Here is a 288,358-nt window from a genome sequence, read left to right as displayed (position 1 = left end):
CCACACCTGGGCCGCCTCCAGGAGTGACGCAAGGCGTTTCCTGTCGCTTCAGGGTCAGCTCTGAAGCCGGGCTTTCAATTACAAACAGCTGTTGGCTCGCTGCGCCAAAACAGATTCTCTCCCACCGTCTGGCCCGTCGGGAGAGCTGCGGCTTCCAAGGCGCGCAAGAATCCGGTGTCCTTGCGGCGAAAGGCGTGTGAAACCCAGCAGGGCGAAGGGCCGCCTCCTTCCTGCTGCAGCCAGACCGAGTCAGCCCCAATAATCCCCCTCCTCCTCCTCCGCCCCTGCTGGTGCGGCCATCTCAGAGCGCTTTCCGTTTGGCAGCGTGGAGCTTCGCGCTTGCCAAGCAAGCGAAGTGGGGATTCCCAGCCTCCGCTTCCCTGGGAAGGGCGGGTGAAGCCAGGCGCATTTTAAAGGGCTCGCGCCTGTCTGAAACGCTGGGCTGATTGATTGGTTGTCTCTGTGTGTGTGGAGGGTGGGGGGAAGGTACGCTGAAGGGCGCTGACTCCGGGGCGTTGGAGGAGCATCGCCGGGAGAGTTACGTCAAGGATTCTCTAGTAGTCCGAGGGCCAAGATTCATTTAAAGAGAGTTCGAACCCCGTAACCACTTAGGGTACACACGATGAGGACCCTGTCGGTAAGGGAGTAGGAGTAAGGGAGTAGGACGTTCTCATTATCATGCGCGTTTTGGCGATGGTTTTAGCTTCTATCGACTTTCCTGATTGTTTTACTTGTCACAGGAGGGAGGGAGCGCCTGGAGGCATTGATTCACTACCTCGTCAATGGTTCCGCAGAATGTTTGCAAATTCAAACAGCCCACGGCCGCGTCGCTAGGAAGGCAATTTCCCCCTTCACTACTTCTTCGAGCCCCGGACGTCAACTAGCCCGTGCCTAGAAGTGTTGTGGGAATCCGGGATCGAGCCAAGTGTGGGTTTTTCTTTCTGCTTTCACTCGTGTAGTGGTGGCCTTAGTGTCTGACTACTTACCGTAATTCCTAAAGGTGTTCACTACAAGGGTTTATTTTCTTGACACACGTTCTCTTGCCCCGGGCATTCTTCTCTCACTGTATACCAAGTAAATGCGGTTAATCCACAGCAAGGAGAGCATTTTGCACAAGTTTAGAGGCACGGTTGCTTTACGAGTTTGTCCCCTCGAAACTGATCGTGTTGTGAGAAACCATCTCCCTCAGCCCTAACTCGCCTGCGTGGCCTGACGTACAAGGAGCTAAATCAAGTTAATAAACTCAGCGGAATGGAGGGGAAATCCGTGGATCTCAGCCAAATCTTTCCTCCCAAGATAGGAGCAGATCCACATTCTGAAGTTAACTTTGTACCGACCAAACATCTATCTTTAGGGAGAAACAGGCACCAAGAAGCAGTTTTTGAAAAACTCAAAGTCTGTAGTAAAAATGGGTCTCCTAGAGGTCCATATTTCCCATCCCCATCATAAAAACTTCCCAATAGTCAGCCCAGAGGGCAAGCTGGAAAGGCAGAGTTGTTTTGCACCACAGTTACTATTCCTGTTGACTTTTTCTGGCCTGGATCATCCCTCAATGTGCCTCTCGCGTTAGGCTTTGCTCGACGCCACCAGTCAGCTCGTTCCACTTCCCCACGTCTCTTTTTTTAAATTGAAGGATCGCGAGACACAAGCTTCCACAGCACTAGCGAGGAATCTTGCAGCACCCGAAAGGCTCCCGCCATATTTTTTCCTGGCAGATGTTTTCTGAAGAAGTGACTGCATCTTGAAAAGCTTCCGTCAGAAATAATATCTTCGCCTTTGATATGTCACAGGACTGACTTCACTTCCTTAGCGCTGCAAAAACGGTAAAGCTCCCTGCTTGGTTGCACTCTCCCCTGGTCCTATGCTGCTTACTTGGGAGTAGTAAGTCCCCGGAACTGCTCTGTTGAGCGGAGTAGGGAAAGTTGACGGAGAGAGAGGTCTGCCCTTTAGTGCTGCGGTATAGAGACTATTGAAGGCCCCTTCCTGGTCTGGCCTGCCTGCTTCCCTTGGTGCTTCCAAGGATGCACCCAAAGCTGCGCATTCCGACAAAGCCTGCCTGGCCGAAACAACCCTTCCCTGCGATTAGAGGACTCGCAGCAGCGTGGCAGATCAATTCTCAACTTTTTTGCCCCAGGGAGGAGCCCGCTGCCCATCTGCACTCGGCCTCAGGTTCTGGTAGCCAAGTGGGAGCGGTTGCCGGCGTTGACTCCCGAGGGGAACCGGGAGAAGCTTGCAGGCGTCCTCCGCCAACCCGTAACTCAACCCTCTCCAACTCGGACCCTTCAGGAAGGTAGATCCGGAGTCCCACCTTTTTCCAGAGCACGGGGTGGGGGCTCTCTCCGGACGTGTCACTTTAGAAATTTTGGAACATATTTGGAGAGGAAAAGTTCCCCGCCTCCCTCTTGACCCGTCCGAATATATGCTAGAGGTAACCACCTCGGTCTCTCTTGCAAGGTTGTTCTAAGGATCGGGAAAGGACGAAGGTGGGGGTGGGGGAGGAGACAGCTCCAGCCAAATCCTACAGCTCACCCGCTGTTAGGCAACTTGGTCGTTCCCCTTTCGCCCGAGGCTCGAATCCCGCTCGGGTGTTTCCTTCCTAGTTCTGAGGGTCCTGGTAAGGCATAACAGTGAATTGGGTCAGGAAACTGGGGCTCTGTTAACAACGGGGGTTAGCGCGTCATCATGTGAAACACGTGCCTTTCTATTAGTAAACATATGGAAGCTTTTATGCAAGAAGAGCTACGCAACTTGCTTTCTTCAACGTAGCGCCTTCCAGCCTGTTGAAAGTATACAAGACGTGGGATTCCCGGCCAAGCAGAGGATTCTGGAAGTTGTCTCCCCCCCCCCCCGACTATCTGGAGGTCCAGATTGCGCCAGGCTTAGCTAGAAGAACCCCTAAACCCGGGATTGCTTAAGGCCACTACCACCCCACACAACCAGTTTTCTGGTCGTTCTCTTGGGAGCCGGGACGCTTCTCCTGCACTGCATTACGGGACCACAGGAGTCTCACGAGCTTCCGGAACTTTTGGAGCCTTTTCCCCGCCGACCGCCGGGTGTAAGGAGCGTTAAACACACCCCACTGGACGACACAAAAAGCCTCAAGGGACCATCCTGATAGTGGAAGCCTTTTGCAGCCGAGTTTCCGGGGCGCCTTGACCTCCCCTGGCTACTGACCAGCTTCTCAATAAGTCTGCTGCCATTTGAAACGTCCAGCCCACCCTCAAAGGCGGCTTGCCCTGTCCTTCGAGGGCTGGCGCTGCGGGGCCTCAGGACTACTCTCCCCCCCGGGGGGGGGAATCCCCATGTACCAGCTCGGCACCTTCGGATCTCCTGATGACATGGAGATGACAGGTCTGATTCTGCCGATTCCCTACCCGACACCCCCTTTTGTTTTAGACCACAACTCCTATAAGTTCCAGACCATGGCAAAGAATGGCAGGGGACCCCACTCTAAACACCGGGAGGCAACCCCTTTGCCAGCCCCTGTCCAGCTTATCCTTCGGCTGCCCCAGCGGGGGAGAAGTCTTCCCCTGGAGGCAGGAGAGCGCCTGTCGCAAGGTATCCATGGACACTTAGAGTGGCAACAGGCACCTTAGGATTCCGGACCCGACGGCTAATATCTGTCCGGCTTTCCAAAGAATCGGCTAACACTGGATGGATGCCCAAGAGACGCCTTTTGTTAGGCGGCGCGGACAACCTCCGCCTTCTTCACTAGCTATACCGCAGAAACACCGCTCCTTTCTTTCCCTGTCTTAATGTCCGGGGGGGGGGGACCGAAAATCAGGCTGTTTGGAAGCTTTAGGCAAGAAGCCAGTTTGTCCACCTGTGGTGCTTTTCTTAGGACAGGCAGAAATGCGTCCGATGTAGCTTTTAAAAATTGTTTGTCTGTATTGGGGAAGATTCTGCAATGCTCTGCACAGAAATCAGACCCGAAAGACAAGAATTGGCTACCTTCCGTTTTAGAAGCCCAAATGGGGTTGTTCACGAAGCCTCTTTCTAACCTGTCAAACTAATGCCAGAAATATCACGGTCTGGAAGGGAGACCGGTCAGAGAATTCTCTACTATGATCCGAAGCCCCCTTAGGCTTGGGGATCGAGGGCTTCTTTCATTTCCATCCTCGATGGTAGTTTCCAACCCATAAAGCTGTTGAGGTGAGAAGAGGGTCTCCTACATTCTAATCATGGAACCCGAAGCCCCCCCGGAGAAGACCGACTCGGAGGAACAGGTTAGGTCTAAGGCTGCGGCGCAGCTCCTCCTTACTACAGAGCGCGATCCAGCGCCGAAGCCTGCCCGTATTTTGCGAAACCGGAATGGTAGGGGGACGTCAGCCTTTTGCAGAATAAAAGAACAACCCCAAAAGCTGTCCCCCCCCCGAAATCAGGGTTTGGCATCCTCGCCTTTAGCGTCGGCGCCGCCGCAGCCTCGAAGCCTCTCAGCCCTCGGAAAAGCTCGTTAGGACAAATAAAAATAGTGCAGGCAAACTAGCGGCCGGAGTGAATGCAGGGCAACTTCGAGGGCTTCCCGCTGCCTGGGGCTTCTCGTAACTTTTCCCGCGGATCCTCCCCGCGCTGCTCTTGTATTTCACCGGCAGCTTACTACGGCGAAGGAACTCGGATGGGCTGTGATCTAAATAGATTCTTGCCGGGGCAGCAACCTTTCTTTAAGGAAACCGCCCGGCCTACTGAGTTCTTAGCCTCCCTGGTTCTGCCCGAGTTCTTGGGATCCGGTAAGAATAACAACCGATTCCGCTGGGATCCAGACCGTGGAGGAGAAATATGACAATAGGAATTAAGACTCAGGCACTTCTTAAGTCTTTAGGATCTAGGGATCTGTACAGTCCTCTGAGCAGGCTCTCCCGCCCTTCCCCAACTGCCTCCAGAATGGCTTGGCTTCTGCATTTAGAGTGCGCCTTTGATTGCTTCACCCTCCCCTCCCTTATGAGGAAATGATCATTATCACCAGGATAAAATGATGGTCTGGGGGGGAGGGAGGGAAGGAAAGAAAGAACAGCTGAGAGGTCACCCTTGGGGCAGATTCCAAGGAAAGCAGATCCTTACCTCTTCCCCTCATCTCCCAGGCATATATGTTTGTTAGTCGTTGATGGAAGTGTAGGTTTTTGGGATCAGGTACCTTGAAGTAGTGTTGTAAGGTAGGAAACATTGCAGAACCCTAAGTGGTATTTGGACTCCCAACTTCCATCTGCCTCAGCTAGCATGGGCTAGCATCAGGAGTGACAAGGTCTGTGGCCCCAGAGGAAAGCCGTGGATTTTTAATTTTTTTCTAAGCCCAACTCTTTTCTTTTGACAAAAGGGGGAATCCATCAGTGACCCATCCAGCAAAATCAAAATATCAGGAGGAACTTGCATTCCCCCGCATCCCACTTCCATGTCTAGGCACCCTCCCCCAGCACCCAGTCTGGCTTCCCAGTATGTTATGGGATTGAGAGTGGTTGGTGATACTGACTGGGTCACAGAGAAGCAGCCAGCCAACTGTTCAAGTTCTTCCTGAGTTACAAAGTTCTTCCTGAGAGTCCTTCCCTCCCCACATCCCTGGCAGCACCTTCTCAGTGGAAAGGAGCAAGGGCAGCCACCAAGCTAGGCCTGGAATAAGGAAAAATAACACCGACAACAACAACAGGACTGCTGGTCTCTCGATAGTTTTATTAACTTTTCTGGAGATTATTGTACACCAAATATCCCATTGGCAGTAAAGCGCATTCGATGTGTTGGCTTATAAACAAACACAAGTACAAAGTCAAAAATAAAACCACAAAAATAATGAACCGCATGTTCATAACATACAAAATTGCCGCCTACTCAGTAGGTAACTACAACATTTCAACTGCTGAATATATTTATAAATTTTTACACTTCTGTAACAAAAATAGACTTTTAAGAAGTACGATTTTCTGTGTTTTGTTTTTGCTTACATTCCACCTTACACTCGCATTTTTGTTTCTGAGCCTCAGTCCCTCCTTTTCACACTTTCCCTTTTCCCTTAAGGCTAGATGCAAAGCATCCAATCACACAAATGCATGACGTCAGCAGGGTTTCACAACAAGGCACCAAGACTTGGGACTGGGGAAAGAAAAAAAAAAACCCTGGAGGAAAACTAAGTAACTTTTTTGCCACGTGAGAGTGCTTTCATCCCTAAGGTGATATTTACAAAGAACATCACACTCTTGACATGCTCACATACATAGTTTTAAGTGCTGCTTTTTTTTTTACTCCCAAGCCCCATGCCCCAGACATGTTGTAAAACTCAGTACAGCTTTGTCGTCACTAAAAGAGCAAAACTCACAACTTACAAAATAATAATGGTCCTTCGTACTCCAAAGAATAAGCAAGATGAATCTGCAAAGAGGTTGGCACGTCGAGGGTCCCCAGGGGAAGCAAAGCCGTGGCAGGGCAGGCACACAATCACAACTGAGACTGCCTGGAGCCCAATGTCCTTTGCTTTCTGATGGACCGAGGGGGGCCTGGAGAGAAGGAAAGGAGCCAGGGCCGGGGCTCTTGGGAAAGAAGGTCGCGCTTGCTTCTCCATGCAAGGTTCAGTTCTTGGACAGAAGTAGAGCAACTCCACAGGTCTCGGAGTTGTCGAACTGCTTTTCAGGCAGTTGAAAGGTCCAGAGGCCCTGCGGGGGGAGGGGGGCTTTGCCGTGGGTGGCCTGGATCGAGCCGGCTAGGCCTGGATGAGCAGACCCTTTGGGGACTTTTCTTCTCTCAACAGATCTCAATGGTCCGAGGCGAGAAAGTGGAGGCCAAGTCGGGAAGGGTTGAAGTCACTGAGGAGCTGAAGGGGCTGGAGAGGCTACTAGGAGAAGGATAGGGGCTGCCTCCTACCCCCGCCTGGCTATGAAAGGTAGAAGAGGTGATCGATGCGTAGCTGGTGGCCACTGAGGGCGAGGGGAACGATGGGAAGGCTGAAGTCACAGGGGATGAATAGGAGATCACAGGAGAGGAATAGGAAGTTACCGGGGGTGAGTAGGAGGTTACCGGGGATTGATAGGAGGTCACGGGGGAGGAGTAGGAGGAGGGTACCGGTGAGGGGAAGGAGGAGGCTGCGGGTGAGGGGTACGAGGTAGAGACGGTCGAGGTCGAGTAAGGGGCCAGAGAGGAGGAAGTCGAGGGTGCCTGGGGCCCGCTGGGGCCCTTGTCGGCCTTCTTGTCCTTCTGCCGGAGGTGGATCTTGGTGTGGCGCTTCCTCTCGTCGCTGCGGGCGAACTTACGGCCACAGATGTCGCAGGCGAAGGGCTTCTCGCCAGTGTGTGTGCGAATGTGTGTGGTGAGGTGGTCACTCCGGCTGAAGTTGCGCATGCAGATACGGCACTGGAAAGGCTTCTGGCCCGTGTGGATGCGGATGTGGCGGGTGAGCTCGTCAGAGCGGGAGAAGCGGCGGTCGCAGGACTCGACGGGGCAGGCATAGGGCCGCTCGTGTGGCGGGGTCTTGCTGGGCCGGTTGGGGTACTTCCTCATGCGGCTGGGCTTCACCAGTGTCGCCTGGTAGGAGCCGCCGCCGCCGTTTGGGAGGCTCTTGGTCTCCTGCGGAGTGCCGGTGCCGCCGGTGCCGCCGCTGCAACTGCCGCCGCCGCTCTGGGTAGCGAAGGCTTTGATGGTGGAGAGCGGAGTGAGCGAGGGCTGCGGGCCCGGGAAAGGCTTTTGCTCCACAGAGCCCAGACCCAGGTCGCCCGGCTGTGGGGGCGGCTGAGGCGGGAATAGGTAGTCCGGAATGATGGGCAGCTGGAAGCCGCTCTTGGCCGTCGGGTATGCCGGAGGCGGAAACTGTAGTGAGGCTCCCGACGGGCTGGGAAACGGCTGGCTGGACGACTCCGGGAAGATGTCCGCTCCGCCGGGGTTGGGGAAGGTGGGCGCCGCTGAGTAGATGGGGCTGGGGTCGCTGGCCTGCACCGAGCAGCTCAAAACCGGGCTGGGAGAAGCGGAGCTGGCGATCGGCGAAGAGGCGGAGGACGACTGGGAGGACGTGGTCGGCGGGTTAGCCATACCCACCAGGCCGCTCACCAGGCTGAAGAGAGGCTCCGGCCATAACGGGGTGCTGCCTCCACCGCTCGACGCCGGCTCCAAAGAAAAGCGGCCGGTGTAGGTGATGGGCGGGAGGCGGGTAGTCTGAGTCGGGTAACTGCTCTCCGCTAAAGGTTTCTCGCCGGTCAGAGAGATCTCGGGGAAAGTGTCTGCCGAGAGAAGAGGAGCCCGAGATCAGTCCCGGCAGGGCGCCTTCCCCAATCCCCACCAGCCCTGCGTGCCTCCAAAAGGCGAGACTTTCCCTTTCTCCCCACTGGCGGGGCGCTGCCGAACGCCCGCGCCTCTCAAGGGCCGTCCCCTTCATCCAGAGGGGCCGAATGTCTATGCACAACATCTGGCAGCGCTTGGCGCCCTTCCAGCCGCAGAAGGCCGGGGCCGGAGTGTGAGTGACGCACACCGGAGCATCCCCCCCTCCTTCCCCGCTCCCTCTGGATAGCGGAATTCCCTGCTGGAGAGCAGATGGACGGGAACTCCCGGCCGAATCTGCCCCGTCCCCCACCCGCGGGACGTGCTTCTGCCTACCTGCAGCGAGGTGCTCGAAGGACTGCTCCCCACCTTCGCCGGAGGGATTGAAGCCGCCGCCGCCGCTCTCGGGGCCACCGGCGGGGTTGAGGAACTGTGGCCCCCCACCGGCGAGCAACATGATCTCCTCTAGCTTGGGGTAGTTGGTGTCCATAGTAGGGGGAGAGTGCGGGAAGGATCCGAAAGGGTCGGCCATCTGCAGCGAAGGCAGGAGCTGCATCTCGGCTTTGGCTGCAGCCATGGGGGTGTTCTTGGGCTTTGCCCGGGGCTACACGGAGGCTGGGCTGCTGCCGCCGAGGGGTCCACTGGGGGCCTGCTAACTCCGCGGCCGGCCTGGGGTTCCCCCTGGCTCTGCCCGCGGGAAGCGCTCGGCTCCCCCACCCACCCTGCCCGGGGCTCCCCTTGAATCTATTCGCTGAAAAGCTCTCGGCTCGCCGCCCGCCCCACAACAGCCTGTATATATCTTGTCTCATCTCTCCGGACCGCCTCTTTCCTGACGTACATGTCCAAATATGGGAGGCAGGAAGCCCTTATATGGTGGCAAGCTAGAGGACCCGGCCTGGCGTCAGAGCTCGACATTGGGGGAAGCCGAGTGGTGCGGTTGGGGAGGGGGAACGCGCGAGCTCCCCGCTATCGGCCTGGGGCCTTTTGGGGGCTCCCGCCGTGCCTGTCCCTTGGCGCGACCCTCTGCGGTGCGGTCTCCGCTGCTTTCCTTGCGAGATTCCCCCTCCTCCTCGCCGCTCCAGCCACAGCAAGTTGCCGGAAGCCCCCCGGACACTGAGGCCATATATGGCAAAACCCTTATAAGTCCTTGTTCCGGCCGGAGCCTTCCTGCTCCTTATAAGGCAATTCCGGCAGAGGCGGGCGGGAGAGCGACGAGGAGAGTCCGGCTGGGAAAGGAAAGGGGGGAGGAGGAGCGCTCGGCCTCCCTGTAGGGCCAGGAGCTGCAGAAACGCCTCTCCCGATCTCCGCGGCCGAGAGCTGCTATTTAAACCTGCCAAGCCCCGGGCGAGGAGGATCTCCTCCGACCTGAGGCGACAGGGGGCGCGCGGCAGGGTAAACACCGAGCAGAGCGGCGCTAGTGCTGCGGGGCAAGTGTCCCAAACAAGCGGAGCCCAGTCAAAACAGCCGGGGGAGGCCCAAGCGCCAGGGGGCTCCAGGGAACCCTTCCCCAAATTCGGGACATCCGCCGCACAGATATACTTTAGATGCAGCACGCATGGCGAATTTCCGGTTTCTTTTTCAAGTGCAGCTTGTAGGGGACGTTTAAGTTTCTAATTTTCCCGAGGCCTCTTTGCATTCGCCATTAGGAAACGGCTTTGCTTACTTGGAGTTCCCTGTTCTGGCATTTGTGCGTGCAATTAAGGTGACCTGGCGGCCCCCACCCCGCGCCTTGTGAAGAAAATGGGGGAAATTCTTCCTCTCCACTGTTTTACGCGGTGACATACACGTGTCGTTGTCCAATCTTTTACACCGCAACCTTGTTCCCGAGGTGCCTCATACGGACACCGGGTGACCGAAGACCACTTAACTCCCTTCTTACATGATCGGGAGGCCAAAATCAATTGGCAGAAATCTTAACGCCTGCTTTCCTCTCACTGGTCTTCGGTTGGCCGACCCTAACCCTAACCCCCCCCCCCCCACACACACACTGAACGTCCCTTAATTTTATTTGCTCTTCTCCCGTCCCGTCATTTTTATGTTGCATATAAACACCTCGTGTCCCGATTCCGAACCAAAGCCGCAAGATCTTGTGATCTTTGGAAGGTAAACAGCGAATCCTGCAACCTGTTTGGGAGCGGGAGGTTGAGGGAGGAAAAGGAAACCAGGCGGCGCGCCAGCGCCAAGCACTCCGAGCGCGCACACTGCAGAAAGCTGCAGAGGCATCGCGTCAAAGGGAATTTCCTGATGATGCGAAATGCAGGGAATCTCGGGGAGTTGCAAAGCAGGCGGCTCAGCGCTGCCCCCTGGTGCCCAGAGCTTGCCGCGACCAAGCGTCGGGCCTGCAGCTGGCTGGCCTTGCAGCTAGATTGGCAGGTGGGCAGCGGCAGCAGCAGGAGGGATTCGCTCTATTTCCCGGGCCAGCCGGGGATTCTTCAGTTCCAAGGAGAAGCGCTTGCTGCTGAGGATTTTACTGGGGGGGGGGGGATTTCTTTCCTCCATGCACGGGGCACCCCGTCTGCCCTCTCTCTGCCTTGGCTTCGGCCCAAACCAGAACCCGAGACGCAGTGAAATCTCACTGAGCCTGCGCGCAGCCGCCTCTGCAAGTGCTTCCCCCGCAATCCTGGGAGACTCGGCTCGCGCTCGGAGCGAGAACGGTTCCTCTGCTGGAAGGGGGGGAGGGGGGAGGAGAGCGCTGCAGAGACCCGGCGAACCAGCGCAACACACACCGCCCCCTCCGCGTGGGGCTGAGGAAACCCTGTCACGGAAGGGAAATCCTCAGATTCAGCCGCCAGAGCGCGGGGGTGGGGGTGGAGGGTGAATTGGGAGAATGGTGTGGCGGCGGCGGCGGCTGTTGCGGCGGCGGCTAAGCAAGCACCTGGTTTTGCTTCCCTGCATCTTGAGGGCAAGGAAGGTGGGAAGAAGAAACACCCTTGGGAGCTGGATCCCCTCCCCTCTCTAAGACATTCCCTGCCTGGGGAATTCTGGGAGTTGAAGTCCACGCATGCCATAGGGATACTGCATCCCACCACTCCCTTAAATAAAAACAGCCTAGAACTGGGAAGCAATCTTCCAATCACCCCTCAAACTCTTCTAGCTGCTGCAGTGTTTCTCCGGGAAAAGATCGTCTCTGAGAGTGGGAGCACGAGCCACGACTGGTCCTCTGACTCTGCAAGCCGAGCTTTCCCCCCTCAGGAGCCCCCCAGCTTGTCGTAGGCCTTGCTCTGCTCTCGTGGTCACGTCTGTCTGCGGGCTGTAGAGGTTCCTTCGCCCTATTCCTCTGCTTGGCTTGCGGCTGCTTCTCGCCGGCGTTCAAAAGCTGCCGTGATCCATTATTTATGAGGCACAGGTAGCAGCTTCTCCGCCTGCAAACGGCTGGTTCAGCGTGCTTAGGCAAGCAAAAACAGGGCGGGGGGGGGGGAGAGATAAGAAGACCCCAGATGACCCCTTTCTCCTCTGGACCCTCTTTAATTTTACATGCAGCTACACATATCCAGAATGCTATATATTTAATCATGACCCATTTTCCACAATTCTATGGAGGGGCTTCTCTCCACGTTTTCTGACCTCATATGGCTTCTTTTATTTATTTTAGGCTGGGGAGGGGTGTTTGCCAGCTTTGATGGTGTTCAACCACCATATTTTTTGCTTTCCCCCTTAAATAAGCAGGGATGTAGAGAGAAACACTGATAATGCTATCCATTTGAAGTCTATATGAAAACTCTGCAGTCTCTGAGTTAAATGGAATAATTCTAAACAATCATATAAAGGATTAAATTCTACATCATTGAAAGAACAAAATTTCCCTTACAGCTTTTGTTATTGTACAATTTGAAGCACATTCTGTCTTTAATCATAATTAACAGTATCATAGTAACTCTATCTTAGATTCTAGTTCAGCTTTCACCAATCTGATGTCCTGTAGCTCCAATAATCCCCAGTCAGTATTCATAGAAAATGGAACACGCTGCACTAGTTATTTGCATGAAGAACTATCTTGCTTACATCAGATTTCCTTAACAGGGATCTTCATATGAAAGTACTAGATGTCTTTTGAATATTTCCTGTTTTTGCTGCTGTTTAGGAAATGTGGATTTAGCATGATGTATATTTTTGTTTAGGTGATTTTTTAAAAAATCACAAGGGCTGCGTTAATAGCCCTAGTATCCTATATGACTAAATATAGGATACTAGAGACTGAGCATGCATATAGTTTAGTTTCCTTGAGAGGAGGTGATTTCATGGTTGAACTTGAATGGGAGTCTATATGCTAAAACAAGAAAAGGCCAGTTAAAGAATAAGTGTGTAATGGATAGAATCTAAAAGCAAGGGAAAGAAGTTCCCTTGCCGCCCTGAGTCCTTGGGAGAAGGGCGGCATATAAATCTAATAAATCCAATCCAATCCAAGTTGACATACTGTAGTTTGGTCATATAAATAGCAATAGCACTTATATACAGTTTTACAGTGCTTTACAGCCCTTCCTAAGTGGTTAACAGAGTCAGCATATTTCCCCCAACAATTTGAATTCTCATTTTACCCACCTCGGAAAGATGGAAGGCTGAGTCAACCTTGAGCCTGGTGAGATTTGAACTGCCAAACTGTTGGTAATCAGCAGTCAGCAGAAGTAACCTGCAGTACTGCATTCTAACCACTGCGCCACCACAGCTCATAAAGAGAAACGAGGATTGGATTGCAAAAGAAATACATGAAGGAAGAGTAAAAATGCTGACAGGAAGACAAAGTTATGGCTAGATAGAGTTGAGATTCTGAAAAGTCAGGCTTTTAAAAAACAACAACAATGTGAATCAAAAAAAATGGTAGAAGCAGGGATGGTTTGACCGGATAGCAAGGAAGAGGTAATGTAAATGTTGTTATCCAGTTGTATTTTCTTTTTCATATCCCATGCTTTTACTTACTATTTATTTATTATTCCTTTTCTAGGCTTTACACATCCTTGTTTACCTAGGAAAGCAATAGTGGGATGGATATGCAGGTATTGTAATACTGTACACAAAGCAAGCAAAAGAATAGCCATGCAAATAGTGTAATGTCAAATGTTATGATACCATCCAGCCACCAGAGGGCAACCTTCTCTGTAATGTAAGGTGGGGGGAAACAGTGTGCTGCCTAATCATTAATTAGGATGGTCAGACATTGCATTTGTGTGAAACACAAGCAAGTTCAAATTTTCAATCAAAAATCAGTTCTCATACGACTCCAAGCACATAGCTTAATGCCCTTGTTAGGGCTCACTTTATTTACAGTCTACAACATGAAAGACGGTGTGTAGGTGAAGAAGAAAGCTTGAAATACATGATTTAGTTCTGTTGAAAGAGCCTTGTTGCAAGGCTCCTTGGGGACAGAGAATACCTGGCAGCCACGTGTACACGGATGCTGTTCCATATCTCTGAACAGCAAGGTAGCTTTCCTTACTCAATGCCATCTACGTAGGCTGGATTATGACTTCCATTATTCCTCAGGATGATGAGAAGAAGAATATAGCATTTTAGCATTACAGAAATGATTTGGAAAATAATTTGAACGCAGAGGAGCATGAATACAGTATCTAAAATTGTTTAAAACAACCACATCTTTTTCTGTGATGTTGGGGGGATGATGCGGCTGCTTGAAGGAGATGCAGCCATGTCCTATATTTGTGGCCCGAGGAGTTCTGAAACATTTTTTGGAATTGAATCTAAAGTTTGCCTAATCCTAAAATGTAGCCCAACACATTGGAGGGCGTGGCTGGAGAAAATGAATTTCCCAAGGACGTGCTAAAATGAATGGAAAATTTGCTACTGATATTAACGAGATATAGAAGTCATCACAAGAATAACACAGCAACAAAGGCAGACCATTCCCCTTCAAGTGGTCTACAATTATCCTGAAGGAAATCAAAGAAAGAAAATTAGAGTCCACAATGTGTTTGCAATAGGAGACAACATGCCTGGAAAGCTTTTTTCCAGATTTGTTCTTGGAAAAATTTAACCATTAGTAAAAAGAAGGAGTGTAGGGAAGGAAGAGGCTACTGGTTATCTTCAGGCCTTCTAGCTATGGAACTGTTCAGGTTGAAAGAAATCCTTGAATGTCAACACGGTAAAGTTAATCAGAAGAAAATTTAAAAGAATCTTTTACAGCCCGAGAAGTCCTATTTCCTAATCTCTGCTGAGAAGAAAAACACAAAAACTAAATTGCATATTCTTTGGATTAATATAGATTACATTAACTAAATTAATGGGGAAAACATTGATATTTCAAATTACCATATTTAAAAGCAGGCTGGAATTTTCTCTTTCAGATGCAATCTTAATCCATTTACAAATTATCTATTTTTTTAAATAATATTAAGAAACAGGTGATCCCCAATTTACAGCCACAATTGAGCCCAACATTTCGGTTGCTAAATGAGACAGTTAAGTGAGTTTTGCTCCATTTTACAACATTTCCTGCCACAGTTGCTAAATGAATCATGGCAGCTGTTAAGTTAGTAACATAGTTGATAAGTGAATCTGGCTTCCCCATTGACTTCGCTTGTCAAGGTTGCAGAAGGGAATTGCATGACCTTGGGACGCTGCAACCGTCATAAATAGGAGTCAGTTGCCAAGCATCTGAATTTTAATCATGTGTCCATGGGGATATCGCAACTTTTGTAAGGGTAAGTCCCTTTTTCAATGCTATTGAAACTGAACTGTTTCATTTTGAACAGTTCCGTTTGAACAGTCATGAAATGAACTCTTGTAAGCGGAAGACTACCTGTATTGTGCTCAGGATGGAGAGTTTCTAGATAATTGATCTGATTATGTGCCATCAAACTGGGGTCAATTGTTAGCAAATACACAAATAGATTTTGTTTTCATGACAATCTGTCCCTAACCTGGTCATTCAGATCTTCCAACACTGCACTATCTCTCTTGTAACTGAGACCACCCATTCTGCTACTGGTCATCCTCTTTTTTTCTTTCTTTCCATCTCTCCCAGCATTAGAGCCTTTTCCAGAGATCTGAGGCTTTGCGTCATGTCTCCATAATAGTCTCCATTACGGTCAGTCCTACCACACTAATTCTGTATTTTACTGGTTGTTTACAGATTATTTCTGGGATAAATGAACATGTTGGCTTTGACCTTCAAAGTTGCCCTCCCTTTAGGATCAGAATATTTAAATACTGTTTCTCCATGTATGAACTTAGCCCGGTGCAGAAGGCCTTTCCTCACTTTCACCTCAACAGCACATGGCCGTGATCTGTTTATTCTGCCAAATCCTTACGATATTAGCTTTACTCATTCTAGCCGCTGAATGAGTCAAGGTTAAGCTGCACTAATGCCAAAAAGTTTCCTGCCGTAAGCTGGCAGTATCCAGCGAGCACCATGGAGTGTGCAAATCTCATTCTGCTCTGCCACCCATGGACCTGGAGGTAAGGTCAGTCTGGGTGGGATTAGAGGAGAGCTCAGTGGCTCTTCCAGGCATGCTCCATCCAGACCCTCATTAGCCTCGTCTGCCCTCACTCTGCTGCCCTTTCCCTAGAAGGCAGGACACAGGGATTCGTGTGCGGGTAGCTTCTCAGGATTTCACAGGGATACTGTCCTGTTCAGCCTGCAGCCCTTTAGTGTTGTAGCTCTATAGAATCTTAAAATCTGAGCATAAGGTAGGAATGATGAGACACCCCCCCCCCCCCGCCGCCGCCTCTCAACCTGAGAGGAAGCATTTCTGGCCTGTGTAAAGAAAGAAAAGAAGTGTGTGTGTGTGTGGGGGGGAAATCAGAAGTAAAAGTGTGGTGACTCAGCTCCCTCTGGGATTCCAGTTTGTTTTTCTTTTACTCATTGAGCTCGGATTACAAGAGCTTTAGGAGAGGGGCATGGGAGAAAGACTAGGGCTGACCAAATCTGGCAGCCAGACCCACCTCATTCCTGCTGTAGTGCCAGAAATGGCAGATGGGTCTCATGCCTGCTAGTGATATACAGGAATGAGAGAATAACAGTGTTGCAGAAATCAGCCAATCCGTTTGCTTATCCCCATTGCACAGGCTTGCGCATTTGGGATTGAGTCAGAACAGAGGCCAGAGAGGGAGTGCAGGGATCCACGACGAGGACGAGAAAAGTAATGATCATTTGTTTTTCTTTGCCAACTCAAGGAATAGGCGGGTGGGATTTAACTCTGTAGAGAGGAAAGGCCCCAATAATATTTTAAAAAGTTATCTTGCCTTTATTATTTTTATAAGTTACCAGCCGATAGCCTGGCGTTGCCCGGGTATTTATTTATAGGGGGAAAATGTCCGGACCAAACATAATTTCTAATGTTGGATTTTCCCCCTTACCAAAGGGAGCCCCCTTGTGGAGTACTGTGAAGCGGTTACCATGGCAACTCCACTGCGCTGTACAGTGGAAGCCATTTAAAGGCACAACAGGCTGCATCGTAACAGAACACACACACCAAGGGGTGTTAGGGGTATCTTACTCCCACAGTATTTTTCTCCAGAGAATAAGTCATCTGTGTACCAAGTTTGGTTGAAATTGCTCAAGGCGTTCCAGAGCTACATTGGAAAACACACACACACACACACTTTTATATATATAGATTCAAGGCAGTGAACATACCTAATCTTCCTTCCTTCCTCCCTCCTCATATTTTTTCCCACAGCAGCAATCCTGTGAGGTGGGTTTGGGCCAGCGGTGGGTTGTAGGTGATACGCCCCAGTACGGACGTACCGGAGCCTGCCTGGAGCACCGAGTACTGTTCCGGTATGGTGCTCCACGGTGCTCCGGAGGGTCCACCCACCCGCCCGTGCTCCTTACTGTGTTTTAAAGCTGTCAGCATTTCCGTGCATGGCATGGCGCGTACAGCACCTGCGTGACGCTCCGCCGGGCAGCTGGAGCGTTGCGGAGGCTTGCGGAAGCGTCATTTGCAGCTACAACGCATGCACATGCATGCATGTGGGTGACGCTGGGGCCGTTCCAACCTTATTGGTTGGAACGGAATCCAGAACCCACCACTGGTTTGGGCTGAGAGAGAGAGATGGACTGATCCAAAGTCACTCAGCTGGCTTTCCTGCCTAAGGCAAGACTACCGGTTTCTAGGCCAGCACCTTCAGTACTAACCAAACTGGTTCTCAATGCAATGATTTGCTAAGATTTTGAGCAGTGGTGGGTTCCGGATCCTGTTGCAACTGGTACGCTGCAACAGGGCCCGGCATCCACCACGTGCACATGCGCATGCGTACTTACCACCCGTGACGCTCCAGCTGCTCACCGGAGCATTGCTCAGGCGCCGTACACTCCGTGTGCGTGCTCGAAAGCCCCAATCGGCTCAAATACAGGTAAGGAGAGTGAGTGGGCGGATGTGCCCTCTGGAGCACCATACTGGAACGGTACCTAGTGTTCCCAGCAGGCACCGATACGCCCGTACTAGGGCTTACCGGTCGTATTCCACCACTGAGTTACTTATCCTCCTAGCCTTCCAAACTGGCTTTTCCCACAAGTCCTGGGAGTGGGCGAGATGGACAAGAAGATTTAATGAAGCACTGAATGTGGAAGCTTAACTTTGGAGGCTTAAACATTAAATATGTATGGCTTTAATAGATGTACATATTGTTTTGTTTTATTACTACTGTTATTTAATTGTTGATTGTTTAATTGTTTAGTGGCTGCATAAATGAAAATAAATAAATAATGCTATCTTATCATGCTCTTCCCCCACCCCCGGTTACTTGCTTAAAAGAGCGTGGACTGACTGTGGACATAATTTATACAAGGTTCAGTAAAGTTCTCATTATATTTTAACCAATTAAACCTGAAATAGTTAAATCAGATTTTTTTTCCATGATTGGAAAAATGTTATCAAAAATAATTGATCAGAAACTTTCCCCCCAAAAGAGAGGCATTTCGTCTTTTCTAGATCAAATGGTCTTCCACATTTTTGTGAACAAGTTATAATGAGTCAGCAGTGTGCGGCAGAAGTCAAAAATAGCTAATACAATCCTTGGTTGTATAAACAGAGGCATAGAATCAAAATCACGTGAAATATTAGTACCACTTTATAAATCCTTCATAAAGGCCACACCTGGAATACTGCATCCAGTTTTGGTCACCACATTATAAAAAAAGATGTTGAGACTTTCGGGAAAGTGCAGAGAAAAGCAACTAAAATGATTATAGGCCTGGAGACTTAAACATATGAAGAACGGTTGCAGGAACTAGGTATGGCTAGTCTAGAGAACAGAAGGACTGGGGGAGACATGATAGTCCAGTACTTGAGGGGCTGCTACAAAGAAGAGGGAGTCAACTTATTTTCCAAAGCACCAGACGACAAGACAAGAAACAATGGTTGGAAACTAATTAAGGAGAGAAGCAACCTGGCATTAAGGAGAAACTTCCTGAAAGGTGAATACAGTTAACCAATGGAAGAATTTGCCTTCAGAAGTTGTGGGTGCTTCATCACTGGAGGTTTTTAAGAAGAGCCTTGTCTGAAATAGTATAGGGGCTCCTGCCTGAGCAGGGCGCTGGACTAGAAGACCTCCATGGTCCCTTCCATCTCTATTCTGAATTGAATTGAAAGAAGGAAGGGGAAGAAAAAGAAACAGCTAACCCTTCAGAAAGCCAGGCCCTCGTTTTCTTTTGAAATGATTCAGTCTTCTCTGCTCTTCACAAGCTAACTGCACTACACCCACTTCTTTCTTTCTTTAATGAAGCATTCCTAGACTTCTTAGACTATGCTGTCAACTTCCCCATTCAACACTTTCCTAGCCACTCCTGTCGTTTCTCTTCACTTTTGTCCTACTGGCAGGACTACTTCCGGTTCCTTTTATGGGCACATGTGCCTAAGGAGGCGGTGCATATATTTATAAATCTCTTGCAACAGCTGGTGCAACATTGCCCTTGTGTGTGTTTGTTTTGGCAGAGAAAGAAACCATCCTTTCTGAGCTCATGCTACAAGGCCCAAGATGGAGCTAATGGAAGTGATACGCTGGTCTCACTCAAAGGCTTTTTCTATTCATTTTTTAAAAAATTAACTAGAGAGAAAGGAAAAGTGCATCCATGTTCGCACATGCTCTCTGTGTGTGTGTGTGTGCGCGCGCTTGCCTCTAGGTCAGTCTTTAATTCCTTGTGACTGCAGAAACTCCTGATGTTTTCTTCACATTTTTGAAAGTGGTTGGTCATTGCCCCTTTCCCAAAGCTGAAAGAGAATGACTGAGCCAATGTCACCCAACTGGCTAACGCAGGACTACAACTCAGTCTCCTGGTTTCTGGCTCGGTTCCCAGTCCAAGCTCATTCTTTTGATGCTAGAGCCAAGGTGGCACAGTGGCTAGATTGCAGTACTGCAGGCTACTTCCAGCTGACTGCTAGCTGCAGTTCAGCAGTTCAAATCTCACCAGGCTCAACGTTGACTCAGCCTTCCATCCTTCCGAGGTGGGTAAAATGAGGACCCAGATTGTTGGGGGCCAATATGCTGACTCTGTAAACCACTTAGAGAGGGCTGTAAAAGCACTGTGCAGCGGTAGATAAGTCTTAAGTGCTATTGCTACTCTGAAAAAGCAATCGGGCTGGGTAAATAATCACACTGAGATTAGGCCAGCCTTCCCCTGACCTTGTTGGAGAAATTAGGTCCAACTGATCATCTGAGTTTCACAACATTGCAAGTCATAGTAGCCATCTCCTTGTGCTCCACTGCAGGAGCACCTCCTAACCTCCACCAGCCTCTGAAAACTGCCCCATTTGCTTCTCTCTCCTTATGAAAATGGCATCGAGGCACCTGTTCCTTTGTATCAAATATGACATCGGAACGTACTATTTATATGGCAAAGGAAAGAAACGAGGCTGACCCATTTTGAAAGACTTGTCTGCGCAGGGGAACAACATGCCCCATAAATGTTTCCACTCAATATTATCCTAAATAGTTTTGGTCTTTAAAAAGAAGAGGAAGAAGGATGCTTCTGTAGTACATTTGTTTCCAGACTGCAGCATCACCGCCCGAAATAAGCATTGTGGTTTTTCATTGCATCTCAGTCACCCTGACACAGGAAATGCCGCTCTCTGCTTCTGTCACATTTTCCACTGCTCTAAGAAAATCAAGATTTAATGCAATCAGCTTCAGGAGACAGAAAACAAAGAACGCCAACAGCACATGACTGACATACAAAAAAAAAAAGTATTTCTCCTGACATCCCCTTTAAGTCACTGTTGGATGAGCTCTTGTGTGGACATCACATCACGTGTTCTCATGTGACCCGGAGACTACACTCCTAAGCTCATAGCAGTTATATTATCATTAGAAACCATAATAAGGTTAATCGTTGCTTTTCAGTAGCCACATTGGAAACCGATCACATATTGAACTACCCAGGAGCAGATGGTATGAAGTACTTCCAGGCAGTTAGACAGAGCCTCCAAGTTTTCTGCAAATTATAATATATGCCAATTATAATCAAGAGAAGTGTCCTGGTGTAATAGGTAAGTTATCAGGCTAGAAAGCAGAAAACTAGTCTTGCCTTAGGAACAAAGGGTGACCTTGACCCATTCACTCCCTCTCAGCCCTACGAAAGAGGCAAGGGCAAGCCACTTCCCAAAAACCTTGCAGGGACTTGTCCAGGCAATCTCCAGGAATCAGAAACTGATTCAAAAGCACACAGGCACATTCTACTCAAACTAGAAGAAGCCTTAAGAGTACTGTATGCTGCCAACTCTAATCTGAGACCTCGGAGCAGCTCAACTTTCAACAGTTGTACCTTGAGGTGGTTGCTATCTCTGTTTTATCTTCCGTTTGTTTGGTTTGTAGACCATCCCATTGTGAGGGCTCAGAAGTGACACCCCCTCCCCCAAAGGCCAATTTCTGAACTGCAATCAAAGGTCAAGTCTGTACAAGTGCTAAACCAACTTTGAGCCACCCTTCAACCTCCTTATTTGAAAATGTAGTGCTTTATTCTCAAATACTGTACATCTCATGTTTAAATGTATCATTCTGGACCCTGGCCATTGGCCTGGACCCATACCTAGACAAGAGTGATGGAAAAATATGTGATCAAGGTGACGTTTCTGGAGATAGTTTGCAGTTGTTATAGAATATCTCTGTCCCTAAAAAGACTTTCCAGTGTTGTTCCATCCCACCACATTCCAGGGGCAGTGATTAACCCCCACCTCCATTTTTGCTTGGGGGCACTAATTTTACAGAGCATGTAGGAATATGCTTTGCTGGCTAAGTTCCCATATTTTCATGCGTTGCATTAAGCTGTGTGGTTCACTAAATCATGGTTGGCTGAAAGAGCCACAATTGTCTGAAATCATCCATCCTATTAAATCACAGACCACAAATCACAACCATCTTTACATGACACCTATTTGGCTTATCACAGCATGTGCAATCCACCTCTCCCCACCCTTTTTCTCCCCCATCACAAATACTGTCGACAACATGTTAAAAGACCTGGGCAAACATGCCTTGTCCCCTGTCGGGTGGAAAGCATGAAAGTAGCATGCTCTGCTATTATGCAACATCCATGTTTCGGTGTTGGTTCTTTTTCTTTTTTCTTTTTAAATTAAAGTGTGCCTAGGGTAAAACTCCCTTAAGAACAGAGAAAGTAGATTTCTGTTCGTTGCTATAGCAACACCTTTATAGTACTTCTGGCCTTCCTCTAGTGTAAAATGGCACCGTCTTTATTAGTGGCAGCAAACATTTCTCAAATATTCTGATTTTTAAAAAAATGCTTATGATTTTCATTTGGAAATACATACTGCTTCTAGCTGGGTAAGAAGAAGGCATATCCATTCCAGGCTAGGTCTTAGCATTTCACTTTTGCCCCTCCCTTCGTATGCACAATCAAATTGCACACAGGTTTGGTGTGTTGTTTAAAGAATCTTACAGGACTTTTTCTATTCTAATTGCTGAATTTGCTCAGCGTAGAGGTAAATGAACAAGGCAGTTAGTTCAAGGAAGTGACAGGAGTAAAATATTTGTGAAATGTTATGTTCAGTTTACGAAAGGCTCATTAGCTGAAAGAAACCACAAACGACCAAGCTGGACAATAAATAAACCACTGGGTGGCTGGTAGAGAGAAGCTCAAAATTTAAAAATTCTTCAATTATTCCATGATGGGGCATTGCTCAGGAAAATGGTCAGATCGCTTAAGGAAGATAATCTTCCACCCATGAGGTCTTTGATTAAAGATCCAAAATTCTTCATATCTTAAGATGTGGTCTAAACTTTTCATAAACCTACCGGCTGCTTTTTCCAGTGTTAACAATTGCTACTCTTACACCCTGGCTTGGTACACTCGGCCATTGCCTTTTTGTTTTGTTTTAAGTCCTTCTTTTTATTGTGAGTTTTTTCTTTTTGACAAGTATGCTGAGATTGTGATATACACAAATTTAATTAAGCCATACACAACACCCTGACATAGTGGTCAGCCTGACTGCAACGATATGTGTTTTGTAGGGCATGGTAAAAAGAAGTAGGATGGGGGTCAGGTTGATGTGATAGAAACATCGTCCATGTACGCACATCTTGACTTTTTTTGAGCGCAGCCTGCAAACATACCTGGTAATGACTTGGCACTCTTTTCATCAAAATGTGTTTTTGTTTGTCGAAGGAATACAACCCGTTTAATTCAGTATTTTAAAATTTCTGGCTTGCATCTTTAATAGATTTTTAAAATGGTTTCGTTACTCTGGGAACCTACAAAGTGTTTCAGAGATAAACAAGTAAACCTTTTCTAAATCTTTTTATTCTATGTAGATCCAAATAGAAACAACAAGCATTTAACCAACAAATAAAATAATCCCGATAAAAGAAATAACAACGCATATACGAACAGCAAATTTGAAAGAGAGTTTTGCTTGCTCAAAATATATCTCAAAGGTCATCAGCTTCTACAATGGTATCCACCCTATTCCTTCATGACTTTCAGAATCAATGGAGATGAAGTGGAGGTTGCATCCAGTGTTCATAAGGACGCATAACAACAACAAAAATAGCAATAACAATACATTGTTCTCCTTTCATTTCGTTCAGGTTTGCATCTGATCATTTTAAGAAAAGAGAACTGGATATGGTTCCGTTATCCAGGCCCTGCACACTGTCATGCCTTCAGAAATTCCCTCTAGCTTTCCCAGAAAGAATGAGGAGCACTGATGGGGAACAATGGTGGGATTCAATTTTTTTTACTACCGGTTCTGTGGGCGTGGCTTGGTGGGCATGGCTTGGTGGGCATGGCAGCAGAAGGTTACTGCAAAATCCCCATTTCCTCCAGATCAGTGTCAGGGGAAATTTCACCCTGAGCTAACGAGGTCTAGAATCGACGGCTTTCCAAACAGCGTATCTTCAGAAAAAGTGAAAAATAAAAACCCGAGAACATGTTCTAATGAAAACAAAACTTTTAATATGAAAATAAAATGAAAATAGAAATAAACAAATCTATCTAATTGTTACATTTTGGCAAGAGCAATTATCGTCCACCTTCTTGGCAGACGAACAGAAGATCAAAAGGGAAGAAGTCTCTGGAATGTGTGTGAGCAGGCGCAGTACATCATTTGCTGATAAGGCCAGTGACCTGCGCAATAATATCTCAGTTCAGCTAGCAAACAATTAACGCAGTGACAATCAGCTGGGACTCAGGAGGCAGAGAATAGATGGAGGTGGGGCCAATCAAAGGTGGTATTTACCGGTTCTCCAAACTACTCAAAATTTCCACTACTGGTTCTCCAGAACTGGTCAGAACCTGCTGAATACCACCTGTGATGGGGACATAACTGATACGGACAGAGTCTCCTTCCCTCAATGGCTGATATCTTACATGTCCAGCTGCTGTGTCTAATGCCAAACAAAAGCCTCACCTAGAACAGGAGGCTCTTCCCATGTGTGGAAACTGTGACATTCTGGGCTAGGACTTTGCTTGATATGTATACTGACCATGCTTATTGGTATGCATGGTGATCTGCTTTGTTCTCGCTCTATGGCTCTTCTGATTTGCGCACTGAATTTTAAGTATAGGAACACAATGATCTGAACTTTCCAAAGATCTACAAAAATGAAAGTGCAAGAAGTTTAACTTCCTTTTTTTTTTAAATGGCACATTGCAAAGTGACTATTTGCAAGCTACATCCTCTTAAAAATGAAAGTTCATGCCATAATTTTGCCTTTCTAGTTCTTTTTTTAGCCTCCGCAATGGAAAAAGAAATTGAGAAAGGCTGTGATGTGGCCCTGTTTTAGCAGCAAGGCACTTTTTTGCACTCAGTGACTCAGGATAATTTTATAAAAAGGAAGCTGACCAGTCAAAAATAGGTAAGAGTGCAGACAAAAGTCTCATTGTAATAACTGTACTGTATTTGCCATGAGAGATGAAATGTATTTACAATGGAGCGTTTCAACCCTCCCCTCTCCTCACAGTAGTCCAGTTTTGTACTAATGGGTGGCACAGTGGTTAGAATGTAGTACTGCAGGCAAATTCTTCCCACAGTTTGATCCTGAACTCAAGATTGGCTCAGCATTCCATCTTTCCAAGGCAAAATGAGAACCCAGATTGTTGGGGGCAATATACTGACGTTATAAACCTCTCAGAGAGTTCTGTAAAGCGCTATGGAGTGATATATAAGTCTAAGTGGCATTGCTACTGCTATTGTAAATCTAAGTGATAGGCTTCTGAAGGATGCTGGGAAATAGCCCTACCAATTTATTATTGATCTCATTGTTTTCAGTTTGGGGGGAACCGAACATTGCCCTATTACCTTGCCCCTTTTTTTTACTTGAAGAAAAAAGGATTTTCTGGATTCTGCATGTAGAAAGGCAATATTCCTTATCATTTGCTGTTGTACTGAATGAGACCTGTCCTCACTGCATCCTGTATATGTCACCCTTTTTATTTCCCTTGGAGCTTCCCTCAAAGGTTCTTTCATTCCATTATCAGTATTCAGGATGATGATGAAAATGCAGCCTCTAACAGAACTGAGCAAGTTGTCCTGATATCAGTGAAATACTGAATTTTGCAGATGGAGAGCAACAGATGGAAGGCAAGTTACAGTTAGTAGGAAAAGCAGAGCTCTTGAGAAAGCTCTGTAGTGCAGAGTGGAACAAGGCCAGAAGAGACCAAGCCAAATGAAAATGATTGCAACGTGGATTAAAAGGGATATGAGCGTATAGCAACACTTAAGTAAACGATTCCATGCAGGAGAGACTGAAAAAGACAAAAGGAATAGAAGGCGAGAGACATCTGTTTCTCAAGTATTGTCGTCATTATTTATCACTGTGTGTTTTGTATGTCTCCTTTCTACAATGGTTGACATGCAAGGACTTCAGAGACCAAAATCTCCTGCAAAGATCTTTTTTGTTGCTGTTTAGTCAGAATGGATTAATCTAGAGATAATGACATAACTATTCACATAAGAGCTGGAGGACTGCAATAGTCCAGGGTCAGACTAATCTTTGAGGCTTGGAGCTTCTGTCTGGATGAAACTGTTTGGCATGTCTGTAGAATGAGTGGCACTAAAGACAACCTTTGCCTGCCTGCAGAGAAAATTAATTTGCATCAACTATCTGCTCACAGATTCTGATCAAACAATATAACCAATGGGTGTTAATAAGCCGACACAGCTTTCTTTTCATCACTAAGGGGATTATATGAATAACCTGCAAGGTGACTAATAATTGTTATACTTATGACTAATAATTGTTAAAAGGAATAACAAGCAAGGTTTATCATTTTCTCTCAACGCTTCACACAGTCTTTATCAATCTAATGCTCTTCAGATGTGTTAAGACTACATAATTCCTCACCAGTATAAATACTGGGAGTCGTACCAAAACCACATCTGGACGTTGCCCAATAGGGAAGACTGATCTATGGGAGAATGCAGGATGCTCCTGCTTCAGTGGTGAAATCCACTTACCTTTGCTACCTGTTTGGTAGCAATGTGAGCGCATGCATAACTGTATTATACATTTTATGCCTCTTTCTAAGTGTCTCTTAGCCTGAATACTTGTCTAAACACTCTTTACCACAAGAATATAATCTCCTTTCTATCACAGGCAATATTCATTTTTCTCAGCAACACTTACTGAATCTTTGGAGCAACTGATTTCAGATGTCAAGAAATGAATATTTTTGCTCCATTGGTAGTCAGTTACAGGTGGAAAGGAGAAAGAGGAAGGTGGGAGAAAGGACTGCTGTGACTGATAGACAGATGAAGTTTAACTCTATGGAGATGCATGGATTGAAAAGTTTACTTTCTGAATGTTTGCTCTCACTTAATGGTTAAGAGCAAAAGTGCCACAGCCAGAATCAAAGATGGAGATTGGCTGCCTATCAGACTCTCTCCCATTTAACACATGCTATATAGATTCATATCTTTAAAATGTAAACGTAATCAGCCTGTATTACTATATGGGTTACTTAGGAGTTTCACAGGTGACCTGGAGTCTCCGGTCATCTCGTGATAAAAAGGCTAATTTCCTTACCGTTATTTTCATCCAAACATAGCTCAATGTTTCAAGAAAATATTCCAAGTCCCTAGGAGGAATCCCACATGGACTGCCATGAAGCAGTGTTCAAGACACACAATGGGACTTCACACCCACATCTCCCTGGCATTATTTTCCTGTGCAGTTTAAGTTATCTTTACTTATGTCAGTGTTCAAGTAACCTTTAACCAGGGCAGGTTTGAGTAAAATCTATTTATACCGTGCCTCTTTTTGTTTTTCAACCATTGTCAAGGGGTCAGTGATAGGTGGGATCGCGGCATTTCATGGGCCATTTCAGATGAATGTGGGCACACATCCTCCTCTCCAAGCCACAACCAGGCCTTGCCTGCTGTCATTCTACTCTGTCTCCATTCAGCATCATATCCAGCAGCAACATGCTTGGCTCCTTTTGGATTTGCACAAAAACAATACGATTATGCTGTCTTTAATACGGAGGTTCATTTTGTGTTCCTTGGCAGCACAAGACTTCCCTCCTCCAAAGAGACATCTACCTGTGTCTTTGGGGCAGGGAACTAAATAGTTGTCACTTTTCTGCACACTCCAGGCAATAATGGAAAGTATTGGTAGCCAATCTTTTGGAATGATGCAATGGTTAAACAGTTCAATTGACAAGACTTCTTAATTTGCCTCTTAACTCTCTGGTCTTTACTGTTTTTGTACAAGGCTGAAACAATGTAATTATTTTGTTCAAGAAACAAACACACACACACACCGGTTTTGTTATGTACAGATGTACGTCAGAAATCTACATAAGTCTTCATGCTCGCTGCGGATTGGCTAGAATCTACATAGGTTTTCATGCTCGCTGCGGATTGGCTAGAATCTACATAAGTTGTCATACTCGCCATGGATTGGCTGTCCCAACCGCGGGGAATTTAAACTGCTGTCATTGACTGGCTGGTCTTCCTGGAGCTCTTTAAAGGGCGAGCTCCGGCAACCCAGTCGGCAGAGTGCAGTCACACTTTGCTGGAAATAAAAAGTGCTGAAATCACTAGCGACTCTCGCCTGCTGCATTCGCACTGATCTAACACTGGCGACGAAGAACAAAGGGACCTGAGAACCTCCTCGTCAACTACGCAGCTATCTTGCAACAAGGACTCCTGACCACCTGCACGAATGGCATTGCAAGTATCACCTGCTCCAGCGATCTTCGACCCGCAGACGGAAGACTGGCACACATACATGGGCAGTTTCAGAATGTTCCTGGAAGCCAATGACTACCAGGACAGACCAGACAACAGGAAGCGACTGTTATTCCTGACCTACTGCAGCACCAAGATCTACAAAATGGCACAGACGCTGATCGCCACAGCAGATGTGGAAACTGTCACCTGGGCCACCCTGCAATGCGCCCTAGAAGACCACTACGGACCATCCGCGACCCCCATGGTAAGCCGGAACGAGTTTTACCACCGGCGCCAATGAGAGGGGGAGACCGTCAATGATTTTGTGGCCAGCCTCCAGGAGATTGCTATGAGGTGCGAGCTCATAAATCCCAAAGAAATGATGAAGGACCAGATCATCCTGGGGATGAGAGACCTCTCCTTACAAAAAAACATGTTGATTAGGAGAGGGGTCTCATTCAAGGACATTATCGAAGAGGCCAGAGCTATAGAATCTTCAGACAACTCGGCGGCCAACATAAGAAAGACCAGCGGGCTGCACCATACCGGGAGCCCGACTGGTCAACCGAAGTCCCTGAGTACGATGACGACTGGGACGACACAGACGACACTATCCACTGTGTGTACTCCAAAAGACGGCAGAACCGCAGGGATGTGGAAAGCAGGCAGCCTCGTTGCCCAAGCTGCATGGGATTCCACACAAGGACGGCTTGCCGTTTCTGGGATACGACATGCCGCCGATGCCAGAAGAAGGACCACATTGCCAAAGTCTACAAAGCGCCCCAACCTGTTCCCTTTCAGCCGAAGCCTGCAGCCCCATTAGGAAGAATGGGAAACCCAAGAACCAGCCAACAACGGAGCAGATAAAGAGAAGACCAATACCAAGCCCCTAGAGAAATCCATCGCACAACCGTGGGACACACAGATTCTTATGAGAAGGAAAAATACCACGCAATCGTCACCATTGAGGGGAAGCCATGTAAAATGGAGCTGGACACAAGAGTCATACTTTACAATTGTATCATGGCAAACAATTAAAAGGTTGAACCCAGCTGCAAGCAGCAAATTCCTGAAGCCGCCAAATGTCCGCCTGAATGACTATCAAGGAAACCAAACAGAAGTACTGGGCAGGTCAACATAGCATTCCACAAGTTCCAGGGCCGGCTGCCGCTCACGGTATTTGACAGCCACTGACCATTACTGCTGGGAGTGGAATGGTTTCAGTGCCTGGGCCTTGACATCACCGGACTGCACCACGTCACCACCCACGAACTGGACCAGCTGTTGGTGGAGTTTGCACACGTTTTCGACGGGGGCCTAGGTAAATATACAGGGAAACCCATTTCATTTAACCTAGACCCCCATGTGACCCCCATCAGGCTCAAACCCCAAAGGGTACCATTTGCTTTGCGGCCCAAGGTCGAGGAACAATTAGACAAACTAATCGCCCAGGGAATCCTCGTGCCAACCGACCATAGTCGGACCCCCATAGTCACCCCCGTGTAGCCAGATGGGTCCATCCGCCTCTGCGCGGACTACAAGTGTACACTGAACAAGGCCCTCCAGCAGAGTGCGTACCCAGTGCCAGTGGTGCAACATCCGTTGCATTCCCTAGGAAGTGGGAAGGTATTTACCAAGCTGGACTTTGTCCAGGCCTCTCAGCAGTTGCCGGTAGATGAAGCCACCGCTGAAGCACAAACCATAGTGACTCACAGGGGGGGGGGGCTTTTAAATTTACCAGGTTGCAGTTTGGAGTAAGCATAGCCCAGGACTTTTTCAGTGCCTAATGGAGCGGCTACTGCACGGAATCCCAGGGGTGGTGCCATACTTTGATGATGTTTTTATATCAGGGGAGTCAATAGTTGATGGAACACGTGCGCGAGACATTGAGGAGGTTCCAGGAAAAAGGACTCAAGGTGAACCCTAATCCAGCGTCCTAATCCAATATAACCACACGTTGCCGGTTTGGATCACCTGTGACGCCTCCCCTTTCGGAGTTGGGGAGGTCCTCACCCACCACCTACCAGATGGAACAGAAGCACTGATAGCATACTACTCCAAGACCCTGTCACCGGCTGAGCGCAACTACAGCCAAGTTGATAAGGAGGCCTTGGCTGTGTTGGCAGGGATCAACCGGTTCCATGAGTATGTATACGGTAGACATTTTGAGCTTGTAGTCAACCATAAGCCCCTATTAGGACTCCTCGCTGGTAACCAACAGACCCCGCCATACATGTCCCCGAAGATGACCAGATGGGCCATTTTCCTCATGGCGTACAACTATGAGCTGATCCACCACTCTGGCAAAGACATCAGCCACGCCAACGCTCTCAGCCACTGCCTGCTGCCAGAATTGTGGAAGACTCTGCACCCACCGCCCAAGTGCTGTTGATCGACATTGACCTGGCCAGCCCAGTGACCGCCAGAGACATCGCTGAACACACCCCAAAAGACAAAATGTTAAGGAAGGTTCTGAACTGGGTATTGAGGGGGTGGCCACAGGAGAACCTGGGGAAGGAGTTCAAGAGTTACCACAGCAAGCAAACTGTCAGCCATTAAGGGCTGTTTGCTGTGGAGAGAAAGGGATTGGCTGTCCCAACCATGGGGAATTTAAACTGCTGTCATTGGCTGGCTGGTCTGCCTGGAGCTCCTTAAAGGGCAAGCTCTGGCAGCCCAGCCAGCAGAGCACAGTCACACTTTGCTGGAAATAAAAAGTGCTGAAATCACTAGTGACTCTCGCCTGCTGCATTCGAGTCGATCTAACAGGTTTCTTGAACAAAACATGTCTGAATTTGTTGCCAGTATAAAGGCAAGAAGTGAAGGGCAGGAAAGTTCTAAACAAGGGAACAGCTTGCGACTCAGTTCCCTTTGTGACCCTTTCTGCTTTACTTGAGTCATCTTACATGATGACAAAACGGGTAGAAGGAGGGGCCCAGGGAAGTAATGAAAGACAAAGTCCTAAAGTCAGATCTGCTCTGTTCTTACTACAATGCTGTGATTGGCATTTTTTAAAAAAATTTACTGCCAGCTGGTGGCACACTGAAGTGGTGCAGGGAGCCATGGAGATGACCTGGTAGAAACTACTCAGAAACTGTTACAAAAGCAAAATGTGCAAATGCATGGCTTGAACCTGAGAGAAGGTAGAAAATATTTGGGAGAAACTCAGACTGGCTCTTCCCCGACTCATTTGGGAACAAGAGGAAGGGAAGTGAAAACACAACCAGAACCAATATTCTGTTACTTGCAAGCACATCTCTGTAATATAACATATCATATTTTTCAGAGTATAAGATGCATTTTCCCCTCTAAAAGAGAGTGAAAATTTGGGTGTGTCTTATACACTGAGTGTAGCCCCACCCACCCACCACCCCTCACCCTTTGGCCTCTGCCTCCCAGCAATTTACCTCCTTGCAGCAAATGGGGAAAATGGGGCTTGGGGAGGCTGAAATAGGCTATCGCAATTCCTGCAGCCTGAAACAACTGATGATTGGAAGAAACTGAAAGTAAAACTTGCTGTTTGCTCTAAGAGGCAAATTACTGGGAAGCAGAGGCAGATTTTTTTTCTTGTGCTAATCAGGTTGTTTGCTGTTTGCTGCAGGAAGGTAAGTCAATAAATATAAATGCCTATAGAATGTTCAAATTGTTAGACTTATTTTTAAAAGACTTTTTTATTATTGTTCTAGACAGCTTAACAAAATGAAGAAGCTTTTTAAAATAAATGCTTGATCTGAAGAGTCCCAGTGTTATTGTATCTTCTTTTAAATAGCAGAGAATAATGTACACTTCCATAAAGCACATCAATTTTAACAGCATCTATACAACTATAGTCTGAAATGTAACACTACAAACAGTGTATATTATCTATACTGTTTGCTGTTTGTTGCAAGGAGGCAAATTGCTGGGAGGCAGAAGCAGATTTTTTCCCCTTGTTTTCCTGCCCAAAAGCTGGGTGCGTCTTATACTTCGGAGCGTCTTATACTCCAAAAAATATGGTAATATAAGGTAATGTAATGTAATGTAATGTAATGGAGTGAAGTGGAGTGGAATGGAATATTTTATAATCTTACAAACGTGACTCTAAGCAGCATGTAAACAACAGTTAAAAACTCCATAATGATATAAAAAATTACAAAATAAAATAAAATATAAAAAAGTAAACATATTGTCAGCTACAAAAGACCAATTCCACATGTGAAAATCCAATTAAACTGATTTATTATTAATCTTGCCTATGCACTGGAATCTTCTCAACTAAGGATTAGCCCCTGCTTGGAGTTAGATAAAAGATCAAGAGAATTCAAGGGACTTTGTTTGCTTGTGTCTATGTAGGGATTCTAGGCTGATCCCTCTTTTAACTCAACCCCCTGGATTCAGCTGTTCATTCTCCTATAGATCTAAAATAAACAGATATCCCTTTAAACTTCTGTGTTATATAATGTTTCTAATTTTAATTTTTATCTTTTTTATTGTTTAGCTAAGCAATAGCAAATTTTAAAAAGGAGATGTGTGAAATCCAAATAATTGTCTTTGCCTCGTATTCTAGCACATATCTTCTCTATTTCTCAGCCAAAATCATATTAATGAATGAGTCACCTTTTACATTGTGCCCTTTTGTCTGAGCACTTTCCTTGAGTTGTAGTCATAATAAATCTGGAGTTAGGGCATTGATCTTACTAGACAAACTACTGCTGGGGTTGAAGCAGGCCCTCTTCTTATGATGGGTTAGAAGGAAGCACAAAGCTTTTCTTTTCACATAAGTAGTTTCAAGCATTTTGTGAATTGACTTGAGTCATTGTGGTTGGGTGGCATATATCTTAAAATGAATGAATAAAGTTCTTTAGAATTGAAATCTCGTAATTGAACTGAGTATCAGTGAAAACAGTGCGGAATACTTTGCTGTAGGAGGTTGTTCAGATATGTGCTGTACAAATTCACTATCACACCCTATTTCTTAGACATGGTCTAATTTAGGTGCTGCTGTCATATATGGTGAACATCTCTCTTTGCTTCCTGATTAAACCCCCAGGAGGAGGTCTATTCCCAGGAAAACTGAGTGGTTTTACAGTATCTGTGCAGCTATAAGGACTCCACCCTAAAAGGATATTCTCTTTTTGTTATAGTAAGCATTTAAGTTCATCTTAGAGTTCATCCATCCCTATTTGGTCTGGGAAGCTTCAAAAGCAGGAGTTTTGCTTAGCTCCATTGCTGGAATTGTTTTAAATAAATCAATTTGGCGGGATTGCATGTGCAAACAGTATACAGTATGTAGGATACTGTCTACAATTCATGATAGTTTCCCCCTATCTCATGAATATCACAATTTTGGAAGGTTCTCCTTCAGATTTTTTAAGGCTGCTACCATTGAAAGAACAAAGAAGAAAGTTGTGGGTATTCCCAAGGTTGCTTCTCGTGGTCTACTAGCTGCAGCACAACAGCCTCACTAACTGTTGTTAAAGAACATATCCCCACAACATTGTCCATCTCCTTCCCAGCCCACTGCACAAGCAGCTTAATGTTGTATTTAGATGATTAATAATAATAATAATAATAATAATAATAATAATAATAATAATAATAAATTTGGATTTATTAGCCGCTCCCTTTCCGGGCAGGACTCGGGGCGGCGTACACTAAGACATATATAAACATACATATATACGAAGACATACATGCACGGAGGAGGTAATAGATTAAAACATTAAGACAAATTAAAACCATTAACATGCCCCGTCTAATAAAAAACCCAATATACAATAAAAATTTAAAATTTAAAAAAGACAGTCAGGAGGAATATGAAAAGATTACGGTTGAGCCAGGCCAGATGATTGAAAGAGGTGGGTCTTCAACTGTACACGGAAGGAGCGGAGATCGGAAATAATCCTGATGTCACGGGGGAGGTCATTCCACAGGGCTGGGCCCATCACAGAGAAGGCTCTGCTCCTGGATGCCGCCCCCCGACACTGTTTGGCGGACGGCACCCGGAGAAGTCCCTCTCTGTGTGAGCGAATTGGTCGTAGGGATGTGTGGGGCAGGATGCGATCCTGCATGTAACTAGGTCCTATGCCATGAAGCGCTTTAAAGATCATAATCAAAACCTTGAAACGCACTCGGTAGACCACAGGAAGCCAGTGCAGCTCGCGCAGGAGAGGTGTTACAGGGGAGTATCTAGACCTCCCCATAATCACCCGCGCGGCCGCGTTCTGGACCAACTGTAGTCTCCGAGTGCATCTCAAGGGAAGCCCCATGTAGAGAGCATTGCAGTAGTCCAGGCGAGACGTCACTAGCGCATGGGTGACTGTGCGTAGGGCATCCCGGTCCAATAAGGGGCGCAATTGGCACATCAGGCGGACCTGATGGAACGCCCCCCTAGCCACGGCTGTTACATGGTCATCCATGGACAGCCGGGCATCTAGGAGGACGCCCAAATTGCGCACCTGTTCCATGGGGGCTAGTTGCACGCCCCCAATGGCCAGAGATGGAAGCACCTGGTTGAACCGGGGGGCCGGAAGCCACAGCCACTCCGTCTTGGAAGGGTTGAGTTTTAGTCGGTTGCCATCCATCCAGACCCGTACGGCCTCCAAACACCGGGACATCATTTCGACGGCCTCATTGGGGTGGTTCGGGGTGGAAATGTATAGCTGAGTATCATCAGCATACAGATGATATCCCACCCCAAAGCCACGGATGATCTCGCCCAGCGGTTTCATGTATGTGTTGAACAGGAGAGGCGAGAGCACCGATCCCTGTGGCACTCCACATGTGAGTGACCTCCGGGTCGAACTCTGCTCCCCTGCCAACACACGTTGCGTCCGGTCAGAGAGGTAGGAGCCAAACCACCGTAAAACGGTGCCCCTGACTCCCAGCCCCTCTAGCCGGTGCAACAGGATACCATGGTCGATGGTATCGAACGCCGCCGAGAGATCTAATAGGACCAGGATAGAGGAACAACCCCTATCTCTGGCCCTCCAGAGATCATCAGTGTTGAAGGAGTGTTTTTCTTCTGCTCCTAAACAAACCATAAAATTTTCTCAATGATGCTAGAGACAAAGTGTCCTGGGGATGTTGCACAGTCCCTCTGGACTGCTGGCTCTGCATTACCCTCCATCATGCCCATTTTAGCTTGAGACTTGAGGAGAGACTCGATCAGTAACTTTCAAATTGCTTCTTCTCCAATATATCAACAATATGCCTGCTTTCTTAGGGAGAGCAGTGGTTGGTAGTGAGGGGGATGCCATGGGAATCCACCAATCACATTCTTTAAGTTGTCCTGCATCAAATCTCTGAAGACGTCCAATGGTGGCAGCACAAACCATGCCAGCATGCGTGGGGTGTTGCCTCCTGGACTGAGGAAGAAAGCACAAGAAGATGGCTGTGAGGAAAAACCCTCAGGTGTAGCAGCTTTTTTTAAATAAAAAAAAACAGGAACTGTAGTTGTATTGCAGAGGCCTGTCGATGCTTAAACTCAGTGGTTACCATGGAAACCCAAACTCCAGGATTTGCTGCTAGAGAGTAATTGGCAATTATATCCTTCTGCCTCAAAAAGTAGCTCCTGAAATCAATTCAGCCTTCTCTCCTGGCTGTTCCTCCTGCTGTCCTCAAGCCTGGCTCCTGGTGCCTTTGACTGGCAAGAATGCAACCGGTATAGTGTTGCCAAATTTTGAGAATTCCTAAGGAGAAAAAGGTAATTTGTGGAGCAAGTCTTCTTCCGCGAAATAGTAGGGCAGGAAAATTGGGATCCTGATGAATCGTCAGGACTCGAGATTTCCCACCCTCTATTTTGAGAAGGGAGACATGGGACAAGACCTCTGCAAATTAGGTCTGCATGATTGTTCTAACCTTGGAAAAAAGTAACATATTAAAGCAGAAGATATATTTCATCATCATTCACTTACACATAAAGGAACTAATAACACAACAGATATATTGATATGCATGGTCTTTGAAGATAACCTAATTGGGTGTTATGTTACACAAAGAGTCCAGTACTGCAAAAATATTTAGATAATTAGAACTATATTGATTTTTTTCATATAAAGCCTGGATAAATAACAATTACCTACTTCTAAAATATTTTAAGCTGAAGTTATTTTCCCATGACTATACGATAAAAATGAGATAGTAGAATTTGAAAAACAAATTAGATTTCTACAAATATGCTAAGGGTCTCCACTATTAAACTGTGAAGAGAAATAATCTATTTTAATCTCAATTAAAGCTAGTGGACGTGTGATGTTACTGAAATCCAATTAAGATATGAACGTGATACAATTGATAAAATAGGAATGCTGTTCTTGAAACAGAATTAGTTATCAAAGAAGCATTATCCAGGATCTGTTCCAAGGGTGTTTTTCACTCCTTATTTACTTTATTGCCAAAGAAACAATCAAACAAGATTATTGGATAAGCTGTATGAAAGCCAAGCTGGAACCCATGCAAAAAACCTCTGTTAATTATAAGGTAGTGTAAATTATGTTTATGACCATTAAAAAAAAAGAAGTACAGTATAGCCCTGGATAATAATATATATCAGTATAGGAAATATGGTAAGTGTCTAAAACAAGTCTTTAGCTGAAACCAAATGACTATTTTATAGCATTAATTCGGAAGACATCTCTGGTATAGTTAATGCTCATTGTATCATGATGTAGAAATTTGCTATCATATTTTGCATGTTTTGTAAATTTGTAGCAGTACTAGGGAATATAAAGCAAATGTATTGATGATTTAGGGTGTATCCATTGTACCTGTGTGTGTCTGGTCCAGCCGCTTTGCAAAGTGAAGAATGAAATTACCATTGTTTTCTCTTGGAAATTTTGGCTGGTGATTGTTTATTTCCAAACTAGACAATGAATCCCACAGTATAAATAAAATAACAAGTTCATACATGCATCGACCCATTAAAAGGTTCGGGGAAGTATACTGTGTGTGTCCAGCTATTATGATTCACAATTTTACTCCATTTTGATTGAACAAAATCTGTGAACTCAATGGTACTGAACTAATAGTTTTCTTCTTTCTGTGCATGTACATCAGAAATAACTTTTCCTTATCCTTTTATTAGCAATCAATATGCAAATAAGAAGTGTACATTTATTTCAATCTTCCTATCAACTCTGTGGTTGTGTAATTGGGCAAACAGTCTTACAGGTTCTGCAGAGCAGGGGGATGCTGAATAGCTGCATCTTCTTTCACTCTATCAAAGTATAGAAAAGCACATGCGCTAATTCCTTTTTAGATAGTCCCCAATTTACAACCATTCATTTAGTGACAAACCAAAGTTACAATGGCACTGAAAAAGTGTACAACCAATCCTCGTACTAGCAAAAAAAGGTAAAAAAAAATCAAGCACAAATTCACTTAATAACCACCTAGATTAGCAACAGAAATCCTGATCCCAATTGTGATCAGGGTGGCTACTGTACTTGCAATTTGGGCCATTTAATAAATCCTTAGGAAATGGCCTTAAAAGCAGACATATGTTTTCAAGGCAGGGCCATTTCTCTCCTTTTCTCTTCCTTTCTCTCTCTTCCTCTGCCTCAGTACCAGGAGTTGTATTCTGAACAGTTGGTCCTTGGTAACCATGACTACGCCGTGATGACATCTACAGAAAGTCCTACCATCACTCTACGGAATCGGATCTTATTATTGTAATGCCTGTGATCCCGTTTAAACGGCTGTTCAATATTTTTGAGTTCTTCTTCTTGCTCTGACATAGCCTCTGCTTGATTTATAAACTTGCTCTCAGTAGCGTTGAGTAGTTTTATGCATATCATACATACAGTGTTTATTAATGGTTATGAGCACCTCCTGGGCTATTTTAGAAAATATGAATGTTATGGCTTCAAAATGTAGTTCACCTGTGCATTTTATATGTACATTAGAAAGCCCATAAGGGGGACACATCAGAGGTGGGTTTGGACCGGTTCAGCTGAGTAGGTAGTAACTCAACCTGCCATGCCCCCAAACTGGTTCTATCGTCATTGGCGCCATCTTGATTTTCAGTTCTGCGCATGCGCCAAACAATCTTCTTTGCAAAAATGTATTTTTCCCCTTTCTCTAATATTGTGCACATGCGCAGACCTATTAAGGTGCAAATGCTCATGCACATACATTTTTTTGCGCACTGAACCAGCAGTAATGCCGGCAGCAACCCACCCCTGGGACACATACCAGGTGTGGGAAGCAGTGACATGCGGTGAGGTTTATGGCTATAGAAGCACTGACACAGTGGTGGGTTTCAAATATTTTTAGACTTGGGGACTTCAACTCCCAGAATTCCACAGCCAGACATGCTCAGTTCCGATTTAAAGCGACAGCATTTGTTTTTCTCCTTTGCTAAAAAAGGTTCCTTTTTTCATTTTCTTTTTTTTCTCCCTTCCCCTTCTTCCTCCCTCTTTCCCTTCCTCTCCCTCTCAAACACACACGCACACACACAGAAGTTGGATTGGACTATCTCTCCTACCTCCTTCCCTTTCTCACTCACTCTCAAACAAACACACACACACAAAAGTTGGATTGGATATCTTTTCCAGTGGCTTGAAAGCAGCTCCTCTGCCATCCCCCCCCCCATTCCCCTGCTGCCTTTCCCAAACACCTCCACCATTGCAAATGCAGCCTGCTGTCTGGGTGGGAAATGCCTGGAATGCAATAAAGCCCACCCACTCACCTCCTGCTGGCATGCTGGGGTGAGAGGAGAGGCAGAGAAGCCAGAGGGTAGCCGATCCGAGCCTTCCAAAAGAAAGAGGCTGGGGGAAAGTGTGTGTGCTACAGCATGGCTCTTTGCCTGGCTTCCGTGGATGATTCTGTTTCACTGTTAAAAAAAGCCTCTAAAAAAGTGCCCTCTACTATGAGGCAGGAGAACTGCGTGCCTCACCTACGTCAGGAATTTTTAGGCGTTTAACTCTTGCTTAACTCTGCTCAAGTGATCATAAAACGCCTAAAGTCAGGCTAGAGGAGGCATGCAGTTCTCCTGCCTCATAGTAGAGGGCGCTTTTTTAGAGGCTTTTTTTAACAGTTAAGCATAGTCATCAACTGTGAGGCAGCAACTAGCTCAGCTTTTTCCTTTTACATTTTTTTTCTTTTCATGATGAGAGTGGTGAGGCTGTGCCACACTTGCCTCACCTGACTGCACGTCACTGGGAAGAGAAACAGAACAGCAGTTTCATGTAGATGTTAAACAGGAGCGGGGGGGAGCACCTGCAAAGCAGCGTTCATGAACTGGACCTCTTGCTCTCCATTAACACCAATTGGGACCAATCTAGGAAGAAGGAGGTGAACCGTCACAAGACTGTGCCACGTACCTCCCCACTCCCTAAATCAGCCCAAAAGGATGCCATGGTTGATGACATCAAAAAGTGCTTAGAATTCAAGAAGAGCAAAGATGGATACATCGCCTCCATCCTGCTCCTGCCAGAGATTGTCCATGAGTGTGAGACCAATGCAGTTTCAGTCCCATATTATATGTTATAGTTTTATTGTTTTGAATGCTATAATATTTTACAAAGGACAAAGATGATTCCTCAGATAATCTGTCCCCCAAGCCATGAAGAGCTTTTAAAATGAAAACCAGCACCTTGAATTCTACCTGGACGCACACCGACAACCAATGGAGCTCATAGATTAGGGGTGTACATGTGCTAAACAACCAACACCACGTATTATCCGTACAATTGCATTTTGCACCACGCGAAGCTTCTGAATACTCTTCAAAGGCAGTCCCATGCAGAGCATGCTACAGTAGTCCAGATGGGAAATCATGAGGACATGAATGATAGTGAGCAGGACCTCTTGGTCCAGGAATAGGTGCAAAGTGTGTGTGTGTGTGTGTGCGCGTATGTATGTATGTATGTATGTATGTATGTATGTATGTATGTATGGGGTAGGTGGCATATACACATACAGGCACATGTATGAGAGTGCAAGTTCTCCAGATGGCCAGCCATCAAACATTTCTATCTATCTATTTTGGCATAGTTTTATTGTTGACATATTTTCTTACCACTTTTAAAAAGAGTACCTTGTTGCCAAACCACTGTAAAAAAAAGAGGAATATTAATTGGTATTTACATGGACAAGAATAGAAGACAAGTTTAAACTTAAAATATTTTCCCCCTGGACTAATAGAAGGCTGCGCAGGGGCTCAGTGGATTTGAGACCCTAATGTCATGCGATGGGGTGAGCTCCTGTCCTCGCCCCAGCTCCTGCCAACCTAGCAGTTCAAAAGCATGCAAATGCAAGTAGATAAATAGGTACCACTTTGGTGGGAAGGTAACAGTGCTCCATGATGCCATGCTGGCCACATGACCGTGGCAATGTCTTCAGACAGCACTGGCTCAATGGCCTTGAAATGGAGACGAGCACCAGCCCCTTATAGTCAGCAAGGACTAACGGAGTAAAATCCGCAGGGACTCCTTTACCTTTATTGTTAATAGAACTAGTTGGTCTCAATTCAACGCTAATCTTTTTTTTAAATTCCGTCTTAAAATATTGAGTTCTGAAAGCGATTTTCAATGAATTCCTTAATGAAATTGCTTTTGCCCCTGTTAAATTATTTTCTAAATGATTAAGTTGTACACGCAAAGTTAGATGTACAAGGCTCACTGAATTGTAGAGCTATACATATGGAAAAAGCACTAAATCCCTGAAGCATGGCAAGTCTGCTCCCATTTGCCCTACAGCCGACTCTCGATATTATCACTTCAAAATGTGTTAAGCTTCCCCACTGGACTTCAGGGACCATCTGTGCATTTCGGCTTGGTAGAACCCTGAGCTTCTGCTAGAAAGGCCTGCTTTGATAGTTATTCAGGCAATGGTGTTTTCCTAAGTCACCTCTCCTGTTCTAGCCAATGCGGGACTAGAAATCGGCTCAGCTTGGGAAAAGAGATGAAAATGGGAAAGCAGAGACAGAGGCTCCGTTCTTACTCAAGTAGACCAACAACCCAGCTCTTAAGGTTAAAAAAGTAGGTTGAATATTAAGGGGGAGAGCTTCCCTTGAAATACGTATGATAGCATCGTATCTTGAGGATCTTACTACTTATTTGTTTATTTGTTTATATCCCACCTTCATTATTTTTACAAATAACTCAAGGTGACAAACATGCCCAACACACCTTCCTCCTCCTATTTTCTCCACAACAACCCTGTGAGGTGAGTTGGGTTGAGAGAGAGTGACTGGCCCAAGGTCACCCAACCGGTTTTCATGCCTGAAGCAGGACTTGATCTCCCAGTCTCTTGCTTTCTACCCTGGTACCTTAGCCACTAGACGAATGTTGGGGAACCTTTTTGGCCAAAAAGGGAGTGTGAGTGTGCGCGAGTGTGCAGAAAGGCGCTTCACACGCGCACACTCGTCTGGGCCACAACCCAAAAGAGGAGCTGCCCAGGGGCATGTGTGCACCGGAAAATGAACTTCTGGTTTACAGTGTGCGCATGCTCACCATCCAAATAGTCTTCCAGTTACTGGCGCACATGCGCATGTGACGATCAGCTGACTAGCACGCATGCTCATGCCAGAAAACGGAAGACCAGCTCCTCCAGTTTCCAGCACTGCCACATGCACGAAGGCCAGCTGATCGTCCCGGGCGCATGCACAGGAAAAACCCAGAAGAGGAATGGGCGCAGCCACGTGTGCCAGGTGACAAGGCTCGTGCATGCATGCCATAGGTTCGCCATCACAACACTAGACCAAACTGGCTCTAATGGCTGTGATATCTTGTAACATATTTCCTGTTATGGAGATTGTATTAAATTGACGTGCACAAAGTCAGTATCAACATTTATTAGTTAAACCTGTGAAAGAATGCATGCATCTGAGCCTTTTGCACATCCCAGGAAATGTCAAAAAAGGATCCATTATTAGCTTGATCTTCCTCCTTTTTTTTAAAAAAAAAGTGATCGATTAAATGTCCTCAAGTAGGCATCAATTCTTAGTAACCACATAATTAGTTTGTAAAGGGTAAGGCAAATAACTTTAATGGAAATATGCAAGAACCATTATAGGCAAAAGAGGCTGAAACAATGTGTAAGTCCCAAGAAGTAAGATAACATAGGGAAGCAGCTCAGCTGCCTTGATTCCCTGGAGTATAAGAAGGGAAAGAAGATGCAACATAATCTGATTTGCAAGATTGTGTTAATTATAGCCAATCTCAATAGTTCTAGCCTTCCCATGGAAGTGATTTCCTGGCCTTGTCTACCTAGTGGGACTATCACCAAACTTTTCCAGAAAGGTCAGATCCAAATCATGGCATTTCAGATCTTCCAATGGTACAACCATTACCAATGTAATCTAGTCCATTTGCCTTACTGTTGTTCATTCTCTTTTTAAGTCCATATTTGAAACAACCTCAGTCCTAGTCTTCACCTAGTCTATCACATCTTTTAAATCCATTTTCATGATAAGAGACATTCTTAAGAGTAATTTCAGCATGCATTGTTCCCAAATGACCTTGAATTCTCCCAGAGTTAGAATATTTCGCTCCATTCTTTATTAGGGGTCTCTTCTCCTTTAATCTTCTTTCTGTTCTTTTTTTGTTTCTGTCTATTATCCAACTATCCCATCTTATCGTTGTTTTTTTTTAAAAATCCACACATTTTCCCATTGGAGGATTACTTACATATAGTTTCAAAATCTTCATTAAAAAAAGAGTTTAAACAAACCACATGAAAGATTCTCATAATTAATTTCAAAATCTTGTTTGATGTAATGCAATATGTGGATTATCTTACCTTGAGGAACAAGGGGAAGTATTGCTGCCTAGAGAACATTCAGAAAGGAAAGTGTGAGTCCCCAGTGGCTTTAACACTCAATGGAAGAAATTTGGAAAGGATCCCATCTTAATGGATCAAGCAGTTAAAAGTGGTTGCAGGCAGTTTGTACTTTCAAACTTGCAAGATTCTGTTAATATTGCCTGACAATATAGTAGAATTAGTTCATTTAGTCAGGTCGCCTGTCTGGAAGGGCTGACATTTCCAATCAATCTGGCCCCTTAGGTCCATTTTTAACTTGCCCAAATCTATGTCCTCATCACCCTTTCGTCATTTATTCCAAAATAAGAATATTTTAAATTCTTAAATTTGCATAAAAATTCTTTTGTCAAAGATTGAGGGAAACCTATTTGGTATAATGAAACTTGCCTTTCTTGAAGTTCTTAATATGCAAAAGTCATTAACAAGCAATTTCAGAAGTGATTATGAAAAGAAGCATGCACACCCATTGTCCTTTTTAAAATGCCGAACTGTGGCTTGGGCAAAAATAACAATCCCTCTGCTCCAGAGCTCTACAAACCACCAGAAGTTGCTGTCCTATGGCACCCTTGCAGGAAGCCACTGTATGGAGCACCTGGGGCAATCCCTGATATTTTCCTTTATCCAGAGAAAAATTCTGAGGAACCAATCTGTTTGCCAGTTTCTTGATTCGCCACAATTATCGACTCTACTTTCAGTGGAGCCACCTTCAGTCCAGTATAACTTTTGTTGGAAGAAATGTCCTTCTGGGTTCAGTTCCAAGAGGGGAAAAGACACTGGAAACATGGAGGCTGCTTGGAAAGATGGTTTAATGGTGGACAGATCACATGGCTTGAGCTCCTGAACAGAAAAGAGGGATCACATGCTTTCAGATGTTGGGTGAAGAAGAAAAAAGAGAAATAAGGGGCTTGCTGAGAGTTCCTGAGTTTTTTATACTCTCTGTTTAGCCTCACCTCTCTGTTTTCTGTTCCTGTGTAAGAAATGTATTCTGATTGTCAGACTTCCAGGGGGGGGGGTGTCTTAGCCAGCTTGTAGGTTGTGTGCCTTTTGAGTTCCAAACTTGGGTTGAGTTCCCAGATGCCATGTGGTGAGTTTCTGTAGAGGGTTAATCCTACCTTTGTTATGTAGAGTAGACTAGCTCAGGCATTTTAATGGCTCATTGACAAAGGTGTGGGCCATAAAGAGTGAGTCTGTTTCCTGCATAAAAACATGTTTCTCCATTTCTTATCCAAGGAAATAAAATATTCTGCCTTTTCAATATTTCCTATGATATTTCATTCTTCTAGGAGTGGGGGGGGGAGGGTTTGCTAACTTCCTACACTTCCCTGGAATTGCATCTGAATATATTTTCTAAGCATTTCATTGCTACCTTACCAGGGACTACTTTGCAATGTATTTGTTGGCTGTTAATTCATTTAATGTTATAAATCCTAAAAAAGTCAGAGATTCTACGCTGCGGCTACCATGAACTTTTTCCTCCCTCTAACTCAGGACTGTGCAGTCTCTTAATTTGGGCTTCTCTCTGGTATGTACTGCCTCCCCTCTGGGAAACTATGGTGGTGGTGCTAGAGTCCCATCCACCCCCACCCCCACTCCTCCTCCAGGTTCACATTCAGTGCCTTTATTGTTAAATCTCAGGCTAATAACTGAAGATCAAATACTTTAATCTTCCTTGTTTTTCATCTTGGTGAATTTACTGTTATCCTTCACTTTAATGATTAACGTTGGCAAATCATTTGCATTTTCAGCTATCAGAATAGTATCATCAGCAAAAATCAGGTTATTGATGTGTCTTCCTCCAGTTTTAAAATTATGCTCACCTTTTCCCAATCAGCTTCTTTCTCTGTATTCAGTCTTGTCTCATTTTTTGTCCACCTGGAGCCAGTGTATTTTACCATACCGCATCCAGATAATGGCTCCTGTGCGACCCTGTTTTTTTTTTAAAAAAGACAATGAGATGTTCTACTTTTTTCCATTTTCTTACGAACATTCCACAGTTTGACATGGTCAACAATCAAAGGCCTTTCTAAAATCAGTGAAGCACATCTTAACATTTTTGTACTCTTGCTAGCATGTGAAATAAAAAAATATAGCGCAAATAAAGAATTTGCACTCTATGTTCAGCCTCCTTTTCTTAGCGTTGATATATTGACTGACACCCCTCCAAATCTGTGGGCTTCCAGCATCCTCCTATATCACTACTGCCCAATTGAGGTGTTTACTTGCTTTAGCTGAGCAGAGGGGTAAGCTTTCTGCCTTAGGTGACTTTGGGTATATCTCCTTGCACATCCCTTCTGGAGCATACCACCACCATGGTGAAGCAGCATTGCAGCCTATTAATACAGGGCAGCCTGTAATATTGGATTACGTATTGGATTCAAACATGATCAGAGCGAACCGATTAGAACAGACTTCTCAATCTTGAAAACTTGAAGATGCATGGTCTACAAGTCCCACATTTCCACAGCTGACATGGGGAACTCTAGAAGTTAAAGTTGGCACATCTTCAAGTTGCTGAGGTTGAGAAGTACTGGAAATACTGGCTCAGAACGATCCAATTGTGTTACTATCTGAAAACCCTGGGACATCTTCCCAAAAGTATAGGATCTGTTGATTCTCCCTCTTGGAGAGCCCCTTCCTATCATCTGTACAAAGTGTACTGCCCTTAATCCTCTGCAGTTTGGATCACTTTAGACAGCAAGTAGGACAGGGGTGTCCAAACTTGGGAACTTTAAGACTTGTGGACTTCAACTCCCAGAATTCCCCAGCCAGCCGGCTGGGGAATTCTGGGAGTTGAAGTCCACAAGTCTTAAAGTTCCCAAGTTTGGACACCCCTGAAGTAGGACTTCCCTGAAGAAGGAGGAGGAATCAGCGGAAGATAATTCTCCGTACCACTAATGTGCAAAATATACTAAGGAGATATTCAAGGACACTGTTCCTGTGTTTCTCCCTAAACTATTTTTTCTCAGGAATAAGTTCCATTAAACTCAGAAGAATGTATACCTTAGTAATTAGACTATGCATAAGTTTCAGGCAGCATAATAAAACAGCTTTTTCTTTTGATTTGTCAGTCTACTTGCCACAAAGTTTCTCTCCCCACAAAAGCAAACAGCTTCATGCTTCTCCCCCCCCCCCCATTTCAGCATTATATATATGCAGATATTAATGCTCATGGCTAAGGAGCTACATCCTTTAATAATGCAACTGCTCATCGGCAAGTTCATGATTTACAAAGGCTAGCTAGTTAACTACAGCAAGAAAAAGGATAACAGAATGACCTTATTTCAAGAGCACAATCTTCCTTCTCCTTCAGCACATACTCGCATGTACACACTGTGGTGTAATTTATTCCTGTCCTCTACGTATTTATATCTTCTTCCAGGCAGCTTCTTATTGCTGTGTTCAATAAAGCTGTTCAGAGGCGGTTATTAAAAGCAGCCAGAGCATTAGGGACTCTGGAGGCATAAATACGTTGACTTCCCTCTGACGTCAGAGTCTGGAAATCCCATTTTAATCAGGTTTGTTGATTTTTATGTGTCCCTTCTGATGAGGAGAGTGAGAGGGAAAACTTGTTTAATTGCTGTGGGAGGCAGCTTCATTTTAACTATATACTCATTTCCTTGCCGCTTATATTTGCAAAGTGGGACATGAGCTGGCATAAAGAAGGTTGCATTCCTTGGTGAAAAATCTAGAAACCTATTTCTAATGAAAGCTCTTGCCAGTTTTGGTTCTTAAAAAGCCACCCACACACACCCACACACCAAAATAACATAGGAACTGCTGAATATGGCTGTAGCAATATATATGCAGTGATAGAAGCTTGGAAGTGGTATCCTAACATTGAGAACATGTAATCAGATAAGGATAGCAATAGCACTGAGACTTATATATTGCTTCCCAGTGCTTTACAGCCCTTTCTAAGCAGTTTACAGAGCCAGCATATTGCCCCCAACAATCTGGGTCCTCATTTTACAGACCTCGGAAAGATGGAAGGTTGAGTCAACCTTGAGCCAGTCAGGATCGAACTCCTGGCAGTAAGCTGAATTAGCCTGCAATACGGCATTCTAACCACTGCACCACCTTTCATATTTCCCTTGGGAATGTATATTTTCCTACCTTGGGAAAAATAGGACACAAAGTTATGCACAAGTATTACGTGTGTTGCTGAGAGGTACTTAGCAAAAGAAGCAATGTGCCAATATTTTTGCAGGCACCCTTCAGAATAACAACAACAAACTGGGTGAATCACACTATAGATTGCCCCTCGCCATTTGATTTATGACTATCTTTGGAATAATTTACTGCGAGATCAGAGTGCATATTTGAGCAGTTTTACCACAAAGTAAATCTTATCAAATGTGCTGATAATACAATTTATATCATTTACAATTTCAGTGTAATGAGGTCTGAAATCTAAAGCGCACTAGGTTGTGGGATGAGTGGAGGTGGGGTTACCCAGGCATTGGAAATTACTGCTTTGGATCAAAATACCCAGGAAGAAAATCTACAATGATCAGCTTTCAAAGCATGAACAAGGTGCGCTATTTTCCAACTGCAGCATGAAATAAGGGATGTTAATAGTCAAGAGGTATCACCTTTCTTTTTAGCAATTCTTTTCATCCAGTCATCTCAAAGGATAACCCTTGCTTTTGATGCCTTTTAGGAAGTACATGTATGTGCTGCTTAAGGATTTGATGAACCAGATTATTGATAAAAATGCCATTAGTGAATCCTACAAAAGGCAGGAAAATTCCTGATTCTGCATCATCTTTCAAATGAAAGCTGTTGCTTAAAACAACCCCACCGGCCTCAGTTAAGCTTCTTCTACATTTCACATACACTTTGCTTACTCTGCTCATTCAAACTGGCTACAAATTTTTCTCTGCCTCTTCTAAAATTTCAAATCAGTATTATATAATAAATCCAGGAGATAATGACATCTGGATCACTATAGAAAACAAAACCCATCATTAAGGAACAATGATGGATGGACACTGCCAATCTTCTCCAACCCCATTGATTTTTCAGCTCAAATTAGAAGAAGAATCCATGCCTCCTACTCAAGACAGAAGACTGATAAACCTGTTATAGTACCTTGATGGATCAGCATCCTGTAAAACATTCCCTGTAATTATTATTCATCTAAATTTTACATATTATTACTTCAATGATAGTAATAGTTTTAGATACTTTTACTTTGCTGCAATTTTTAGATGTTGTTATATCTCTATTTATATAAATGGCTGTGTGTGTGTGTGTGTGTGTGTGTGTGTGCGTGTGTGTTCCAGCATAACTCTGGAACGCCTCGAGCAATTTCAGCCAAACTTGGTACACAGATGACTTACTCTCTGGAAAAAAATACTATGGGGGTAAGACTCACCTACCCCCCCTTGCGGTGTGTGTTCTATTAAGATACAGCCTGTTGTGCCTTAAAATGGCTTCTACTGTACTGCCGTAAAATGGCTTCTACTGTACAGCATAGTGGAGTTGCCATGGTAACGGCTTCACAGTACTCCACAAGGGGGCTCCCTCTGGTAAGGGGGAAAATCCAACATTAGAATTTATGTTTGGTCCAGACATTTCCCCCCTATACATAAATACCCCGTGCAACGGTATTATCAGTTAGTTTAATATATTTTGGGTGTTCATATTATGATGTAATATAGGCTGTATTCCAGATCTTACTTATTGGATGTTAGTTAGGTCATTCTATAAATGTATTTGAACCCTGTCCTAAATCTTATCTATTCATTACTTGTACTGGTTTTTGACTGTAATAAACCAAAACAAACAAAAAAACCAGCAGGAGGGATATTTGATTGGAGTTTTACGACATGGAATGCAGAAATGTAGAATGAAACTAGCTGGATTGATTGTCCTGATAATTTTTTTTTATTTCTGGTGAGCTTTGAATTGACAAGTCATTCATTCATTCAAAAGTTAGATATTGCTTTTTACTAAATCACACTGGCTCTTACAAGATTCCTGATGATGATAATATATCTGAAAAGCAAAGGCATCTTTTTTCTTAGACATATGTTTTGCATATCTTATTTGGAGGGTTTTTTTTTTTTTTGGCACAGGCATATTATTTGGGAGAATGCTTAGTGAACTGTTTTCCCAAGATTTTTTTGTATAGAAAACTGGGCTCCTAAACTTCAGACCTGCTGCCTGTCCTTGGCCCAATAGCTGCAGCGTCAAAGACTCTGCTTTTTTCTTGTCTCTTTAGCAGCGCTTTGCTATCAAAAAGTAATGAAGTAGATTATATGATGCAGAGCGTAGCATTTTTAGTTTAAAATTTTTATTTGTTCGCCCAGCTCTGTTAAATAGGTAGTTTCCATTAAAGACTGAACAATTCTATGGAAGAGGAGGAGAGCACTGTGTGGCATTCACTGAAAAAATGGCCAATTAAATCTTTTATTTAGCTCAGGTGCAGCATCTGTATGCTGAGACAACAGCATGTAGCGTTAACTCTACCAACATGTGGGAGTTCAGTGGAGATACTTGCTGAACATTTTGTCAGGCACAAATTTAGCTCCCCCCCCCAAAAAAAACCAGTTGTAGCTGATTATTAATTGATCTATGAACATCATGTTCTAAAGTATGTTATAGCACAATTTTTGTTATTTCAATTATCCTGAAATAAGATAAGGTAGTAAATTTCATCCCCTTAAGTCTTGGCTTCACATGTTGGGCTAACAGGGAATCAGAGTCTTGATAAAAGAATTTTAAATCCTGTCAATGATTAGGGAGTTACTGGAAAAGATGAAACAAAATGGGCTGTCAACCATGAAGCTGACCTGATCGGAGCCACCTTGGAGCTGAGGGAAAGGGAGGGCGGGATTAGAGATAGCAGAGAGTTGTGTAGCCAAAATAAAATACTTTCTTTTGAGAACCAAGGACATTCTCACACTTGGACCATGGAAGAGAGAAGTCACCAGACAACCAGACTGTGTCTTGATTGGGCCATGTGACTGATGGTTTGGGATTGTGGGAAAACTTTCTCTTTTAATTAGGTGAAAACTGCAGGAATCTTCAGAATCGGTTTTCACCAGATTTGTGCCAATATGATACTCCCAAGAAAGCTATTCTTTGAGGAATTTATCGGCCTCGGAGTTTTGCTTGCTGTGGGACTATTACTTGGAACCTTGACAAGGGCTTCCAAACAGTAGTGCTTAATAATAACAAATATTATTAAAAAGATGGAAGAGTGTGGGGGTTGTCTTGAAAACCAACATTTAAGAGAGATCCAGATTGGTGTAATGTTTAAGGTGCTAAATTAGAAATAGGAAAACCATGAGTTCTAGTCCTCTCTTAACCTGAAAATCAACTGGATTACTTGGACCAATAACTCTTTCTCTTTCAACTCAATCCACCTCATGAGGTTGGAAGGAAGGGAATTGGAATAACAATTCTTTGTCAAAGTGCATCATTAAATTCATCTGAATTTTTTCTTTCTAAAAGGGAAGATAAAGAAACAACAAAAGAATTAAAACAGTGATAATGAACAATCTCTGTCATGAGTATCTATGGAGATTCTCAGTCATCCAGGCCATGGTTGTCCCAAAGGTGCTTTTCCAGTCAGAGCGGAAGAAGCCTCTCAGATGAGAAGGGAAACGGCTTCAAAGAAAAACCAGAAAGTCCAGTTTCCTCTTGAAAAATCACCTTTGGGACTCAGTCATGAGCCTTATGCCAAAAAGACTGCCAGATCAAAACAGGATTAGTTATCAATGACGAGGGGATTATGTGGCCCTATGGACCAGTGGCGAGATTCAATTTTTTTTACTACCGGTTCTGTGGGTGTGGCTTGGTGAGTGTGGCATGGCTTGGTGGGTGTGGCTTGGTGGGCATGGCAGAGGAAAGATACTGTAAAATCTCAATTCCCTCCCCAGGGAAAGTTGCCCTGGAAAATTACTCCAGGGCAAAATCCCCATTCCCTCCTGATCAGATGGGACTCGGTGGGCAGAGAATAGATGTATAAAATAAATGTACATATATTGTTTGATTTTAATTACTTTTATTAGAATATGCATTTGTATATTTTTCTTGGTTTGGGCTTTGAATTTTCTTTTGTAAAACAAAGTTAAAACCCATTTTTTGTCCAATTATGAACCTCTTTCAGATTTGGCTCTTGGTCAGGTTTTTCTTTTATTTGTTACAAGAAAATACGATCAACATATATACGATTGGCATTTTTTTTTACTTCATCAGAAATAAGATTGTAAGGATAGAGGAAAATGCAGGAATTCCGAAAGATTGCAAAATGAAATAGTTTCTGTTACAATTATGAAGTGACAAAATAGTGTGTTCTTTCCCAAACAAATGGTAATTATAGAAGGACAAAGAAGAAAAAAAACCTTAGATGCATGAGGTTTTTTTTCCTGAGAAAGTCTCTTCTTGCTGTTAATACAATTGGAAAAAATAAGAAATATAACTTGATTACAGACTTGGTAACTAATAAAATGATCTTTAATGTGCATAATAACACCATTTCCTTTTTGTGTATGATAAATGTTTATATGTGTGAGGGAAAAAAGCCATTGAAATAATGAATGCACCTCAGTTTATAAAACCATAAACCATGATTTTTTTTAGCCAGCACACCAATTTTCTGTTGTGATGATGTATTTTAGTATTTAAAAGGTAAAATCCCCATTCCCTCCTGATCAGCTGGGACTCGGGTTGGGGGGGGCAGAGAATAGATGGGGGCGGGGCTAGTCAAAGGTGATATTTACCGGTTCTCCAAACTACTGGTCAGAACCTGCTGAATACCATCTCTGCAGGGATGTGCGGTCAGGGGAGGCAGGGGAGGCAGAGCCTCACCTCTCTTCATGAAATAATAGTATATAATATATACTATTATAATATTATATACATCCGTCCGGCTGCGCCCGGGAGCTGCAGAGGCAGAAATGTTGTCGGCGCTCCCGGGGAACCCAGTCGCTTTCGTGCCTTCGTCATCCGGGAGTGCCGACAACATTTCTGCCTCCGCCCTCCGCAGTTCCCGGGCGCGCCCGGGCGGAGGTAGCCAGAATGGCACCGAGGCAGTCCGGCGGGTGAGCGACCGAGGATCAGGCTGCCTCGCTCACTCTTTCATCCCCCCGGACCACCTCGGCATCGCTGTGGCTACATCCGTCCGGCTGCGCCCAGGAGCTGCGGAGGGCGGCGGCAGAAATGTTGTCGGCGCTCCCGGATGACGAAGGCACAAAAGCGACTGGTTCCCGGATGACGAAGGCACGAAAGCGACTGGGAAATGACGAGAACCTTCCTGCCTCTGCAATATGCAGTCGCGAGGAGCGCGCAAAATCCAGCAGAGGCAGGAAGGTTCTCATCATTCCCCAGTCGCTTTCGAGGACTGCGGAGCGCGAGCCAGCAGAGCACGCTCAGGAAGGCGGGGAATGGGATCACCTGTGCTGAGGCTGAGGCAGCCTGAGCCTCCAGCACACGTGGTCCCATTCCCCGCCTTCCTGATGATGTTACCAGCCTCACCAGCCATAAACCTCACCGCACGTCACTGCATCTCTGCTATGGACATTCTTGGAGGAGCCGCCCAGTCTGTAATGAATGGTGTTCTCTCTTCTTTTTCCAAGATGATAGGAGCTGAGGCACAAGGTTTCACAGTTCAGGAATGATTCAGGTAGCTGTTCCTGTCTCTTGAGCTGGAATCCAAGCCCCTTAACAGTCAAGCCTTCTGGTCAGTGGTGGGATTCAATTTTTTTTACTACCGGTTCTGTGGGCATGCTGTAGCTTGGTAGGCATGGATTTGTGGTTGTGGCTTGGTGGGCATGGCAGGGAAAGAATACTGCAAAATCCCCATTCCCTCCACACTCCAAGGGAAGGATACTGTAATATCTCCACTTCCACCCCACTCCAAGGGAAGGATGCTGTAAAATCCACATTCCCTCCCCATCCCACTAACCTGTTTTCCAGCTCCGTTCTCCTGTGCAGGGCAACAGAAGACAACCCAGCCAATCAGCTGGGACTCGGGAATCAGCGAATGGATGGGGGCGGAGCCAGCCAGAGGTGGTATTTGCCGGTTCTTCGAACTACTAAAAATTTCCGCTACCGGTTCTCCAGAACTGGTCAGACACTGGCTGAATACCACTTCTGCTTCTGGGTAAATGGGGTGGAACATTTCTAGATGATATTTTTTTCTCTTCTCTTAAGATGAGAGCTTGGGCTGAATCCCCTCCCTCTCATTGACAGAGGAAGAACTGAAGTCCCATGAAAGCAAAGGAGAACAATCTTCCCTCTCAATTCCATTTAGTGCAGAATGGGTTAAATTTCATTACATAACATATAAGTAAAAGTGAAGTTGGTGTGTGAAATACAGGTAGTTCTCCACTTAACAACAGTTTATTTAGTGACCATTCAAAGTTACAATGGCACTGAAAAAAAGGGACTTATGCTCATTTTTCACACATGAAAGTTGCACCAACCCTATGGTCACATGATCAAAATTCAGATGTTTGGCTGTTTATTCATATTTATGACGGTTGCAGTGTCCTGGGGTCGTGTGATCACCTTTTGTGACCTTCTGACAAGCAAAGTCAATTGGAAAGCCAGATTTACTTAACAACCATGTTACTAACTTAACAGCTGCAGTGATTCACTTAACGACTGTGGCAATGAAGATAAAATAGGGCAAAAGTCATTTAATAAATGTCTGAGCAACAGAAATTTTGGGCTTAATTGTGGTTGTAAGTCGAGGACTACCTGTTCATCATACACAATATAGTACATTGAAGTAGTCATATGACCTTTATTGTAAAGATAGTCCTTTATTTCAGAATAGAGGTTTATTCTGAATTTATTTGTTTTTGAAAAGCTTACTTTTTATTTTGGTCATATAGTTTTTACTATCCAGATGGTACCAATAATGACCAGTCTTTCACATTCATGTGAAAAATAGGGGAATTAAATAGGGGAAATGCTTTTTAAAATAAATGTACATATATTGTTAGATTTTAAATACTTTTATTAGAATATGCATTTGTATATTTTTCTTGGTTTGGGTTTTGAATTTTCTTTTGTAAAACCAAGTTAAAAACTTTTTTTTTCAATTAGGAACTTCTTTCAGATTTGGCTCTTGGTCAGGTTTTTCTTTTATTTGTTACAAGAAAATACGATCAACATATATATGATTGCCATTTATTTTACTTCAACAGAAATAAGATTGTAAGGATAGAGGAAAATACAGGAATTCTGAAAGATTGCAAAATGAAATAGTTTCTGTTGCAATTATGAAGTGAAAACATAGTGTGTTCTTTCCCAAACAAATGGTAATTATGGAAGGACAAAGAAGAAGAAAAACAGATGCATGAGGGGTTTTTTTTCTGAGAAAGTCTCTTCTTGCTGTTAATACAATTGGAAAAAATAAAAAATATAACTTGATTACAGACTTGGTAACTAATAAAATGATCTTTAATGTGCATAATAACACTATTTCCTTTTTGTATATGATAAATGTTTATATGTGTGAGGGAAAAAAGCCATTGAAATAATGAATACACCCCAGTTTACCAAACCATGATATAAACCATGATTTTTTTACCCAGCACACCAATTTTCTGTTGTGATTATGTATTTTAGTATTTAAAAGACATTAATAAATAATGGACATCCCGTCCCTTCCAAATTAATGAGTTAGAATGAGGTTTCTTTGCACATTGCTTTAAAAGAGTAATAGGTAGCATGATCAAAAATATTCATATTAATATCTTATAAGATAGTTCTTTAACAGTTTTAGAAAAAAACAAGCTCTTGGACACTTTTAATGTAAGCAAAGAATCATGCTTCTTGGGTGAAGGGCACCATTATAACTGAAGCTAAATAGCAGAATAAAAGAAAATGCAAAAAGTGAAATTTAGTTCCTAAACATAGCAGGAAGATATTAATATAAAATTCTTCAAAGATCACATTCCTGTCTCTGGGGGTTTTCTTTCCTGGATTCCTTAGGATATGGATGAGACACATATTTTGACTCAATGTTTATGGAGATTCTTAGTTATCCAGGTCATAGTTGTGTCAAAAGTATTTTTTGTTTTGAAAAGGCAACTGGGCTGATTTTTTTGAGGAAAAACAAGGTGTTTTGCTTCCTATCCTAGAAGCTTCATCAGTATTTTGGCTCAAGGATTAAGGTGGACTTCATGCTTAGTGTCAGGAATCCAGACCAGCTCCCCCAGAGGTGCCCGCTAAGGAGTGGGAGCGCCCTCAGGCACCCTGGTCTAGGGTGCACATAGATTTTGCAGGCCCCGTTCATGGCCAAACGTTCCTAATAGTTGTGGACGCATATTCGAAATGGCTAGAGGTAGCCCTGATGACCTCTACCATGGCAGAGGCGATCATCAAGGTGCTACAGAGACTTTTCTCCACGCACGGCCTGCCTGACGTCCTGGTCTCTGACAACGGGCCCCAATTTACGGCCATGCAATTCGAGACCTATTTAGCTAGCCAGGGAATTCGGCATGCCCTGGTCGCGCCATTCCACCCAGCTTCCAATGGTCAGTCGGAGAGAATGGTGCGATCTGCAAAAGAGGCCCTCGCCAGAATGGGCCCGGGTGATTGGCAAACACAGGTTGATCACTATTTACTAATCCAACATATTACGCCAAGCGCCACCACTGGGAGAAGCCCCTCCGAGCTTCTCATGGGTCGCCGTCTAAGGTCCCACCTATACCGGCTTCACCCAAACTACTCTGCCACATCACCCCCAGACTCCACTAGCAAGATTTGGAATTTTAGCATAGGGGATTCAGTATACGCCCACAACTATGCAGGGGGGACTCTGTGGATTCCTGCTACGGTGATAGGCATCACTGGGTCTCGCTCTTACTTACTAGAGCTGGAGGATGGTAGAAATTGGAGAAGGCACATTGACCAACTCCGTGGTTGCCTCTCCCACTACAATCTTAGAGCACCAGACGAAATTCTAACACCAAACGGCCAAGGCCCTACCCAAAAGGAGCAAACATTCACTCCTTCCACAGAATTCTCAACCCCGAGATATCCGGCAGACTTATCTGAGTTTGTTGCAAGCTCACAGCGAGCCCCGAGTGAGCAAACTCAAAGGACTCCAGCCGCGGCCTGGGGTAAGTTCCAGCAGCTTCCACAAAGCGGGGCTGGAGAGCACACAGGTCCATCCGACCTGCCCGAAGAGCCAGTTCCAAATGAACTGCGCAGGTCTGCCAGGGTAAAACAAAGACCCGCCTACCTAAAAGACTACGTCACTAATTGGAACACTCCAACTAAGAGGGGAGGGGTGTTAGATATCCACACAAGCTGCTGTGGTTTCCACTCCAGTCCTCTGTTTAGGCGGGAACAGAGGTTCAATCTGATTGGTTGAGAGGTCTGACAGCTCCCTATAAAAGAAGAGCTGTCAGACCTAACAGTTGCTGGATTGTACATACTTGACTGTTGAATAAAGAGCTGTTGTTGCGTTAAACCTGAGTCTGCCTTCTCATTGCCCTATCTAACAAGAAGGACCCCATTACTGTATATTTCTATTTATAGCACAATGGATTAAAACCTTTCCTCCACTTTCTATCCCTCCCCCCCCCCCCACATACGCACCCCCCAAAAAAATGTCTATTGAAACTGTTCCCATTTATACCAATAGAATACATTTCAAAGGCTGTTTTTTGGGAGGGGTGCGGGTAGGAGGAGCAGAACTGTTTCAGGCTAGGTAAAAGCATGATGGATGTAAGAGATTTTTTGTCGCTCCCCTTCAACTGGCCCTCACTGGGAGTCCACTGATAGCAATGGACTGTAATGAAAATGTTTGCAACACAGAAAGTCATTTTTCAGGAGTAGGTTCTAATATTGCCCTTCTGCCAGAACGTGAAATTATGCTTTAACTATCTTCCATTGATCCTGGGTGATGTGGGGAGAAAATATTTTTTCTCCATCTAGCTGCTAATTGAAGAGGATTTTGTCTTGTTCAAGCCCAGGGAGAGAAAATGGAAAGCTCAGGGGAAAGGGTGCTTTGAAAAATTGAATGAGTCAGGTAGAGAACCTACCTATGGGCCAGAGATTCTTCATATCTGAGTAACATTCAAAGAGCAATTATGAAATCATTATTAGGAAAAATAGGCTCAGCCCATCATTGGACCAAGTTCATGGGAAATCTTAAATTAAATTAACCAGCTTATGGAGTTTCACTGTATTTTTGAAATATACAGAATAATTAGAATACAGAAAAACAGAGTTGGAAGGGACCTTGGAGGACTTCTAGTCTAACCCACTGCTCAGTCCAAAGGAAGCAAGGGAGACCCTATACCATTTTTGACAAATGGCTTCTTAAAAGCCTTCAGTGTTGGAGTAGCTGCGCTGTGTATTGTTTATAACAGAACATTCTTGTAATTTTTATTTAAAAGAAGTATGCTAAGTCAAGTCACAAACGAATATGGAATGCCCTGTTAAGAAAGACCCTATATATGACCTGGTACTCCAGATGGGAAAGGACAGCTGCAACTGGCTTCATCCTGTCTGCTTCTTAAAGACCAGATGGAAGTCAAGGAAAAGAAGTTATAATACTAGATTTAGAGACATAAAACAGGAGATATTAATAGTCAGCATTTAAAGCTATGGCACATCCATATATTTTCTGCACTCATCGGCTGCGATAATTACACCTCTGCACAATTGGTGTGACAATTTAATTCCTTCCTATGTTAAAACTTTTATTTTTACATTGCAGACTTTTATTTAGGACAATCATTAAGTGGGAAATAATATTTGAAGCAATTTCAGCACACACAAAAAAGACACTGGGTCACCATGAAAATATATGACTAAGAACTCTGAAATAATCTATTTTTCAAAGAACACAATGAGAAGATGCCATTAGTCACTCGGTTGGGATTGGTGATTAGTGACTTTTTTCTCTCTCTATTATGTGCTTTTATTTTGTCCCTTTGTTAAATTATTTAAGCCTTTCCAAAATAAACTAATTGGTTTCCCCTACATACAAATGCATACCCAAACATGCTTTAGTGCAGTTAGATTAATGATGAGGATCCTGCAGCAACATTGCTAAAGGTTAATCTAAACCAGAGTCGTTCAACCTTGGGAACTTTAAACATGCTGGCTGGGGAATTTTGGAAGTTGAGGTCCACACATCTTTAAAGTTTTCAAGGCTGAGAAACACTGATCTAAATACTAAATGATCCCCATGTTCAACTGTGAGCAGCTGGGAGACATTCTGGAAAGACAAGATGTACTTTCCCTTTTTACGATGAATAGCAAAATAAGCTTTTGTTGAACTAAATTTGTATGATATGTAAAGAGGTCAACATGTAGAGTAGAGCTTCTTCTTATGTTACCAGACACTTCAGTAAACAAAGTAATATTCACACACATTTCAGGATGAGCATGTTTACAAACATTAAAGAGATCCTTGGAACGAGAGAGAACTTTGTGTCAACATGCAGCACTTATTTTCTGATATCTCACAGCAAAATCTGTGTCCTACCCAATTCTTCCAGAATCCATAATTAGGACAGATTGCGGGATGGCTGGGAAAGGAAGGAAGAAGGTAACTGTGGGAAAGTCGACTGACACTTTATCTCATGATCTGGCAACAGAGCTGTGGTGGAGGGAGATCTGGGGGAAAGCATTTGAAAGTATTCGGAGACTCCACCTTAATTAACTCACAAGAAAGGAAGATGGGAAATTTCAGTTATAGTTTCCAAGATTCTGGTTTTATATGAGATTAGCATTAAAGAAACCTTGCTGAAATCTAAAATTGCTTTCCTTGGTCTTGCCAGCCATGACCAGTGCTCAGAATTGTGAATTTGAGAATGGGGGTGGGATTGAGATTCATATTACAATTTTCTAAGAAGAACTCCATTATCTTTCTGAAATTTAAAACATACCTTCATACCCTCATGGAATCAAAAGTATTCTCAAGTATCGAGAGTAAGCAGTCTTTCCCATGGACCAGGGGTGGGTTCCTGCCAGTTCTAACCTCTTCTATAGAAGAGGTTCCACAAATCTACTGTGCTGTTTAGAACCGGTTCCAGCTCCCTCCCCCCCACCCGTCCCCACCACGCTTGCCCCGCCCACCGCTCACTGATTGGCTGGCTCACCAATCGCCCCGCCCGCCTCTAAGAGTCCTATCTAAACCTTAAAGTCTTAAAGCTGTCAAGTTTGAACACCCCTGGGTTTTTTTTTTCTAAAGGGCTATGGGTGCAAGGATCTTATAACTTGACAGCTTTAAGACTTGCACACTTCAATGCCAGAGTTCCTGAGCCAACATGACTGGAGGAGGAATTCTGGAGTTGAAGTCCACAAGTCTTAAAACTGTCAAGTTTGAACACCCCTGGGGTTTTTTTTTCTAAAGGGTTAGGGGTGCAAGGGTCTTGTAATTTGGCAGCTTTAAGACTTGCGTGCTTCAAATGCCAGAGTTTCTGAACCAACATTTTGGTTGCTAAGCAAGAGCGTTGTTAAGTGACCTTCACCACATTTTACAAGTTGGCCACGCCCACCCAGTCACATGACTGCCAAGCCACTCCCACTCAGCCACATGGCTGGCAAGCCACTCCCACCCAGTCACATGGCCGTCAAGCCACTCCCACAAAGCAGGCCACACCTACAGAAGAGGTTCTAAAAAAATTTGAAACCCACCACTGCCACAGACACACCAAAACTGTGTAAATCTTTGCTACAAGGCAGATTATTAAATTCCTCTTTCATAATAGGTTTGTTTTATGCACAATCTTTCTCTTTAGCAAGGTTTAAGTTTTACCAGAAAGTGTGGATTCATCAGGTCCCTGCTTGTATTTGCTCTAGGTCTTCTTCTATCTCAGAGTGACCCAACCTTTTCAGCTTTGTGGACTGGAGGGAGGGTGGTAGAGGGGATGGTGCCACATGCTTGCATGTGGCAAGCAAGCACATGTGTATGAATAACTCCATTTGTGCGAGGGGTGGGCAAATGCACATGCCACTGATGCAAATGGATATTATGTGCACGCACTCACCCACTGCTTGTGCAAGGGGGGATGTGCGTGTGCTCGCTTGCCACTTGCATGGCCTGGTTCCGAAAGGCTCAAAGCCCAGTAGTGGGTTGGGGGTTTGGGGACCTTTGTTCTCTCTTCATGCTCTGGTTGGTGTTAATTATTTAGAAAACTTTCAGAATTCACGGTGTACGCTGGTTTTTTCACTTGAAGAATTTAAATTTGTACGACATCAAGCCATTCTTTGAAAATATAATTCTGAGGTGCTTGACGTTATCATGTTTTGCCCTCCTGTAGCCATTTGTCTCAAGGCCAGAAGCAAGTCATTGGTGATCGCCTAGCAACCAATTACCTGACACACTTTGTGATGTGCTTCTTGAATTTATTTTGAATTAGGGCTCTCAGAATGATAGACACATATACATAGAGAGAAGGCCAAATGAGGCAAGAAATAAGACCTTGCAAGGACCTATTCCAGTTGCTGTGGAAAGTCTGAGAAAAATCTGTTATAATAAACATTATCAATGAAGAATTTCTATTCCACCCAACCTCACTTCATGTGGCAACCAAGGTTGCCCCTCCTGGTTTCTTAACCCAACACTCACTTGTGGGGTAAGGCAGGGCTTGGTCTTCTCTTATTTAACATCTACAAGAGGCCACTGGGTGAAGTGATACAGCAGTATGAGACGGACTATAATTCACATACTGAAAACATCCAGCTTTTTATATCCTTCCCCCCCCCCCCCGGGCTGCCTGAATAATGCCATGGATATCCCTCCCCAGTTTCTAGAGGTTGTAAGGGCCTGGGCAGAGGTGGGTTGCTGCTGCACGTGCACGAGAAAATTGGTAGAAAACCGGTTAGCAACCTACCCCTGGGACTGGGGATCAATAGGCCTTGGTATAACCCAAGCAAAACTGAATGGCTTTGTGTGCTTGGGCTTTCTGGTGCCAAAGTCCTAGATGGGGTGGCCCTGCCTCAGAGAGACACAGTGTGCAATTTGGGGTTCCTCTTGGAGTTATGGATTCTGCCGGAAGAGCAGATGGTAGTTGTGGCTAAGAGGGGTTTTGCACACCTTCAGGTTGTGCAAACCGTTGAACCCATTCCTGAACTGGGAGGTTCTGCTCACTATCACTCATCCTCCTGTCCCAAAGATGGTTTTTCAGGAGGCAACTGGACTTTCTCAGGGATGAAAGGCAAAATGTCTTTAAAGAAAAAACAAGTTGCCTCCTGAAAAAGAACCTTTGGGACAACCATGACATGGTTGACTGAGAATCTCTACAGACTTCTAGCTATACAATTTGGGATAACCACCCTTTGAACGGTGTGGCAGTATGAACAGATTTCCAGAAAAATTGCAGACTACAGGAACCATTTGCACTACTCAGGTGACCCCGAGGACACCGATAAACCTCCAAGTGCTTCAACAATCCTCAAAAAGGATGCAGATGACCAGCTGACTGCAAGGAGTATAAATCCTTCCATTCCCCACCATCCAGTCAGAACTGAAAAAGCTTCTTGGATGAGAAGCGAAATGTCTTCAAAGAAAAAACCAGTTGCCTCCTGAAAAAGCTCCTTTGGGACAACCATGACTTTGATCACTGAGAATCTCTACAGACCACTCGTCTTCTTGTGACTCCTATCTGGATTACTGCTCTACCTGGAATTGCCCTTGAAGAGTATTTGGAAGCTCGAGCTGGGGGCAAAATACAGCTGTGGTTACAGCTGGTGTTGGTTACAGCCATGCAGACATTGGGCTGCTCAGAATGGAATAAAGTACCTGAAACCAGTTGCTCGGAAGGGCTTAAGGCAATTCCAGTCAGAATACAGCAATTGTGAACTGAAGCTTTGCAAAGATTCTGCAATATCATCCGTTTCTGCACTCAGAAGTGGTGTGTGAAGGGACAAGTGTGAATTTGCCCAGAGCCTTTAGGAGGAAAGAAAAGAGAATGCTACTACTTTGATTTGGCAGATTATTATGGATCTATTGCACAAGCTCTTTGATTTCATGATGCAAGACATAGATACAGTGGTATCTGGGTACTCAACTGCTTTGAAACTCATTGAATTTGGTACTCAACACATTTTGACATGAAAGTTTTGTCCTGCTACACATCGTTTGCTTGGTATTCAATGCACAAGCCAGAACTTGTCAGTGCCAGCTGCCTTATGACTCACTACATTATTCCTTATGGGAAAAAATTGGTTAGATACTCATCATTTTTGATACTCATCACACCTCCCAGAACCAATTAATGATGAGTACTGAGGTACCACTGTAGCGGCTTCTGCATAGGATTAGGAATTGTTCAGTATATGGCCACCAACCAAAGCATTTATTTGGAATATGAAAAACTGGGAACAAATAATGTCAAGAATCAAAGAAACAAAACTCTTAACAGGGAATAAAAATGGATCACTGAGCTAGGTAGAGATTTGGCTAATAAACTGATGCTTTCTATTTCCTCCTGATTAATCCCCAGGAAGGTTTATGTGACGTTAGTATTAAATGTCTCTATGCTATGCTCCAAGGATTTGATGGTTGAGGGCAGATTGCTTGGAAATCTTGTTGATCCTCGATATTTCATTACCACCTCTAATGCTTTTAACCAGCTTGCCAAACTATGCTATTCTAGAAAACCCCCACACCTTTGGATCGTAGGTGAAATCTCCGTCACAAGTTTCCCAAAGAATAATTTTAAATGAAAACAAGCATATCGTTCCATCAATGCCCAGATGATACCAGAGGCAACAGAAGCAGGCAGGGACTTTCACATGGACAGGGAAAGACAAAGGCAGCCGACGTGGCTCCTGTTGAAATTCTGAAGCTGGGGTAGAGCCCATCACCTGTTATGGGTCAATTCCTTATTGAGGGTCATGGATTTATGATTAATGAATTCTTTTTTTTAATTTAAAGTTTGTAAGTCTCTGCTGAGTATTTTTCTATTCAGTTTGATCAGTTGCTTTTTTCTCATGGTAGTATTTCAGATTTAAATACTTAGCATTATATAAACTATGCATTTCTAATCATGCAGAGAAAGCAGAAAAGCAACTTGTTATGTTTTCAGATTGAATAATGGCCAGCAAAGAAAAGAGAGAGCACACTCGGTTCCTTTTTTTCCTTTGCATTTGCGGTGAGCCTTTTACAGGAAGAAAGAAAGAAGAAAATAATATACTGAAATAAAGAAAACGAGTATAATATAATTTTTTTTATCTTGAAACCCACATGTGTTGAAATGTTTTTCTTACACCTACTAGTTAATGCTGACATATCAATGCTGCTAAACTAAGAACATCATTTATACATACGACTCACACAATCACAGAATACAAATCAGACAAATCAAGTTGCGCGTACACACACACACGCACACACACACACACAAACACACACATAAAAACACACACAGAGTGTTGGAAAGAAGCCTCTTTGGAAAAGCTCCAGAAAAATAATCTGTTTTGTATTTATGACAGATGCTTTATATAATGATTATGCTAGCTTGAGCATTAAAAGATAGATCCTTCTTGGAATAAATCAAACTGAAGTACAATACTGTGTTCTTATCCACAAGGCCTAAGACCAGATGGCTAGTATCTGATTTTAGGGAACAAGATTGTTGGTGATCTAAGGTTTTGTTGCATTTCTATTTTAGTTACCGGCACAAGGCAATCTCCAGAACAAACCACTAAAGGCAGAATGAATCATAAATACTTCAGCACTAAAAATGAGATCAGAAGACATTTCTGAAAAGAACCCTAGATTGCCTCAAATAATTCTATGCATTGCATTTCCTCTAGATAAAATATATGTTTTAACACCTCTCTTAAATGTTATGGGGTAGAGAAGTCAGTCTAGTATACTTAAATTTTAATAAAGCTTTCTATCTTTCACTTACGTTGCATTGATTTAAACTATAATAAGAGAAGTAGTAGTTACCAGAAATTACATCAGGAAATATATCCTTCAGATATGGGTTATGTTTCAGCTAATGCAGTAAAACGTAAAGTGATTGGATCTGGCTGATGTCCAGTCCTGGGCCAAACATTACAATTCTGGCTACAGCATAAATACCACTCTTAATTTGGTTTATCACTTGTCTTCTTATGTGGTTACTTATTCAGATCGTGGCCACATATTATGTCTCAACCTGAAAAGGAGACAAGCCCATATAGGTAGTCCTCAACTTACTACAGTTCATTTAGTGACCGTTCAGAGTTACAATGGTACTGAAAAAAGTGACTTATGGCCATTTTTTTACACTTACGACCACTGTCCCATCCCTGTGGTTACATGATTTATATTTGGATGCCTGACAACTGGTTCCTATATTTATAACGGTTGCAGTGTCCTGGGGTCAAACGATCCCATTTTGCAACCTGCTGATGAGCAAAGTCAATGGGGAAGCCAGGTTCACTTCACAACAGTATTACTAATTTAACAGCTGCAGTGATGCACACACACGTGGCAAGGAAAGTCGTAAAATGGGGCAAAACTACTTAGCACATTTTCCACTTTGCAACATACATTTTGGGCTCAGTTGTAGTCGTTAAGTCCAGAACTACCTGTAGCTATCTTCCTTTTCCCACCCTGGCAGAGAAATGGGTTTTGGTGTGACAGTGGCTACGTCGATCCCATTTTCTTTTTAATTCCTATAACTGACATCGTGAGAACGGCCATTTTGTTCCTGGCCCTGATTGAACAATTGAGAGTTTTTGTTTTTTACAAAATGATAAAAAAAAAAAGAAGAGTTTCAGTCCTGTCAAAGTAGCTGGGGTACTGAGATACATATTTGATTTTGGCACATTGGAGATAGCCATTGTTTACTATCTGGAACTTAAGATAGGTAAACAGCTTATTCATGACTAGAGACAAATTTGGCTTGGCAAATTAGATCAATGACTGAATGTCAATATTTATTATTCTTAAGCATAGTGAGATACCCAGTCTTTGGAATCCCCTGGCTTAAGGACCTCCTCAGATTCAGACAATTCCATCGCCTGGTATAAGCTTGTAGATCATCGTCATCAACAATCAACATCAACATCATCATCTTAGCCCTTCTGCAATTAGCTACTCAGAGTCACAAAGCAAAGCTTCAGCCTTCCCGCCTGGGCTTTTCTCAGTGAACTAAGCATCACTCTCTTCAGATCATTTTTTAACATTCTGATCCTGCCAATTAAACTCTACAACTTTATGCTCATGTAAATTCACAGCTCATAATGCTTTTGGGGAGGGAAGAATCAGGTATCATTTCAAAAGGGAAAATCATGGACCAATTCAATCAATATGTGAGGGTTTTTCAAATACTGCTAATTGGAGGAGATAAAAATGCGGAGGCAAGGGGAAAGCGACTCTGCATCTTAACCCAGGTGGTTCTTGCTTAACGAGGGCTTTGTTTAGCAACCATCTGAAATTATGACGGTGCTGAAAGTGCTTCTTTACAACCAGTCCTAAAAAATTACAACCGGGGCAGCGTCCCTGAAGTCACATGAGAGAGATTCAAGCACTCCAGAGTCAGCAGGAATTTACGACTGGTGCAGCATCCCACCTTCTAATGAATACCATTTGCACATTTCACAGCTGGCTTGAAACAAACAGAGTCAATGGCAGATCCATCAGTGAAATTGCAAATCACGTCACTTTAATGATGAGTTGCGGGTCCCAATTGTACAGTAGTCATTAAGACTAACTGTAGTGGCTCAATGTTGCTGATATTTATTTTCAAAATCCGTGAGTGCTTGAGGGATTAAGAAGTTGTATTGCTCTCTGGTAACATAGGTAGTCTCATTATGAAAAACTCAAGGAGGGGAAAAACTAAGAACTACTAATGCCAAGAGACTAAAATAGAAATTGCTCACTCATTCAATGCACTATCAGAGCTATACATACAGCATGAGACAGAGAGTTCACATGATAGAATCAGTTATGAATCACTACAGCATATCTCTGGGTCAGGGTGTCATGCAGACAACAAAATTAAGACATTTTAAAAAAAAGGAAAGATAAGGCTAAATATTTTCTTCAAAATTAAAAATGATATTTATGACTTTTGCTCTCTTTTCACTTATATACTCAACGTGTAGTCCTCAAAGGAACTGCATCTACATGGAGGGAAGTATGCAGTGGAGTACCCCAAGGCTCTGTTTTAGGCCCAGTACTCTCCAACATCTTCAACAATGATTTGGATGAGGGAATAAATGGGGAACTCATCAAATTTGCAGATGACACCAAGCTGGCAGGAATAGCCAACACTCCAGAAGATAGGCAACATGAATGATTCACAAAATGAAGTGTATTACTTCGAATATCCCCAATTTACTGCCTGCTCACATATGTATTCACATTTAATATTTGTCAGATTTTTGTTCCACGTGGAGTGGATGGATAGTTCAGAATGATGGTGGAAATGCAATCATGTCTTCTTTGTAACTGCAAATAACTTCCTCTCCTTTCTCTGTCTGACCATTCAGCCTAGATACTATTGTGAAACTGAACAATATTTTTTTTTTAAAAAAACTGTTCATTACAAATGCTTACATGATTCTAGCTTCTCTTCAACACAAAACCAAACATTTACAAAAAGGATCCAGTAGACTGTTCGGAGAGAGTCACACCTGAAGAATTTAAATGAGAAACTTTCTCATGCTACAATAGCCACCCAGTGAACTGTTAGTAAAAGATTTATAAAAAGAGCCATGCTGGTCCCCAGGAATCATTTACAAGATGTAGAATAGCATTCATGTGAATCATCAGTTATCTATGAAGCAGCCTAGACAGTTAATTACACCACATGCATTGAATGCTCCAGTATGTTGCCTGATTTGCCTCTGGCCATTACGTGGTATCGGCTACGGACCATTGATGATCCCTTATAAACTCTGTAAAATCTCCTTATTGTCACCCTTGTAGAACGTTTTTTTTTTGCTCCCCATTGCCTTAGCAATACATATAAGTGGCATGAGAACAGGTGTATTCCGGGGCAGGGAAGATGCATTTTCTTATTGGTTAAAGTTCCTGGCAGGCATCCTACCTCCTTGCTCTGTTTTGATTGCCTAGTTTGTGGAAAAGCCAAGCCCTAGGTAGAGAAAAAGACACTTTTATTTATTTGCCAATGGTTTCACCATATATATTTCCGTTGAAGTACCCCACAATATTCCCCTCTCCCATTGCTGCAATTTATCAGGAGTAAGCCCCATGAAATGCATCAAATAACAGTGGATAAATGCATATTGGGGAAGGTAGAAAAATGAAGGAAACGTGTTTATTTTTTATGATTTATAAAGTCAAGTGAAAAGACACTTGTTATTTCACACTGGAAATTCTGTGGTGTTAACAGCAACTGGCTGGCTTGCGTCCTTTGCATTTAGTTCCTGATTTCCTTGGCTTGAACAAAGATTGAATAAAGGTGCAGTCTGCGTGCTGTAGAACCAGAAGCATACAAGTGACATTAAGCTGAAGACATCTGTGATCTGCAGTCGGTGATGCTGATAGGACAAAACACAGATTGGGTACATAGATGCAGGCTGAACAACTAGTAGTGTAACAATCCTTTGTGTTACGGTGATTAGGGGCCGTATTGGATATGTTTGAGGATATGGGTATTATTAGCCAGACTTTCTATCTAGTTTCTTTTTGCTTTTATTATTGCTTTGTTTTTAATGGTTTTATTATATTGTGTTTTCCCACTTCGTTTGATTTTACTGTACAATGCCCAGAGTCAGTTTGAAGTTGGCCAGTACTAAAATTTAATTAAATTGTATCAGTTTCTCTTGCAAAGTGACTTAAGGTATGAAGAGTATGAGAATATGAGAATATGAATACAGAACTTTAATTTCAGATCTTAACAGAGGTATTGAAGCATGCTGGACATCATATTTTCCAATGTAGCACTCTCCAGAATTATGTGCACCAGGTGTGTTCAGCCATTAACTGAAGAGCATCAGAATAGAGAAAAATATGCTAATAAAACGTTTTATCAAACGTTATTATGAGTCTCTTTTCTTCTCCGGTGTACTATATATCCCAGAAAACTACAAGAGAAATGTATGTGGTCCCGTACTAAAATTCTGATAAAATTTTGAGCAATTACACGGGGCTTTGCCCTGTTGTACTACATCAGTTTATCAACTTTATCTCAAAAATACTTACTGCATGACATGTGCTCACGCACGATTCATGCACAAATCTTTTGAACACTGAGGATATTTACTGACTGCCACCTCACCTAGTTGTCTATATAAGACTCTTTCCCAAGCTAATCAGAAAGTTTTTATGCTCACAAAAGAGCACAAAGTGCTAGAAAGTGAGTAACTTTATATTGCGTTATAAGGCTCCAATACTTCCAATAACTTTGAAAAGGAACAGGGAAAGTGTTATTACAAATGTATCACAAATGGACCCGAGCAATTTATTTATGGCTACCCACCATAATCACTTTTAAGATTTAAGCCAGAATTTGCCCAGTATCCACTCTTAATATACAGTAAGCTCTGAAGCAGAAAAAGAGGGTTGAAGGCTACACAATTACGCAGGCTACTGCTCAATGTGGTAAACTACAATAAACTCCCTTTTAGGGTCTCACAATCCCTTAATTTGGAGTAGAGTTCAGGGCAACTGGATGGAGCGGAGCGTTTACTGGCCAGATGCCCTTCCTGACGCCACACGGAGTTTGCAACAATTTTTCTTCTTTGTGCCCTAGAAGAGAAACATCTGCTGCGACCAAGGATTGAACGTTCTGAATGGGAGGCAAGTGTCTTCACCATTAGACCACCACGCTGCTCAATGTGGTAAATGGCAGTAAAGTAATATATTCTCACCTTTGTGTACAGAGTATCATGCCTTGAAAGGACATGCTTTTTTGTAGTTTATCATTTCCTAGAGAAGCTGGTTCTATGGGCAAGACGTCTTGCAGAAGATTTAATCCAGTTAATGAGCTATCTTTCCCTCCTTGCATCATCATTGTTTAATTAAATTATTTTCTGTTCAAACTCACTTAGGCCAGCACCTTACCTGACAGCTTCCTACTAAGCTGGGCTCACAGGCTGCCCTGCTATGATGACAAAATCTCCATAGCAACGGGATATTTGCTGGAGTGACGTGGCTGCTGCTCTTGCCTATCAGGGAAATTGATTTGAAAGTGAATCTATAAATATTGCAGTTACTTAGCTGGCCTGCTAAACATCTTTCTTTGCTTTACAGAATAAAGATTAATTAAAGAATTGAGCTTGCCTGTCTTGGCTTTACAATCATTTCCAAAGAAATCAGAAGGAAGAGCTTTTCTGTGGCATTTTTTCTTCAGCAGGAAGATTTACTGTCAAGTTATCTGAGGGTGAAAAATAGTTGCTGCTTATCTCCCTCTGGATTGTCCTTCCATTCTGTACATTGTGCCTTGCTTTGCATTGAAGCAGTGTCCCTGCCTAATGCTTCATAATGTTGTGTTCTAGGGTGACAAATATGAGAAAAGCACAACTTTAACTAACAGGCTATTTTGGGCATTTTCTCAAAATTTAAACCATCTAATTCAAACCAGCTCATGTCCACGGACTTTAGATCGTACAATGGGAGAAAGTTAACGATTATTTCTCCCTGTGATTTTTTCTCATGTAAATCACAGCCGTTAGGATAAAGGCTTGCTGAGTGTTTGTGTATTAGACCAAAACCAAGAGTCTGAACCAATGTTTCTCAATCCTCACAACTCTTCAGATGTGTGGACTTCAGGTTGCAGAATTAAGTATGGCTGGCTGGGGAATTCTGGGAGTTGAAGTCCATACATCTTAAAGTTACCATTGAGAAACACTGGTGTGGAGAAATTCTTGAAAATATTGATCCAGGCCTTAAGATATGCACAGTTCTGGGAAACATAAATTACAGTCCTTGTTACCTCAAGAAAATGGTTCAATTCATAGGCGATACTTGGGCATATTCTACTACTACACTGTAGCCTGAAACTGCTTGTCTCCCTATGAAAAGTGGCTAGAAGTAAAGCTGGTTCAGCAAATACCTTTCTGGAGTTCAGTCCCACCCTCTAGAGCAATGGCCAGATGTTCTGCCAAATTGCATGGACTTCATCTTTTGATTGGCGAATTCCCCAGCTTTTTTTTTTTTAATCTTTCCCACCTGCGCTGGGAAAGCATGCGTCAATGTCTTTCTCATCGAGCAAGTCTTTCAGGACATGTGATTTTCATTGGGAGAGGGAGAAGGAGAAGGGGGAAGAAAGAGGCAGAACAGTAGTAGAAGGTCCTTTCCGAAGAAAGAGGGCACCCTGGGACAAGATGGCCATGGGGGCAACAACTGTAACCAAAGGGGACGAGGCCAGTTTGAGTGGAGGTGTTTGTGTCCCATGAAGGAAGCAAATCAGACAGCACTTCTTATGCTGGCAGAAGCTGGGGGGGAAAGGGTGATTTCTGATGGTTTGGAATAGATAGAAAAATAGTTCCATGTGTTCCTGCCCTCATGAAACAGTAGCCTGTTCTCATAGTGAGGCAACCTGTTGCATAGATTAGCCCTCAACCATAGGTCAGCAGTCATATTTTAATTAGTATAGTGTGTATACAGTCCATGATACTAATGTATGGTTCAGTGCAGGGGTGGGTTCCGGCCGCCTTTACTACCGGTTCGGTGCCTGAAAATGTTTGCGCGTGTGCACGCGCTTGCACTTAAAATGATCTGCGCATGCGCACACTAAAAAAAGGAATAAAAATTACATTTTTTTCAATGAAGATTGTTCTGCACATGTGTAGAACAGAAAATCAAGATGGCGCTGCCAAGGATAGAACCGGTACAGTCACGTGTCCACCAGAGTTAGTACCTTTTTGGCTGAAACGGACTGAATAGGTAGGAACCCACCTCTGGTTCAATGTGTCATGCAAATGGAAAATTCAACTTAATAAAATTAATGGAACAAATCATAGTCGACTATGTCCAATTGAAGGTCTCTGTGCAACAATTAAAAAAAAACATTAAACAGCAACAAGTGTTAGGAGCATTTATGTAGCAGAGGGGGGTGGTGGTGGAAAGAACAGCCAGAATCTTTCCCCCCACCTAGCTCCAACTTTTCATTTTCCTTTTCCCCAGACAGACTTCACAGTAAAAGAAACCTTGCCATCTTATTCTTAGTAGAATTTCCAGAAGAAAGAGTAAAAGTCCAAATCCAAACAGTATTTGGACCAGAGGTATTCAGCCAATTTTATACAGGTTCTGGAGAACCAATAGCAGAAATTTTGAGTAGTTCGGAGAACTGGCAAACAGGCTGGCCCCGCCCCCGCTGCCTCCCAGCTGATCTTCTTTTGTTGCCCTGAACAGGAGAACGGAACTGGAAAGCAGGTTACTTGCTTCTTCATGCTTTTTATCTAGATGTAAGTTCTAAATAATAAAAAAAAATATACATTTTAGTTAAGCTCAGTCATGGAGTGATTCTCTCATGGCAGTGTTGGCCTCTGCAATGTTTGAATGCAGTACTGCAGGCTACCTTACTGCTCACTCCAGGAGTTCGATTCTGACCTGCTCAAGGTTGACTCAGCCTTCCATCCTTCCGAGGTGGGTAAAATGAGGACCCAGATGGTTGAGGGCCAATAAGCTGACTCTGTAAACCGCTTAGAGAGGGACGGAAAGCATAAGTCAAAGTGCTATTGCTATTTCTGACATGGTGCTTTTCAGTACCCAAGAGGGAAAAGCAAATGCCACAGGCCACTTAAAGCACCTCACATCAAAGCTAATGAACGACTGCATGGAGGTGAAATCATCATTAAAAATGCTCCTCACATAATTCAAGACCAAACTCATCTCTCCTGGAAACTGACTACCACCCGTCTCCTACGGTACAGGGACGTAGAAACCAAATTAACTGCATTTCCTGATTAAAAGAACAGTATCCTCAATGAATATCTAAGCTATCAATTAGGTAATTAAAAATGTAAAGTTCGGTGCCTATTTCATTCCCAACTTCAAATTAGATTAGAGCAGTGCCTCTGTTTGTGTGTGTGTGTGTGTGTGTGTGTGTGTGTGTGTGTGCATGTGTGCGTACACATCTGTGCTGGTCTGTCTGTTAAGATCCACAAAAAGGTTCAGAGGGAGCCGTGTCAAGAAGAGAAAGCTCTCCCCAGCCAACGTCAGAGCAAACGGCCTGTTTTCGCCCACCAAGACACCAATTTAAAGTAATCAGATCACAATTGTTCAGTTTGAATACACTGAAAATTATGTAACGCTAGCACCTGCAGGGTTAACGCATGGTATTTTATTCAGGAACATTTCTACACAGTTAATTGGCCGTATTTCACCCATGCCCCCCCCCCCCCAATTGTCTTCCATCAGATCTCAAAGCTAGCACTTAGTTACCATGGTCCCCTATTACCCTGGAAACTGTTAGATACTTCTGTATTTTTAGATTTCACAATTGATTCCTTTTTTCCCCTTTTTTTGAGAGAGGATGAATCCAGTTAAAAGCACCACCCTCCCACCTTATCTCAAGAGTCACATTGGGTAGCTGAATGGTATTTGAGGCTGGGTAAGGGAAATAAGTAAGAACAATGTTCTAGTAAGCTTACAAGAGAAATAAGTCTATGCGTGGAGCCCCTCCCTGGAGAGTTTGCATTCAAAAGGCTGACTGGATATTGCAGGGATAAAAAATGTAGGACAATGGGAATGAAAATCTCTTTAAGTAGGCTTAACTGGAGGGTTTTTCATTAACTCCAGCAATAAACTATAAAGGATCAAAGTGAAACTAACTTCATTCTAGGGTTCCTCGTTGACTTTCAAACCACTAATTTTACAAACAAAGGCACAGTTTTCACAAAAATTTCAAATACTTCTCCTGTAGGGTTATCCAAATTCTTCTCATCTACTTCCTACTTCTATCAGTTGCTGACTTCAGTACTGTTTGTAGACTTTCAGCAGTGTGTTATATACGCCCTCTAGTGGACAACCCCCCCCCCCCCAATTGTATTTTATTTTTAGATGAAGTATGAGCCAACAGCTGCAAAGTGCTGAACATGTTTAAGTTACCTGATATCAACATTTTAAAATTGTATTGTTGAGTTCTCCCATAGTCAAGAAGGGGAACGTTTTAAATCTAAAGTGGGGTGTTATTTTACCTTAGCTGTATTAGTTTTTAAGTCAGATACAATATTGCTTTGTAAGTGGAATTGTCAGCCTCTGCTTTGCTGCTTGCTTTCGGCTGCCATTGAAATGGGGAGGCGGGGAGATAACATGGTATTTGGGAGGGGAAGCTTAAGCACAGGAGTGAATGAAGAAGGGAGTGATTTTCTCACCATCTACTGTGCATGCTGCAGATAGTGGATTTGCCGCTGAGGCCAACTGTCCAGCATACCAACCTGATGATGCCTTTTGAAGATGCAACCCACATGACACCAGTGGGGTGTGCGGATTGGACTGGGGGATGGGGTTACTAGGGGGAGGGAGTTGGGTCACATATTGATATCTATGATTACGTGCGCTTTTGCCTCAGATCTTGCTTTGCTAGCTGCTATCTACTCATAACCAGTAAAAGTATTCTTAATTCTGAAAAATTGAGTTGAGTGGTTTCTTTCTTGGTTACTGATGGAGGCTGCCCTGACATTAAGGAAGATCTCAGTTTTGCATTCAACCCGGAGTTAACACCTTCTGAGGGGAATGCAATAAAATCTCAAACTTCAAAAGAATGTCCCACCCAGCCAGCGACCAGGAGGAAGACATGGGAGCAACTGCATCCTCTTGCCCTCTTGGAAGAACAATCCGTTTGCCCCAGATCGACATTGGGAGTGGGGCAGAAGTATGATCCCGAGGAAACTCCGTTTGGGGTCACCACAAGGAGACAGAAGCGTCCAGCCGCTGAGTGGCAGGAGGTCGAGGAAGAGAACCTTATGATGTCTCAGGCCATGAAACTCTTCGAAGAGGCTTGGGAGAGGCGACGTTTACGTGAGAGTGGTCCTGGAAGAGAAGATCTTCTCCCAGAAACAGAGGAGAGAACTGCAGAGGGTCTGTTCTGCCCAAGAGAGACTGGGGGCGCGGATGGTGGTGATGATCAGGATGAACGAGCCCCAACCCCAGTAGCAGCAGCCACCAGAGCCATCCCAAGAGGGGGAGGTCCGCAGACGCTGGATGGCTAAAGTTCCTCCACTTGGAATGAAATTCGGTGGGGAGGTAAAATATCTTGGATTTTTTTTAGTTCAAGTATGGAATTACATGCATCAGTTTGGCGAGGATTTACCTACAGAAGAAGCCAAGGTAAGAATTGTTACCCTGGCATTAGAAGAGAAAGCGGCTGCTTGGATGGTTGCTCTGCATAACGCTAATTCCCCCCTACTGAGAGATTACAATAGGTTTATGGCTGCCCTGAGGAAACGCTTTGATGATCCACTCACAGAGCGAAAAGCCAGAACTAAATTTAAAACCTTCACCCAGGGAAACAGGCCAGTTGCTGAATATACGCAAGAATTTCGTGAATTGTCTGTTTATATAAGGGGTTGGTCCGAACAAGCCCTGTTGGATGGCTTCATGGATGGTTGAAACAAAGATATATACCATAACTGTGTAAACAGGGGGGCTCCCCGCACATTGTAGCACTGGTATGAATTGGCAGCGGATGTGGAAATTGACTTGGCCTGAGACAAGTACTGTGATGACAGTAAAAAAGAGAAGGCTACTCCCCACCCAAGGCCCTCCAAAGAGTTCCAAAAGGAGGGAAAAGTTGGTCTACTAGCAAGCCCCGAGTCATCACCTGTTTCCGTTGTGGGAGGAGGGGCACATCGCAGCAAACTGCCGCACCAAGATGGGACAAAAACCTACTACTGGGAGAGAGAGAAAACCAGACAAACAGCCCGGGAAAAGAAGGGAAACCGCCATGAAAGGGGTGGAGCCGACTGTGCAGTTCCATCCCACCCCAAGGGAGGAGGAACCATCCTCCTCATCGGAAGAAAGTGAAACCGAATCTGACAACGAACGTCTGGTAAGTTCCCGATCAGGCCCCATGACTATCCTAGTAGAGCTAAAAGTGCCCTCTATTGGAGCGCAAGAAAAAATGCTGGCCCTCTTAGATTCAGGATGCACACGTTGCATCGTTAGTCCTGAGGTGGTGGAAAAACTGGGGCTGAAATTGAAAACTTTAAAAGTTCCCATTGCTTTTTGCCAGCTGGACGGCTCAATAGCTGGAGGGAGCCTTGCCCATTTTGTAACTTAGCCAATAGACATGTGGATGGGAACTCACCAAGAGACTATACGTTTTATTGTCACCCCAGGAATGGATCGGCCTCTCATACTAGGATTACCTTGGTTACGGAAGTGGAACCCACGCATCAATTGGCGGAAAGGGAGGTTGCGCATCCGATCCGCAACACCTCCTGAGGGTGAGGGGGGGCTCCAAAGCCCATTAACGCTAAACCTAACCTAACGGCCACAGGACAAGAAAAAATTGAGGGGGAGGAGAAAATCCCAAAAGAATATTGGGACCTAAAGGATGTTTTCAGTGAGAAATCCTCTGATAAGTTACCCTCTCACCGTGCAAGAGATTGCAGTATTGATATTCTCCCAGGGGGGAAACTTCCAAACCCCCAAATTTACTCAATGACCCGCCGTGAAATGGACGAATTATGAAAATTTATTGATAAAAATTTATGAAGGGGGTTTATTGAACCTGCCAGGCCCCGAGTGGCTGCTCCAGTGCTGTTTAGAGAAAAAAAAGATGGCTCTCTTCGCCTCTGTGTGAATTATAAGAACTTAAATGCTGTGTCTGTACACAATGTTTACCCCCTCCCTCTGATGAAGGACATGGCCCATTTGGGTAAAGGGAGGATTTCCACAAAATTGGACTTAAGGGAGGCTTATTACAGAGTCAGGATTAAAAAGGGAGATGAATGGAAAACTGCTTTCAACTGCGCACTTGGTTGTTTTCAATTTCGAGTACTCCCTTTTGGCCAACAGGGGGCACCAGCACTTTTCATGCAACTAATAAATGAAGTTTTGCATGACCACCTATACAAAGGCGTGATAGTCTATCTCGATGACATCCTTATTTATACGGAAACAAGTGAGGAACACGTGACATTGGTGCCTTCAGTTCTCAAAAAACTCCGCGCAGCGGAGCTTTATGCCAAATTGTCTAAATGTGAATTTCATCAGGAAAAAATGGACTACCTTGGTTATCGCATCTCCCACAATGGCATCGAGATGGACCCAGCTAAAGTTCAAGCCGTCACCGAATGGCCACCCCCCCGCACCCGCAAACAATTGCAGAGTTTCTTGGGATTTGTGAATTTTTATCGTCAATTTATTCCATCCTTTGCCAGCATTGCGCTACCATTAGAAACCTCCTAAAGTCAAAAGGAGAGGCAAAACCCAAACCGGGGAAGCCATTAAAATGGACTATGGAATGTCAGGCCGCATTCGAAAAACTTAAGCAACTCTTTGCAGCTGAACCTGTTACTGTAAACTTTTAAAGATTAAAAACATTTTGCTAAATTATGAAAGTAGTCTCTAATCCATTAGGAAATTAAATAATTATTGTTAAGAAAGATAACTGGAGGCAAAGTTTTGCATCATATTCCAAGAATTCTGATTGAGATAGATTAGAATAACTTGAATTATATTTAATAACTCTCCTTTTTAACAATTCCCCTACTCCTAGATGCTGCTAGAAGTATATTCATTTTAATTGCATAATGATTGATTTATTTTGCTATTTTAAAAAGGTTGTTGCACTTATAGCAGAACAGTATTGGCTAAATGTTGTAAATAAATAGTTACAGGTGGCATATACTATCTTATACAATGCATCTTTTACTAATGAAAATGGGGGGAAGGTTCCCCCCCATTCTTTTAGTAACAGCCTAACCTTTAACAGAGTTGTATGGCACCTTGGATTTGAAGACAAAAAAAATTCAATTTTGAGGATGTGGAATTGTAACCCTCACATTGTTTGCACTTCTTTTAAAGTTGCTTTTTTTACATATGTATGTATGTATGTATGTATGTATGTATGTATGTATGTATGTATGTATGTGTATATATAGTGTATGATGCAATGGGCAACAGGGATCTGAAAACTTATTAAACTTGAGATAGCATCTCAGACAAGAAAAACTGAGCAAGTCAATGCTGAAACACAAGAGCAAGGAGGGCATCTGTGGATTTCATAGTCTGCTTGAAAATGAAGAAATAGAGACATGCAGATACTGGTACAAGCTGCAAGATATCTGCTTGTTGAAAGATGTGAAATTAGCTGAGGGTGAGAACATGGTAAAACAGGAGATGGGATCAAAATGAATGGGCACTGAATTAATATCAACTGAATACAAAATAGTATGAAGGAAATTGAATGGCCTTTTTGAGAATGATGGGAATTGAACTGGAAAACAAATATATGAAGAAGTGTAAATGGATCAAGAAGAAAAAGACCAAGAAATTCATGGATGAATGGAGTCAATAAGGCCCAGAAAAAGAAAGAAATGTAAAGAACAAGAGACAATTTGAAGTACTGACATAATGAAAGTAAAGATGGTTTACTAGTAGAGAAGTATGAAGTGGAATGCTGAGTGATATTGATGTAAACTAGATTTACAATATTTCCTTTTCTTGTTCTTATCTCATACTTTTATTTCTTTGGCTTACCATTCTTATCCTTTTTTTTTGCACTCTGCATAACTTTGAATTCCTGAAAAGGAATAGCAGAACGAGGGTGCATTTGTGTACACAAAATGAATCTAAATTTAAAAAATTGAAGCGATTGAGATTATCTTATTTTACAAACTGCAAAATACAAGGTGGAGGGACAGATTGAACCACTGAAGAGGAAAACTAAATGCAGATTGTAGTTGAGGCTGAACACAACAAATGTTTATTATTTGTTCAAAACTTCTTATTTTGCTGATTTTGCTCTTAAATTATTTAAGTCTGGATTGTCAGCTTGATTTAATGTTTTTAGCTGTTTGTATGTTTTCTGTAGTTTTGTACACCACCCAGAATCCACTAGAGTTGGGTAGTCAGTAAATTTGACAGAGAGGGGAGGAGGGAGGAAAGGAGGAGGAGAGGGAAAGGGAAAACAGCAGATGGACTGAAATCTGGCCAAAAGTAGATTAACTGAATCTGTTAGATGACCCTTCTCATACTGATAGGAACAAATTTACAAAGTAGATTTGATCATTCTTACCAACAATACTGCAACAGAAACTTGAGAAAAGGCCTAGATCCATTGTTATTGTAGCAATGGCAAATATAAAAACAAATCCAGAAATATATTGAAAACTCTGCAGTGTGCTTACATCAAATTGTAGGATAAGACGTGTGCATGATTTTGCACCTCACTTTATAAATTTGTCCAATTGTACAATATCAACTATGTAAAATTTCCATCTCTGTAGAAGAACTTACAGGGATCTGATTAGAGAATAAAGTAGTATGTGGCAGGAATTAAATGAGATACAGACATGATTGCAATAGCAACACAGAAAACTGTTCAAGGAAGATTGAAAAGCATTGCCATATACCACATATAAGAGTGCATCAGCTATTACTAAAAGGCAAACTTATAAACAGATTATAGGAAGAGATAATAAAACTGGAAGAACGTCAAGAAAATTGTCAGAAACCCTGTATGATTGTGAATCTAGAAAGTGCCATTAAATATGAAAAGTAATAATAGTTTTTGCATTGCTGAAACTAATAACTGTTAAAGGGGGGGTTGATTGTTTATTTTTTATCATATTTTAACATTGTTGTTGATTCCGGTAGCCATCTTGTAAAGCTCAACTATTCCCTGTATTTCTACGATCCTGGGATTTCTTCAAAGACCCTTTTCTGATTCCTCCTGGTACATGAGACCAGGTTTAGAAGAAGGCATGGATGCATCCACATTTACCTTTTAAGCTATTCTTGTCCTGTTCTCATGTCTGCTTGACAATAAGCTGGTTTAAGAAACTCCTATCTGGGCTAAAACATTTTGATAACATCTTTAAAAGAATTTAGGCTACATGCTATCAGATCCTCCCATCGGATAATTCTTCAGCTGCTGTATCTTCCCATCTTTTTCCTCCAAGAAAGTGATAACCAATGGCTTTCCTCCCCTTCTGGACATTTATACTTGTGCCTGTCTCTCTGACTGTCTGTTCAGCCCTCCATCAACACACATTTACTACATACTGTACACACAAACTCCATACCCACACCTAGTTAAATTGAATTTATATTTAAAATGCCAAAGAATCAAAAATGCACATGGACAGAGAAGACAACAGCTTTTAAAAGAAAATATTTCATCCAAAATGCTCAAAGTGACACAACATGGAAAAGTGCACTTCAAAGCATAGCAGAGAAATGCATCCTGAGATCATTTGGAAGGTAAGTGGGATTCACAGAATGCAATGTCATTCATTTCTGTCCTCCAAAACAGTTGCCCTGCCCATTTGGACTATTGGGTAAACTAGGCAGTAAACCCAGTGCCTTTTTGCAACAGTACTTTGACAAATGCATTCACCAGAAAGTCACTTTTGATATAATTTTGCTCTTATATAAAGGCTGTTCTGTCCAGAATCAGATTGCTTTCGCTGAAATGTGTAGCTTTATACTGTTTCTGTCATTTTCTTCACACTACGGATGTATGAACATGAACAGTATCACCGACGAGAAGTACCCTAAATCCAGTTTTTTTTGACCAGGCAAAATATATTTGTAAAAAACAATATTGTGACGTATTTAATCTCTTTCAGAATATAGACAAAGAAAGCTGGACATATTTTGTTAAATTATCAACTACACGTCATGGACAAACAAAGGTAGCAGATATTGAAAATTTAAACGTCCATGCTACAGCTTTATTATCCTGCTTGAATTGGTGTGAAGAACTCTTGGAACTTGGAAAAAGAAATCCTTGCAGAAATAGGGATAGCATTGTAAGAAGATGTGATTAAAAATCATATGAATATGTTATTTTTCTGTGATTTTTAAAAATATAATCCACCTAAACAACAGGTGCTGTTGGCCAAATTAAAAATGCAAGAAACAGTTAGCTTATTGGTTCTGCCTCTTGCTTCTCCCTATATCCTAACATATCTTAGATTCAACCTTTACAACCAGAAACCTATTGGTGTAGTAGTATCTCTACCTGAGTAATCTGTATGGCAAGAGGAAGAAGTAATTTAGAGTACTTGGAGGCAGGAATGTGGTACTTGATGCCTTTCTTTAAACTAAACAGTATCACTTTGGATAATGAGAGTCAGCATACAAATAAATAATTTTCCTGGAATTGTGTGCGAGTCCAAGAAATGCTGCGACCTCTCTATATTTTTGCGATTTAAATCTAGATTTTTCAGAGTTCCAAATTGTTTGGAAAACCTTCATTATCCACTGCAGCAAAACATTGTGGGAATGAAAAAGGAAGAAGAGGAAGGAGCACTTTTAACTGCATCTTGGGAAGGTAAGTTCCCAAAAATAGCTTGGAAAACAGTATGGGGGGAAATAGTTTGAAACGGTGACGAACATTTTCTTTCAGTGTACTGAAGACAAAAACAGCATCTTTAATTCTGATATACAACTTGAAAAGGGACCTTTAAAAAACATTCTGAAATTATATATAGGAACTGGTAGAAGGAAATTGATGATGTTTTTAGTACTTACAAGCATTGAAGAGACAGAGACGGATATATTTTTTGTACATTCCGTGTTATTTCTAATTCCACTTCCTCACAGCAAATAGTACAGTAGCAGCTTTGATATTGGAATTGCAAACACTTGTTAAAATATTGTTCAAATATCTATCGGCTTCAGAGACCCAAGATCTAACATCAAAATTCATCGTTTTGGCTCAGAGAAGTTCAGAGGAAATTGATTTCATAGCATGGGTGACTCTTGTAAAATGCACCTTCTGTTCTGGAATTCCACAACACATTAGATTTCACTGGCCCCAATATTTTAATTTCAAATTACAATCGCTCAATAGCTGCCATATTCTGTTGAGAACAAAGGAAATTTAGCACAAACATTCTGATCAGTAACAAATATGCAAAGAAAAGTGGTTTGGAACAGAATAAAAACAGAATCTAATAAAGTTCTATCAAGTGAGTTATTACCAAGCCATACTAAGAATAAATGGATTAAAGAATTCAAACAAAATGCTTACCAAATGTAGTGTTTCCACCACCAAATGTTGTATAATGTAGTGTGTGTGTGTGTCTTATGTGTGTGCTATTTCAATGAAAATAATTCAAATAACCATGCAAATAAACATTTCCCAAATACTTTTCTTATTGGGTCACCACTAACTATGAACATTAATAAAAAGATATAAAGTGATAGAAATAAATCTCATAAACCACCGTGAGCCTGCAAAAATCAGTTAAATCATTACTGAAGATTGACAAATAATATACAGTAGATGGATGAGTTGCACAGAGGTTCTGACATACATATAGTATACAGGCATTAGGTAGGAATATCCATATTCTGGAATTCCAATTCATATTTTTAATGTGCGAACACAAATTCCAGAATATTTGCTTTTACTTTATTTTTTCCTTGCTATCCACATATTTTTTTAAAGTAGTCAGTTATGGCAAATATATATAGATTGGCATGTGTGAAAATAGGCATAAGGGTGTCTGCCAAAGAAAACAAGGATGTTCTTTTCAGGAATGCAGCAATTTCACATACAGCAGGAATGGTTGCCTCCCCAAAAAGAGGAGGCAACAAGCTCCTCCTATAAGGCAGCAGGTACATCTTTTTAGAGGTGAGATACAAATATTTTTACAGGTGTTCCATGAGTCAGACTAGCGATACCTGGAGGAGGGAAAGATCCCAAAACAATCTTTCCTGGATTAGTAAACTAATTTGCATCGGACAGAGCGATATCTAAAGGTGCTCATTGCAAGATGGAAGAGACAAGCAACATCTCCTCCCTAAATCAGCAGCTGTGAGGACAGTGAATAGAGAAGAGGTAGCCTTCTTCTTCTTTTTAAGAAGAGGTAAGTTGTCAAGACATGATGGGTATGGCAAATAGCTATGCAGATGACACCTTGAAAATAGCTTACTGTATGGTTGAGAAATGGCAAAGGAAATGTTTCTCATTGCTTATTTAACTATGAGACTTTATATAATGGTGTGCAGGAGCTGTGCTCTGCTGAACATTTGCTCAAGAAGAGGAAGACACGGCTTCACCAAAGTTGGCTGCTGATATGTTGAGCTATTTGTATCAGCTCATGTAAGCTGACTCATCTTCCAAGTCTAAACAGAACTTGGGAACAAGTAGTTATTATCTCATCTTCCTGGAAATTCCCTTTTATTCCTCAGCTTAGTCATATCTGTCATGCGGGACAATCTCCTCCAATCATTTATTCTGCAAGTTAGATTTTCTTGTTCTACTCTGTCCTGTTAGGAGTAAAGATATTCTTCCTTTCCCCCAAGTTGCAGACAGTTGTTGCAGTCAGTTATTCTGGGGAACAGCACACGCAAGACTGCTGAGGAGAAGCAAGACTTTTTCATTTTCTTCTTGGTAAAACTGTTAATACCAGATGCTTCGAATCGTCCCATACATGTCAAGGGATGGGGGCTATATTGATTACCCATATCACAAATCACCTCTGTCTCCTGGCTCATTTCATGCTTCAAGATCTTTTATTTTAAAACATTAAATATGTTAATAAATGACGGAACACTGCTGAGAGGTAGTACTTCATTCACATTCTCTCTGTCTAAAGGTTATACATACTGGTGTATGTGGATACTTCCTCCAATTCTTTGAAAAGCTGTTCTCTAAATTCAACAAATATCTACGCTGAGGACTTTTCAAAGTAGTCGGAGAAGTACTAAAAACAGTCAATAAAATTTTAAATGAACAATCGAGATTAGGGCTTCACAAATCCACGTGAGGATTAGTTAGCAGCAAATAGAGAGATCTTTGCTGCCATCAAGTGCTCTTATAGATGTCTGTAGAACTGATATAATATCCATAATCAAGGTAACATGTTAAAATGCTTGACACACTGTACCTCTTTTTAGCTATTTTCTCTGGCAGGAAACAGAGAAAGTATACACTACCATATTGTCATGATTGCCACGAAGAAAGCAAAGTGCTGACATTTCAGTATTATTAAGCCACTATTTTGGGCTCTCTTCCTGAGCTCCCATGAAGATTCAGACAAGTCTTTTTATGACTGCAAAAGAATGACTGTAGCACCATCCCTTTGACATAACATAAATGAAAATATAAACACATAACAGGCTAAACCTTGCAATAATTCTGGCTAAAGGAGCTAGATGAACTTTGGAGCACATATAATATTGCCAAACACTGGATTTATATATCAACACTGAAAATGAAGTGCTTTTTTTTATCAGCAGCTAATGAGCTGCTCCAAAATGAAAGATTATGCAAAACTCAATAACATCTTACCCTTTTTGTGCTCCACTGAACACTCACAAACATAAAACCAACTGTTACTAATGTTATGACCAGTTTGACTGAAAAAAACAAAACAAAACAAAAAGAAATAATGCAAAAACCTGAATACCACAGCCATGGTATTAAAAAAAAATGTTTCATTCTAAGCACTGTAAGAAAGTACATTTGTTCCTGAAATTGAGATAAAAGCTTTTGTCCATATTTATTCTACCCCATACAACAGCATTGCTTGAAAATATAAAAAGCATTGAATTCCTGAATAAATATTTCACACTGTCTGGTTTATATATAAAATAACACAATCCGGATTGAGGGAGGAGCCATGTCGCAATGATACAATGTGTGGTCTCGACATTCCGAGACCGCCGTTGACACTTTTGCCGCTGGACAGTCCAGCTGGACCTAAACCGTCCCATAGAGATGGTGACCAGGAAGACAAAGCCTTGCTGGTCTCAGGGACATCGCAAAGTCCCTGATTGACCCAAGGGAAGTTCTTCAAGCCGGCAGTAAACAGCCAGCCCCAGGCTGATGAAGTCAGGACGGCTCCAGAAGGAAGGAAGTGAAAAGAGAAAGTGAGTCCATCTGGTGAGATTTTTTTTTTTTTCTATTTTGGGAACTGCCCAAAGAAACCTTTTTTTTTTTTTTTAAAGCCAAATTAGATCCTCAAGCAAAAATTAAGCTGCGAAATTAATTAATACTGGATTGCATTGGAAAGCTTTTTTTCTTTGTAACCATATTTTGTGGATTGAAGCACTCGTAACGTTTTTCATTTCTTCTCTTAAAGTGAATGATCAACTTTTTTCTTCTTCTGCTCTTTGTTACTTTATTTTTTGATTCCTGGACTAAAACCTTCCTTTTTGTTTTTAACAATTCTTCCTATTACTTGTTATTAAATTTTATTAAAGAACTTTATTCCATTTAAGCTTGAGATAGTGAAAGTGAAAAAGTAGCAACATGGCCACTTGGAAGTCGGAAGCTGGAGCCTTTTGAAATAATGTATCTTATTTTCTTTCTCTTTGTTTTCACTGACTTTGTAGCAGAAGGGTTTGTAACTTGTTTATACAAACTGATAAAGAGTCAAGGGCATGAATTGTTTTTATAGGTGCCTGTGAGAACTATTTTGGCAAGGGAGAGAAAGGGGGGAAAAACAACAAAACAGAACCCTTCTCTTTTGAAGAGCACAAAAAAAACCCTTGTGCTTAAATCAACCTAAAATTAAAAAATAAAAGAGGCTTGGAAGGCTAGAGTGGCAGTGGCTATTAGTTTTTTCCCCTTTTTTCTTCCTTTTTGGAAACATGGATCAATATTCAGATGAGGAAACCTTAAAATTTCAAAATATTTTGGCTGGAATTTAAAATTTGTTGGAAGGATATGGGAGAATTGAGAAGAAGTTGGAAAAACTAGTGTTCCTCACAGCAAAAGATGAAGGGGTTGGAGCCCCAAAAACTAAAGGGGAGAATGAAGATATAGAAGATAAAGACAAGACAACAGATGAATTTATTAATGGAGCAAATGTGGGTGAAAGTGGAATGAAGGGAACATGGAAGAGGGATTTCGATGAATTGGAGCTCTACCCCAGATTTCAAGATACCGAAGAAGAAAAAAGGGTAATGACGATGGATTTAAAAAGAGAAACTCTTTCAGAATCACGAGTGATAACCAAAAACAAGCTAACTATAAAAATAATTGGAGGGCAACGAGATTACCTGAGAGATCCTTCAAGCAACAAAGTGTGGAGAAATCTATAAAAACCTTATAAAGGAGATAAAAAGAAGACTGACACCACAACTGGCAAGAGAGATAAGACTGTTTTGTTACTGGAAAGATACAGGTTGACAATGAAAGGTGATAATAAAAAATTAGTTAATTTTAGTTGAGCAATAAGTAGGAATTTAGTAATTTTTAGATTATTATTAAATGTTTATTTGTTAACAATTAAATAACTATAATTAATAATAATGGAATGATAATGGATACAACTTAATGATATATACTATGTATTCTTAAACTAGTAAAAGAAATCTGGATATAGATTGCAAATTGCGATCTGGAAAAAAGACTTATAAATTTTACTAACAAATATCTATTTAGGTTTTGTCATAAAAGTGTAATGTTTTTTCTTTTTGTATTTGACGAGAGGAGTTGGGATATAAATAGTAAATGAATTTTAGCTAATTATAATAACAACAAGGAAATGTTAATGGATATTGTTTAATAATACATACATGCTCTGGTATTGGTAAAAGCCATTTGGATATAAATTCTAAACAGCGAATGGGGGGGGGGAAACAAAAAAAGGGGGAGAAAGGCTTAGAAACTTTATTAATTGATTTTTACTCAGAATATGTTATAAAAGTGTAATGTGATTGGAGGATTTTTGAAATAACTAACAAATGCCATTATGTAGTTGTGTTTTTAGTATGAATAAATTCAGGCAGAAGCACGTTCAAATAATTGTAGTCAAATGAGAATTTTGATATATTGATAGTAAGATACATAAAGATTTTTGATTCAAAGTGTATAATCTAATATGAACTACAAGTAATGACTATGGAAGAAATGCACAAAAGTTATTTGTAACCAATCGACATGCTTTCTACAAGATGTATTGAAGGATGATTCTTTGTGTTTTTGTTCAATTAAAATAAAAAAATCCTTTAAAAAAAATAACGCAATCCAACCTTTTGGTTTACATATAAAATAACACAATCCAACCTTTTGATAGTCAGACATGTTATTCTTGCTCTAAACAACATTATAATTTGTAATTATAATGATAAAAATCACAACAGGAAGACTATGATATGAGCACAGGATAATAATTATATTATTACCACTCTCTTCAATAATGGCTGTACCACCCTTGATGGACTGAGGGTCACACTTGGTCTTTGAGTGATTTGTTGTACAGTGAACCTAACTAGGATAAAGGAAGGGGTAGGGGAAGGACAAAAACTGTAATTAAAATGAGTATAATTAATCAGATTAGTTTCCATAATTCTCACAATTAAAATTTTGGCAGAATTTTCAAATGAATTTTGGGAGAATATCTGTGGCATTGCAAGCAACATGGTATGCACTGTTATCCAGCAGAACCTGGGCTCTCTACATTGCTATTAAGCTACCAAAGATAATTTGTAAACTTTGAGTTCTTCCATTCTGAAGAGCAAATCAAGAATTGCTGGTTAAAAGGGCAAATCAAGAACTGTTTTATAAAACTAATGTGAACTGAAATTACAAATTTTAAATAATGATTAGTTTCTCTGTAACAGTCTCATTGTCAGAATCTTTCAGCATAAAGCACTAATGATATCATCTTTCAGTCCAGCTTTATTGGATCAATCACAGCCCATCAGTTATTCATCCACTGGTCAAGCAAATGCCTATGGGAAGTTCGCGGCAGAACATGAAGGCAACAGCATAATCTCCTTTGTGCTGGTTAGCCAGAATTAGTCAGAAACATGTGATAATTGTCATAATTAATAACCATTCTCCATTTCGGTGGCTGTTCTTAATGTAGCCAAAATGATTAAACTTGTGTCATCACAATGCAACTTTGCCTTTTTGTATTTTCTTTACTGTTGCATATTAGTATGTAAAGTGTAGAGTGTGCATCACAATCCTGCAACAGTCCAGCCTCCTGCACATGTTGATGATTCTCCATGCATTTATCCAATCCCTCAAAGTTATGCACTATGAGTTGTGTGCAGAAATGCTGAAAGTTATTTGTCCTGAACTTCCTACATTTAACTTCACTGCATGGCGCTGAGTTTTAATATTATGAAAGAGGGAAGAAACACATAATTCCATAAACCTCTATCATTTTCCTCTTACTTGCCATTTTTATAAACCGAAAAACCAGTATTGTAATCTTTCCACAGAGGGGAGCAGTTGTCATTTTCTACACTTTTTGTAGTTTTGCAAAATCTTTTTATATGCACATATGCTTCACACAGTGTTTTTATTTTCACACTGCTGATTTGTCCAAATAACTGTGCATCCAGTTGTGGCATTTAACAAAACTGTATTTAAAGGGCTATTAGGACTTGATTGAAAATATCTCTGATGGATCATTAGATGGCAATAAATTCTAATTATTTGCTGTTATCCAGTGGCTGTTCAGATTTTTATATTTTAGATCTGGTAGTCCTATAAATTAGGAAATTGTTCACTCCCAGAATGGATTACTAACAGGTAATCTGTATAACTTTTTCTCACTATAAATAACAACTGCTGGAAAGGGAGACTGATCTGCATTAGGAATCCAATAAAAAGTATTCCTTTCTTTCCATGCAATAGTACTGCCAAACATTAATCTGAAAGTTTTCACTGATGCTAACTGGAATTTTCCTCAAATATTTTCCTATCAAATAGCACCTGGAGAAAGAAAGTTTTTGCTGAGTTTCCAATGTACAAGGAAAAACTTAAATACCATCCCCTATATGCCCATACCTGATTGGTTCCTTTTTTGTTTCAATTGATACGTACAGTTTTTAAAAATCAGCAAAATGTTTAATTATATATTTAATACCATGTTTTGATTGCATTCATTCAGGAAAAAAGTGAAGTTCAAATAAAGAATTTGAATACCAATCTACTCCCCTGAATCATCCTAGGAATCTTGAAAACCCAGAAATGAATAAGAGCCATGTGAAATACACTAACATTCCTCTCATTTGCAATAGAAGTTCAAATAACATTGATGAAAATCATGGGCATTGTTTTTAATTAGTACAAAAATAAGTTAGAAGAAGCCACATCTTCAGCACTGAAGTGAACAAGAAAAACACTAAGCCAAATATCCAGGAACCACATAACAGAGCTGTCAGATCCTTTAAACTCAGACTGACAACCAAAATGAAAGATCTATTAAGGCTGTAATATATATCTACAAAGCTGAATGCAGGCCAGTGATGTAATGTTCTTGAAAGGTGTCAAAAAAAAGTGAACAGTCATGAGTATCACACACACACAAGCACACACGCACACAGAGGGGGGGGAAGGGGCAGAGAAAGAGAGAAGGGGAGGAGAGGGGCGGAAGGAAGGAAGGAAGGAACAAAAAGAAAGGAAGGAAGGAAGGAAGGAAGGAAGGAAGGAAGGAAGGAAGGAAGGAAGGAAGGAAGAAAGAAAGAAAGAAAGAAAGAAAGAAAGAAAGAAAGAAAGAAAGAAAGAAAGACGGACCAGAAGACAGCGATGGTGATAGATGTGTCAAGTAACAAACATCAGGAAGGAGGAGTATGAGATGCTGCAATAGAACCTGGGCCTGAAGGAGGAACTAGCAAGGATGAGAAAAATAAAGGCCAAAATGGTCCCAAGGGCTGTGTGACTCTTAGGCTAGGAGAAGGGCTCCAATATCAGAGCTCTCTGCCTAGAACAGTACAGTGCTAGGAAGAGCTAAGATACTGCACAGAACTCTTAGACGTCCGGGCCTCTGATAGAAGATATAAGATTGAGGAAGACGCAGACAATTCTCACACACACACGCACACACACACAAACTAGGCTGCAATTGAAACATAAACAAATAATGTAAATGACAAGCGTATCCAGGGCAGGCTAATTTGAACATTTACAGTAGAAGTTTTCTCAAGACTAGACTTGAAGGCGAATTTATAGAGCAACAAGCCTCTTGCAGGAGCTTTAATTATCCAGGAAAGTACTGCTAACAGTCACTGCGGAAACAGAGAATAATGTACAAGAATGATTGCTGTGAACCTAATCCATTAACTTCTGTGCAAATCACTGACAAACAAAGAATCATGACTCCCAGGAGCAATCTAATATACATGTTGTGAGAAATAAAAGACATGTATAAATAAAAAAATCAGAATGTGCACAAACACAAAGAGCAGTTGGATAAAGCCTTGCAACCTTCATTCTGGGAGGGAGCACAACTCCCCCACTAATACTGCAGAAATACAAAGTTTTTCAGTACAGTCAAGCCAGACTCCAACTGCACTTCCTTTCCCTATTCATATTTTCTATATATAAGTGGAGTTCTTTCATACCTAAACCCCTTGTAAACAGGACCACTCAAGAATAATTGCAGAGTGTTGGGAAAGAGCAATCAACTAACTAGAAAGTACAGCAGGCTTCTACATTTTTATTCTCAGCAAAGTCAATCTTCCAACTACTAAAAGGCTAATTTCATATTTAGGGCATGCATCCTTGACAATTTTTTTTAAAAAAATGCATTTAATTGTTTGCCAAGTCTTTGGCATTAAACACTGTCAGGGAGGAAAGAGAACAGCAAATAGACTGTGAATATTCTCTTTGTCCTTGCAGGAAAAGAACTGACAGATGTCCAAACCAGAAGTTCAACACAAGTGGAGGGATGTGTAATTGACTGAAAGTAGAATAAAAACAATTTCTTTAAAGGAAATTCTCTTTGTAATCTTAATGATCTCTACATCTTATAACAACAATGCAAAACAAGAGAGTTAGTTTAAAGAGGCAACTTTGGAAAGTATGCTTACTAGGACGTAAGTCGCACTGAACTCAGTATAGATTCATTTGAACAAACGTGTTTAAATATTAGTCAATGTGCTAGCCTAGGAAAAAAGTTTTCAAACAACACACTGAAGTGCTTTTAGAAGCTGGTACTGCCATCTAAGATCTTGTGAATAAACTTAATAGGCAAAGATTTGCTTCATCTTTAAAGACTGGCAGCCTTGATATAAACGGTATTCATAAAATGGAGCTAACCTAGTAAAAATCAGAGTAAACTAGTATTTATCTAAGCTTCCTAACTTTATAATTTTCGATTATTGTATTTATGTTAAAGTTTGTGAAATGGTACATTTAAAGGATTACTTTCATTGATTTTATTATAATTCTGTAGGGTCCTTGCTCCTCTCTGAGCTTGGTTGTTTTCTTGCAGATGTTTCATTACCAATTAGGTACTATCATCATTCTAGATAAAATCTGAATTCTTGTGGTCACCTAACACCAAACAGTACTGTCTCTACCAAGTAAATAGCACAAGTAGAGAACAATGGAAGATTTGGATGGTAGAAAGTAGTAATTCCTGAGAGCTGAGTAGCCACATCAATTGTTTACATTTAGAATAAGTGGAAATATCCCTACCACTTATTACAAAATGCCGCTCAGAAAAAACTCCAAAAAGAATTATTGTTTTTGGCCAGCTTGCCTGGATGTACTGATTCACTTCAATTTATAATCTGACTACAAACAAAAGCCAGCAGGAATTTATGTAGCATTCAGCTTACTATCCACCAACTGCTTTCACACAACCACTTCTTTGAAATAATTCTTACAAAAAGCAGACCAACCTATAAAACCTAAAATATAAAGGCAACTCTGAAGAAGGGGTCCAAAGGTTTGATACTTAGATTGTGATTATTCAGGATTCTAACTCTTTGGAGAGAGTGATCTAGGCTCAGGCATTCCCATATGTCCTGCTCCAACCACGAATCACTTAGTTTTGTCATCTTTCCTCTACTTTCAAAAAACATTTCCCCTTTCCAATACTTAACATAAGCAAAGTCACAATAATTCCACCCAAGCAAAAGAGGCTTCTGCATAGAAAGACCAGATACTGGTAGCAAAGCCAGCCACTTTCATTCTCATCACTATTAGTCTTTTCCTCAAGTCACTGCAGCCTGCCCACCCCCCACCCCTGCCGAGAAATTCTTTGCTAAAGCCCACTTCACGAACAGTGAAGATGTTGCGTTTACAGCAAACTATCACTTCTCCTCCTTTCTTTTTCCAAAACAATTTTGAAATGCTAGTTTTCAGTACCAGTTCTTGCTTCAGGCACTTCCCAACAATTCCCCATAGCAGCTAAAACATGACAGCAACCAGGAGCTCTCCATGCAAATTAGAATTTCAATTGCACCAATTTTGTTTTTACCAGCCTCTCTGCCAAAAGTGGTTCTAACCCTAATTAAAGAGGTATTTCAGCAAAGAGTTTCTCTACTAGGGTTACACATGGAGAGGGAATCCCAAAACAACAGGCTATATACAGACAGATTAGCATTTTCCATCCCAGATGAAGAGTATATAATTCCTGAGGATGGCCATCCTCTGATCTGTGTGCCAAATTTCAATCACCATCTCGCCTGGGAATGAGCTCTACAAAGCAGTAGCTGTTATGTACATGATCTCAGCTCCCATTCCTTGGAGAGTGTCCCTCATAGTGGCAGAAGAGCGCTCTGGGACAGATTTTCAGCTGGATTGTCCTTAGGCTGATTCACCAACAGCAGTGGAGCCTGTAGCTTTCTTCTTGGGACGGGCTTTCACTGTCTTCTGTGGAGGCTGTAGAGCAAACAATAGATGCACAACATTACATGAGTCGCACAAAAAGGTATTTTGAAAAACGGTTTTGTTTAATTCGCCACTGAGCTAACAGCTTCCAAAACTGAGCAGCATTGCAAAAAATGCTGCTTCTTAAATCCTCTGTTTTACTAGTAGTAGTACTCTAACAACTGAACTAGTGATTGGGACCTCTGGAAGTTATATAATGACAGTAACATTTTCCAATAAAAACAGAGGTAAAATTGTATACTTATTTTATTATTGTCAATATTACAGTAATAACAATTGTTATTAGAAAGATTTTTTTATTGGGAAGGTGAGATAGAAATTTAATAAGTATCCAAGCAATCAGCTAAGTAAGAAATTTTAGCATGAAAAGACAAGGATCTAAGAAAAAGGAAAAGGAACCTTTCCTTCCAATTACCCCTTCAGTTCAGGTAGGAGAACTGCTTTCAAGGGTTAAGAGTTCAAACAAATATGGAGGCAGAAGGCATGGATGAAGAACACAGATGCTTATCGGTTCTGATTTTGATTTTAAAATTAGAAGAGGACACAATAATCACTAACGGGAGCTATTGCCATCACTCCCGTATTTCTATGGGGGGGTAACATTTCAACACTAAATGCTGTAATTGTCTCATTAAAGCAAAGGTAGGAGAATTGTTTCCATTTTAATTCTTTAAACTGTCCCTTCAAGTGGTAAGGAGACTTGAGCAATTCTGTTCTATTTCTTTCTCTTCCTTCTCTGGTGAATTTTAATAATGAGACTGAATACCGGGTAAACAATTTTAGCTGAACAGCCTTAAACACATTAATTGTATTTAATTTCTGTTTCTTTCCTGAAAACAAATTAATTATGTCTAAGAAAAACAGAAGATGAATAAAGTTTCATCCCTGGTTGGTTAAGTTAGTCCATCCCCTATAGAAGAACTAGTATTGTTACTTAAATCTCCTAATGAGAATGGCGCTTCTGCAGCCAAGATATTGACCCCCAATTGAAAAATGTATATTCTCAGTTCTGACTGTATTCAGGTGAGAATTTTCAAGGAAGAGTTTGCTCTCCAGACAGTGATGAATTGCAATGTACGTAATAGTATCAAGTAAAATCATGCCACATGTTACTATTTATAAGGAAATGGTTAACACCCATGTCTGAACAGGAATGTTTTTTTTAATCAGACTGCTTTCATTTATTTAAATTCTGGCTGAGTGGAAAAATTATGTAAAACAAAAATGAAGGCTGATTTATTGGGAAAGGCAGACACTGAGTTAAAGCCTTAGTAGTGAAGTAAAAAAGGAAAGTGTACCATGGTGAAGGGTGTGCCATTATATGATTCAAGTATTCCCACCCTTTATTTTTTAAGAAGCTGCAATCTATACATAGAGGGGCCATAGAACTGCAGGCCATCTCACCTCAGTCTTTATTGTTTTCTTAGGAGCTTTAAGGCTCTGGGTTCGTTTGGGAACTTTGTCTCCTGTATCATCATCAGATGGTTCAGTTCTAGAATCAGACTGTGTTCCATTATGTCTCTGAGTCATAGCCATGTCCTCAGATGAAGAGTAAAAAGATGCACCTAAGGAGAAAAACAATAGTGGGACTGCTTCATAAAGGTAAAAAAGATACTTAACATATGTAGGCAAGGGGGAAAAAAGAGTATATTTATGTACCAGGAATTGAACGCAAGCTCATGGGAAATATGAAATTAAATGTATTTCTGAATCCCATAACTGAAATTCCACTCCTTTATAACAAAAGAGCTTCAGTAGCTTCACAACCCATCTATTCCCTAGACACTCTAGACAGCCTTTCTTTTTCTCTAGTATTTTATAGTACACTTAAATGAATAGTTACATTTAGGATATGAAAAGCCTATTCATACAGCTATGTAATCAAATTATCCTGTTTCTACCAATTACCCTTTCCAAGTCAGGTTCATTGGTTAGATAAAGATCTAGATGGATAGAATGCAAGAATACATGCTGTGGTTACTTTAAGCAAGGAGCTCCCGTTTTGTATCCCGCTCTCTTTTACATGCGGCTGAGGAGGACGCTCTTTAAAAATACAGGTGGACCAGGTGCCCTCTGATGCAGGAGATAATATTTTCTTTTTTCCAGGAAAATGCACGAGGTAAATTATCTTCTCTTTTAAGACATACTCTTAAAACTTTTATACAAAGGCTCTTATATTTGCATTCAGACCAATATAAAGTCATTTATAAAGCACTAATATGTAAAAATGAGTCTCTTGCCAATTCATTTCTATAACAGGTATGGATTTTTATTTATCTGTTTTCATTTATTATATGATGAATTAACTTTTATTTGTCGGTGTGTTGCTTTAAATTATAAACCACCTCCAAGGTTTAGTTTGATCAGACCTATAAATCAATAAATTTGATAGTGACTTCACTAACCTGAATCATCAATAGTTTCAAGATGGCCCTTAGAAGACGTATGCATGTGTGACTCAGGGCTTTGCAAATGCATTGTGTCATCATCTCGAATCAAAGTCAAGTCTTGCATGCTGAAACTCCGAAGTTTTTCAGACAAAACCCCTTGGCCCTTTAAAACACAACTTCTAGTTACAATTATCCACATGTACTACATCAGAATGCATTTTAAGGGGAACATTGAAAGAACATTTGATGAAAAACTAAATACAAAGGTGAGAAAATGGAACATCAATGACGATTCGGATAGAAAATGAAATGACTGTCTTTTCTCTAACATGAAGAAACAGCCCAAATGGCATGTAGCTAGTCGACAGTAAGAAAATGAATGCAGTGAAGGGAAACACCAAAATTACCAAGCAGAAGGGAACAAGGCAGGTATTAAATAAAGATATAAGGAGTTACCTTTGCAGCTGCAGTAACTGCTGCATTTGCCGCCAGATTTAATCCTCGCTTGCCAACACGCATCATAGTTTCATAACTCTTGTCACGGGCCTGGCTAATATATTCATCTATTTCCTAGGATTTAAGTAAGTAAATGAAGTAAGACTACATTTAGGAATTAACATTATTTACCTATAAAATTCTAGCATAAGTTGCATGTATACAAGATTCTAAGCCTTGTGGAGTGCACTATATCTTTATGCTTCAGCACTGAAATAGAAGGCAAATCTTCCGATTTGTCCTAATGAATCACCTTCTATCAATAATAAAATTAATTCTCAACCGTACTAGTAAATATTCCCTGATCACAATGGGCTACAAATTATCTCTAGATAATATATATCACAGGATAAGCAAAGGTATTTGGAGCATATAAAAAAAATGTTATATATCTCATACTAATCAACATCATTTCCTATTTAACAATGTATCATTTTATATAGTTTGTATAATAAAACTGTATAATAATATAGTTTGTCAATGCATACCAAAATACAGCAAGAAAGGGTCACAAAATACCTCATATTACTAACTCTGATATTCTGAATAGGGATCATCATATCTGATTACATGCAAGTCTATTAGCACGAGATAAAAAAAAAATATCAACTGATATACCACAGAAGCTTGGCTTATTTTTATTTTAGATTATCAGTTTGATAAAGTCCTTGATAAGTACCCAGTATGTATTCTAACAGTATATTAGCTACTGTTTTAGATGGTTGGTGTTTCATGGCTGTTTTTCGGATTTTTGATCATTCTTAGTAAAGGTTTACTATACTGTGTGGGCACTGGAATTCACTATTGACACTTCAATGGTTTTAATGATGAATTTACATGAACACTTCAAGTTAATTTAATCCTATAAAACTAAGGGCCAAGCTAGACATAATTTGGATGCCATTTTTTAATATAAAAGTCAATTCCCTTACAAAGCATATAAATTTAAAAGACCCATTTTTAATTTCAAAAATAGTATTCAGATGATGAGAATGACTACTTATGCTCTGTTACTCAGATTAATTTATTTAATATATATATATATCTCTCTCATTAGTAGTGAAGCACACTGGGAGAAAAGTTCTTTTGGTTCTTATTGGTTCTTATTGGATTTATATGCCGCCCTTCTCCCAAAGGACTCAGGGCGGTGTACAACATTAAAAAACACACATCCCAAAAGTTGAAAAGAAATTAAATACATATCCCAAAAAACCAAGCCGAATTTATAAGACAATACATTTAAAAATGAGTTAAAATTAACAGGCCAGGCCGGGTTGCTGGAAAAGCCAACTTTTTAGGGCGCGTCGGAAGGACCGGAGGTCAGGGATTATGCGAAGCTCCGGGGGCAGCTCATTCCAGAGGGAAGGCGCTCCCACAGAGAAAGCTCTCCCCCTGGGGGTCACCAGCCGACACTGTCTGGCCGACGGCACCCTGAGGAGGCCAACTCTGTGGGATCGTACTGGACGGTGGGAGGCTACTGGTGGCAGTAGGTGGTCTCGCAGGTACCCTGGGCCTACGCCATGGAGCGCTTTAAAGGTCATAATTAATACCTTGAATCGCACCCAGAAAACAACCGGCAACCAGTGCAGGCCGCCTAAAAGGGGTGTAACATGGGAGCACCTAGGTACCCCCATGACAACCCGCGCGGCCGCATTCTGGACCAGCTGAAGCCTCCGGGTGCTCTTCAAGGGTAGCCCCATGTAGAGAGCGTTGCAGTAGTCCAGACGAGAAAGGACGAGGGCATGAGTGACTGTGCACTGAGCATCCCTACAGTGCCTGAAGTCAGTGACCAAATATGGTCAGATAAGACTATATACTTCATAGTGTACCTACAGAGTTGTGCCACTGTGAATAACCTGCACTTCTAAACATGTACTATCATCTGACAACTGACTCAGAATATTTTCTGATTCCCCTCAAATTGCAAGATATATAAATACATGTAATAGAATAATAATAATAATAATAATAATAATAATAATAATAATAATAATAATAATAATAATAAAAAATTTGAATTTATTAGCCGCTCCCTCTCCACACAGGACTCGGGGCGGCGTACAATAAAACATATAAAAACATAAAGACATATGTGCAAACACATAAACTTCCAAATACACACATATATAGAGACATACATGCACGGAGGAGGTAACGAATTACATCACATTAAGAATGTTAAAAATCAACCATTAAAATACCCCATTAATAAAAACACAATTTAAAATTCAAAAGGACTGTCAGGAGGAATAAGAAAAAAATTACGGTTGAGCCAGGCCAGATAATTGAAAGAGGTGGGTCTTCAGCTGTACACGGAAGGAGCGGAGATAGGAAGTAATCCTGATGTCACGGGGGAGGTCATTCCACAGGGCTGGGCCCATCACAGAGAAGGCTCTGCTCCTGGGTGTCGCCCCCCGACACTGTTTAGTGGACGGCACCCGAAGAAGTCCCTCTCTGTGTGAGCGGATTGGTCGTAGGGATGTATGGGGCAGGATGCGATCCCGCATGTAACTAGGTCCTGTGCCATGAAGCGCTTTAAAGATCGTAATCAAAACCTTGAAACGCACTCGATAGACTACAGGAAGCCAGTGCAGCTCGCGCAGGAGAGGTGTTACAGGGGAGTATCTAGTCCTCCCCATAATCACCCGCGCGGCCGCATTCTGGACCAACTGCAGTCTCCGAGTGCATCTCAAGGGAAGCCCCATGTAGAGAGCATTGCAGTAGTCCATTGTATTATAAATACACAGGATATTGTGCTGCATTCATTATTTGCTCCCTGAACAGAAATTAAAAATAAACTATCTCATCAGGTCTTCAGAAACAGAATACTTTCCCGTAGAGTCTGTTTCCCCCGCTTTTCCCTAGTTCTGATATAGGATAGAAATGGGAAAGCTAGGAGGAAGGATATAGGAAGTGTGATTGAGAGCAAATTTCACTGTTTAATTATAAGATGTGTTTCTGCAGCCTTATATTAAAGATATTCTTATTTCTGTGTTATTTCTGGTTTATTCTTTTTCCTCTTCTAAACTGTCAAAACATGTCACTTTACTTGCATTGTTTTATGTGACCTGATTGGTCTGAAATAAAAAAGGGAGGTTTATTTCTTCTTATTCACAACCCCAAAAATCTGTTCTGCTCCAATCTGCTCTAGATGGCTAGTATATTTTCTAGAATATTGTGCATGATGCTACTAGGGACCAGGGGGTGAGAGCGTTGGAACCCATGAAAATCACAGCCATACTACTTTCTTGCAGTGAGAGACATATGCTGGATCCTAGTTCCTTCACTTTGGTTTGCACACACTCAGCTCTGGATTTCAATTCATTATTATTAACTAACATTAAATTTTAATTACTCTATGATTTTGATATGCATAAACCACATTAGACATAGTCTATAGAAAAGGATGGATGGATAAATAATAGATAGGTAGGCAGGCAAAGAGGTGGAGATACCAACAGTTCATACTGAGATAAAATTGAAATACCTTCAATACACAAATCTGATATTAACACCCAGACAATTTAGCTCATATAAATACTACAAATATTACATATATTGTAGCAGAGCTAATAATCAATATTTTTAATCTTAAAAAGAGCACACTTGCAAATATTTTACCAGAGAAAACAAAAATTGATCCTGGAAATTTTCTTTCAGATCTCCATTTTTAAATTAAAGCTCACATTATAGAAATATTTGGCAAAATATGTGGTTTTATTGTAAACTGCCTAGAGTCACTTAGCTTTCTACATCACTCACTTAGGAGATGGGTGGTGTAGAAATGTGAGATAGAAAGACAGACAGACAAACAATTTGCTATTTCAAATGGAGCCACTAAATGTTTTGTGTAGCACCATTGTGATGATCCAAAAGGTTAGCTGTCAAATACTTTCTTGATGCCAGTCTGTAGAAAGTTATTTATTTATTTATTTAACCACATTTGCATAGTTACCTATCTCACATTCTCTAGCCAGTGGGGACCTGCAACACACTCCTGGACCTGATGGAATTGAAATAGGTAGGTGTAACCTGGGAGAGACAGTCCCTCAAATATCCTGATTCCACGCCATGTAGGGTTTTTAAAAAAGTTATAATCAACACCTTGAATTTAACCTGGAAGCGAACTGCCAATCAAAGCAGGCCAGGTGTCAGAGCTGCCACGTGAGCAGATCTCACATGCATAACTGCCTATGCTGCTGCATTTTGCTCCAGCTGAAGCTTTTGGATGCTCTACAAGGACAGCCCCATATAGAGCATATTATAGTAGTCCATTTGAGAGGTGGCTAGGGCATGAGTAGAGTCTCCAAAATCCAGAAATGAGCATCACTGGATGCCACTTGTGCAAAGGCCCTTTCAGTCATGACTCCCACCTACTCTTTGAGTGGGAGCCAATGGTGGGATTCAAATAATTTAACAACCAGTTCTCTGCCTTAATGACCAGCTGGGTAGGCAGGGCTCGGTGATCATGTGACTGGGTAGGCGTGGCCAACTCAATGTCACTCACGTCTTTGGGCGCTTCACCTTAGCTGTTACAAAGTAATAATGGTTAACCGGAGAGGCAGTTTCTGTAAGCAGGGCAATAAATATTAGGCTAGAAACAACACCAGAATGTTTTCTTCCTACCTTCCTTATAGAATTAGCCCTGTAAAGTGGAAAAAAACAAAATGAGATTTCTTCCAACAACCGGTTCTCCGAACTGCTTAGAAAGTTAATAACCGGTTCTCCTGAATAGGTGCGAACTGGCCGAATCCCACCACTGGTAGGAGCTGTAAGTCCAGAAGAACCCTCAAGCTACACACTGGGTTAGGGTTAGGCTTGGAGCATGAATGTTGCTAAATCTCCAGATAAAAGAAGGCTCTAAAATCCAAAGTCACTCAGTCTTGCCAGAGTTCAGCTGAAACCTGTTGTTCCGATCCAGACCCCCAAAGCCTTTAGGCAGTAAGAGTGTAGATAAACAGTAGCTCACCAGGGGCAGAAATGTACTACTGGGTATTATCAGCATATTGATGATATCTCAACCCATGGTGATGGATGATCTCACCCAGAAGTTTTATGTAGATGTTTAATAGGAGTTGAGAAAGTACCAAGCATTTCTGCATCCTGGATAGACAAGGATTTTTTTTTTACTCCTGATCAACACCAAGTGAAATGGTATTATTGATGGTAATCACACCAGAACATGAACTTTTAATATTTGTTATCTACCTAGTGACTTCTAGTGATCATTAGGGCCAGTGAGTTCTGGTGCTGGATGGGCATTAAGGAGACCCAGGCTTCTTGAGTTTCCAAAGGAAAGCAAGTGTGTAAAAGTCCCAAATAAAATCAATCAATAAAAGTCCATACAGTTAAAAAATAAAAAACCCCACAGCATTCCCTACTGACTTCACACCCTGAACAGTAAAAACTATAAGGGCCAACAATGAATATTATGCAGGATAGAAAAGTAATAGTTTGAGATATTAATTTACGCTGGAGATGTTTCATTGAACTAGATATAAATACACATGATTAAAAAGTACAGATTTGTGTACTCTAACCAAAAGTAACTTGCTTCATAAACTATTTAAGCTCTGAGAGAAACATTAGCGCTGGTGTCTGTTAGAATACTTTTACCTTACATAGAACAGAATCTTAAAATAGAATCTTAAATGGAATAATTAGTCTCTTCCTTCTCAATGCTTTTGATATGATCTGCTCTGCATCAAATGCATTCAAATGGAAGGGCTTAATTATTTCCTAATTGGCACTTCTGGATATTTCACAATGAAGCATGAAAAATTAAATATAGATGGATATAAAGCTGATATAAAACTGCATAATGTTGATTTGTAATAAAGTTAAAAAAAATACAAATTGCAGCTTTCAAGCAGTATGACCAACCTTTAGATTGGAAAAAGGGGTCTTTTTTGCATATCTACCAACAACAACAAAAATCAAGAAATATAAAATGTATTTCATACAATTTAAAGTTGCTAGATGATACAATTTACAGTTTAGTGCATTACTCCTCTCTAACAAAGTAATTTATTTAACTGGTTTTTTAAAACATTATTCTTTTATGCAATCATTTTCTCCATAAAAACTAATTTCTTTTACTATGAGGCTGTAGAAAGTAAATCATTTGCCACCCAAAGCCCAAAATTCTAAGAAATTATGATAAACTACATGGCACAACATATTGGAGCTTTAAAAGTTAGGATCAACTTAAAGTTAGCAGAAACTTTAATCTGATGCCCATTAAAGAAAAGTAGTTTAATATTCCAATGAATGTTATTGCTCTGGAGGATGAAAAACTGCATAGCTCTTCTTACTTTTTAGCAAGAGAAAGCATGAGCTATTTTAAAAAGGAGACACAGGAACTTTCACAAGAAATTTCTGTCTTCTACTGACTACCTTCCCTCTTTTATTTTTCACAAGCATACACCGAATTGATAATTCTGTACCTCCATCTTGTGCTAGAATTACAAGAGACAACGGAAAGTAATTGCACACCCATTCTCCATTATTACCACATATTTTACAAGAAATAGATATTCAAGGGGGAAAAAATGTTAATGAAGTGAATGCAGAACATTTTGGCAAGATCCAGGTTATCCTATGAAAGAATGGGAACCATATTTGTACACATACTGATAAAGTTGTTGATTTGTGGATTTCCTTTTGGTTGGAGGTTTCTAAATCACATGAATGCTTCTCCTAACAAGTAGTCTTCAAATATGACTTCTCAGAGGGACACTAGAAGTTATACTATACTAGAAGATAGAAGGTCCTGGCATGTACACACAGTAAAGCAACATGCACTTGCATCATTAAAAGTGGCTGTGAAATCTCAATCATCATTACTCAAATAAGAGTCAGCATATTCTGATCAGATTGCAAATTTACTCTTGCTCAGTGGGACAATTCATTCATTCATTCATTCAATTTTTATAACCTCCCATCTCAAAGAAGTGACTCCGGGAGGTGAGCAATCCTACAACAAATACAAATTTTGTACAATATAGTACAAAATTAAATATATATGGTAGCAAAGGAAAAAAAGTCATCATAGATGTTCATATAGCCAAGGAAAAGGGCCATTTACACACTCAAGGCCTTAGACCCAAGCATAAAGGCCTTATGAAAGACCAATGGGCTTGGGGTCATCCTCAAGAGTGAAAGGAAATGTCTTCCAGAGAGTGGGGATTATGGCAGAGAAAGAAGGCATGTCTCCGAGTCCTTACCAGTTGGATATTACTTGGCTAATGGGGCCCATTCGATGACCAACCTGCCAGACTTAATTGGACAGGTAGAACCACTGGGAGAAGATGGTCCCTCAGTTAATCTGATCCCAGGCTAACTCTAGTTGCCATTTATATTGGCAGAGAAATTCTCTTACTATTTTTCTATCAGGTCTCATTCAATTGTGATAAAAATTTGTTTTAGAAATTCTTTTAACAGGAATGGCATTTGGCATTCTTGCACTTATTTAGTGATGTGGAGGAGAAGGAGTGCATATGAAGTACATTTCATTGTACAATCATCTTTCCAATAGTCCGCAATCTCCCTCATGTCCATTACTTTGACTAATAAATCAGGAGGGAATTCTTCCCACCAAATCTTTTCTGGGTTGATGCTACTTTCATCATTAAATAGGAATCCTGCCCTTGAAATATTTTTGAATAAACTCTGTCCAGATATTAGCTAGGCAATTTTGAAAAGTTATTTATGCTCAGCTCTAGCTGCCATGCATTCAGCATGAATAAACATGGATATGACTAATTTCTAGGGTTTTTTTTCCTGCAACCCAACCACATTTGAAGTAACTCAATTTTCATGGCTGATAATTGGGCAAGTTGCAATACCTTCTCCTTATTGGAGAGCGTTGGGTGAACAAACTTCCTGTACAGGACGCTGGATCCCTTGGTATAAGGAGAGAGCAGCCAGATCACAAATGCGATTTTCAACTCGAAATAAAAGGGAAACCTGAGAGAAATGGAAAAGCTAGAATCAAGGCTCAGGTTAGAGTCAGACAAAGGTTGACAGTCCAGAATAGTACAGATGGAATAAGCAAAGGGAGAAAAAAATGAACTATAGATAGAATAGAATCAATACCACAAAAGCCAGTTGCCCTCTATTTCCGCCATAACAACAACCCTGTGAGGTGGATAGGACTGAAAGAGAGTGACTGGCCCCAAGTTACTCTGTGAGCTTTCATACTTAAGGGATGCCTAGAACTCAGTCTTCTGGTTTATAGATCAGCACCTTAACCTTAACCATTATACTAAACTGGCTCTCGTTCTTTTCAAGAATGCTCTTTTTTGAAATCTCATTTTATATATTTTTTTAATTTTAATAAATACTCCAACAGAGCAAACATGGAATTAAACATCGATTGTACTATTTAATATTTTTTTCAGATAGCAATATTGTCATCACTGTGGGGATTTACATGACCCGGTCTTGTCTCAAAATCACTCAACATTCTCATCTCAGTACATACCCCAGTGATTCACATCTTTTGAACAAATTGCCAGTAAGGTATATTAAACAGAACTATTACTGTAGGACTGGAGTAACAACTCTTTCCTCAATGTGTTTTCAGAGAACAAATCCCTTGATATTATTTCACAAAACAGAAGACACTGATGACTTGCAATAATACCAGAAACAACCATTTTATTCAGAGCCAGAATCCAAACGTTTAAAAATTACTCTTGGAAGAAAGAATAATATATTATTGCCAACTTCAAACATTCAATTTATGAGATACTTTATATCATATGTGATACAGCAAACAAAATTTAAAATAAAATCGACTTTAGAAAACATTCAAAGCACTCAAGAATGAGAAAATAGAATACTTTACTGAAGTACCTCATAATTTAATTGCCAGTTTTAGATTATGATTTAAAAAAAATTACACACAGGGACTCACACTTCGACAATTTTGCGTATAGTTTGGCAGCTAGAAGTTTTTTCAAAGGCTTTTTGAATATTACAGCATCAAGTCGTTCCTACCACTGGTAAAGGACTTACCAAGACAGAATGATGTCTGTGAGTGTTTCTGCTGTGGTGAAGAAGGCAAACACAATCCAATACATCATCCATTTAACCTGCAAGGCAACCTTTGCATTAAAAGTATGCTGAACATTAGGCCTTACCTTAAAACACATATTTGATTTATAGGGGTACCAAACATTCTGAACAATGTTTTCTCATATATAAAAACAAATATTTACACAAACATCACTATAAAAGTGATGCTTGGGTAAGCAAAGTTTGCCATGCTTGTTTGTAAGCAGTTTGTCATGCCTATTCATGCTTTTTCTTTCCCCCTTTATCTCCCTCCAATTTTATTTGCTTCAAACACTGAAGCCTGGCAATGCAGTATATAACTAAGAACTGGTATATACAGTATATAAGTGGTATCTTTGCGGTCTAATAGTTTGTTTAATGAGAGGTAACATTGGAAGCAGAGGGAATTTCATCAAAAGAAATCCATGGAAATTTTTCTGCTAATGGAACATTTCCATTACCTCAAGGATGGGGAAAAGCTTTTTGCAATCCTGGGCCTTTTTTCAAAACTGGTTTAAAAGTTTAAGAGCCCTAAGGAGCATATTTGTGGTTACAGAAAACAAAGAGAGTTCTCCAAAATAGTGTACTAAATATTCAGGAGGAAAACATATTGCCTAAAAGCCCATATCAGCATCATGATTCCACACAGCAATTAACAGTTGATAGTGTTTTATTACAACATACTGCAACATATAACAAATATTGTATGTCAGCATCTTGATTGCGGGCAGGCAGGTGCTAGCTCCCCCTGCTGTTTACTAAATAAGAATGTAAGAGCATAAGCAGAGCCCAGCAGAATCAGGCTATGGACTGTCTGGTCCAGCATAATGTTACACAAAAGTCATCCATATCCTGGAAATTAGACTATAGTCTGTTTCATTGGGCTGGCCAAAAATTCCTTTCTCAATGTACAGTATAAAGCAGGTTATTATTTTTTTAAATTCTGGAGGAATATACTGTATCAAGGCTAGTAATTATTGATACCAGTACTAAACAAATATCAATAATCTGTCTAGATGTCTTCACAAACATCTAAATGTGTTTTTTACCTTGACTGTACACCGCCCTGAGTCCCTTGGGGAGAGGGAGCGGTTTATAAATTTAAATAAAGTTAAAGTTAAAGTGTGACTGTCGCAAAGGTGCTTTTTCAAAAGGCAACAGGATTTTCTTTGTTTTTGATTGAAGATGTTTCGCTTCTCATCCAAGGTTCTTCAGCTCTAAATAAATGGCGGAGAATGGAAGGATTTATATTCCTTGCAGTCATCTGGTTGTTAGTACTCTTTCTGAGACTCCTTGCGGCACTTGGAGGTTTATCTGTGCCCTCAGGGTCTTCTGAATAATGCAAATGGACGTGGGACCTTCTTAGAAGGTTGCCTTTTGAAAAAGCACCTCTGGGACAACCATGACCTGGATGACTGAGCATTTCCATAGGCATTTAAATATGTGACTGTCAAATCTTTGGACCATCACTGAATCTTTCCATCTTTAACTTCACCTGATAAAATTGCAGTTATTAAACTTCTAAGGAAAACAAAATCCAACAGTGATTCTGAAGGTTTCCAGAAGGATCTCTATAACCTGGGTATGTGATCAGCCAAATTATTAAGGCGACTCAGTTTAAATATATGTAAACAAATACACTCTTGAGCAAAAAAAAACCCTATCTTCACATCTACACTGACAGAATCTGACCTGTGTGTAACCAACTAGGAAAACAAATATAGGGATCATACTGAATAACTCAGTTAAAATTCTGTGCTGTCAGTGTATGTGAAGTATAAGATATGCACATTCTGAAGAATTGAAAATAAAAATGCCAATATTGTAATGCTCTTATATAAATCCATGCCTGATTTAGAATATTGTATACAGTTTGGGTTGTTACAGTTGAAAAAGGTTATAATAGAGCTGGAAAAAGTGCAAGAGAGGAATATTTGTCTGTCTCCTAGTTGCAAACATTCCAGTAGAATCTACTTGGCAGCTGTGAGAAACACAGTGCAGACCTAAGATGGGCCTGGTCTGATCCAGCAGAATTGTTTTCTTTCTTTCTCATGAACATGTGTTCTAATATTACAAAGAAAAAGAAGAATTCTCAACACTGCCATGTCCAAACATTAATCAATATCACTCTTTACCCATCTCCATTTTAAGCTACTACATAATTTTCTTTCCTAATTAATTAGATAACTTTTTTAGTCTCCAATCAAATAAACCACAAGGAATCTATTGAAAATATTTTTGAACAGCTGATTCAGACTTGCAAATGCCTGTTCTTACCTACTATAAAAAGATAAAGCCTCCCTCCAATTGAGTTTAACTCATTGTGACTACATCACAGCATTTTCCTGGCAACAGTGAACAGCTTACCATTGCTTTTATTCCAGGATGTTTTTCAACTTTCCAGTCTAGCCTATAGTCTTTTAATTCCCTGGTAGGCTCTCATCCAAGTAGTATTCAGGCTAGGCCTGCCTACTTCTGAATTCAAACAAAGTTACTGACATTTTGTAAAGCTGGGAAAACAATTTTATTCAGGCAGGCTTTCAAAGTTCAGCAGTGACTGAGTTTTAATCTTACATGTGGCTTCAAATGTAAACTGACTTTGAATTGCTTACATTCCTCTTTACAGTATTAGAGAGTAAATGTAAAACAATAACCAAATTATGATAAGATGAAAGCAAATAAGCACTATCATAATTTTTAATAATACCATAACTATCAATGCACTGCCTACTACCACACTTTCAGGAGCAATTTCCACACCATTCCCAAAGGCCCTCTGAAAGAGCAAGCACATTTTTTCATCTCTGGAGCTACACTATTACAAAGAAGGAAGGCCACCAAGGGGCAGGTTTGTCCTTGGGGTCCCTCTGGCCATCTTCCCTATGAAAACACATCAGACAGGCAGATTTCATTCACAGAAGGCAATTTGGGGGACCCTCGGTTATTAATACATAAAAGTAATATCCACCAGAATAAACTGTATCTGGCAACCAGTAGAATCCCATATTAGGGATATACGACAAACTGAAATGAGCCAGTCTCTATTTGAGTTGCTACACTCTGGATGGTGTAGCTTCTAAATGAACTTCAAGAGCAACATATTTATTAATATGTTTAATAAATAACAGTAATCCAAAAGTGAAGTGATAAAAGCATGAGTATTGCACCAAAGCCTCCCAAATAAGGAATGCCCACTGTCTCCTTCCACTTCTCAATCAACAGTTCTACACTTCCACCATCTCCACATAAATTTCTGTACTTCCAGTTTTGTTTCTGTCAACTACAAACTTTCCCAAATTGATCAGATGATCTCATGTAGGTTGCAAGGCTTTTTGCTCTTTTTACCTGCCAGATCTTACTTCATGGATCCTTAGTCCTAAGGAGTGGCTTTAAAGCAGCCATGGTTTGGGGAAGGTTATTTAATGCTGTGTTTGGCATGGGTTCATATTTTATTATATGGATTGTGGACAGTAGTAATTTGTTTCTACTACATGTGATCAGAAGCAAATTGCAATTAGATGAACTTTCTAGCTTCTGATACACAATTTCCCAAGATTTGGGGTATAGAATATCTAAATATTATATATTTTTATATTTATAAAATATACTATTTATAATAAATACATATTTTTCCGTAGAAAATATTTTTCATTAATAAATAAGAGGTTAGTTGGGTGATGCTGAAAAGTTGTTGGTATTCCTAATCTATAGCAATTTATAGTTTTATATCATCATTCTGGGTAATCAACAGATTTTCATGCCTAATTTAGATTCTAGTGGCAGGAACGCATTTCGAATTCTGATCCTTTTAAGTCAGGATCAGAGATATAAGTCTGAAACCTAGATTAGGGAGTGACACAGATGATTATCACTTATGGATAACAGTCACTGACACAGCTATCTGTATTTAGTTTTTATATTTTTAAGAGCAACCAAAAGCATTTACAATGGTCACATTCTTGGCAGGGAATAATGACTTTATTATAGAAAAACACAAATAATAACTCTTTTATTTTCAATCTTATTTCAATCATTTCTTAGGATGGAAGTTGCCTTTTTCCACTGCCGGTTCATACTTAGTAAGTTTTGTAAGTTTTCTATTGTATGCTTAAGACTTCTCCAAGATAGTAAAGATAATTTTTGATTGGGAGCTGTCCAGAGTTTGTTATAAGATGGATGGCTGTATACATGTTTTAAATAAATATAACCATTACTGATAGTTTTTCAGGACAGGCAACATACACTAGGTAGCAGAAGCTTAGGTGCCCTACTTTACATAAGTTCCATTATTATTTTACCTTTGTTTGGGTAAACTACTGGGCTGCCCTAAAGGAAAATGTGCTGTCAGATTCATTAAGGTTCTTTCTGTTACATCTTCTAATTACAATGCTTACCCTACCCCCACATCGTACTGAGACAGGTTTTAAAGAAATGCTTAACAAACTGTGATCAATATGCTGGTAATATGCCCAATGTCTCACTTGAGTTTCTTGACTTTATTGTATTTTAATTAATATATTTTACTATTGTATTTTAATAGACAATCGAGATTTTAAATTATTGTAATTTCCCTGACCTGCTCTTTGAATGATTGAATTGGGACAAAATCTCTACACACATGTGGTTAGAATCAAGTATGGTAGTAGTCTCCAAGACAAGAAGTTTTAAAATGGGCTATGAATGGGCTTTTAACAGCTCCTAGCTTTGATGGCTGTTTCTACTTCTAGAATTATAGGTAGCATGTCTTGAATATCAGCTGCATCATACTCCTGAAGAAGTTTCTCCTTCTCCTCTTTAATACTGCAAACAAAGCACAAGGATCTTATTCATCTCCAAAAATGCCCTTAGATGCTGCAAAGACCTAAACTACTGTACATGTGTTTTTTTTTAAATAAAAATGGTGGATGATTGGAGCTTAATAATTTTGTTTTGCAAGTCTAGAAAAAAGGCAATAACCTGGGGATGAAAGCAGATATTTGTAGCCGAGAAAGAATGACAGGAAACCTCTCAATCAGTTCGCTTCTGGTAAATTGGTGTTTTGTGCCAGCTTATATTAATAGTGGTTTTAGAAATGGGTAAATTTTCCATGACAGCGATTTTCACTCCTGACAGGTTTCACAATGTCAAATGGATCCCTAGCCTTAAAAGATTGGAATCCTTGATTTGTTCCAGAATATTTATAACTATTTTTTTTTCTCCTTATATTGCCCCCACAGGATGTTTCAATGTTTTTTACGGAACATAATAGCAACCCATAACTATTACGTGCAGCTTTGAAATTGTCATTTGTGTTGGCTTCAGAACAAGCTTGGTTTGGTACCTGTAATATGAAATAGGGAATTCATAGCTTTAAAAGATTTTGGGGGTGAGTTTGGCCACAATAAAGAGGATTCCGCAATTTATAGTTCCAGATAATGGGCAAATATTTTAGCCCTCCATGATGGTAAAATTACCACATCACCAATCCCATTTTGTCACTCTCGGGACAAAAAAAAAAATTAGCTATTAAAAAGTTTGCATAATAGGCCTATTCTAAGTAACTAAGGCTTTAGAATACCATGACAAAGGCTTTTTCAGCATTTCCTTGGGGAAAGAATCTTTGGAAGAAAGAAAATCTTGAGAGTCATACTATTAATTGTTTGAATAAAAAAGTCGTTGCATGACATATATTTGACAAACGTCTTTAATGTTCATTTATTTTAAAAGGGCAAAAGTTTTTTTGAGTTATCTTGACGTCTTTTTGATGAAAAACAAATTTAGGACAGCTAAATAATGTAAATATCACATAATCAAAACTGGCATAAACATTCTCTTTATAAGAATAATGTTCTACTTTCTAGTTTCCTCTCAGAACAAGCATGACCTTAAAAACTGAAAGCATGGGTATCACAAAGAACACACATGCAAAGACATACACTCTGATAAGTACCATAACCTTTTATTTTGTTACCTCCACCATTTAGTTCTCAGAAAAAGCATGAAATATTGAAAATAAGATTTGTGGATCACATAAATAGTATAATCCATGCTAGGCCAACAATAATTTTGTATGTGCTGTTTATGAAAGCTAATAATGTGAAAGTGGGAATATTTTGCAATTTGCAAATTGCCAAAAGTTGCCTCTGAAGATTTTTAGCCCAGATTTTCAAAGGCAACCAATTGGTTACTTTTTTCTACAATGAACTTTTGTGAATGTTCGAATTACATGTATTAAGTAGATTTATACGCTACCCAGAGTCATTGACAGTTTGACAAAATGCAAGTTCAATACATAAACAAATAATAATGATCCTATAAAGAAAGTATATACTTCATTTTGTATAGCAAAGCATGGAACAACAAAATTAGAAGCATCTATTTAAAAAGGCAGCACTACTCTTGAGAGTAATTTCAATCTTTCCTACTTCTTCCTTTCCAATTCTTTACCTATTTATCATTATTCCTGACACATATTCTTTTGCTTTAACTTCCCTATAGCACCCCCCCCCCCAGTATATCAACCTTTTCATGAATGGCTAAAAGTGGATAGGGATGTTCAATACTGTACTTTACAGTCCAATTAAGAAACTTTCATTTAAAATAAAATTTTGTTTCTTAATTTCATAATAATTGTCAAGTGACACACCCAATGGCAAGTACTTGTGACAACCCTCCAATACTCCAAGGCTACAATAAAAGGAACCACTAAAATTGATAACAAAACTGAGCATTGTATTTTCATCATGGGCATAAAAAAGCACTTTTAGCTTTCCATGCTTTGTACACAGATATGTTAGTGACATACCTGTTGTTTTAATGTGCAAAATACAATGTTTACATTGGCTGAAGCCTGCTATTCCAAAGACAGTGTACCACGATGCTTTGGAATAGCTAGTAGTTTATACCAGCTTTAACTTTTATAACATTAAAAGCAAGAAGTGATTAGCTGAAGAAGCATATGGTGACATCATCAGCTTATGGTTGGTGTGCGTGTGCGTGCGTGCGTGTTCATTATATTGGAGAAAATGCTTAAGAGCAGAACAAGCATGTCAACTCTCTCCCACAGTATGTTCACATCAAATAAATAAGATCCTTAAAAAAAAAAAACTAACATATTGACAAAAAGTGAAATCTCCGCTTCTTGCTCATTTACAAAACCTGGTTATTTTCCAGAACAGGAAACAAACCGCGAACCATAGGAGAGAAAGATTAGTCCTTTTAAAATAAATATGATGGCTGCCTTGCACTTACATATTCTTTCACATTTTTCGTCTTCACAGCTTTGTAAGAAGAATAGGCAGGGTACAGGGTGCCAAAAACCAAACTGCAACCAGAGTTTTGAAAATAAAAACGAATAAAAACGGGGGGGGGGGGAGGAAGGAAAGAGAGAGAGTGTGAGGTTCCAGTTATTTGGGGTGGGCGTCAGATTCTCGCAAACCTGAGCGACGTCCAGTCTCCCCACCCTTCACTACGTCCACCTTCACCGGCCCACCGAGCAGGCCGAGCAAGGTGCTTTGCTCTCTCTCCCACCTGCTGCATCCACAATTCCCTTCCTCGTCGCCCAGGCCCGTCAGGCTGGCTCACCCGACCTCGTCTAATTCGCGGCAGCTTTTCCTCCCCAAGGGGACGAGGAAAGAGCCCCGGACACCAGGCAACGCCCCGTCTGATTTCTCCGCCGCCAGGTTCAGGGCGAGGAGCGCTGATCTCCCCCGAACCCCCCCCCCCGGCAAACTGCCCCGGAGGAAGAACGAAAGGGAGGGGTTGTCGGCGCGCGCGCTTAAAGCCCCGGGGAGGGCAGCCCTGCCCGACCGCGTGCGAGCCCCCCGGTCCCCATCTTCATCCCGTTGCCTGGCAACAGCACAGAGAGAGGGCCTCCCGCCCAGCCGCCCTCGCGCTCTTACACCACCAGCCGGGAGATGATCCAGGACACCATGGCAAAGCGAGGCCCGGACTCCTCCGGCGGCGGCAGCAGCGGCGGCGGCGGCGATTGGGAGCTGGCTTTCAGCACCGGCTGCAGCAGCAGCAGCAGCAGCGAAAGGAAACGGGGCGCTCTTAAAGGGCAGGTTTCTGCAGCAAGCGTAGCCCCGCCCCGTTCCCTTAAAGGGGAGGGGCTACCGGTGCGTCGGAGGGAAAAGAGACGCGGACCGCATCCCGAAGAACTCGACTGGGTGCGCGCGCTCCCCCCTCCCCCCCTTTCTTCCCGGTAGCAGACCCTGAACTGGGTGGGCCGGCCGGCATTGCGTCAAACGAGATTCCTTTGCTGGCTTATAGAGCGGGGTCCGCCCTAGAAGAGCAAAGCGTTGCGAGGGGAGCACGTTAAATCTTCCTTCGGCCCCGGCATGGGAAAGCTTACAAGACGTGGGTGGCTACGGGACTTGGGAAAGGTTTACCCCAGGCAGGGCTACATTCGGCATAAGATAAAAGCCCTTTTAATCCCCAGAGGGATTAGCACACCTTTTCACGAGGGTTTTCATCGTGCGTGATAGGGAGGACAAAAGGCACTCCAAACGCAGGGGATGGAGGGGAAATGACTCTTTTCTCCGAAGTTTCCCTTTTCTAAAGAGAAAGAAACGCGGCAGCGTGGCTCACACACTTGCACAAAGAGTACCGTATGGTGAGCTGGTGCTGTCAATCTTGCAGTATTTGAAACTATTTTTGTTGACAGGCCAGTAATCAGAAAAAGAACATCTGGCCTAGCTATTGCCCTTCCTCCCACCACGTGTTACTGGAGCATGGGTTTCTATGACTCTTATAGTTGGAGTATAACATTCATAGAGCGGGTTATCTCGTAGCATATTTTGCTGTTCGCACTCTTGATGTATGATTATCTTGCCACAAATGGAAGAGTATAAAGATGACCAACTGTAGTACATCTTGTGAGATGGAGAGAATCTAGGAGAGAATCATAGGAAGAGAATAATAGGAGGGACTAGGGTTGTCAACTAATGCAACACTCTGAAATGTGTTTTATATATGTGTGCATGCCTGCGTGCGTATCCCTTGCTGCTATCTTAATATAACTTTTTCACTGTAGGTTTCATGCACTTTCTGCCGTAACTGGTAGAAACTGAACCATAATCTAACTTCTTGCAGGAGAGATGATGCCAGCAACCTTGAAAGAAACTTTGGGATTTTGGACCCAGAAGTTAATTTTAAGTATGTACACCTCTGTAGATGAACTGTATTTAAAGGATTTAAAGGAGGAGGACAAGTGTTACCTGACAAGATTGAGACTGATCTGAACACAGATTTAGAAATGACAGGCTACAATAATATGGAAAACTATACTACACTGTTCCTTCAAAAGGAAATGACTGATGTCTTAATTAAAAAGGAGATACAAATAACAAATCTGGATATTTTTGGGGTATTTCAGATAACAAAAGAGGCTTGTTAAAGCTTTGAAATTTGTAAGTAGGAACAAAAAAAATCAAGTTCTAGGACATTATTTGAAGGGACTAAAGATTAAGGTTGTTACAAAGAAATATAATTGGTTTATTTAAATCATTTATCTTGTGATGAAGGGGTATTTTTTTTACATATTTTTTAAAAAACCCTCACTTTTCTATACTCTTTGGTTTATATTAAATTTTATTTTTGGAAAAAGGAGATAGCCATTCTATTCTGTATTATTCAGATTACCATCTCAAAACTGGGTACTATTCTGGAAATCACAAATCACAGGAAAATTAAGACAAATTAGAATACTTTTGTATTGGGGATGAAGGAATGGGTATATTTAACTTTGAGGAAAGAATATTGGAGAAGGGTACGGTAGAAACACATCCGGCTTTTTAGATCCTCTAAAACAGTTTTAGCTGAAGGTCATATTGACATCTATTGTTCCAGAGGACCAGAGAATTCTCAAACGATAGAATATATACACTTTGCCTGTACATATAACTAAAGCACTAGCCACTATGGCAAACAGCAGCAATGTGTCATTTGGTATAAACCAGGATCACACTTCTTTCAGGTTCCCACATTGGCCTTTTGAGTTTCGTGCCAATTTCAGTTAAAAATCCCTCTCCAGTAGTACATGTAGTAATATATCTTTGTCACATTAAACATTTGGAAGAACTTCTGAGGATCTCTTAATTATACCAAAGGTTTTCAGCAGTGCATGTCATTAAAGACTCAGATTGTGAAACTCTGGTAATAAGTCAGTTCCATCCTGAAGACATTATTATTATAACAAACATATTTCAGAATTGGATTTGAAACAAGCTTATTCTGAGGGTAGCGATGAGTAGGTAATCCTTTCACAGAAACTCTACAATTATTTTGTCCACATTATTTTGAGGCTATTATTTGAAAAGGTGACATCCCTTAATAAAATTTCATTAAAAAGTATTCATGCCAAAGTTTACTTATGAAAATAATGCTAATTAGTATGGCAATATAATGATTTATAGCAGTGTTTAATTATGGACCTGAAATCAGATCATGCATGTTTACAGCCTTTCCTTTTCCATAAGATTAGAGATCTGAAAATTAGTTTTAACACAAAGGCTTGGTATCCTTGAGAGATTGAGGCTCCTGGAAAAATGTTTAATAAAAAAGGAAATATTTTAAGAATATTCATAAAAAGTAACTTTGCTCATTTCTAGCAGAGGAAGTGAATTTCTGATGAAATCATGCAATAAAATCACACGGAAAAAAAAGAAATTTGCCCTCACTTTGGTGAAATGTCTTGAGAAAGCTGGAATTCGTGAGGGGAAAAAAAGGATATAGAGAAAGAAAAGCACTGAAATCTGGATATGGCTGTATCAGCCTTCAAGCCTGAGGCATAGGAATAGATATGAAAGTTACCAATTTCACAAATTTAAAGAGTTAAAAAAAATTAAAAGAGTTACAATTAGATGCGGAATACTTTTGGGAGACTTTAAACCAAATTTGCACTTCAAATAAATTATGCAAAGAAAGTACAAATATGAATTGAGAAACAGTGCTATAAATAGATGCAAACATGTACCTTTTTTGCATCCTTGTTTTTTCCTGAGCTTTCTCAGCTTTTACCATTTATTGAGATTTGGATAGCATTTTGAGTCAAGTGTGATGTGGTACAGTGGAAGTTGTCCACAGAAATACAAATAAGGCTTGAGTACCCTGACTATTTCAATACAATACAATACAATAGTAGAGTTGGAAGGGACCTTGGAGGTCTTCTAGTCCAACCCCCTGCCTAGGCAGGAAACCCTATACCGTTTCAGACAAATAGCTATCCAACATCTTCTTAAAGACTTCCAGTGTTGGGGCATTCACAACTTCTGGAGGCAATCTGTTCCACTGATTAATTGTTCTCACTGTCAGGAAATTTCTCCTCAGTTCTAAGTTGCTTCTCTCCTTGATTAGTTTCCACCCATTGCTTCTTGTTCTACCCTCAGGTGCTTTGGAGAATAGTTTGACTCCCTCTTTTTTGTGGCAACCTCTGAGATATTGGAATAATGCTATCATGTCTCCCCTAGTCCTTCTTTCTCTTAAGCTAAACATACCCAGTTCCTGCAACCGTTCTTCATATGTTTTAGTCTCCAGTCCCCTAATCATCTTTGTTGCTCTTCTCTGCACTCTTTCTAGAGTCTCCACATCTTTTTTAGATCGTGGCGACCAGAACTGAATGCAGTATTCCAAGTGTGGCCTTACCAAGGCATTATAAAGTGATATCAACACTTCACGTGATCTTGATTCTATCCCTCTTCTTTATGTAGCCTAGAACTGTGTTGGCTCTTTTGGCAGCTGCTGCACACTGCTGGCTCATATTTAAATGGTTGTCCACTAGGACTCCAAGATCCCTTTCACAGTTACTACTACTGAGTAAGGTATCACCTATACTGTACCTGTGCATTCCGTTTTTGTTGCCTAAATGTAGAACCTTACTCTTTTCACCATTGAATTTCATTTTATTAGATAGTGCCCAATGTTCAAGTTTGTCAAGATCCTTCTGTATCTTAAGCCTATCTTCTGGAGTGTTGGCTATTCCTGCCAGCTTGGTATCATCTGCAAATTTGATGAGTTCCCCATTTATTCCCTCATCCAAATCATTGATGAAGATGTTGAAGAGTACTGGGCCTAAAACAGAGCCTTGGGGTACTCCACTGCATACTTCCCTCCATGTAGATGCAGTTCCATTGAGAACTACACGTTGAGTGCGGTTGGTCAGCCAGTTACCAATCCATCTGGTGGTGATGCTGTCTAACCCACATTCTTCTACTTTATCTAGTAGTAGGTTATGGTCTACCTTATCAAAAGCCTTACTGAAGTCCAAGTAAACTATATCAACGGCATTCCTCTGGTCCACTAATTTTGTCACATTATCAAAGAATGCAATAAGATTAGTCTGGCATGATCTGTTTTTGACAAATCCATGTTGGCTTTTGGCTATTACTTTGTTTGCTTCTAGGTGTTCGCAAATTCGTTGCTTGATTATTTTTTCCAGAATCTTTCCTGGTATTGAGGTTAGGCTGATAGGTCTGTAGTTTCCTGGATCTAATTTTTTCCCTTTTTTGAAGATGGGAACCACATCAGCTCTTTTCCAGTCCTCTGGTAGTTCCCCGGTGTTCCAGGATCTCTGAAAGATATAATTCAGTGGTTCTGAGATCTCGTCTGCTAGTTCCTTCAGAACTCTGGGGTGTAATCCATCCGGTCCTGGTGATTTGAACTCGTCTAGGGTAGACAGGTGCTCACTTACCATTTTCTTCCCTATTTCAATTTGTGTTCCTAATTTTGTGCTGCTTTTGATAGGTTGGACTGTTTTATCCCTTTGTGTAAAGACAGATGCAAAACATGAGTTAAATAGTTCTGCTTTCTCCCTGTTGCTTGTCACCTTTTTGCCACTTTCTCCTAGCAATGGACCAATTGTTTCCTTAACTTTTTTCTTGTTTTTAACATGTTGGAAGAAGCTTTTTTTGTTAATTTTTACTTTTGTGGCAAGCCTTTCTTCATTATGAGCCTTAGCTTTCCTCACTTCATCTTTACAGGCTCGGGCTATTTGCTGATATTCTGCCTTAGTTATGTCCCCCTCCTTCCACTTTTTATACTTACTTTTTTTGTCTTTCAGTTTGTCAGATAGTTGTTTATGCAGCCATGCTGGTTTCTTTTGGGAGCTGTTGTTTTTCTTCTTCATTGGTATTGTGTTAGACTGGGCTTTTCTAATCTCATTTTTCAAAATTTCCCAAGCTCCTTGAGTTGTTTTCCCCTGGAGGATTCTCATCCATGGAATTTTTCCCAAGCTCTCTCTAAGTTTATTGAAATTAGCTTTCTTAAAGTCCAAGACTCTAGTTTGACTTTGTTCTACTACTTGTGTTTGGATAATGTTGAATTCCAATATTGCATGGTCACTTGCCCCCAGGGTTCCTATGGCTTCAACACCTTCTATCATTTCCTCTCTGTTAGTGAGAATTAAGTCCAGTATGGCTGATCCCCTTGTTTCCTTCTCTACTTTTTGGAAAACAAAGTTGTCTGCTAGGTTTGTTAGGAACCTGTTGGATCTTCCACTTGGTGCAGAGTTTGTTTCCCAGTTGATGTCAGGGTAGTTAAAATCTCCCATTACTATTGTGGTGTGCTTCCTACATACCTTAGTTAGCTGACTAGCAAAAAGTTCATCTTCTTCCTCTGCTTGGTTGGGTGGCCTGTAGTATAGACCTATGGCAATGTCATTTCCCCCACAACCTTTAATATTGACCCAAATGCATTCAAGATAGTTCTCATTATTGTTGTGCTCTATTTCTGTAGAGACGTAGTTATTTCTTATATATAGTGCAACTCCACCTCCTCTTTTATTTGGTCTATTTCTTTTAAATAATTTAAATCCTTCTAGCTGTATGTTCCATTTGTCAGTTTCATCCCACCAAGTTTCTGTAATGGCAATAATATCATATCTGCCCTCTTTTACTTGAATTTCTAATTCTCCCTGTTTATTCCTCATACTCTGTGCATTGGTATATAGACATTTGAGTCCATTTTGATTGACCTTGTGTTTACTGTCTACATAACCTGTATTATGCCTGACTGCCCCTATTTTCTTGCCACTTGTGTGATTCATGCACATGGTATGACAATCACTATTACATGCTTGGTTTTGCTTGACAGCAGGAGTGATAATCTTACCCACACACACATCTATGTTACATGCATTTATAACCCTATGAATTTTAGTTTGCTGGGGACAGAGATGTTCTGTATCTATTAATTCTCTGTCCCCGCTCTTCAGTTTAAATGTTTATCAAGAAAATCTGTGAATTTAATGCCAAGTAACTCAGTTCCTTTCTTGGATGGGTGCAACCCATCTCTTTTGTACAGTTTTTCATTGGACCAGCTACAGGCTTCATGACTAATAAAACCAAAGCCTTCCCTTTTACACCACTCCTTTAGCCAAACATTAAACTCTGCTACACGCTGGCCCTTCCCTTTTTGTTCCTTATATACAGGTAAAACCTCTGAAAAGATAAGCCTACAACCTATACTACTAAGTTCATACCCCAAGTTCTGGAAATCATTCTGCACAGAAAGTACATCTTTCTGGGATAGATCATTAGTGCCAAGATGTATAATAGCATCAACGTCACAGTCCTTACTTGCATTCTTGACTATCTTAAGAATACGCCTCTTGTCTCTGCTGGCAGTAGCACCTGGCAGACACCTGACCTCTTTTAAAACCTCCGTATCCTCTCCTAAATTAACATCTCTTATGATTGAATCACCAACCAGAAGGTGACTTCTCTTTTTACATACCTTGATCTTCTTCTGCGACTGATGTGTGATACCTGGTTCTCCTTTTCGCCTTTCCGAAGAAAGTTCTTCGTTTTGGACCACGATCCCCTGCTTATTTGAGTCATCATTATCACAACTGCCTTGACCTATCTCTTTAGTGTCCCCATTAAGGTCAGCAAGGGCACTATATCTGTTTTGCTGGGTCACAGCAAAAGCTTTGGGTTTATGGTTCACAGCTCTCAACCTGCCAGATCCCACAGTTGTCCAGACAGCTCTTCTCCTGCAAGATCTTTGTGGTAAAAGGGGGCTGATAGTGTGGCTTCACCATAGAGTGGAATGGCTGACGTAGACACCTAGTTTCTGCTTGGAGAGCACAGATTACAGATTCTAGATAGGTAATCTGCCTATGTAGACTCGTAATTTGTTTGCAAAGGGGACAGTATCCAAATTTGAAAAGAGTACTGCGAAAGACAGGTGCAAAACAGCTATTACATTGAACTAAGCCAGTCATTTTGAAATAAATAAAATCACAATCTCAAACACACTAATCCAGAATGTATTATTGCTATTTTGGTTTATAGATATATGATTCGCGCGCTGTTAGGCGCGCGGGCCCCCACCTCAGTGTCTTTGTCTCTGTGACTCTCCCCCCCTTCTCTCCAGCAGCTCCAATCCTAGCTTCAGGAAGGTTCAAATGATATGGAGTTTAAGGGCCCCCACCTCAGTGTCTTTGTCTCTGTGACTCTCCCCCCCTTCTCTCCAGCAGCTCCAATCCTAGCTTCAGGAAGGTTCAAATGATATGGAGTTTAAGGGCCCCCACCTCAGTGTCTTTGTCTCTGTGACTCTCCCCCCCTTCTCTCCAGCAGCTCCAATCCTAGCTTCAGGAAGGTTCAAATGATATGGAGTTTAAGGGCCCCCACCTCAGTGTCTTTGTCTCTGTGACTCACCCCCTCCTTCTCTCCAGCAGCTCCAATCCTAGCTTCAGGAAGGTTCAAATGATATGGAGTTTAAGGGCCCCCACCTCAGTGTCTTTGTCTCTGTGACTCTCCCCCCCTTCTCTCCAGCAGCTCCAATCCTAGCTTCAGGAAGGTTCAAATGATATCAAGTTGCAGGTTTGCTTACTCCCTAAAATGGATTTCTGATTACGAGGAAGGAAAGGAAAACAATGCACCAGACTTCAAAGTTGCCTTCTGAAAAGCATGTATGTATGTAGCTCACAGGGATTTGAGGTTTGGAAAGGGAATAGAAAGAAGAAGAAAATATATATTCAAAAGTTTGGAGGTGAGGGGAGACAGACATGCTTGCTTTTCCTACTTTTATATCTCCCCATGAGCTTCCAGTATAGGTACAATATAGGTCAAAGACAAGTCTACAGTAAATGACTTTTATTTTTTAAAAAATGAAATAACCGTGAACATATTAACAGGCCTGCAGGTGGTACTACAGTACAGCTGGATAGAAGGTAGATACAGTCCCAATGAACAGTAAAACAATGGAATCCATTAGTTCAATGGTGACAATTCTGAATACAACTCTATCAAGCAGGAACATTTTACTGAAAATATTTCTGGACAAAGCTGATATTGAAAATTATTTCTGGGAAGCAGTAGTCCCAATCTAAAACTGACAACTGGTATTTACCAGTTTAGGGAGAGATGTACAACACCTCCAAAGCATAAAAGTTCTTTTTCCCCCTTTATATCTTTGTATTGGAAGTAAAATTATTTTTAGCTCTCCTCAGGCCAATTGTGCTATTGGGAATTATTTCTAAGAATAATTTCTGGAAAAGTTTTATTGAAAGGAAGACTAAACACAATGTGCCTTTCCTTGTAGTCCAGGAACTGTTGTGGTATTTCAAATTCTAAAAATATCTACTTTCATGAAATACTGTTTCACTACAAACCTAGTTTTTCACTAAATACACATTTTTTTAAAAAATCCTGGAGCCCTCTGGGAAAATCAGTGGTTTCTCTCTGTGTTTCTGCATTTCTACAGTGTATAAAGAACTCTTAAAGGGAGCATGAAGAACAATTTCTTTTTTCCTTAGCTATGTCAGAGACAGGCGCTCTCATGTTCATGTTCTTGCAGCCAGGATGCTGGCGTGTATAATCATTCAGAGCAAGCTGTTTAGGTCTTCAATAAAATGTCCAACCTTGCATCATTCTTCCTAACTTACTGGAAAGACTAATTAGGTATGAAAAAAGAGTCACACATTTTTTTCTATTCATCATATGCAGGAATACCACCTGGTTTCCATACAATTTCAATTTGCAAAAGGCCACCAGAAAGGGACTCGGCACCCTTCATTCTTCAGGAATTCTGTATATTATTGTGACCATCTATTAGATATTCAAGACTGAGGCAGCATATAGGCAGTGGCTGGAGAGTGTAATGAATGCTATGGCATCTCTTAGTGAGAGGTTTCAGAGTCCTTCAGAGGCAGCCACGTGCATCCCCTTTCTATACTGTGAGCAAAAAAAACAAAACAAAACAACTCCGGGGGAGGGAGGGGGTCAGAATCATCCATTCCTAAGATCTAGCCAGTTTGGATTCATGAGCTTTCAGTGTGCCAACAGCATCTTTTACTGCATGGTAGATAATATTCTTCACCTGCAAAGAGAATGTAATGAATGAATGTAATGAAGAATAAGACCATAAAGAAGTGTTTCCATCTGCCCCGTTACTAATTATCAGAGTTCTTTATCAATTGCCTATAAAGTCTGAACAAGTATAAGGAAAGAACAGACAGAACAGAGTCCTAGAAAATATTGCTAAAAACAATTTCCACATAAATATATATATACACACACACACACAAACATGGAAATTGGGTTGTTCAACAGCAATACATCAATACTAATGTAATTTTTAAAAAAGTAACTCTAAAAAATTCTTGTACTCATTCTTTACTAGGAAATTAAAGAACTGCAATCTAAACCTTTAACCTTTTGGCAAATCCATTCAGCTTGCAAACATCAAACCTCTAAACAGTTTACCATTGTGTCTATCTTAAGGGAACTAAGGATGAAAAGGAGTTTCTTCCCTATAACTAATGTAAATAAATAAATATAGGATATGTGAATATCCAAGAATATTGAATTTTTAAATCTCCAATACTCTGTGCAATATTCTCAATACTACTGTCTCCAATACTCTTATTAATAATCTCTGTGTAGAACTTTTAATCAGAGACACAATTATGAGAAGCCAACATATTGTATAAACTGGTCTGAAATAAATCTAAAACTGATACAACTATGTCTTAGAATTCATTTAGTTAATATGGCCATAAAATACCTCCTTTTTCTATAATATTTTTAAGTAGTACAATTTATTTTTTGCAAATGTTATTCCTCCCTTCTTACAAATATGACATACATCAGAGGTTTTACCAGAAGATTTGCAAACATTTACCTGCAACTTATCCTCATGGTTTGTGTGAGTATTAGATAGGTGCCTGAATTCTTGAGTCAGACGGAAGCAGTGTTTCACATGTTCTGGAGATACAAAATCTTCTGCCACTTTAATGCAGCTATACAAATTATGAACCTGAATAAACAAGAAAAACAATTAGGATAGTGTACAACCCCATAATGCTAAGAATCCAACATATTCACCATTGCATTTGGTATAAGAAATCTAAACAGACAAGTACTATTTTAAAGTTCTCATGGACAATTTACGATACTCATGAAAAAAAATCTATTAAAAGAACTTATTACAATCTTAGACTTATAACCACAATTGGAACTAGAATCTCTGTTGTTGAACAAAACAATCGTTAAGCGAGACGTCATGTAGCTATTTTGCTCAATTACTGCAATCCTGTAACTCCTGGTTGGGCTTGTTAAGCAATCTCGTGAGTTGATACTTGCCTCTCCACTCTGGGGCTAAAAATCCTCCATGGCTGAAAATCCTGCTTGGATTTCAGCACAGACCTTTTTCCACCTTCCCTGCCAGCTTCCACACTGACTTTCTGGGTAAGCCATCAGGGAGAATTGCAAATGGTGATCACACGACTGTTAAGGTTGCCAATCACTCAGATTTCAATTACATACATGGATGCTACGATGTCCATAACTTCAGTCACAGGTCATAAAGACCCTTTGTTCATCATCCTAACTTTGAATAGTTGCTGAATGAATGACCATAAGTCAAGAACTGTGTATTAATTACTGGATACAGAAAGTTCACTCTTAATATTAATTGGGATCAGAATTTCCATAGTTAAGCAACGTAGTCCTTAGGCAAAACATCAAGTGATTGCATGGTTTAGTGATGGCAGTTCCAGTAGTCCTGATTGTGCTTATTAGATGAGGACTATGCTGTCATTAGGTAAGCACTTCACGCTTCTCCTGCTGTCCTGCTGCCTCCTCCCCAGCAAGGCCTCATGCGCTCCCTTCAGCAGATGAGGTTCACTGCCCTCATCTCTGCTTCAATTTCCCCATCTGTCTATCTCACCCCTATCTATTTTCTGTCCTCTTCACTGTACTGCTACCACCTTCCCTGCCACCCTTTGTTGACATTCATTGTCCTCTTGCTGCTGGCCTGTGGCCCAGGTGCCAGACATGAGGGTGGTACCAGTGTGGTGAACATGGCAGGGTGGCGGGAATCTGTCTTCCAAAAAGAGCTCCCTGGGCCAAACTGGCAGAGAAAGTAAAGAGGCAGCTCCCTGAATGAAGGGGTGACTATCAGGGAAAGTGGCAAGGCTTATCAAGGACTTGCATAATGTGAATAGCTGCCACCTTTGCCCAGGGAGCTGCTAACTTGCATCTCTGCCATGCCTGCTCTGCTGGCCCATCCCGCTGCCTCTTCCCTGGGCTGGCTTTACAACTCCTTTCTGCAGATGAGTTTCCACTGCGCTTGGAGTGGGCTGCGCCCATGTCTAGTATATGGATCTCAGGCCAGCAGCAGCAGAAGACAAACAAAGGTCAGCTGGACCCATGGGGATGGCAGGGGAGGCACTGGAGGTGAATGCAGAGCAGTCAAAAGAATAGAGAACGAGGAGATAAATGTGGATAGGTTGCCAAGTGCCAAATTTTGTTCACATGTTCATGAAGGTGCTACAGGTATAACTTTTTTAAAAAACTCAGTCTTCTGCAGGGTGGCCCAAAATTCCACTCACCTGATGTGGAGCCCCTGCAGGAATAAATACAGCATCTCCCAGGAACTGCACGATTGCCCAACCTTGCACTCCATATTCCTCGTACAGACGCTTACGAAGGACCTGGTCCAGATACCAGCTTTGGTCATGGATTGGATCATGATCAGGAGGATTTTCTTGCCCCTGTTCTTCACCAACCTAGTGCAAATGTATTGGGATTCAATTATTCTATAATCTACTGGGTAGCTGAAGGATCACCTCCTACTTGTAAATTATTTCATTACTGGAATATTAGCCTTGCTTAAACAGTTCTACGGCAATTGGGGGGGGGATCCAATTTTCACAAGTAAAATTGAGGACTATATGACCAGATGCCAGTATTAGTTTTATAAAGATACATTTAAGAATTGGGTAAATCTCAGAAGTTTAAAATAAATTATTTGGAAAAGCAAAACCTGTGGTAAATTCTCTATGTGAGATTCCTTACCTTCCGAAGAAGCTCCCTGATTTTTTCAGCATCCTTAGCAGCATAAATGTGCCACAGTGCCCCTGGCTTCTCCTTTGCTTCATGGATTCGCTGTTTTGTAACATCATCGGCATCCCCTTCATCTATGGTTTTTAACACCTCTGAAATCCAATTCAATAACATATGTAGCTTTTTTACTATGATGTGCAACAAATAAGCAATTCTGGTATAAATCATCATACTATAAGTGAGTGCCAGGAAAAATCTGTAACTGTATTTCCTTCTGATAACAGAACACCTCATGTGCAACTTAATTGTCTTAAGAAAATGTATTTTTTATAAGCTCAAGAGCAGGCCTGGCTATCTACCCCAAGAAAAACTCACAAAGCCATTCCTGTTCAGGCGATATCTGTATGGTTATGGCATTCTGTTCATGCGTTGCCTTGCTCAGTTAGTACTGTGAAAACACATTTTACTTTTCATAATGTTCCTCATGATGCCTGGACAAGTTATCAATGGGGGCATTGCTTAAGGACAAGTTGAAATACCTATACAAAACTAAAAATACACTCATGACTAGATAGTTGTTTGTTCCTCCCATTTGTTCACAAGTATTATAAGCAGAAAGAGCAACAAAGAAACAAACGAAAGTAAAAACAAATAAAAATTCAAGTCATTCCCCGAAAAAAAAAAATCAGTTTGGAAGAAAGCTTACCATCATCATGGGCACCATCCCCAATAGGAATTCCAACATACACCATAACATTAACTGCATCTGATACATCTAAATGTAAATTAGTTGTACCAACTCTTCGGTCTTCTGCTGTTATTAGTCCTATGAACAATGCAACAGACAAATAATATTTATCCTACTGGTATTAGTATTTTTATCTGTATATAGCAGCCCTGACTTCCCTATTATGGAATAACAACTCCTTGTCGTTTCATAGATCATTACCCTATAGTGCTGAAGGGGCTTGTACATCCCAAATAATGCTATGAATTAAACTATGGGGAATATGCACTCATGCAAGAGTCATCCAATAGCCAGGAGGTAAAACTACATGAAATGACATGCAGCTGGCTAAGGTGCCTGGAAGGAAATAAAAAGTTTGAAGCTGAAAACGGGCATATCACTGCAATGTGGAATGTCAGAGCCATGAACCTTGATGCAATCAGAGCTGAAATACCATGATAGAACAGACATTCTGGAAATGTGCAAAATGAAATAGATCTGGAATGAATCACTTCCCATTAGAGTACATTTAATCTTCTACTGCTCACAAGAAAATCATAGAAGAAATAAAATAGCTAGCATTATTAACCAAAGACTGTCACTGCTTGAATATAATCCAAAAACAGCACACTTCAACTAATATTAAATTAGCAAGCCAACTAACACTACATGGATCCAAATCTACACTCCAATCGTTGATGCAGAGAAAAGTGAACAATTATTTGGCCAACTTGCATTGTCTTGTCAACACCACCAAAAAAAGATCTCATGTTAATTATAGAAGACTGGAATATTAACACTGGAAGTGAAAAAAGCTTTTGGAATAAAGGAAAAAAATGGTCCTAGAATAAGAAATGAAGCAGGAAGGAATGCTGTCAAATCTCTCTCACTCTCTTCCAACAATCTTCCAACCACTATAAATGGACATCACCAGATGGCAACACAAAAAAACAAATTGATTATATACACAGCAAGCAAAGATTGATGAAAACTCTATATTTAATCAGCAAAAACAAGATTCGCTGTTGACTGCAGGGCAAATCACAATTATTTGCAAAATTAAACTTTAAGAAAAAACAAATAAAGCCATCAGATTAACAAGAATTTAGCAATTCTTCACATGATAATATGACAAAGGTAAAGAATACAGTTAATGAATTAACTCTGATAAATAAGAGCACCTAGACAATTCTAGAGTGAAATTTGTGACGTCATTAAAGATGAAGCAAACAACAATATCCCCCAAAGCAAAAGAAAGCAAACTATCTGATATGCTAAAAAATAACTGAAAAAAGGCAGAGCTCAGAAGTTAATATAGACAGAGGAAAATTTGCCCTACTAAACGTTTCCAAATAACAGCAGATTGAGACAAGGAGTTGTATTTAAATAAGCAAGACAAAGAAATTGAGGCTAACAATCAAACTGAAAGGCCCAAGGAATTAAGAAAATTACAGAAATCAAGAGATCTTCTTGTGTAAAGATGATATAAAGATGACCAAAAAGATATTTTATGAATTTACATAGAAGTACACAAAACAGGTCTCAAAAATGACATGTATAAATATATGAGCATTGAACTAGAGTCAGATGTTCTGGGGAATAGATGAGTCCTGGAAAACATTGCTAACATTCGGGAACGGATTTCCGGTTTGCTCAGAAGTTCATTTTGACTGCTCCAGAGGCTTCAGGGAAGCGTCCTGAAGGTCCCTGAAGCCTTCGGAGCGCTCAAAATGACCCTCCGAGCAAACCGGAAGTGACTTCCAGTTTGCTCGGAGGGTCATTTTGACTGCTCCGGAGGCTTCAGGCAAGGCTCCTGAAGGTCCCTGAAGCCTCCGGAGGGCTTCCGGGGGGGCGGAGGGGGGGGGCTGTTTTCGCCCTCCCCAGCCTCCTATAAAGCCTCTGGAGTCTGGGGAGGGCGAAAAAAGCATGCAAAAAATGGGGTGTCGTGCCTGTAGTGTGCGCATGCGCACTGGGGGGTGTCGCACATTACATTATGGGTGCAGCACGCCAGCACACGACCCCCCTGCGCTCCTCCCACTTATGGCACGCGATCCAAAAAAGGTTCACCATCGCTGTTATAGACCTTAAAACATGGACGTACTGGACCATCTCACCTGTCTAATGAAAAATTTCTATGGTGAAAGGAAGCAACGTTGAAAAGGAAAATGAAGCAAATAAATAGTTCAAAATTTAGGCTTAAAAATTCCAAGGATATCCACAAAATGAAGAGATGTTTAGGACAAAAGCAAATGTAGCCAAAAATTCAACTGCAGAGACGCTATACTAACCACTAAGTGTACATATTGGTTTGTTTTTCCCCATTGCAGTATATGGCTGTGAAAGCCTAAATGAAGTAAAACTGGTATCACTGAAATGTGATGTTGGAAAAAATTGTTGAGTATCTTATATCTCAAAAAGAATGAAGAAATCTCTGTGGAACAATATTATTTATACCATATCAGTTATGCTAATTACCGTATTTATCGGCGTATAACACGCACAGGCGTATAACACGCACCTTCATTTTAAGAGGGAAATTTCAGGAAAAAAAATTAAATTTCAAATAAAGAACTTTGAAGCAAAATAAGGGTAGCTCAGAACTTTTTTTTATTAACTTTTAGTCGGGAGTCCGGGGAGAGGAGAGACGGCTCATCCATTCTCTCCTCCTCTCGCCCACACCCCGCTGAGTAAAGCGCTTCCTTTCGCCCGCATGAGCTCTTCCACGGGCGAAAGAAAGCATTTTAGTCGGGTGTCCGGGGAGAAGAGAGAATATTCAGCCAGTCTCTCCTCCTCACGTCACTGCGGTACTTGTTAATACTGTAAAAACATGGCTTCTTAACATTATATCGGCGTATAACACGCATACATCATTTGCCCCCTATTTTTCGGGGGGGAAAAGTGTGTGTTATACGCCGATAAATACGGTATATAAATGTATGTAAATGACATGAATTATTTAATGATGTCATTGTCAAAACACCTAAATCACAGTCAAAATTTGGCAGGTGAAACAGCTCTTGGGAAACTAGAAGAGATATCACAATCTAATATAGAAAATAATTGGTACACAAGCCCATCATACTTCAATTTGAAAATTATGGATTCTTAACAAATTTTTAACTAGTATGCATGTTTTCACTTTTGCATTAAATTCATTTTTAATCTTAAAAAATATATATTCTACACAAATGTGTCTATCAATTTTTGTTGCTTGTTTATTCATAGTCAGATCTCACTCTAAATATTTTCACTTTTAGGACTATTAATAGGCATCAAAACACAACTTTTAAATCACACACCATATGCATTGTACATTTTGGGGCCTAGGTCAGGCCGCACAAAGTAACTTGGCAACCTAGATGCCAGATTCAGTCTTCCATCTCTTTTAGTATATTCTGGAAGCGGAAGATTCTCCATTAAATCTTCAAACCTGAAATAGGAAAATACCATATTAGACACATACACATACACACACACATACATAAAATAACAATACAATACCCAAATAAACAACCTTTGTCTTCAATCATCCAACAGAAGTAACTTACCTTGTAGGCATCATATCCCTAAAATCCTCTCCGGGAGGCCAATCTTTTAACTTCAGTACCATAGGCTGCCCATCGTCTGCTCTTAGTCGTTCTGCAAAGTAGTAATTACATGCAGCTTATTCCTCAACATTTTTTTAAATTATAGAATAATATGCAAGGTCCCTCCTCCCCCCTCTTTTCTTTCCCCGTCTCCTCCCCATGGTGTCTTCCTATTTGCTTTTGTAGTTTTGCATTTTATTCCATAATTTAATAAAATGTTGAGGAATATAGCTTATGAGTTCTGTTCTAAATTTTTAAAATGAAGTACAAGAGTGACAACTTAGATTTTCAACTGTACAGCTGAAGTAACAAATCAGAAAAAAGTTAGATTCAAAACAACTTAGCATTTATTGATTAGTTTATATCAGGCAAGCCAAATCTTTTATAGCGCTCTTGGGCACTTGATATAATATTTTGCATGATGCACAGCATATGATGGCAGGATATATGTTCATTAAAATGCTGCCTGATGTTGATGAAAACATTGATTGTTCTGCTTGAATAATCATAAATTAGTGTGATTATCTTTATGCAGGTACTGTGAGAAATATAATGCAATTAAGATTTGGTACTGGACTCAATGACAAAATACTACAAAAATTACATATTTATCCAAAAAATTAATCATTACCACAAATTAAATCAATCTTTTCAACATCTAAAATGTAGATATTCACATAAAATAGGAGGCTTAGGTGGAAGAACTGATCTTCATAATATAATTAAAAATTGTGTACTATTAACAAAAATTGCTTAGGTAAATTCCATTGGTACAACAATTTGTTCTGGGAAAATATACTTTTAAAAAAAGGCTAAACTGAGAAAATCAGCACATTTTTACAATGTGTAGGAATCAACGAGAGAGAATGGAAGTCAGAACATGATCTTATCTATTAAACTCCACTTACTAGAAATGATTTCAAAGCCATCCCAGAAATCACGCACTTTAACATCTGAGATTATGGCACAATTTCTACAATTGACCAGATCTACATCCTGATCTCCAAATTCTTGGCTAAATGCATCTGGTTTCCAAAGTTCAGGCTTCAGTTTCTTATGAACACCACTAACTAGAACAGGCTGCAGAAGGATAAATAAAATATATAAGGAATTATTTTAATATATAAGATTTCTTAAAAAGATAGCTGGAAATGAATAAATATACATAATAAAAACAATCCAGTAAAAGTCATTGAAATAAAGCTGGTTAAAACACACCTCACTGCAACAGAGTGAAAAAGAAAAACAATTATCATGAAGGACAGCTTTAAGTAATGAAAAAACAAAAACAAAAAAACAAGTTCACATTTAGCTCAGTTTATGTTTATAACTCTTTTTTTTTGACTCAAATGAAGAGTTGTGCATATTTACAAAACTAAGCCAGTAAGGTTTTCTATGTTAAGAACCACTGCTGATTAGTGTACAATTAACAAAAGTACAAATTTACCTGCACAGTTTAATTAAAAAGTAATATTACTAATTTTACATGTTTTTCACTTGTTTTGAAAACTACAGTTTGAAAAGCTATGGCTTTTACATATTCTGACTGCAAGGCATCCTGAATAGTCTAATTTCTGAGTTTATTAGGCATTGTGCATATGGCAATTTCTAATTATGGTTTGACTCCAAGCAAAAACTTGACTTCTTAAGATATTATATTCTGTTCAGATTCAAATTTCTATGCCTTTACTGTGTATTTTCCTAGTTAACAGTATTTTCACAGCATTTAGTTTGCCTTAAGAATAATACACATATTTTTACAATATAAATGATGATCTGGCTTTTTAAAAATGTACCTGTCCTTGTTTCCAACATTCTCTGAAGATCTTCCAGTTGTTCTTGTTGCTGGGGTCATGAAGACATAAAAGTCTTCCATCACAAAGCCACGAATGAGAAGTATGTGGGTCGAGCACATTTAAACCCATTACCATTTCTTTTACTTCTTTAGGTGTATCAGCTACACTGCTTGCTCGCTTGGCAGCATCAGTCATTTTCTTATTTTCCACTACTGATGCAATTATATGATCAAGGAAGTTTGGCAAACTGGCTTTACTCTTGGCCCCCTAGAAAACAGAATTCACATAACAACCTAAGTACTCTGTACCCTGCCTAGGCCTTGGATCTTTCAACCAAATAAGCACTTACAGAAAAATGAACAGCTGGCAGAAAGGAAAAAAACCTAAATCCTTGGATATGTTAATTACATTCTCTAATAGTACAAATGAATATTGTACTAATATGTTTTACTATTCTATAAAGTTAAACATATTTATCATCTATGGACTTAAAATATAATATATCCGTATTGTAAGACTGAAAGTCATGAATCTCAGTATAATGTCTTTAAAGGAATACCCAATACATTATGTTTCTGTGAGTTGAAGGGGCCAAAACCTTACTGCATTCAAGCTATGTTCTTCAAATGGGCCTGTCTGATCCAATGGGACTGGAGTATGGACAGATGTAGGGTGAAGGAATGGCAACCCTTCTAGCAGTCATCTCATAGAGTTGCACCCTCTGTGGTCCAATGCCTATTTCAATTAATTTTATTCTCTGATACTGTTTCATTTCATGGTATTCTCACTTGCATCTACCTTTCCATTATCAAGTCTTCTAGTTCTAACACCTCATTCCTTTCAGTTAGACAACCACTTTTTAATCTAGTTAGAAAAAGAAAAGAAAAAGTGTTCCTTACTGTGGAAGCTCCAGAAAAAACAGGAGGGAAAGGAATCCCTGCATCAAGTGAGGTCTGAGGCAGCTTTCCAGGTCCAGAGTTAAGCAAATCACGAAGACTGGAACCTTCTGTCTTGTTGCTTGAGGCAACTGGACCCAGCAAGAGACTATTAAAAAGCTTTGGAGTTAAAGGTGAGGCTTTTGTGTTGGAGTTAAAGGAATCCAAACCAAAAGGCGATGGAGATTCTTTATTGAGTACTGATCTCAATGAACCTGCTTCTGAAAAACACATATAGAAGGAAGAACAATGTTAAAACAGAAGTACTTTAATAGTAGTATAATACAGGCTGACTACAATTACTCATTAAATATGCAAGAATAGCATTATTAACTGGCTAGACATATGTAGGATCTAAATTGGGATGATGGTGGAGAGAGAGGAAGGAGAGGAAAATAGGTTGGGTATGCAACAGGTTGCATGTAAGACAGACTATACTATATCATTCAGCAAGGAAATTACTTACCATCTAGTTTGCAGGCAATCTCAGGTCTCACCAAACATAATGCGGTTTTTACACATTGTAATTGTTGACTAATAAGCCATTCTACGTATCAGGCATATAACAGAATAACAGACTTGGAAGGGACCATGGGGGTCCTAGTCTAACCCCCTGCTCAAGCAGGAAAACTACACCATTTCAGACAAATGGTTGTCCAACCTCTTCTCAAAAACCTCTAGTGTTGGAGCATTCACAACTTCTGGAGGCAACTCATTCCAGTGTTTAATTATTGTAACTGTCAGGAAATTTCTCCTTAGTTCTAGATTGGTTCTCTTCTTGATTAGTTTTCATCCATTGCTTCTTGTCCTGCCTTCAGGTACTTTGGAGAATAGATTGACCCCCTCTTCTTTGTGGCAGTTCCTTAGATATTGGTACACTGCTACCATGTTACCCCATTTCCTTCTTTTCACTAGACAACAACATACCCAATTCCTGCAACCGTTCTTCATATGTTTTAGCTTCCAGTCCCCTAATCATTTTTGTTGCTCTTCTCTGCACTCTTTCTACAGTCTCAACATCTTTTTATATCTTGGTGACCAAAACTGAATGCAACATTCCAAGTGTGGCTTTACCAAGGAATTATAAAGGGGTATGAACACTTCATGTGATCTTGATTCTATCCCTCTGTTAATGCAGCCATCAAAGCTTTGGTTTGTTTCAGTCTACATTTTTGAACTCAGGACAGCACTTGGTTTTTGGGTGGCCTGCAAAAATTAAATTACTGCGTAATTCAATTGAATAGAGTCTGTATGATTACACAATTAATAAGCTTTATTAAATATGTAAACTAATGCAGCCAAGTTTGGCAGTTGCAGCATATTGCTGGCTCATATTTATGTGATTGGCCACTAGGACTCCAAGATCCCTCTCACAGTTACTACTGTTGAGCCAGGTTTTTCTTGCCTAAATGTAATACCTTTTCTCCACATTGGATTTCATATTGTTAGATAGGATCCAGTGTTAAAAGTCTGTCAAGATCCTTCCATATCTTTAGCCTATCTTTTGGAGTATTGTAGCAAAGTATACTCCTGTTAGTAGCAAAATATACTCTTATCTTCTGGAATATATTTTGCTACTAAGGCTGAGGAAACTGATAGTATAGTATAGCCTTTATTGTCATTGTACATCATTTATACAATGAAATTGGTTTATAGATCAGTGGGGATTTAATGGCTAAGACGCTGAGCTTGTCAATCAGAAAGGTCGGCAGTTCAGCGGTTCGAATCCCTCGTGCCGCGTAATGGAGTGAGCTGTCATACTTGAGACTCGAAAAGTAGTTTATTTGGAAATGTGCTTGATTCTCTTTGTTTTTGAGCTCTTTGCCATGCTAGACACTCACTAGGCCACTAACAAAACATTTTCAGTTAGTCAGCAGCTTACCTTTTGTTTCTTCTTTTGCCTTCTGAGTCGCTAAATCTGCAAGCCAATGCAATGCTGATGAAGGACTTGCTTCTGGACACAGTGATTTGTTAGGCTTCATTTCTCCACTGTTACTGGTAGCTGCAGCCTCTGCTTTAATGGGCTCTTCTACTTTGGCTTCTACAGTTTCAGATTTTGGAGCATTTGTGTCCAATGGCTCATTCTCGGTTGTCCCTGCAGCACGGGAAAATGTGCTTTCACTTGCAGGACCTGGTACACCAGGATTCATACTGGGCAGCTGCTGACATAGGATCACATGCAAAGAGTCAAAAATATCTTAATCAATTAATAAAAACTAATACCAATACTAGTTAGAGTAAGAATAAAACTATTTCAAAACACAATAGCTATTATCATACCGTGGAAATCATGATTACAAGTTCACTGACATCATTTGACAATTAACAATTAGATGATATTTAAGTAATCTGATCTATATTTTATTATGCTTACAGAATATTCAAAGAACGGTCACTTCTGGCTAAAGCTGTGACTGGTGAAAGTCTGTAGAGATTCTCAGTCATCCAGATCATGGCTGTCCCAAAGGTGCTTTTCCAGGAGGCAATTGGACTTTCTGGTTTTTCCTTTGAAGACATTTCGTTTCTCATCCAAGAAGCTTCTTCAGCTCTGACAGGATAGTGGGGAATGGAAGGATTGATATTCCTTGCAGACAGCTGGTAATCTGCATCCTTTTAGAGGGTTGTTGAAGCACTTGGAGGTTTATCTGTGTCCTCAGGGTCACCTGAGTAGTGATCCTCTAAAAGGATGCAGAAGCTTCTTGGATGAGAAGCAAAATGTCTTCAAAAGAAAAGAAAAAAACAAGAAAGTCCAGTTGCCGCCTGAAAAAGCACCTTTGGTGCTTAACAACTATTAAGGCCCTATCCATTAAAATATCCAGTAGCCAGAACCATTTTCTTTAGAATTCAAGATTCTTTATTTGATCATTTCCCTAGCGAATGTTATCCCCAATGAATTACATTCGTAATTTTCCTTCCTATGTCCCTATTGTCCAATAAACAGGTAAAGTACTTTAATGTTTTCCAGGATGACTTGATCTTTAATTTCTACATTTTCAAGTCATATGATAAGATCTAAAACCTAATTACACCTTGTAATTCAGCTGAAAATGATAACCGCAAAGAGAAACAAAAATCTGTCATCTAGTTGGGGCAGTAGAGATTGACAAACACAATCTAAAACAGCAGAAGCATTTCTGTCACCATGGCTTTGGTCTAGTCTAACTTGCCTCTCTACATCTATTAGCCAGTATCCATTCAATCCAGAAACAGCAGATACACACACACACATTTTATATATATACAAACACACACACACACACACACACACACACACACACACACACACACAGAGTTTTCACTAAACCTCCAGTTAAAAGGATCTAAAATCAGACAATGAGATATTACCATAAAATGTGGGAAATTAGTACTTATCAGAATAGATGCCTAATGTACAGGTGTTGTAACTTCTAAAACTCTTCCACTTTGAAAAACAGACATTAATTGAAAAAAGCCACAGACTTGGTTTGGAAGTAATATTTGACAGAGAGCAAAATTTCTCTTAATCACTGCTGTGGAAAGCAGCAGGAAATCTGCTAACTGACTGCTGCAAAACTGTATACATTCTAAGCAAGATCTTGTTAAATGCATGAGTCCAGTTGGATTTTTAGTGAAATATATACACTTTCATTATTGTATGATTTGTGATTGAGTACCTCTTTATAATAGATATAATGCAATAATGATGAAAAGAAAGTAGCTTCTAACTGCTTATTATTAGGTCCGCCATATTATATACATATTTTATTGTAGCTTTAGTGGGCTTGGCTATAAGGTTTTTTAAAGAGGTAAGGATAGAATTATTGTAACTAAACATTGGATAAGGTGACCAGACAGAATAATATCATTTCAAAATTTAAAGAGTTTTGTACTTCTTTTGCCATATGTCATTCAGAATAGATTAAATATGTAAAATATGTGTATCTTCCCAGCAACTACATTGTAAGAGATCTAAAGAGTTACAAAAGATAATAAGATCCAATTAGTAGAGGGTATTTATTTGCTGTATATCTTTCTATGGAGATGCTAACTTTATTCCACTTCATTCCACTATGCATAATGCACATTGGGATGCTTTTAAGGAAAGTCCTAATTATTGTCAAATTAAAAATTCCCATACCTGTGAAATCCCATTTGTGACAGCAGGTCGCAACACAGATTTGTTCTGCCGATTAATACATGGACAGTTAGCTTTAATTCCCCATTTGCCACGTGCTGCATGAACCATGTCTCCAATATTATATAATGCTAGAAAGTTAAAACATGAGATTATACTCTGTAGGAAAATATGGAAGCCTTTAAAAGCATAAATATTTATGTTCAAAATAGGGCCCAAGTAGTGAAGGGGTTTTTAAAAAACAACAACAGGAAGTCTACCTTCAGATAGTTCAAAAATTAACACATAACTCATTCTAAGGCTAAAGTTCTCTCTGGTGGAATAATATATTTCTTTATTGTAGTATATCTCTATAAAACTCCTCCTTTAAGCTGCTTTAGAGGTGAAATTTTTTAAAAAACTAGAATATATTCAGATCAGAATAAAAGAAACAAAATAGATATGGGAAAACATTAATGGTTAAAGTTTTACCCGTGCCAGGAATGATTTGTGTTGGCATGAGATTCTCTGGTTCATGCGACTGCCCTTTTGCACACTTCAGCCATGAGAAAACCTCTTCATCACCCATCTCCTCTGTTTCTGGAATAGGGAAAAAGAACAAGCCAGTTTTTCCAAATGTTATGCTTTGGTAGCTTCAAAGTACTGTATGTTAATAATTTTTCAAGAGAGCCACTCTTTCATTTTAAGGGGGCAATAGTTTCATAGTAAGAAAATTTGTACTAATCTGCAATGGTGCTAATTGCACTTAAAGCATACATTATTTATAATGTTTAATATCCTGCTGGTTAGTACCAAGATAACAGGTTTATAAGACTAAAACAAGCTTAGAATCAACCTTCCAATCTATTTCCTCATCACAAAATAAAAGCAAATATCCCCAAGGTAGCCTACTTAACCTCAGTAATGAAAATCTGTATATCTTCATTCTAATTTTTCACATTATGTAAACAGAAATAATATCACTTTGCATATAATATACAGATAGTCCTTGACTGTTCATTTAGTTTTCATTCAAAGTTACAATGCTTAGAAAAAAGCGACTTATGATTTTTGCAGCATCCTCCATAATCACATTACCAAAATTTGGCAACTGGCACACACTTATGACGGTTACAATATCCTGGGGTCAGGTGACGACTTTTGCAACCTTCTGACAAGCAAAGTCAATGGGGATACTAGTTTCACTTAACAACTATGTTACTAATGTAACAATTGCAGGGATTTACTTAACAACTGTTGTAAAGGAAGGTCATAAAATGGGGCAAAACTCACTAAACCACTGCCTTGTTTAGCAACAGAAATTTTGGGCTCAATTGTGGTCGTAAGTCAAGCTCTCCCTGCATTTTCTGAATTAACGAATGAGTGTTCATCACTGCAGCCTAAGGTATTGTTTTCTAGACGAGACTTGAATTCACATATGCTTCTAATCTGAATCTCCTTCCAAGTATCCTTCCATCTTCACAGTTTAACATCAAAATGACAACAGAAGTCTCTTGTTCCTTCTGCTGCTAAATGAGAGTTAGAAACTCTTCATGATCTGTACAAAATACTCAGAGATCCATCACTCCTCATATCATAAATTGATCTCCTCAAAGGACAACTTGCTAGGTTTTACAATACTTATCCTTGGACAGTTTCTAAATACTCACCACTACGTGGACGGCTTTTTCTCAGACGGTAACAGTCCAAACAAACCCCAAAGCCACATTTGCGACATACCCAGTGAATATTGAACAAGGTTGTTTCACATACATCACACATCTCTCGCACACCACGTACAGCTCTCTTCCAGGCCACTTTCTCTACAAGGAAGAAAACCAACAATTAAAGGATGGCCGATTATTCATAGCAGCAATTTCAAAAATGTAGAGTATTTTAGAAAATACCTCCAAAAAAGTTTATTATAATTTATTTAATTCAATTTTGAGGCTGCTCAACTCCTCCCCAAGTTTAGAAATGAAAAACAATCACATATAGGAAAAATATCAATTGACTAGAAAACCGCCAAACCACAGGGATTTAGGGGGCAACAACCTATCCCAAGACTGCATATCATTAAGGTGAGAACTATATGAATCCATGGGGAGAATATCATTCAGGAGAGTAGGCACGGCAACAAAAAAGATTTACTTCCTAGGTCCTGCAAGGTGACACCGTTTCTCCTACAGGACCTAGGACACGCCCCTTCTGCCCAACTTCATAGAAGGGAAGACAAAATTGGAAACAAGCAGTCACTCAACTATCCAGGCTCTATATTATGAAGGGCTTAGCACCTTGAATTTCATCTTGAAGCCAACTAGTGTAGCTCACAAAGCAGTGGGGGATGAGCGTAACATGACATATCTGCTTTTGCCACTGTGTTCTGGATCAGCTGTAGTTTCCAAATGGTCTTTAAGAACAGCTTCATGTAGAGGGGAGGAGCCGAAGTTGCGATGACATGATGTGCGATCTCAATGCTCTGAGATTGCAGTCGATACTTTTGCCACTGGGTGGTCCAAATGGACCTAAACCATCCCGCAGAGACGGTGAACAGGAAGAATACATCTTGCTGATTTCAGGGACATCGCAAAGTCCCTGATTGATCCAAGAGAAGTTCTTCAAGCCGGTGACAAAAAATCCAGCCATTTGGCTGATGAAGTCGGGGCAGCTCCAAAATGGAAGGATATGGAAAGAGAAAGTGTTTCCAGCTGGTGAGGAATTTTTACTGTTTTAAAAGTGACTGCCTATAAAAAAAACCTTAAATTGGAGAACAGAAGAAATAAGTGGCGGAATTAAATTTGGACTGGTTTTGGACAGTGGGTTATCTTACTTTTTAAACGTTATCTTCATGGATGGAATTTATGCAAGCCTTTTAAAACAAATGGATTAAGTTTCCTTCTTCTATTTTTTTCCCTTTTACTACTCTCTGTAATCTATGGATTAAAATCTCCCCTTTCATTACTGTAGGTGTTTTTCTAACTCATTTAAGAATCGGACTTTTTAAAAACTTGAAATACAAAAATGATACAAAAAGAAACAAAGAAATACATTGTAACACTGCTACTCTGAGGCTAGACGTTTGTGTATTGGAAAACGAAACACTTTTTTTACTGATTATCCTGGCTTGGCACTCCAAGGTCTCAGTTTGTTTATAGAGATTGATAAAAAATGTTCCTTTGAAGTAAAGGTGAAATGTTATTGTGATGCTTAATTCTGTTAAAACCTTCTAAGCTAGAATAGCAGTGTTTGTTAGCTGTAGATAATGGCACAATTTCAACAGCAGAAAGAAGTTTTAAGTCTGCAAAAGATACTCTCAGAAATACAGAAATTATCAGATATACGTGAGAGGATAGAGAAGAAGTTGAAGATGCTAATCAAATTGAAAAAGTGACAGTAAAAATCCTAAAAATCGAAGTGAAAAATGAATATATAATAAAATTAAAATTGCTGATATTTATGGTGATTGGTTTGTCTCTGAAAAGGGAAAGAGTGGAATACTGAAAGAGGAATTAAATGGAGGGGAAATCTACCCTAGATGGCAAGATACAGAAGAAGGGAAAACAAAAGAATTTATGGATTTAAAGAGAGAAATCTTATTAGCAATATCATTGATAACACTACTGACAATCAAAGAAGCTGATTAAGGAAACAGAAGAAGGGCACTGAAATTACATGAGAGATTCTATAAGCAAAGAGTTGCTAAGAGGAGTCCATACAAAGTTGATTAAGGAGATGATTAGAGGACTGACACCACAAATGGCAGAAGATATGAGAATGTTTTGCTACTGGAAAGATACAGGTTGATAGATGGAAGAGTATAATTTAAAACTAGCTAAACTTAGTGAAATTTAGTGATAATAGATATAGTTAAATAAATAATTGATAATGATAATAATATGTACAATGTGTAGTGTTATGATAAGTAATAACTGGATATGAATATTGAATGGTACCCATGAAAGGAAGATTAGAAACCCTTTTGGATTATATATAAAGGTTAATAAAAATTTTAAAAAAGAATTAAGTTAGATTCAGTTAAGTCTTGATTATTAGGGGGGAATGATATGATGCAGGATATAGTCAAATAAAGGAGGGATAATGATAATAACATATATATATGTATGGTTACAACACAAGGAAATGGGATGTAAATTGTAAATAGTGATTTGGAAAGGAGGACAGAAAACTTTGTTATTAAATATTATGGATGTTTAGCTAGAATAGGACATAAGGATTTAGTGTCATTGGAGGATTTTAGAAATAATAAATGAAATGCCAGTATGTGGTTATGTATTAAATCTTGGTATATTTTATGATGGACATTTAAACAATTATAGTCAAAAGAAAATGGAGGTATAATAATGGTAACATGTATAAATATCTGAATTAAAATACTTGAGTTAATATGAATTATGGTTGATGACTGTGGAAGAGATGCACGAAAGCCTTTTGTAACCAACTGATACACTTTCTACAGTATGTAAAGAAGGAAGATTTCATGTGTTGTGTGTGTTTTGAAAATTAAAAAAAAATTGTATTAAAAGAAAAGAACAGCTTCATGTACAGCATGGGTGTCAAACTCGTGATGTCACCTGACATATTGCCACTTTCCCCCCTTTGCTAAACTGGGGGTAGGAGTGGCCAGCGTGTAATGCATCCGGCCCATGGGCTGCGAGTTAGATACCCCTGATGGTACAGTGTAGCAAATTACAGTAATCCAATATTGAGGTGATTAAGCCATGAGTGACTATCTGAAGGACCTCCCAATCCAGGAATAGGTTCAACTGATACATCAGAGGAACCTATAAAAAGGGTCCTCTTGGCCAGATTTCTTCTGCTCACATAAATATCCTTGTGCATTTCTATATACTGGATTCAGGATAACCTGTTTCACATTTTGAAGCGGATTTACATTGGGAACAAACACTTGAAGTCCAACACATCTAGAAGGCACCATGCTGAGAAAAACTGTATCAGAACAAGGCAAATAAAGGAAATTATGTCTATCTAGTTCCATAGAACCATATAATGTTAACCCAGCTTCAATAGAAAAAGCATATGAAAAGCAATGCATAAAATCCTGTTTTCACATGTCAAACAAAATCATTTGGGAAAAAGAGGCAGCCCCTCTTCAAACTCCACGAGGACAAAATTTTCAGAAAAAAAAGGCAAATCATTAATAATGACTTGAATTTTTTTTTTCTTTTGATTATTCCCATTTCTATACATTTCACAGGCAGGTTAAAAAGGAAAAGAGGAACTTACGGTGTGGTTCTACCATCATCATCGCTTCTTTCTCAGACATTACTAGCTGACAAAACTGATCACCAACATTGGCCAGGATATATTTGGAGGTCTCCAAATCAATCCCTTCTGCAGGTGATGCTGACGGGATCCACAAGCTCATAGCATCACAATCACTTTGCTGGGGATTTAAGAATCCTTCCACTCGCAATATCCCCTTCCTAGTAAATATCAGCCTGAAACAAAATTGCAGGTATCAGCTGCTGTTCAACAGAAAAATGAAATCCAAGATTTCTTTATGGTATCATTCAAAATTAGCAAAATCGATCAATTATTTATAAATTCTTTTTTAAAAAAGAAAATCCTAGTTTTCAAAGTAACTTTTGGAGATGATGCAGCAGAAGAGAAGCCTAGAAAGCTATGGAATGGAAACAAAGAACAAATCCAACTGAATATGGATGAGCCTAATCCTATAAGCAAAACGGTGATATTTTCCCACTTATGTTGCATTTTGCAAAATTAGCGTGCCGTGCCACTGCTTAAGGTAACCCCTTGGGAGGGAATCAGCCAAAGAATATTTGAAGGGCTGCTGTGAGGAATTGTTTAGATACCTGTCAACTAAAATTGCTCAGACAAGCTGCACACATGTACTGCTGAAATGACTAAGACAATGAGTTATATTGTTATCTAGGAAGAGTTTGAGCCTGCTAGTTTCCGGGAACTGGACATAATTCTCCGAACAAATGCAAAACTCTCTACAAGTTACAACCACGACCAAAATTGAGACCAGAATTTCAGCTGCTAAGCAAGGCGATTATTGTGAATTACAACAAATTTTACCACTTTTTTTTTTGGCCATGGTTGTTATGCATTATCATTGCATTTAGTGAATCATGTGATTTTTAATCCAATTTTGGTTTCCCCCGTTGACTCTGCTTGTCAGAAGCCAGCTGGGAAGGTAGCAAATGACAATCGCATGACTTGGTGGATGCTACAACCGTTGCAAATATATGTTGAGGGCCAAGCACCCAAATTTTGCTCATTTAATTCTGAGGATGCTGTGATAAATCACTAAGGCGTGGAAATTTGAGTGCCCTTCAAACGGTCACTAAATGAATGGTTGTAAATTGAGGACTACCTATATTAGATCTACGTTCCTCCTGGTTAGTCACTGCCTCCTGGGTGGTGAAAGGTAGTTGGATCCAGACACTATAAATTCTTCCTTGAATGGTTCTCAGTATGGTTCTGCCTACATTTAAGGATGTAGTGATCCACCCCCCCCCCCCAGAAGCCATCCCCAGGAATTTTTGAAAATCATCTTCCCAAAATGATAGCACACATACTAATAGTTTACTCTGATATATAGATCTGCAGTTTAAAGTACCCGGATATATAATATATTCCAGGCTTATTATAGCATGGCCCACGTAGCATTTGGTCCACAAAATTGTAATATTTAAACAACTGAAATAAGGAAAATATTACTGTCGATTAATGCTCAAATCTGTCGCAAGGGGTCCCTGGAAATTTTGAAAATGCATTGGAAAACTGTTACACGAGGGGATCTCTACACGTGTGATGCTGCCCTTCATTTTAAGAATTTCCCGTCCTAGTTTGACTGCTTACATCCAAGAGAGTTAAGTAAGATTTCTCATGGAGGCAACAGTGTTAAGAAACTCCAGTCAGATGTTTTCCACACCAGTCAGATATTTCTACTCTTTTAATATTCATCATTATTCTGTTGCACTGGTCTGAGCCATGCATGTAGCATTTCTCTGGAACGATAGAGAACTAAGGAAGCTAAGTGAAATCAAGAGAGATCTTTCTTGCTGTACGTACTTGCAGAATGATCATGCTAACAAAGAAAGGAGAGAGTACAAATAACTCAAGAGAGCTTTATCACCTGCGGAAGTGAAAGAACCGACAGGCTACAGTAGAGTCATCCTGTTCCTGTTCCTTGAACTTTCGGTAGCGTTCCAACCGGCATTCTCGGCACTTGTGCAGATGAGGAGCCACATTGATGCACGAGCCATCCTGGAGGAAAGGCTCCCCTGATTGCTTCAGCTTTCTCACCTTACTCATGTCTTTCAGTACAGACTGACCAACTACAAAGCAAAGCATCTATTACGAGCAGGTTACAAGACAGCATGTTTGCCAATATCAAAAAGTATTCACTTAATCTGTAAAATGCATGTTTACTTAGGCAGAGCTGTTATTAGATAGAAGCAGGATTCTACTTGCTGCAAGCTGATAAGGCAATAGGCCTTATCCAATTTTTGAACAATACAATCAGTGCAGAGATTTAATATTTAGGCAAAAATGGTAGCATAACCCTACTCTCCCACTGTACTTACCCTTTGTTCGAACTAAATGAAATTTAAATGACAATCAATATATTTCACACTACAGCTATCACAGAGGTTATAAGGACTTAGGTATATCAGATATGAGCCACCATACACTTAAAATTCATTTTTTTAGCAGTCACTTCTAATTTCCTATTTAGCTTGTACCTATGTTTTCCCCGTAATTAGATTTCTTCCATTTTTGGAGGTTGGAAATGAGAATAATTTAAATGAATGCTTTCAACACCCAAATCTCAGGGACATGGTATATCCCAAAGGTGCTTTTTCAGGAGGCAACTGGACTTTCTGGTTTTTCTTTGAAGATGTTTCGCTTCTCATCCAAGAAGCTTCTTCAGCTCTGAAAAGAAGCTTCTTGGATGAGAGCTGAAGCAGCTTCTTGGGTGAGAAGCAAAACGTCTTCAAAGAAAAACCAGAAAGTCCAGTTGCCTTCTGAAAAAAGCACCTTTGGAACAACCATGACCTGGATGACTGAGAATCTCAATGGACATGGTATATGTTTGCTTGTTAAAATAAACTTGTTCAGTAAGGATAAATGCTGTAAGATATATTGCCTTACTTGGAGAAATGCTGGTGTCAGCCGTTTCCTAGTATAATTTCTAGACTACTACAAAGAGCTAGAGATTTTTGTGATTATACAAAATACCTCTCTGGTTTATTAATTTTTCTTTTTGTTAATTCTCCAACCATTCTTTCTAGTACCTACCTAATGCTGCCCTCTAATTCCCCAGTATTTTGTTTTGCTATTCAAATTCTTTTTAAATCAAACTCAATATAAAATCTATAATAACAAAAGTATTCTTGTTTTATTCTGAATTTCTAAAAAGGATTTACCATGATAAAAGTATCATGAATCTGAAATGAAGGTCAAGTCACATTTCTTCTCTAGAATACCATCTATTTTACATGGAATTCTAAACTCTAGGGCCGAGTTTCTACCACTGCACAACTTATTTTTCCTGACATTTAGCATCTTACAACAACGCTTTTAGAATTGTCAGCTTTACTGTCTTGTGAGTTTACACACACGCGCATACACACACAGAGACATACACACCACACATACAAATATATTCTGCACTTCACTGAAAAAGCTTGCAAAACAACCTAAAACAATTACGATTCACATAAATCCTGTTACGTATCATGTGATTGACAGTATAGCAGGTATATACTGAACTACCGTATTTTTTGGAGTATAAGACACACCAAGGTTTTGAAGAGGTAAATAAAAAAAAAGTTTTTGCACTCTGCAAACCTCCTCAAAACGGCCCGTTTCCCCCCCCCAAAAGGCATGAATAGCCTTTAGGGGGCTTGCAGAGTGCTCCTGGGGGGTGGGGCCCCCAAAACCAAGCAAAAAAATGGCCCGTTTTTCATTTTAAAAAAAGGGCATGGATAACCTTTAGGAAGCTTTTAGAAAGCTCCTGGGGGCTTGAGGAGGGGGTAAAATTGAGCAAAAACCAGGCCATTTTTCTCTCATTTTTGCCCTCCCCAGCTCCCAGGAGCTCTGCACGGCTATTTTGGTGAAGGGGGCAGGTTTCGGGAGACAAAAAATGCTGTAATCAGTGTATAAGACGCACTTAGATTTTCAGCCTCTTTTTTGAGGGGAAAAAATGTGTTTTATACTCCGAAATATACGGTAAGTAACCCATCATCTGTCCTTCCCAAATTACCAGATTGCCAAATTGCCTTTTTAAAAAAAAACATCATCACCTTTCAGGGGAGCTGTGCGAGGCCTGCCCTTAGGGGCTTGTTTCCCCTTCCCCTTGCCCATGAGTAGTTCAGCATTCCGCTCGTCATTGGGACCCAGTTTGCCAATCAAATGCTCTGGGATTCCCTTCAGACAAGCTTTGGTATGCAGTTGCTCCTCAGAATCACTCATATCCGAGAGGTCACTATTGGTGCTAGAATCAGAATCCTGTTTAGATGGCATGCTCCGCTCATCTAGAGAAAACCTTTTTACAGATTCAAAGGGGGGTTTGTTCTCCAGTCCTAGCTCGGCCTGTGGAGAGAAAAAGCCACAGGGATGTCTGCCAAACACATTAGAAAAAGTTTTCATTAAAGGATTGTCCTGTTGCCCAGGCCCAACAGATGGCTTTTCTTCTGTTGGACTAGAGGAGAGTGTGGGCATTTCAATAGGTTGAGTCAGACTGCCAACTGGCGAACTGGAACGGCCATTCCCCAGAGTAGATGAACTCTGAACACCAGCAAAGAGAGTTGCACTAGGCACACTGGGCAGCGTCTTGGAGGAATCTGTCATTATAAACAAGCTTTTCTTTTTCGCTGAAGAGTCAGTTGAGGTGTGCAAATCTGGCCAGCCAGAAGCAATCTTGGAGCCAAGGCCTGAAGAGGGAGAAGCAGAAGCTCCTGACTGCTGAGCTGAAGATGCAAAGCTACTGAAAGGGCTAAGTTCTGATTTTTCTGCAAATGCCAGAAAAGGGTTGGAGGGCTCTTCTCGTGACAATTTGGGAGGTTGTAAAAAGAGATTTTCATGATTATCAGGAGTTCGTGTGCTGATGAGGTTTCGTGGGAAAGCTGGAGTAAGAGTAGGCATGGATTCCAGTGGTAGCTTCCGTTCTGGAGGAGTGCCCAACGGAGTTCCAGGATTAATTTCTCCAGTGGGGGCTTTACTTTTGCAGATCCCCAAACTCAGGTTCTCTGGACTTTTTTTTAACGAGTCCTGATTTGGGGATTCTTCAGTTAGATTTTCTGACAAATTTGTGAAGTAGTTACTGGAGGGAAGATTCTGGGACATGCACTGAAAAAACAAGTTCTTTGATGGATCTGAATCTTGCTGGACTTCATGACCAGTGTTACTACCAAAGGAAAATCCAGCAGGTGCCTTCTCTGAAGCTAATACGCCATTGGATTGGCTTTGCCCATCATCAAACACTAAAGGCTGGGTTGCAGACGACTGCGACATTCCAAATCCTGCAGAAGCCGCTGCTGAATTTTGTGTATTCTGAAATGAAACAGTTAGGCAGCTAGTTATGTTCACCCCACAAAATCCAAATTTCACCATACTCAAGACAATTTCCCCAATATACTGGCCTAGCAGGTCTTAGCAATATATTCCATATCAAAATGTATATATTATGCAAATAGATAGATAGATAGATAGATAGATAGATAGATAGATAGATAGATAGATAGAGATAGGGCAAAATTAATTCAGAATGACAAATCACTAAATCTATATCCACAGCTGAGTTGTTTTCACAAAGCTGATTTTGTAATTCTTTTCTAAAAAGGAATGTATTATTCCAGATTTTTATTTCCATTTCTGAAACACTTAAATTGTTAATTGGTGTATTTTAGCAGTTATTCTGAAATAGTAACTTGTTTCCTTAAACAGGGGAAGTAAACATCTGGTCTACCAGTTTTGTCCACCTGGTCTCTTCTCTTCTTCCCCGCCAAGTCCCTCCCTCTTTTGCAACCCTGTTACGTTTTTTTTAATCTTTCAAAGGCCGCGGGTGGGGTGGAGAGGGAAGGAAGGCCAGATGGAACTGGCAGAGATGGATCTTGCTGACATTCTTTCAAAAATACCATCGAAATTTGTTCTGCTTTGCCTGAACTTTGTATTTTCTCCATGACGTGAATAGAAGATGTGAATGAAATCAGTGAGTTTATAGAGAGTTGCCTCTGTCTTCTTCAATAACGTATCTGATGGCGGAAGAAAAGTACTGGACAAGTTACTTCAGGATCTGCCGTATGTTCAGGAAAAGAATAAAGGACATTCCATCCTGGACTGCCCTTATCTAAGGCAGGGAAGGGCAAGACTAGGAGCAATAACTCAGTATGTTCTCCTGCACATAGAATTTTTCTCTGTGCAAAAGGAAAACAGAATACCGTGATTTTGAATCCCATTTCCAGCCCAGATCCAGTTCCCTGCTTGCTCTACATTGTAAAAAAAAAAACCTCGATAAATAAAACATCTTCTCAAAATAATTATGTAACTTGCTTTTTTTAAAAAACCAAACACTTTTTACTAAGATAATCAATGTATACTAAACTGGAGACTTTTGAGTTCCAGTTTCATTTATTGTGCAAATTAGTATCTTTTTTCTAATGAGGCGAGAAGGATTCACTTGTATAGTTGCTCTTACTTTCTATTCACATGCTGTTATTTAGCCTTCTTTACAGAATATTTACTGTTGCAATTCTACCAAAAAAAAAAAAAAACCCAACCCTGTCCCAAAATCCTATTATACATTCCCCTTCATCTGTGTGACCCCATCAAAACTGAACAAAGTTATACAAAACTATTGTGTGTGTATGTGTGTGCGTGTGCAAACCAAATTCAAGGTTGTAATGTATCAGTTTATAACGTATCCTTTAATGCCGTCTGACATACAATCCTAGCAATTCCCCCAAAGTCTTAGCATTCTACATACTGGCATCAGCTTTACAATGCTAGGCATTCGTCAAACTGGCAATCAACAACTTACCTCTGCCTGGATCTGTGAATGGCCTGTTTTCTGCTTTTCTTGACCAGAAATTGCCGACAGGTCAGTATCCGAGTCCTGTACAGTAGCTGGCGTTGTCCCAGGTGCAGTAATTACCGTAGGAGCTGCCACTAGACCTTGACTGCTCTGTTCTAAGGGTTTTGTCACCTCTTCACTTCCAGCCCCACTCAAAAGGGCTTGTGCAGAAGCTGAAGGAAAGGAAGTGAAGGTTGCATGAGTGTCACCACCTACTGGTTCATCTTGGACCACAAGAGTTCGTCCATTCTCCTTCGTGTATGTGGCAAAGCGAATACTTCGATTAACTGGAGAAACAAATGGGGGAGGCTGCTTGGTCTTTGGATCCAGAGTCATGTCACCACTTCCCTTCCATGCTCCTTTATTTGCCTCGCCATCATCATTTCCATTCGAATCTACTTCGGCCCTCTCCTTTAGCTTCTTTGTAGCATGGTCACAACCAATATCGGAAGCATTTTTTCTTCTTCGTCCATCTTTCCCATCCACACTCTCTCTCTTTTTTTTCCCTTTGGAGGATTTACCTGCCTTTAGGGATCCCCCCTGCAATAGATAAAAACATTACACACCTCACAACAAAGTCAGGAGAAACCAGTACTGTTATCTACCCAAAGATTTTAAGAAATGTTGCTTAATGTTAAGGAACTTTAAACAAGTAAGTTGCTTTAAATAATATTTAGAAGGTATGTTAAATAATAGATCAATAAGTAACTTAACATTCATTAACTTGCACATAATTCCATGCCTGCCAATTTAGGCTATGTTTGACTGAATTCCCTACGGCTTAAGTGTGAATAGGATCTGGTTATAATTAGCAAGTCAAATTTACATAAGCAAAACAAATAATTATGAAGGCTCTATCACAATAAGATAACTACTTTGATTAATTCATCTATCAGAACCAGTCAAGCTTTATTTAAAATAGTTTATTAAATGAACCAGAACTGATTAGAATCATGCACTGCCCCTCTGAATAAATCCTGGCTTACATATCACAATGATTGGGTTCGTATAACATGCAAAACCAAGCTCAAATAAATTATAACATGAGCCAGATCTTCTGACAGTTAGCTATATGAAGCTCACAAATCACATGCAGTCCTTAAAAGTCTCAAGTACTCTATTGTAGATGCTTATCAGTCCCCTTCAACATAGTCTTTGTTTTATCATCTTCACTGGAATTGACAACAATCTTAATATAATTACTGAATAACAGAGACTCACTAGTCACATCTCTCTACACTAATCTTCCCTAAATTAGGGAGAGGTGGAAGACTAGAACCTCTATACAGGTGCCGAACAGTATGCACACCTGTGTGTAGCACAACTAGACCCACCTAGAGGTTTGGAGGGACAGTGGAGCTCTAGCTACACACCTTTATTTAGTCCATAATTGTTTATATCATGATCTACTAAAACATGATACCTCATTCTGAAAAGATGCGTCCATCACTACATGAATCAGTCGAGGATCTACTGACTTGATTTCACCAGTCTGTTTTTTATGCAATGAATCCAGAAACAAAAAAGGAAAAGAAAATCCAGTATTAGAGAAAAAAATACATTGTTCACAAAGCAGCAATTAGTGTCTGGAAAGTATGTCCCCAAGCTATGTCAACTTCTGTTTTGACATCTCGTATCTTTATCATACTCATTATTTTAAATGTGGCCTATTATATGATACACTATAGCTGATTTCGCTTATTTGAAAATTATTCTAATTACATATTAATTATATAAATAAATTATATATTTATATATTAGATATTATAACTTGTATTAATGCTTTTCTGTTTAAACAAAAAGTGTTCAAGGTGGCTATAATTTTCAATTATACCAGATAATACAAAGGTAAGTCCGAAGGAATCACTTTTCCTAAACAAAAGAATGAGATTATTCCTTTTATTCCCTCCAGTACTATCTGCAGTTCTATAGAGAGTGAGATCTAAATTCAATTTGAACAAAGTACTAAATCACTTATTAGTATTAGATGTATGCATTTCATCAAACTTTGGGTTCACTAAAATAAAAAACTAGAAATATTTATTCCTTTTTAAAAAATAAGCCATGATTTCCTTAAAGTACAGAGCACTCTGATTAATTTTAAACCTCTGGTCAGGACCATAACCTACAATTTAACTGGTCTTATTACTTCTAGTTAGAGTTTAAATGAAATAAAAATTTATGCTCATATCACATTAAACTCATCATAGTTTAAAACTAGAAACAGATACCTTCTATCTCCCTCTTTTATACACAAAAGGCTATTATTTCTGAATAAGCTGCTGTTATTCCAATTGCAGGAATCAAACAATCTGAATAAAAACGTATCAGCAAATAAACCAAATATTTGACAGAATAAGGATACTAATGTTGTGAAGTTAGACTTTGGGTAGGCACATTCTTCTTCCATAACCACTTTTTATTACACATTCTTAGCAGCAGAGAAAGCTGCTAAAGATTTTAAAAATAGTTGATATAAAAATCCACGGGCAGAAGAGAATACATTTTAATAATATTCTAAATTTTTATACAAGTATTGAAAGAGTTGGCAACACGTGCAGAACAATGTCCCAAAACACTATCTATGGAATCCCAAAATAATATCTGCAACATGTTCTTGCATGGATGAAATAACTGTAATCTTAACAATCTCAATATTGTGGCACTTTTTTTGTACCCCATCTTCAAAAGATACCAACATTTATTGATTGTGTGATAGCACATTCTAATACAACCTGTATTAGATTATCCAGAAATTGGAAAATTGGACATGACTGATCTCAAGTGTCTACCTTATACATGCATGTAGAAGTTCACTTGCAGATAAACTTGACCTTCAAATTTTTATAAACATACCAGAAAAAAATGTGCCATCCATGGATGATCCATGTTTTGGTTTCAAATTTGAGGGTCGCTATATCCATGAGTATATACCAGAAATATGGGTACCTTTAAAAAGTATTACTATACTTGCAGATAAGCCAAGGCCAAGTTTTTGGATGCATTTGGCATTTTAAATTTTTTGTTTATCTGCAAGTACATACCTTAGTTTTCATATCTGTGGCTTACAATACAATACAATATAATAGCAGAGTTGGAAGGGACCTTGGAGGTCTTCTAGTCCAACCCCCTGCCTAAGCAGGAAACCCTATACCGTTTCAGACAAATGGCTATCCAACATCTTCTTAAAGACTTCCAGTGTTGGGGCATTCACAACTTCTGGAGGCAACTTCTGTTCCACTGATTAATTGTTCTAACTGTCAGGAAATTTTTCCTCAGTTCTAAGTTGCTTCTCTCCTTGATTAGTTTCCACCCATTGCTTCTTGTTCTACCCTCAGGTGCTTTGGAGAATAGTTTGACTCCCTCTTCTTTGTGGCAACCCCTGAGATATTGGAACACTGCTATCATGTCTCCCCTAGTCCTTCTTTCTCTTAAGCTAGACATACCCAGTTCCTGCAACCGTTCTTCATATGTTTTAGTCTCCAGTCCCCTAATCATCTTTGTTGCTCTTCTCTGCACTCTTTCTAGAGCCTCCACATCTTTTCTACATCGTGGTGACCAAAACTGAATGCAGTATTCCAAGTGTGGCCTTACCAAGGCATTATAAAGTGGTATTAACACTTCACGTTTTATCCCTCTGTTTATGCAGCCTAGAACTGTGTTGGCTTTTTTGGCAGTTGCTGCACACTGCTGGCTCATATTTAAATGGTTGTCCACTAGGACTCCAAGATCCCTCTCACAGTTACTACTGTTGAGCAAGGTACCACCTATACTGTACCTATGCATTTCATTTTTGTTGCCTAAATGTAGAACCTTACTCTTTTCACCATTGAATTTCATTTTATTAGATAGTGCCCAATGTTCAAGTTTGTCAAGATCCTTCTGTATCTTAAGCCTATCTTCTGGAGTGTTGGCTATTCCTGCCAGCTTGGTGTCATCTGCAAATTTGATGAGTTCCCCATTTATTCCCTCATCCAAATCATTGATGAAGATGTTAAAGAGTACTGGGCCCAAAACAGAGCCTTGGGGTACTCCACTGCATATTTCCCTCCATGAAGATGCAGTTCCATTGAGGACTACACGTTGAGTGTGGTTGGTCAACCAGTTATGAATCCATCTGGTGGTGATGCTGTCTAACCCACATTCTTCTACTTTATCTAGTAGTAGGTTATGGTCTACTTTATCAAATGCCTTGCTGAAGTCCAAGTAAATTATATCGAAGGCATTCCCCTGGTCCACTAATTTTGTCACATTATCAAAGAATGCAATGATCTGTTTTTGACAAACCCATGTTGGCTTGTGAGAACTTGGGCCATCATATAAACACTGAAAAAGCAGAAGCACCAGAGGTTGTGGAATGAACTGCTTTCAGTGTTTTTCCCAGGAAGCCACTTGCCCTTTCATGCTGGTTTCTTAATCCATGACAACACAAGATTCAAGGGTATGTTCTTTGCCTAGGCATAATAAGGACAATTTATGTGCATCCAAGAGGAGGACGTTTCTCCAGCAACGTTGGCGCTTAAGAGAACAGGATTTTCAATATCATAACACAAGAAAGTACCCCCTAAATCTTAAATAAAATAATCAAGAAATAATTACAATAAAATGAACACTTTAGAGAGGCCAAAGAAGAATAGAGACCCTGGGGAATCCATGACTAGGAGCATCTGTTGTATGCTAACATGCAGGGCATCCATTAAAAATTTAAGTTTTATTATGATCCCAATAAATAGTATTCACAACTGCAAAACCTGAAGATTCACAATGCAGAACAGTACAAAATTATCATTTCAAGTACCAAAAAACAAGTTACAGTTACGAATAAATGTGAATTAAATATATGTATACAAACACAATAGAATTACAGTAAGCATAATTTACAAATTTACCATGCTCTTAGCACAAATGTTTTTGTAAATAAGTGCAACTAGTCATCAAAAGACTAATGGAAAATATTAACTTTGCCGTACAAGCAAAGCAGTGAGATCATCTGTAACATCCTGTTCAGTAAACTGAAATGAAGAAATTGGACCTCAAAAACCCCATAAAAGCTTCGTACCTCAGTCAAAACCACTTCCATCAGACGTGTGAGAGGATCTTGACAACTCACAACCGCAGAGATCCAGCTGATTTCCTCTTCAGGCTGATACACCTTAACTCTTTGACCCTGTATACTGTAAAGTCCTGGAAAAGAGTTCCACATGATCATGTAAGACAGAAATATATTTCCCCCCCAAAAGATTTAACAGAGAAAAAAAAAACCACCCTAAACAAAAGTGCTTACAAAACATACACAATTTTAAAGAATTTGTAGAATATAAAGTAAAAATGTTTTAAGAGGTATTATTGTGAGAAATAGTTACCACAAATGTATAGGTCCTATACTATAGGATAATGAATCAATTTCTAAAATGTAGTTTAAATATTTTAACTTGCTGACAGTAGCTTCTACTTTTGTTTTACTTTTTTCAGACATCTTTTATATAATAAAATTAGCAATAACTAGTGAAACATGCAATGGAATTGGAGGACACCCTTGGACAAACTGCCTTTATTCAATACATGGTCATGCAGCTTGTTCTTCTCCAGAACTTTCAACTACAACATAATTACTCACTTTTAGCTCAAGTATTTATAATAATACCAGATTTATCTTTGATTTACTATATATCCCAATGTTCAGCCATGGGGACAGCAACAAAACCAACCATCTACCTCTATTCAAAGCATAAAATGAGCGAGAAAAAAAATAAAAATTTATCAGTAAACAACTAAAACCATGTGTTCTGGCATCAAAAAATAATTCAATACAACTGGTCTACCATGCCAATAAGTCTAGAAAGGAGATCAGACTTTGAGGAAGATAATAAGATTGCCTGAGAAAAGGCCTTCTTCTCTATACATTTCAAATATTCTTTAATACTGCATGGCCAAAAGAAGAACAGATTTGTAATGGAAATCCTGATTCTTCAAATAACTTAATCCCAAGATATTTAGGACTTTTAAAGATCATGACCAGTATTTTGAACTATGCCCTAATCAACAATCTCAATTCTAATATTTTGAACAAGCTGAAACTTTCCAATATTTTTCAAAGGAAGCTCTGAAAAAAAGATAATTATAGTACTCTGAAAAACACATGTTCCTGAAGCTTGAAAGAATGGATGCAAGTGCTCAATAATAATAGCTTCTGGACACATTGAATACTTCAACACAGAGATTTGAAACTAAAAACTAGGAATATACATATATAACATAAAAGGGAAGTAAAAGCCCAAGACTAAAAGAAGCTAAGCCCTACATATTGATATATTGGCTATATCAGGCCTTTACTTCTACGGCTGCTTATATTGAAACCCATTTTTTGAATAGCAGAAAGCTGCTTCAGGTGATGCAAACAATACTTGATTAATTGTGGGGTTTTGACTTGTAAGAAACATTTCAAACAAAATGAGGCTACAAGTAGCACTTATCAGTATAATCTAATTGCCATCAAAATCAAACACATTTAAAAAACCTTATTGTTGATCTTACCTCTGCTAAAGATCTCTTGAAGCTTCTGATCACCAATCAATGCATTGACAGCTTCTCTTAATAAAGGCTGCTGTTGGAGAAGTTGGCTCTGACTTTCTGTTGGCATCTATCAACATGTTTTTAATATGAAAAAATAGACGAGATATAAGACAAAAGCATGAGTAACACTGCCAAATTGTTCACAGATAATTGACAGGAGCCCAGGTTTTAGAAATGCTTCTAAGTTCTAAAAGTTATTTTGGTATTATACAGTTCTGCTCTTTCTCTCAAGTACATTGTAAAATTTGATATTTTTGCCAATCACAGCCTTAGAGAAACAGAACAGGTACCCTGCTGAATTTATGTACAACCATTATACTGCTTTAATTAGGGATAACAATGTGTGTTAAAGCCTTTCCACAGCACATACCCTAAACCAGTGCTTCTCAAATAGTGGGGCGGGCCCCCCAGGGGGGGCGCGAGGCTCCGTAAAGGGGGGCTCAGCTCAAATTATTTTATATATTTTTGTTTTGCAGGTTAAAGTTTTTTTTAATATTGTGTTCCTTTAAATCCTGTGCTCCTTTAAATCTTTTCTGCTACAGTTAATAAAGCTATTCTTTGTTGTAAATTGATCCACATTTCTTTCTTTTTTTATTCTCTTATACGTTAATAAGGATACAGTGTTATGCAGAGGTGTACTTATAACAATTTTATAGACAAATGATACTATTTACAGTCGCGCGGGGGGCGCGAAATGTTTTCTTCTTCCTAGGGGGGGCATGACAGAAAATAATTGAGAAGCACTGCCCTAAACTGAAAGTCTTGCATCCACATTTTACTTGCTTGTATGCCAACCATTCCCCCCCAAAATAGTGGGTAATAGTAGCAACAAAAAACAATAATTCAAAATTTTAAGTACCCCACATAAAAAAGCATCAAATGAAAACATAAAATTTAAAGATTAAAAACTGACAAATACAAATGCCACACACTTGCAATCCCAACTATAGCACACCATCTTCCTGCATCACAGGAACATTCTCCTGAAGCTCAAGAGGGCTTAAGCTTATCAGATCTCTACTGGGGGGACGACGACGACGAAGGATGGGGGCACGGACTACTAAAAATCCCTGTTTCTGAAGATTTTATCAGTTGATGGAATGGGATTTAGAGTGATTTTATTTGATCTTTTTGAATGGGAAAATGAATATAAGAGAAAGTGCTTCCATAGTTAGTCAGGTCCAGAGCCATGCATAGTTTTAAAGGTAGTCCAGCACCCTGAACTACATCCAGAAGCCAAATGGCAACCAGTGCAATTCCCAAAGCAGTGGAGGGGGCATGGACGGGGGCACAGACTACTAAAAATCCCTGTTTCTGAAGATTTTATCAGTTGATGGAATGGGATTTAGAGTGATTTTATTTGATCTTTTTGAATGGGAAAATGAATATAAGAGAAAGTGCTTCCATAGTTAGTCAGGTCCAGAGCCATGCATAGTTTTAAAGGTAGTCCAGCACCCTGAACTACATCCAGAAGCCAAATGGCAACCAGTGCAATTCCCAAAGCAGTGGAGGGGGCATGGACGGGGGCACAGACTACTAAAAATCCCTGTTTCTGAAGATTTTATCAGTTGATGGAATGGGATTTAGAGTGATTTTATTTGATCTTTTTGAATGGGAAAATGAATATAAGAGAAAGTGCTTCCATAGTTAGTCAGGTCCAGAGCCATGCATAGTTTTAAAGGTAGTCCAGCACCCTGAACTACATCCAGAAGCCAAATGGCAACCAGTGCAATTCCCAAAGCAGTGGAGACCACAAGAAATATCAGACCATAGCCATTACTGCCAGGCCACCAAATTCTGTAACACCTACACAACTTCCAAATACGTTTCAAGAATAGCCTTACACAGAATGAGTTACAGTAGTAAAAACAGGTAGATCGTAAATGATTGCAAGCAGGGATTCCTTGTCTGATATATAAGATGTAGCAGAACAAAAGTCCCACTGGCCATCAACTGCCACCTGTTTAAACGGGCGCTGTAAATCTACAAGAACCTTCAAATTGTGTACATCTGAGTAGAGGTATACAACTCTGTTCAGAGTCAATGATGGAGCTTTTTTGAAATTGGTAGGTCTAAAATCATTCCATCTTGCAGAGATTCAGTTGCAGTCTCTTCTTCCCCATCCAGACCAAGACAGCTCAGTCACTGTTTCCACTACATAAGCTGTTTGGTTCAGAAATGAGATATATAGTTGGGCATCATCACCATACTGATGATACCAAATCCAGTGTTGGTAGATGGGGTCTAGGACAACTCACTGTGACCAACTTGCCACAGCCAGTTTGTGATGGCCAACTCACTGCAGACAACTTGCCGAGGGACAACTTGCCATGGCCAACTCGCTACAGGACAAGATATTATACTAATATTGAAGAACTGGTGGAACAGAAACATTAAAGAAAGGATGCAAAAGGAGGGACAAAATGAAATATGAATGATAGAAAATTAACTTTTAAAATTATTTTAAATAATTTGAATTGTTGAATTGTCCTGTGGCGAACTGGCTGAGGGGCACTGTCCCATTCTGTGGTAGATGACATGTCCATTCATGTAGATCAGGGATATCAAACTTAATTTCACTGAGAGCCGCATCAGGGTTGTGTTTGACCTGGGGGTGGGGGGCATGGCCAGGGTAAGCATGGCCAGCTCAACGTCACTCCTGTCAGGGGCACCTGTGGTGGCCTGAGTGCTCTACCAGCGAAAACAGGCTCCCGAGTTCTGTTTTCGGCTGCCACAACCTCCTGCAACCCTCTGCCATTGAAAATGGAGCCCATTTCCACTGGGAGAAGCACCACTGGTCAGTCCTTTGCTGTTTCCAGGGCGGTCCCGCAGGCCAGATCCAGCCCCCGGGTCTTGAGTTTGGCACCCCTGATATAGCTTTTAAAAAGGAGTGGATAGAGGACAAAACCCTGAGAAACTCCATAAAGTAGAATTCTCCTCTTTCAACACCACTGAATGCAAATGCCCTTTGAAAAAAAAGATGTATGAGGCAAGGCAGCACCCTATATTCTAATCATTCTAGAAATGCTCAATGAAATCACAAGTCACTAAAAGATCAAGGATGCTTTGCCTGATACAGGTATCTTGAAAGGCCATCAAGCATGGCAAATGCATTTTCCGTGCTGTATAGCAGTAACCTGACTGCAAAGAATCCAAATAATCTGACTCTTCTAGGACTCTCTGCAATTGAAGGGACACCACTTTCTCCACAATATTTCCTACAGAAAGAAAGGTTGTAGGTAGGTATAAAGTTGACCAAGTGAGAAATATACCACAGCCACCTTCAAGGGTGATGGAAATATTCCCTCACTGAAATGTAGTATTGATATTTGCTCAAATCCAACCCCTGCCATCTCATGAGAGATCTTGGGCAAAGATACAACTAGAGGTAGTGGAGCTGATACTTCAGAGGGCCCTATCTCAGGCCTCACAGACTCAAAATGATCCCAAATCATTTCACAAGACAAGGCCCCAGCCATCTCTAATGGCACTGTCCAGCAGGACTCCAGCTCCTCTTGGATTTCAGTGGTTTTGTCTGCCAATATGTGAAAATTCTTCACAGTGGCCCTTCAGATACTCTTGGCAAACTTCCTTCCCTAAAAGGAGAATGCATTGTTTTAAAAAGGGCCACTGGACATCATTCAGCATAGGCAATAGGGGTAGCAAAAAAAACACCCTTCTATTTTGCCACTTCAATCACCATTGTGTAGGCTCTAATATAAGCTTATATTAGTATCTTGTCAAATTTAAGACCGATCTTCAAGTAACACTCTAGGTGTCCCTTCTATTGCTTGCTCTCCATGCACTCTTTTAACAGCTCCTTCCCTACTGTGGGGGAGTTGCACCTTAAATTCTACTGAAATCAGAGTGTGATCAGTTCTTGGCAAGGGGTGGAGTTCAATGTCTCTCTTTAGATGTTGCCTCTGCTTCAAAACAAAAATTAGATGCTGTCATGCATATTGGCAACTATGAACCTGTGGGCTGCTCTATACCATCCAGAAGGTAAGCCCAAAATTTCTAGCTAGGCCAACTCCATCTTCACCTTAGCAACCGGGTTGAATATTCCTGGAACAGATGCTACTGTGTAACAAGTGCAACAAACCCATCTGGCCCCTTCGGCCCAACCAAACAAGGTCTCACATCTAGTTATGTACACAATAGTGACTCTTGAAGGTAGCTTCTTCTACTACTACAGGTAGCCCTTGCCTTACGATCAGAATGACTTTACAACTGCAATGACTTGCAACCAAAATTCTGGATTCAATTTTGGTCATAATTCGAGACCTACCTATACCCAGAGTCCAAGTCAAATATTAAAACTGAAACCCAAGAGATTTCCAAGGTAGGATCATCCCTTACTTCTCCACCCAGGTTTCAGTGATAAGTCTGCCCACTCATCCATAAGATTGTGGATGAAAGTGTCTTTTTTAGACAGACCTATAATTTAATTGCAATAGTCAAAACCAATAGACTTCAAGAATCTAGTCCTGGTTCCTGGTTTTAAAAGTGAATGCTGGAAGGATTGATTGATCTAATGTATTGAATTTACTGAATCTACCTTCCCAGAGTGTGGCTCCTTCCAGCCAATACTTAAAAGAGTAGGTAGTCAGGAAAACATCCTAATAGATGGTTACAAAAAGTTTCTGCAGCAAAATCTGGCTGAAGAACTCATAGTTTAAATCCAACCCTAGGCCAGGAGCCATAAATGCAGATCTCCTACAACCTTCACCTTCCTTGAAATTCCCATCTGCTCCAGTTTCTGAAAGAATGATGGCGAAACAGCCAAAATAGTGGCCATAAGACTGAAGCTATCCAAGCTCTGATACTATGGGCTCAACAACATTCCAGGAAATGTCCTCTAGGCAAGAATTATTGCTCAAGTTATGATGCCATGCTTTTTCCCAGTAAGCAGGCTGGCAAAGGCCTTAGCAGGTCTTCCAATACATTCCACGTATCATGTTGTAAGAACACTGCCAACTTTTAGCTGGGAAGTTGTCTGGCATTCCAACTCACTAAATATCTTCAAAAACCAAACTGTGGTATTAGCCATCCTCTGCATCCTCTGACACATTCTTAGAGTCACTTTAACTCTTGCAATTCTTTAAAGCATTCTGATTTTAGGTGCCATAATTTATTTACATTTAAGCTTTTAAACTAAAGAAGTTTGACTTCAGGGAAGACGAACCTGCCCAAATGCAACATTACATAAGCTTTTCCAGCACAAACAAATGTTAAAGCAGCCTCAAATATCAATTATTTAACATGTACTAAGAAGCATCACAGAATAAAACTTAGAAGCCTTTCACAGTAGACCAGGTCAGGAAGTGGATAACCTAAGAATTGAACTTTACTGATATAGACTAAAAACAACAGAATTCTGACTGCTTTTCTCCTTCCCTCCCACCTATACCAAAGAATCAAGGCAGGGTTATCCAGAGCATTTTCTCATATTTTTCTGGGCTATGCTGGTATTTTACCAACAATAGCCACATCTTTTCATTAAGGCCACCTCCGAACACCTCTACAAGTTGCACTATTTCTTAGCCAACTGCAATAGCACTAATGTGCTTTGTATTTTGTTTAAAAAGACTCAATAGTAAAATTCTATAGTTACTTCTGGACACATCTAAAATAGGGGTGGGTGGGTTTATAATTTTTTTTTATTTTTGAATAAACACAAACAAACAAGACACAAAAACACCATAAAAACATATTCAATTACAAATTATAAAAAGTGTGTCAATTGGTTACAAAGAACTTTCGTGCATCCCTTCCACAGTCACCTAAAATCCATATCAAACTATATATTTTACATCAAACATATTTATATATATTACTATCATTATACCTCATCCTTCATATGACTATAGTTGTTTTAACATCCCTTTATAACAAATATTCCAAAATTCAAAGCAAAACCATATAATGGCATTCCATTGTCTATTTTCAATATCATCCAACCACATTCTATCTTTGTGAAACGTTCTAAATAAAAATTAATTATGTTTGATACCAAAGTTTCTAAACCTCCTTTCTTAATCACTGTTTACAATTTATATCCAATTTCAATATTATAGGCTTTCATACATAACTAAGTTTCAAAACTTCCTTTTATGGTCACCATTTAAAAATTTATACATTATATCATTATCAATTATTTATCTAACTATATCCATGATCAATCCAATTTCAATATTATAGGCTTTCATACATAACAAAATTTCTAAACTTCCTTTCATGGTCACCATTTAAAAAATTTATACCAAATTTCTCGTCAAGCCAATACATATGTATACATTATATCATTATCAATTATCTATCTAGCTATATCCATTATCACTTCATTTTTAACATAATGCTCTAATTTTAACTATTTAGCTAGTATTTTGTTAATAGTTTTCATATCTCAACCTGTGTCTTTCCAGTAGTAGTACAGTCTTATTTCTTTTGCCTTATGTGGGATTAATCTTCTGGTTATTTCCTTAATCAACTTTGTGTGGACTTCTCTTTGCACCTTGTTGCTTGTTGCCTGTCTCATAAATTCTCGAAACCCTCCATCAGCTTCTTTAATAAGCTTATCTTTGGTTATCAGTAGTGCTTTTGTCAAAGTTCCTCTCCTTAAATCCATCAATTCTTCTCTTTTTTCTCCTTCTGTACCTTGAAATCTGGGATAGAGCTCCTTTCCATCTCCCCTTTCCATGTGCCATTCTTTCCATTTCCAACTACGCTCAGATCACTGTTAATATCCACAGTTATCTTGCCTCTTTGTTCACTTTTCCCTTGGGTTTTTGAGACTCTAACCTCCACTTTTTCCATTACCTGGCTATCTTCAATTTTATCAAATTTTGCTATATTACCATCTATATTTTCCAATTTCTTCTCAATTCTCTCTGATGTTACTAATATTTTTTGAATTTCAAACATAATCTATTGTAATGTTATGGTTTCCTCTTGGTATTGTGCCATTGTCCAATTTATAAACACTGCCACTGCCAGATGGAAAACAAAGCTTTGTTTTTCACTTCTCTCTCGCTGCCAAAGAGACATCCAAAGGGCACCTGCATAAACAACCCATCTTATTTCGTTGCAAGCTAAAACCTTTGAAGTACAAGGTCAAAATGATAAAAAAAGAGAGAGAAATATTTCCAGAACCAGCCTCCAACCTCCAAGTGGCAGTGTAACTTATTTTCCCTCTGATGTACTGCTCTCTTTATATTCCCTTTATATCCTCTTTCTATTCCAAGCATAAAAGAAACAAGGCTCTTAAATGGAAAAAAAAAACCATCCAAGCCAAGTATTGTGAAAATAAAAAAGATTTAATCCATAGGTAAAAAAAGGAGAAGAAAAGCCAATACTTTCACTTTAAAAAGTAGGAAGTGTTTGCAAAACTTCTATCCATAGAAGACAATTAAAAAAAAGGATAACACACTGTCCAAAATAGCTTAAATTTGCCGCTTCTTTTCTTTTCTTTACAAGTTTAATTTGGTTTTAATATTTTTTGGGCAGTCTCTTTTGTAAAAATAAAATTTCCTCACCAGATGGACACACTTTCTCTTTCCACTTTCCTCCGGTTGCAGAGCTGTCCTGACTTCAGCACCTTGGGGCTGCGCTTCTATCGCTGGCTAGAAGAGATTCTCTTGGATCAATCAGGGACTTTGCGATGTCCCTGAGATCAGCAAGACGTACTCTTCCCTGTCACCGTCTCTTTGGGACGGTTTAGGTCCAGATGGACCACCCTGCGGTAAAAGTATCGGCTGCGATCTTGGAGCTCCAAGATCGCACATCCGTATCGTCGCAACATCAGCTCCTTCTCCTAAAATAGGGTTTTAAATAACTTTTCCTTCACAGATCTCCGTTTCACTTCAAAGGTTGCTTATCATGCAGCATGATAGAACCTAGCAGTACTTTGCCTAATTGCTGCATTCCCCTTTATTCCAAAACAAGATAGCGTGATGGAAGAACATTGAAGACAAAGCACAATTAAAAATGAAACTCGTATTGCCTTCATATTAAAATCATGACAAATAAAAAGTGTACAATTCTGGATTAACTTACCTGAAAAAGATGTAATCCATTAGCATCAGACAGGAATCTCAAGTCTCGGTCTACAAGAGATTCTACTGGAACCACAGACCCTAAACCCAGCTTGTCCACCAAAGGAGTGAATGTCTAAGAAAAAAAAACCAGAACAAAAAGTAGAAATACACATTAGGAAGCCCGCATAGACATACACAAATATACAATTCTCTCTACTTTCAAACACATTATTTTTAATATGATCAAAATAACCAAAATTTTGTTTGAGAAATATTTTCATCTGCTAAAAGGAATTATACAATTTTGTTTAAAAATGAAGGTGGCCATATTTTCATCCCCCCCAAAAATAATAAGCTTAGTTTTTTACTTAGGGTCAATATAGAATACCAATACTTTAAAAATATCTCCATAATACAGATTGTGAATACGAACTTATGACCAAAATTGGTATGGAATTTCCATCATTAAGTTGGTGCGCGTGTAAAGTGAGACATCACGGGACCAGACTGAGTCCTTTTGGGAATCTTGGTTCTCCACTTTGTAGTTGTTAATGCAGGTCATTCAGTGAGTATCAATGCCAATCCAACCCATTCTGAGTTTGGTCCTTCCCAGCCCAGAAGCTGGAATCTCTCTCGTTCTCTCAACTGGTGCGGCAGGAAGCAGGATAGTAAGCAGCCCCAGAACCACGGGGGTCTGCAGCTGCTTGCCACCTCCCAAGGCAGGGTGAAGGGTGGAGGAAAGGGAAAGATTGGAGGAAGAGAAAGGCAGATGGAGGAGTTGAAGGGTCCCTGCAGTTTTAAGCACAGAGGACTGCCAAGTGCTCAAAGTTTGATCACATGACCATAGGAGCACTGCAATGATTGTAATTTCAGGCTCAGATCGTAAGTCATTTTTTTCAGCATCATTGTAATTTTGAACAATCATTGAATGAATGCTTGTAAATCAAGGACTGCCTGTAGGGTACAAACATTTCCATTGTAGGGTTGGTTTTTTTTCATTTCAATAAGATTTTTTCCCCTCACTACAGCCTAAATCTGTTTTTTTAGCCAAAAATTAACCTAAAAGACAATAGGTTTTGAGGTCACATACAGTAAAATCTGATATGACTGTGATGGCGAACCTATGCCACGCATGGCAGAAGTGGCACGCAGAGCCATTTCTCCTGGCATGCGGAGCCATCACCAGTTCCTCTTCCGGGTTCGGGCGCAGCAGCCAGCTGGTCTTCACATGCATTGGTGTGCCAGAAAGCAGAAGAGGAGCCGCCCGGTGTGCATGCGCATGCTAGGAAAATGATCTTTTTTGTTTCCAGTGTGCTCATGCGCATTGGCCATTTGGTGATCTGGTTCCTGGCACGCATGCCCGCACAAAAACCAGCAACAGGAAGAGCAACGGCCGTGAGTGCCAAAAGAAACCGAAAGGGGATCCCGGTCATCACTTCTTAGCAGAGCAGAGCTGTGGTTGGGGTTTCCCTCCCTCCCCACCCAAGCAGGCCTTTTGCATGGCCCTAGCCCTCCAGCCCGTGGCTCATCTGCGGTCCGAAGTGCCTGGCCTGCTTGGGCGCCCCAGAAGAGCAGTGGCAGCCACAAAGGGAAGGGCAGGAATGACCCACCGCAGCCATTCTCATGCCAGCCAGAAGCGGCACTGTGACAGCCGCCGGAGGCAAGGGAGCAGCAGCGGCAAGGATGGGCAAGGGCTTCCCTCCCTCCCCACCCGAGCGGGCTACTAGCGCAGCCCCAGTCCTCCAGCCAGTGGCACTGACATAGATCCAGGGTCTGGAGTGCCTGACCGGCTCAGGTGCCCCAGAAGAGCCAGCAGGCCCTGCGCAGCCCCAGAAGAGCAGCAGCTGCAGCCACAGGGGGAAGGGCAGGAGTGATCGGGCAGCCACTGCAGCAGCTCCCACACCAGCGAGCCAGGCCCTCGGCGTCATTTCCATGATAGCTTGCCTCCCTGCCAGCAGCTCCTCCTCCAGCATCCCGGCTGGAAGCGGAACCACAACAGCCGCTGTGGGGAAGGGGCAATCACCTGTTCTTGCCATCGCCACCCCTTCAGCTCTGGTAGAAGCGGCTGTTGCGCTGCTGCTTCCATCTGGGATGCTGGAGGAGAAGCTGCTGGTGGGGAGGTGAGCTACCTGCATAGAGATGCCACTGAGAGCCTGGCTTGCTGGCGTGGGAGCATCTGTGGTGGCTGCCCGGTCGCTCCTGCCCTTCCCCCTGTGGCTGCTACAGCTGCTGCTTCTCTTCTGGGGCTGTGCAGGGCCTGGTCGGCTTTTCTGGGGTGCTTGAGCCAGCCAGGCACTCCAAACCTCGGATCCACGTCAGTGCCGCGGGCTGGAGCTGCACAAGTAGCCCGCTCGGGTGGGGAGGAAGGGAAGCCCTTGCCAGTGCCGCCCCCTCGCCCCCGATGGCTGTCACAATGCTGCTTCGGGGTGGGATGCTGGAGCAACCAGAAGTGGGGGAAGTGGGCTGGGCAGAGGTGGCCCCTCTAGCAACACCGATTGCAGATGCTTTTTGTGCATTTGATGGAACAGGTTGAGGGACTACTGGGACCTGACGTGGCGGTGGTGGCATGGATGTAGGCAGCACGCCCGGCAGAGGTGGCAACAGCATTGTAGGGGGTGGAGGATAATCCCCGGGGGGGGGGGTTGCCCCACAACCCATGTAGGGAACATGGAGCCTGGAAATGGGTCTCCTAGGGCATCGGCTGACCAACAAGCGGCCCTTCGCAGGCTGCAATGGTGACAAAGTCTGTGCGCTGGGAGGGGTGGTTGCGAGGCTTGGGGCCTGGCGCGGGCCAGCATGGCCACCCCACCAAGAGGAAGGTGCTGGGTCCGTTGCCTCCAAAATGGCCATTATATTTTTCCCTGGGCTCCGTCTCCCAGGCAGGGGAACAAGAGCCCAGTGCCAAGCCCATCGGCCACAGCTATTTCCAAGAGCAGGTTGCTCAGCTCACCCCCAGTGCAGTCCGGGAGAGCAAAGAGCCTCGGGAGAGCATTTAGGGGGGTGGGGGAGGCTGTTTTTGCCCTCCCCATGCTCCTAAAAAGCCCCTGGAGCCTGGGGAGGGCAAAAAAGTTTCTATCACGGGCCAAAAGGAGGAGGGCTTTGCATGCCCATGCATGGTGTGTGTGCACGCTCACATGCACATGGGGGTCATGCGCATAGCATTATGGGTGCGGGCACACCTGCACAGGACCCCCCTGCGCTTCCCCCGCGATCCAAAAAAGGTTAACCATCACTGTGATATGATATAAGTTGCTTCAAATTAAGTATAACAAATGGTGAAAATACTCACCAATGCAGGCCAATGTTCAACTGACACCCTGGTTCCTTGCAGCAAAACTGGTTCATTTCTAGGAACCCAAACAAGGGAACCTTCCAGCATCAAAACTATAACTTCTTCTGCATGAACCTTTACCCAAGCATGTTGCTTCCAACTGCACCGATCAAATTCCACAAATATCTGCAAAAGATTCCAGAATGAGCTCATTCAGATATAAATGCAAACAGTTATTCTATGCCGAACTGTCATACAGTATGTATTCCTAAGAATATCTACTAATATCAACTTGGCTTTTCAACTAAGACTCTGTTTATGTACTTGGCAGTACTACCCCCTTCCCTTGAGACATGCAAGCACATTGAGAGAGGGCACTACAGACTGGTATAAGAAACAAGCAATCTCTGGAGTTCCTTCCCCTCCCTCCCCAAAACTCCTATGAAAGTGACATGGTTCTGTCTCTTTTTCAAAGGTGCAGGGAGGCAGTCTATCCTGGTGTGCAATGAAGTTGTGGATAATAGGAAAAAAACAGCAGGCGTTTGCCAAACAAATCCCGCTGTGGGGGGGGGGGGGGAAATCATTTCTCTTCCAAGCCTATGATTGCTTCTCTACAACTCTAAAATACTTTGTTACCTAATAGGAACCTCTGGAGAAGGTATAAAAAAGTTGATGACATCGCTATTGTTATTTGCCAATTCTTCTTGCAATCAGCAGAGAGTGCTACTAGGAGGAATTTGGATTCCTGAAGTTTAAACTCAATGACTTAAATGGACTGTTCTAATTCTATGATACACAAACCCCTTTCCAACAAAAAGTTCCAGGAATAACGTAAAGGTTTCTCCATCTTCAAAACTTCCCACAAAGAGAAGATCCTACCTGTCCCTTTAACATTCATACTCATCAGAGGAGTAAAAAAGAAAAAGGAAAGCATTTTAATAATGTTGTCTTTCATGAAAAGACAAGGTAAACTGAATTCTTTGGCGTATCAAAAGTATTTACAGTATTGTTTCCAGACATTCCATAGTACCGATCAAGGTGATACAATATGGCCAATCCTGGGCCCTCTGTTTTAATATGAGACTTTAAAGGGAAAAGAGAATAAAGTATGTCTGTCATCTGTATTTTAAGATTATGAAAAGAAAAGAAGAACAAAGAGTTTGGTCTTGATCTAGGAATAGCAAGTAGCCAGGGTAGGAATTTAAATATGCAGGGATCAAAATTAGTCAGCAGTTAACCAGGAAGGCAATCACCATCATCTTGGGAAGAGAGCAGAACAAGGCACATTGTTTTTCTTGAGAAGTGTGTCACTATCTTTGCTATGCTGTTCAGAGAGAAGTGTTCTAACCTGACAGGAGACCATCTACAACAAGGGTGTCAAACTCAAGGTCCGGAGGACCGCCCTGGAAACAGCAAAGGACTGACCTGAGGTGATTCTGCCAGCAAAAACGGAGCTCGGGAGGGCCGCATCAGTCCTCCCAAGCTCCATTTTCATTGGCAGAGTGCTTAGGCCAACATAGGCGCCCCCGACACAAGTGATGTTGAGCTGGCCCCGCCCACCCTGGCCATGCCCCGCCCCTGATGTGAAACACAACCCTGATGTGGCCCTCAATGAAATCGAGTTTGACACTCCTGATCTACATCGTACAGTGTAAGAGCTGCAGTAGCCTATATGCAGGACAGAAGGCAGAAGATTAGCAGAGCATATTCATGAACACTAATTATCAGTCAGTCATGATTGAAAACTCCTTAATTTCATAACGCATGAACATACCTAAACCATGGTTAATGCACAGTATACATAGAATCACACATTTTATGTACCATGTGCATTAATTATGGTCAAGTCTTTCCAGGCATTGTGAAATTAAAGAAATTTTCATCAGGTCTTTTGACTGCTAGTTGGTGTTAATGGCAATAGAATGAATACATTGGGAAAAATGTAAAAAGCTACTGCTTTTCTTCCACCTATGAGGTAGTTGATTAACTCCATTAACAGATTAGAACTAAAAACAGAGGCTTTGAGACAGAGAAATCTAATCTTAGATATACTGAATTTAAGACGCTGATAAATAACAGAAAAATACCACAGAAATCGCTGGAGATCTGAGACTGACATGAATTATCTGTACCAATTGTGCCCTACATTTAATGTTAATGTTAAGACTGGTCTTAACCTAATTTTCAACTTTGATTTGTTTATATGTTTTCATTAAAAATGCCTTTCTATTCTCTTCCTCAATAATTTTTCTTATATTTCCCATTAGAAAAGTCTGAAAGTTTGGTTTTTAGTTTGATTATTGTATCTCTTTATTATTGTGACTGCACTTAGTTTTGCATTCTATCTTTTTTGAGAATGAAAATACAAGAGCAATGTTTCAGGAACATATTCAAATGCCATATTTAAGAAGAAAAATGCTATTATATTTTTAAATATCTGCCTGAATTTTTTCTCTCATGCCATTTCTTAAAGCAGATAAGAAAAAGAAATTTGGTTTTTAAAGATGAACATTAGATGTTGACTTAAGCAAATTAAGTATCAAGTTACTTCTAAAAGCAAAACATAATTACAGATGAACTGTATCTACTGACTCTAGGGTTTCTCTACTTCGGGATGCTGGCAGAACACCATTCTCTAGAAAAACACCCTTGGCTTCAATTATGAGCTGATCCCCTGCTGACTTTTTAAAATTAGGTGCCTCATAATTTCTTGTAGTCATTGGACAAATGCCTCATAAAATAACTTTTCTGCTTAAAGTACTGTGTAGAGATAAAATATTAGAAAACGTAACTGCAAGAATAGGACTGGTTTGTTCCAAGAATTAAAGCGTGAACTTGAAATCTGGCATGTCTGACCAGCAGTTTGAAAGCATGCAAATATGAGTAGACAAATAATGGGAAGGTAACAGCATTCCATGCATCCTTGGCTTACGCTGGCCACATGACCACGGAAATATCTTTAGACAATGCTAGCTCCATCAGCTAAGAAACAGAGATGAGCCCCTTAGAATTGGTCATGACTAGATGGGGAAACCTTTACCTTTAGGAATAAGGCAATTTGTTTTTTTTAGTCTTGCATTCAGCAGTTAATTTAGTTGGGAGACTTTGCTGGTCACTATCAATTAGCCATAAGAGAAGCACAGGCAAACCATTACTGAAAATGTTGCCAGAAAAACAAGTAAAACATACATGAAGTCACTAGAAATCATGACTGATTCAAAAACACACATCTATAATCCCTCCCCCTGCAAGAATACAATAGAACTTAACAATATGAAATAATTTATTCTGAATCAATCAAATATAAATATTTCAAAAGCCTTGTAGAACAGAAAAGTCTTAGTCTGAGGTAAAAAAACAACAACACTAGGCTGAAACAGTTCCAAAGGTACTTTTTTATAGAGACAACTGGAACTTCTTGGATGAGAAGTGAAACGAAACTTCTTGGATGAGAAGGTAAATGTCTTCAAAGAAAAACCAGAAAGTCCAGTTGCCTCTTGAAAAAAAGCACCTTTGGGACAACCATGAACTGGATGACTGAGAATCTCAATAGACATTTAGGCTGAAACAGCATTCCAGAGGTATAACTGAAAGTATCTTTTTTACCAGAAAAATGAAGTATTTGAAACAAGGCTCTGTGGATGGTCTTAAAGTTCTTGTTTTACTGATAAAAATTGGAGCTAACTGGATAAATCCCTTCACTTAAAAGTTAGATGGAAATTACAAATGGAATTAAGTATAAAAATATAATTAGCTGGAGAAATCCAAAAGAATCTACAGAATAGTTAGCACTGATGTTCATATCTTACTCAAGAACAGCTTTAGGAGACCTGCTGAAGAACCTGCAGCTTCTTTAGGCCAAAGTGTAAAAGCAGTGTGTGTGTGTGTGTGTGTGTGTGTGTGTGTGTGTTTGTGTACAATACATACATACATACATACATACTACTCAATAATGAAACATACAATATACAAATTTGCATTTAGCTAAACAGTTAGAGTTAAATATTATTTATTTATTTATTTAAACAGAGCTAGGATAGATTGTTAAAATATTCTATATGGTAATATTATAAATTTTAAATAATTGAGATACTCTAATCAATAGTAATGAATTTCAATAATAACTAAATTAGGAAATATAACATAGTCATTTATTACTAAATTTCTATCCATGTAGTCTAGGCAAGCCAACATAATATAAGCGACCATCTACTTGTTTAATAATAAAGCTCCAACACATTATTGTACAGAGTATCTATGAATTTCCAACAAACTGATACTATTCTCTACAAACTGATACTATTTCAGTACAAGTTTATGTTATATAATTCACGAAGTCACTCTAAAACACTGTATGTCAATACTTTAAATAAAGTAAATCAACCACCAAAATCAATGAATCATTTAAAACTATTTATATTTTACAATCAACTGGAAGTAAAGGTGATCAGGCATATTATTTAAAAACATGAATCTCTCTAAAGAAAATTCTTCAGTTCATAACACGACATAGAGTCAAAATGGGAAGGAATTGATCTATAAGCATAACTGTTATTGTCATATTAGCTTTGTATACTAGCTTTGTAAGTACAAAGTGATAATAAACACTGTACTGAGATATATAATATCTAGTTTCTAATTTAACCCTGTCTTCTGATAGACGATTCAACTTCAGAACAAATCCTCAACATCTCTGGATTTTTTTCATTTATTTCCCCCACACAAGGTGTAATAGAAACTTTTACATGATTTTGCTTCTTTCACCTCACATATGATTTTTAATAACCATGCAGTCCTGTCATTTTGAGTAATCATTTGTCTAAATTAAAAAGTCCCATCTACTGCATTTTCCTTCAATAATTACTCAACTGGATTTGTAATACCATTTAATCCATAGCTTAGACTTTTCTTATATCTTCCTAAGGTATAACAATCCTAACACATTTTAAACATTCTACACACATATTCTGGAAGTTTGCTACTTTCTGAATGTGCTTTTATTTTCTACAATCACTACATACTGAGAAAATGTTCAAGTTGCTGTCTCTCTCATGGGAATCTAACATTAGGAAGCTAAATCATAAAAAAGTAAAAAGATAAACCAACTTTCCAGTTTTTGGATCATGAATAATAATCACAGATATTTCATAATTCTTTTAGGATTTGTCCATTTCAGACTTGCTCAATTTTCGTACAAGCCAGTAAAACTATTTTAGCCTCCCAAAATACCCCTTGTGCACTTATTTGCAATTCAATTTCTACAGCATACTCAATCTAGAATATTTTATTATAATATTTATTCTAGTTATTTATACACCGTAATTCTAGTCCTCTATCATTTACATTGTAAACATTTTCTACAGATCTTCAATATCCATTCCAAAGTACAACTTGATCTGGATAATTAAGTCAATTTAATTTTTTAAAATTCCCAGATTACATGTCCATAGTAGAAAGCCAAATCAAATGGCATTGTTCCATCTGCCATTTCTTCATTATCCATCATGAAAAATGTCAACTACAGTATAATTCCAGAGTTATTAATTGAGAGACATCTGTGATCATATGCTATGATAAGTTAAAACATATATTTGCTTATGGCTTAAGAGTTATGAGCAAATCCAGTTAACTTATCCAATATATAGGTTAACACAGCTGTTATCTTATTTTTCTTTTACTTACCTACACATTTTTATAAACCTTTTGAAACAAGTTCTAACTTTCAACTACGCAATCATAATTCTTTCTTGAAAAGTAAAATAAGTGGGGTAGGTCTATTGAAGCTTGCATTTATTTTTAATGTACCTAAATGTCCTTTGAAAAATAGTCAACAAGGAAACTGCTAAGGTCAAGCAAGGACATATTGTGATGTACCCAATTCTGTTGAAATTTTTTGGAAGCAAGTTAAATCATGAAGGGTGTGTGTGTGTGTGTCTCAGAATATCAAGCAGATGATAAAACAAAACAAAGCTTTTGGGTTCATATAACTTTGCTCCAAAAACCCATAAATTTTGCTTTAGATAATGGACTGTTTTACATACTACACTAAGAAAACACCATGCTGACTCAGAAACAACTCCATGCATCTTTGCTTAAACTAGTGTGTTGTGCGACTATGCCAATGGGTAAAAAGCAGAGTAGAGAGCTCGACTGCTGTAATAAATGGCTGAGACTGCCTTATGGAAAAATGTTGATAATATCAAATATGTACATTGGAATTTAGGTTCATATCCATCTTCTACTTGTATTTACTTATGTGAGATAAAATATAAAAAAGAATATATGTAGCTCAGGGTTCAACTGTGGAGTTCTTAGTGCTCTATGAGTTTGGTCATTTATTGGCTTGCAGATGTTTCATTATCCAACTAGGTAAATCATCAGTGCTACAGACGAGTTGTTCCCTGATTATACACAGCAATTCCCCTGCCAGTGTTGATGGGGATATGGTTTTCTATTTAGTGATTCATTTATTATTATTTTATTTACAGCTTGATTGTCAGGTATCAATCCCACCTTCTCTGAGTACTGGTTGCTGGAGAGGAGATAGTCTGGTCTTTTTGTTTCCTTCTTCAACAGACACACAGAGATAAACCACATTTGCACACCATTCAAAAGAGACAATAAAAAAGTAAGGAAACAAAAAAACCAGAACACTTCCTCTCCAGCAGCCAATGCCCAGAAGATAAGGAGGGATTAACATAAGACAAAAAGAAAACAATACCCTAATCAAGATAATACCAAGGAGAAAACCACACCCCCACCAACACTGGCAGGGCACACACTAGCACTGATGTTACCTAGCTGGGTAAGGAAATGTCTGCAAGCAAATAACCAAATTCAGAGAGCACCAAGATCTCCAGACATTAAATATGTCATTTAAGGCTGAAATCGAAACTGTGTCTTGCATTTAACAATTAAGGCCAATTTATGTATGTGTCCCATAACCAGGAAAACAGATACACCAAATATTACATGCCCACCACCCACCCTCATAATCTCACATGTGAGGTTTACAGGTGAATAATTCCATCAAAATATTTTGATTACAAACCCATACACACACATTATCCTCGATTCAATATCCCATAATCCTGGAGACTTTTGCGCTTAAGGTAAAGTATCCTTAAGTGACCCAAAAACCCCTTAAAAATGACCCAACTCTATAAGATCCAACTAAATTAGAAAAGTGTGATTTAAAAAAAACATCATCATCGTACTCCAAACACACTGCAACTAAACGGGGCCACCGGGAAAGGAATTTGCAAACCTACCAGCCAAACAAACTATTGCGAATATTGTTTAAGACACACACACGCACCGCGCGATGTTCGCTTAATAAATGGATCCCTAGCATTTTCAGCTCAGGATTTGGGGATCCGAAGGCGATTTTTCGCCAAGAGAAAAACCAAAAACCCAAGAACTGCCGTAAACGCAGCACCTGAAATTCGAGATCAGTGGCCCAAGAGCGGCCTTACACGCCAGAACCCACCGCTTCCACCTACAAGGAAGGGATTCTGGGTTATTTCGCGCAAAGGCGAAGAAAACGGAGAGAGAGAGAGAGAGACGTTTCCTCTAGATCAACACTCCCACTCCACCCACCCACCCAAAAACACAGGCAGCTCCCCCGCCATCCCTTCCTCCTCGGGGACACGGAGCCCCAGAGAAACCACGCCAAGCGCGCCACAAGGAGGGCGAGCCCCTGCGCTCTCCCCGCCCGAGGGCTCTTACCGCTAGATCCTGAGGGACGGCCCCACTCATAGCCCGCACGGTCCCGCTCCTCCAGGCCCGGGAGGGCAGAGCAGGCCCAGGCTCCGAACCCGCCGCTTCTCCCTCGCCCGGACCTGCTACCAGCAACAGCAGGAGCCGCTTCCCCACCGGGGAGGCCGTGGCGTCTGCCATCCCGACTGGGCAGAAGCCGCCTCCGCCGCGGTTCTCGACCTCAACAGCCTCCAGAGACACCGAGCGAGTCAGCGACAGATCTCCCTCTGGGCCCCCCGAAACACTGCCCGCCCTGTTCCCGGCGTGCCCCGCGGCAGGCTCCGATCCACCCCGGCGTGCCCCGCGCTCGCCGAACCCTCCCCTGGCTCTGGGCTCCCAGAATGCAACGCGCGGGACTCTATTTATTTACTTTTTTCCTCCCGGCATGCAACGCTGACCTTTTCGTTCTTGGTGGCTTCGTTTGTTCCGCCGCTCCCCACAGGAGGGCAGAGGGGATCCTGCCTTGTACGCGGTTAAAACAGAGACACACACTAGACGCGACCTCCTGGTCCGGCCCAGACGCTTAACTTGTCCAGCAGTGTGTTTTACAATAACAGGCCACATGTTAATAGTGGAAGAGCAGGAGTACAACCACTCTATATGGATTTTGTTTCCATGGAACTGGCGTTAGAAGGGGTATTATTTTGGCACTATGGTAATAGAGCATCATAACAAATATCCATTGATAAGCTTTTCTTGAAAGCTGATGTAGTGAATATTCAGGTGACTCAACTACATGTTATGGCCAAATGGTGTGCAAAACGTTAAAAAGGGTGTGTGTGTGTTTTGCACTCCTTTGAGTCCGTTGATTCCTGGCAACTGTGAACTAAGTCCCTGCAATTTTCTTGGCAGGATTTCAGAAATTATTTGCCCTTCGCCTCCTTCCTAGGGCTGAAACAACTGATTCAAGGTCATCTACCTGCTTCATCCACAAGGCAGGTCTCTTTGTTTCTAGCTTCATGTCTTAACCACTACACCAAAGTAGCTCAGATAATTACAGTGGGAAGTGAGGGCTAGGAAGACTACAGTAGCCTCCACATTTTTAAAGTAGGAAGACTACCATAGTGTTTTACGTGTTGACTAAGCCAAAGAGATTATGGCTGTAGCTGTTCAAAACTTCACCTCTATGTTCTCAAAAATGTGTAAAAATCTCCTTTTTCCAGATTATATAAATAACCTTTTAGGATAGTAAAATATTTCCTTTGTGAAAAACTGTTATTTCTTTTATTTATTACAGCTATAATCTTTATCATTCCTTTTGGAACAGAAGCTCAGTTTTCTGTAACGAATTGTGGACAATGCCGCATTTAAAGGGAGAGGTTTGTGTACTTAATGTTTGCAGTCTTCTACGGTTTACCATTAATTATTCTGGAACCTTCATCAACAGCACTTTCATCAGGGCAGGTTTGTTTTACATCCTCATCCCTCTTTAAATTTACTAGCTTTTTCATTTTAAGGAAAAGTTTACACCTGCACAATTAGATAATAAGGCAACACTTAAAAGATACTACGTTCCATCCGTATTAGTCAAGGCAGCCACACACTTAAATAAGAAGACCCACATAACCGTAAACGAAATATTTATTAAAATATATTCAAGAAACTGTCAAACTTCTAACAAAAGCCAAGAGGGAATTGAAGGGAGAAAAATCTGTACAGGAAAAGTTGGAAATGCTTTTACATGCCTTATTAAGTTTCACAGTTTAGTTATTGTCTACAAAAATATATTTCTGAAACTCTTGAGTCCTCTATAAAAAGAAGCTGGCCAGCAACAGCAAATCTGACAAGCAGAATATTCCATAGGACAGAGTGAACTCCTCTTGCAGATTAACCTTGGCATGACCCAGAGCACTCCTGTCTTAATAACATTATGAAAAGACATTCTTTGGGATTAAGCTCCACATTAATTTTGAAGGAAGATTTAAAATGAATTTTCATTCTAATTTACTTCCTTAGCATGCATAAAATTTGGAGCTTGGAGCTGTATGTCTAAACACATTAAGGAGTCGCTGAATGATGTTTGGTATCAGGAGGAAAATTTAGCATTTATGTCCACTTTTACCCATTTTTTTGATAAATGTTCTAAGAAACAAAAACATCACGATGTGCAACTGGAGCACTTTATAATCAGACCTAGCCTGTCCTGTCTTCTAAAACAGAAGTTTCATTAGCTAAAGTCTAAAACCTGATATGAATTAAATTTAATGCTACTCTGGTAAGCTCAAAATTTCTAAATTCCCAAATATAGGTTTGGGTAATACTGGCTATTTTTGAGGATTTAAGATTTAAATCATTTTCCACCAGCAATAGGAGACTGTTGCAACTCTTCTACTATTAATATTTTTCTAGTATACCAAATAGCATATTTTCTAATCAAAACAAATATCTCGCTGTAAACCAGCTGAGATCCTCCCAGTTTTTCCTGTTTGAAGGTTTTATCTTATAAATCTTTAGAGGTATCCATGTGTAAAAAATATTTTGCTTACTAATGTAGGCTGCCACCATGAAGTGAGTGTATCTTACACTATTCCCTGAAACAGGCAAGATAGGAGACTCTGAGCAATCCCACAGCTTGGAACCTTGATCAGAAACCTTGAAAACAAAAGACAGGAACAGTCAGCAACAAAGCAGTTGCTGATAAACTGTACTAGAAACACAATATGATTCTGGGCCTATCACTTCCAAAATCTCTACAGCTGGAACCATAGGCATCCATGGGTGGACAAATAGAGGCAAGTGACAAAATGTGCACTGCAATGAAAATGGAAGTACAAAAGCATGGGTCACACGTCATAACACAAAATTCCTTCGTTGTAGCATAATGGTAGCAAACTATAGACATCTGTAGCTGTAAGATTGAACCTATAGGTTCTTAGAATTTAAAACTGTAGCTATAAAGCTACAGTGATATTATATGGGTTGCAAGAGGCCAGTAAAATATACATCATTATCAGACTAAGAATATACAAAGGCTTATTTCCTCATCTCCAGGGCAATATGTATTTGACATCATACAAGTATAGAATCTTTAGTATTAGAATTTAATATCCTGAGAATCCCAGCTTTCATTTTTAAAGCATACAGTATTTATGCTTTTATGGTTGTAGCCAATAAACTTCATGTATTAACAACTAGTGAAGCTGAACTAAAAAAAATAGCATTCTAGGGCTTCAATTATCTTTCACAGTTCTCTTTTTTTCCATGGCTACTATTTCCTACAATCTAATTTTCATTTCCCTCATCCTCCGTTTTTATGTCTTCTCAGTCACAACAAAATATCTCAAATATGCCTATTGGAAACAAATATGTCTTTTATGCTTTATAGGTAATTTTTCTACTTCAATGCATGGAATGTGAACATCATACACAGCATTAAATCTGAGCTAGACTGTTATTAAACTGGACAATACAGCTTTTCAAGGGATGTTGCAAAAATATCTGCAAAGCTGCAACATCACATGCTGTGATTCCTTTTGCTATCTTTACTTGGTTCAACGTTGTCCAAACAAAATTAATCCTGGTTTACATGTAGAATTGATGTTATCATGCTTCTAGTTTTTTAGAATGGGAAAGAAAAGTATAGAAAATTTATGAAGAGATGGGCAAGGGAGTGAGCCACCTCATCACCATTCCTGATTCTTCAACCTTCTTAACGGCTAGCATTAAATTATGCTTGCACCTCAATTCCAGTTTTAATTGGTTAGAGTTTTAGTACAAAGGTTCAATAAAAAGCTGCATTTGTTGCTTTTGCCCTAATCAAAAATTCTCTGAAAGTTCACTGAAGAGTCACTGAAAGGCCCCCTATACTTAACTATCACATATGTAGTACTAATTTGTTAATTTACCCCACCCCCGATACTGCTAAAAAAACCTGAGCATCCCAAGAGGTATCTGAATTTTAAACACATAATCATAATCACCCATGCCATTATAAAGCAACTATGACTCCCAATAACCAGAGCTTACACTATATCAAACACTTCCAACTCACATTCTAACATAACACATATCAAGGAATATGCCATCTCAAGCAAAAACAAAATATGAATTTTGTCAGAATATGATCAATATAAAAATTAATTTGCTTTTCTCCATTAGTATCTCACTCATGTTAAAGGGGGGATATGCACCTGCCAGTTAAAGGGAGATATGCACCTGCCAGTTAGACACTGACATTTAAGTCTGAAGAACAGTCTGAAGTTTGGGAATGTGCTGACCAACTATTAACTTTTAGCTGTAAGCACAGATTGAAGTGGGTAGGTATCTTTATCTTTTTTCCAGATTGCCTGACTGATAACTCTGTTTAAAAAACCCACCCGAAAGCAAATCAAGACAACTCCTAGGAAAGAAGAACTGCCATTCTCCACTCCCCAAATTTATCTCTTAGCTGTATACTTAAGCAGATTGGTTAAAAAAACCATAATTTTTCATGCTCAAAATTCCAATGTAAAAATAATATATATGAACATAATAAATATTTTGTTTCATGATGAAATATATGCTGTGTAGACAATATGCTAAGGAAAAAGCAATTTTCCCCCACCCACCCTAAATTATACCCTAGTACTGCCTCTATATAGGGTTTAAATGCCTCATTTAAAACACACTCAAGTTAGAAAACTGTCATAGAACAGAACAACTGCATCTTTCAGGAAGAATGTGCATAGCTAGTTGTAGGCTTGAGAATAAGATTTGTTTGTTTGTTTGTTTGTTGCAAGACAAGGAATTCAGAGAAGAATAGGAGTTAAAAAAATATGAAGACTGGACACACACATCCAATACATTTCACACTAGACAAAATCCAAAGGGAAAAAAATCCTAGCTTGGCCTTTGAAGTCATAAAGAGACGGGTCAAAGAAACTTCAATCCTAAATTAAGTTCTAGGATTTTACCTTTTTTGTTGCTGCAAAGTTTGCACTATTTGTAAGCAGACATCCTGTAAAAAATTCCTCCTACTTTTCTGTGTGGAGCTGAGTCCTCATTCCCTGAGTTGGGCTCAAAATCTCAATTCAATCATCTTCCTTCACGTAACCCGCCAAGCATCTTAACTATTAAAACAATTCAACTGATTTTCTGTAAATGTTTTACGTACAAATTCCAGACAGAATTCCACATCCACTTTGTTTTTGTAATTATTTATCCCTAGCCCTGGGAACAAATCATTCAACAACCACATCGGGTTAATGCAAGCAGGAAGGATTGAAGTAGTAAGTGCTCACAACTGAGCAAGAATTCTGCTTCTTTCTATCAAGCAATCCAGATGCACAGCTTCCCCCACCCTATCCCAATACAGTGTTTTTATTACTTGTACCTGAGACGGAACTGATACTCAACCTAAGAAATCACGTTAAAAACCACGCCAGTCATAGAAATCACTGGAATTCATGTGTTCATCCAGGTACTTTTCAGTTTGGTTGTTTTCCTCTATATCATACACTGGAGGCAGGGGCATACGAATTTGCATGTTAAAACTAAGCATTATCAAAATAATGAAAAATCACTACTTCATTGCCCAAGGTAAAGAAAGAGATTCACCAAGAGATTTAAACTAAATTCATTATAAAAATACCTGTTTAAAGGCAAAAGCTAGAATTTGCCAATAATGAAATGCATTCTCCTGTCCGTTGAGGAAGCAGTCCAGGAGAGGAGGGGGTGTCACAATATGTCCTAAAAACAGGAAACTTTCCCTGTCTTGTTTTAAGGGCTGAATGAGACAAGAGAGGTGCTACTGGTCAGTGGAGATTTCTCTGTCTGGCTCCAATTTGCTTGACTCTCCTGGAGAAGGAGTGTGTGGTGCAGAGTGAGACACAGAGGGAATGCTGTGAGCTACAATTCCCTCAACTGGTGGCTCCGGCAGCCCAGAGGTTCCTACTCCTACAACTCCTGGAGGAAACCTGTCATAAGAAGAAAACGTATGGCAATCGAAAGTCACTTCGATAAGCATTCCTTTTACAATTTCACTGCTAAAAATTCAGAGGTATGTATCTCACCTGTAAGCTGTAGCTCCATTAAGCTCTGGATGTACAGCTGCAGGATCAATGCTAGACCACTGAGCCGCTAAAAGCAAGTATTCCTTGTTAACACAGTTCCTCAAACCATCAGGTATGTGACCTATGTCAAAGTCCACAAAGGAAGAGAAAAGATTATGCAAACATTCATGCTTGTATATAAATATATATTCCAAAACATATCAAAAGTTCCTCTGACTACTTTGCTCATTTGCAGCAGGTGAACAAAGCAAAGAAAAAAAAAATACACAGCAAATCATGCACACATGAATAATCTGAGTTTTCTCTGCAAAAGTAGAACCATAAAAAGTTCCCTTGCTATGTACCCTATTAGACTAATAATTTAAAACAACTGTCCAAATGATCATTCCTTATAAAGGCAGAGCACATTCAAAACTGGATACATACCTCTGGCTCGTGATTCTCCTTTCCCCCTCACTCTCTAATGTCCGGTAGAACAAGTAGATTTTTTTTTAAAAGATATTATTGTGCCCAGGATAGGGGCTTACAACGAAAAAGGCAAGAATTCATTTTTCTTTCGAGATGCCCTTTGAACCCTGCAAATTGTTTTCTGCATATATTTAAGCTTGACACTTAACTCTCCACAATTGTTTCAAAGGGATGGGATGGAGGGAGAGAGACATAGAAGAATATAGAAGAATGGGCATGTATCTCTCTATGAATGAAGCATGTGAAATTAAAAGTGGTGCAGGCCTGCTCGCTCTTCCTTTAGTCCTAGAGGTATGCAGCTCCTACTGTTACCCATGATTTAAAAAAAAAACCTTATAAATAAGCTCAGTAATTACATCGGACTTTGGAGGTGTAGCTGATCAGCACAAGAATATGCCGTTGAGAAAAAGCTGAGTTGCCTAGAAGCTAAGAAGCATCAAGCCTGATTAGGATTTGGATGGGATATTTTCAAGGAACATCCAGAGCTGCAAGCGAGTCTTGGGAATAAAAATATCCCAGATAGAAAATACTTTGAGTCTCTTGTAAGAAAACTGTATGTCCAAAAATTTACCAAGAATCAAACTTTACTCAAAGGAGATTGCACTTTTATTCCTTCTGCCATTAATGATATGGAACAAAGCAACCTCCTTGTCATTTAAACAGCAATTTAGAACAATCACTCTAAAGAAGACAAGGAAGACTATATATGCACATAAACAGATCTGGAAAAAAAAACCTTGTGACTTGAATTAATTAAATATCCACAGTCAAAACTAGGGATCAAAAAAACAGAGTCCATATATACCATGACACATAAAACACAATTGAAGAGGAAGATCGAATTATTTTTTTTAAAGTACTTATTATTTGGTCACACACAAAATGGTATGTAACCGTTTGTTGCTATTACACAGACCTAGTCCAGTGAAGTCATTTGGGAAGCAACTACAGAGCTGGTTTTTCAATTACCTGTGATGGCTCTTCGGATCTCCTTAGCCGCATCCTCTCTCGATTCAATAGAAGCCTGTTCACTGTACCAGGCTGTGTGAGGTGTACAAATCACATTGGGAGCATCTTTTAGGGGCCCATTAGCAAAACTGTGATGTAGAGAAACAGGCATGTTTTGGATTATGATAGCTGGTGGCTCTAAGATGCAGAGAGATATGTATCCTATTGAAAACTGACAAAAGGCCTGATAATGTAATTGTTACCTGAAAGGTTCTGACTCATGCACATCAAGAGCAGCCCCTCTGATCCTCCCTTCCTTTAGGGCTTGAGCTAGGGCCTTCTCTTCAATCAGACCTCCACGAGCTGTATTCACTAGAAAGCAACCCTGACGCATCTATATAGCAAAATATAGAAAGGGCCACTGAGATTAAATTATTGCATTTAAACAGCAATACGAAAGTCATCATTGTTAAATTCAAATGTATTTACCGTACTCATTTAATTCATTTGATCTTGCCTCTATACAAATGTCCTAGGTGATGATGTACATAAATTAATCAGCTTTATCAAAACCTTGCTTCTATTCTTTCCAAACTAAAGGTAACTTATATGAATAAAGCATGTCAAGACAACATCAAATAGTAAGAAACATGAATAAAACCTTCATAAATCCTAACACATTTGGTCCAATGGACTTAACTTTTTACAAATTTATTTTAGATGAAATATATATTACAGGCAGTTCCTAACTATCTTTTTAACCCACATTTTTTGTTAGGTCAGAACTCGTATTTACAAACAGTCTATTATTAAAAATGATGGACAGCATTGTCCTTCCTTGGGCAGAGAAACTGCTGAAATTGCTCAGTTTTTAAAGAAATCACTAAAAACTTCGGTAAACAGGCTGTATATTAACAATGTGCAGTTTCAGCAGTTCCTGAAAGTATTCCACAACTTCAGTGGTTTGTCAGCTCAAGGAAGGAGAATGCTGTCTGCCATTTTTAATAATAGACAGCCCACTGGTAGCTAGGCTGTCCTTAAGTCTGTTGTTCTAAACCAAGGGACTGCCTGTGACTCAAAAATACAAAGATTTGCATAAAGTAAGTTTTCCTGCTGTTCCAAATATAAAGATGGACAGGTATAGAATGAATCATTTTTTACATAATAAATCCCAAAATATTTCACGCTTTGTAACTCAGAATCAGCATCTTGAATTGGTCCCATTTAACAGGCCCATTTCAGGTTCAGTTCATAGGATCTCTAATAGGTGTTCTTATCAGTGTCCTAATTGCTCCAGTTTAGATCAACTATACTTTCAGGATCATTTTCATGAATACCCAAAAATAAATGGGATTTATAGCAATCCATTTCAGAGGACTGGCAACTTCACATTAGCCAATACTGGAAAAGGGTATTCACTATTATTGAGACCACTTGTGTCTGTGATAAAACTGAATCAAGAAAGTGCAAAATGTGCACACCTTCTCTTTTAAGAGTACTACACTCCCATTCGTAAGAGATTATTTACATGCTTCTTAGATCTGAAAACTATCTGCCAAAGATGTCTAATGACATACGTCATTAGAATTAAGTTAAAATTTGTGCCTCCATACAACCCACTATTGTCTTCAAAAATGTATCTAGCATCTATATGACAATTACATCTAGTATTTGAATAATGAGCATGGGCGCTCCACAGGGTGTGTGTTCCCTCTCCATTGCTCTTTTCTCTCTGTACCAATGACTGCAAGGATACCTTCTGTTAAAGTTCTGAGATTGCAGATGATAAGATCGGTTATTGGCCTCATTCGGGACAGTGACGTGTCTGCGTATAGACAGGAGGGTGAACAACTGGCCCAATGGTGCAGTTGCAAAGTGTGGAACTGAATATGCTTAAAACCTCGGGCCATCACTCTGCTGAAGTTCTAATTCTCACAATGCTGCCTAATGTCTATGTATATTTTCCCACATAGTATGGCTGCAGTATTATTATTTATTCTTCTATTATCTTTCTTACTCCCCCAATTGATATTATTATTATTATTATTATTCCAGTGATGATGAACCTTTTTGGCACCGAGTAGCCAAACCAGAATGTGCACATGTTGGAGTGCCAGAAACCCAAAGATCACCTGTTCTTCGGGTCTCCTGCGCACACATCCGTGCTGGCCAGCTGATCTTCATGCATGCTGGAGTGCCGGCCAGTGGGTCTTCAGGTTTCCAGTGTTCTGGCGCACATGAAGACCAGAAGACCAGGTGGCTGGCGCATGTGCCTACAGTGAGGGCTCTGCATGCCACCCCTGGCACGTGTGCCATAGGTTCGCCATCATGGCATTATTCTGTTGCTTTGCATGGACACAGAGAGCTTCTGCACTGGCGACAAATTCGTTACGTGTCTAATCACACTTGGCTAAATAAAATATTCGATTCAATTCAATTGCTACATATAAACTTATGCATGACATTACTTTCCTGAAATTTGCACAATGCCCCACTCGGGGCAAAGCTGTACCTGTTTAATAGTGAAGTCATTGATGAGATGATGATTATGCTCGTTCAGACTGCAGTGTAATGTGATGCAGTCACTGTGCATTAGGAGATCTTGTAAAGTGGCCATCCGCTGTAATCCCAAGGAACGCTCCACTCCATCAGGCAAATAAGGATCATAAAACATAATGTTGAAACCAAAGGGTTTTGCACGTAAGGCAACTGCTTGCCCAATTCGGCCTTTGAAAAAGAAAAAGAAAAAAGGACTCTTAAGCACAGCGTAAGGCATTGGTTGTGTTCACACTTAATACTAAGACAGAATTTGTTTTAGACAAAATAAATATAAGCTGCCCAATGTTAACTTGCTTTTCTCCATTTTTTTTTCTACCAATATGCTGGACATATCTCTAATATTCTAGTCATGGTAAAGGTATGTTTTATATATTTGTAGGAATAATGAGGTGTGTGTATGTGAGAGTGACAATTTATCTGAACGTTTGTGGTGGAAGAGGGCATATATTTAGGGATCTTTAATGATTTTGTGTTTTATCTCTTGGGATGGTATTTGATTTTTCTGAAATAAAACTGTTGCCTTTTTAAAATTTGTGCTTGTAAGCTTTTAATTTCTATGAAACACAGTTAAATTTTTCCTGTCTTTGAGGATTTCTGTTTATTGTGGATATGCATTAATACAGAGCTAAGCTACAATTCTATCACCTAGGAGAAGCCATGGTGTGATATGCTAAGAACAACAGAGTTTTTGTTACTGAGAAAAATAAAAGTGCAGTAAATTGCAGTCCAGTTTGGATGTGCATCTATTCAGTTCTGAGACAGGGAAGGTACTTCCACATAAGTACTCTCAAAGTTGTCTAATGGTCCCAAGCAAATATTTAAAATAATCACATTTATTGACCACCCAATAAATAACTTTGAGCTGCTTACACTTACATAAAAACCAGAAGTTAAAACCAAATATTTGTTAAAACCAAATATTCAATCTTTCTTTCACCTGCAACAAACAACTTTTCTAATTGTGGCTTTCAGAGTAAGCACAAATCCTAACTTTGCTACCAGTTAAATGGAAAGCCATGGATTCCTTCGAATCATGAAAGTAGAAAAGTAACAGGCATGTGAGGGAAGTACAAAAAACTGAAATGTTTGGTCACACAGGAACATTATCCAAGTTACAAAAAGCACTAATTGCTTACCAAGGCCAATGATGCCCAAGGTCTCACCACGGATACGTACAGCACCACCTGCTACCTCTCTTATTTGCTCCATACTCGAGGCTCTGTTTCCTTCTCGCATGGCTTGGTGAAGCCATGTAACCCGACGATAAAGGTTCAGGATGTGGCAGAGGGTAGAATCAGCTGTTTCTTCTACAGAAGATGAAGGGATGTTGCATACTGCAATGCCTAAGGAAATGAGGACATATAATACATTTTATTTATTTATTTATTTATTTATATTTGATGCTTCTAGACCGCCCCCTCTCCCAAAAGGGACTCGGGGCGGTGTACAGTCCATACAGAATATAACAAAATACAATAAAAAAGTTAAATATGTACAGTTGGCATGGAGGAGGTTAAAATGCAATTAAAAGAACTGTACAAAGCTAATATAAATATAAGTTTTAAACCCCTAAAATAGACACAATAAATTAAAAAAACCCTAAAAAACCAGATGATAATACATTTGCCAGGAGGGACAGTTGTAATTATGCCAATTTTACTGACCTCCTGATATAATCTCATTGTTTTGTTATCGATCTGATCTCGTATTTGAATTTTATGTAGGCCAAGATAGGAAGTGTTTCTTTGCCTGCCAATTATATTCCCTTGGAAGTAATCTATTGAGAATCACGCACCATTAGTGAATGAAACTACTCCCTGCCTTCTGTTTCTTTCTCTTTTAAAAAAATCATTATATTTATTCAGTATTTTTCATAGAATAAAACAGAATTCAAAGAAAAATGGAAAGAAATTTAAAAGGAGAAAAAAATAAAGTTAAGAAATATGATTTCCAACTTTCTTTTCAACAGATAGTTACAGTTTTATAGTCCCTCCTCCTTTTAGACGTTATACAAGTTCCTCCAACTTCTCGTTCTTCTTTTCCTTTTTCCTTGTACAGAATCTACTCTCTGTCTAACAGTTACTAAGAAAAGAGCAGGTAACTTTTAACAGACTGCAGGATTGATTATCTTCATTGGGCCGTTGGCTGCATTACACCACTCAAATGGTGGGTTCGTCTAATTTATTTTATCCTGGCAGATGTTCCTAGCCCTGCTTCTTGAAATTATTTTAATTGACTGAACTTGAAAGGACTTTTTACATTTTCTGTTGTAAAGTTACTTCTCACACAAAAGAACTGCTTCTCATCAAGCATACCATAACTTAGGAATATTATTTTGGCAAAATACTCATTTCAAGAAAGTGTAACCTTGAAGCTCAAATAAACATTTGAAAGGATCTCAATAATTCAGTACCAAAAAGGTGTATTGACTAGAAATCTGGACCGAAAGAAATCAGAAACTTCTTCAGATCAGCTTCTCAAATATTGAGACAACCTCACTTATGAAATGTTAAATTATACTTTTCTTTCTTCAGTTATATCAGGTTGATTCAGTTATCTTAATCTTGTTGTTTAAAACAACAAAGGAAGCAACCAATCACTTGCCTGAAGAAACCATGTACAGTATAGAGTCTGTAGACAATACATGGGCTCCATTTATATTTATGCAAAAGCATGTCATACTTATGGGTTTCAAGCCATGCTGTATGTTTTTAGCCAAGTAACTATTTTTCAGTTCAATTCTCTATTTCCAATAGAAGGATAATATCTTAAAAATTAATATTCTTATGAAAACAATGTACATTAATTTTTTGCAAATTTATCTTAATAATAGGAAATATTTTACCTGCCTCGGAATGTTTTTTTGTTTTTTTAGTAAATTCAGCCCAAATCCCAAAACTGAATACAGAGGAAGGATGTACTCCCTACCCGCCCACTCTACAATATTTTTTTTTATTGCGCTGGGATCACCATACCTAATTCTGCAGCTGACTTGATATCCACATTGTCATAGCCACTGCCAATTCGCACAATTACCCGGAGAGCTTTGAACTTCTCCAGGTCCTGGCGCGACAAGGTAATGGTGTGGTACATCAGAGCCCCAACAGCTTCATTTAGAACCTAGAGGAAGACAGAACAACAAAACAATGCTTACTTCATAGCATTAGAACTAGTGAGCTCAGGATTCCACAACCTCACTTATTATTCAGCATTCTACTTCTGATCGAGGCTTTATTTGCTGTTCAATGAGCTGCAAAGTACTCCAAGGAAGGAATGGAATGTGAAAGACAGAAAGAGAATATAATTGCTTCTACAAAAGGACAAACACCACCACTCTTTTCTCCATGTCCTTTTAAATTCACAGAAAAGAGAGAAAAAAATGTTTCACTCCCTTCCCACTGGCGTTTCATACTTAAGCTGAGTACCAAAGTGCAGTATGTATTTTCTGCAAAATCTGCTAGACAAAGGACCACCACTTCGGAGTTTTTTTTAAGTTCCCATTGGTTTCCATAGAATTTGGTTCAAAATTAGGATGGAAAGCAATTACAAATAATGGCTAGCTCTCAATGCAGAATTTATGAATTCAGGAACCAACTCATTTTTCATTGGAAAGTGAAATTCCCCCCTCCCCTTAAAAAAAAGCACTTACCTTTTCATGGATTTCCTGAGTTGATTGTGCATCACAGAAAGCCACTGTGGCAACATCTTTCAGGATAGGCATTTCTACAGTGCAATCCCTGCCATCAAGGAGGGCAACCAATGGACGAGCTGGCATTGGACCATTACCAATAGGAGGCCTTATGCCTATAAAAGAAAATAACATTATTCACCCACAAAAATGAAAGGTATACTTCTACTAGTCCCATTCCAAATCAATTATGGCATCCCAATATGTTAAGTGTTGGGGAAAAAACCAGGAATAGTATTAGATTACTGATAGAGAGCTTTTTATAAGTGCAAAAGATCTCAAAAACAAATTCTACAATTTTTCCAATAAGATTGGGAAAGATACCACTTTTTAAATATATAATAATCTGTTATATAATACATGGTCAAATACTGTCAATCATTTTACAGAACTGATTTATAATATGTATCATATGAAATTTTACAAAAATTGTGTGTGTGTGTGTGTGTATACACACATACACATTTTTGTAAAATTTCATTCCTCATATCTTATAACTTTATCTAATAACACTCCTTTAGAATATTCAAAATATTTGATGGTCTAAGTTATACATTTTTTAAAATATAGAAAAGTAATAAAATGATATCATAAATTATATGATTGAGTTATGGGTCTCAGTTACCATAGGTTTACATTTGTTAAACTGGGTTTTCAAAGAGGAACTTGTAATTTTTTAGCATTATTATTTCCAGTCATGTAAGTATTTTATGCAGTAAAGATTATTATATAGAGAATCTTTATATTTTAAACAGAAGATTCCTGCCTGGAACACTTGAGGGTTGCTTCAATCAAAACAGAAATTATTGAACAAATAAGCCAATAGCCTGATCAGTATAAGGGAGCACCCAGCAATCATTTAAAATTGAATGTTTCAGAAACAAAACAGTAATATGGAAGGTACTTACACATATCTATTTGCAAATATTGACTAAGTTAATAATTCTAATGTATTTTTAATAATTGTGGGTAATGGAATAGTTGTGATCATGCACACAAATATCTTTTATCAACCTTTCAGTATTTTATGTGCTTTCGAACCTGAGTAGCAAAAAACACCTAAGAACAACTTAAGAAATGATAATTACATCTAAAAAGGAACTCAACTTGTTCTCTCCTAGCTAAGGAAATAATGAAAAGCACAATAGAAATGCACAAATGTTTCAAGATACTATACTAGTCTTCCCAACAATGATATAACTCAAAGATGGAAATTGAGTCCATAGTTCTCATTAAGTTACAACATACTGGTTTTCCTTTAGCAAAATGTGAGTGTAATGTAAAGTAAAATGATTATGAATTAGTAAGTCTATAAGCCTAACCACCTGTAACAGTAACACTGATTATGTTACCTAGTTTGGTAGTAAAACGTCTGCAAGAGCTCAAAGGACCCCAAGGACCCCACAGTTCAACCCTTAACTAAAAATATTCTCTTTTATTGCAAGCCAATTGTATTTATGCAGTGAACCATGATTTAGCAAACCTTAGGTAACTGTGATATGCTAACCCAACTAAATATATCCTAATAACTTTATAGATAATTAATATAATTTGAGCCCCAAATAAAGTTTAAAAAAAAAACATTCTAACCCATAGCTATTAATGGCATAATGCTCAGAGCAAGAATCAAAAAATTCTGGCTGGCCTTGTTAGCCAGATAGAAAACTATTGGGAAGCTAAGACACTTTAGCATGTTGCTTTTCTGTTCCAAACAAGCACCCAAAGAAGAAGGCATTCATCAGGAGGCATAAAAGTCTGAAGTTAGGATGGAAGAACCTGCATCACCTTGTGTTCACTAATGGCTTTCTCTCAATATCGTAAGGGGCAAGTGTAATTGTCATCTTCTGTATAAAGTAAACAACACCAAATTGAGCAAAACTTAATGTCATATATCTCTATGTATCTATCATAGCCAGGCTCCAGATTGACTCAGCCTTCCATCCTTTCCAAGGTGTGTAAAATGAGAACCCAAATTGTTGGGGGAATATACTGACTGTAAACAGCTTAGAGAGGGTTGTAAAGTACCATAAAGCGGTATATAAGTCTAAATGCTATTGCATAGCATCATTTAGGCTTCAGTTCAAAACAAGACTAACGTATATGCAACAATTTGTTTCCTTTAAATCATTTATTTTTCATTTACTTCTTCCGGGGCAATTTTATTAGCTTTTATTGTCTTATTATTACAGGGAGGGGAATGTTAAACAGCTCCATAATCTGCCCAAAAAGTTTCAGTTAGGTGCCGTAAAATATAATATAAATATATTATATATAATATACAATATATAAATATAATAAGTAATATCTCACAGAAATAAAAAAATAAAACAACTGGTGCTCAATTACTACAACCTAATACAAGAAGATGAAGGATAAAAGGAGCAGACAATTCAAATGTGGTTTTTAGGCAGCAGAAAACTAATTTAAAGGCTGAACTTTTTTTGACACATTTGCAAGAAACCAGAAGGTACACATTAATAGAGAAAAACATAGGTTTGTGCTTTTCAACGGCAAATAATCATCATCTATGATATCTTTTGAGACACTTCACGTACTTGGACACCTTTAAAAAAAAAACCCACTACTAGACGTTTTCTCCCCTTCTGTCAAGTGGGGGTCATAAGGCTATCCGGGTTCATGGGGGTATCACAAGTTCACAGATAATGGTCTCCACCAAGGAACGAGGATACAGACTGCGGTTTTTAAGTAAGTGGGTTGGAACCAGCGGTGTAATCTGGCCATCTCGGTCTAGGGACGGGTCGGACAGGGCCGTAACTCGAGGACCCCCATTTTTCAAAGAAAGGATTAGCTCACAGAGCCTCACAGCAGAGGCAGGCGGGCGCCAATGCTTCCACCAGCAGAAGCAGCCTTCTGTCACAACACCACGTGGAGAGAGATTCGGGACACGAGGTCCGACTCCGATCCGCCCGGCATCTTCCCCGACACTTGGAGCGTCCTTGCCGCCCGGTTCTTGCCCGCCATCCCGCCTCCTTCCGAAGCTCAGGAAGCTTCCTCCCCTCCTTTTTTTTCTCTTTACCTTCACAAATGCGGTCCAGCCTCTGGCGCTTCACTTTGTGCCTGTCCATGGGACACGCCGAAAACGGGCCCGGGAGGGAGGGGGGGAGAGACTCCGAGCAGGAGAGGGAGGGAGCGGGCGGCGAGGCGGGAAGGAGAAAGCGAGAGGAGCTACGAAAGCAAAAACCTGACTGGGTGAGCGGAGCACGCGAACTCGTCCCCCGCCGAGGACTGGCGGCGGCCTGGGCCTCTTAAGCCTGAGGCTGTGGGGGGAAGGGAGGGAGGGCGGGAAAAAGAGCCAGGCCGGGTGGCCCGATGAGCCGCAGGATCCCGCTGCCGCCGCCTCCTCCTCCTCCTCCTCCGGCTGTCTCTTTCCCCGCCGCTGCCCTTCCCCCCCCTCCCCTCACCGGCCTCCGAAACGGAAACGGAAGGGCTGGGCTGAGGCCCTCGGAAAACAAGATTTCCCGGCACAGACCCGACGGGAGCGCATCGGGCTCTGCAACCATAGAGTCGCTTCTGAAACTTTCCCACGCTTCCGGTCTGCTCTCGAGCGGTAATAAGTGCGGATTCCGTGGGAAATGATCAGCGATAGCTGGTGGCGTCAGCACAAATATCAGCAGTACCTTGTCTTCTGCTTTTCTTTCCTTCCTTTAATTTTACCTTGGCTAAGAATCCGGTGTTTTATTTTTGTGGGTGATTAAAAGCTATATAAGGTTGAAAAATATTAATAGGGGTTTATAGAGCTGTGCCAAGTAAGAGGGAAATTTGAATTTGCTGGATTTATGCATAGTAATCTTGAAACAGCATAAGTGGTTCCCCCCCCTCTAATTAAATAAAATGTATAATATACATTTCATGCAAAATAGTATATTAAAACAACATTTTTGTCTTGGTTCCTTTTCTTTCAATAATGAAACAATACCTGTGTGATAACATACAGCAATATTCAAAAACTGTTCTCATGTACATTTTTGTATGTCTGGCAAACAGGAAAATGTTAATTCTTTTCAATGGAATAAAATAAAGCTTTATAGTCAGACAACAGGATATTTCTTGAATTCAAAACCAAAGGGCAAAATGCTTTTGGAAAAATTCTTCATAGAGAAAAACAAATGTCTATGCAATGTTGAGTTTAATTTTGGTGCTTTTCTGTGTTTTCCTATATTAGGCTGTAGATTAGAATTCTAAGATGACAAGTAATGTGGATGAAGATTCATCCAGTAAAAACACTCAACAGGATTGTAACATGTTTTCAAATTACCGTATCACTGTATTTTTAATTTTAAAAAAAGCAATCAATTGTATTGTTACGCTTATATGTAGGACTTTATTAAGTATATATCATATTTTCTTTCTTTTAAATAAAGGTCTCTGAGTGTTGTGATCTGGGGCAGACCAAAAGGCTTGCCAATGAAAGCAAATTTGTCAAATTGCTGGCAAGGTTTTCTTCCTGTCTCCTTACGTTTGACAGGCTTGATCATCCCATCTTAGAGACATACAACTCCCTTTAGTAATTTCTTTTTATTTTCTCTTTTAATACAAAAGAAACAAGCAGACAAAACCCCGTTATCCTACCGCCACTTTCCCTTCTACCCCCCACCCCGCTCCCCCACCCTCATCCAGGAGTGCAGCCTCCCTTTGTGGCTGACTCCAAAGTCAGTTTTTCAAGGAGACATCCAAAATGCTAGTTCTCTTCAATCAAAGTTAGATCCAGATCACTAAAGTCTGGTTGGAAGAGGGTCCTTTTGCTTGCTAAATTCCAATTTATTTGTCTTGCTGCTTGTACTGCTGCTGCTTCTTCATCATCTTCCTCTTCACTTTCACTGAGCACCTGGATACAATTATTAATGGGACTGCAAGGAGCTGAGGGTGATTGTGGGCTGCAAGTCAAGAGCCATGATGGATAGCCACCTTCCTCAGATTTGTCTAACTGACAGACTTCCCCTGCAAATGGTTTCTGTCAAAAAAAATATAAAGAAATGTATATTTCAACACATTTATCTTGTGTTCTAATGTCAACTTGTAGGCATACACATGGTCAGGTGAATTAGAACACTAGTATGACTTACTATAGTGATTGCTCAGTTCCATAAATTAAATGTCATTATCAAAATTGCATTAATATATAAAAAGCTGCTATTGTGACTAAATACCAGAGACATTTTAAGTGTTCCGCTTGCTGGCATACAGACATAAATGTTTTTGAACATTTTGAACTGCTTTTATTAACAAACCAAACCTGCCAAGTCTATGGCACATAGTGCTCCTATACTTTCTGAAACCTTCTAGATACACATAACGCAATTGTTCTATTGACACCTCTTCTACTACTGGGCTATCTTTATTATTTTATAATAATTTTACTTATGGTCTCTCCAACCGCTGGCTATAGATTGCATAACAAATAATCCTTGGTTAACAAACCACTTGTTCAAAGTTGTTATGGGAATGAATGAGTGGTATTTACGATTAGCCCCTGAAGTTCCATTTGTCCCAGTAGCCATGCAGTCACGTGATCACCACCTCTGACCTTCCCTGTCAGCTTCCCACAACCAAAGTCAATGGGGAAGCCAGCAGGAATGACTTCTGCTACTTTCTCCCAATCCTGCAACACCCACTCACGCCTAGCCACACTTGGGCTGACCTGCAGCAGCCACCTGTGCATTCTGCCCTCCAGAGCACCGGTCCCACCCCATGTCCAGCCAGGCCTACATTGGGCTGCAGCAGCCACCTATGTTCCAGAGCACTTACCCATCCATCCATCCATCCATCGTTTGCAAGCCACCTGGGATTTGTAGGGTTTTTTGTCAACTTCCCCACTTACTTTGCTTGTTGGAAGCTGGCAGAAAGCAGTGAGGAGGTCCTGACTTAACAGCAATAGACGTTGCTAAGCAACACGGTCCTGCAACATTCCACTGTACAACCACATCACTTCGTGACAAATTCCAGTTCAATTAGCATTGTTTAAAAGAAGACCCAGCTCATTTTTCCATTAAGGATCATTGGGTAATTTTTTCCAAACCCAGGACCTAGAGTGGATTGCTTTGCTCTTAAGTGTGAAGAACACTGTAGGCTGTCTTCAGCTACTTTGATTCTAATTCTTCCTGCTCATGAATGGTTTCAAATAACCACTAGCTCTTCTAACAATAAATTAATATCCTGCTAATACAGGTTATTATAAATCCCAGCATGCATCAAGACAAAATTATTTCACTGATATTACCTAGTTCAGTGATGGCAAATCTTTTTGGCACCGAGTGCCCAAACCAGAACACGCCTGCACACCTGGAAATTCAGGATATGCAAAGATCCAGGATATGCAAAGATCAGCTGGCCGACACATATGTGCATGCCGGATAAACCAGAAGTGCATGTGGCCACAGAGAGAGCTCTGCATGCCACCTCTGACACACGTGCCATAGGTTCACCATCATGGACCTAATTTGTCTGTATCAAAACAACCAAGCTCAAGTGAGCACTGAGGACTCCTCAAAATTGTTTCAATGTAACTGCCAATGCAAGCCTCCTGTGTGGAAGGATCTGTGTTATACATGATCTGGTCTGCCATTTCTAATAAATATACATGGAGCAAAATCCTCAATTTACAACCAATAAATTAATTAAGAGGTCCAATCATTAAGTGAGGCATCACGTGATGGAACACGGTTTTATCCTTTTTTGCCCTGACATCACATGACTGCAACTTGTGACCTTCCCTGTCGGCTTCCGATTGATTGGTTGGGAAGGTCGCAAATGGCAAGTGACTGCAGGATGTTGCAACAGTTGTAAATGGGTGATGGTTGCCAAACGGCCAACTCGTGATCACATGGCGAGAGGGATCCTGCAGCAGTCATAACTGCAAGGACCAGTCATAAGTCATTTTTTTCAGAGCTGTAAGAACTTCAAATGGTCATTAAACGAATTGTTGTAAGCTGATGAATTTTGTTGGTGTCATATACAGATAGTCCTCAACTTACAACTGGTTGCTTAGTGACTCTTCAAAGTTACAATGGTTATTTATGATTTAGATTTGAAGGTAGCCTGGCTCCTTCCCATGGTCACATTTTGGGCTTGGCAACTGGCCCACATGTACAGCCGTTTGCAGCATCCCATGGTCAAACACTGCAATTTAGTGTTTGTTTGATTTTTTTGCTGGAAACCAGCATTTAATTTCTGGATTTCAGCCAAGAGCACCATTGCAGACAAATGAGTTTGCTTAACCACCGTGGATTCACTTAACATCCATGACAATTCACTTAACAACCAGTGCAAAAAATATTGTAAAATTGGGTAGGTCGTGTGATGACCCCAATTAATGACTAGCACAACTTGCAATATTTGCAGGCTATCAATTGAGGACTACCTGTAGATAATCTCCAAAGTTTTCCATAGTGTATTGTACTCATTTATTGCTTAAAGGCAAAGGTTCCCCCGCAAATAAGTGCTAGTCATTTCCGGCTCTAGGGGTGGTGTACGTTTCCGTTTCTAAGCCGAAAAGCCAGCGCTGTCTGAAGACGTCTCTGTGGTCACGTGGCTGGCATAACTAAATGCTGAAGGCACACAGAGCGCTGTTACCTTCCCACCAAAGGCGGTCCCTATTTTTCTCCTTGCATTTTTTACGGGCTTTCGAACTGCTAGGTTGGCAGAAGCTGGGACAAGTAACGGGAGCTCACTCCGTTATGCAGCGCTAGGGATTCAAAGAGCTGAACTGCCAATCTTCTGATCGACAAGCTCAGTGTCTTAGCCACTGAGCCACCGCGTTCCTCATTTATTGCTTAGCACCGCATAAGTGTTGAATATAATTTACATGGAAAAATCCCATTTTATTTCAGTAGTTTTTCAGGTTTTTTTTTACTTCCCTTTCACTTCACCTTTTCATTGATTGTAGAGGAAGGTTTCGATCAACATGGCTCCAAAGCCAAGTAAAAGATGCTTCCTTTCTTACCTGATTCATCTTGTAGAAATCAAGTGAGGGCCTATGCCACCTCACATCCTCTTCATGGCGCCGCTTGAGACCACATTTCCTGGTGTCCAAGTCACAAGGCTGTGAGCGGCTGCGAGGGAGGCTGTGCTGGTGCCGAAGGAGCTCTGGTGTGGAAGTGGTAGAGCTCTGGGGGGATGGCAAGAATCTGACCGGTGACAGAGAGAAACGGCGTTGCAGAGGGTAGGGCTGCAAAGTCTCTCCAGTCTCCCATGGTACACTTGCTGGCGATTCTCGAGACAGAGCCAGACTGAAAAATGGTGGGCTCCTGCCACCAACAGCACCATCTTGAACGCACTGATAAGAGGCACTGGGGACTGGATTGAAGCAAAGTCTGTTGGCTTCCTGAACCAGGTTCTTGGATTGTACTGCTAAAGTGTCCACTCCACTGGTCTCCCGACGTTTGATATGTGTCCACACTTTGGAGCCCAGGGGCCTCCAGACAGCTTGCCAGCGGGAAAGGTCTTCGGGCACTGAGAGTGAACGACAGTGTCTTTTGGTAGGGGGCACAGAAACTTTTTCTGAAACTAAAGAGTTGGTGGCCAGTGCTTGGGATGCAAGATTGTTCAGAGGGCTGTTTTCTGGGCTGCACGTTGTCAAGGGAAGGCTTAGGCTGGACGGTTGGTAAGGAACCGTGTTGTCTTGGAGATGGATCTTTGGACAGGGAGCTAGGTCCCTCCATGAAGTCCCCTCTGTAAAGAATAACACAAGACAGGAAATTTAAGTTGAGAGGCGCAGCTGTCATCCAGATCAACTTAGTTAAATATTCTATGACTGTGATGTAAATGTAATCACTCTTATCTACCGCTATTAGAATGTTTAACTTAATTCTCCAGCCAAATAGTCACAATTTGTTCTTTCCAGTCCGTTAATTATGATAATGGTAGATAAACAAGAGGTTTCTGAATTAAAGTTTTGATTATTTCTTACTATACTGGAAAGGGGATATTTAGGAATCAAAGAAAGAATAATGCTTCTTGGAGAAAATAAGATGGTCATAGAGAAGAGGCAGCATACAGAGAGAGGTTTACATTATCTATAACTAGTCAACACTTTTTCTATGGCCTGCAATCAGCTCTTCAGAGATTAAAATCTAGAAGAAGTTTCCTTAGGTCAATGGAAGACTTCAAAGAATTTAAAAGCAGAGAGGACCTATGAAAGAACCAACACTGGATGGAACCATCGGGAGAGCTGGAACCTGGGTCTGGGTCTGGGAAGTGTGGAAAACACTGAACAGACTGTGCACGGGTGTAACAAGATCCAGAGATACTCTGAACAAATGGCACTATCTGGTGGCTTTTGCCCTTTGCAATTGTGGTGACATGCAGACAACAACACATGTTAACATTTGTGTCCTGATCAATGTACACTTGAGGATCTCATGACAGCACAACAGAATGCAAGTCATGTTGCTAGCTTCTAGGCAGGATCTGTTTAACTTGCACATATTTTAATCTTGTATTTTACATATTATGTCATATATTTTATGTCATATATTTTAAATTTTATGTCACATAGTATACCTGATTTTAATTGTGATGTTTCTGACATGAATAAACAAACATTATTGCATTCCATTTATAGTTGGATTTAGTTAAAAGGGGAGATCTTTCTTTCTTTCTACTGGAGAAAATAAAAGAGAGAGAGAACTGATTGAACAATGGAGCACACACTTTTGGTTTATTTAAAAACTTCCTGTTTTCAAATGTTTAGCATCCCTGAGGATATAGGGCTGTTTTCCATTGTTCTCTTCCATCTATATGGAGAAATACATCTAATGCAACTACTGGATTATAATACAGCTACTTCCTTCCTAGTCATATCTTTAGAAAAGAAGGCAAAAAACCATACTATTTTAATTCTATTAAGATTCCTTTGCCAAACACCCTGTGTAACTGCAAAAACAGCCAGAATTACTTGTGAAAATCATCAAATGGTTGAAGTACCAAGTTAAAAATACATGCAACCATGAAGTAAACACACAGAAGAAACTCTTAAGAGTTACCTGTTTTTATATGCATGGCATTGGCTTTTTCAAAATAGCTAAAGATCAATACCGATTATTTGAGCCAAAAACTTCCATCCGCAAGTAACAATATTTGTGTTAGGTTTTGACATGCAATTAAGGGAACTAATCTATAGTGCAGCGATGGAGAACCTTTTTTGGCTCACGTGCCATAAGCAGGGGGAGCGCAGGGGGGGGGTCGTGCGCGGGCGTGCAATGCATGACCCCCCCAGCACGCATGCGCGCATGACAGGCGCTCCCCATTTTTTGCATGCTTTTTTCGCCCTCCCCAGGCTCCAAAGGCTTTATAGGAGCCCGGGGAGGGTAAAAACAGCCTCCCCGGAGGTCCTCCAGAGGCTTCAGGAGCTTCCCTGAAGCCTCCGGAGCACATAAAACTGGCCCTATGGGCAAACCGGAAGTTCAGGAATGGACTTCCGGTTTGCTCGTAGGGCCAGTTTAAGCCCCCCGGAGCCTTCAGGGGCCTTCCGGAGGCTTCCCTGAAGGCTCCGGAGGATGAAAAACAACCCTACAAGTCACTTCTGGTTTGCTTGTAGGGCTGTTTTTCGTCCTCCAGAGCCTTCAGGGAAGCCTCCGGAAGGCCCCTGAAGGCTCCGGAGGGCTTAAACCGGCCCTACGAGCAAACCAGTTTGCCCGTAGGGCCGGTTTTATGTGCTCCGTAGGCTTCAGGGAAGCGCCTGAAGCCTCTGGAGGGCCTCCGGCGGGGACCCAGGGGAGGCCATTTTTGCCCTCCCCGGGCTCCTATAAAGCCTCTGGAGACTGGGGAGGGCGAAAAATGGCTTTAAAAAAGGCTGAATTCAGCTGGCCAGCGCACGCATGCCGCTGGCCAGCTAATAGAGCAACACATCATGTGCCCTGACAAATGGCTGTGCGTGCCACCTGTGGCATGTGTGCCATAGGTTCTTCATCCCGACTATAGTGTAAGGAACAGACACCAGACAGTGAACACCAGATAGATAGCAAAACACAAAAGTATGGTTTTAGACAAGACAGAATGGACAAGAATCATTATCTGTAAGAATAACAGAATGATAGCCATATTAAATAATCAATTTCAGCTTTAACGTAATAGTTAATGTATAGTAGCATAAGCAATAGATATTATAGAACTAAGACGTATTCCTTTAGTTTTTCTTAATTTGAAAAGTAACTTTTTGTAGAAGAAATAAGATCCTTAAATTAGATTTAAATTCTGACAGGCCAGTAATAATCTATACAGTAAGTAAGTTAACAGGTTTAAAGCCAAATTTTGTGTTTTACTAATTATCCAGAAACTTGCTAATGAGAAAAGTAAAAATTATAGCATTTATTACCTTAAACAATATTTTCAGCCAATGCATTAAAACATTTATATATAATGGTGTTTTAAGGCAAACTACTGTACAATATATGATAATAATTATATAATATAGTCACAACATGATCAGAACAATTTACAGGAATGATCCATTTTGGGAAAGCGCATTTCTCTCCTGTATAAAATGTGCCTAAAAGGAATTGGGCATGAGTTAGTGACTAAAAAATAAAAAAAGAAATCATACAGCAAATAAAAGTTTTACTTATAAAAATAGAAGACATTTTATTAGGGAGTGAATTTCAGGAACAAAGGTTGCTTTATTTTAAGGGCCATTTAGGAATCCTGAAATATATATAGCTTAAAATATGACTTTATAACTAATACTATTCCAATATTCCTTTTGTAATGAGTGTGGTAGCATATTAATTTTAAATTTTAGAATATATGCTTTAATTTATTCACCTTGAATTTCTTACATTGCATGCTAAAATTGCTCTATTTATGTATCGAGGTTGTTACACTCTTGACTATTAAAGATCCTTTAAAATTATTCATCCCAATACGTTTTTACTTTTTTGCTAGAGCCAGTTTTTAGAAAGAGTTAACCATTATGTATATTATACATCCTAAAATTCTTTCGTAAGAATACCATTGGAACTATTTATTCAAGTCTAAACATTTACCATAGCTAATATGGATACTGCAACATAAAACTATTGAGAACGTCCAATACAAACATACAGAAATAAGATACCGACAGTTTAAAACCTATTAAACTTTTAAAACTTTTCCCTCCTCTACAGATTGCCTGAAAATAGTAGTTCCTGTTACTGTTTAAACAGACTCCCAGCTTTTATCGTAGTGACCACTGATTAAAAAAAGAACATTTGCTATTTTGACCAAATGTTCATTTAAGAAGGGTAACAATATCTCAAACATATAGTCTACACAAGGAGACCAGAAAGTAAGTTTATCTTGTTAATTATGTGCTTCATGTAGAAAACGTAAGAAGAAAAAGAAGACAAGAGATGTAGGCACAAAGCCAAATGTTCTTACCAGGCGCTATCTGGAAGGGGCTGCCACAGCTGGCCACATTTGCATGATCGGGCAAAGGCTAGGAAAGGAAACACGAAGAGTCACCATATCACAGCAAGGACCAACACTTTATAAATACGTTTAGTTCTGCAATTCCCATCATTAAGCTTCTCGTAACAACCCAATTTCATTTATGAGACTCTAACAGCGTTCAAATATGACGCCCACTTCCCAATTCCTACAGCATTCTAGGTAGACAACGTTCAAGTTTTACCTCAAGGGAATCTTTCTAACATTTCAATTAAACTGAAAGCTGAGACAGTTGGGACAGACTAATCAATCAGAAACTATGATTTACTCAAGCTTGATCACTAGATTTCCATACCATGCTGTCAACCATAAACTATTAACTATGATGTTTGACAGAGTTTTAAATTTTCCCATTTATGCTTTGCCCATATTAGATTACATTTTTTGATACTTTCCTACTCCACCCCACGGGAAATGTGAACGTGCCCGTGGGAAAAAATAAAACTTTTACATTTTATCCATGAAATTAATTTACTTGTTTAGTTGGGTTCCATTTTTCTTTGCTGTAATTTTTTTCAATTTTTCAAAAGCTCTCTGAATCAATGACAATATATTGTTAATTATTTATCTGGACGAAAGGTCTATTATTGAGAAAATGAGCAGGTGCAAGGTAGTTTTCTGAAATATGATCCACCAGATTATCTACATTCTAATATCTTCAAAAATCATTAACAATGAGAAAATATGCCTGATTGAATTTCATGTCAGCATAAACATGAATTTCATGTTCAGAAAATTAGTGGAAAAGCCCATTTATGGCACCTTTATCCCCCCCCCCCCCCCCAATCCTGTAATGGTTCGTTTCCAAACGCTGACAAATGAGCATGCAGCCACGTTACAGGGGTGCATTTTCTATTCCAGATCACTTGTTTTCTATTGCATAGCTTCATCTACTCAAAGAACATTACAAGAACAAACTTGATTGTACCTTTCCTGCAAAAGCTTCATTAGGCCACATCCCATTCTTGGAAGTCTACACCTCAGTGTTCAAACTTCTGGGTGGAAAAGATAAGGTCTGTTCCTGGCTGCACCTGCCGGGACTTTGTGCTGCTATAATGTATTAATTTCCAGGCACGTTCACCGTGGACTCCAGACCTAAAAAGAATCAGGAAGCACATGCTTCATATTCCACTGAATCACTCCCTTTTAATTTATATTTTGATACAGGAGCACATTGTCCTTGTTTTTTTCAAGTCAGGTCAGGTCAACTCTCCTTAGGTTACAAGGATAGTCTGTGGAGGGAATTTCTTTGTACAGCTGTTTCTGCCCCTATTAAGAAAAAAAAAAGATGGAAAAAGTACATACCCAGAAATGCTTTACATTAAATAATTAGGATGGCTGGAAATTAAGATAGAAGTCATGCATACAAGCTTAAAATTGGTGGGAGAATAGGACGGCATTTACCCTGGTTCATCTTATCCTCCAGTTGCACTGCTAGATCAGGAGACTCTGCTCACAGGTACTCATGCTTTAGCATCCTCTGTCTTGTTGCAACACACTGCACATGGGCCTATCTTTGGAAAGCATTCAGAAGCTTCAGTTGATCCATAATATACCAGCATGTGTAGCATTGCGTGTACCGAAGTTTGCTCATGTAACTCCTCAGATGTGTGAGCTGTATTAGTGTTCCCGCTATTCTTCCAGGTGCAATTCAAAGTGCTGGCTATCACCTTTAAAGGTCTACATGGCACAAGGCCAGATCACAGGTGAGCCTGTCTGTTTCCATTCATTTGTGCCCATCTCACCAGATCTGGCAGGGTGAGCATGTGCTGGATCCCTTTAGTGAAAGGATGTCAAACTCGCGTCATGACCAATGACATCACGTGACGTATTGTGACTTCCCCCCCCCCTTCACTAAACCGGGCGTTACCATGGCCAGCATGTGATGCATCTGGCCCATGGGCTGCGAGCTTGACAGCCCTGATTTAGTGAAATAGTGTCATTATGCGGACATGAGGGAAATTTCTTTTCAGTTGCCATGTCTGCCCAGTGGAAAACCTTCCCTTTGGAAGTCAGGATGGCACTGACCCTACTGGCCTTAAGGAAAGCTGTAACAAAACTAGTTTTTCTCATATAAGCATTAAGGCTAAGTTGTTAATGGAGTTTGATGTTAGTGAATTTGATATTAAGGATTAGATGTGAGATACCTCCATATTCTGCGTATTATATTCCACTGCTTTTTTTGCATTTGTATTTATACTGTTTTTATTGTTTAGCACTGTGAAGTGTCCAGAGTTATTTGTTTAAGATCAGTGATCATATACATTTTATGACTAACAATCCTTAGAAAACAAGCAATTTCATATAAACTGAGTTTCTATACTTCTGCCATAAAGGCTGCATTTAGAAGCCTCGGACATTTAGCATGGAATGGTTCTGACACCATTTCTTGTCAATGTACATGTGCAACAGGGGTCGGTTCCGGCAGAGACTACTGCCGGTTCGCTCAGGGACGCATCACATGTGCGCGCTTGCGCAGTATAACTAAAATTGCTCTGTGCATACACAGAAGCAAAAAACAAGATGGCAGCACCTATGGCGCCACCGAGAGAACTGGTTCAGGGGTGTGGCAGGCCTAGGTCGCTGCCGGTTCCAGTGACCCAGGCCGCCAAGCTATTACCAGTTTGGCCGAACCACTCCAAACCTGTAGGAACCCACCACTGATGTGCAGTTATTATAACAAAATATTTGCTTAACAGTCATCCTATGGAAGCAACACATTTGGTATTTATTCCCTCAAGTAGCAGAATATTGTAAGATGGGAACAGGCAAGTAGCACCATCAGAAGGTGATGGCAACAGTGGTAACAGCAAACAAAACCAGGAGGTGAGAAAGGCCTGAAATAAACACAAGTTCTTCTAATTTTTCTAATTTATTCTATCATGTCATCTTAATTTTGTGAGAAGAGAATGTGATAATACAAGCTGCTGCAACAAACTAAACTCCTCATACTTACCACAGGCTTATTATGTGATCCAAGTAAACAAATTTATACTTATCTGATATTTTCCTTCTGCAAACTCCATAACTTCAAGAACTCTATACCAGTTCACAGAATATCTCTTATCCTTACTATTCTTTAATAAAATTCAGACTGCTTTCCCCATAAATTCAATATAATTGTTATGCTAAATCAAAGCAGAACTTATTTTAGCAGTGAGGAGCCAGAAGGCAAAAAAATGTAAGTAGAATATATTAGCAAAATTCTTCCATCTGTTGTGACTACAGCTACCTATAGCCCATAATTTATGCAGTAGGTATCATCATCATGCATTAAATTCCATACGTTAATCACATCTATACATAAAATAGCCTTTCTGTTCTTAAACAGGCTACCAATGATATTTTTCTGGAGGAAGGGAATCTATTACCCACCACTATGAAATTTAATCCCAATTGACACTAGTAGTTTGATAAATATACAAATATATGGGGTGGGTAGATCAGGGAAGAGCCTAATGATGTTTCTATTGATTTTTTAATTTTAAAAACTAGTTGTTCCACAATCTCAAAAGCAAACTAGTTTAAGCAAGTATCTAGGAGATCAAAAACTGCTTCAGGTCTACTCAGTTTTAGTCTTTCAGCAAGAAAATACCTTGTTGTTGAATGACAGGTTGCTAATTGCTCTTTTTTTGAGCTACCTGTTGCCCATCTCAGCTTTATGTGTATTTAAAATAAATACTTAGGCATACAGGTTACAGGTTCTCACCCATCTTTTCACATATTTGCTTTTAAAAATGTTCTGCATCTCCTGATTATTCAGATGAGGTGTTGGATAAAGTAAGTATGAAAATGTCACAGACACTGATACCAGCTCTCTCTAAATAATGGTCTCTTTAAAAATATCACAAATCTATTACAAAGCCACTGGCAGTTTCTGAAGTTATTTTAGTTTTTTCAAGGTGCAGAAGTGAAGCACAGATTATCTGACAAAGAAAACTAAAGGAGCGCTTCCAGAGAAGATGTAAATTGCATAATAAACACCATTCTGTCTCTACAGAATCTAGCATACTATCGGTACTGGTTTCTTGCAGGAAATCCTCATTTAGAGACCACAGCTGAGATAGCAACTTGGTTTAGTCTTATGACCACATCAAAAATATAAAACAAAAATAAAATACAGGAAATAAGCCCAGGGTAAAATAGGTAAAAGGAAAATACAGTAATAAAACATGCGTGCTGAACATTGCTAAATGAAACCATGACTATGCTTATGATATTACTTTAGCTTTTCTTTGTTTTCTAGACCTGTGAACGTCAGAAATAGGAAAATTGTCATAAAGTTACTTTTTCATTTACCACTATAACTGCAAACAGACACTAAACGAGGCAGTCACTAAAGAAGGATTATCTGTTATTTAACATAAATAAGCTGCCCAGTTGCTTCAACAGTGAGATAATGCTGAATATAATTTAATAAACATAAAAGAACAGAACCTTTTTTAGCTCATACAATAGGCTTGCACTAGACTGATAAATAAAAATATCTATTTGAACTGCAAACCTATGCCCTAAAGTGGTTTGTTAACTTCTCCTCAGTTTTAAAAACAATTTACCCCATGAAGAGTTCAAAATCTCCTGATCCTGATCCTGGCATTTGTGGTACATTGATGTTAGAACAATATTGTTAATATATTAGGAATATAATATATACATATATATATATATATTATAAAGAGAAGAAATCATACCAGGTTGATGCTGAAGGATATGCATTTCAATTCCTCCAAGCTCTGCTTTTGTAGCTGCTCAGTTATCAGTGGGATCATGGCTTCTTAGGAAGGCCTGGCATTTTCTTGAGACTCCAGCACTTGCCAGCCTTCTGCCTTCCTCAGCAAGTCCAGCTGTGTTTAATCATCATCAGTTACCATATTTGCTCATTCACAATCTAGCCAAATTCCATGTCATTCTCCTGAACCCTGCAGGAAACAGACATATTAATGCCTCCTACTTGTTCAAGTCTGATCTGTTCCTTACAACCTGAATGTGCACATTATTTTCTTCCTTGTATAATCCCTATCTGCAATAGGCAGGGAGAAAGCAAAGTCTGACAAGCAAATCAGATTGGCAAAACAGTATGATTTCTTTCTTTTATTAAAAAAAAATCAAGTTTTGGGTGGGTGGGTGGGTGGGTGTTCCGTGTATGTGTATTCTGTCCGAAGAAGTCCCTGGGCATAAACTACCAGTCAACCAGAAGCATCCACGATTCTCTTATCCTCTTAAGCAGGACTCAACATGTTGTAATTTCAGTGATGAATGAGGCTACCTAAATATCTTTTTGCAGAAACACAAAATCTTTTGACTGTGATTTCTGAAAACTTACAGTACCATAATTTATCACTCAAAGGAAGTCTTAAATACCGTATTTTTGGAGTATAAGATGCACCTGAGTATAAGACGCACCAAGATTTTGAAGAGGCAAATTAAAAAAAAAGTTTTTGCACTCTGCAGACCTCCCAAAAACGCCCCGTTTTTTCACGTTTTTTTAATAAAAAGGTATGAATAGCCTTTAGGAGGCTAGTATAGTGCTCCTGGGGGCTGGAGGGGGGGCAAAATTGAGTGAAAAACTACCAGTTTTTCGTTTATTTCTGCCCTCCCCAGCACCCAGGAGCACTCTGAAAGCCTCCTAAAGGCTATGCACGGCCATTTTGGTGGGGTTCCGGGAGGCAAAATATGCTGTATTCAGAGTATAAGATGTACCCAGATTTTCAGCCTCTTTTTTGAGGGAAAATGATGTGTCTTATACTCCGAAAAATATGATAAGTAGCCCATCATCTGTCCTCCCCAAAATACAGTAGTTTCAAAAACAGTTTAAAAATCCATGTAAGCTAAGCCTCACTTATACATACCACATGGTCCCCCTAAATATTTGATTACTATAGATAGAAGTGATTGGCACAGTCATCAATGAGTTTCTTGCTATCTGGGAATTTGAATGGCCTGTCTACCTAAAATCACCCATCATTTCCCTTTTTTCCCCTTCATTCTTTTTTTTAAATGTTTCAACAGACTCTCCTCATTTTGTGGCATTGTACCACAATGTACACATTTGTACACAAAATGTACAAATCTAAGGCACTAGATTTATCTTTCCTTATTTCAGTATTGATATCTCACCCCAATGAACCAGGTACAGTTAATAAAAATAATTAAAACAACTGCTAACTCAATAAAATTCAAAATATTTTAACAGTTCTGGTTAAAAGTAGTGAACATTGAATGGAAATTAAAAATAAAAATAGTAAAAACCAGCTATCAGAAATAAGGGAGTCAAATGATCATTAGCTCCTCCTCAAATGCTCACTGAAATAAAATTCTCTTTACCATCTTCCTTAAAATAGATATTGCGGGGGTGGTCAGGGCTTCTGGGGACAAACTAATTGTAATCGGGCAGACAATAAGAAGACCTGTCTCCAGGCTCCCACCCCCTCACTCCTAATGAAGAAAGGATCCAAAGCATCCTTTCTCAGCTTAAACATACTGTAAAAGCAGATTCTGTTTGGAGGAGACATTCCTTAAGATACAGGGGCCAAAGACCACGGGACTTTATAGTTTAATACCAAAATATTGAACTGTACCCAGAAAACTAGTGGCAATTAAAGCAAGCTTGCAAAATAAATATTCCATGCTAAAACAGCTCTGATTTGTTAGCAAGTGAGCATATCAGAGAGTGAGCAGCTTCCAAGTAGTATTCAAAAGCAATAAACTAGCCTTCAGGTTCTAAGGGCGGGAGTTACTGTAATCAATTTTTGTGCTCCAAAAAAGGCTGCACTGGAATAGCAGCTGTGGGTGACCAAGACAATTTCTACTTGCTAATCAACCAGGGACCATGCGTCCAGGAGAACCCCAAGATTTGTTCCTTCAGGGATAGACTCTCAGTCTCCAACCACAGGAATCTGACCAAGGTGAAGGGACTGATCACAATATCTCCTAGTTCAGGGGTGTCAAACTCATGTCGCCGCAGCAGCATCAAGTGACATATCGGGACTTTTTTATCCTTCGCTAAAGTGGGTGTGGGCGTGGCCAGCATGTGACGCATCCGGCCCACCGGCTGGGAGTTTGACAATCCTGCTACAGCTCATACTTCCCCTACAGTATCCTGAAGTAAACACTTCTTCCACATGAGTCAGGCCAAAAAAAGTGACAAGCCTATGGTTGCAACAGAAACTATTAATTCTTGATCCCATCGAGATCACACGTCCAGGGAAACTGGAGTCCACCAGCTACCTCCAGTGGGGAAGAATCTAATACCAGTGTTTTAACTTTAGGAGGAAGACAGGATGCCAGCAGTATACCTCATTTATCCCCACAACTCAACTTCAAAGAGTATCATTTGTGGGGCAGGACATTTGGTGACAACCAGGATCTCCTGTAAGATCATCACCACCATCAACCCCCTGAGCAATGGAGCCATAGTTACAGAAGCATTCAAAGTGAGGACAAATCTTAGACAGAACTACATACTCTTCTTTGTCCAATTAGAATCATTATCATGCCAAATCTAAACATTTATCTACCTCTTAATGTGGAATGTGGTTTTATTATATTGGCTTTTGGTATTCACGAACTGTGGCCTTAGACCAGGTTGTTAAGTAATCTGGTCTCCCTTACCCGTGGATGATGTAATTGAGTTGAAAAATGGATTGGCACCTAAAGGCCAATCCCATCTCCTCCTAAAAGGAGCTGTGGTGCTGCAGTGGTTCGAATGCAGTACTGCAGGCTACTTTTGCTGGCTGCCAGCAGTTCCAGTCTCACCAGGGTCAAGGTTGATTCACCTTTCCATCCTTCCAAGATTGGTAAAATGAGGACCCAAATTGTTGGGGGCAACATATTGACTCTGTAAACCGCTTCAAGAGGGCTGTAAAGCACTCTAACTTATTGCTTTTGCTAAAACATCCTGCTCAAAGCATACCTTCCTCTGCAATCACAGTGGTAATTTGCCCTTGCTCTTAACATTCCACCCTTAAGGTCTCAAACCTCCTGCCCACAACAGATTTCCCATAAATATAGTTAGCTGTCCAGAATTACTTTATATGGGTAGTCACATAATCCAATAAATAAAGACGTTCTTAAATATATTATGGCAAAACATACAATGCTTGATGATAAGGAAACCAAACTAATTACTGTATGCAAAAACATGAACAATCCCATAGTCCATGTGTCTGTTTCTTATCAGCATTGCTCAGCATTCAATAAATTGGATTATAAATTACATGTTAATGAAAATTAACAGTTCTATTTGTTTATCAACATAGACAAACTTTGTTATGTATTTTTTTAAAGTGAGCAAAACAATTTTTAAACTGTAGCAAAGACAAATTATTTGTTTCATTCATTCTTAGGAAAAGCAGATTAATGTTTAAACAATACTTTGAATTTTGCAAAGTTCAAATCCTCTGCACATTTTACCTATAAATAACACTGGTTAAAGGTGTCTTATGTTTAAGTACATAGCAACAGGTTTTCATTGCAACCAATCTAGTCTTTGTAGTACAATCCAATACATACTTGCTGATTTTAATAAAGCTTACTTTTGAGGAAGAATAGTCTCTAGCTCACAAATCATGCTGTCCTAACATCTTTAAGAATAATATGTTGATTAAATCACAACCAGCTATTTGTACCTAGCTATAAATTATAATTCACAAATCACAATGACTAGGTTTACACTGCATTTGAAGTAAAAAAAAGTAAGTTTATGAGTTATTTTTTTGAAATCAGTCAATTATAACTATTCAAGGATTATTATAACTCACTCATCATTTAATCACAAGTGACTATATTTCAGATTAAAATAGTTGGCAGCCTAACATCTCTCTTAAAGAAATTAGAAAAAACAGGAAAGATCTAATTATTTTTTTCTGAAACCATGCTTCCATTATTATTTTTTTATGTTTCATTTCTTAATTATTTTTTAGTATCTTTTAGCTTCCATAATATCCTTTCTGCTCAACTATTAATAATAAAAGTGATACAAAAAAACTTTTTGCTATCATGGGGGAAGGGGCTCCGTAGATTTAGTAGTCTTATCATTTAAAAGTAAATAATGATTACATATCTCAATGATAGAGAAAATATAGAATTCTAAAGACAAAAAAATACTGTACAAAGGAGAAAGGGCTTTTATTAGAAATCTAGTACTAATTTAAGTAGATTTGCTCACATTCAGTCTCTCCATCTTCCTCTTCATACCGCCCGGTTTTATTCTCTTCTTCATTGCTTGCTTTAAATGTTAAGGCCTTTTAGGTTGGACACCTACCCCCTTGTTTATATTTGCTTTTGAAATTCAGGGAGGTGGAATATACTAATGATGCTAAATAAGTAGAAACAATAAAAATGCATATTCAAAAATGTTAGACTCATTAAGAATTAGGAGGGCTACCTAAAAAAACCTTTTTATCCTACATTTTAAAGAGATACCTACAACAGTTCAGTTACTATTACAAATTAACTGCAATTGTAAATTGAGGCTTTGTTCACACAACATGCAAGCCCATAATTAACCCAGCTGTCTGGGTACATAGTGCACGCTAACCAATAAATTAAATATACAGTACTGGCTGGGTTTGCACAATGCAGAGTGTGTCACACACTTTATTTTACCCTAGCAAGTTGTGCAAAACCAGGCTTATTTTGGAGCAAATTAATTTATGTTAATGAACTTGTTCCTCTATATTTCTACATTTTCCATTTTACTTAACAAAAATAGCTATTAAAATCAACGTTACATTTATCATACCTAAGGGTTTATAAAATTTCCTCAACTTTTTCTGGGCTAAATGTGTCTTTAGATGCCAACCTAGAGGATTTATATTAGCTATATTTTAAATTTAATCAAGAATTGTAATCCTGATTCATTTAGCAGTTAATAGAATATACTAGATTTGCATCTGAAAGAAGTTCAGACCTCTGCACAGTCAGGGAGCCTACTGGGTGGCCTTGAATAAGTCAGTATCTTTTCAGTTAACTATTAGGACTATTGTGAGAACCAGCTAAAACATGTACTATAATCTTCCACAGACCTCAAGTAAATAATGTAAAAGAAGTGTGGAAGAATAAGTAGAATTTAAATCTTGTATTATCTGGAAAACACCTCCTGATAATTCTTCACGACTGTTAGCCAAAATTATTCTTTTGCTTCATTTCCTGTTCTGCAATTATACACTGCATCTTCCTGTACTCCTCCTTATTTTAATAGCTTCAGGTCATGGGCCTTTAAAGGCTCCAGATAAATGAAGCCATTTTACTTGATGCCTTTTAACATTAAAGCCGAGCATGCCAACCTCTTAAAAGTGCAGTTGGTTTTCTTTTGCAGTTGGTTTCTCATCCCTGCCTCTGTAATTTGATTTCATTCAGTTCCTTCAATTACATAATTACCTACTTAGTAAGCACAAATCAAGAGGTAGGCCTTAAGCAACCTCTGGGTTCCCCCCTGCTACAAGGCACACACTAGTAAGACTCCACGCCAAGGCTGTATCAGAAGCAGTGTGTGATTCGACTGCTTTTAAGAATGGGTCCCATCAACCTAGTTTTAGAAATGCATCCACAGGGGACGCAGTCTCTTAACAAAGCAGGCCCTGTTCCACCCTCTTCTGGAGGAGCCAATCACCTCCTCCCCACTTCTCCACCGAGGCCCTCCATTCCACCCCCAAATTCCCATACAGATTCACCCACTTAACGACAACAGCCACCTCCTTGCCCGAAATCCCCACCTTGCTTCTCTCTCTCTCTCTCCATCACCCCCCCTTCCTGCATAAAAACAAAACCATCCCGACTTCCCTTTTTTTTTAATGACATGTCCACAAGCCCCCATCTCTCACAAAGACCATCCCACCTTAGCCTGCTGCTTTACCCCCATCACGCCCAGTGTCCCCCCCCCCTTCACGTTACCCACTCAAGCTCTGCAGCCCCTTCGGCACGTACCGAACACCCGATCCCTACCCCCGCCCCACGCCTGCTGGAGGGGGGGGGCAGCTCCAACACCTCGCGGCGGCTCAGCCAGGGAAGTAGTGCGCCCCAATAGTCTCACGCACCCCCCACTCCCTATTCTAAACACCGCTGGAACCAACCATCTGACTGAAGGGAGATTGCCTCCTGGTCTCTCAAGCACTGGCACCCGCTGCCGGCCGGCCCTCTCCGTCTTCCAGCTGCCGCCCCCACCCGGCGGCCCGGGCTCCCAGCCCCCCGCCAGGAGCCTCCGCTCCCCTTTCCGTCGGGAGTGGATCGACCTGCTTGGGCCGAACCAACCACACAACAGTGAGGGGGTGTCAAATATCTCAGGGGCAATCGAGAAGGCAGTTTTAGAAACAAGACTCGCGCATCCGTCCGGAGCTAACACACGCCTCCCTCCGGCTACGAAAAGATTTCATCTTTTACGAGGCACGCTCTCGAGCCCACAAGTACCCCCCCTCCCATGGACCGTACCACGTAGCAAAGTATGACGGGATACGTAGTACACAGTGTGGTGGGTTTTGTTTTTTTTACTAGGATGGACAACCTTTGGATGACGGGGGTGCAATTCGTTCTTCGGATTTCTTGCGAGCCACAGGCATGGTTGAAATTCTGAGATTGCTCAGCTTTATTAAATGCATAACCTTTCCGAGTTCATATTTTATGGTAAAATTATATCTAAAATATAACACTCACGAGCATGTGAAGAGTACTTTGCTTTCTACCAGACATCTGTCTAATTTCTATCTGAAATTGCACAACAACCAGCTGTGACTATTACTCTTGAACGCTGACCCTTCCATTAAGAAAAAAAAAGTATCTCTAGATCTACTTATAAAAAGCATAAATAAACAGCTATTACCCTGATTGGAACAAAGTATGACAGATTATAGGAGTGTAATGAATAATTAAAGTGTACTCCAACATTTAAGTTTCAATAAAGCAAATATTTACTTTCAGAAGAGTACATAACTTGTATTAGCACATGCTTACTTATGGTTAACCTATCCCCAATCAATGGGTTCTACTACCCACCTTCTAAACACATGGGCTGAGTTTGCAGATCTATAAAGCTAAAATGTGGTGAGCTAATTTCTAGTTCTATGTATCATATGAATTATAGTTCTAGAATTACAACTTAACACTGTCATCATGTCTAAAGATTGACAAAGTGGCTGTATTCACTGCTACTGTAATAATGTGATTTCTGGTTAGTGATTATGTGAACCCACTTATTATGCTTTAACTTGCATATACCAGGTCACTGTAGTTTATTCAAAAATAAGAGAGTCTGCTCCGTACATTGTGTGAACCAGTCATGGTGTAAGACCAGGTTCCTATTTTTCCCCCCCTTAAAGCCATTTTAAATAACCAAATGAAATTCAATACTATAAGCTCAGGCAAAGATATTCCAATGATTCTGATGCTTGTTGCTGTCCACTACAGTTTCTAGAAGACAGCTGTCTGAATATTCCTACATAAGGCACACTTATTCAGATTTAAAAGAAATGGAATAAAACATTTTTACCCAAAAGGAAAGATGCAAATTGTACCCCTTAACTCTTATAATGAACCTAACACTTTTTGCCATGACTCACCATACAAGAGTAACATTCATATTCAAGCAAATAAAGGATGTCAATTAGGAATCAAATACAAAACATGTTATTTTATCCAAACACAGAGCATGTGTGAAATAGGCAGGAATTAACCAATAACAAACTAAATGACAAAATATGAGCTCAGAACAATTTAATTACCTGTACATAGTTTAGAACTTTGAGTCTCAATTTTCTTACTGCAACCAACAAGCCATAATGCTTTAGTTTAGTAGCAATCATCAATTGCTTTCTTTGTTATAATAAGAATATGAATAATGGAGAGTCAATAGGAAATGCTTTGTGTTCTAGCTAAATAACGATTACTCTATATAGAAAACTATCAAATATAGAAATGGAAGATCATCTTGTTATAAAATAATGGATTTTGTAGCAAATTGAGTGACAATACAGGTGGACCACGGTGGCAAAAAAAAAATCCTTGAAATTAGCTCTAAGTGTTCTCTTTTATATCACTGACTGTGTTGGGATTCCATGAGAAAAAAACAAGAGCCAGGAGTCAAGTGGACAGTCTTCAGCATCTTCCTTGAAATGTTCCGTGTTGGAGAGTGTATCCTGAAGCTGTGGATATAAATGGCCAGAAGAGGACAATCCAGAAATCTATAGGAGCAGAACAATAATATGAAATAAGTAGTCTAAGTTAGTGACTGGCCTGAAGATGTCATTTTTAAAAAGGAACGTTTTGTGTATGTCCATAACACTAAGCTTATACTTAGAATATTATGTCACATAAAGATAGAGAATGCTCAACTCTGCTTAGCATTAAATACAGGTTATGATTTTGTTCACACATTGTCAAATCCTTTTGTTATGTAACTATTCCAAAATAAGGCCATATAGAATATAATTAAACAAAATCCCAATACCTGTTCTCCTAGGACTTCTTCACAGATATTTTCCTGAATACACTGAGCATCAAACCAGTTGTTTGGGAGATTAGACAAAAGATCCATTTTGGTCACCAGCTCCTGCCTTGCAAAACAGAGCAGGTTGTTCATACTAAGCCAAGCAGCAAATGCATTCAATAGCTTTAGAGCCTAAACTGGGAAAAAGCAATCTGCAGTTGTCTATCTTAACTAGTCGGTTTAGACCTCCAGAAACAGCTGTCTATATTTTTGCTGACAACTCATTTAGAGCCCAGAGAGAAAAGTGGGTGACCCGGTCACTTTGGACTTGGGCTTGCCAATTGCCATGTGACCCTTCAAAACATTTTTAGGAAATGCAATCTTCAACCCACAAAATGTTCCATAATCGTATCTTAGAATGTAAATAAAAAACCATTGGAAAAATGGAATAGGAGTAGTTGAATATGCCAGCCTAAACGCTTCTATCTTCTGCCACAGAATGGTAGGCAACCCATGGAAATTAATGGAATGAAAATATAAAATGGTGTTTTACTCACTTCTTCCTTCTTTTCTCATATATGTGATCCTTCTCATTTTCCACCTTAACATAGTGCAAAATACTCCCAGCCCCTGATGGGCACCAGAACCATTTGCTCTCACTGAAGAGCATGACAACTCTGTTGACAATTAACTCTGTCTCCATGGTGATAAGGAATACCAAGGAGCGTGCATATGGACTGGAGACTAGGCCTGCAATTCCTGAATAGTGTGGGAGCATTACTTTATAAGTGGGTCACCAGGCTGCTGGCAGTAAATATTGCACAATAAAGGTGGCTATTTACAATACAGAATTGTAATTAAAAGTAAACCTGCCAAATGATGGGCTTGCTTCATTGCATTTGCCACCTTTTAGCTTTAATTGCTTTAATTGTAATTTTTGTTTTTGTTGTTTATTTGATTATTGTGAGTCACTCAGATTTGTTGAGAGTTGGGCAGCATTTTTATTATTAGAAATACTTCCCTCTCATGTCCAGGTGGATCCCAACCATGAAGTGCCCTTCGCCAAAGCTTAATCTGCATGTCCCACGAGCGACGACTGTACTTTTTATATTTATTTGGAGTACAGGGATGAATACCTGACTGGCGAGCCATCCTGGAATGAAGCGTGAGAAATTAAAAGCCACCTTAAGGTCTCCCATAGAAAGAGCACAGAGAGAACTATTAAAGTGAGTCTTTAAAGGGTCTTTACCTCAAGACCAGATTCTAAAATGAACAGCCCAAATACCAGAACTTTGAGAAGAACTGCTAGTGATGATCACAGTAGGAGCCCACCCAAGCTTTTGTTTGTTTGTTTGTTTGTTTGTTTTATTGGATTTATATGCCGCCTTTCTCCCAAAGGACTCAGGGCGGCGTACAGCATTAAAAAACACATATTACAAAAGTTAAGAGGAAATTAGAAACAATCCAAAAAAACAAACCCAATTAATATAACACTAACATTAAAAAAATTAGATAAAATTAAAAGGCCAGGCCGGTTTGCTGGAAAAGCCAACTTTTTAAGGCGCGTCGGAAGGACCGGAGGTCAGGGATTATGCGAAGCTCCGGGGGCAGCTCATTCCAGAGGGATGTTATGTAGAAGTCTAATAAAAACCGAGAAATAACAGTTATTGCTTACCTGGGAATCTGTTGGACAAAGTGCTGGTAACCAATGGTATTTTTCCCATAATCTATCTGCTTTTGCCTTCTTCGCAAGACCGCCTCATCTGTCTCTATATAAGTTCTACAAATGTAATAACATATAGTCAGCATGTAAGTTCAGTTAATAATTTCGAACAGTTTATGTCAGGTGGATTTTCTTACTCATTTTTGTGATCTGAGCTTTCTCAATGTTGCCCCATCTCCCCCCGCCGACAGAGCTCCGGCCCCTCCCATATCCTGTGTATCTGGTGGAGGATCCTCGGGTTTTTCTAGGAGTAGTTTGTTTTTATTTTGTTTGTTATTATGTTATTACTTAATAATGAATTATGTGCAAATGTATACTATGAGTATGGAGGGGGGGGTGCACCTACCGCACACTGCAGTTGCCAAAATTTGTAACCTATCCCCTACCTTTTCCCTTTGTAAAATATTAAAAAAACCAATAAAACTTTTTTAAAAAAAAAAGTTCTACAAATGGAAGGAAAAATCCTAAACAGAGAAATATATCAATAACTTAATAAACTATAGAAATATCTGTTATGAAACTTACCCAGATCCAGAACAGGGTTTTCTCACCCAATCAGACCTTGTACCTACCCCCACACTCACCATCTTTACTTCAGGTGAGAAAACCTGAAACGACGACCTATTTGAAGGAAATAAAAAAAGTTTGATTACTGAACATGGAGACACAATGCATTTGTATCTTAACTTTCCATTTGTGAAGTCATTATTCTTCAAATATAAAAGAAAGTAAAAGAAATCAAGTGAGACTCACAGAATTTGGAAAAATATAACTAAATGATTTCTATACATTAGAGATAAAGAAGAAGTTCATGGTAAGAGCTCTCCCAATATGTAATCTTTTTCTCTAGAAAAAGAACTGAAGCAACAAGCCTTTTAAAAAAAAAACATCAACAGTAAGAACTGATCACTGGAATTAAATATTTTCTAATTTCAGATCATTTAAAATCTGTGCTCTTTTACTTCTGGCGCAGCAGGAAAAAGAAACTGTAACATTGCAAACGATTATGTTTGAAATTCAAAATCTATTAGTTGTGACAGAGAGAATTGAAAAGAGATTGGAGAATATGGAATACAAAACAGAAAAATTGGATGGAAAAACTGAGGATGTTTACCAAATGAAGAATGTGGAGGACAGAGTTCAAAAGATGGAAGGAAAAAATGAGCAAAGAGATAAGAAAACTGTGGATACTGACAACAAAGTGAGCGTGGTTGGTAATGGCAAGAGCGGAATATGGAATGGGGAGATAGATGGATTGGAATTCTACCCCAGACTTCAAAGCACAGAAGAAGAAAAGAGAGAAAAATTGACAGAGATAATATTTTTTAAAGTAATCCTTAGAAAACAAAGCTTAGAGGATTCAAGAAAGATGTCTGCAGCCACACACCTGCTTGAGGAAGGAAAGAAGAAAGCAGGTTCTACACAAAGTATTGGCTTTCTCAAGAACAGATTCTAATATATAGATAGTTCTCAACTTACAACAGTTCAGTTAGTGATCCTTCAAACTTACAACAGCACTGAAAAAGTGAATTATGAACGTTTTCATTCGACCGTTGGAGCATCCCTATGGTCATGTGATCAAAATTCAGATGCTTGGCAACAGGCATATAGTTATGATGGTTGCAATGTCCCAGGGTCATGTGAATCCCTTTTGCGATCTTCTGACAAGCAAAGTCCGTGGGGAATCCAGATTCACATGGGACAAAACTCATCTAACAACTGTCTTGCTGAGCAATGGAAATTTTGAGTTCAATTGTGGTCGTAAGTGAAGAACTACCTGTATTCTATGTTTTGTTATCCCATGCCTATACTTGTCTATACTTCACACACTTGGAATTCTCAAGTGGACATGCTTTTTATTTAACACAAATCTAGTTTACAACATAATCCAGTGATCTTTACTGGGATACTGACTTCAAAATGTAGTGGAAAAACATTATGTTCAATACAGTGAATGAACAGCGGGGGGAAAGACCTAAATGAATATTCTACCTACAGACTTCTCATAGCCTTAAAAAAGAGCAAAGTTGAAGTGGCATAAAAGCACTCAACACAAATAATTTTGTGTAAAAATGGCTCAATATTAAAGTACCATGATCTGCGATGCAGTTTGTCACTCAAAAATTTTACTGCTGCATGTGGCAACTCTGACTAGAGAATTAAAAATATTAATATAGAGGCTCATCTACTGGATGAAAATCTGTCATTCATTTTGAACCACATCTTCTATTTAGGTAAGGATCTATTAGATTGTAATTTAAATAAAAAGCTTTCCACACCATTTCCATTTCCACTCTCTGATAAATACAAAACAGTTATTGTCACTACTGCCACCACAAAAACAAAATGTACAAAGATTATTATGAATCAATCTCTGCTTCCTCCAATTGATCCGCAGAAGAATGCAATGTCCATCATGCAAACAGATCTTTGTCCTCAAAATAATTACATGTTCTGGAGTACAGTAACAATTGTCTCCATATCCCTGCTCCAGTCCTGTCCATCCACATTGCTAAGATGGGGAGCTATATGGGAAACAGCCTTTGGTAAACATCCAGACTGCACAGGTACTCTGCTGAATTTAAAAACTGGGAATACTAGGGGAGAGAACCTGAAAATTGGGATAGCTCTTACCAGTTGGAAAAAGACCTCTTAAAGGCTTCACAGAGAAACTTCTGAGAAGCTCCTATCACTTATTCCAGAGATACTCAAATACTGCAGAAACTGTGCAGTAAAATACCTGTGCCAGCCGCCTGAGAGAGAACCTTGAATAAGATCTGCCTGTCAGAAAAAAGTTGAACAACAGAGTACAGCCACCATATCTTTCTCTCAAAGGCATTGTTTTTTCTCTAACATATATTTTAAATTGAAAATTAAACAATCACCCATTTCCAAGTGAATCTCCTAATTTCTTTAAGCATTAATGCAATTTTCATAAAAATTCCTTCTTCACAAAATAATGAGCCATATTAACTTTTATTGCAACATTTGAATGAAGTTACATTTTTAAAGAATTGAGATTTTTAAAAATGTCAAGGCGCTGATGGAATCACTGATTGCTTTTGATATGGTATTTTGAATGAATCTTGACTCCAGGTATCTAAATAAAAGGAAGATTTCCCCCACTTCGTCTCTAACTGATCGCGTTCCTTTTATAGTAGTACTATACATAGAATGGGGAATATTTTATCTTTGTCGTGTCCTCCTTTGAGAGAATCCAAAGTGATTTGCACATTTCCTCCATCTGGTAAAATGTATTCTCAAAGGTAAAATGCATTATTAAACTTAGGAAAGACTTGAACTATTTTCATGACTTAAAACTGTTCACTTTGTTATTCTTATTATCTGACATAGCCTCATTCCAAGACATGGTTGCCAACTTTCCCACATGTGTCTCACCTGGTTGCAGCATCTTTTAGGCATCAAACAGAAACCAGTTTAACGCTCAGTTATTTTAGCCAATAAATATTTCAGCAAATCTTTTAACTTTTTTATTGACTTTACATTGTAAACAGTATGAAAGTTCAAAAACATGACTAATCCATAGGTGCTTTAGCAAGCATCTGTGTAATTTCCCCCAATTTGACAAAGCACAGCATTTGAGATTTATGTAGATAGTAACTGACTTTGAAACATTGTGTTCAACACACTATCCAACTTCAGAAACTTTCAAACACTTCCGGAGACATCAAAGACTGAAATCATAACATTCAGCAGAAACATCAGTTGTCTACTCACACCTAGAATAATAAGTCATTCCTAATTGTTTGCCTGCATAAACTATGTTTTACACAGAGCCAAAGGATTTGAGCTTTTCTTGAGACTTCAAAGAAATATCCTAACTTTAGACTCCTATTATGTTAATAATGCAACTTCTCTTCTGGGTTTTTCTTATAAATTCCTTTCAAACACAGATATGACTGCAGTAAGTTGTTCTTGGCTGAAATGCAGCGATTCCTCCAGCAGACAGCCCAGGCAAGTTTCAACAAATAAGGAAAAACATCATTGCAATATAAGATTAAACTTAATCTTCAAAAATGTTTACCCACTCTAGCCATTCAAACTGTAAAGGTTCATAAATTGGCACATAGCCCTTGATCCAAGTAGATTGCAAGTTATAGGAGAAAAGAAAAAGATAGACAAACTCTGTTGAATAAGTGTTCCCAATCACCTAATGCAACTCACTTAGTGTGCTGAAACAATATACACACAGTTAGTCCTCGACTTACTACAGTTCATTTAGTGACCGTTCAAAGCTACAATGGCACTGAAAAAAATGACTTATGACCATTTTTCATACTTATGACCATTGCAGCACCTTCATGGTCACATGATTTATATTTGGATGCTTGACAACTGACTCACATTTATGACGGTTGCGGAGTCATACCATACCCTTTGGCAACCTTCTGACAAGCAAAGTTAATGGGGAAACCAGATTCACTCAACAACCATGTGACTAATTTAAGAACTGCTGCGATCCCCTTAACAAATGTGGCAAGAAAAGTCATAAAATGGGGCAAAACTCGCTTTGCAACGTAATATTTGGGCTCAACTGTGGTTGTAAGTTGAAGACTACCTGTAAAGTTCCCCAATTAGCAGCGACAGATTAAGGTTCACTGGTGCCCTAAGCACTGACAAATCTTGATCCCCACCTCTGTACATACTTTACAAATCTTCATTGGGTTTTTTTTTCTTTCTCAGCTTTTGGGTGCCCTCTTTGGGCCTGGTGCCCTTAGCACTTGCTTAGTCTGCTTAATGGTTAATACATCATTGCCAATTAGGAAGCCAGACATTGTACCCCGTCTCAGCAACCTCCACCCCGCTCACTTTACCGACTCAGAGAGATAAGACAACGGGAGAAGGTCGCCAAGTTTAAAACGAAGCTCCACCCAAAACCCGAAATCTAAAGGCAACTACCGGCCAGTTACGGCAATCGAGAAGTCAGACAAAGAATTCGGAAACTGCATGATTGGCCCGCGAACCGGAGTAGCCCTTTCCAAAAACCCTCATGGCCAGCATTAAATGCGGGTTTAAATCTCCCTCCAGTAAGCAGGGAGGGCGTGGCTTTTTGCAGACCTCCGGCCTATCGCACAGTAGGAAGAAAAAAAGGAGGTGGATCTTCGGCCCGGTGATTGGCTGGGCGAAGAGTCAGAAATATGGGCGTTATCTCCGGAACGCAGCGCGGACAATAACACACGTGTATGAAAACCCCGCCTACCCAACCCCGCCATCCAATCAGCCGCGCGCGCCACCGTCGACGTAAGGCCGTCGGTTTGCCAATGAAAAAGCTGTTGACTCCGAGACGGAGGCTCTTCTCTCTCGAGCGTTCGAGGGTTGGTCGGTCGAAAGAAAGAGGTGATCGCGATTGGCCAGCGCAGCGGCGATAAATTTTAATTTCTGAAGTGCTGTGGAATTTTCAGCTCGCCTTATTTTTGGGAGCGGGGGGAGGCTGAGAGCGAGGAAGGGGTTTCACAAGAAGGGAGGAGGGCAGAAGGGGTGCTGTACTTCCCGAGGTCCTTTGCCGTTGTCTGCCATGGCTCTGCTGGGCTGGGCTGGGCTGATGGAAGGAAGTCCGAATCCAAACCATCAGGGAGGGTTTCCTCGCGTTGTCCGCAGCTGATCTTTTTCTCTTGCTCCCCCCCCCCTCTGCGAACGAGGGAACAAACCTTAGTTTGCTTTGGAAGGCGGAGTATTCTAGCCTGTGATGCTGATTATCCAAAATTCCGTCTGGAAAAATTCAAAGCTCTCCTTTCCCTTTAAGAAAGGCAGCCAATCATTCTTTCTCAGCCCAACTTATTATCTTGCAGAGTTGATATTGTGTGTGTGTGGGGGGGGGGAATAGGCGGGTGCGGTATTCGGTATGTTTGCTGCGATCAATTATTTAAAAAGTAATGTAGGCGAGACTTTTTAAAAAATAAAACTGGATACATTTTTTTTAGCCTGATTGTTACTAGCTTCCTTGTTTGCTATCTCCCTAGTCCAGGGGCAGCAATCTGTGGCTCTGGAGCCACATGTGGCTCTTTCATCCCTCTGCTGCTCCCTGTCACTCAAAATATGTGTCACAACCGGCAGTGTGGGACACCCGCTGGCATGCAGTTTATTGAGCTTTTTGACCCCTGGTAGGTCCGCCATGGATAAATCCAAGAAAAGTTTCAGAAGAAAACAGAACGTCTAATTCAACTACATATGCTAGTTTTGTGCCCACTCAGGAAATAGTCAAGCACCAGAAGGGTTTTGTGGTTCCCCGTGTTTTCTTTTCCGTGGGAAATGGGTCCAAATGGCTCTGAGTGTTTAAGGTTGCAGACCCCTCTCCTAGTCTAATCTTTCAGCTTGCTGCTGCATATTTCAATTTTTAGGTACCTGATTGCCAGCTCTTAAATTGTGATTATTATAATAAAGAGACAGGCTTGTAAAAAAAAAGGATACTGCTGTTTTAAGTGGTGATCAGTAATGCTGCCTGAAAATTATCCCCTTTTAGAAGTTATTATTTGTTCCTTTTAGGTTTCAGCCTAACTACAGGATGGTGCTAAATATGATCCAGGATGTCAAGATATCTCTGCTGTTTACTCCAGAACCTCCTCTCACTCCTGTGTTGAATCTCACTTGGGATTTCCAAAACCGTAGCACTTTAGCAGGGTAATTCCCCCCCCCCACCTCTTTGATACAATAATGTGGGGTGAAGTATTTTCTCTTTTTCCAAAGGCATCGCACAGAATTAGCTGGGAAGCTAATCTGAAATTTTAATTCTTTTTAAACAATCGTAGTTTCAAACAATAGGGAGTACTGTATGCCCAAGAACTATGGCAGTCCACTTATAAAAGTTCCTAAATCCATGGTTAAGCAATACAGGAATGTTTTAGGAAAAATTAAACATAGCTGAAACATGAATAAGTGGTCTCTAGGTCTTCACCAGACATAAGTAGATATCACAACTGTGCCTATTGGGTCACTATATTTACTTTATAGTTTAGATAACATACCAACTTTGAAAATGAGTAGACTGAGTTTGGTAGTTAGATGAGGAGGAGGTTTATGAACTACCAGTAATGCATTCTGTATATAATCTTGGTTGTTAAGCAAATCCAAGAGCGTTTAGATGGTCAGAGAGGGTGATTTTTCATGGATCCTCTGCTTGACCAGCAGTAAATAGAGTAATAAATTGCAGCTTTGAATTATAGGGGAAGAGGGAGATTTTTAAAAATTCAATTTTGGGGTTCTGTCTCTTTACATCTGATATGGAGGCCTTAAGCTTTAGTCTATTGTATTGTGTACAGACAAATTAGCCATTTTCTGACTTCTTTATATTGGCTTCAATAACACTTGACTAAGTTGGCTTTGATCCAATCTTAAGTAGCATCTTAGGCTAGATGTTATCGTCCAGGGATATATTAAAATGGGATTATATTTTCAAATATAATCAGTTGATGTATGAGACTGTTTAGGGGTGTTCATCTGAATAGAATAGATGTTTCAATGGTGTAATACTAATTTCTATGAATTTCAATGGTGCATTGCTAGCGTGTGCGGATATGTGTATCTACCTGCCTGTTCACAATTTGTAGGGATGCACCAAGACGTTGCTTAGACCTGTCCAATCTCAGCAGCGGAGAAGAAGAAATTGCATTCACCTTCAGCCAGCCCCCAGGAGCACTGGAGATTGGTAATAATTGCTGCCTACTCTAGAGTTTTGGTTCTGCTAGTAGTAAGCAGTTTGATCACTATGCATGTAGTCCTCAATTTATAACAGTTTGTTTAGTGACTGTTCAAAGTCACAATGGGACTGAAAAAAGTAACATGGCCATTTTTCACACTTACAACTCTTGCAAACATTCCCATGGTAATGAGATAAAGATGTGATTCATATTTATGACAGTTGTAGTATTCCAGAGTCATGTGATCCTGTTTTGCGACCTTCTGACGAACAAAGTCAATGGGGAAGCCAGATTCACTTAACAACCGCATTGCTAACAATTGCAGTGATTCACTTAACAACTGTGATAAGAAATGCCATACAATGGGGCAAATTCACTTAACAAATGTCTCACTTAGCGATGTAAATTTTGGGTTCAATTGTGGTAATTTGAGGACTACCTGTACTTATAAAAGTAAGTTTTGTTGACAAATAATTTCATCTATTATATCACATGTGTCAAACTCATGGCATCACATTGCCATCACGTGACATATAGTGAGGTTTTTCCCCTTTGTAGAGCTGGGGATGGTGTGTCCTGCGCATGACACATCTGGCCTGCGAGCCACCAGTTTAACACTATTATATAAACTGTAATATTTTAATCAGTTTAGGCAATTATTAGGCTATGAGAAATTCTGTATTAAATTGATTTTAGTAAACTTAAATCCAAGTATCTGTATTATTTATTTTATTTAATATATTTGTTTCCCAAGGTATTATATTGATATGTTTATAAATCATAACAAACCCAAGCAATAAACCCAAGCCAAATATTTATGTAAATTTCACGCAGTATTCCAGGTTTACAAAAAGTATAGAGCTGCTTGCCTGCAGTTTTATAGAGCTATGTGGTTTCCTATGTGATAGGCTTATATTTATGGTTTGGGGGACTCTAGCAGTATCTTAAACAACTGAATATATTTTGCAAGCCTATATTCCATATTGATTGGACTTCTTTAGCTGAACCAAAATAATTAATTTTGAGATATGAAAGATGACTTAATCAGTTCACTCCGATTTAGATTACTTAAGTGTACTACTTAATAGAATAACTATTCCTAGGTTTTCAGCCTTCTATTTTCTCACTTTTATGACTTGCAGATAAAAATAACTTAACAGAATTCCAGGATCAGCTGTAAGTTCTACCTACTGATTTTGTAGTTTACCATATTAGCTTATTTTCATTTGGGTTTAATTGATCTGCTCTCAGCACTGAAAATTCTTTTGTAGCACTTCTATTAACTCAGCTGTGGCTAATTCAGCACTGATGGATGCATTAAATAAGTTTGTGCATCATGCTTAGTGATGGACTCATGGGCAAGAGCCCATTTGCTCCTTTCTCAGTGGTGTGGCTAAACAACTACCTGTGGGGCTGGGCTGAATAACGTGAATCCTTTTTTTTTCAGTTGGGAAAGCTGCTTTTTTTTAGCAACTGTAGACAGCTGTAAGAACTCATGCAATATGATTGATAGATGGGAAGAGCAAAACTGTTTATCCTGTGGGACATTAAAAAAAATTAAATAGGCCAAGTAGGTATGTTTCGCCTACCAAAGAGTCTTTACATCTATTTCTATTTTTCTTTTAACTTTGTTTACAACCCCCAGTACCGAAATGGCAAGATTTTTACTTGGTATTTTTTGTTTGTATACTGTAAAGAAATATGGGTGGCAAATGGGAGCAGGAAGTCTCTGGAAGCGAAACTCTGCATTTCCACAATTAACCCCGTAAGCCTGGCCAAATCTGTACACTCAAAATTTCTAATTTTACCTTCAAAACTCCACTAGGATTTGGCCAACTGGCAAAGCCATGTCTCTAGGCCCTTAGGAAAAGATGGAAGAGTTGAAGTCAATGGGGGGAGGGGGGTGTTCCAGAGGGCAGGAGCAACAGCAGAGAAGACCCTCTTTCTGGACCCCGCCAGCTACAATAATGGGCTGACGCAGCATGCGTCCTCTCCCGGCACAAGTAGTACAGGCCAATCCCAGTGGGGGTGAGATGTCCCTCACGTATCTTGGACCAATGCCACAAAGAGCTTTAAAGGTGATCAACACCTTGAATTGCACCTGGAAGCAGACTGGTAACCAATGCAGCTCATAGAGCAGTGGTATTATAAGGACCATTGCCCCCCCCCCCGCCAATTACCCACGTTGCTGCACTTAGCACTAACTGCAGCTTCCAAAGGCTCTCCAAGGGTAGTCCCATGCAGAGCGCATTACAATAGTCCGCCCATGAGATAAATAGGGGTTGGGTGCAGGCAATCCTGGTCCAGGAAAGGCCGCAACTGGCGCACAGCACAAAGTTACTTTTACTTAGCATATGGGGCAAACCAAGCCAACTGTTGATTTATTCAATAAACTATTGAATAGTTAAACCAAACATAACATATCCCAATATGTGACTAAGGTATCCATTGTTAATCGATGCACAGGATTAGATTGGGGAATATGCTGAATTTTTATTCAGTTCATACTAAGGATCTCTGACTAGCTCCCTTTTTCTCTCAGCAGAGACTCAAGGAAGCAGTGTGTGCAGTTGCTCCAGGTATTTCTTTTCTGCTATGATGGAGTTTAGTTACCTTATTAAAGGCTTTGAGGTAAATCTGAGAACCAGGAGCACCAATTGTTGATGCTCTATGTCTCATATCAGTATATAAATCAATATACATACAGTACGTACCAACTAGAACTTCACAGTGCCATTCATTCCCCTTGATATTTTAGCCTGAGGTATTGTGCAGGTAACACCAACTTACCTCCAGCAAATTAGCGGGAAAATTCATTGTCCTTCGATGAACAAGATAAATGTGAGTATCTACTGATTCTCTTGGCGGTGTTTTTGCCTTCTGCACATGCGCAGAGCAATGTTTTTGTACTGTGCATGCGCGCGTCGCGTCCCTGAACAAACCGGCAGTATCGGCAGCTGGAACCCACCCTGACCTGTATACAGTAAATATTTGCATGTTTGAAAACCGGTGAATTTCACCTGTAATTGGTTTTCTTTCCAGAAAGCAGAGGATTTCGTGGACTCTTGAGATGAAATCTCTTGGCAGCCCAATAGATGTTTCAGGAGTCCCAGAAGCCTTGGATAGCTTTTCTGATGAGCTCTGTTCCAGTAAAAGGGAAGAAACAGAGTTGAGAAGGATGAGTTAAAAGTCACTTTGTGGGCAGTTGTATTCATTTTAAAAAAAAAATCAGAGAAAGCAAGTATAGCTTGCCCAGCATGAATAGCAGTAATGGCAAGTAATAGCAGTGTTAGGTCTCCTCTGCTGCAATACTGGATGGAGAGCCTTTGGTAAGAGCTATCTGAGTGATCTTTGGGGAAATTGGAAGTAGGAGCTTGTACTCCATTATACTGAAACATTTTCAAACATTAGAAAAAAATGGCTAGGCATCTCATTCAAAGGGTAAGTTTAAATACAGTATTCCAAGACACTACAGGTAGTCCTGTATATATATAACCATTATATATACAATTATAACAGTGACCATTTGAAGTTCCAATAGCACTGAAGGCACATATGACCATTTTTCACACAACCGTTGCAGCATCCCTGTGGACCTATGGTCAAAATCCAGAGGCTTCGCAACCGACTCATATGTCAACTTGTAAAGCGTTTCCATGACTACTAGGAAAAGGGAGGAGAATTCCATTTATACCTTTGGCCAGAGTCAGGTCTCATATTCCTACAGTTGGCATGTGAAATGCGCATGTTCATAGGCTGCCGCAGCACCTTGTTGGTGGATGTGATTTATGACACAGACAGAAGGAAAGGGATACAGGGGTAAAGTTCAAACGCAATTAAGCGGAAATCAGTTTTGGCTCCACAGAAGAACATACCAAAATGTTGATCCTAATAAATGAATGGATTTCTTTTGAACTTTGCCTCGAAGCTCATAAATTAATTAGGTCATCTTTTGGAAATTTCACATCATATTTATGACGGTTGCAGTGTCCCGAAGTTGTGACCTTTTGATGAGCAAAGTCAATGGCGCAGCCAAATTCACATAACAGCCATGTTATTAACTTAACTGCAGTGATTCACTTAACTGTGGCAAGAAAGGTCATAAATTGGGGCAAAATTCACTTTAAGCAAAATAACTTTGCAAAATAAATGTTGGGCTCAATTGTAGTCATAAGTCGAGGACTGCCAGCATAAATATCTAGTGCTCAAGATTGGTCATTGCATTTTTGATGATAATTGTCACAGTGGTGGTGGGAAATTTATGTATTAGTTTTATCCTGAGGAGAAGATTTAGTCTTGACTTGGGACTGATCTCTTAAAACCTAGATATAATTCAGTTTATTTTTTGCAAACTGGCTAAATTTCTACGAATTCATTCACATCCCCAGAGAGCATACTAGAATATGAAAAAGTTCATTCCTTCTGGGATTTCAATAATAAGTTCCTTTAGATTTTCTACTCTAGTAATTTCAGTCACAACCTGCAATATATCTCAGAATGTTGAACACTGTTGGCAGAGATTCTTTAAACCACTTCTATTTGTCTTCTGCCGGATAAAAATGTACACCCCTAAGTAGAGTTTGCTCCAAAGCCCAATAGAATTTCTTATACTGCCTGCCACTCATTCGTCATGAGTTCTAGAACTGAATCACCTCAGAAATACCTCCCTATCTGTAACACTGTATCTATACCTTTCTAAATGAACACAACTGAGCTCCAGATTTCTGTTGCTAAGCACAACATTTGTTAAGTAAATTTGTCCTCATTTTGTGACCTTTCTTGCCACCATTGTTAAGAGAATCACTGCAGTTGTTAAGTTAGTAACACGGTTGTTAAGTGAATCTGGCTTCCCCGCTGACTTGGCTTGTCAGAGGGTCACAAAAAGTAACCACGTGGCCCTGAGGACCTTGCAACCATTGTAAATATGAGTTAGTTGCCAAGCCCTGAGTTTTGATTGTGTACTCACGTGAATTCTGCAGGGGTTGTAAGTGTGAAAAACGATCGTAAATCCCTTTTTTCATTGCCACTGGACTCCAAATGGTCACTTAATGAACTGTTATAATTTGAGGGCTACCTTTACTAAAATGTAGTCATTCTTATTTTTGTTTTTGTTTCACCCACAAAACCATCCTTTCTTTCCTTGTGCATTTCCTCATAACTTTGACCTCTGTGGGATGTGAAAATGATCCAGGTTGGGAATCACCCGGGAAGGGAGAGGGGAACGACAGTCATGTAGAGTAGGAAATTGCCCCTCAAATGCTGACAGAATTAAAGAAAGGGTTGTATTTTTGTTAATAGAAGTGGTTCTTCCTTTGCCGCTCTTCTGGCTCTGTATAACGAAACAATTGTCGGGTTCAGCATACATTAGCCAGACGAAAAAGAGGGCTGAGAATATTTTTTAAGGTGAGCTTCCCCAGTTGAAATCCTGTTAAAGCTGTAAGTGCCTAATGTTCTCTTTTCACCTGACAATTCTATTTTTTTTTAATGCTCTGTTTTCTCTTGTGATTCCTCCATAGATGTCCCTTTCTGGGCACCACTCTAACATGGCTGCCTTGTTGTCTGGACCACTCCGTGCTCAGGACCTCAATATCAGTGAGGTATACAGCAATTTAGTTAACTCGGGCTCTTGCCTTGTAACCAGTAGTAAGTAACGTCTTGTCTTCCAAATGATCCAGTCTGGAAACAGCAGCATTTAAAGGCTCAAATGTTTAACATGTTTAGGGCTGGGCCATTAAAACAGTTTGTGGGCTGATTTGCAGGGCTGTTGCAAAACTGAGGCTGTCAGACTCATCTGAGAGAGCTAGCAATAGTTATATGGAAGTACAGTTGATAGAAAAATCTATCAATCAGTCCATCCCTCTTAATGAGACTGATGAAGTGAAATGTAGGGTACTTCCTTCCTGATATCTTGATCTCTGTGTTTGTTTGACACATTTAGCAGGTCTCCATGAACAAGAGCTGCCTCTTCCGATCTCCATCTCTGTCAGCAAAACTAAACAGACCTGCATCAAAGAGGACAGTGAAAAGCTATAATGATGAAACTCCAGCTAAGGTGACATGGAAGTGAAGCCCGATCCAAGGAGGGCCAGAAGGGGTAAGAAACAACAGTTGGTCCTCATATCCAGGACCTTTCCCCTAAATTCTTGGGTTTTGATATCAAGGCTAGAATAATCAACTATGTCAAGAAGAATAGTGAGGGAAGCACATGTATTTTTCTCTCCGCATTCTGTAATAAATAGAATATCTGTTTATTACAGCGTTGTGTTACACATTTGATAGGGCTAACTCTTTTACTGTTATATTCAAACAACTGGCATTTAAGACATGATGCATTGGATTCAACTATAATCCATAGGCCTGCTATCCCTGTATTTACTTTAGCTAATTAGACTCAGACGATGTTCATACTTTGTTATTTCAAGCTTTCTCATGCACAGAAGACCGATCCTCGCAGTCATTTGTCTTGCATAGGTACTGATGGATTGCCTGCTTGTTTATAGGTTATGCTTTTGAAGAAAACAACCTCCCTGTCTGACATCGAGATCGTCAGAGCCCTTGATCAAGACCACGGCTTCAGGCAGTTAATTGGTGACTTCTCTAGCGTAGTGTGCCTTCTTGCTTCTCTGATTCTTTTTTTGGGGGGGGTGGGGGGATAGGGAGAAGAATGCTGACTTTGTCCATGTCATGCTATCCCAAACCTCCCCTCCTAACAACTGAACAAATGCTGAAACAGTTTTCTGTATTGTTCAGCACTGACAAAAAGTTCATTAGTGTGGGAAATTTGAGTATGTGTTGGCAGGCAAGACCTACCGTGATCTGGTAGGTAACAGATCAGAAGAGTTGTTTGTCATGTCCTACAGTTGGGTGATTTTCCAGTTAACAATTGTATGATATTTTTTTTTTTACAAATATATCGAATTAATGCGTGAACAGTGTGGTACCTGGGCGTCATACATTCTAATGCAAGTAAAACTGATAAAAGTTCATCATACTTATTACATTCAATCAACTAATGTTTTTCTAGTAATAATAATAATACACATTTATATTAGGTTGCAATCTATCGTTATTCAATTATTCCATGTTTTCTCTTGTTATTCCTTTTATTATATAAAAATGTATACACTAATAAAAATAAAAATAAAAACTTCATAAAAAAAAAGAATTGTACGAGTAGCAGTTCATAGTAGCATAAAGATGCCTACTTCACTTTTGGAAATTCAGATAAGCATGATTCTAATGCACCAAGCTCAAATGAAAGATCCCTTCTGTAACGGTGTGATGTGAGACTCATCTGTGGTTGGCCATTCTCACAGATTACCAGAGGGCTCTGAAATGGACACTAAATCAACCTGAAATATTCTTGTAACTTTTGAGCATGTTTTATGGTAGATTCTGCCCTCTGTGGTTCCATTTCTTAGGGAAGAGTTTATGTGATCCCCTCTTTTGATTCTCAAACAATTCTTAAGGCTAATACTACTATTTTGTAGTCAGTGTGATGCCCAGCATAAGATACCTGGCAGAATGCCATTAATAGATTTATATTTTGAATCTTTTTAGTACCCAACTAAAAGTGCACATTATTTTTTCCCAGATCCATGAATATTAAATTAATGTTCTTAAAATATCTAGAGCTCATTTTTGCAAAGAAGCATTAGAATAACGATAGAAAATAGAATCTGTGATGTTGTTATCAGCTACTACATGATCCTGCATTCAGTTTAAAACAACAGTAACAAGAGCAAAATAGTGAAAAGTCGTTGCAAACAAATTCTAACTCTGCCTAGATGAGCTTGCCTGCTCAGTAAAATAGAGCATCACTTATATTAAATTTGAGCAAAGCAAATATCTCTGATACCAATACATAAATAGTCATCCAGATATAGAAGTTGAACTGGTACAATAATAAGCAGAAACTTAAGTTATGGACAAAAAACCCCATTTACATACTAAGTTTGTTTCTTCAAACTTATTTGTAATAAATGCACTCCATGTTGCTTTTAAAAAATTTTTTGTCACATCCTACTATTGCCATTTTGTGATCCTGATTACTTGAATAATATGGATACTGTAATTTATTGTGGTGGTGTTATTACAGTGCATCCTTGAGCAACTTGCAATAATCCCCACCATGATACTAGTCACAGTAAACAATCTTTATTTGGCTTTGAAAAATTAGGCAAACCAGGAAAACCCCACTATTCAGCAAACTCCCACAAGGGAGGATACCAAATGTTTATTAATATCACATATGTAAGAACAAAGAAAATACGCAAGAACAAAGTGGGAGGTTGGAAAGGGATAGTAAATGGATTTTCAGATCAAAACTTTTCAGGCAATAATTTTCAACAGAAATAGCTCAGAAAAAACAATCTTCATATATGGCCAAAACAATTATACTGTTTTCAAAACATGTAGGAAGTTTTGAATAGGAAACCATAATGCATATTTATTATTACTTCTTAATATACATGTAGGTGAAATGTTTTCAAATTTACTTCAGGGCATTTTCTCCTGAATCCAGTGCATCTTGTTTCCTAGCAATTGGATTCAGGATTATTTTGCTGATGTTAAGATTCATCTAGCTGAGGCTTGAAAAAGCTAGAGGATCTTTTGAATTGTAGAAATTTTAAACATGAAATGTGATTGTGTTTCTCTAGGTCTATGCATTGCCAACAGTCACAGGAAGGCATTCAGATCTGAGATATATCACTGCAGAAACTGTGAGCAAACATGCCTGCTTTAAAGTGTTCATATGTCTGACTTTCTCTTTCCTTTTGACTTTGCAAATATGCTTTCATGGGTTAGCTGAATTCTAGCTGTATCTCCTTTTCATTTAGGATCACTTGGTTCTGTAAAAGTTTCAGAAGATAGCTAAGGGGGTCTTGCTGTAGTATCTAATCAAGCAAGCTTCTCTGCCCTCAACATTCTTCTGTAGAGTATCTAAGAGTTCAGCTACACCATAGTCTCCATGTTTATTCAACTCTCCAGCCAAAATGCTTGGGATAGCATTTATTCTTTGCCTTCATAATAACTCTGTGAGCTAAGTAAAACTTAAGAGATGACGATTACATCAGTGTGGGTGCCATTCTTCTCCTTTTACAGATGGTAGCACTGCTCCACAATCAATTTCAAAGCCTTATAGAGAAGTTCTACATTATTGACTGCCGCTATCCCTATGAATATCATGGGGGTCACTTCAAGGTGAGGGATTCATATTCTGGATGAATTGTGTCCTGCAAAGGAACTTATATGTGTAGCATGCTTGAGGGATGGGGTCTGATAGCCTTCAGTTATGGTCTGGTGGCCTTCAGTTATATTGAAGTAGAAAATCCCCAGCCATCCCTACCTAGCATGGTCTGTGGCCTACTTATAGCAGAGCCCACTGTTGTTTTTTTCTTTTTGCAGGGGGCCTTGAATATTCACAGACAAGTTGACTTATATGAACTTTTCCTGAGGAAGCCTCTGCTTCCATCATCACCTCAGAAGCGCCTCTTCCTTGTATTCCATTGTGAATTTTCTTCTGAAAGGGGTCCCAAGATGTGAGTGTGGATCACAGAGGGCTGTGGAAGTGGAGGGGACTTTTTGGAAAAGGGGAACAGGCGTTTTTTGAAGTCCCTGGACAGGCAGGATAACCAGTTGCCTTGCTGTGAAGGTGTAATTACCTGAGAGAGGAAGACCGAGCCATGAATGGATATCCTGCCCTGCACTACCCTGAGCTTTATGTCCTCCAAGGTGGCTACAAGGAGTTCTTTCTAGAAAACAAGGTAACAATGAGACAAAGACTATTGTTATATATTGTAGAAATGCACTTCATCTGTCAGATGCTGATGATTCCAACAATAGCAAAAATCCTATCTTCTTTCAGTATTACATATCTTTTTACCTAGATGGATTTTAAACTAAGAAACATTAATAAAGAACCCTTCAACAATATGGTAACAAAAATGAAAATCTAGTACAGAAGCAGTTAAGAATTAGATATTATTTGTATAAAAATTCAGCCAGTTTAATATAACGCTTTTAACACTTTTAAATTAGCACCAGGCAAATTTCTGGATATTCCACTTCAGGTAAGGTCCTAATGTCTATTCACTTTACTTCTGGAAAAGATACATCATAGAAAGGTTTCTATCACTTATTTTAACATTTAGATTTCTACCTAGTCCTATCTATTTTGATTCAAGCTACAGAGTGCTATAGAGATTTAAACTGCACTTTGAAATGAGTCAAGTTCTTTTAAAATGAGAAAAATATTCTGTTTGACAAAAGATGCGGTATTTTGTATAAACGGAAGTCTACAAGTTGTCTTCAGAGGCAGCTCTATGGACCATACATGCCTTGGCCTAATCCACAACTCTGCATTTCCCAGAGTGGTGCTATAGGCAGATTGTTGGGCAAAGTTTTACTTGTTGCTGTCCCTTTTGGGATTATGTTCAAACTTAGCCTCAGTTAAGAAGATATTACTTGGAAAAGTATGTGGCAATCTTATGTGTAAAAAATCTTTAAGAACAGAAAAATATTGCATCTTATAATGTATCAGAAAAAAAGAATGCAGTTATAAAACAACTGAATATCCTTTTCATACGCACTATGACAGGTAAAAATGCTGGACTAGAAAGTAGAGACCCAGGTTCCTATTCCCAAAGCCATGAAGCCTATAGAACAGCGATGGCAAACCTTTTTTGGCTCAGGTGCCATAACTGGGGGGAGCACAGGGGGGTCGTGTGTGAGCATGCTGCACCCATAATGCAATGCCTCCCCCATTTTTACATGCTTTTTTCGCCCTCCCCAGGCTCCAGAGGCTTTATAGGAGCCTGGGGAGGGCGAAAACAGCCTCCTCCGCCCCCCTGGACGCCCTCGGGAGGCTTCAGCGACCATCAGGAGGCTTCCCTGATGCCTTCGGAGCACTCAAAATGACCCTCCGAGAAAACTGGAAGTGACTTCCGGTTTGCTCGGAGGATCGTTTTAAGTGCTCTGAAGGCTTCAGGGACCGTCAGGAGTATTCCCTGAAGCCTCCGGAGTGCTCAAAACGACCCTCCGAGCAAACCGAAAGTCTGTTCCCAAACTTCCGGTTTCCCCGTAGGGCCGGTTTTTTGCGCTCCGGAGGCTTCACAGAAGCTCATGAAGCCTCCGGAGGGCCTGAGTGGGGGGTGGGGGAGGCTCTTTTCACACTCCCCAGGCTCCTATAAAGCTTCTGGAGCCTGGGGAGGGCGAAAAATGGCTTTTAAAAAGGGTGAACTCAGCTGGCCAGCGTGCGCATGCCGCTGGCTAGCTAACAGGGCAGCTCCTCGCGTGCCATGACAAATGGCTCCCCGTGCCACCTGTGGCACGCATGCCATAGGTTCGCCATCACTGCTATAGAGTGTATCCTGGCAAATCGCATGCTTTCGAATTTATCCACACACGGTAGTTGATGCAGGATATAGAAAAAGAAATTAAAGTGGGTGGAACTATGTACCCATCGTGAGACGCTTTGAGAAATCGAAAGAAGGAAGATTTCACACTATACTTATGTTTGGTTTGGAACATCTAGATCCAGATTTGGGAAGGAATGACATCTAGGAATGACACTGGAATTTTATTTTTGCGCTCTGTAAGGCATCCAGAGTCACAATATAGTGGAACAGATTATAAATTTGATAGATAACTAAATAAAAGGAAAAGTAATATGCCTAGTAAGATAGGAGCTTTCCCCCTTATCCCTTTCTTATCTTTTTAAAAACATTTAATGGAAATAAATTATGAGATTTTACTTGTTTTCCCCTATAAATCAAAGAGCCATAATATACCGATTCTCTTTTTTAGAAGTTGCATGTTGTTATTTTTGTGACTAATAGTTGTTGTGATTAACTAAATTGTAGGCTTTAAATTATGGGAAAACATGTCTTCCTTGATCTCCTTTTCTGATAGGAGCTATGTGAGCCACAGAGTTACTGTCCCATGGATCATCAAGGCAGAAATGGTCAAGTTCCATGTTAAAAGCAAAACCTGGGCAGGGGAACGGAGGCGCAGAGATCACATTGTCTCATGAAGCTATGAGTTCAGGGTCAGTAGCCAGGAGGGGACGGCCTCCAAGAGAGTTCCTTGGCCGAAGGAAAAGCTGCAGCATCTGTAAAATGTGCTGAAAGACTAAGAAAGTGTGCTTGCCAGGACCAAGCAGCCCTGGCAGTGGTTACAATGAGGAGAGCTCCGAAATGCAGAGACCCCTAGTTTGTGGCCAAGTGCGGACATTCCTAATGGAACACCCTCAATAGAAGTGGCAATGGTCACCGTGAGAAGCCATGCCTAGAATCTCTCCTAAATCAGCAGGCTGAGCTGCCCTGTAATCCAGACTTTAAGCTAGTTTTCAGAGGGAGGCTTAATTCCTTTTAAATATTAGTTTAAGTTTTTGACCAGTGAGCACCTTATTTTAATGGAAGAACAAACTCTTATGGAAGATGATCAAACGTTGTTGAACCGTGTATCCAGCCTTGTATGCGTATGTAAATGATAGCCTGTAGTAGCTGAAAAATTAAGCACTCACATGGAATGGTACCATCCAGGTGAGAAGAAAAAGCATGAGGGAGTCATTTCATACTTGTTTTCTTTTAAGGGGGGTATCTTCTTCCTCTTCTGAATATCTTAGCGATGAGTGATTTGGTATAGGAAAGTATAATAAGCTACTATGGCCCATACCTTCAGATCTTGTAAATTTATCATTCCAGGTGAATCCCTTCTTATTGGCAATTGTGAAAAAAAAATGTTTTTAATGATAGCATACACGAGCAATTGTAATTCTGAACAAAAATAAAACTACTTATTCAAACTTGTCCTAAGTTAATATTTCTTCAGACAATAAAGGTGACTGGGTAACTCTCAAATAAGTACCTTCACAATATTGTAAAACTGTAGAGGTTTGTTGTCATTACCATGGTGGCTTTCCTCATATTTCTCCCCTCATCCCTTCAAGACAACGTAATGAGGTAGATTAGATTGAGTGTCTCTTGGACACAAGTGCTATCACCATTAAATCCCACTAACCTGTTCCTGGACTTACATGGAAAGAAGAGTTGAACAGGTAGTCCTCGACTTACCACCACAATTGAGCCCAAAATTTATGTTGCTAAGTGAAAAATTTGTTATGTGAGTTTTGCCCCATTTGACGAGCTTTCTTGCCACATTTGTTACCGTACTTTTCGGAGTATAAGACGCACCTTTTTTCCTCAAAAAAAATAGGCTGAAATCTGTGTGCATCTTATACATCGAATACAGCATTTTTTTGCCTCCCGAAGCCCTGCCCCTTCACCAAAATGTCTGTGCATATCCTTATGGAGGCTTTCAGAGAGCTCCTGGGGGCTGGGGAGGGCAGAAATGAGCAAAGAATGGGCCGTTTTTTGCCCCCCCCAGCCCCCAGCAGCACTCTATAAGCCTCCATAAGGATATGCATGCAATTTTTTTGACAAAAAATGGCCCATTTTTTGCTCGTTTTTGCCCCCCCACCCCACCCCCAGGAGCACTTTGCAAGCCCCCCCCCCCCCCCCCCGGCTAGTCATGCCTTTTTTTGGGAAAAAAAACCAGGCCTGTTTTTGTGAAAAATGGGCTGTTTTGGGGAGGTTTGCAGAGTGCAAAAACTTTTTTTTTCCCTTTTGGAAAGCTCTTTAACTGATTGATGAGAATTACATTGATCAAGTTCCTTAATTAGGAAATTTCAGGCTTACGGTTTTTTTTTCCTGAATCATGGTATCTTACATTGGAAAGTAGAGGTGATAACTACTTATCTTCGCTAATTCTTTGCTAAAGGAAAATGTTTCCAGCAGATGGCGCAACTGCCACACTCAGGACAGGAAAGAAAGTGGCTTCTGGCAGTGCTAAGGAGCAGCCTGCCCTGGAGGATGGTGAAGCTGACAGAAACACCAGGATCAAGTGATGAGGCCTTCTGCATTTCAAACATGGATCTCAGAACTCACCAAAATTAAATGCTCGTCTGTCCCAGCAGCAGGAGTTCTCCCAGCTTTCCCCAGCCTTTGCTGACTAAGCACAAGGTCCCCATCACCACCATTGCATTATGGTTTTTATACTAAGCAAAGGGGCAATTTTGCAGTCTTCTGGCTTTATCTTACAGTTTTCTGCAAAGGGAGGGAAGGAATTGGTTGAGTGACAATGTGTCAGTTCTCCCAGGCAAAACCAGACAGGAAACATGACTAGATGAGCTGAATCTACATTATTGTAGGGTTACATTAATAGAATCTTGCAAGTTTGAAAGAACAAACTTCCTGACTTCCATTTTACTGTTTGCTCCATTAGGGCAAGTGCTTTCTTAGTTTTCTTTCTCTGACTGTTAAGCAACTGTGGCCTCCTGCCCCTCTTGACTGATTATTTCCTGAGCAGCATCTTTTCTCCCCTTTCCTCAAAAGTGTTACCCATGCAGTCTGTCACACAATGTTACTGTTCCAGTTTGATAGGCTGCCCAATTCATGGAGAGGATCATCATTGCAAGCGATGGGGCCAACGCAGCATCTGAGGGTTTAGGGAATGAGGCCAGTGGTAGAGTGGAAGGGCCCATTTATTCCTTTCCCTGTACTATCCTAATTTAAATCAGAACCAGGAGCTTCCAGGTGGAGTAAATGGTGAACTAACATATCTCTGAGAAACAGGGACAACTCTGAGATGGAGATTGGGGACAGCCAGTGAGCCCAGACCTGCAAAATTTCTCTGGATAAGGAGAAGCCAGAGATTGCCCAACTGTGCTCACAAGGAAAACTGCAGGATCTGGAAGGAACCTGCAAAAGTTGTGGAAAAAAATATTAAACTCGGAGAGTCATGCAGAACCTGTGTTAAGGACACAGAGTTTGCCCAAACTCAACAGAGCTGAATTTCAATACATAAACTATAGGCATGGGGAATGTCTTTTGATTCATCAGTGTAACAATCCACAGAGCAATGCATTAAAAAATCGTCTTAATAGCTTTAAAAAAGTGTTGGAGGGAGAGGCACAGCAAGGCTGGCAAAGAAGCCATTGAATCCTCAGAGCAAGACCTCATCATAAAGAAGGGAAGCTGGACCTCTGTGGCTTAATTCCTCTTGGAACGTGGTGGAGGCGGATGCTAGTTGAACACCCAAATACTCCATCTGTCACCTCCCTAGCAGCATAAAGTTGGAGGGGGTCATTTAGGCTCCTGAGTCCAATCACTCCCACTCCCATTTGCAGGCTTTCGGTTTCCTACTTGCTATAGATAACATTCCTGTTCAATGTTGGTAAGTCTTGTGGTTCTAGAAATGGACTTGGGAGTTTTTTTTATCCTCTGACATTTTGGCAGACTTTTTGGGAAGCTGGCATCTGGGTTTCTAATCTTCCATAGACACATAGATAAAAATCCAATAGATAACAATCAGACGCTACAAGTGGGATTGCCAAGTGATTTTCCTGTGTCCTGGCTTGATCTCTTGCAACAATACTGTATGTAGAGTGAAAAATAAAAAAAGTTATTCAAGACTAAACTGAAGGCAGAGAATATTAGAAAATGGAGATAATAAATCAAGGAGTAGAATTGAAACAAATGCACAAATGTTGCGGTAAACATGTTGTGGTAAATTAGTTTCTCAGTCTCCTAGGCTAGAAACCTCATAAATTTTGAATGGAATTTGAAGTTAGGAAAGTTGAATTTCACTTAATGGCATTTAAAGACTAGATGGACAAGAGAGGGGTTTTGTAGATGACTCATAAGCTGCCCTTTGACACCCAAAGTCCAAATAAATAGAAGAAACAATATAAGGATTGTTTTCTCCTCTTCCACTCGACTACAATATGGACATTACTTGGAAGCTTCTTTTATCTGCTGAATTCTCATGACATTCCCTTGCCCATAAAGTTAAAGGAGTGTTTTCCCCATTCAGGAGCCAACAAGCTGCTTTCAGTTTTACTGTGGGGACAATCAATCTGGTGTGTGTGTGTGTGTGTGTGTGTGTGTGTGTTTCTTCAGGCCATTGTTTATTCCTGGAAACAGTCTGGACAAGCCTCTGCAGTTTTCTTGCCAAGATTTCAGAAATATTTTCTTCTTCCTTCTTCCTAGAGCTGGGGTAGAGTGACGGGCTTAAAGTCTCCCAAGTCTCTTCATACCTAAGACAAGACTAGAACTCATGGTTTCTTGGGTTCTAGCCTTCACCACTACACGAAACTGGGTCTCTGATGTGCTTTTTGAGTCTTATATCAGTGGCCCTTTCAGGGGAACCACAGGGAGTAGGATATGTGTGGCACTTCCCAGCCAGCCAAGAAAGATTCAACATGTCTTTGATGAAAACAATAGCATTTTGGAAGTATGTAAAGAAGGTTGTACAAAGAGCTTCTGAAAGAGAATATATATTTAAAAGAAAAAGTGATAAGATTTGGAATTAAACTGAAGTGAAGAGAAGCTGGGTATTTTAGAGATGAGTTTGATAATATGTCAAAGAGTAGAATTGTATACATGCAGGGAAAAACTATGAAAAGGCGGAACTGCAAAACAAATTAAAGAAAGAAAAAAAGGAAGGAAGGAAGGAAGGTAATGGGTTGTGGGGAGGGAGGAAGACCAAGAATGATGCTTAAAATGAATGATACATAAATTTCAAGAAAAAAAAAGCAATACAGGAATTTCCTTTTTCCTTCTTTATGCCTTTATTTTATTTTTATTTTTTGCTTGCTATTTCATTCTCCTTTTCTTCATACAGTATTATGTTGCTTATCATGAAAGGGAATAACATTAAAAATATACGTATGAATTTCTCCTTCAAAGCCATATTCGGATTTCCTGGGTCCTCCTGGAGAATATCCTGCTAGCCTTGCCCCTCAATTGCCCAGAACAATTTCAGAGTTCCAGGCAAGTGACCCCATTAGTTCCGTCCCCTATCAGGCTTCTCTCCAGCCAGCCAATGGGAGGGCTTAAAAATGACAGCCAATTAGTACCTTGCCCTTATTCATTCCTCACTAATGTTTCATAACTTTTCCTGTGGAATAAAAGGCTAAGTTTATAATTAATTAATTCACTCTCAAATTCCCAATCCCTCTGGGTACAGAACTGCAGGGACACAGGGGCAGGGGAACTGAACTTGGCTTAGCACTGAGTTCACACATGGGAAGGACCTTAATGTTAATGGTCCGGACTCTGGGGTAATGAGAAAATGTTGAAGCTGATTAAAGTGCATCATCATCCAGCTGTTGTACTCATGCAACACACTGCAAATAAGTTTCGTTTATTCAGTCAGGTTGTCAGGAAACAAAACTGATGGCAATTCTTCAAATGCTATATGCTATGATGAAAACTGGTTCCATATTCTTTAGTGTTCTCTCAAAAGGCCTATTTCTTTCTTTAAGTTTAGCTAAATGGACAGTCTCTAAATTTGGATATATTGTATGATCCAGTGCCATTCAGGGTAAACATATGTTAACCACAAATGGATTTCTTGAATAATGTTGTAAACAATATCCTTTAAATAGGAAAATAATTTTCTGATAGCTCTTCTATGTATACTCCACTAATTATAACAAAATGGATTTATTGGACTGTTAGAGGTTCAAAGGGTTGGATCTTTTGGTTTAAGACTATGGTATCTGAACAAAACTGTACTTTTCCCCTAATACATCTTGTTCTAAATTATTTTCACAGGTGGTATATGTATAATATAAACAATGAACAGGTTTTATGAAACCAGATGCTATAGGGAAGACTTTTAGTTACACATTTAGTGCATGTAGGATTACCACTACTTAAAAAGCTATAGAGGTCTTCTGAGCAGAAGACAGCTAACCCACCTGGTGAGTTTTTGTTCAGCCCAACTAAATAATTATAAAGATTAAATAACAACTAAGAGCAAAAAACTAATCCACAGTTTGAAATATACAATTGAGTATATATATTTTATTTTAAAGTAGTTTTGAGTTATTGGAATAACACATGTCTCTGTGTTAATGAAAACCGTTTAAATTTCCTAAGAGGAGATATTGGATTATTTGTTTAGGAAATAAGGGGAAATTGTGAAAGATCAATTATGACCATAGAACTACGGAATGCCACGGAATGGGATTAAAGAATTAAGAACAAAGAAAGATCTCTTTTATTGTTCCCATTTCTGAATTGTAAATTAAAAGAGAGAGAAATGGCCGCTACCAGGAAAACAGCAAAATCAGAGAAGGGAGAAGAGGATTATTAACAAAGAACAGATCAAATAACAGAACATCAGAGATTTTACAAATGATGTTTGAAAAAGTGAAGAAAAATGTTATAACATCAGTGACAGCATGAGTGGCAGAAGCTGTTAAGATAGAACTGCTAACCAGGGACAATGGAAGAAAAAATTGCAAATACAGTAAAAAGTATTAATTAAACATTTGAAGAATTGAAGATGTTAAACAGATTAAGGAAAGTAATGGAAAATAAGAATAAACTGAGAGATGGAAAAACATTTAGACAATGTGACACAACTGGAATTTTAAAAGAATACTGCCTAAGATTGAGACAAGAAGAGGAACCTGTTGAATTCTTAACAAAAAAAATTGAAATGGGATGAAGAAGACATGCATGCTGAAGTGGACAAAGTATTCACAATTAATAGAAGATATGCAAAGCTAAGAAATGCATCAAGAGTCATACTTGTGCACTTTGTCTGGAAGAAGACAAGAGACCAGTTTCTACAACAACCTTTTAATACTAAGTTAAGGATTAATAATTGAGATGTCATTCTGTTTAAAGTAATTCTTATTAGAATAAGGCATACTACAGAAGAACAAAATAAAACAGAATTTGAAATTGAATTATGTACATATGATGAACATGTGATTTCTTTTAAAAAATGTTAAAATTTGAAATGGAGAAACAACAAATAAAAGAGTGCATGATAAAAGGGACTAAAGATTTTCGTTATAATACTAGACAACCTGTGACCTATTGGGTCATGATTTACAGATATTTCCTTATCTAAATAGAGAAGCAGAATGACCGTGGCAAAAAAGCAGTGGGATCAAGTTCTGACTTCCAGCTAGCTACCCTATTGATTTTCCTTGAAGGAATCTGTCAGGGAGTGTTGGAAATAACAGAATAATAGAGTTGGATGGGACCTTTGAGTTCTTCTCCTGATCAAACTCCTGTCCAAACTCCTGATCAAGCAGGAGACCATTCTAGACAAATGGCTGTTCAGGCTCTTCTTAAAAGCCTCCAGCGATGGAGCATCCACAACTTCTGAAGGCAAGTTGTTCCATTGGTTAGTTGTTCCATTGGTTAGTTGTTCTCACTGCTAGGAAATTTCTCTCTAGTTCTAGGTTGCTTCCATGAGCTTCCATCCATTGTTTCTTGTCTTGCTTTCTAGTGCTTTGGAGAATTGGTTGACCCTCTCTTCTTTATGGCAGCCGCTCAAGTATTGGAACACTGCTATCATGTTGTCCCTAGTCCTTCTTTTCATTACACTAGAAATGCCAAATTCCTGCAATTGTTCTTCATATGTTTTGGCCTCTAGCCTCCTAATCATCTTTGTTGCTCTTTTTCTGCATTCTTTCCAAAGATTCAACATCTTTTTTTTTATTATATGTTGACCAAAATTGGATGTAGTATTATAAGTGGGGTCTTACTAAGGCTTTATAAAGCAGTACTAATATTACACCTCAGGGTTGGGATTGAAAATTTTTAGCAACTGGTTCTCTGCCTGGTTGCTGGGTGGGCGTGGCCATGGTAGGCATAGCCTACTCGGCCTCTTGCATCATGGCAGTGGGTGGTTCATCCTCTCAGGCTCCAGAGGCTTTCCTCGAGCCTCCGGGAAGGCAAAAACGGCCTCCCCTGGGCTCCGGAGCTCAGAAATGGGCCAGTTTCTGGACTTCCGGAACTTCTAGGAGGCCCATTTTTCACCCTCCTAGAGCCTCCGTGTGGGCCCTGCACTTATCCTGCATCCAAAATGTGCTGCGTGGAGACTCTTTGGAGGGGAGGGGTGGGGTGGGCAGGGCCAGCCAGTCCTTGCAACTACCCATTTGGTGACCCAGATATAAAATTTGTACCCGGTTTGACCGAACCGGCTGATTCCCACCCCTGCTTTATGTGATCTTGATTCTATCCCTCTGTTAAGTCAATCTAGGATTGCACTGGCTTTTTTTGTATGATAAGCGCATGACAGCACCAGTGCACCAACAGTGAAATAACCACAGCTTTGCCAAATTTCAAGACCATGAGAGTCATGGGTCTTGGATTTTGGATGCATTTCCTCTCATAGTTGAAATTCCTGCTGCCAAGGAAGGTCCCTCATGCCTGCCTTTTTTAAAGGTAAAGGCACCACAATAATTTTTCTTATTATTCATCTTTAAAGCAAATGGGAAGTACCTGCCTTTCTGCTCCAGCTGTTCGATGTTGACTGTAGCTGCAAGAAATGTGGCGGGGAGGGTCCTGTAGCTCTGTTGTCAGCCAGGGGTGGGGTGGGGACAGACAAAAGTGTATGAAACAGATTGATCTGCTGAATGTCACTCATTGTTTTCCTCTGTCTCTTTTCTAATTTGCACAGAACCGTAATTCTGTTTGCTAAGAGATGCCAGATTACTACTAAGTGGTAGTCAGCAAGCAATTTATGATACTCTTGTCTTGCTATACCTGTAAAATGTCACTGGGGCTGAAGGCTTAGCTTCCCATTTTAGGTTTTCTGCCTATTAACACAAGCAGCGCAGAAAGCTGCTTCCTTTTCTGACCAGCTGCTGCCCTGAGGCGCTGGCCCAGTTCTTGCCCTCTTTATGTGCCAGTGCACATTCAATTCAGAGTTGCTTTGGGGGAAAGCAGTTCACTGCCAGAAAAAAACCGCAGCACATCTGCAAACTGGAAGAGAAAAACAAAAGAGACTATCTTGAAACATGAACAGCTGTTACTTTGTTTGATACCAAAGATAGATGTGTTTTTAAACACCTCTGCTCCATATTTTCATTTAAGTTTGTTTCTGTAGCTTGGGGATAGGACAGAAATTTTCAGTTCCAGTTGTTCCATCAAAGATAGCAACCTCAGATAAGTGTACATGGCAAAGTGCATAAAAATGTATGCAATAGTGACCATTGCTTGCAAAAATGCATACATTAGAAGAGTGCATATGAAACTATATAGAACATTTGTGCAGCTCATTGAGATATACGTGGACCCTACTATAAGCATTAGAATAATTATGCAACCTAAAGTATTAATGTGTAAGGTCCCAGAAGTTTCCCGGAGCCACTGAGATGCCAAAGAGAGACTTGAGACGAGGCTTGCAAAAAGTAACCACTTTTTATTTATGCCCAAAGCAAAAAACTGGGTGAAACTATTTCCAAAACACAGGCAAAAACATGTAAGGAATAGCCACACCTCTTCCACAGTGGCTCAGAGTCAGTGGTAGGTTTCAGATCCTGTTGCAACCGGTACAGTTGCAATGGGGCCCGGCGTCCACCACATGAACAAGCGCAGTGCATGCATTCGTCCTTACCTTTTGCGACGCCTCCGCGAGCCCCCACGACGCTCCAGCTGCTTGGTGGAGTGTTGCGCAGGTGCATTGCACTCCGTGCGTATGTGCAAAAGCGCCAAAGAGCTCAAATACAGGTAACGAGCTTGGGCGGGCAGGTGGGCCCTCCGGAGCACCATACCGGAACGGTACCTGGTTCTCCAGGTACCTGTATACACCTGTATCGGGGCATACTGCCTGCCACCACTGCTCAGAGTATTACTGTATATACATTTTACCCCATTAGAGACAATGTTTACCCAATCAGAGATAAAGATTCGTTACCAACATGGGTCTTTATCTTCAAAGGTTTCTTTGTTCAGGCCCCTGTCTCTGCCTATTTTATTTATGGCGCACCGCATTCCTATAGCGGTGATTTCCCTCCCTGGCCAAGTTGTTCATTCAGCAGAATGCTTTCAGGTAACACCCTGCTGTGTACTATCTATGAGGCAGGAAAACTCCCTACTCTGGTTCCTTTATCTATGGGGTCTGATATTCCTGGGTAATAATTTATTTTAAATGATCAAGGTTGTGCCTAGCAAAGAACAGAAGCAAGACACAGAAGCGAGTCAACAAGTTTGCACTAATGCCAACCAGTATCAAGGTTACAATGTACTAAGCTAGAATTAGTTCCTAGCAACTAATTTCTGACAGTATACAATAATATACCTAAGCAGGAGCCAATAACAAAGCTCAATTCATAACAAATGATTTCTATCAGTATATCATATCAGAAGCAAACAGCAAATTTTGGTTTGATCACTATGCTCATTCAAATGGAAGGTTCTATCCCGTTCCCTTCATTTAGCCCTGATCTTTGAATTCCATAAAAACAGTCTTTCTCTTGTAATTAGCATTGGGAGTTATGCTGCCCCCACCCGAAAAATAACTCGGAGTAGATAATATTGAGTCATCAAGACCAATCACCTTAAATAGATCTGTCTTGCTTGAATTTATCAGATCCCCTTTTGTAACCATGGAATTAGCAGTCATCGCATCTTATAAACAATATGTTCTTCAGCTTATTTTACATAAATCTTTGTGCTTGTTTTAAATCTCATACAGTCACCTTCATTGGGTGACCCCTGGTCCTGGTACAGAAAAGTAGCACTTTTCCCTATCCATTTTCCTCAAATTATGTATGATTTTACAAATCTCAATCTTTTCCCTATTCAGATACTCTTTTTTTTACAAGTCAGAAGGTACTAAATATTCTAGTCTTTGCAGGACAGTACCCAGTGCCCTGCTCATTTTGTTTCCTCTCTTCTACCCTTTTTCTGTCTCTTTTTGTGAGATTTCTTCCGTCTCCAAATGACTGGATGTGCCACATCATATTATAGCAGATCTGTACAAAGTACTTTATTGCAACACATACCTTCCTCAACAATAGGCTATTGTTCTGTATCAATTCCACCTTTCTAGACTTGGCAAGGTGATGTTGCCACACGAATATGTCTTTAATACTCAGATATTTATTATTTTAATACACAGATCACACTGTAGTCTAAAAGTAAAGTAACATGCAACTTCTGCCTTTTTCCAAACATTCCTGCACTAATTGGGATGAGGTGCTGCTTCGGTGTGCTTGCTCCTTTTTTAGTTCCAGGTAAAGCTCCAAGCTCCAGACAGGACTCTCACCAAGATCTGCTGCTCAGTGTAACCTGTGGTCCTGGAAGTTGAATGGTTGGGTCTGGGTGGAAGGCCAGATGTCTCCTCTCTAACACCCAGCTTTAGCTTGAAAGAACCCTCCCATGACTCTACAACCTAGGCTGTTGTTGGGGGGAAATGTATGCAGCAATAAAGTATTTTCTACATATTTGTTACACTGTGGTACATCCAGTCCTTTTTTATTGGAAAAGTTTTTTTTTATTTTAATTAAACAAAAACACAAAAAAGAATCATCCTTCAAAAAATAATTTAAAAATCTGCTAAAAAAAAGAATCATTCTTCATTACATCTTGTAGAAAGCGTGTCGATTAGTTACAGATAACTTTCATGCATTTCTTCCACAGTCATTACTTATAGTTCATATTAGATTATACACTTTAAATCAAAAATCTTTGTATATCTTACTATCAATCATTGGTGGGTTTCAAATTTTTTTAGAACCTCTTCTGTAGATGTGGCCTGCTTTGGGGGAGTGGCTTGCTGGCCATGTGGCCAGATGGGTGGGGCTTGTCACCCATGTGACTGAGTGGGAGTGGCTTGGCAGTCATGTGACTGGATGGGCGTGGCCAACTTGTAAAATGTGGTGAAACTCACTTAACAACGCTCTTGCTTAGCAACCAAAATGTTGGCTCAGAAACTCTGGCATTTGAAGCACGCAAGTCTTAAAGCTGTCAAGTTACAATACCCTTGCACACCTAACCCTTTAGAAAAAAAAAACCCAAGGGGTGACAGCTTTAAGACTTGTGGACTTCAACTCCAGAATTCCTTCTCCAGTCATGTTGGTTCAGGAACTCTGGCATTGAAGTGTGCAAGTCTTAAAGCTTTCAAGTTACAAGACCCTTGCACCCATAGCCCTTTAGAAAAAAAAACCCAGGGGTGTTCAAACTTGACAGTTTTAAGACTTTAAGGTTAAGATAGGACTCTTAGAGGTGGGTGGGGCGATTGATGAGCCAGCCAATCAGTGAGTGGTGGGTGGGGCAAGCATGGTGCGGACAGGCGGGGAAGGGAGCTGGAACCGGTTCTAAACGGCACGGTAGATTTGTGGAACCTCTTCTATAGAAGAGGTTAGAACTGGCAGGAACCCACCCCTGCTATCAATGTACCACAATTCTCATTTGACTACAATTATTTGAACGTGCTTTTACCTCAAATAATTTATACTTAAAGACACAACCACATAATGGCGTTCATTAGCTATTTCAAAAATCCTCCAATAACATTACACCTTTATGACATGTTCTAAGTAAAAGTCAATTAATAAAGTTTCTAAACCTTTTTTTCCTTTTTTTTCAACTCGCTGTTTAGAGTTTGTAGCCAAGTTTCTTTCACCAAAACCAGAGCATATATATATATTATTAAACAATATCCATTGCCATTTCCTTGTTGTTATTATAGTATCATTTGCTATTTATATCCAACCTCCTCTCGTCAAACCCAAAACAACATTACACCTTTATGACAAGATCTGAATAAAAATTGGTTAATAAAATTTATAGGTCTTTTTCCCAGATTGCAATTTGCAATTTATATCCACATTTCTTTTACTAGTTTGCCAGCACATGTACATATATATCATTAAGCTGTATCCATTATCATTTCATTATTGTTATTATAATTATTTGTTAATGAATAAACATTTAATAACAATCTAAAACAATCTAAAAATTACTAAATTCCTACTTATTGATCACCAAAATTAACTAATTTTTATTATCAACTTTCATTGTCAAGCTGTATCTTTCCAGTAACAAAGCAGTCTTATCTCTCTTGCCAATTGTGGTGTCAGTATTCTTTTTATCTCCTTTATAAGGTTTTTATAGACTTCTCTCTGCACTTTGTTGCTTGAAGGATCTCTCAGGTAATCTCGTTGCCCTCCATCTGCTATTAAAATTAGCTTGTCTTTGGTTGTTAATCGTGCTTCTGAAAAAAATTCTCTTCTTAAATCCATCATCATTTCTCTTTTTTCTTCCTCTGTATCTTGGAATCTGAGGTAGACCTCCAGTTCGTCGAATTCTCTTTTCCATATTCCCTTCTTTCCACTTTCACCCACATTTGCGCCATTAATAAAATCATCTATTGTCTTTTCTTTATCTTCTATGTCTTCATTCTCCCTTTTATTTTTTTGGGTTCCAACCCCTTTATCTTTTGCTGTGAGGAACACTAGTTTTTCCAACTTCTTCTCAATTCTCCCATATCCTTCCAGTAGATTTTGAATTCCAGCCAAGATATTTTGGAATTTTAAAGTTTCCTCATCTGAAACATTGATCCATGTTTCCGAAAAAGAAGGAGGAAAAAGAAAAACTAATAACCACTGCCGCTCTAGCCTTCTAGGCCTCTTTTATTTTTTTATTTTAGATTGACTTAAACACAAGTTTTTTTATGCTCTTCAAAGGAGAAGGGTTCCGTTTTTTTCCCCTTCTCTCCCCTGCCAAAATAGTTCGCAAAGAGCACCTGCGTAAACAATTTGTGCTCTTGGCTCTTTATCAGTTTCTGTAAACAAATTGCAAACCCTTCAGCTACAAAGTCAGTAAGATCAAAGAGGAAAAGAAAAGAAATATGTTGTTTCAAAAACTCCAGCCTCTGACTTCTGAGTGGCAGTGTTGGTGACGTCTCGCCTGGACTACTGCAATGCCCTCTACATGGGGCTTCCCTTGGGACGCATCCGGAGACTGCAGCTAGTTCAGAACGCAGCCGCGCGGGTTATTATGGGAAGTACACGTTACTCCCATGTAACACCTCTCCTGCGCGAGCTGCACTGGCTACCTGTGGCCTTTCGGGTGCGTTTCAAGGAATTGATCACCATCTTTAAAGCGCTCCATGGCATAGGACCTAGTTATCTGCAGGATCGCATCCTACCACACACGTCCCTGCGACCTATCCGCTCACACAGGGAGGGGCTCCTCCTGGTGCCGTCTGCTAGGCAATGCCAGCGGGCGACACCTAGGAGTAGATCCTTCTCTGTGATGGGCCCAACCCTCTGGAATGACCTCCCCCCAGACATTCGAACTACCACCGACCTCCGTTCCTTCCGGCAAAAGTTAAAGACTCACCTATTTCAATCAGCTGGCCTGGCACTTTCTTAGTTTTACCTCCCGGGGATTTATTTTATTTTAATTGGGTTTGGGGTTTTAATTGGGATGTTTTTAGGATTAGAATATATTTATTTCTTAGTACAGCCTATCTCCCCCTCCAAATGTATCTTAAATGTATTTTATTATTATGACTGATTTTATTTGTATTGACTGTACACCGCCCCGAGTCCCTTTCTGGGAGAGGGGCGGTCTAAAAATCTAAGAAATAAATAAATAATAAATAAATAGTGTTGCTACCTTTCACTTCCTAATATTTATCTCTGGCTTATAGGAAACAAAGTTCTTTAATAAAATTTAATAACAAGTAATAGGAACAATTGTTAAAATAAAAAGGAAGGTTTTAATCCAAAAGTCAAAAAATAAAGTAACAAAAAACAAAAGAAGAAAAATTAATCCGTTCATTTTAAGAGGAGAAACAAAAAACGAGCACTTCAATCCACAAAGTACAGTTACAAAGAAAAAAAAAGCTTTCCAGAGCAATCCAATATAGGTTAATTTCACCACTTAATTCTTTTGCTTAAGGATTTAATTTGGCTTTTAAAAAAGTTTCTTTGGGCAGTCTTTCTCAAAATAGAAAAAATACCTCACCAGATGGACTCACTTTCTCTTTTCACTTCCTTTCTTCCAGAGCTGTCCCAACTTCATCAGCCTGGGGCTGCCTATTTACCACCCGCTTGAAGAGCTTCCCTTGGTTCAATCAGGGACTTTGCGGTGTCCCTGAGACCAGCAAGGCTTTGTCTTCCTGATCACCATCTTTGCCGGATGGTTTAGGTCCAAATGGACCATCCAGCGGCAAAAGTATCAACGGCGCTTGGAGTGTCGAGACCACACGTTGTATTGTCACGATGTTGGTGCCTCCTTCAACCGGTACATCCAGTCCTTGATGAGCAAATAAACCATACAAGTGATGGTAGTGGTGGAATCCAGGTCTGTGGTAGGATCCAGGACTCATATTTGGGGAAAGGATGCATGGGATCCAGGACTGTGATGGAATCCAGGACGGCAGAGCAAGTAAATGTGTGGATGCATTTCTGAATGTATGAGGGAAGGGGTGGGTGGGAGGGTGGGCTATTTGTGCCTTTTCCAAAACACAGGCAGCAACCCCAACTTCATTCTTTCACACTCTTATATTATTTTATCAACTGCACCAGGTTTTATAGATGCAGATACACTATAGGTTTCTATAAGAGCATTACAGTGTTTGCACTTTTATTTTCAGTCTCTTTCCTAATGTGCCTAATACGAGATTTGCTTTGTTCACAACAACCTCATATGAGTTATTGACGACTGGTGAAATACTAAGAGTTTAAATCCTTTCCATTCCCTGCTGAAAAGGCTTCTTGGATGAGAAGTGAAAGATCTTCAAGAGAAATCAAGACAGTCCAGTTGCAGTTTGAAAAAAGCACCTTTGGGACAACATACCTCATATGAGCTAATATTTTCATTGAACTCTTTATCGTTGTCCAATATCCAGTTAGTTAAGCAGCCAGTTGCATCTGCAGTTAGTGAGGCCCTCAGACGGCATCGAATTGTGTGTGTTGTCCCAGTGTACTTCCTTTACAAATAAATTGCATTTGTCATTTGATGGGCCATTTGCACAAAGAAATCTTTCTGGAGCTTTTCCTATTCTTTTTCATTTTTTTTACCACCTGAAATAATTTAGTACAGCTTTGTGGAGAGTTAGAACAGTTTTAAGCAGTTAAATACCCCATGGTACCTCTGTGAGTTCACACAGCTTAGGAACCACCCAAAAGTCAAGATCATTGATAAAAAAAAAATTAAAAGCACTAATTTCAAACCAAATCCTTGAGGAATTCAGCTTCTTTTATCTTTTCGTTGCCTCTTTACACCTAGTTTTTCTTTTCTGTTCTTTAACCAGTTAGCAGTAACAGGACAAGTGTTCTGGGCCCACAAGCATTAAATTTACTCAAGAGTTTTGAATGAGAAATTTGTTAAAAACATTTTGAAAACCCAGATACACAGGATGACAGGATCACCTTAATATATATGCTCGTCTATTTAAAAAAGGGTTGGTAAGGCAAGATTTGTTTTTGCAGAATCCATGATGTTTTTTGCTAAGCAAACTTTGTACTAATTTGCCTTGTATATTGTACATGGTAAGCCAGCATAGGCTTCCCTAGAACTGCCCTGATTTCATTTTAAAAATTGATGGGGCACTGTCTACCTTCTAGTCCTCTGGCACTGAGCCTGATTTGAGTGAGAGGCTATGTATTTTGGCTTGGAGACCACCAGTTTCATATTCTTCACATTAAAAATTCTTGGGTGCATACCAGAGGTGGGTTCCTACTGGTTTGGACAGGTTCGGCCGAACCGGTAGTGGTATGCCAGCCTGGGTCACAGAATCAGCAGCAACCCAGGCTGGCCACGCCCCCAAACTGATCCCCCAGTTGCTGCAGTTGCTGCAGCTGCCGCCATCTTTTTTGGGAGTTCTGCACATGTGCAGAATCGTTTCCATTGAACTGTGAAAGCACATGCAGCGCACATCCAGAGCACACGCACGAACGAACCAGCAGTAACGCCAACTGGAACCCAGCCCTGGTTCCTACTATCAGGACCTGGTAGTCACAGTACAGTTTTTCAAGATGTCCTGGAATATGTTCCATCAATATATGCAACTCTATGCATTATTGACAGGTTAATTAAATCAAGGATTGGCATGTGCATAGTCCATTGCCCTCAGTGAGGATTTATGTTGCATAGATTTTACATGTGGGATGATGAGGGAATAATTTTCTCCTTAATTTAAATTGTTTTGATTTCATGCAAATAAGTCAGTTTGATCCTTTGTCCTTGTTATTTCTAGGTTACGTGGGGTGAATTGACTGCTGTGTTGCTGCATGGAAATAAAATTAGTAACTGATCAAACTTCAATTTAAATTATTCGATAGGGCCACAAAAGATTCAGGGCAGTTCACAAGATTCACAAAAGCTGTAAAATACAGGTAGCCCTCGAGTTACGACCACAATTGAGCCCAAAATTTATGTTGCTAAGTGAAATATTTGTTAAGTGAGTTTTGCCCCATTTTACGACCTTTCCTGCCACAGTGTTTAAGTGAATCACTGCAATTGTTTAACAACACGGTTGTTAAGTGAATCCAGATTCCCCATTGACTTTGCTCTTCAGAAGGTCGCAAAAGGGGGTCACATGACCCTGGGACACTGCAACCGTCATAAATATGAACTAGTTACCAAGCATCCAAATTTTGATCACGTGATCATGGGGATGCCTCAATGGTCATGTGTGAAAAATGGCCATAAGTCACTTTTTTTCAGTGCCATTGTAACTCTGAAGTCATTAAATGAACTGTTGTAAGTCGAGGACTACCTGTAACTGAAAACATTAAAACCCACATAAACAAACAAACAAGCAGCTTGATTAAAACAACTAGAACCGTCATGGTGAACCTATGGCACGCGGAGCCATATTTGCCAGCCCGGCAGCCCTCAGCTCGGACACACATGTGCATGCCGGCCAGCTGATTTTCGGCCTTCTGGAGAGCCGGGGGAGGCCGTTTTCACCCTCCCCAGGCTTCAGGAAAGCCTCCGGAGTCTGGGGAGGATAAAAAACACACCCAACAGGCCAACCGGAAATTCGGAAGCCTGGGGAGGGTGAAAACGGCCTCCTGGCCTCCCGTTTTTGCCCTCCCCAGGCTTCAAGAAAGCCTCCAAAGCCTGGGGAAAGCAAAAACTCCCCTCCACGTGGGGGGGGGGGAAATGTGTGGATGCACCGAGGGGTTTGTGCATACATGCACAGGGGTTTTGTGCATGCATGAACAAGGGTTTTGTGCGTGCATGCGCAGGGGTTTTGTGCGTGCATGCGCAGGGGTTTTGTGCGTGCATGCGCAGGGGTTTTGTGCGTGCATGCGCAGGGTTTTGTGCGTGCATGCGCAGGGGTTTTGTGCGTGCAAGCGCAGGGGTTTTGTGAGTGCAAGCGCAGGGGTTTTGTGCATGCAAGCGCAGGTGGGTGGGCTTGGAATACATTACAATCCTATGAACTTCCCTCCTGGGAGCAATGCTAAGTCTTAAGGACTTTCCAGAAAGCCATTGGTTAATTGATTAAAAATAATAAAAAAATAAGATTATAAGTCTGAATTCTGTTTAATTTTGCATAATTTTTTGGAATTGAACAAAGTAGTGGTCATTTTTGCCCATATTGTTGCTAAGAAAAAACATGGATGTGTCCATGAAGACATCAGGAATCAACATCAATTTATGCAGCACTTTATTAATAGAACAAAGACTATGCAATCTGAAGTATCAGAACAGCTGCTATGTCATCTTATTAAATGTGCATTTCCCTACATGTTACCATCTTAGAAAAATGAAATAACTGTTTTTTTCAACATCACAGTCGTTCTTTGGATTAGTTGCAGGGAAACAAAGTTCACATGACATGCTAAATTTCATGTGGTTTGCTTGTTTTAGGAATAGCATGTTGGGCAATTCAGTCGCTGTATTCTTTAAACCATGTTTATGACTTAATATATTTTGCAAATGTAGCAATGCTTAAAGAAAGCTTGGCTCAGTGGTTTGCAAAAATCTAACTTGCTCCTAATTAGGATATCATCCTTGTAGTTATTTACCAAGGGACAAGCAGAGATTTTGAGCCATGAGTGCATATTCTCTCCTGTACTAAATTCTGGGCTGTACTTTATGAAACCTGTAATGAACAGATGTCAAGAAACAATGGCACTTATGTTTGTGTCCTTTGAATGTTGACATTTGCTTTCCTTGGCTGTTTGCTAGAGGTTAATAATTCAGCGTGGCACAGGTACTAAATCATGTTTTGGCTATGTGGTGAATGGCCTTGCCCATATCCTAAGAACGCTCCATTGTTCTCCTATTGAATTGGCAGGTATAAATTTGAAAAGCATCTTATTTCCTCTCCTTCCATATGCCCTCAAGAACTTCTGTCAGAGAGCAATTTCACATGATACCAATAAAGCATGTCACTACATTGTGGGAGCCAGCAAAAAACAGTGCCAACCTAAAGAATTGCTACCCATACTTCTAAGCTCTATTTTGCCTGACAATTACATTAGGTAGAAGTTCTGTCCACACAAAAGCCAGCTGGGGGTGAGAGGCTGTTTTGGTGCTAGCTAGCCATCCGTTCTTCATTCCCCCAGAGTGATCACTCATGGGAAATGGAGAATGGCTCTTTCTTCTATCACCTGCTCTCTCCTTTTCTCCTGCCACCCATGGCATGAAAGGCAGGGAGAGAGATCCATCTGGGGATCTCCTCCCCCTCTTTTTTCAACCACCCATGGCAAGGTTCCCCAGCTTTGTTTCCTTCCCACCCAGTGCCAGCTGCCAGAGAGAAAAAATGCCATCAATCACTCTCCCTTAGTGGAACAGGCTTGGGTAAGTAAGAGAGGATTTAGGAGACATTGCCTGAGTGATAAGTCACTGGTATGGAAATGGTTATAAAGGGGAACTGCCAGTGACCAGAGAGAGAAAGGCAATGCCAGTTATAATTAAGCCATTGCTTATGGTGAAATGAAGATCTACAGACAGCACTGTTTATGCCACATGTTGAAAACATCATATGTGGTGCAAAAAGTGGGGGAGAAGGTGAAAATCACCCTTGCAGTGCACCAGGAGTATTTTCAGATTGCTCCATGTCCAAAACATTTTCAAGAGAGGGATAATGGTAATGAAAGAAGTCATAAAAGAGCTCATGCCTAAGTTAGTTAGAATCACTAGCTTAATTTTGATGGGGAATCCAGGTTTGACTCCAGCAGCGGCTGCATCTTTCTCTTAATAACTAATTTCACATATTGTTTCAAGTTAAAATGTGATAGTTTTGGATTTGGCATAATGCGATGTGTGAATCTAGCCACTGTTTTTAGATCAGTCTTCTCTAAGCGTGGCATCACCCAACAGTTCTGAAACTGTAGTTCCCAGAATTTCCAGTTTTTTGGGAAAGAGGTTTTCGGGCTGCTGTTGCTATAACATAGTACCTTTTTAAAATTTCATATTCCCTTGAATTATTAATTATTAATTGAGTAGCTAAACATTTATTTAGTCCTAGAGGAGATCAACCCTGATTGCTCTTTAGAAGGCAAGATCCTGAAGATGAAACTCAAATATTTTGCCCACCTAATGAGAAGGAAGGACTCCCTGGAGAAGAGCCAAATGCTGGGAACGACTGAGGGCAAAAAAGAAGGGAACAACAGAGAAGGAGGTGGCTGGATGGAGTCACTGAAGCAGTAGGTGTGAGCTTAAATGGACTCCAGAGGATGGTAGAAGACAGGAAGGCCTGGAGGAATGTTGTCCATGGGTTCGCGATGGGTCGGACACGACTTCACAACTAACAACAACAAAAGATTTATTGACTGGATTTACACATTGGCTTGGTTTTCATTGGGGCAGCATGGTGGCTTAACAATTAAGATGCTGGGCTTGTTGCCTGGAAATACTGAGCACCATGTGATGGGGTGACCTCCCATCCTCACCCCAGCTCCTACCAAGCTAGCAGGTTGAAAGCATGCAAATGTGAGTTGATAGATAGGTACCACTTTGATGGGATGGTAACTTTGTAACATGATATCATGCTGGCCACATGACCATGGAAATATCTTCAAAGAACACTGGGTCTGTGGCCTTGAAATGAAGATGAGCACTGCCCCCCATAGTCAGCAATAACTACTAGAGTAAAATTTGCAGGGATTCCTTTACCTTTTTTTGTGTAGTTTGTTCCTTTTCATTGGGCAAATCTAGTCATTATGGTCATAAACTAGGTATTACTATTTATTCATCAAAAATATTTCTGAACTGCTTTTTATTACAAAGAAACTTAATCACAATACATTTTGACAGCCTGCATTTTTCACATCAACTTAATTTATGTGAAACCAGCCAATTGTAGTGTATTAAAAAAAAAAGCACACTTTAGTGTAGCATGTTATGTAAACATAGGTAGCTTGGTTATACTCTCTAAGGCATAAATAGTAGGGTTCACAGACCTCAATAACTGGGTTCACATATTGTCCTATGCCAAAAACATCTTCTAGGTTAGCACAATGTGCATGGATCTTGCCAATAGGCTTGTTAAAAGCCAGCCAGTTCATTATATTTTTGTGCCTGCTGCATACTCCCAAATTCCCACTGATTAACAAGAGTCCAGATAGTCTGCAAATGTCTTTCTTTCCATATTATGTCTTCCCAGTTATTATTGTTAACTACTGGCAAATGTTAACTGTAAGCAAATAATTGTGAGCAAATTGTTAAGGAAAGAAACAAACACCTTGGTTTGTATGCAATGTGAGTAGAGTTTCACAGCACAAGCATCTCCCCATACCCTAGAAATTCTAATTCAAAGTCTGTTCAAAATTGTTTCTAGGCTATTTTGATCATTAAGGAATCAGAATACTATGAAAATGCACACATTTATACAAAAGAAACTGCTGTATTAGCCAACCAGCACTCTGGTTCCAGCCTATCTTTGCTCTAAAGATTTGCATTGTTATTATGGTTCATCACACAGTCAGCTGATGTTTAAAGTGGATTTAGCATTTCTGACTCCTTCCCAAGGACCGGGGATATGCAGATATTGTCACTTGATTGTATTAATTATTATTATTAGATTTTTATCCTGCCATTTTTAGGTATAACTCAGGGCTGCAAACGTATCTAATATCCCTTCCTCCTCCCATTTTCATCTCCGCACTTCAAAGAAAGGAAAAAGCATTTTAATGGTGTTTCCGCAGGCTTCCCTGCTCCACTCCATTATCTTCTGTATAAGTGCTGCTGCTCACTTACCCTAACACTTCATTTTAGCACCTTTGCAAGCCAGTTTAACAGAACAGTGACAGGCACGCATACAGGTATAAAAAAAGTAGACCATTCATATGCCAAGTGCTTACAAGAAGCCTTTCTACCATGGTTATGGGTGTTTCCCAAATGACCAATACAGCACCGTGTAACATTTTACAAAGCATCAACAAATGCAGTAATTGAAGAGTGGAGAGCTCATTGTTTACCTTGGTCAGATAAAAACTCCTATCCAAAAGTATCCCCAAAATGTGTTCACACAAATCTTCATAGACTGGTTCTAGGCAGTAAACCCTCATAGGCTGGCTCTAGGCAGTAAACAAGAATTACTAGTGTGGTTTTTAGGTAGGTGTTTAAAGCTGCAAATTACCCAGATTGAGTTCCAGGAGGTTCTTTAACGATATTTTCAACGGATCCAACAAGTGGAAAAAAGTGGTTCAACTTTTCCATAAGCTGCTGACCCAAACGAGGATGGAAAGGATGGGAATGTTCTGTTTCTTACAACCTTGATAAAAAGGAGAACCCAAACTCATTTTTCTCAACTCCAATTATTTCTTTTTCTAAAACTGAATCCAACTTAACATTTTATCAGGGCTGCCAAGTAATGTTCTGGATTTTTTTTTTGTTAGGAAAAATTTAACAAGTCTGGAAATGAGGAAATAGCTGAACAAGGAATGAGGAAATGTTCTGAGTTTCTTTTAGCAGGTGTCAGACTAGCAAAAGTTAGATGCTATTTGTCTAATTACTAAATAGAATTTAGAATATTATGGCTACAGTATGAGCTAAGCTAACATACATTTCTCCAGGGATAAATTTGAACTAACGCTCACTCCGGAATCCGTTTTCAAAGCATAGCTGAATTCAGAATTCATAAACTGTAGGCATGGAGTGTCTTTTGCTTCATCAGTGTATAATAGTTCTCAGAGCAACCCTTTTAATAGCTAAAAAAGTGTTGGAGGGAGAGGTATAGCCAGGATAGCAAAGGAGTAATTGACTCCTCAGAGAAAAGGTCTCAGAACAAAGAGTGGGGAAGCTGGACCTCTGAGGAGGCTGATGCTAGTTGAACCCAATGTTTTTGTCACCCAAATATTCCCTCTGTCACCTCCCTAGCAGCATAAAGTTGGAAGGGGTCATTTAGACTCCTGAGTCCAAACACTCCCACTCCCATTTGCAGGCTTTCAGTTTTCTACTTGCTATAGATAACATTCCTGTTCAATGTTGGTAAGTCTTGTGGTTCTAGAAATGAACTTGGGAGTTTTTTTATCCTCTGACATTTTGGCAGACTTTTGGGGAAGCTGGCATCTGAGTTCCTAATCTTCCATAGGCACATAGATAAAAATCCAATAGATAACAATCAGACGCTACAAGTGGGATTGCCAAGTGATTTTCCTGTGTCCTAGCTTGATCTCTTGCAACAATACTGTATACAGAATGAAAAATAAAAAAGTTATTCAAGACTAAATTGAAAGGAGAGAATTCTAGAACATGGAGATAATAAATCAAGGAGTAGAATTGAAACAAATGCACAAATGTTACGATAAACATGTTGTGGTAAATTAGTTTCTCAATCTCCTAGGCTAGAAACCTCATAAATTTTGAATGGAATTTGAAGTTAGGAAAGTTGAATTTCACTTAATGGCATTTAAAGACTAGATGGACAAGAGAGGGGTTTTGTAGATGATTCATAAGCTGCCCTTTGACACCCAAAGTCCAAATAAATAGAAGAAACAATATAATGATTGTTTTCTCCTCTTCCACTCGACTACAATATGGACATTACTTGGAAGCTTCTTTTATCTGCTGAATTCTCATGACATTCCCTTGCCCATAAAGTTAAAGGAGTGTTTTCCCCATTCAGGAACCAACAAGCTGCTTTCAGTTTTACTGTGGGGACAATCAATCTGGTGTGTGTATGTGTGTGTGTGTGTTTCTTCAGGCCATTGTTTATTCCTGGAAACAGTCTCGACAAGCCGCTGCAGTTTTCTTGCCAAGATTTCAGAAATAGTTTGTCATTGCCATCCTAGGGCTGATGGAGAGTGACTGGCCTAAAGTCTCCCAAGTGGCTTCATACCTAAGACAGGACTAGAACTCATGGTTTCCTGGGTTCTAGCCTTCACCACTACACAAAACTGGGTCTCTGACATGCTTTTTGAGTCTTATGTCAGTGGCCCTTTCAGGGGACCCTAGAGAGCAGGATGCGTGTGGCACTTCCCAGCCAGCTTAGGCTGGGGTGCACATGTCCCATTGCCCCTCTAGTCCCCAGGGCCAGGCTCCTGCAGACAGCAGGAAGTCCAGCCTTATAAACAGGGCTCTCAAATTGACCACTGTTCTGACCTAGGCTTCCCCAGCAGCATGAAGTTGAGTCCTCATCCCGATAAACCCCTTTCATTTTATTTACAGTGAATTCCTCTTCAGCAAAGTCCCGGGCCACAGTCTTTCAAGATAGTTCACAATTACCGACCTTTATCAGGCTTGGAGAGCAGCCAGGCCAATATCTTTCAGGTGCTGCAATACTTGGCAAGAATGCAGGAATGAACTAATTGTCTCCTGCAAACACCCCTCCCTTTTGCTCCCCTTTTATTCCCTATGGGTGTGGCCATCCACCTGTGGCCTTACTCCCAAGTCAACCCTTGTTCTTTAACTGTTCCCTTCATCTGGCAACTCTGCGCATGTGCATACTGGTAACAGACTCCAGCTATTCGTCTGCCTCACTGATATCTAACTCCGAAGGCAGCTGATAACTATCAGACAGCCCTGGCCCCATCTCTGCCTCCGACGCAGAGCCCTCATCAGAGCATTTGCAAGACTCCAAGGCTGGCCCATGTTCCTCCCCAACATCCTCACTCTCCAAATCTGCTGCCAGCTTTGCTGGCCTCTGGCGTGCCACAACAACCACACCCGAGGTTTCTGAATCATTCCTTTGCACAACTTCTGACAGAGAATATATATTTAAAAGAAAAAGTGGTAACAAGATTTTGGAATTAAACTGAAGTGCAGAGAAGCTGGGTATTTTAGAGATGAGTATGGGGCTTATAATAATATGTCAAAGAATAGAATTATATACCTGTTAGAATGCAAGGAAAAACTATGATAAGGCAGAACCGCAAAACAAATATATGAAAGAAAGAGTAATGACTTGTTGGGAAGGGGGAAGACCAAGAAAGTGGGGCTTAAAAATGAGTGATGCCTCAATTTCAAGAACAAAAAGCCATTCAGGGATTTCCTTTTTCTTACTTTATGCCTTTAATCTACTTTTTGGCTTGCTATTTCATTCTTCTTTTCTTCATATAACATTACATTGCTTATCCTGAAAGGGAACAGCATTAAAATGTATACATGTGTATTTCTCCTCCAAAGGATTTCTTGAATCCTGGAGAATATCCTGTATTTTCTATGACTGATGCTGCTAGCCTTGCCCCTCAATCGCCCAGAACAATTTCAGAGTTCCAGGCAAGTGACCCTACTAGTTCCGTCCCTTATCATGCTTCTCTCCAGCCAGCCAATGGGAGGGCTTAAAAATGACAGCCAATTAGTACCTTGCCCTCATTCATTCCTCACCAACGTTTCATAACATTTCCTGTGGAATAAAAGGCTAAGTTTATAGTTAATTGGTTCACTTTCAAATTCCCAATCCCTCTGGGTACAGAACTGCAGGGACATAGGGGCAGGGGAACTGAACTTGGCTTAGCACTGAGTTCACACATGGGAAGGACCTTAATGTTAATGGTCTCGGGTAATGAGCAAATGTTGAAGTTGATTAAAGTGCATCGTCATCCAGCTGTTGTATTCATGCAACTCATGGCAAATAAGCTTCTCTTATTCAGTTGGGTTATCAGAAAAAAAAGTGCTGGCAATTTTTCAAATGCTATATGATGAAAGCTGTGGTTCCATATTCTTTAGTAATCTCTCAATGGCCTTTTTTTTTAACTTCAGGTAAATGGGCAGCCTCTAAATTTGGATATATTTTATTTTTCATTGTCCTTCAGGGTAAACAGGGATCTCTTGAGCAATGTTATAAACAATATCCTATAAATAGGCAATAAACATCTTACAGTTGTCCCACTATTGCGTATTCTCCAGTAACTATTACGAACTTGGTCGTTTTCTTTTAAGCATAAAACAGAGGTTAGAGCTGTTGACCTCAACTTGTCTCTTGGTGATTACTGTACATGGATTTGATCACACCATTATCTTAGCAACAATTAGAAAGTGAGTCACTTCCCTTAATTTCCAAATAACAGATACAACCCATGATCCAAAGCTGTTTTTTTGGAAATGAACATGACACTGCACATCCAAATTCTGCACTGTAAAAAATAACCAATGTATTTTATAAAATTATTTTCAAGGATTGGATCTTCTGGTCTAAGACTATGGTATCTAAACAAAACTGTACTTTTCCCCTGATACAGCTTATCCTAAGTTATTTTCAGAGGTGGCATATGCATAATATAAACAATGAAAACGGGTTTTAGAAACCAGATTGCATAGGCAAGACATTACAGCATTTACTTGGGCTAAGCTTCATGGAATATTATTCGGTGATTTAAAAAAGATCCAAACCTTTTAAATGCTTTTATCCAATGAAACCATAAGATCTGTTTTTTAAAAATGATTATATGATTATTCAAATTATATAGCCAAAGCTTTAATTTCTCTGATTTATGTGAAGCAGTGACTAGTTACTTAATGATTTATATGGAGAAGTTCCAAGGTTGAGTGAGAAACACATGTAAATATAAGATTCTGATTCTTAGTAAATTTACTTTTGGAAATGTTATTATCATTTGCTGCATAGTCAACCAGATATGCTGGGCGAGATCATCCGTGGTTTTGGGGTGGGATACCATCTGTATGCTGATGATACTCAGCTATACATTTCCACCCCGAACCACCCCAACGAGGCCGTTGAAATGATGTCCCGGTGTTTGGAGGCCGTACGGGTCTGGATGGATGGCAACCGACTAAAACTCAACCCTTCCAAGACGGAGTGGCTGTGGCTTCCGGCCTCCCGGTTCAACCAGTTGCTTCCATCTCTGGCCATTGGGGGCGAGCAACTGGCCCCCATGGAACGGGTGCGCAATTTGGGCGTCCTCCTGGATGCCCGGCTGTCCATGGATGACCATGTAACAGCCGTGGCAAGGGGGGCGTTCCATCAGGTTCGCCTGATGCGCCAATTGCGCCCCTTATTGGACCGGGATGCCCTACGCACAGTCACCCATGCGCTGGTGACGTCTCGCCTGGACTACTGCAATGCTCTCTACATGGGGCTTCCCTTGAGATGCACTCGGAGACTGCAGTTGGTCCAGAACGCGGCCGCGCGGGTGATTATGGGGAGGACTAGATACTCCCCCGTAACACCTCTCCTGCGCGAGCTGCACTGGCTTCCTGTAGTCTACCGAGTGCGTTTCAAGGTTTTGATTATGATCTTTAAAGCGCTTCATGGCACAGGACCTAGTTACATGCAGGATCGCATCCTGCCCCATACATCCCTACGACCAATCCGCTCACACAGAGAGGGACTTCTTCGGGTGCCGTCCGCTAAACAGTGTCGGGGGGCGACACCCAGGAGCAGAGCCTTCTCTGTGATGGGCCCAGCCCTGTGGAATGACCTCCCCCGTGACATCAGGATTACTTCCGATCTCCGCTCCTTCCGTGTACAGCTGAAGACCCACCTCTTTCAATTATCTGGCCTGGCTCAACCGTAAATTTTTTCTTATTCCTCCTGACAGTCCTTTTAAATTTTAAATTGTGGTATTACTAATGGGGTATTTTAATGGTGACTTTTAATTGTCTAAATGTGATGTAATCTGTTACCTCCTCCGTGCATGTATGTCCGTGCATGTATGTCTTTGTATATGTGTGTATTTGGATGTCTATGTGTTTGCACATGTTTTATGTTTTATATGTTTTATTGTACGCCGCCCCGAGTCCTGTCTGGAGAGGGAGCGGCTAATAAATTCAAATTTATTATTATTATTATTATTATTATTATTATTATTATTATTATTATTATTATTATTATATTTTAGACTGAATTTGGCATTTTTATCACCTATCAAGTTTCCCCCCCCCCCAAAGACCTGGGATAGGCAGATGTTTTGTTTTATGGTGTTAAAGGTATTGTTGCAGGATGTAAGCTGTTCTAAGTAAAGCTGCCTTTTCCAATTGACTGATGGTGATCTTGTCAATGCCAATGGTGTTCAAATGGTGCTCCAGTTATTTGGAGATTTTACCCAAAGCTCCTATTATTATAGGTACTACCTTTGCTTTCTTTTGCCACAGTCATTCTGTTTTTATTTTCAGGTCTTTATATTTTCTCCAGTTCTCCGGTTCTTTCTGTTCTGTTCTGCTGTCTCCATGTTTTGCAGTGCCTGCTATCCAGATATTTTTTGTTTTTCTTATTGATAATTGTTAAGTCTGGGGTGTTATGTGGCACATATTTGTCTGTTTGGATTCTAAAGTCCCAGAGCACTTTTACTTTGCCTATTTTGTGATCCCACTAGTTCTTGGTTGCAGGCAAATAGTGATTTGTGCAGATATTCCCATGCACCATTGTCACTATTTTGCCATGACATTGTTTGCAGTTAGTCTGTGCAATTTTCTTGTAGCAGCTAAGTAGATGGTCTATTGTTTCTTCGGCTTCTTTGCAGAGGCAGCAACTGTGGTCTGTTTTTCTCACTTCTGGCTTTATATGCGTTTCTTCTTAAGACTTGGTTGGGTGCAGCCAGAATTAGCCCCTCTGTCATCTTCTTCAACTTGAATAAGAGCTCTGCTCTGAGCCATTGCCAGATCTTGTTTTTATCTGCTTGGCCGGTTATTTGTTTTCTAATACACTGGGCGTTTAATACTTTGCCTTGACCTGTCTCTTTTCATTTGGTGTTTCTTGTGGGACTGTTTGGTCTGTCCAGTACTCAGTAAGCCTTCCTGGTATTCTACCTTGAATGGATCCTCTTCACTGTCCTTTAGCTATTCATCCAGTGCACTAATGACACCCTGAAAGAAGATTATACTGTAGCTACCTATAAATATGCAACTGGTCTGTGGTTATCTGAATGGTTAGATTCGATACTAAATGTAGCATTGCTGTTTCAAAAACACAGGCACACAATATTAGAAAATTCAAGGGAACTGAATATGTTTACTTAAACTTGGTTCACCTTTGTAATTGATGTTTTGAATTGGATTCATTCATTCGGCCCTTCCTCTGTTGGAAAAATGTATCAGAATTAGTGGTGAGTGGTCCAAGCACAACCAATAGGAAAAAGTGGGAGGTGACACGGAACTTACCGTACTTTAAATAAATGGAAATATAAAATAATTTCTCTTAAAACGAAGAAATTGTTTTGCTTTTAAACGAAGAAATTGTTTTGCCTGTACAATTATCTTAATGCAGCCCAAATTCGAGCACACGGTTTGTCATTGTGAAAAGTGTACACTGCTACAAGCATGATACAGTCGAGATTAACATAAGGATCTATACGGTGTGTTTGTGGTCTTTTCAGTGACCTAAATTCATTAGTTTGGTTAAGCACTGGGATACTTAAAAGTATTTTTCACACAGTGCAGTTTGAAGCATATTTACTTAGACGTGAGTGCCATCGGAGCCAGTTCTAAGCCCAGGCAAACCTAGTTAAACCTGGGATGCCAAAGTTTAGGGGGCACTAACAGTGAAAAGATTTCTGAAATACACAATATTAAGTAAAAAAATGTGGTAATCTTTCCATGTTCCTTTACAATTTTTTCTTTATATGCTTTTCAGAAACATTTATCCCAAAGTCACTTGTGTGGTAGTGAACAGCACATTGATGAGACATTACAGCCTTCTCTGCTGCAGCACTTGCTCTTTGGAATACCCTACCCTCTAGGGTAAGTTTTTGCCCACATCCTCCTATCCTTCCGCAAGAGCGTGAAGACCTGGCTCTGCCAATTGGCCTGGGGACTAAACGGGGGGAGTTCACCATTGAGGTAGCTGCAGAAGTTGCATTAGTAAAATTCAAATAAACCAAGACCATTGGTGTATATGTGTTTGTGTATATGTGCACGTACATGTATGTGTACGTATATGTAAAAAGAAAAATAGAAAGCACGGTAGCTCTTAATTAAACTAAAGATAAAATTAAGCATTCAATGAGACTTAAGTATTTGTACCTCTCATATATTTTATTATTGAAGTTTTAATTGTTTATAATCAAGCTCTGGGAGTAAATGAAAGATGAATATAATACCTTCCTTCCTGATGCATGTAAGTGCCTATGAATCAGTGTTGTCTCTTGGTGGCTGCCTGAACTAGTCCCTGCAGTTTAATTGGCAAGATTTTGGAAGTGGTTTGCCATTGCCTCCTTCCTAGGGCTAAGAGAGAGGTTACCTAGATAGCTTTGTACCTAAGGTGGGACTAGAACTCTTTAGTGTCCTGATTTCTGGACTGTTGGTCCAGAAATCACTATACTAAAATGGCTTTTCTTCCAATCTGAGGTATAAGAGAGGTATTTTTGGTAGATGGTAGCTATATAATATTTTAAAAATGAATAAATAAGGAAATAAATTCAGACAAAATAGTGATATAAATGTATTAGAAAATACATATATACTTGAATAATATTTCCATTAGACAAGTATATATAGAATTGTAATCACATATTGTTATGATATATCATGTAACCTGTAAGTCACCCAGAGTCACTTTGTAGGGGAGAAGGGTGGTATAAAAATTTAATTGATAAATAAAATATTATGTTTTGAGGGTCAATTTTTTCACTGTTGGGTTAAAGCACTTTCTATGTGTTGTTTTTATTCTTCTCTTTGACTATCTATCGCCCTCACAATTATTTTTGTTTCCCCCCCTTTTTTGTTATTAATTTACAATCAAAGATACCATCTTCACCAGTTGCATTCATATATGGCTAATCAACTTCTTGAATTAATCCATCTGCATGCATTCACAGAATATGTGATCAGAGTATGTTGACCATGACCATAATTTTATTTTAGTTTGTTATATAAATTCAGCCCTTATGAATTTTCAAGTTAAAATTGATAATGAAATTTGGAAAAGAAGTGTTTTTAAAATTAAGTGCAGCTGTTTTCAGTTTATTTGAGATGTTCCCCTTTATTCTGCATTTCTTTCATTGCTATTATAAAGATAAATACCCAGATACTCTAAGGTTCTCTGTTCTTCATTCTGAAATATATTTGATTCCTAATCAGAGAAACCTTTGGAAAGACTGCTAAGATATTCTAAGCTTAAGGTGAAATTTACCAGATATCCTAAATTTGTAATGACCAGAATATTCCAAGAACAGAAAACTCCGTTATTTGCAAATAGTTTCTTGAAATTGCTGGTAAACTTCACTAGGTTTCATTTCTTATCAATGCAAAGGCAGCACCTGACATGATCGTAAAACAATTCGAGGTGCCCAGCGTGGGGCTCTCCTCCTTCCAAATTCACAAGCCGATCGCGTATTCTCTCAATTGAGCGTTAGACCACAATTTCCAGGCTCGGCAATGAGCAAAAACATGGGAACTGTATCCCAATGCTTGGCGATTTCGGGCTCGGAAAAACGGAGGTAAACAGAGCTAGATTTCTCCACCCCATCCACCTGCTCTGTCGAATTTATACGTGCCAGGCGGTGAAGCGAAGAACAACCGGCTGAGAGGAATGTTTGATTTTGCTATTTGCAAAGTTCCAACAACGTTGGTTTTAATAATTCCATGCACGGGTTGCAGCCTTTGGAGCGCAGAAAGGCGGGGCGGCGGACAGAGGCGGCGGGGTGCCTCGAGCGTGGCGCGGGAGGCGTCTTCGTTCCCGCCCGTTTTCTCGACTCAGGCGCAGCCCAGCCGGTTCCTTCGAGGTTTTGACAGCGCCGCTTAAAAGCCATAGGCGCGCTCCTATTGGACCTGCGCCCGAGCTTACCAAAGCCCCCGCCCCCCCACAGCCCCGACTGGAAAGATATACAAGGGAACTTGCAGTTGCCCTCGCAGAAGCTTGCGCGTGAGGCTGCCTCCACCCACCCCGCCAGTTTGTCCGCCGCCCCGGTTGCTCGCGCGCACCACCTCAGGGTGGTGGCTGCTCCCTCGAGCCTCCCTCGTGCGCGCCGGCGGCGAGTTCCAGTTCGGACTCCGCGCCGACGTCTAGTCCGGGGAGGAGAAAAGCGGGACGGAAAGAAGCGGTCGGGTTGCCCGGGCTTCGCCGAACCGGGAGGGCGCGCCAGCTCTCCTTCGGAGACCGTTTGGGAGAGGAACAACCACCACCCGCGCAGCGACGTCTCTTTCGCCTCCCTTCGCCATGGCGCTCCCCCTACTGCTGGGTCTGCTGCTCTCTCGAGCCGGTAAATTTGGGGCTTGCGGGAGCGTCGTCCCCTCGTCCCCTTCACCGCAGGGTTAATCCCTATGGAAGGGAAGGGAGGTTTTTTTATTAATTCCTGGGGTCTAAAGGCTGCGCTGCGCGGGCTGTCGGCATCTCATAAAACCAAGGAATTCTGCCTGTTACTCCCCAAAGCTCTCTTTAATTTCCCCTCTTTTTATAGTTTAATTGTGTGTCCCGCCGCGGCTTTGTCATGCTCTGTGAAGTGGGTGTGAGATCTATCTATCTATCTATCTATCTATCTATCTATCTATCTATCTATCTATCTATCTATCTATCATCTATCTATCTATCTATCCCATCCATCCATCCATCCACCCACCCACCCACCCATCCACCCATCTTAAATGCTTTCTTGGCTTTCTCGCTCCTTTTGCCATAAGGGGGCTTTTGTTGCAATTCCGGGTACAACTTGTTGGTTGTTAAGATAACTTTCCCTCTCGGAGGCTTCTTTCCGCCGAGCACTCTTAGGATCGTCTCTTTTTCGAGGCTCGTCCAGATTTCTGGTCTGCGTGCGGACTCTGTAGTTCAGATTTGCAGGTGAGGAGGATGTTTGATCTCCTCCTGTGGTGTGCTGGTGAGTGTGTTCGGGTGAGGCGGGTCCCTGGTTCACTTTATGGATGGGTGCTGCCTATGCGGGAAAAGGAGGTGGTGTTGAAGTAGGGAGAAGTTGTGGAAGTGGAAATAGAAAATATGCTACTGACAGTTTTTTGTTCCCAGTGGCAGGCTGAGCTGTTCCAGTGCATAAACTTTTGCCAAGTGCCTGCCAAGATTTTTGCGGGCTAGGAAAGAGCAACGATTTTTCCCCCTAGTCAAAGAGCAGTTTATCAGCATATTGTAGAAGCACTTTACAACAGGCAACTCATTAACTTAAGTAATATGAAGAGAATTGTCCTAAGTAATGTTAAATTAGATTTCAGTGCTTCCAGAAGAGGGAATTTGAATCAAAGGGTTTTCATTCATGAGGCTTATACTTTTGGGTTTTATTTACATTTTGTCTGTAATCTTCAACAACAACGGTACAGTTTTAAAAGATTTCCTGTGATTTCATTCTGGTCAAGGCAGTTTTACTGAACTGCCCTGAAGGAAAAAAATCTCCCTAGCACACCAGTTGAGAACCTTTGACTACCAGTTGAACTGACTATACTTTATATAGTCTGACATTGACTATGCGAGTTGCAATTCAGCAATGCCTGGAACCCAGGGATTTCTCATCCTAAGTTACCATTTGAGAAGGTCCTTTCATCTAATCTAATTTAGACAGTTCTTAGATAACTTAATTCATACTAGGGAGAAGAGACTGGTCAATTTAAAAATAACACATCTATTTAATTTGCTAATAACCCAGGGAAATAAATCGTACAATGAATTCAGATATCCCGAACAAGATCTGTAGGGTTCCTATATTTGACAAGATGCTTATATCCAGATTTGGGCAGTTGTAAATGCGTTCCAAGAAGCAAACTTTTTCCATTCTTCTCCTCCAGTCTTTTCCTCTCAAATGCTAAATTTAGAATTGGAGATACAGCTTTAGAGCAAAAGTTGTTGTTAATTGCATTTATATTCCATCATTCCTGCTAAAGCAAAAGATGCTAAACAAAATTTTCTGAACTCCCTTTTACCTTCACAACAATTTTATGTGGCAGCCTATTGTAGTCACTCCTTATTTATTTAAACATAATTCATGAATAAGCTACAAGAAGGATGTTACAGTAAGCCCATGATGACTGAATTTACATATTGTATTATGTCTGAAACAGACCAATTAGATAATGTCTGAGCAAAAGGTGTGAACCAATGAATGACCAGCCCCAAGTCAGTTTCTTGTCTTAATGGGAATCTGCATTTCATTTTCCCAATATTACTAGGATGCTCTAACAACTAGATGTTTTAAATTACTTGAACTAAAGAATATGTAGTTCTTCAGCTCTTGATGAAGAACTACATATTTGGAATAGTTTCCTGCTTCTATGGTGTCTAACCTGCTGGGAACAAATAGGATCAGGGGCAATCTTGTTCCTCCAGCAACTGTTGTTTAGAAGGGTGTTGTCTCTGTTTATGTATATATTGCATAATCATCAAGACGAGTACACCACATTATAATAGTAATTAAAAAAGAATTAATGGCAAAATGCATTGTATATCTTCTATACATTGCACATATAGTGAGAAACAAAGGTAAAGGTTTCTCCTGCCCAGTTGTGTTAGACTCTAGGGGGCGGTGGTCATCTCCATTTCTTAGCCGAGAGAATCAGCGTTGTCTGAAGGCCTTTCCATGGTCATGTGGTTGCATGACTATACGCTGAGGCACATGGAACACTATTATCTTCCCACTGAAGTGATAGCTATTTATCTACTTGCATTTGCAAAAAAAAATATTCTTTCCTTGAAGTGCTTATGTTACTTTTTATGTGTTGTTAGTCATCCCAGGCCAGAGGCATGACATTTGGTGAATTAGAGGTATAAAGGCTGGTGAAATAGGTTGTAGGGATCATTGCTCAATGAAGAAAGCCTATGCCAAAAAATACACTGTCTGATGTTATCAGATATATTCCATTGACTGAGGAATCCAATATCATTTCTAAAATATCTTAATGCATCTTTAAACCATTCAGAAAGATTTTTTAATATATTAATACAGTTTCTACAGATGTTCCAAAAGATAATCTCTTCAAATTATCATTATTTTTCCTTTACATGTATATTATATACAGCATATAGAATCAAAATATTCAAGTGACCTCTTTTGGGAATTCCAAAATTCCAAAACACAGTATTCTAATTATTAAGTTTGAGTTCAGTTGGGTAGATTAGTAATCAAAATCCAAAAGTACAAAATAAAGTATAGCATGTAGGTTAAATGAAATAAAAATAGAAAGTAATAATACAAAATGCAAACAGAAATAAGAGGCTTTTTTATTGAATGAGTTTTGTAGAAAGGTTTGAATGGTGTTTAAAATCTCTATTACTTTAATATAGACATATTTGAGGAACAGAATAGATCATGAATTACTCACATGCAAGTCCCAAGTTAAGCTAGAGCAGAACAATAAAGCCAATTTTATATGGTGGTCATTTCCATACGATTTTTGGCAAATGCCACTATTTTCAAGGGCAACATCAGGAATTAATTCAAAACTGAAAGTCATACATATAGGGGACTAGAAGAACTGTGGCGTGAAATCAAAGAAGTTGTTCAAGTTGAACATGAAAAGAGACAACCAAATACCAAGAAACAGAAGAAGCAAACTGGATGTTAGATCAAACAGTGGAAATTGTCAATAAGAGAAAAGACAATCCAAGAAAGACAAAAGTTTCAGGAAGGAACTTGTTTAAGGAATTTGAGAGAGCTGTTTGAAGAGACAAAGAGCAGTATTGCTAAATATTGATACAGAGAAGAAGAAACAAGGAAAGTGTTCCAAAAGATTTCTAAGCTTAGAAGGAGATTCTAGCTTTCAAAAGGATGAAATGTTAAAAGATGCCAGCAGGCAGATGGAAGCTGATTCCGAGAAGATCAAATAGAAGGAGTATGATAAATTTCAATACAGTAGAGATGCTTGAATCCAAGCTATCTTAGAAGACATTCCACATTCACAAGAGAGAGAGGAAGGCAGGGAGGGAGGGAGGGAGGGAGAGAGAGATAATTAACAGATTGTGGAAACTATTACACAGATCCTTAATTTTCACATGCCAGAAAGCTAATGCTTAGGATCATCCAATGCAAAGGATCATCCAATGCAAATTACAACTCTCCATGCAAACAGAGGTGCCAGATGTTCAAATTGGTTTTATAAAAGGCGAACTAATAAGAAAAATTATAGCTGAATAACTGAGAAAACAAAGGAAAACCAAAAATAAATCAGTATACGCTATATGAAAACAACACTTACAATTTGAAGAAACAAAGAATGGAAGGAATATTGATATTTTTGTATTTTATTACTGGAGACAATTCTTGAAACAACCACAGCTGTCCAAAGACAAACAAACATGAATCCAATAAAAGAAAATATTTGGAGCTCAGTGTTGAAATTAGGGGTTCTTGGTGCTCTCTGATCTTGGTTATTTTTTTGCAGACATTTCATTACCCAAACTAGGTAACATTGTCAGTGCTGGTCTAAATAGATGAATAATACAACAAATCAATTTAGAGTTCTTGTGGCACAAATGACCAGACTAAGAGTATCATATTTTGGACACATTACATAAACACCAGCACTCTGAAGAAATCTGTAAAGCTGGGAAAAATGGAAAGAAAGAAAAGAAAACAACAAACAGCAAGATGGATGGACTTAATTACAGTAGCATCTAGACAACCTGTGACCTATGGGATCATCATTTCAGAGATACAGTATTTCTATACCAGATTCCTCAGTGCCTTCGACAATGGCAGAATTTCTAATGTATTCTTAAAATCCAGGAAGGAATTCAGAGATTAATAGATTAACAGAGTTGGAAGGGACTTTTTAGGTCATCTAGTCCACCCCCCCACCCAAGCATGTATCTGCCTTGAAAGTAACCCACACTGAAGTGTCAAACATCAGGAGCTGACCACAGGAAATGGTTTGTGGTGATTTTTATTCAGTCATAAAGTGATTTTTTATAATTTTTGTGTCATAAAATGTTTTATAAAAGTTATTAAATTTAAAGTCCATGGGAGTCATGGATCCTGAATTGCAGATGCATTCTATAATTAAGGTCTTTTGAAGTATCTTGTTTGAAGTTTTTGCCCTATGATGCACCAGTTGGAAATTGAGAATTTCAGTAGTATAAAGATGGGTGTACTGTTGGAAAATTTGAAAGGCCAAGATGGGGACAGATCATTTTAGAGAAGCACTTTTCATGTGATCCTTAAAAGATTATACCAACTTAATGGTACCTAATGAAATGTTTTTAGAAATTGAAATAAGTTTGGGGAAAGGAGGCTTAAGAGTTGTTGGGATAGAAGGGAATTTTAGAGATTATGGGTTCCTTTCCAAAACTCAAATATAGTTCTGTAGCCAGAGAAAAAGTAAACCACCATAGATTTTGCTATCTCTTTTTTTAACACCTACAAATGCTGGCCTCCCAATATTTCAATGTCATCAGATGGTATAAGAGCTCTCTGCCAATTAAAACATTCCTGTAATACCAATGTTTTTAATACATGGATAGACTTGAAGACCTGTTAGAACTGATCCCACTTCTCAAAAGAAATCTTATAGAACTTGAGGGAGACAAACAATAAAAGAAATTAGATTAGTACTAGGTCGACCTCCAGCCATGGTAGCCCACTGGGTGACTTTGGGCCAGTCAATGTCTCTCAACCCAGCTGCCAAACAGGGTTGTTGTTGTTGGAAAAAATAAGAAGAGTGACCTCTCTCTTTAAAAGAAAGAACAACACATATACATAACTCTACATGTACAATCATACTTTAAAGGGCATGGGATTGATGGAGCTTTACTTTAGAGATAGATGCATCTCAAAAGAGTGTTGAGATATATATATATATATATATATATATATATATATATATATATATATATGTGTGTGTGTGTGTGTGTGTGTGTGTGTGTGTGTGTGTGTGTGTGTGTGTGTTGTAATTGTACTGATATATATATATATATATATATACATATACATTATATATATATATATATATATATATATATATATATATATATATACACATACATATATATACATACATACATATACATACATACATACATACACACATGTATACGTATACGTATATGTATATGTATATGTGTATATATATATATATATATATGTTAATTCCCTTGAATTATTTAGAAAGGGGCTGGTTAGCAACAAAAGCCAGTTTCTGAATCTCAAATGAAAAAGGGCTTTTAAAAGGAATGATCATGCCGTTGTATTATTCTATACACCTCTTTCTCACTCTGTGTGTTTGTGCTTTTTATCCCTTGAAAATTTCAGTGTATATGACTAGCCCAGGTCTTTCTCTTTGGGTGGAGAGATTCTTTCATTCATTGAAGGAAGAGGCAGCTGTCAAGAAGCAACTACGATCTTGATATCACCAGGAAAAGAGTAGGCTCTACCCTTTCTGGCTCTAGGAGTCATGTTAATAGCTCCACATAGTGACTTGTATTTTCTCTACTTTCTCTTTGGGAAGATAGAGAAAAAAAGGACGTTTGAAGGTTTCTAGCTCAGGAGTTCTTCTTGACTAAAAACATGGATTACCTCAACATAACAGGTAAATTATGATGTCTGAAATCCAAGACTCTCAAGAAAGAATACAATACCTGGAGTATTTTTTATTAGTTTTGGTTGAAAACAAAGCAATTTTCTTCCATTGAAACAAAGATGATGTCAGTTTGGTGCAAAGTAAAAAGGAAATTCATCACTGAAATACCATGTGACTTTCTCTTGTTTACTTATTAGTTAAGAAATCTGCCTTTGATTGAAATAGTACAGAATCAAAGTATATTGATAAGATCAATCAGTCAGGAGATGCCAATGGCCAAGGATGCAGCCAAATATACAGTTTTTGTTATGCCCTTTTCCTCCTTTAGAATATTTTAATATTTATTTTGAATCAGGTTAGTAGAGCAAGATTCTTTAAACGCTACAATAAAGCATCTTCACGCTCCTAAGTCCTGATCTTAATCATAATCTTTACAAAATCAAAGAGAAAATGGGATCAAAATTGCTAGTTTTGCACATATGCAAAAAATAAAAATAAAAAGTGGTGCTGTTTTTATGTAAATGAAGTGTATCTTATTTTGGATGATATCTTAGTGATAGCTTAAGCTTTGCGTGATAACCTATATTCAGGGTTACTTCTAAAGTTTCTAGCTACAAATATGAGTAATAACTGAGCAATCTTCCTGTATTGAATTATACCAAGGAATCTAATGCTACTGTGCCAGATCAAAGTCTTGCTACATCTATACTAACTCATGGCCCATGCAGAAGCAAGAGAGAGGGACAGAGCAAAGTTAACATATTTCCTCTCCAATGATTATGGCGGCAACATTAGAGTCCACCTGCCAGCAGTCAGGTTAAAATAAGTTGATCTATTCATTGTAATTGTAATGGTTCAAATATAATACAATACCATGGAATGTCTCTTTGTTGTATCTAGAAAAGCATAAGAATCAGACTATAGAGCAGAGAACCAAAAGGACAGATTGATAGATGCCAACAATATGCTGCTAAGGACATACCCAATATTCAGTACTAAAGAATAATCCTGTCTTTTACTACTTAAGAATTTGGGCAGCTGCTGTTCGAAAATATCTTTATTCAAAAGGTAGAGTATAATGGTTAAAATAGGAACATTGAACTCTCCAATAAAAATGCACACATTAATAAAAGAAAATTCATGCATATAGCCCTAATCATATGAACAAGAAAAAAAAACTATGAGAATGTTTTTAAATGGAAACAAACATTGTTTCCATTATTGGTGGATTGTAATGATATCCAGGGTCCTTTAATTCTAAATTAGAATAAAAGAACTTGAGACTTGAAAGCTTCTTTGGAAATCAGGGATGAGAAATTGATTGCAGGATGAATATGTAAAACATTAGTATCTCTGTTGTGTTTGTTATTTGCTTGCCTTTTACTGAGAAATAAAAACTTCTCCCTGGAACTGTTTCTTCATATGGTAGCTGCAGTGAGATTATTATATGTTCAAAAGTTTGACCCTACAGCAATGGAGGAATGGTTGGTGAAGATGATGGAACTTGCAAAGATGGCTAAATTGGGTTTCTTGATTAGAGAAAAGGCAGTATCTACATTTATGACTGACTTAATGATTTTTGCATTAAACAGAAAAAATGCAGTCATGACTTGTGGTTTTGATGATTAGAAAAAAAATTAGATAATAGAAGTAAATGAGCTTTTTATCATCATAGAGCAGGAGATAATTTTGTAATTCTTATATTTACTACAAAGGTAATCAAAAGCTTTTTAGCTTTTCTTTCTGTACTTTTTCTTTTTTTTCTTTTTCTCTCTGTTTTCTTCATTCTGTATTAGTTTGTGTTGGTTTTTATATTTTTTAAAAAACTTTTAATAAGATTTATATATAAAAAGGAATCAACGTCAAGGTACTGATAATTTTTTTAAAAAAATAAACAAATAAAAGCAAATAAAAAGAATTAAAATGGAATAAATGCATCACACATCATGTTTGTATGTGCATTTCTTAATGCAGATATTTTAACTATCCATATTTATAATTTCAAAGCAAAATGACATTTGTACAGATCAAGCTAATCTGTTGATAAGAACATTGTTAACATAGCTAATAAATGATGATCACAGTTACTATTTTTGTAGATTCCCCCCTAAAAAACTCTCTGCTGTTGTGTTTAATTTATTATTATTATTATTATTATTATTATTATTATTATTATTATTATTATTATTATTATTATTATTATTATTATTATTATTATTATTATTATTATTATTATTATTATTATTATTATTATTAATTATTATTAATTATTTTTAACCAGAACAAATGTTCATACTTTTAATATAGTTAATTGAATGAAAGTTGTATTTCATGGAGTCATGGAATGTAAGGGTTGATTGCTCTGATGTTGCCCTATTTTTCAAAGTTTACAGTGACAAATCTAGTCACATTAAACCAATGAATTCATTTATATTTCTCAGGAAATATGAAATAAATAACCAAGAAGATTTATTGTAAAAGATGATTGGGTAATTTTCCCAATTTCTTCAAAACTTGTTAGTGATTGGACTTGTTCATCTAAATGTCAGTTCATGGTCAGTTCTTCTTGCCCTGTTGAAGTAAATTTAAAAGAAATTATGTGCCACAAAAAAACTCTAATAATATTAATCAAGTTCAGATTACCAGCTGATCCTTGCAGACTTTTTAAAGACTTGTGTAAGAGTTTTATGATATATTAATATTACCAAGAATCCCTTGCTTTAAAGTGAAGCAGGTCTACATTCTTCAGCTGTTCTTAATGCTCTTAATTGATGCAATCTAGATAATTTATGAAGGAATTATTGAACTTGACTCACTTGAAACCAAATTGAATATGAAATTAGGAAGGCTCCTTTGGTAACCAAAACACTATGGAATGAGAAGTCGGCTGCAGTATGTATATGTAAAATGATGACATTCCTTCTTTTCCCAAACAGGAGGATTCCAAGTTATGTCTTTTGAGCAGCCCAACAACTGTATAACAGCTGAGACCCTTTGTCTAGCTGAGCCTTCCTGCAGTGCCACCTATCAGATCCTGCGGAACTGTTCCCAGCATCTTTCTAAGAACAGTTACATCTTTCTGCACCATGAAGCCAAGAACAGATGCATAGAGGCACAAATAAAAATGAAAAATGGTCATTTTCAGCACTGCAAATGTCATCAACGTGGACATAAGAAGGAAGAGCGTTGCTTGCAAATCTACCGGGCTGTTTATTCAACTTTAACACAAGGTGAGATAGAAACTTGATGATTATTGATTTTCTTGTATCACTAGAGGTAACGGGAAAAAAATACCCAACATCCTGGTAGAAACAAATGCTTAGATCTAAGAGGAAAATAACTGGCATCAATGTCTGAAATCTCATTACGGTCTTTCCCAGCGTTGCCATTTGAGACTTTTAAATAAAGAAGCTGGAGACTGAGGTCCAACCCCCTTATGCTCAGGGCCATAAGGAGCACTGTGTAACATAATAAGTTATAATCTGTTAGAAAGGCTTGCAATACAGGCATGTGTTTTATGCCTTAAAAGATAAGAATTACAATGCCACATTTTGGCAAGCACAAAGAGGTGGTTGTCCAGGAACCAGCAAAAAGGGTAATGGACTGGGATCAAAGACCCCATTTGGAGGTATCTTCTTTTCTTAAGATTAGCCCTCAGACTGAGCTATTTGCAGGAGAGAGCAAAGATGACTTTTGTTGTAAATATCTCCATTGGAATCCCATTGGCAGACTCCCTCGTTCAAACTCAGCAGAAACTACCTAGATGCTTGACACAGCATGGTCAGCTATAAATCTTTATTGCATACTGAATGAATCCCCTTTAAGCAAGAGATCACCTTCTGTCAATATGCACTGTTGTCCCTTTTTTATATCCATTGTGGTTTAAATTCAGCATTATCCCCCCACCCCACTCCCGCACATCCTTTCCCACATCTCAATGGGCATTTTACTTTGCCATTTTCAAGGGTGTTGGTCCCTTCTGCTGTATCCTCCCATCCATCAGCCAGTAGAAAAACAAATTAGTGTAGATTTTGCTGCTCCCATCACTAATCCCAGTTACTATCCCTACTTCTTGTGTAGGAAAGGTTATTTTCCCTCCCTGCTGGGTCTAGGAAGTCATAGATGTCTCAGCAACAGAAGTGTGTTCCAACTTATTTGAAAGACGCAGTCATCAGGATGCTTCTGAAGAAACCCAACCTGGACTTAGAGAATGGAAACAGTTACAGGCCAACAGCCTATCTTTCCTTCTAAGGCAAGGTGCTTGAGTGGCTGGTGGCCAATTAACTCCATGTTCTCTTGCATTAAATTAGTTTTCTAGATCCAATCCAGTTGAACACCTGCTTTGTAATGAAAACTGTCTTGCTCATCCTGTGAGATGACCTTTGCCAGGAAAAATATGGGGAAATATGGTTCAGTTGATCCTCCTGGACCTCTCAGATGCTTTTGATACCTTCTGAACTGGCTGTCTTATCAGCTCTGCATGGCAGACTACAGGCATGTCGTCCTTGTGTGCTAAACCAGACTAGGCATTCATAGTTATGAATGCTTATTCTATTTTTTAAGGCTTTAATAACAGACTTTTGCAAGTCAGAATGTATTTCCCCCCTCCCTCCCTTTATCTTCATGATAACTAGGAAGGGTCAAGTCTGAGATGCTTTCTCAAATTACATTTCTTCTTCAATACAAATGTCATTTATCTGACCATTGCCTTGTTTGCAGCTCTTTCCCGTGATCTTCAGGGTTATTCCTACTTCCCTAAAACCAAGGCTATGTAGGTACACAGAATAGCTGTTTTTCAGCCACTTCATTCCATTTGTTACCTATTGCTTGAGTTGTTTTTTAAATGTAATTGTAGCATTAAACTGTAGTATCAAAAGCAACTGAGACAACAGATACTGCTTTACTCTACAGCTCCACTTTCCTCGGCCAACCATGGCTTGGTTAAGAGTACTGAACCCATGTTCATAGAGAGACCAGGCAAGAGCTGATAGGTGTGGGTTGGGGATTATATTGGGAAGCAGCAAAGGGGAAGCTGGTGCTACTTCTTACTGCCACCACTGGTCAGCTGAACACTTGGTCTCCAAACTGGAATTGTTTCAGAGAACTAGCAGGTAAAGAGAAGAGCCCTGTTTGAAAGAACTGGACATTCTCACTTCTGAAAGCAGTAGAGGACAATAGTTGGGAGGTAGTGGCTGTTTGTGTGCATCTTCTTAAACTGAATAATAGGCGTGAAGCTGATGCAACCTTATAAGAAGTTAACTGACATCTACTAAAATGTGTTAAATTATACACATTGTAAACTACTGGAATTTGTTGGTATGGGCAACCATGAGACAACAGGAGGGGAAAGGCTCCTGGAGTGTATCTGTGCTGCAATTGCCTTTCTGCTAGGATGATATAACAGGCATTCTCATTCTGGAAAAATTTGGCTGTCAATATAAGTCACAAAGCAGTTCTTTATTTCCTGCTTCCTCCTTTAAAGGGGTTATAAATGACAATTTTGGAGTATATGAATGGATTATTGGTGATGCAGTGGTTAGAATGCAGTATTGCAGGCTAATTCTGCTGACTGTCAGCAATTCAGCAGTTCGAATCTCACCGGTAAAGGTTGGCTCAGCCTTCCATCCTTCCAAAGTTGGTAAAATGAGGACCTAGATTGTTGGGGGAAATATTCTGACTCTATAAACTAATTAGTATGGAGTAGTATACAAGTGCTATTGCTATATACATTTATTCAGCGATGGGTTGCTAACCGGTTTGCTATCGCTTCACTTGTGCTGGTGCGCATGCAGATGTGCAGAAGCGTCTGGGTGGGTGAGTGGAGCCTCCCGCCACCGCCACTATCGGTGTAATACTGTAATATACTAGAGTGGAGCAAAAATTGAATAAATAAAAGTGTAAAATGTAAGAATGGAATAAATATAAATGTGCATACTTATTTAGCTATTCTCTGACAGGAAGTCAGAAGTAATTGGGGAAAGTTGCATGAATGGACAAAAATAAATGATCTTTGTATCTGCACAAATTACTGGATACAGTATCTTAGGAGGTACAGTATATTTCTCCTTGGAGATAAAAGCAGGGCACCTACCTTTTAGATAGTAATCTCATAGGATGTGCTAAATGTCTTGCCACTTAATCAAAGAAAATCTAGTAAATCCTGAATGATGATGATATGATGATACCATTCAGTTGTGTCTTTCCATTTCTTCTGATCTTGCACTATTCCTTTGAGTTTTTCTATTCTTTGGTTGTGTCAGCTTTGATAGTGTCCAGCCACCATGTGTTAGGATTCTCCAAGTAACCCTAACTCTGAAACTGGCATGCCTTGTTTCTTTTTACTGCAAATGCTTCCAAATATAATTACCGTATTTTTCAGAGTATAAGACGCACCTTTTCCCCCCAGAAAAGAGGGTGAAAATCTGGGTGTGTCTTATACACTGAATACAGCATTCTTGGCCTACCGAAACCCTGCCCCCTTTGCAAAAATGACCATGCAGAGGCTTTGGGAAGTTTGCAAAGTGTTTCTGAGGGCTGGGGAGGGCAAAAATGAGCAAAAAATGGGCCACTTTTGCTCATTTTTGCCCCTCCATCCAGCCCCTGGGAACACTCTAAAAGCCTCCCAAAGCCTCTGCCTGCCCTTTTTCTTTGCAAAAAAACAGCCTGTTTTTGCGAAAAATAGGCCGTTTTTTGCTCATTTTTGCCCTCCCCCAGCCTCCAAGATCACTCTACAAGACTCCCAAAGCTCTGCATGCCCCCCCTCTTTTCTTTTCTTTTCTTTTCTTTTTTTTGCGCAAAAAACAAGGCGTGCAGAGGTTTTGGGAGGTCTGCAGAGTGCAAAAACTTTTTTAAAAAATTTACCTCTTCAAAATCATGGTGCATCTTATACTCCTGTGCGTCTTATGGTCCGAAAAATACAGTACTTTCTCCAGTGAATTTTTGTGCATGACATGGCCAAAATAAATGAGACATAGTTGTGTGATTTGTTTTCCTTCCAGTGACATGTGTGGGGTTATGCACTCCAATACTTTCTTGTTGGTCACTTTCGCTGTACACTGTTGCCTTCTTCAGCACTACAGCTTATTATTAGCACATGGCTTGTTTCATTAGCTAGGAGGCTACAATGCTATTGCGGAATAGCAGTTTGGCTGTCCGTTTACCACCTCTGTTGTAGGACATGCTCGTACACTTCACAAAGTGCACCACGGGAGGGAGAGCTGGCTTTGCACCAGAAAGAAAGTCAGGTGGCTCTTTCTGCAGTGTCATCCTAGCCCCCCTCCCTTTCCCGTAGCTGCCTCGTAAATGAGCGTTGCCAGGAAGGTTAAAAATGGCAGGAATCTGACTGCCTCCACAGAGCACCAACTCATCCCCCCCCCCACCATCAAAGTGGTAGCTACTCGCATAGAAGATGTTTTCAAACTGTTAGGTGGAGAGAAGCTGAGGCGAGTGACAGGAGCTCACCCCGTCATACAGTGCTAGGACTCGAACCACTGATACAGAGACCATCTCCAGGCACTGCTTTTGGTACATACTTTGGCTTTAACCTTTGCCACCAACACTTCATGATCAAGCCACAATTAGCAAGGATGTGTGTCCTACATATATAAGGTGAAGACAAATAAATAATTGAAACAATTTTATTCTGGAACCTATGTTAAGAACCTAAAACATTACACTGCTTCATATTGTTTTAGATAAATAGTAACTTTGAGCATAACTCTACTCACTGTATATTATAGTCTGTTATTAGCAATTATTAAGTTCAATAATGTTACGGTACAGACCAGTTGTCCTTTTATAATGTTTGCCTCCCAAACTGTTGTTTACTGTGTAAACTCTGTAATGTACTCTTTAAAACTCTTGTTTTTAGATAATGGTTTCTCGGAATCTCTTGGGAACCTTTCAGTACTCTAGCAGATAAAATTATTATTATTATTTTTTATGCTGTACAGATAACTTTCATTTGGAGATGCTTCCCCATAGGGATACAGCAAACAAAGAAGCTGTGAAGACAAAATACAACAAGCTGGCAACTCATGTCTCAGGTAGAATTTATATCAACCATTCACAATCTTTAGCACACTGCCTAGAATCTCTTAGGACAGGGGTGTCCAAACTTGGGAACTTTAAGACTTGTGGACTTCAACTCCCAGAATTCCCCAGCCTGGCTGGGGAATTCTGGGAGTTGAAGTCCACAAGTCTTAAAGTTCCCAAGTTTGGACACCCCTGTCTTAGGACTAGGATAGCAAAAAAAAAAAATCTTACTAAGAAATTAAATAAATTCAGGTCTCTCCCCCCCCCCCCATAAATTGCATGTAGGGTAAATCTGAGATAGAGGCAAATATTTGATAGATAATTTTAAAGATAGCTTCAAGAGCATTCATGCATAGAGGCATCAAAGACACTTCTTTGAACCCCACCCCCCCACCCCCGTTTTCTACTCTAACCAAAACCATTACTCTCACAGAAAGACAAGCCAAATTTCTTCCACTCTAATTAATCTGTAATTTTCCAAAAACAGACTCTCGCCCATAAAGTGATGCCTCCAGGGAAGGGTTTCAAAAATGGCAGCAATGGGTTCGCTGCTCCGTTGCTGGGTGGGCATGGCCATGGTGGGCGTGGCTTAGTTGGCCTCCTGCACCATGGCGGGGAAGTGGGGGTTTCACCCTCCCCAGCCTCCGGAGGCTTTCCTCGAACCTCTGGGAGGGTGAAAACTGCTTTCCCTGGCTCCAGAGGCCCTCCAGATGCCGGAAAGAGGCGCGTTTCCAGACTTCTGGATCCTCCGGTAGGCCCATTTCCCCCCCTCCCTGAGCCTCCCTGCATGCCCTGCACTTATCTGGCATGATGAACAGGTCATGTGGAAGGGGAAGGGAGAGAAGGGGTGGGCGTGGCCAGCCAGGGGTGGCATTTGGGGGTTTGCCAACCTGGGCAGAATCCTAGTTAGAGGATCACCTGAACCCATGCGAACCCCCAGCAGCCAAGCCCTGGTCATGTCTCCACAATTATATCTTATACTGTCAATCAATGCAAAACAAGCCGCCACTTAAAACCAAAAGTAAAATATCTTCCAAATCTATCACCTTATTTATCTCTACACATAAGCTCTACACATAAGCTGTAAGATTACTTTTTGTCCAAATAGCTACCCATCCACCCATATCTTGCATGGAATCCCAGCTCTGCCTTCTACAATACCAGCTGACTTTCTAAATACTTAATTGCATTCTCAGATATTTTTCCCCCTGCTATTCTGTCCAGCTTTCAAAAGAATCTTCCCCAGACACTTTTTCCTTTTCACCTGGCTAATTGAAGAACAACTGTTTCCCAACCCAGTTCTTTTATTCTGAAGAATCATTTGAGTCCAGAGGATATGTTGCCCGTGGGTGGCACATTGCCAACTCCAGCAGTTTATCCACCTGACCATATCTCCAACTAACTATTGTTCAGGCTACTGACAAAAATGCTGAATGCTGAAGAACCTATGAAAAACCTACTTTCCTCATGGAGTTCTCAATTCATGCAAGAAATATTATAGATTTACAGAAGGAAGAGGCATTATTTCAAACATTCCCACTTTTTTCCCCTTATTTTATAATTTATTTAATTAAGCCAATGGTGTGTATGGCACTTTTGCAGAGTTATCCCAAGGAGCTTTCTGTCCCATATTTGACATAGGATAAATAACAAAGAAAAAGAGATGGGTTAAACAGAAAAATAATTCATCTTTGAATTGTAGAGAGATTCTGGCAATTGTCTTTTTTGTTTAATCTCCTTTGGCAAATCTTTTCTGGAGTTTACTGTTACCTCCTTGTGTTTCTGTGGATTTATAGGTTCCCATAGAACCAAAGATAGCTCAAATTCCTGCGTGCTTGCAGCTAATACTTGCCAATTGGACCACAAATGCATGCGTCAGCGCTCACAATATGCTCAGGCCTGCACTACAGGATACCCATGTGACAAACGCATATGCCACCGAAATCTGAGACACTTCTTTGAGAAGATTGGTATGGATTTCACCAAGAGGCTCCTGTTTTGTCCCTGCCAAGATGAAGCTTGTGGGGAACGACGCTGGCAAACCATTGTCCCACAATGTTCTTTCGTGAGCAGCAGCAAGCCCTCTTGCCTCTCCTTGCTGGATGCCTGCTTAAAGGATAATGTCTGCAGGTGGGTCTAATGGAATGATTATCTGAGTAAGTTTCATGGCATCTGAATATTAATGGCTATAAGAGCAGTAAAATGGATGTGTTACAATTCTGATAGTGTGATGTACCTATTTAAAAAGTACACACCCTCACACAACCCATCCAGAAGTGGCCACAAGGGGTTTAGTATCATGTCCGCTCACTAAGGTCCTTCATTATTTTTATGAAAATGGGGGTAAATATAGTGCAACCTCCCACTTTAAAAAAAAGTTTGATTTTGATTTATCCTATCAAATACTTGGAAAACTAATAAATCGTTTTTGGCTAATAAAGGGGTTTGTCATTCTAATAGTTGTGTCTCCTGTCAGATCTCGGCTGGCTGGTTTCCAAGAGAAATGCAAATCGTTACAGACATTCACAGATGGCTGCTCTCCACTGAATTACGCAGCATGCCTGCAGGCTTACATGAAGATGATTGGTACGTGTTGGATCTGGTGGAGTTTATTGGGAAGTTTAATAGAAAATCTTTTTCTGACTTTGACCAGTGCTGTTCAAATGGGCCTCCATACTCCCATCATAGACTCCTCTATTTCTATAATCCTTTGCCTGGCTAGCTCTAGCCACAGGTGCTGAAATCAATACATCTTTGATTTACTTTAGTAAGACTTATGCTTTAATCTTTTATAGTAATCCTTAGTGTCTCACTGTAGAATATCCCCAGCATAGGTTGTTGGCAGTTAAATGACTTTCAATACACTATATGGATTGAAACTTCTCTGACAAAAAGATGGGGCAGGAAGTTTATTGAAACCAGCTTATTTCCAGATCAGAATTATATAGTCTTAGGGTGCTGACTGAAAAGTGTGATTCCCCAGCTTTATTGCACATTTGAAGAAAATAGTTGTGTGGTTTTGTATTTAGCCTTTTTGGTTTAGGAATTAAAAGGTAAAATCTCTGTTAAAACTATCTTGATTCCTTAAAACTATGTTTTAAACCTATCTTGATTAAAATTATCTTGTAATTTCATGAACACATCTATGTCATTTTCTTGGCAACAACATGCATCTCACCTACTTCCTTCTGGGTTGTCTGATTTTATTTTATTGCTTTATTTGAAACAGGTACACCTTTGACCCCCAATTACGCGAGCAACTCCAGTACTGAGATCACACTTTGGTGTTCCTGTTCAAACACTGGCAATCATAAAGAGGACTGTGATCAAATCGTTAACTTATTTTCCAGCAACAAGTGTCTCAGTAAGTAAATACAGAATATCAATATCGGGGCAGATCTTAATTTTTCTAACCCCAAAAGTTTCCCAATAGATTGGCAGAGGATTCCATGGAGAAATGAAAGTAGATTTCTATGCAGTGTAAAATTAAATTTGAAAGTTATTGTTAGAATGTATATCCCACCAGTCTTTCAATGGTGGTCAGGTCCATTACAGATTTTCATAGAGATTAGAGAAATGGAGGACAGATCTGCCAGGTACTATTAGGATACTGAAATAGGATTCCACATTCAGAGACTGCAGATGAGATGTATTCATTTTTTACATTTATACCCTGCTGCAATCTCAAAGGATATTGAAAATATAAAAAAATATGCTGATCTTGCCTTCATTCCCTAGTTTCAACTTATCCAATGCCTTTAATTTCTTCCATATTTTGCAAAGAAAATTTGAACCTAGACTTTTATTCCGATGCAATATATTGCAATATGCAATAGACACTATATTGCATATTGTATCTTTATCTCATTAATTATAATTAATAATTGTTACTTTATTAATATCTTACTTCATTAATTACATCTGCATTCAGTAATAGAAGTTGATGTTTCAGTAAGCATCAACTTCTTTCTGCTGATACTGGAAAGATGACAGTCACCTAAGCATGAAAAGTATACTTGTTTTCTATTCCCATCATTGCCTATAGAGTTTAGAAAGTTAAGCCTTGTAAGATAAAATATTTTTCACTATTGTAAAAGTGAGGTTAAACATTGGTTTCAATTCTTAGTGGTTCATCTTTTTAAATTGGAAAAAAATGCTCATGAAAAAGTTCTTTATGTTTCTTGATTAATTTTTAATTATGATTCATTATCTGATTCTCTTATCCTTTTTGGAAGGGAAGAAAATCATATACCTGAACTTGATTGATAAATTCCAATCCCTGCCAAGTCTTGTGATATATTACACTGGAATAGTTTTCTTGATCAAGAGCGATTTATAGTGAGTTAATTGCCAAAATGTTCTTACATTAAAGCCAAAAATGGATGAATAAAGAAGCTGCAGGTTTCTGTGTAGCCAAAGAAGAATGGAAAATGCCTGCTAATTTTTGATAGAGACTTGTGAAAAATATAAATACAGTAGTTTACCAGCATATTTATTCTGCTAAAACTAGAGGTTTCAACCAATGGCTCAGAATTTGAGATCCTCAACACTCCTCCATATTCTCTGTCTCACAGATAATGCAATCCAAGATGAAATGAATCTTGGCCAAAAGAATAAGGAGGTACAGGACCAGCCGCCGCAATTCACTCCTTCTGTAGACATTCAAGGAGATGGCACTAGCCCAATGTTCACTGAAAAACTGTACCAGGTAAGTTAATTATGTTAATTAAACAATACTATAACTGAAATCAGAGATGATATATGACTGTAAAATAACCAGCTTTCAATTGAATATATTCTGAGAGATTTTTACCTTTGACCCAAAGAGGCCTCCAGAACATCCAATAGAAAATAAAGGGGAAGGAAAAGAGAATTTAAATGAGATATATCCAATCAGAACTTAATGTTTTCCCTCTTTCTCTGTCTTCCTTCCTTTATAGGAACCTGAGGTGAAGGAGGAGAAGAAAGATTCAGAAATTCTTACCCTCAACCAAAAATCAGCCCCAAATTCTGAATATCCCAGAGCTCAGTTTTCCTCACTCATCTTGATCTTAACCTTAGTCTTCTTATTTCTGGGCCCACCTTAACCTAATCTGAATTTCATTGCTACTATTGTATATTTCCTTGAGAAGGGGAAACTGACTTGTTTCATGCAGAGAGGAGGCATTGGTCCCTGCATATTTGTTTAACTTTCTATCAGCACAGTGGCCCTTTGACTCATTTTTGTACACAGCTGCAATAGAAGTCAGTGGGAGATGACGGGGAATTCAGATTACCTCCCTGCCCTGAGAAAAAAGCAAGCAGGTAGGAGATTCTAGGGAACTACTTTTTAAAATCTAAATCAGGGTAAAAATTTCATACTCTAAAATATCCTTTTTAAGAAGACAAAGAAAAACTGATTCATACTGGTCTGTTAAATGATGTACAATTTCTGCCAAAGGAAAAACCCCAACATCTGGATTATTTTCAGGACTGTTGTAGAATAGTCTTTTTTAATCAGCCAAGTCAAAAATGTTATGTTAAGGGCATGATACTGAACGGTAGCCTCTGTACATGGTTTCTTGTTTGCCCAACTAATCTTAATGTGCTAATTATTCAAGGGAAATTTAAATCACCTGAGCCAAGATGAATTTATGTATTTTTTTCAATAAAATGCATCTTCCTTAGCAATAGCTACAAAATCCAGATTTTCACAAGAGTCCGCATGCAAGCTAAGATTTTATGCACAACAGATTCCTAGATGCATCAAATGTTGTTTGCCATAAATTAGCATCCCCTTACATACCTTTCTGTACATTGTGTAGAATTAAAAGTTATCCATGACCTGACAATTGTGGGTGTAGAAACTGTGATATTATATGTTGTTCTTTTAAACTGCAATGGTATGTTGTTAATGCTGTTTATACATTACTTATTTACATTTCTTATATGGAATACTGCCATAAGAAACCTTCAAGTTTTGAAAGAACTATCAAGAAAATCCAGTAGTTCTTCACTGCATCTCTTTCCTTCTTATTCTAAAGAACTGGAATGTTGTGGCTGTGAAGTTGCCTGTCACATGTGCAAGGATTAAGACTGTGCTGCATTCCATAATGGTGGTTATTCTAAAACAAAGTTGTAATACAACATATAATTGTAATAATTTTCTACATCTTAGCATGTTGTGCACTTTTTTTATTGTGGCATAGGTTTTGTCTTCTGAACAGTGAAGGATGTGGCACTTCATCTTCATTTACTGTATGCTTAGTAACAAAAAACGGAAGCCTTATTTGCATGGGTTCCTACATCATTCTGCAGTGACAATGGCACCTATTATGGAAATTATAAAAGGATTTGTCCCCACTTTTTAAATTTGCAATTATATTTGTAAAAAAATTGGAAGCATGGCTTATATTTTAAAAAAAGGCAAGAAATGATAAGTGTTCTCAGAAGGAATATAACAATATTAAATCTTAACAATTTTTTAAAACAATTCTGACTATTTGTAAAATAAAATATTAGAACATATTATAGACTGGGATTAGGCATTTGGACTTTTGTACAAATTCTGAAGATGGGGAGTTATAGAAGTCATTTAGATAAAGTTAATAATTTTGCAACACTAGGAATAGTCTACAGTTTCCATTAAGAAATCATGACAACAATGCAAAGTATTGGAAAACCCTAAAATTAAACTTAGTAATAAGTAAAAAGGTAAAGATAATTTTGTAGAAATCATAGTATTGTGTTCCATGATTGACTTTCTGCAGTTATTACATTCATAATAGATTTACAAGAGCTAGAGGTACAACAGCACAATTACAAAACTGAACATACTATAATGAATTAAGAAGTAAACTATAGGTTTTCCAAGGTGTGGTCCTGGTATAGCACCCATATACATCAACAAAACTTTGATGAACTTTCTTTTATTCACTTGGATTGCACTTCTGTTTCCTGAGGTCTATGCACACCCAGGGAAATAAGAAGGCTCGTTTAGGCTTCTCTCTCCTTCCTCTAGATAAGAAGAGAATGTCCCAATCATTCCACAGGACTCATATACTTCCTATGTATATGGTATGTGGGAGTACAAGATGTTGAAAGGTGTGATGTTACAACAACCAAGGTCAATGTGGTAACCTTTTAAGTTACATGGATTTCAACTTCCAGAAATTCTAGTGACTGGAAAATTCTGGGAATTGAAGTCCATAGATCTTAAAGTTGCCATGGTTCAGGAACATTGGCCTGGGACATACCAGTGAGCATTTTCATCTGAAGTATTGTTCCTCCTCTATTTACTTACATTGTTCTAATACTTATTTCATACTTCTTATATGGTTATATTGATTTTATTTCATATAATATTGAATACATCAACAACTCCCATGCCTCTCCTGAAAGGAGAAATTGCAGAACACTAGACATTCCTAAAATGTTATCAAATGTCTATAGTACATTGTCTAGGTCTCTTGGCAAACATAAAAGAAGTGAGAGTATTCTGAATTACTGTAATAAAAATTCCAATATCTTGTACATGTGATTCAGCTTATAATGTCAAAAATAAAGTTTACTTTACAACTCTGGGCGTCTTCTTTTCCCCCTTTGAATTCAGCAAGAGATGTATTGAATGTCAGTACCTCTGTGATGATTCTACAATACAGACGGCTCTTAATCTCAGTTATGAAAATGGAAGTACGCCTTTCTATAGTCTCATCCCTGTTTGCACTATTCAGTTGTGTGCATATAACTAGACCCAGAAAACATTATTCCTCAGCTATTTTGAAAATAGGTTGTTACTTCATGAGAGAGGTATTTCCCCAAAGACATGAAGTAAAAAGACACTCTCACATTGCAAGAATTAAATTTCCTTTAGAGATTTCCCATATTTTAGAGCTAATTAAGATATAGAAAATGCTAAGAGAAAATTGTTCATATGACTACAGAGTTGGAAAAACATCTGATTTAACATCATTTCTTGAATCCTTGGAGGAGCTTCCAGTTGATACAGTGTATTCTATTGTTGGTAGAAAATGTGGATCCTAGGTGACTTTTGCTTATTTGAGCTTCATAAAACTAGGAAAGTTTGAGTAATAAAACAAGTGAGATAATTTGAAATGCAGAATGTAAATGGAGAAAGACATACAAATTAATAAAACCTAGATCTCGCTTTAGATCCTATGCTGAGTGACAATGGAGAAATAAATGTACAAATTGGATTGGGTCTTATAAGTGATTTTAGCTAGTTGCAAATATCAGAGCATGTAACTTTGCAATATCAATCATTTTGAATTTAAAAGAAAAATCTTCAGTTACAATTTAGGTATAAATTACATAAAATGTCAAATGTAACATTGCATCTAGTGTGTTGTTTTTAGAAATGAAAATTGAATTAGCATGGAAGCCAATACGTAAGGAGATCAGAATTGGTATACAGAGGAATAAATTGTTTTCTTAGATCTGAGTACAATGCCTCTTCCAAAGCAAGACCTCTTGTTGGGAGATGGGAAATTTTCATAGTTACCAATATTACCAACTCTGGTAACTCCCATATGACTTTTGCTAGAAACTCTGGACCTAGGAAAATACTCCGAAGTATCATTGTTTATTCTTCTCCCTTCTAATAAGTCACACAAATAGTTCTTGGT

The 288,358-nt window shown here is 40.0% G+C and overlaps 8 protein-coding genes across 19 annotated transcripts; 2 read left to right on the top strand and 6 right to left on the bottom strand.

The window, feature by feature from the left end:
- Positions 1-5,641: 5,641 nt before the first annotated feature.
- EGR1 (early growth response 1) lies at positions 5,642-9,006 on the bottom strand. The gene is made up of 2 exons (XM_081937121.1): positions 8,563-9,006; positions 5,642-8,189 (listed from the first exon to the last, which is right to left on the bottom strand). Exons 1-2 carry the CDS (start codon positions 8,801-8,803, stop codon positions 6,724-6,726), a joined length of 1,707 nt encoding a protein of 568 aa, XP_081793247.1. The 5' UTR covers positions 8,804-9,006; the 3' UTR covers positions 5,642-6,723.
- Positions 9,007-78,659: 69,653 nt separating this feature from the next.
- Positions 78,660-111,086, bottom strand: REEP2 (receptor accessory protein 2). Of its 2 annotated transcripts, none has more exons than XM_081968466.1 (8): positions 110,988-111,086; positions 110,338-110,410; positions 103,069-103,145; positions 101,895-102,015; positions 94,009-94,122; positions 93,568-93,715; positions 92,567-92,727; positions 78,660-91,153 (listed from the first exon to the last, which is right to left on the bottom strand). In XM_081968466.1, the coding sequence occupies exons 1-8, from the start codon at positions 111,017-111,019 to the stop codon at positions 91,079-91,081; spliced, it is 801 nt and encodes a 266-aa protein (XP_081824592.1). In that variant the 5' UTR covers positions 111,020-111,086; the 3' UTR covers positions 78,660-91,078. The 2 variants fall into 2 exon arrangements, with proteins under 2 accessions (XP_081824592.1, XP_081824593.1); XM_081968467.1 differs by lacking the exon at positions 110,988-111,086 and adding an exon at positions 110,617-110,903.
- Positions 111,087-119,165: 8,079 nt separating this feature from the next.
- On the bottom strand, positions 119,166-172,525 carry KDM3B (lysine demethylase 3B). 2 transcript variants are annotated; one of them, XM_081956055.1, is made up of 24 exons: positions 172,209-172,525; positions 164,499-164,666; positions 161,229-161,342; positions 153,135-153,240; positions 151,660-151,784; positions 148,024-148,092; positions 146,568-147,140; positions 143,833-145,081; positions 141,660-141,861; positions 139,778-139,992; positions 136,183-136,335; positions 135,005-135,112; positions 134,537-134,664; positions 132,302-132,581; positions 130,384-130,640; positions 129,485-129,751; positions 128,597-128,768; positions 127,650-127,740; positions 127,401-127,531; positions 124,081-124,200; positions 123,387-123,526; positions 122,921-123,097; positions 121,210-121,344; positions 119,166-120,405 (listed from the first exon to the last, which is right to left on the bottom strand). In XM_081956055.1, the coding sequence occupies exons 1-24, from the start codon at positions 172,377-172,379 to the stop codon at positions 120,325-120,327; spliced, it is 5,232 nt and encodes a 1,743-aa protein (XP_081812181.1). In that variant the 5' UTR covers positions 172,380-172,525; the 3' UTR covers positions 119,166-120,324. The 2 variants fall into 2 exon arrangements, with proteins under 2 accessions (XP_081812181.1, XP_081812182.1); XM_081956056.1 differs by having other exon boundaries at positions 132,302-132,578; positions 172,209-172,524.
- Positions 172,526-173,801: 1,276 nt separating this feature from the next.
- Positions 173,802-189,331, bottom strand: LOC309383497 (C-terminal-binding protein 2-like). Its single transcript, XM_081936117.1, has 9 exons — positions 188,929-189,331; positions 185,853-186,007; positions 185,179-185,323; positions 183,340-183,546; positions 182,157-182,371; positions 179,908-180,038; positions 179,666-179,793; positions 178,229-178,349; positions 173,802-178,132 (listed from the first exon to the last, which is right to left on the bottom strand). The coding sequence occupies exons 1-9, from the start codon at positions 188,975-188,977 to the stop codon at positions 177,964-177,966; spliced, it is 1,320 nt and encodes a 439-aa protein (XP_081792243.1). The 5' UTR covers positions 188,978-189,331; the 3' UTR covers positions 173,802-177,963.
- A 585-nt stretch (positions 189,332-189,916) lies between these two features.
- FAM53C (family with sequence similarity 53 member C) lies at positions 189,917-209,672 on the bottom strand. Of its 8 annotated transcripts, XM_081936120.1 has the most exons (7): positions 209,405-209,670; positions 207,499-207,648; positions 203,024-203,251; positions 199,261-199,427; positions 198,264-198,321; positions 193,852-194,579; positions 189,922-190,863 (listed from the first exon to the last, which is right to left on the bottom strand). In XM_081936120.1, the coding sequence occupies exons 4-7, from the start codon at positions 199,288-199,290 to the stop codon at positions 190,591-190,593; spliced, it is 1,089 nt and encodes a 362-aa protein (XP_081792246.1). In that variant the 5' UTR covers positions 199,291-199,427; positions 203,024-203,251; positions 207,499-207,648; positions 209,405-209,670; the 3' UTR covers positions 189,922-190,590. The 8 variants fall into 8 exon arrangements, with proteins under 8 accessions (XP_081792251.1, XP_081792246.1, XP_081792245.1 ...); XM_081936119.1 differs by lacking the exon at positions 207,499-207,648 and having other exon boundaries at positions 199,261-199,601; XM_081936118.1 differs by lacking the exon at positions 207,499-207,648.
- A 1,786-nt stretch (positions 209,673-211,458) lies between these two features.
- Positions 211,459-218,383, bottom strand: LOC309383500 (oocyte-specific histone RNA stem-loop-binding protein 2-like). Of its 2 annotated transcripts, none has more exons than XM_081936128.1 (6): positions 218,052-218,383; positions 213,998-214,093; positions 213,425-213,529; positions 212,773-212,902; positions 211,771-211,874; positions 211,459-211,504 (listed from the first exon to the last, which is right to left on the bottom strand). In XM_081936128.1, the coding sequence occupies exons 1-5, from the start codon at positions 218,135-218,137 to the stop codon at positions 211,863-211,865; spliced, it is 429 nt and encodes a 142-aa protein (XP_081792254.1). In that variant the 5' UTR covers positions 218,138-218,383; the 3' UTR covers positions 211,459-211,504; positions 211,771-211,862. The 2 variants fall into 2 exon arrangements, with proteins under 2 accessions (XP_081792254.1, XP_081792255.1); XM_081936129.1 differs by having other exon boundaries at positions 211,771-211,876; positions 212,886-212,902.
- Positions 218,384-218,717: 334 nt separating this feature from the next.
- Positions 218,718-233,929, top strand: CDC25C (cell division cycle 25C). The gene is given in 19 exon segments (XM_081936130.1): positions 218,718-218,830; positions 219,977-220,111; positions 221,038-221,135; positions 222,270-222,303; positions 223,673-223,706; positions 223,886-223,903; positions 223,906-223,968; positions 224,170-224,193; positions 224,195-224,296; positions 226,644-226,724; positions 227,066-227,191; positions 227,195-227,221; positions 227,628-227,729; positions 229,788-229,850; positions 230,233-230,331; positions 230,536-230,669; positions 230,783-230,894; positions 233,041-233,078; positions 233,080-233,929. Coding segments are annotated over 18 exon segments (1,353 nt in total). The 5' UTR covers positions 218,718-218,830; positions 219,977-219,995; the 3' UTR covers positions 233,162-233,929.
- A 31,136-nt stretch (positions 233,930-265,065) lies between these two features.
- Positions 265,066-287,291, top strand: LOC309383599 (GDNF family receptor alpha-4-like). Of its 2 annotated transcripts, none has more exons than XM_081936347.1 (8): positions 265,066-265,456; positions 274,637-274,930; positions 279,653-279,745; positions 281,531-281,864; positions 282,211-282,320; positions 282,964-283,098; positions 284,309-284,442; positions 284,675-287,291. In XM_081936347.1, the coding sequence occupies exons 1-8, from the start codon at positions 265,414-265,416 to the stop codon at positions 284,819-284,821; spliced, it is 1,290 nt and encodes a 429-aa protein (XP_081792473.1). In that variant the 5' UTR covers positions 265,066-265,413; the 3' UTR covers positions 284,822-287,291. The 2 variants fall into 2 exon arrangements, with proteins under 2 accessions (XP_081792473.1, XP_081792474.1); XM_081936348.1 differs by lacking the exon at positions 265,066-265,456 and adding an exon at positions 271,673-271,709.
- Positions 287,292-288,358: the final 1,067 nt, after the last annotated feature.

This window comes from Natrix helvetica (assembly GCF_964273705.1).
Source record: "Natrix helvetica genome assembly, chromosome: 1".
In the NCBI taxonomy this organism is placed as follows: domain Eukaryota; kingdom Metazoa; phylum Chordata; class Lepidosauria; order Squamata; family Natricidae; genus Natrix; species Natrix helvetica.
This window is presented reverse-complemented; position numbering and strand designations above follow the sequence as displayed.

Excerpts from the sequence above, each read along its gene's own strand:
- EGR1 (XM_081937121.1), bottom strand. The coding sequence starts at position 8,803 with ATGGCTGCAGCCAAAGCCGAGATGCAGCTCCTGCCTTCGCTGCAGATG. Across the intron at positions 8,190-8,562 it reads CTTCGAGCACCTCGCTGCAG|ACACTTTCCCCGAGATCTCT; the intron begins GTAGGCAGAAGC and ends TTCTCTCGGCAG.
- LOC309383599 (XM_081936347.1), top strand. The coding sequence starts at position 265,414 with ATGGCGCTCCCCCTACTGCTGGGTCTGCTGCTCTCTCGAGCCG. Across the intron at positions 279,746-281,530 it reads GCTGGCAACTCATGTCTCAG|GTTCCCATAGAACCAAAGAT; the intron begins GTAGAATTTATA and ends GTGGATTTATAG. Across the intron at positions 284,443-284,674 it reads TCACTGAAAAACTGTACCAG|GAACCTGAGGTGAAGGAGGA; the intron begins GTAAGTTAATTA and ends CTTCCTTTATAG.
- FAM53C (XM_081936125.1), bottom strand. The coding sequence starts at position 203,101 with ATGATCCCACTGATAACTGAGCAGCTACAAAAGCAGAGCTTGGAGGAA. Across the intron at positions 194,580-198,263 it reads CCCCTTCCAGATAGCGCCTG|AGGGGACTTCATGGAGGGAC; the intron begins GTAAGAACATTT and ends TATTCTTTACAG. Across the intron at positions 190,864-193,851 it reads ATTTCTACAAGATGAATCAG|AAACCATTTGCAGGGGAAGT; the intron begins GTAAGAAAGGAA and ends TTTTTTTGACAG.
- LOC309383500 (XM_081936128.1), bottom strand. The coding sequence starts at position 218,137 with ATGTACAGAGGTGGGGATCAAGATTTGTCAGTGCTTAGGGCACCAGTG. Across the intron at positions 213,530-213,997 it reads AAACCCTGTTCTGGATCTGG|AACTTATATAGAGACAGATG; the intron begins GTAAGTTTCATA and ends TTACATTTGTAG. Across the intron at positions 212,903-213,424 it reads TTTGTCCAACAGATTCCCAG|GATGGCTCGCCAGTCAGGTA; the intron begins GTAAGCAATAAC and ends GCTTCATTCCAG.
- REEP2 (XM_081968466.1), bottom strand. The coding sequence starts at position 111,019 with ATGGTGTCCTGGATCATCTCCCGGCTGGTGGT. Across the intron at positions 110,411-110,987 it reads ATCATCTCCCGGCTGGTGGT|TTTGGTTTTTGGCACCCTGT; the intron begins GTAAGAGCGCGA and ends CTCTGGTTGCAG. Across the intron at positions 93,716-94,008 it reads CAGTTACTGCAGCTGCAAAG|GGCCAAGGGGTTTTGTCTGA; the intron begins GTAACTCCTTAT and ends TGTGTTTTAAAG.
- LOC309383497 (XM_081936117.1), bottom strand. The coding sequence starts at position 188,977 with ATGGACAGGCACAAAGTGAAGCGCCAGAGGCTGGACCGCATTTGTGAA. Across the intron at positions 183,547-185,178 it reads CAAGTCAGCTGCAGAATTAG|GCATTGCAGTATGCAACATC; the intron begins GTATGGTGATCC and ends TCATTTCCTTAG. Across the intron at positions 180,039-182,156 it reads ATGACTTCACTATTAAACAG|ATGCGTCAGGGTTGCTTTCT; the intron begins GTACAGCTTTGC and ends TTTGCTATATAG.
- KDM3B (XM_081956055.1), bottom strand. The coding sequence starts at position 172,379 with ATGGCAGACGCCACGGCCTCCCCGGTGGGGAAGCGGCTCCTGCTGTTG. Across the intron at positions 147,141-148,023 it reads ACGCATCTTTTCAGAATGAG|GGGGGATCCCTAAAGGCAGG; the intron begins GTATCATGTTTT and ends TATCTATTGCAG. Across the intron at positions 127,532-127,649 it reads AGGGATATGATGCCTACAAG|GTTTGAAGATTTAATGGAGA; the intron begins GTAAGTTACTTC and ends TTCCTATTTCAG.